This window comes from Podarcis tiliguerta, assembly GCF_965153285.1.
Source record: "Podarcis tiliguerta genome assembly, chromosome: 1".
Classification (NCBI taxonomy): Eukaryota; Metazoa; Chordata; class Lepidosauria; order Squamata; family Lacertidae; genus Podarcis; species Podarcis tiliguerta.
This window is the reverse complement of record NC_139534.1, coordinates 54,397,018-54,638,241: the sequence shown is the minus strand read 5'-3', so window position 1 is coordinate 54,638,241 and position 241,224 is coordinate 54,397,018. Positions and strand designations below refer to the sequence as shown.

At 42.4% G+C, this 241,224-nt stretch overlaps 31 protein-coding genes and 1 long non-coding RNA gene across 33 annotated transcripts; 23 read left to right on the top strand and 9 right to left on the bottom strand.

The window, feature by feature from the left end:
• Positions 1-10,530: 10,530 nt before the first annotated feature.
• LOC310684062 (olfactory receptor 5AR1-like) lies at positions 10,531-11,481 on the top strand (the record flags this gene model as incomplete). Its single annotated transcript, XM_083454512.1, has 1 exon — positions 10,531-11,481. One exon carries the CDS (start codon positions 10,531-10,533, stop codon positions 11,479-11,481), a length of 951 nt encoding a protein of 316 aa, XP_083310638.1.
• A 4,068-nt stretch (positions 11,482-15,549) lies between these two features.
• Positions 15,550-16,497, top strand: LOC310679058 (olfactory receptor 5AR1-like; the record flags this gene model as incomplete). Its single annotated transcript, XM_083443769.1, has 1 exon — positions 15,550-16,497. The coding sequence occupies one exon, from the start codon at positions 15,550-15,552 to the stop codon at positions 16,495-16,497; it is 948 nt and encodes a 315-aa protein (XP_083299895.1).
• Positions 16,498-29,403: 12,906 nt separating this feature from the next.
• Positions 29,404-30,366, top strand: LOC310678973 (olfactory receptor 5AP2-like; the record flags this gene model as incomplete). Its single annotated transcript, XM_083443581.1, has 1 exon — positions 29,404-30,366. One exon carries the CDS (start codon positions 29,404-29,406, stop codon positions 30,364-30,366), a length of 963 nt encoding a protein of 320 aa, XP_083299707.1.
• A 4,806-nt stretch (positions 30,367-35,172) lies between these two features.
• Positions 35,173-36,123, bottom strand: LOC310684057 (olfactory receptor 5M11-like; the record flags this gene model as incomplete). Its single annotated transcript, XM_083454503.1, has 1 exon — positions 35,173-36,123. The coding sequence occupies one exon, from the start codon at positions 36,121-36,123 to the stop codon at positions 35,173-35,175; it is 951 nt and encodes a 316-aa protein (XP_083310629.1).
• A 5,873-nt stretch (positions 36,124-41,996) lies between these two features.
• LOC310679137 (olfactory receptor 5M5-like) lies at positions 41,997-42,935 on the top strand (the record flags this gene model as incomplete). Its single annotated transcript, XM_083443922.1, has 1 exon — positions 41,997-42,935. The coding sequence occupies one exon, from the start codon at positions 41,997-41,999 to the stop codon at positions 42,933-42,935; it is 939 nt and encodes a 312-aa protein (XP_083300048.1).
• Positions 42,936-47,661: 4,726 nt separating this feature from the next.
• On the top strand, positions 47,662-48,600 carry LOC310679174 (olfactory receptor 5M11-like; the record flags this gene model as incomplete). Its single annotated transcript, XM_083443964.1, has 1 exon — positions 47,662-48,600. The coding sequence occupies one exon, from the start codon at positions 47,662-47,664 to the stop codon at positions 48,598-48,600; it is 939 nt and encodes a 312-aa protein (XP_083300090.1).
• Positions 48,601-58,620: 10,020 nt separating this feature from the next.
• LOC310684055 (olfactory receptor 8U3-like) lies at positions 58,621-59,565 on the bottom strand (the record flags this gene model as incomplete). Its single annotated transcript, XM_083454501.1, has 1 exon — positions 58,621-59,565. The coding sequence occupies one exon, from the start codon at positions 59,563-59,565 to the stop codon at positions 58,621-58,623; it is 945 nt and encodes a 314-aa protein (XP_083310627.1).
• Positions 59,566-64,828: 5,263 nt separating this feature from the next.
• LOC310684050 (olfactory receptor 5AP2-like) lies at positions 64,829-65,764 on the top strand (the record flags this gene model as incomplete). Its single annotated transcript, XM_083454469.1, has 1 exon — positions 64,829-65,764. One exon carries the CDS (start codon positions 64,829-64,831, stop codon positions 65,762-65,764), a length of 936 nt encoding a protein of 311 aa, XP_083310595.1.
• A 6,015-nt stretch (positions 65,765-71,779) lies between these two features.
• Positions 71,780-72,715, top strand: LOC310679180 (olfactory receptor 5AP2-like; the record flags this gene model as incomplete). The annotated part of the gene is made up of 1 exon (XM_083443990.1): positions 71,780-72,715. The coding sequence occupies one exon, from the start codon at positions 71,780-71,782 to the stop codon at positions 72,713-72,715; it is 936 nt and encodes a 311-aa protein (XP_083300116.1).
• Positions 72,716-77,265: 4,550 nt separating this feature from the next.
• LOC310684043 (olfactory receptor 5G9-like) lies at positions 77,266-78,228 on the top strand (the record flags this gene model as incomplete). Its single annotated transcript, XM_083454457.1, has 1 exon — positions 77,266-78,228. The coding sequence occupies one exon, from the start codon at positions 77,266-77,268 to the stop codon at positions 78,226-78,228; it is 963 nt and encodes a 320-aa protein (XP_083310583.1).
• A 12,639-nt stretch (positions 78,229-90,867) lies between these two features.
• Positions 90,868-102,508, top strand: LOC310684038 (uncharacterized protein; the record flags this gene model as incomplete). Its single annotated transcript, XM_083454444.1, has 2 exons — positions 90,868-91,820; positions 101,141-102,508. The coding sequence occupies 2 exons, from the start codon at positions 90,868-90,870 to the stop codon at positions 102,105-102,107; spliced, it is 1,920 nt and encodes a 639-aa protein (XP_083310570.1). The 3' UTR covers positions 102,108-102,508.
• LOC310678986 (olfactory receptor 5T17-like) lies at positions 96,004-96,963 on the top strand (the record flags this gene model as incomplete). The annotated part of the gene is made up of 1 exon (XM_083443649.1): positions 96,004-96,963. One exon carries the CDS (start codon positions 96,004-96,006, stop codon positions 96,961-96,963), a length of 960 nt encoding a protein of 319 aa, XP_083299775.1.
• Positions 102,509-106,747: 4,239 nt separating the features above from the next.
• Positions 106,748-134,673, top strand: LOC310684024 (uncharacterized protein; the record flags this gene model as incomplete). Its single annotated transcript, XM_083454439.1, has 8 exons — positions 106,748-107,683; positions 119,229-119,490; positions 119,902-120,083; positions 125,079-125,340; positions 125,752-125,894; positions 129,369-129,420; positions 130,567-131,537; positions 134,623-134,673. The coding sequence occupies 8 exons, from the start codon at positions 106,748-106,750 to the stop codon at positions 134,671-134,673; spliced, it is 2,859 nt and encodes a 952-aa protein (XP_083310565.1).
• LOC310679277 (olfactory receptor 5L1-like) lies at positions 119,175-120,101 on the bottom strand (the record flags this gene model as incomplete). Its single annotated transcript, XM_083444257.1, has 1 exon — positions 119,175-120,101. One exon carries the CDS (start codon positions 120,099-120,101, stop codon positions 119,175-119,177), a length of 927 nt encoding a protein of 308 aa, XP_083300383.1.
• Positions 125,025-125,951, bottom strand: LOC310679274 (olfactory receptor 5L1-like; the record flags this gene model as incomplete). Its single annotated transcript, XM_083444247.1, has 1 exon — positions 125,025-125,951. The coding sequence occupies one exon, from the start codon at positions 125,949-125,951 to the stop codon at positions 125,025-125,027; it is 927 nt and encodes a 308-aa protein (XP_083300373.1).
• A 296-nt stretch (positions 134,674-134,969) lies between the features above and the next one.
• Positions 134,970-135,914, top strand: LOC310679099 (olfactory receptor 5F1-like; the record flags this gene model as incomplete). The annotated part of the gene is made up of 1 exon (XM_083443863.1): positions 134,970-135,914. The coding sequence occupies one exon, from the start codon at positions 134,970-134,972 to the stop codon at positions 135,912-135,914; it is 945 nt and encodes a 314-aa protein (XP_083299989.1).
• A 3,214-nt stretch (positions 135,915-139,128) lies between these two features.
• On the top strand, positions 139,129-140,073 carry LOC310684008 (olfactory receptor 5F1-like; the record flags this gene model as incomplete). Its single annotated transcript, XM_083454438.1, has 1 exon — positions 139,129-140,073. One exon carries the CDS (start codon positions 139,129-139,131, stop codon positions 140,071-140,073), a length of 945 nt encoding a protein of 314 aa, XP_083310564.1.
• Positions 140,074-143,507: 3,434 nt separating this feature from the next.
• LOC310679094 (olfactory receptor 5F1-like) lies at positions 143,508-144,538 on the top strand (the record flags this gene model as incomplete). Its single annotated transcript, XM_083443846.1, has 1 exon — positions 143,508-144,538. Exon 1 carries the CDS (start codon positions 143,594-143,596, stop codon positions 144,536-144,538), a length of 945 nt encoding a protein of 314 aa, XP_083299972.1. The 5' UTR covers positions 143,508-143,593.
• A 5,317-nt stretch (positions 144,539-149,855) lies between these two features.
• LOC310679026 (olfactory receptor-like protein COR4) lies at positions 149,856-169,214 on the top strand (the record flags this gene model as incomplete). 2 transcript variants are annotated; one of them, XM_083443738.1, is made up of 2 exons in its annotated part: positions 149,856-149,921; positions 168,275-169,214. In XM_083443738.1, the coding sequence occupies 2 exons, from the start codon at positions 149,856-149,858 to the stop codon at positions 169,145-169,147; spliced, it is 939 nt and encodes a 312-aa protein (XP_083299864.1). In that variant the 3' UTR covers positions 169,148-169,214. The 2 variants fall into 2 exon arrangements, with proteins under 2 accessions (XP_083299864.1, XP_083299863.1); XM_083443737.1 differs by lacking the exon at positions 149,856-149,921 and having other exon boundaries at positions 168,195-169,214.
• Positions 154,258-156,956, bottom strand: LOC310678970 (olfactory receptor 5AS1-like). The gene is made up of 2 exons (XM_083443565.1): positions 156,898-156,956; positions 154,258-155,613 (listed from the first exon to the last, which is right to left on the bottom strand). The coding sequence occupies exon 2, from the start codon at positions 155,515-155,517 to the stop codon at positions 154,549-154,551; it is 969 nt and encodes a 322-aa protein (XP_083299691.1). The 5' UTR covers positions 155,518-155,613; positions 156,898-156,956; the 3' UTR covers positions 154,258-154,548.
• Positions 159,477-167,667, bottom strand: LOC310679379. Its single transcript, XR_014512208.1, has 5 exons — positions 167,532-167,667; positions 166,948-167,222; positions 166,763-166,847; positions 160,009-160,110; positions 159,477-159,611 (listed from the first exon to the last, which is right to left on the bottom strand). It is a non-coding gene; the product is annotated as an uncharacterized lncRNA (long non-coding RNA).
• On the top strand, positions 162,974-163,945 carry LOC310678315 (olfactory receptor-like protein COR5; the record flags this gene model as incomplete). The annotated part of the gene is given in 2 exon segments (XM_083442132.1): positions 162,974-163,452; positions 163,455-163,945. Coding segments are annotated over 2 exon segments (939 nt in total). The 5' UTR covers positions 162,974-163,004.
• Positions 169,215-174,042: 4,828 nt separating the features above from the next.
• Positions 174,043-174,972, top strand: LOC310679268 (olfactory receptor 5J3-like; the record flags this gene model as incomplete). The annotated part of the gene is made up of 1 exon (XM_083444222.1): positions 174,043-174,972. The coding sequence occupies one exon, from the start codon at positions 174,043-174,045 to the stop codon at positions 174,970-174,972; it is 930 nt and encodes a 309-aa protein (XP_083300348.1).
• Positions 174,973-178,121: 3,149 nt separating this feature from the next.
• Positions 178,122-179,060, bottom strand: LOC310683993 (olfactory receptor 5AR1-like; the record flags this gene model as incomplete). Its single annotated transcript, XM_083454437.1, has 1 exon — positions 178,122-179,060. The coding sequence occupies one exon, from the start codon at positions 179,058-179,060 to the stop codon at positions 178,122-178,124; it is 939 nt and encodes a 312-aa protein (XP_083310563.1).
• A 10,208-nt stretch (positions 179,061-189,268) lies between these two features.
• On the top strand, positions 189,269-193,610 carry LOC310683978 (uncharacterized protein; the record flags this gene model as incomplete). Its single annotated transcript, XM_083454436.1, has 2 exons — positions 189,269-190,200; positions 192,656-193,610. The coding sequence occupies 2 exons, from the start codon at positions 189,269-189,271 to the stop codon at positions 193,608-193,610; spliced, it is 1,887 nt and encodes a 628-aa protein (XP_083310562.1).
• A 3,691-nt stretch (positions 193,611-197,301) lies between these two features.
• LOC310679248 (olfactory receptor 5AP2-like) lies at positions 197,302-198,237 on the top strand (the record flags this gene model as incomplete). Its single annotated transcript, XM_083444122.1, has 1 exon — positions 197,302-198,237. One exon carries the CDS (start codon positions 197,302-197,304, stop codon positions 198,235-198,237), a length of 936 nt encoding a protein of 311 aa, XP_083300248.1.
• A 6,905-nt stretch (positions 198,238-205,142) lies between these two features.
• Positions 205,143-206,090, top strand: LOC310679043 (olfactory receptor 5AR1-like; the record flags this gene model as incomplete). The annotated part of the gene is made up of 1 exon (XM_083443768.1): positions 205,143-206,090. One exon carries the CDS (start codon positions 205,143-205,145, stop codon positions 206,088-206,090), a length of 948 nt encoding a protein of 315 aa, XP_083299894.1.
• A 3,184-nt stretch (positions 206,091-209,274) lies between these two features.
• On the top strand, positions 209,275-210,210 carry LOC310679262 (olfactory receptor 5AR1-like; the record flags this gene model as incomplete). The annotated part of the gene is made up of 1 exon (XM_083444192.1): positions 209,275-210,210. One exon carries the CDS (start codon positions 209,275-209,277, stop codon positions 210,208-210,210), a length of 936 nt encoding a protein of 311 aa, XP_083300318.1.
• Positions 210,211-214,058: 3,848 nt separating this feature from the next.
• On the top strand, positions 214,059-215,006 carry LOC310679066 (olfactory receptor 5AR1-like; the record flags this gene model as incomplete). Its single annotated transcript, XM_083443779.1, has 1 exon — positions 214,059-215,006. The coding sequence occupies one exon, from the start codon at positions 214,059-214,061 to the stop codon at positions 215,004-215,006; it is 948 nt and encodes a 315-aa protein (XP_083299905.1).
• Positions 215,007-218,029: 3,023 nt separating this feature from the next.
• Positions 218,030-220,050, bottom strand: LOC310678996 (olfactory receptor 5AR1-like; the record flags this gene model as incomplete). The annotated part of the gene is made up of 2 exons (XM_083443659.1): positions 219,962-220,050; positions 218,030-218,990 (listed from the first exon to the last, which is right to left on the bottom strand). Exon 2 carries the CDS (start codon positions 218,981-218,983, stop codon positions 218,030-218,032), a length of 954 nt encoding a protein of 317 aa, XP_083299785.1. The 5' UTR covers positions 218,984-218,990; positions 219,962-220,050.
• Positions 220,051-229,345: 9,295 nt separating this feature from the next.
• On the top strand, positions 229,346-230,281 carry LOC310679196 (olfactory receptor 5AR1-like; the record flags this gene model as incomplete). Its single annotated transcript, XM_083444054.1, has 1 exon — positions 229,346-230,281. The coding sequence occupies one exon, from the start codon at positions 229,346-229,348 to the stop codon at positions 230,279-230,281; it is 936 nt and encodes a 311-aa protein (XP_083300180.1).
• Positions 230,282-235,150: 4,869 nt separating this feature from the next.
• Positions 235,151-236,098, bottom strand: LOC310679038 (olfactory receptor 5AR1-like; the record flags this gene model as incomplete). Its single annotated transcript, XM_083443757.1, has 1 exon — positions 235,151-236,098. One exon carries the CDS (start codon positions 236,096-236,098, stop codon positions 235,151-235,153), a length of 948 nt encoding a protein of 315 aa, XP_083299883.1.
• Between the last annotated feature and the right edge of the window lie 5,126 nt (positions 236,099-241,224).

Here is a 241,224-nt window from a genome sequence, read left to right as displayed (position 1 = left end):
GCAACTGGTGCAGTTGATTGAAGATATGAAGCTTCTGCAATCTTTTCCACCATGGCAGATAGGATTAGGCTAAAGAATGGGACTTCTGGCTGAATAGCTCCTATAAGACACTCCCTCCCCTCTTTTCCTGACATAGGAGGAGTCTGGTGTTATGAGAGATCTTCAACAAATTTCCCCCAAATCACTAATCTGTGGGAGAAGGGGAGGAAGGATCTATACTCTCCTGATGTTACTCTTCTCCTGCTACCATCTCTTTTTCCTGGGAGCTCTTTTTCCTGGATCTTCTAGTCTTCTACCCAACCTTCCCTGAGAGAACCATGAGAGCAACACAGGGCCTGGAACCTTCCATTGTCCTACTAGTTCTCTGGGTTATATCCATGGTCTCTGTAGCACCCTGTTTGCGTGACTTATTCCAGATTCCATTTTATATTTTGGCTCTTCAACTGAAGTGAATATTCCCTGTGCAGACCCCCCTGAGTTGTTAGCTCTGCCTGCTATAAAAGAAGATAATGACCCTGAAATCGTCCTGGTTTTGAATATGTAAACATTAAGAAGCTAAGCAAACCCCTGCTGGATTAGGTTGAAGGCCTCTTAAGTTCAGCATTCTGCTCCCACAGCAGCCAACCAGATGCCTATGGAAAGTCCACAAGCAGGACATGAATGAAATAGCACTCTCCTCACTTGTGATTCACAGCAAATAGTATTGCTGCCTCTATCAGTGAAGGTAGAACATAACCACCGTGCATAGCAGCCACTGATAGCCTTTTCTTCCATAAATTTGTCTAATCCTCTCTTAAAGCCATCCAGGTCAGTGGCCATCACTGCATCTTACTCACCAGCCATTTTAATCAGACTACCCTTGGAAGAGCACAGCATTGTGGGTTGTTAAATATTGTTGTGCCTATCTGTTGCCCATTTCTAGCAGCACAACAACAACAACCACAAGAACAACAACAAATGCTTTCAGGAGATTCTTGCTTGGCTTTCAATGTCAACTTGAGTAAGAATTCTAAGCAAGGTGGACTCTCTAGCATGGACAATGTTTGCTAGGGGATTCCTCAAGCAGAAACCCTGACTTCTTAAATTTCCAAAATTCCCTGAGCTAGCTTGGTCCACATATCTACTTACACAACCTTGAGCCCCTCCTGCTTGGAAAAAATTTATCCCACCTGAAAGTCAGATGCTCAGTCCATACTTTTGTCCACTCCTCTGCTTCTTAGCTGTTGTAAACTGGCAAGTCAGAAAGGTGGTATTTATTTATTCAGCTCAGAGCCCCAGATGGCTGATGCAAGGATTACATGGCTCCGCAGGAAGCCATTAAAAATACTTCTCAAGGGTACCCCCCCCTTGTCACTTTCTCCCTTTCATCCTTACAGAGATAATTAAAGATGTTAATTGAAGTTCTTTCTCTTGAACCTTTCCTCAGCAACACAAATTTTGTGCTGTTATACAGAAAATTATACCTAAAATTGACTCAGTCCTCCCAATATGTCACAGCATCCTCCTCAGCCAAATGTGGATGGTGCTTCCTTTGAAGTTCCTCTTCTGGAAGTAGAGTACCTCATAATTAAAACTGTCATGGATTCCTACAAAGATCATTGAAATTATATTTTGAGTGGGTACTTAATGAGAAGTCACTGTTAGACATTCATGTCCCCCACCTCACAGAACTACAACTTCTTCCATGATTCTCTGGGGAAAGGGAATGACCACCTAAATACTTTAAGTATATGATGTTATATACCATAGCCCAGCAGCCTATTTCTTTTAAACCTAAAGTTGGAAGCTTAGTCCTATGCTGTAGTCCTCCTGTATTTCAGAATGTATCCATTGAGGGGTGAGAGACTCTGTGTTGGCCAGAAGGTAATGGCTTTTCCACCTTCTTTGCCCCATCCTAAAGCCCTAGGAACCTTCATAAGGGAGCTGTTTCCAGAAGCAGAAGCAGAAGCAGAAGAAGAAGAAGAAGAAGAAGAAGAAGAAGAAGAAGAAGTACTGTTAGGGGACACACACCCTGTTTGCTATCAGGAGTTGGTTGGTTTCACCTTTGACACCCCTCCTCTAGCCTGAGGAACCTTCAGAAGGGAGTTGCTGCTGCAGGCATTATGTGTATGTGCATTCTAATGAGCTGAACAGAGTGCAAGATTATGAGTCATAGGGGTGGGAGAGTATGTGAATGAACATAACAGTGCTTAGTTTATTTTCTGGTTGCTATTTTGTTAAGTGTTCCGAATATTATTTTATAGATTACTAATGCTATATTATTTGGTAATCATAAAATATGACTTTTGCTTTAATTGTGATGTTTAGTTTATTTTTACGTCATTGCTTGGTTGACAGTATTTTATAGATTGTAATTGTTTCACTAATTATTTGTTAATTATACTATACGATTTATGTTGTATTTGTGATGTTCTTTTATGTTCTATCATGTTGTTGTTCTTAAGCCGCTTTGGGATTCATTTGAATGAAAAGCAACATAGAAACACCCCACACACAAACACACACATACACCTCCCACACTGAATTGGATCAGCAGTCCATTGTGTTCAGTATTCTGCTTCAAAAGTGCCTGATTGGATGCCTCTGGAAAGTTCACAAGTGGGGCATGAAGAAAACAGCTTCCCTTATTATTTGTCCCTAGCAGCTGGTATTTAGTTGTATGCTTCCTCTGCATCCAAAGGCTCCATCAGGCAACATACATACACTCATATTGAAAGACATTATGACAACAGTTCTTTATGAGCCAGCCTATGTACCATTCCTTATACATTTCCTCCTTTAAATAGACTTATTTGGTATACAGTCATACCTTGGTTTCCGAACAGCTTAGTTCACAAACAAATCGGAACACCGCAAACCTGGAAGTAGGTGTTCCGGTTTGCAAACTTTGCCTCGGAAGCTGAATGTCCGGTGCAGCTTCTGCAGCTTCCAATTGGCTTCAGGATGCTTCTGCAGCCAATCAGAAGTCATACCTTGGTTTCTGAACATTTTGGAAGTTGAACGGACTTCCGGAACGCATTCTGTTCGAGAACCAAGGTACGGCTGTATAGATAACCAGGACTTCACAGAATAACTCTGCTCTACTAGGTACACAGTGCATCCCTTTCCTCATCAATCTCTATGAACCGCCTCATAGTTATAACCAGAGTTAGTGTGAAAACATTTTCTTGCTGATGATTCTTCTAAATGCTTCCTTCACATCCTTGTTCCTCAGGCTGTAGATTAGAGGGTTCAGTGTGGGGTTCACGAGTGTGTAGAACACAGAGGCCCATTTGTCCTGATCTAATGAGTAGCTTGATGGTGGCCTCAGATACATAAAAATAACTGTCCCATAAAAGAGGGTGACCCCAGTGAGGTGGGAAGCACAGGTAGAGAAGGCTTTATGCCTGACCTCAGCAGAGTGGATCCTCAAGATGGCAGCAAAGATGAAAAAGTAGGAGATAAGGATGACAATGATGGTGCTGAACTCGTTGACTCCACAGAAGAAGAAGAGGAGGATTTCACTGATGGAAGTGTCAGAACAAGACAACGCTATGAGTGGAGGGATCTCACAGAAGTAGTGGTTGAACGCGGGTGGCGCTGTGGCTTAAACCACAGAGCCTAGGACTTGCAGATCAGAAGGTTGACGGTTCGAATCCCCGCGACGGGGGGAGCTCCCGTTGCTCAGTCCCTGCTCCTGCCAACCTAGCAGTTGAAAGCATGTCAAAGTGCAAGTAGATAAATAGGTACCGCTCTGGCGGGAAGGTAAACGGCGTTTCCGTGCGCTGCTCTGGTTCGCCAGAAGTGTCTTAGTCATGCTGGCCACATGACCCGGAAGCTGTACGCCGGCTCCCTCGGCCAATAAAGCGAGTTGAGCACCGCAACCCCAGAGTTGGTCACGACTGGACCTAATGGTCAGGGGTCCCTTTACCTTTACCTTTATGACTCTGACACAATAGGAAATTACATTTTCCAGGGCTGCAAACAGTCTAGGTGTCAGAGAGGGAGGAGGAAGAAGAAAGGTAGGGAGGCTTCTCAGACCTCCAGTTTTCCTTCTCTTCGATTGTTGCCAGTGCCTCGCCCACTGGCAGCAGGAAGGAAGTAATTCTTCTCCATATCAGGCTGAGCCAGGGAACTTTGGGAATGAAATCAGATCACATGGTCTGATTTCAAGATAGTAACTCTACTTCAGAAAAAGTCACTAACATGCTCCCTCACCAATTCTGAAGTGAATATCTTCAAAAATAAGCATGATAAAGACTTGAAACAAACTCTGCATTAAAAATATAATAATAATAATAATAATAATAATAATAATAATAATAATAATAATAATAATTTATTTATACCCCACCCATCTGGCTGGGTTTCCCCAGCCACTCTGGGCGGCTTCCAACTGAATATTAAAAACAGTACAGCATCAGACATTAAAAACTTCCCTAAAGAGGGCTGCCTTCAGTTGTCTTTTAAAAGTAAAATAGTTGTTTATTGCTTTGACATCTGCTGGGAGGGCGTTCCACAGGGCAGGCGCCACTACTGAGAAGGCCCTCTGCCTGGTTCCCTGTAACCTTACTTCTCGCAATGAGGGAACCGCCAGAAGGCCCTCGGCGCTGGATCTCAGTGTTCGGGCTGAACGATGGGGGTGGAGACGCTCCTTCAGGTATACAGGACCTGAGGTCTGTGAAATTATTTTAATGCCATGGAGGCAAGAATACCTAACCTTCAGTTAATGTACAAAGTTGAAAGTTGAGAATCATGGGGAAAATTTTCCCTTCAGGTAAAAAATATGTATCATTTAGATGGGTTTTTATTTCATCAAAATATGCTAGGAAATTATCTGAGCAACAACTTTTCCCTTGTTATGGTCCATACCATTAACTACTTATTAATCTATTTATTATTTGAGGCCTTTATATACTGCCTTTCATAGATACTGATTCCAGTTGATTTTCAATGCATTTTCAATACTCATCCAAACTCCACATGTACACTTTTAAGATGTATTTTGCATCATATCATTCCATAGTGTGAAAAATACTCTAAGGGTTATTTTGTTATGGGACAAACAAAGCACATAGGGAATAATTATAGACTGTGTTACAGAGTTCTGCATGTTGCAATTAAAAATAATAGGACTTTATCAGCAAAGAATGCCAACACTTATATCCTCCTAATAATGTCCTTTGTACACAATTATTTATTCATTTGCTTGTCTTCTCTGGGGTGCAGAATCCAGGAAATGTTTGTTTTAATAAAGACTCACAGGGCTAGCCACAAGTCATTGAAGAAGTTACTAATTAGAATCAAGATTGTTAAGTAAATGAGGATCATTTAATCCTACAAGTGAACCAAGGCCAGAGCTGTAGCTAATAAATTTACTATATTTGTCCACCTCTGTATCCTGAATATTGTCAATACGTCATGTTCTTGTCTACATGCCATTGCCTGTACATCACACACATCTCCTAAATCTGTACGGAAACTGTACATCAAAGTGGCATAACACCAGTGGTTTATAGTTGTTGTTTCTGTTCATTAGTGTGGCAAAGAGAATGTAACACAGTGTTTCCCAGACATGGGTCTCCAGCTGTTTTTGGACTACAACTCCCCTCATCCCTGACCACTTGTCCTGCTAGCTGGAGACCCGAGTTTGAGAAACACTGATGTAACACTACTGGGAGAGTGAAAAGTTAATAATTGTAGGAGAGGCTATCTGCCTTCCAGAGGCAATATGAGAATACGAACACCTGGTTGGGTTATTGATAAAGTGGCTGCCAACAGTGGCGTAGCGTGGGGGGTGCAGGGGGGGCCGGCCGCACCGGGCGCAACATCTGGGGGTTAGGGTTAGGGTGCGCAAATCCTCGGGTTAGGGGGTGCAAATTACTTGCCTTGCCCCGGGTGCTGACAACCCACGCTACGCCACTGGCTGCCAATAATTAGAACTTTGCTTCAGGATGAGAACAGAACTTGTGCTCCGGCAACGTGGAGGCAGCCGGAGGCCCCATTAACTAAAGTGGTACCTCAGTTTCAGGGTAAGAACGGACCTCCAGAACAAATTAAGTTCTTAACCTGAGGTACCACTGTATTCCTATACCAGTTACAATTTTGCTCCCAGCCTAAAATATTAAAACCTGAGCTATCCATAGCACAACACATGGCCTCTTGCAAAAAATATAAAGAATGGGACTGAGGAATTGAGAAGTTTGCACTTATTTTATCTTTAAATGCCCAACCTCTCTCAGGGCTTAATCAAATAGTCAAATTTGATTCTGGGAAACCATACAGTATCCATTCTGGTCCTCTGCTATTATTGTGGTTGCATGGCCCTTTGGAATTGTTTCCTGTTCCTTACAACTTCCTGGAGGGTTTGATTCATTTATTTCCCACCATCCATTCCCACCATTTTAACACAGCCTGCAATAACATGCCAATAACATGCCAACCATAGGGCTGGTTGCATTTGCTGACTCCAAGCAAAACAGAAATATACTATCACCCCAATGCTTGGTGACAAATCATACTGGAGAACAGGTCTAAATCCTTCCAACCCTTGCCACATACAGTGGTACCTCAGGTTACAGATGTTTCAGGTTACAGACGCTTCAGGTTACAGACTCCGCTAACCCAGAAATAGTACCTAGGGTTAAGAACTTTGCTTCAGGATGAGAACAGAAATCACGCAGTGGCAATGGGAGGCCCCATTAGATAAAGTGGTGCTTCAGGTTAAGAGCAGTTTTAGGTTAAGAATGGACCACCGGAACAAATTAAGTTCTTAACCCGAGGTACCACTGTAATGGTTTCATTCCAAATTTTCTTTAAATTAGTTGAAGTCCTTCCCATCATCCTCTGTACAGAAGAAAGGCTGCACTGCAATACTCTGTATTTGCAATAAACCCCACCTTTCAGTTTGTTGAGATATAGTCTTTCTGCCAAAGAATTAAACATTGTAATAAATTTCATTTATTAAATCTGTATACCACCCTTCATCTGTAGATCTCAAGGCAGTTCATATAGCACAGGTATAAGATTTAAAAAACAACAACTAAAAAGACTTAAAAGCAACAACAAATTTATAGTACATGTTAAGTCCAACCAAAAGGAAATATGAAAGACAAAGGGGTAAGTACCACAAATAACCACCCACCAAAGATTATGATTCCACCAAGGGCGAGAAACTCCCTGGTGACGTTCAGATCCAGACCATTCAGATGGAAAGTTTGGAAAATCTTCTATCTTAGTATTTTCTCTATCTATAGTTGGCCTTCCAAAAGGGAAACAGTTCGTTTCAGTTTACCAGTCTTTCTGGAAAAATGCTTCAGTCTGGTCATCTGCATCAGAATAGCCTCAAGGGGAATATCTGTGATTCCTCCAACTCCATTTGTGTTTCTCATTCTTGCAATTCTATGGTATGGTTCTGGAGTGACCTTTTCCAGCTCAGTCCCTTAGCTGTGCTCCCCTGAGGCACCCAGTGTCCCCCTAACCTCCAGTGTAAGAACTGCAACAGGTCAGGAACTCATTTTAACTTGCATGCAGTGAATCCAGGTGTTGTTTCCTTCCAATTTTACAGAGGGATGAATGGCCTGATGAGGGCTATCCCACTGTGGCTCTGGGCAATTCTTTCTTATTACCTTCTTTACCAGGACCCAATCACAAGGTTGCAGATCATCCAGAGGCCAGGACTGAGTATTCCTAAAGAGCGTAAGAGTGAGAGTCAATGCATTCTGGAGTTCTTCAACATGTTCAGCCAATTTTTAATCTCCTCCCATTAGTGAAGCATATAGAATGCATAATGGCCCAGTTAACTGAAATAATCTTCCAAAGAGGACTTCATCGGGGCTCAGGCTTGTACCTACCATTGAGGTGATTCTAAGCTAAGTTTCTTCACCAGGTTTTCCCAATCCCACCTTAATTTTCCCAGTAGTTTTCTCAACAAGCCCTTGATAACTGTGGGCAATGCAGTGGATGCAGTTGCTGGGTTATTCCCAAGGATGTAAGCACTGTTTAAACAGCTTGGTTATTGAAGTGGGATCCCAAATCTGGCTCTGTTATTTGAGGACCTCCAAACTGGGGGATGATATCCTTCAGTAGAGCTTTGACTACTGAAGCAGCACCTGCCTTTCTGGTCAGGAAAGCCTTGACCCATTTCAAAAAAGTACAAATCATTAAATCCACCACTTCCTTCTCAGTTTCCTCTATCCATGCGTTACTCAAAAGATGCTGATAGCCCTGGCATGGAGGCATATCTGCAGTCTTTAATCTCTGAAGGGGGCCAAAGATGTTACTGGAATACAACTCCCATCATCCCTGACTATTCACCATGATTGCTGGAGAAGATTGAGAGTCTAGTGACATCTGGGAAGACACAAGATTTACCCACTCTGGAAGAATGGCAGATGAAGGTGATGGACTATATGGAATTGGCGGAAATGACCGGCAGAATCCGAGACCAGGGAGAAGAGTCGGTGGAAGAAGATTGGAAGAAATTTAAAAACTATTTACAGAAATACTGCAAAATTAATGAATGTTAGAATGATGTTGGATTGAAGTTAAGTGGTTTTTAGCAGCAATGTTATAAAGGAATATGTAAAAATGGATTGTTAACAGGTGATAATCTAAAGCTATAATATATTAAGATAAAAGATTAAGATAAAATCAAAGAGGGAAAGGATTTGCTGAACTAACTAATTGAACTGGAATACAAGAAAGGGAGGTGTGAGGAGGTCAGGGAAACAAGCAAATGAAAGATAAGATATGGAAAGTCTGATCTGTTTTTAACTGTTTTTCTTTTCTTTTCTTTTGTTTTTGTAATATGTTGAAATTTTAATAAATATCTTCTTTTTTTAAAAAAAAGAGAGAGTCTAGCGACATCTGAAGGGCCTCAGGAACCCATCCCTGCTTCAGAGCAAGGAAGGAATCAGGATTGTGTCACACATTACAATTACCTGATGAGACTAACAAGATGGTGATTATTACTGCGTGGTCTCTCTAGGATGAGTGTCATGGGAAGTTGCCCCCAAGGCTTTCTGTTGTTCAATAAGCACATATGCTCTCATCAGCTCTAGAATCAGTTCTTTAAAACGCATGTACACTCATAGCCTCTAGAATCAGTGCACAATATGAAGAAAATTCTGTTTGACTACAGGTAAGGCTGAGGTGATGCAACCAGATCCTATAATATACATGCTGAGTTTTTATGGGGAAGGAATAATCTTTCTTCTGCAAGAATAGTAGTTGCCATTACTGAAAGTATTTATCCACACTTAATGGTTTTTTAAATAAAAAATTAGGTAAATATCCATTTTAATGAACTTTGAATCTTTTGTTTTCAGTTAGTTTGAGTAGCTGGAAACCAATGAGTATCTAGTTGAGGATGCAGGGCTTACTAAACTGTGATTTCTGAATTTAGGGAGGGGACACACTGAATGGAGTAAACTGCTTTAATTTTGGCTTAAAACTTCCCCCTCTCTCAGTGTCACCTACCCCTGCTTACACTACTCAGACCTCTGTCATTGTTCAAGATTGCTCCTTTCCCCCTCTCAATTTTTCTACATGCCTGCTTTATTCAAGCCTCTGTTGTTTTAAATTTGGCATTTTTCCATCTTTGCTTTCCTCAAACCTCTGCTGTCATTTAAAACCACAACTTTTCTCCGTATCATTCAATCTCTGCTTTACTTAAACCCCAATTGTTGTTTTAAAATGGGCAATTCCCTCTATGTCTTTCCATTCCCGCTTTACTCAAACATCTGTTCTTGTTTAAAGCCACAATTTTCCTCTCAGTGTTTCTCCACCCCTGCTCAAAGTTCTGTCATTGTTTAAAATAGTCTCTATTTTTTATTTCATTATCTCACACATATCTCATGTGTGAGATATAAAGGATGTGGAGCCCTCATATATTCCATTGTAAGAAGGCACTTTACTTAAATCGCTGCTGTTGTTTAAATCCACCTCTTCCTTCTCCGTTTCCTCTATCCATGCTTTACTCAAATGTCTGCCTTTCTTTAAAACCACCACCTTACCCTTCTCAGTGCCTTTGCCTTCTCATTCCCAGGTCATGTCCATGGCTGGTGTGCAACCGCCATTGTCTTTTGCTCCCATACACCATGATAATTTCATGCAAACCCAGGCTTATGATGAGGCAGTGCAAATCCTCCAATGGGGGCTGCATGATGAAAGGAAGGCATGGCCAGTTGGTCCCTGAAGAGTTGAGAGTGGTAAAGAATATCTGAAATGATGGCACACACTCATTAAAGCCCCTCCTGTCTTTTTTATTTTGATGGATGTACACAAATATAAAATTAACTCTGGAGTGGCCATGCATTTGCCTGATGTAAGTGGAGTTTGGTTCATAGTGCAACATGAAAAATATTTTGAAAAATATTTTTCCAAATAATATAAATGAAAATCACATTCTTTTTTTTAAAAAAAATATTAAAATGTTTCCAATGCACACTCTTAAATTATCTCAGGTTTTCACTATGATTTTCAATGTTTTCTCTTATCTACCCTAATTTTAGCCCTCACTACTGATTGATGGTTAATCATACTGGAAGAATGCAAGAGGGGAACAGAACCCAGGTGTCCGAGTTCATTCTCTCAGGATTCACAGATCGTTCTGAAGTGGAGATACCCTTGTTTTTGCTCTTCCTATTAATTTACCTACTGACAGTGATGGGAAATCTGGGTATGATTGTGTTGATCCAGACAGACTCCCTTTTGCAGTCTCCAATGTATTTTTTCCTTAGCAACCTGTCCTTCATTGACATTTGCTACTCCTCCATCATCATTCCCAGGCTGCTATATGATCTCCTTACAGAGAGGAAGGTGATTTCGTACAATGCATGTGCGACCCAGATGTGGTGCTTCACCCTCTATGCTACAACCGAGTGCTACGTTCTGGCTGCTATGGCTTATGACCGTTTTGTTGCCATCTGCAAACCACTGGTTTATCCTATTGCCATGGCCAGAAACATCTGTCTTCAGTTTATGGCCGGGTGCTACCTGGTGGGGCTTGTGAATGCTATTGTTCACACCTGTGGAACCTTTAGTTTGTCTTTCTGTGGTCCCAATGTAATTAGCTCCTTCTATTGTGACATCCCTCCTTTGTTGCGACTCTCCTGCTCAGACAACTATGTTTCCAAGGTTGTACTCTTTGTCCTTTCCACTTTTGTCGTGGTAGGGAATGCAATTATTGTTCTTGTGTCCTATGCTTATGTCATCTCTGCCATCTTGAGGATGCGGTCATCCACAGGCAGACAGAAGACCTTCTCAACCTGTGCCTCACACCTGACTGCCGTTGTACTGTATTACGGGTCCTTGACCTTCATGTATGTGCAGCCTGGAGGCATTGAGGCAGTGGAGCAAGACAAGATTGTGTCCGTCTTCTACACCATTGTGATCCCCTTGGTGAACCCCATGATCTACAGTCTGAGGAATGAGGAGGTGAAAAGAGCCCTGAAGAAAAGACTAAGCAATAATATCTTACTCCCACAGCAAAAGCAGTGAATATTCATGTGGTTCTTGTTGTTAAAATGTTGTCCTATCTTGCACCTTTGTCTCACACAAGATTGAATCTGAGCCAAAATATATCAGAAGTCATTTTTCTAATAGAGAGAAAATATCACTGTTTCCCCATTTCAGGCTGGGTACATTCTCATCTCTGCTGCGACATGCCAGGAATTGAACTATGGCTTCCTACCCCTTTTTTTATTTGTCTCCAGAAATATATGAGAAAACTCTTTAAAAATAGCCCATTGATGGGTCTTGACCCCAACCCATCTTGCACATATATCTAAATTTGGGTCCCCTATGTGTTGGAAGGTATGTATGGAAAGAGCACATGTAGTGGTCTTGCAAACTTGTATACGAATTTTAAGAAGAGTTAATGAAAGAAATTTCTGAAATACTAGTTGAACTGTTGCCTTTAAACCCGTAACTATGACTTTTATCCATTTCTGATTTGTTTAATACAGACTTAATATGTAATTCTGTGAACTGCCCTAAGACCCCTGGGCATAGGGTGGTATATAAATTCAATAAATAAATAATAAATAAACAAACCGCTTACATTTTTCCCCCCTAACAGGAGCTGCTCATTTGACAATATCACAGGGCTGGAAGGTGTCCTCAGGTTTTTCTTTAAATATTTGGTTCTATAAAGTAATGCTTGTTCCCATTTTTGAGAAATTGACTTATACATTAAAGGTATATCCAGATCTAGGTAAACCTATGGATCTTGCTTCCATTTTGTGGCCATTTGTTACCGGTACTTACTGTATATAATACACCAATCATGGGGGTGGCAAGTCTCAATGAAATATGACTCTACAGTGGTACCTCTGGTTACATATGCTTCAGGTTACAGACTCCGCTAACCCAGAAATAGTGCTTCAGGTTAAGAACTTTGCTTCAGGATGAGAACAGAAATCGTGCTCCGGCGGCATGGCAGCAGCGGGAGGCCCCATTAGCTAAAGTGGTGCTTCAGGTTAAGAACAGTTTCAGGTTAAGTACAGACCTCTGGAACGAATTAAGTACTTAACCCGAGGTACCACTGAATTTGGTATTCATAACATTTGTTTTGTACCAGTTCTGTATCAGTTTGGTTTTTGTTGTAAGATCTAATTCAGTGTGTGGTCTGCATGATTAATCCCCTGACTTGGCAAGGAACAAATGGTAAGGTTCTGGTCATAGACCTTTGTAGAGCTCTATTGGTTTTCTGAAAGCTTTAAAGAAGTAGCAGCCCTTGTTTCCATTGGTAGAAACCTGCTGGGAAATAGCCAAATGATTAAGTTAGTTAGGGTATTTAAAAACACAAAGACCAGAAAAAATTCTTGTCTTGCCCTCAGATAAAACACCTGTTTAATTGGCCAAAAGCCTATTGAAGGAAATTTACTAGAGTTTCAATGTGTTCTTGGACCCGTTGAGGAAATTGATTGATTGTAAAGAGTTCTCTTTTGTTTTCTAGTTGGAATGTCAAAACATAGGCTGTAAACCTGTGCAATATACTTGGCGAAAGAATCAAACTTTATTTAGGACATTGGTTTCTGGTAGTCATCGTTTTGGAATCCATTAACTCCATTCTCCAGTCTAATATATACCAGCAGAGAAACCATTTGTCAACTGTCAATCCTTATGTTGCAAATATGTATCAGCAGGCTTTGGGTGGGAAAACCCAAAGGATTGTAGAAGTATCCAAAAGACAACAAACCTGGGTGGCTTGGGGAAGACACAAAAACAGACCAATGAAGAACATGGTCAGTGGCTGGAATACACTGTTTGTGATCCTCCCTGCTCTTCTCCTTTGCATCTTGGCACCACTCCACTCCCCCAGCCCTTGCACCTCCCAATTCTTTAAATCAGTGGTGACCAACCTTTTATGCCAGACTGAGCCCAATGGTAAATTTGGGATTTTGAGTGAGTGAGTGAGGTGGGCTCCTGGTGGTAGGGATGGTTCTTGACACAAAATAACTGCCATGAGCGGATGTAGCTTGAAAAAAATGGGGGAATACTACTGTTCCTATATACGTATGTGGATTTATCCATATTTAATGTTTTCTTTTTCTAGATGTTAACATCCATTTCACTGAAGAGGTAGGTGAGGCTGGTGAAGTCAAAGACTTTCAGACAGCCTTCTAATACTACCTTTCCAAGTGTTTGCCTTACACCCCCTTTTCCTTTTTTGCTGTTGCTTTAGTCTGCAAGCCTGGGGTTAAAGACTGATCAAGGGAAGTAATAGTGCCACTGTATTCTGCTCTGGTCAGACCTCACCTGGAGTACTGTGTCCAGTTCTGGGCACCACACTTCAAGAAGGACACTGACAAACTGGAACGTGTCCAGAGGAGGCCAACCAAAATGGTCAAAGGCCTGGAAACAATGCCTTATGAGGAACGGTTAAGGGAGCTGGGCATGTTTAGCCTGCAGAAGAGGAGGTTAAGGGGTGATATGATAGCCATGTTCAAATATATAAAAGGATGTCACATAGAGGAGGGAGAAAGGTTGTTTTCTGCTGCTCCAGAGAAGCGGACACGGAGCAATGGATCCAAACTACAAGAAACAAGATTCCACCTAAACATTAGGAAGAACTTCCTGACAGTAAGAGCTGTTCGACAGTGGAATTTGCTGCCAAGGAGTGTGGTGGAGTCTCCTTCTTTGGAGGTCTTTAAGCAGAGGCTTGACAACCATATGTCAGGAGTGCTCTGATGGTGTTTCCTGCTTGGCAGGGGGTTGGACTCGATGGCCCTTGTGGTCTCTTCCAACTCTATGATTCTATGACTGTCTTACCACTGATATTTGTAAGCTGCTCACAGAGACTTTTGTCAGTTGAAGAATGGGGTTAAAAAGCTCTAAATGAATAAACTTGGATGGTGATAGAGGGTTGTTCTCAGTGTCTAATTTGAATTTTCTCAAGATGTGGCAACAAGATGTTTTAATTAGGTCCACAGAGCATTTCTATTGTTATGATATCCAAAAGGACTTCCAAAACCAACTATAAAATCCTTGTTTCTCCATTGGAAGTCACACTTCCCCTTGACTCCTTTTAATATTAAGCCTTGACCTGCTAAAACTGAAAGATTAAACCAGAAACATGGACCATATCAGAGGAGAGTCACTGAATGATCTACAAAACTTTTTTATTTCATGCACATCACTGCTAAAGCCAAAAGGTAAGGTGCTAATCATAGACCTTTCCCACCCCAATCAATACCAGCCCAGAACTCATTCTTCAAGCGTCAATCCTTATGGAGCCAAAACTGTGACACTAGCCATGAGAGAGGTGTCAGCAGACTTTGGGGGAACCGAAAGATTTGTAGACATAGCAAAAAACTAGCAAACCTGGTTAACTTGGGGGAAAATACAAAAACAGACCAATGAAGACTGAGCATGATCAGTGGCCAGAGAACACTGTTTATTCAGGGAAGAGTGGGAAAGAGACAGTGGGAATGGAATGGAGTATCCTGCTCCATACAGTTTCAAAGGGACATAGTCATCCATTAAGAGAGCTATGGCTGAAAGTGGGGCGTACATTGATAAAATACTCTGGGCTGTGAACTTACTCTATTCACTGGCTAACCCTGTCTATTCTAACCCATCTTAACTTTCCACTTGCTCACCAGGTGCCTACAGGGCTGCACTGTTTTCAGAGGTGGGAAGGAGAGCAGCAGGAGAACAAAGCCCTTTGTGATCCTCCCCCCTTCTCCTTTGCGCCATGCTTTGTTGGAGCCTCAATCATGTACATGCACATACACACACCACCCTACCTCTCTCCATTTCTCTGTTGCTCACAGAACACACACATGACTTTCTCCCTTATAAAAGCCTATCCAGGCTTGCAGACCGTTGGAGAAACAATTAGGGCAACCATCTCAACTGCTTCTCCAACACTTTGGTCATTATGTAACAGGAACAAATGTTTTTGAAAAGTATATTTCCAATAATGGAAATCACAATTTTAAAATATGGTTTGCAATGAATCCCTTGTATTACCTCAGCTTTTCACTTTGCTTTCCAATCCTTCCCCTTATCTATCCTAATTTTAGCTGTCATTCCTGACTGAAAGTTAATCATATTGGAGAAATGCAAGAGGTGAACAGAACCCAGGTGTCTGAGTTCATTCTTTTAGGATTCACAGATCGTTCTGAAGTGGAGATACCCTTGTTTTTGCTCTTTCTACTAATCTACCTCCTAACAGTGATGGGAAATCTGGGTATGATTGTGTTAATCCAGACAGATCCCATTTTGCAATCTCCAATGTACTTTTTCCTCAGCAACCTGTCCTTCATTGACATTTGCTACTCCTCCACTATCATTCCCAGGCTGTTGTGGGACCTCCTTACAAATAGGAAGGTGATTTCGTACAATGCATGTGCGACCCAGATGTGGTTCTTCAGCGTATATGCTACAACAGAGTGCTACCTTCTGGCTGCTATGGCTTATGACCGTTTTGTTGCCATCTGCAAACCATTGGTTTATCCTATTGCCATGGCCAGAAATGTGTGTCTTCAGCTTTTGGCTGGGAGCTACCTGGTGGGACTTTTTATTGCCATTGTCCACACAAGTGGTGTCTTTAGGCTCTCCTTCTGTGGTCCCAATGAAATCAGTTCCTTCTACTGTGACATCCCTCCTTTGTTGCGGCTTTCCTGCTCAGACAACTATGTTTCCAAGGTTGTACTCTTCGTCCTTTCCACTTTTGTTGTGGTAGGGAATGTAATTATTGTTCTTATCTCCTATGGTTACATCATTTCCACCATTTTGAGGATGCGGTCATCCACAGGCAGACAGAAGACCTTCTCAACCTGTGCCTCACACCTGACTGCCGTTGTACTGTATTACGGGTCCTTGACCTTCATGTATGTGCAACCTGGAGGCATTGAGGCAGTGGAGCAAGACAAGATTGTGTCTGTCTTCTACACCATTGTGATCCCCATGGTGAATCCCGTCATCTACAGTCTGAGGAACGAGGAGGTGAAAAGAGCCCTGAAGAAAAGACTGAGTAAGAAAATCTTTCACCAGAGGCCACAATAGCAAACATTCATATGGTGTGGATTATTATGATTTTGCTCAGTCCTGCGCATTTATCTGCCCTCTCACAACCTATCTATGGGTGATACTGGAGCTGAGCCTAAATTTTTGAGATGTGATTTTTCTAAGGCAATTTCTGATATTCATTTTCTGTTTTGAGTGGTATAAAACCTTGGTGAAATAAATAAATAAATGACAAATCCAGGTAGGTTTGAGGAACTGGGTGGATAGGTGCTGCGGTGGTGGTGGGGATGTTGGTCAGGCTGCCAGGACAATTACTGCTTTCCACATACTGGGCATTAATGGAGTATTGCTTCTGCTGTTGAGGGTGAAGGGGTGATGCAGCCACAGTAGCAAAAGCATTGAATTGTCTCTGTGCTGAGGCATCAAAGCACTGACTTCCCCATGCCTGAGTCATCTCCTCCCTCTCCCTCTCTGGAACTGGCAGTGACACTTGGCATTGGGGAGGCATCTGAGCAGTGCCACCATGCCTGTGCTGCCTCATTGCCTGCTGCAATTGCTATTGCCATTTACAGTGGCAGCAATTTTTAATTTCATTTTTTTTAAAAAAAGAAGCTGTGCTGCTGCCACTGCTAATGGCGAGCCCCTCTTCTGAGATACTGTGATCCCTGCCCCTGACAGTCCCTGCAGAAATTTAGTAAAATAGCCCACCAATTTGTCTATCCAGAAATATGGCGGAGAAATTTGAGAGGCTATTTGTGCACAGCCCTATCCTATATATTGCATGTATTTTACTGTCTATACAACACTATCAGTTTTCAACATCTGGCAGAATTTCAGAATGCAATTTTGATTTATTTATTTTTGAATAGCGAACCTTTTCATTCATTGCTCTTTTGGAATTTTGAGTTTGAGGACTGTTTTTGAGGAATTGATGTAAAGCAGGGATGGAAAATGCCCAGATATTATTGGACTACAACTCCCATTATCACTGGTCATTGGCCATTCCAACTGTGGCTGTGGCTTGCTCCCACCACCACAATGAGAAGGATGGGTTAGCTTTGACTGGAGTCATACCAATCTGGTCAGTGGTGCTGCTATTGCCAGCACCTCCCTCTGCCCCCTTTGACCATAGCTACACACAGGAGTGCTGACCTGGGCCCCCAGGTTATGAGTGCCCAATGACGCCTGTGATGTAACGTGACGTCATGATGTCACGACGTCATGACTTCACGTTGTGTTGGTGGCACAGCGGTGCTTCCGAGGCCTTTCGGGGTCTCAGAGGTTACATCCGAGGCCTCATGAGACCTCTGATGAGATTTCCAGTTTCTACCGGAGGTCGTGTTCAGATGCTGGCAGGGCCTCGGACATTGCTTCTGAGACCTCGCAGGGTCTCCGAGGTCACATCTGAGGCCTCGCAAGACTTACATGGAACAAACACAAGAAACAAACAACTAAGACTGCGGCCAAAATGGAGGGTGGAGGGTGCACTAGCCAACTAAGATAAAACACGGGCAACAAACAATGTTTACTTATTTATTTACCGATTTACTGACTTTAAGGAAGGGAATGATTAATTGGCAAAGGACAGACAAATGAACAGGTAATAAGCTGGATACCAGTAGGCACTGGATGGGAAAACAAGACAAAATAATTAATATAAATAACTACTAATGAATTAACCACTAATGTTAACGAAAGCTAAGTAGGGTACTACTGCAAAGATTCACACATACACACATGCACAAACATCACAAGATGAAGTGGAACACAGAACTGTAAAAAAACAAACCAATCTAAAAAGCTTTAGATAAAAAAACAAACTTTAGCTCCTTGGATAGAGGACGGAAGGTGGTTCTCAGTGTCATGTTCTATTTACGAAATGTATTCTATTTACTCTTTTGAATTTTCTCAGTATTTGACAACTCAGATTTTAATTAGGTCCACCGAGCTTGTATATTGTTTTGGCATCTCAAAGGACTTCCAAAACTAACTATAAAATCCTTGTTTCTCTATTGGAAGTCAGAGTTCCCCTTGTTTCCTCTTTATATTTAGTGTTAACCATTTCAAACTGAAAGACTAAGCCAGGGACATGGATCATATCAGAGGAGAACCACTGCAGGACTTGCAGATTTATTTATTCTTTTAAACATCATGCATATAACTGCAAAAGCCAGAAGTCTGTGAGGCTGCTTTGCATGATTAACCCCTTGACTTGGCACATAACAAGAGGTAAGGTGCTGATTCGAGACCTTTCTAGATCTCTCTTGATTTTTTTCTGAGAGCTTTACATGAGTAGCACCCCCTGATTCAGTGGATAGAAACCTGTTGGGAAATAGCCAAATGATTGTTAGGGTGTGTGTGTTTTTTTAACCATTTCTGCTTGTCCCATAACTAGAAAGCACATGTCTGAGTGGTTTTCCACTTGACCAATGCTTTCTAGGCATGGATCCAAGTGATTTGTGGTTCGAGGACCCCCGACCCCCGTGAGGTGGAAATAAACACACAAGGACGCGTGGTATAAGGTTTATGGGCAAGGAAAAGGCCACAACTTTATTGGTTACTGCAATGCAAAAGGTATTGGCTTAGGCATTGGATGACCACAGCAGAGGGGTTGAATCATCAGGGGGGTAGACAGAGCCAGTTGATGCCTATCCAACTATAGGCTCACCCCTGATGTCACCGGGGTCGTGCCATGGCCTCCAGCCAAGCAGGCATCGGACAGAATACACGACCGCCGGATTCCTTTAACGGAATACCCAAATCGAAGGCGTAGGCGATGGCCACACCTAGCCTTCCCACACAGCATAACACCCAAATCCAATGCCTAACCTACCCACCAATACCACAAAAGTTGTGACGGTTGCTACGAGGCAGGCGAAAAAACCCATAGGCCTAATGCCAACAGGAAAAACTCCTACCAGGCCCCCAGACAACCGGGCGACCAACCTAAGGTCCATAGCAAGGCCAGAAGAAACCTGAGCCCTGAGCTAAAGGGAGTGGAGGGTGGGTGACTCTCGAAGCGGCTGTGAAGAAAGAGGGTGAGGAGGGGGCCGGCGCCAGCATATATTCCGGGTTCAGCCCGCCCCCTTGTGGGCGGCTCCAGGTGGGAGCCGCCTCTTGGGCGTGTGGCGCCGGCCAGGTGAGTTGGAGGAGGCAGGGGCTCCCGCCCCTGCGTGGGCGGGTCGGAGCTCCCGTCCACAACCACTCCCCTCCCTCTGGGAGGAGAGTCTTTGTGGTTCGAGGACCCCCGACCCCCGTGAGGTGGAAATAAACACACAAGGACGCGTGGTATAAGGTTTATGGGCAAGGAAAAGGCCACAACTTTATTGGTTACTGCAATGCAAAAGGTATTGGCTTAGGCATTGGATGACCACAGCAGAGGGGTTGAATCATCAGGGGGGTAGACAGAGCCAGTTGATGCCTATCCAACTATAGGCTCACCCCTGATGTCACCGGGGTCGTGCCATGGCCTCCAGCCAAGCAGGCATCGGACAGAATACACGACCGCCGGATTCCTTTAACGGAATACCCAAATCGAAGGCGTAGGCGATGGCCACACCTAGCCTTCCCACACAGCATAACACCCAAATCCAATGCCTAACCGCCACCCGAGCCGAAAAGGCTCGCCGCCAATACCCTCATAGCCGTAACCAATCCCTAACACTCCTGATTACGCTGTCCAACCATAAGTCATTCCCCTTGTCCGTTAGGTGAACCCCGTCATCCCGGTATAAGGCGCCATCGCCTATCCGGATGCAGTCATGACTGATAACTTGGCCATACAAGAAGCGCACCCAGCGGGACACGGCCCGGTTCAGAACTTTTCTGGATCTTTCAATGGCCATACAATTCTGCGCACCGCGCCAAACAGATCTTTTCAGGAGGGATGACCAAAACAACGTCGTTCCGGGGCACAAAGCCGCAATTTCATCGATATCAGTCCTTATGGCCCAAGATAAGTCCACGCTTTTTCTGTTCACAAGATCATTCTCGCCCAACTGAATGATCATAATGTCTGGGGGGCCGAATGCTGCCACCTTCGCCCTCAGCAAGGGCATAAGTTCCTGCCAGAGCATGCCTCTTCTGGCGTACCAATATACACGTACTCCTGGGTGCAAGCCCAGGTTGACGGTGAGGCCCCGGCTGACGGCTCTCTTGTGGGCCCAGTGAACAATACTGTGGCCACAAATCCACACGGTCTTCCTGAAAGCCACTACAAAAATGAAGGAGAGAGAAAAAGGGTAAGCAGGGAGGAGAAATAGGCCCAAATTAGCGTATGTAAGACTTATAAGCGTTAGACTTCCAGCGGCCCAATTCCTTAATTCTATCAGCAGGCAGCCCCAAGCACGCGGCTGTCGTGGCGGCACCGATCCTAAATGAGTGCGCCGCGTAATCCAGTGATGGTAAACCGCACGCGTCAATGGCCTTGCGAAGCACCCTAGTGAACTGGTGCCTCAACAGAGGAGACCCGTCCTCATGGACCAGCAGTGGACCCGGACCGGGAGGGCGCAGGCGGAGGAATCGTCTAGTATCCTTAACCGGGCATGGCCCAGGCTCCGCTGAAGCTGTGAGTTTTATTAGGACCCCCCTACCGGCCTGATCCGTCTTAGACTGGCGGATCCGGACGGTCATGCCCGCTTCGGACAAGTGGACATCCTCCATCAGGAGCCCGCGCATAGCTCCATTTTCCGCCGCCTCGGCCACCACCTCGCCCACCCGGAGGGCGCCGAAAAAGGCGATGGCGAAGGCAGCCGAAAAGAGTCTGGCCTCAAACTTGGACCTGCAAATCGACCTTAGCTTTTCCCGTATCTGGCTGAGCAGCCCATATGAAATTGGTTTGCGGCCTGCCGCTCTGGATGGTTGAGATCTACCCCATCCCTCTATTGCTCTACGAACTAGGAAGTCACAGCAAGGGTCGGAGGCAAATGTCGCTTTGGAGAAAAAACTGATGGCGGCCGTATGTATTTTTAAGGTTTTAGAAGCTCGCCCCAAGTCGTCCAGGTGTGATAAGTATTCTAATACGTCATCAGTGGTGGGTGGCACGCCGGCGGGTTGCCCCGATACCCTGACCCTAAAGCCCAGGAAATCGCACCAGGCCCTCTTGTAGGACCTAAGAGTGGAAGGCGCGATAGACGCTAATACTCCCTTGATCACTTTGCGTCTCCAACGCTCCACAGGTGCTCCGGAAAGGGTTCGGGCAACAGTTGTGCTCCAGGTGCTAGCGACCGGAAGCGGGACATCTGAAATCGAGACAAAGCATCAGCGATGTTATTATCCACCCCGGGTACAAATTTAGCTGAAAAGACTATATTATACTCAAGACACCGGAGGACGAAAGATCGCAGGAGGGCAGAAACCCTTGCTGATTTTGATGATTGCCTCGCCAAGATTTTTACCACTGCCTGATTGTCAGACCTGAAGCACACCCGGCGATTTCGGAACTCCTCTGTCCAGATGTGAACCGCTACTGCTATAGGGAAGAACTCGAGGAAAGTAAGGTCACGAGTGATGGCGGTCCCTAGCCAGCTCTGCGGCCAACGCTGAGCGCACCAACGACCCCGGAAGTACACTCCAAAGCCTAAAGAACCTGCTGCGTCGGATTGGACCTGGAAGTCTGAGGAAAGGTTAGTAACGTCCTGCCACAAAGAGACCCCATTGTAGTGTTCCAAGAACATAGCCCACACCTCCAAGTCCGACTTGATTGACTTAGGGAGACGGACTCTGTGATGCGGGTACTTAAGGCCTGCTGATAGTCTAGCCAGCCGGGCGCAGAAGGGGCGCCCTGGGGATACAACCCTACATGCAAAGTTGAAATGGCCTAGAAGAGACTGAATCTGCCTGAGTGTGATCTTTGTGAGGGCAAGGGTGGACTGTATCATTTCCTTGAGGTTGCCAATTTTTTCCTCAGGTAAGCGAGATGACTGGGTGACTGTGTCTAGCTCGATACCGAGGTATGTGAGGCGTGTGGCCGGGCCCTCCGTTTTTTCTGCCGCCAGGGGTACTCCCAAGTCCTGCGCTAAGGCTGAAAATGCCTGAAGGAGTGAAGCACACTCCCCAGACCCGGGCCTGCCCACAAAGAGAAAATCGTCTAAATAATGTGTGACCCCAGTGGAATTTGTCCTAAACCTCAAAGCCCAATCCAGAAAGGTACTGAAGGACTCGAAAGCCGAACAGGCGACTGAGCAGCCCATCGGCATGGCCCTATCTACGTAATACTGACCCCTGAATTTGAAACCCAGCAACCAGAAGTCCTCGGGGTGGACCGGCAGGAGGCGGAAGGCCGATTCAATATCACATTTTGCCAAAAGGGCTCCCTGGCCGAAAGTCCTGATTAACTTAACCGCCTGGTCGAACGTGGCGTATTTTACTGTGCAAAACTCCGGCGGAATGGCGTCATTCACTGATCCCCCTTTTGGATATGACAGGTTGTGGATGAGGCGGAATTCCCCCGGGGTCTTTTTTGGCACAATACCCAATGGGGATATGTGAAGATTTGGTATGGGAGGCTTTTCAAAGGGGCCCGCAACCCGGCCTGCGGACACCTCTTTGGCTATCTTCCTTTCTGCGACTTCCGGATTCATCCTAACTGATTTCTGATTAGGGGAGTCCCTGGCCAACAGGTGGCCCACAACCGGAATGCGAAACCCTAACGAAAAACCCTCCCAAAGGTATGATGCTGCCGTTTTGTTGGGGTACTGTGCTAGCAACTCGTGAAGGGGGGCCAACCTAATAGGAGAAGAAGCCATTTCCAACCTCACCTCACCTTCTGTTCCCGGATCCGGGGGCTCCCCTGGAACTGGTGTGATGGAACCCCCGGCCCCCACGAAAGGGCTGCTTCCCACCTTTAAAACAGGTTGTAACAGGGTGGGCTCCGGCGCACCTCTCACACTCGTGAGGGTATTTGCATGCTGGCCGCTGGCAGGAACCTTTATTATACTCCCAACACACCCTGCGCTTAAAATCCCTCCTGGGATCTGCCCTGAGAACACGCGAGGGGTCAACCTGCCTCTCCTTGACATAGGGGCCTACTGCGATTGACCAAATCCCGTTCTCAATCTGGTCCCAGCGTGCCGTGGGGATCCTAGAGGCCTTTCTGCGGAATTTTTTATCGTAACTTATCGCGGCGGCCTCCCCAGAGAGGGCATACGCAGTACGGATGTGAGAAAGATAAGCAATTAAGTGAACCGCCCTCTTAGGATAGGCGGCGACAATCGTTCCCATGAAGGCCTGGAAGCCATCAAGCCAATTCTCAAACGTTCTCGGCACAGAGGGGTACTTACTCTTCCTCTTGCCATGGGATGGCCTCTTTTCACCCCTCCCTAGTTCCTCCACCGGGGGGACCAGTTTAAACATGTCCACGAATTCTCCGTTTAAAATTTTTGAACGCAATTTGGGTGAGAGATGGTCCCCAGGGATAACGTCGGATGTTGAATAAGTGGAGGCTGGGGGATCTTTTAACAGGGACCCATCCTTCCATTCCTGAGTGCCACCAAACTTTTTCCTGTGGGAGTTGGCCCTCCTAGCAATGGCCCAATCAGGGAGACCTGACACTTCCTCGCCTCTGCCCCAATAGGATCCCAAGGAGGCGTCGCTATCATAGTCTGATGAGGAGCTACCTGTATCGTCGTCGGTGTCGCTCTTTTTGGACTTGGACCTCCTGCAGGTGTGCTTCTTCTTCTCCCGTCTTTTGCCAGCTGGTTTTTCCTCAGGTACACCGCCGGGCGTTCCGTCCACGTCCTGACGCTCCTCGTCGTCTGTTGAATAAGTTGGCTCTGCTTGCTGCACCCTAGACCGCCTGTTCTGAGCCCGAGTGGTGGAGCTGGACAAAGAAGCATTATTAGCGCGCGCGGACTTATTGGACGCCTTACCAACTCCATCCCCAGACTTGGTTGTTGACTTCTGGGCTCGTGACCTGGTCCGCACCGGCTCCACCCTGCTTGACGCGCCCGCCCTTGCCACTTGCGTGTCGCTAAAAAGGACGGCAGAAGTGCTGGGAAGTTCCTCATCAAATGAAGATCGAGGGCTCTCCGGGACCACTTGTGTATCAGGAATGGCGTCAGGGGAAGACGGGGGGCTGGCGTTCTCCTCCGGGAAGCGCTGTTCGTAATCATCTAAAAAAGATCTGAAAGCTTGGAGCAAATGAGAGATAGGTTTTGAAGTACTGTCCTTTCTCTGTACTCTCCCTGCTGATTTTGCCACTGCATTGCGTGCAACCTCAGGCACGCGCTTCCTTTTTGGGGCCATGGGACACACAGCACACAAAGGACGGTTTTCAGTTGTTAATGTTTACTGTCTATCAGTACTGTTATTGTTATTAGTATGTGCCAGATATTCCTCTTTCTTTTTTTTTTTTTTTTTTTTGTTTGGCCTATCTATCAGTACCTGTTACTGTTATTAGTGTGTGCCAGATATTTTTATCTATCTATCAATCTACCTATCCGTCTATCTAAATATCTATGAAGGATGTGTGAGGATGTCAGACCGTGTGTGTACAGGCAGTGAGCGTGGGCCACGTGTGGATGTGTAACTTAACTGGGTATGTGCTAGTATTCTACAGCGTGTGAGTGGGTGGCGTGCGAGTGTGTATGTGAGGGTGTGTGCTGATTGCTACACTCTGAATCAAATGTTAAGGATTTTCCTTTTTTATATTTATTTATTTATTTGTTTATTTTAAAAATAAAAAGAAGAGAAAAATAAAAAAAAAATTATTTATTTGTAAAATTATTTAGTTATTTATTTATTATTCTTGAATTAATTATTTTATATTTATTTATTATCTATTTATTAAATTTATGTTATTATTGCTTAATTATGACAAATATTTCAGCTTGTTCACCAAGGTTAATTGAAAGAGCGTGCCAAATAACAGAGCTGCTATACAAGGTTAGAAAGAGTCCCCCAAGCCTGCCCTAGAAAGCCCCTATTCAACTATATTTTAAATCCCTATGTGACCCAATGTAGCAGCCGTTGAGTAAAACTCAGCTGCTAGGCAACAAAGTGGAAGAAACAACCCAGCTATCACGTGGCCTCTAGGAAACAATGTAACACTGATTTGGCAATTCGAGATAATGAGCAGGCAATCTGCTCAGCAGTAGGCTGGCGATCAGCGTGATCCCAGGGGACAAAGAAGCAATCACACAGCAATTGATATTAGATAGCCCAGCAATCAACTAAACAATAAGCGCAGCTAGCTGCTGCGGTTGCCTAGCAACGCAACAGCGGCTAGGCTGAAACCGGCAGGAAATAAGAAAACAAGCAGAGTGAGCTACCAATCAACAACAAAATATGGTAGGGGGGAACCAGGAAACAAAGCAGCTAGAAGCTTCGTGTTGCGAGGACCCAGCGAACGCAACAATGCCTGGCTTGAAACGAACAGGAGACAGTGAAAGGGCTGGCAGGAGAGGTCCCCCGTGAAGGGGAATGGGCACGAGGTGAAGCTCCTTAAGATTGCAATCCTAACCCCTTGCTCAGCACTACAGACAAAACGTGCAGCCCCCCGCGACCCTACTTCAGCGCAGACGGCAACCGGGATGGAGGGGGGGGGATCGGTCTAGTGAGCAAAACGGAAGGAACGGCAGCACGAAGGACAGGGACCTAAATTTAAGCTAAAACGCAGCCGATCAGACAGAAATGTACGAAATAAAAATGGGGAACAGACAGGCACGGGAAACAACAAGGACACCGGGACGGAATACACGCAGTTCCCTAGGGGGAAACTTAATGCTCTATGCTCGGCTCCCACTGACCAACTGGGCCCCTCTGCGCACTCACCCCCACACGTGCTAATAGACCCGCCTGCAGATTAAGGCAGGCAGATACCACGCAAGATTTCCCCCCTAACCCCAAACACGGCACTGGCCAAGAGGTGCGGATGGCGTTAAGCAAAGAGGGCGGTGGGGCTAGAAGGGGCGCAAGGAACTGAAGCCCTCAACAGCGGATTCCCCCAGCAACTTCGGGGCAAATGCAGCGCTCCCCGGTGGGATCGGGTAGCAGATTTTGAGCTGTATAGTAAACAGTGGGAGGATCTTTACCGAAGTCACTGCTGCTTAAGCAAGCCGCTGCTAAAAGAAACCCGAGAACAAACTGCTGCTAAAACGCGCTGCTAACGTAGCCGCTGCTGAAACCAAAAAAGAAACAAAAAAAAAAGAAAGAAAGAAAAAGGGGGGGGTTGCAGAGCACGTGGTCTCGGCGGCCGCTGACCGGCTGGCGGGCAAGCCGCAGTAAGGAAAAGGTGGTCGCGCGACGAAAAGCAAGCGGAAAACAAAAGGAACACGCGAAACACAACGCTGCTGAAATTAGCCGCTAAGAGGGTAATATAAAAGCCGCAATCTAAAAGGCACCGACAAGAACAGGCAGCGCTAAAATTAGCTGCCGCCAAAACCGATGTAAAAGCACCAATAAAAGCACCGAAAGTAAAGGAAAAACACGCGAAATACTTCCCTGTCTTCCTGGGCGATCTTGACTCTCGAAGCGGCTGTGAAGAAAGAGGGTGAGGAGGGGGCCGGCGCCAGCATATATTCCGGGTTCAGCCCGCCCCCTTGTGGGCGGCTCCAGGTGGGAGCCGCCTCTTGGGCGTGTGGCGCCGGCCAGGTGAGTTGGAGGAGGCAGGGGCTCCCGCCCCTGCGTGGGCGGGTCGGAGCTCCCGTCCACAACCACTCCCCTCCCTCTGGGAGGAGAGTCTTTCCCCCTTGCCTCACTCCTTTCCCAGGGAAAACCTGCTCTTTAGCTCTAAATCAGAACAAACAGCAATCAGCAGAAAACCTGGTTGCTGTTTGCTCCAGCGGAGCACTAAAATGGTTTTCCCCAGGGGAAATGCAGTGGGAAAAGAGGAAGTGTATATGGATAAGCTCCAAGAGGCGAACCAGGGCAACAATTCCTGTCTTGTTGCCAGACAGCACCTGTTTAAATGGCCAAAAGCCCATTGAAGAAAACTTACTGCCGTTCCAATGCAGCAACCCCAAGGTTTGTAGAAATACAAATAAATTTAAAAACCTAGGTGACTTGGGGGAAACCCCAAAACAGCTCAATGAAGCATGTGGTCCATGGCCAGAGAACATTGTGTGCTCTGAGTGGAGCAGGGAAGAGATCCTGGAAATGGAATGGACTATCTTCTACAAACCCCCTACAGCATTGCACTGCTATCAGAGGGGCAAAGGAGAGTGGCAGACCCTCCAATGTCCCTATTTTCCAAATACGTCCTGGATTAGAGAAGTCGTCCCAGTTTCTGATTTGATCCTGCAGTGTCCCACTTTTCCTTAGGATGTCCCTATTTTCATTGTAGAAATGTTGGATGGTATGGAGTTATCCAACCCCTGAGCTGTCTGAAGGCAATACTGTATAGGGAAGGGGTTGTTTTTTTAAAAAAAGTTTAATGTTTTATTATGTTTTTATATATGTTGGAAGAAGCCCAGAGAGGCTAGAGCAACCCAGTAAGATGTGTGGGATATAAATAGTTAAATTATCATTATGGAATGGGACATCCCTATTTTCATTGGACAAATGTTGGAGCGTGGGGAGGAGTCTCTTCTCTCCTTTGCACCTTTGATGTCAGAACTGCAAAGAAGAAGAGGAGAATTACAACATGCTGTGTTATTTGGATCTTGCTATCTGAACCTACTGCAGTAAAAGCAGAGAGCTAATTATACAGTGATAGTACACACAGGCATTTTCCATGGGAGAGGCAGAGAATTTGCTTTTCTTCCCTAGCCCATGTGTGTGTGACTTCCTGATACATATCATGTTGCAGCCAGCAAAAAAGCCTTGAGGAAGGAACCTGATCTACCGAAAGACCTCGCAGAGGAACAAAGCTCACAGGATCATGCACTGGGCTCAGGCTAGCAGATGCATTGCATTCTGATTGCTGTTAACAAGACTGAATGTGACAGGGAAATCTCACTGAAGGAGGACAGGGAGAGAACAAAGTAGCAAACCACCTTTGGCTAAACAAATGGCAGGAAGGGATGGAGAGGGAATTCATTGTCTCACAAGCAAGGCTGACAATGCCTATCCATGACTCACCTTCAGTTGCTCACACATGCGGCTCAGCTAGATAGGTAAAGAAAAAGTGTTTTACATGCGTTGTATATGTGATATAGCACAGTGACTCCAGATGGTGCTGTGGAGTCCTGTCTTTCCCTACCAGATTGCCCTGTATGAGTTTACAACGCGTTTAACTGAATTGCTTCTTTGATGTGTCTAGATCCAGCCATGCACATACAGACACACATGCCTATGCATACCCCTTTACACCTCTCAGTTGGCCCAGGTGTATTTCTCTGTCTCTCATAGAACTGAACACACCTCTCTCCTCCTTACAAAAGCCTTCCCAGGGTAGCAGACAGGCAGAGAAGCAATCAGGGAAACCATCGCAATCGCTTCTCTAAAACTAGAAGAAGAATCTCTTTAGGGCATTGCAAGCCCACCACCGCCTTCAACAGTACACAGCAGGGCAGCAAAGTGATCCTTGTTTCTCCACTGGAAATTAGACTTCTCCTTGTTTCCTTTTAATTTTTAGTCCCAACCATCTAAAACTGAAAGATTAAGAAGGATCATATCAGAAGAGAATCACCACAGGATCTGCGGGAGTTTTTTACATCATGGACATACTGTACCTAAAAAAGCCAGAAGCCTTTTGGGCTGCTTTGCATGATTAATCCCTTGGATTGGCAAGTAAGAAAAGGTAAGGTGCTGATCATAGACCTTTGTTGAGCTCTGTTGGTTTTCAGATAGCTTTTCAAGAGCAGCAGGCACCGTTTCCATTGGTAGAAGCCTATTGGGAAGTAGCCAGAGAGTCCCAAGAACACTAGAGGATCACATGTTCCCCAGGCCTGTTCTATAGACTTGATATCATGACTGGAAAGGAAAGAAATGGAGGAATTGAAAATCTGTTTGGTATTCACTTTTATAAACAAGTTCAGCTCCACAATTTCCCCCGAATATTCTAGGATGAGAAAAATTACACATGGAGAGGAAATGGTCATGGAGAATTACACCACAACGACTGAGTTCATCCTTCGTGGACTGACAGATCAGCCAGAACTGAAGATTCCCCTCTTTGTGATCTTTCTAGGGATCTATGCTGTCAGCATCGTGGGTAATCTAGGAATGATTGTTTTAATAGGAATTGACTCTCGGCTTCACACGCCCATGTATTTTTTCCTTTGCTACCTGTCCTTTGTTGACTTCTGTTACTCCACTGTCATCACTCCCAAGATGCTAGTGAACTTTGTAGCTGATGCTAACATCATTTCATTCCATGGATGTGCAGCGCAGTTCTACTTCTTTGGCTCATTTGCGGGCATCGAAGGTTTCCTTTTGGCAGTAATGGCATATGACAGGTACAATGCCATTTGCAATCCACTCCTCTACAAGGTGATTATGTCATGGAAAGTCTGCAGCTACTTAGTAATTGCCTCGTTTCTAGCTGGATTTATAAATGCAGCAATTCACACTTATTTCACGTTCCACCTGCACTTCTGTGATTCTAACATCATCAACCACTTCTTCTGTGACACGCCCCCTCTTCTTGCACTCTCTTGCACTGACATACACATCAACCTGATCATCATTTTTGTCTTTGCCAGTTTTAATGAATTAAGCTGCCTCATCACAATTCTTATTTCCTACATCTATATCCTCTCTGCCATCTTACGGATCAGCTCCTCAGAAGGGAGGCGCAGAGCTTTCTCTACCTGCGCTTCCCACTTACTGGCAGTCACCATATTCTTTGGAACGATCCTGTTCATGTATTTGAGACCCAGCACCAGCCACTCTATGGACCAGGACAAAATAGTCTCTGTCTTCTACACTGTGGTGATTCCCATGCTGAATCCACTGATCTACAGCCTGAGGAACAGGGAGGTAAAAGATGCTCTGAGAAAAGCTGTGAGTAGGAAAGCCGTGTTTTAACATGTTGCCTACTGGAAGACTATCAATGTGTGCTTTGGGCATGTTAGTAGTCGACTGGCTTTAGCACAATTTTATAAATGTATTGTTAAATGTAAATGTTTTTACCCAGTACTGTTTAGCTCATATTTTCATTACGTTGGGAAGAACAGACTGTTTGGGGTAGAGCTGCAGCTCAGTGGAAGAACATTTGCATTGCCTACAGAAAGGTCCTCTGGTTCAATCACGAGCATCTCTAGGCTGGGAGAGACCCCAGTCTGAAACCCAGGAGAGTCCCTGCCAGTCAATGTAAACAATATTGATCTAGATTGATCAATGATCTGATTCAGTATAAGGCAGCTTCTTATACCCCTAAATTCATTATAATGGAACCTAATGACTTGTAATTCAGCCAGGTATCCAGATTGCGCAGAAATAACTTATGGAGACCTAGAGTCAACTAAGTTCTACTCAGTGTAGACTCATTGAAATTTATGAACCTAAGTTAGTAATGTGTATTAACTCAGGACTACTCTGAGTAGGACTAGCATTGAATGCCATCCATAGGCTTGGATCCTAATTTCCTTTCTTTCAACAGGAGCTTTCTCTGAGTGAAGTTCCATCAGCAGCAACAGAGAAGGTGATTTTCCCCCATGCAGTCACTTCCACCCCTGGAAACCTGCTCAGGAGGGTTCTGGATCCTTCCAGAACAGTGTGAGAGGCTTCAATGGGAGGGGGTAATTGGCCAAAAAACCCCCCCAACCCTGCACCTCTTTCTTTTGATCCTTCAACCAGTCAAAAGCCCTACATGAAAGGAGCCCTTCTGTCTGAATTTAATTCATTTGCTGAATTAAAATATGCTGTATAATTTAGTACAGGAGTAGCCAATGTAGTATCCTCTGGGTGTTGTTGAACAATATTTCCAATTTGCCACAGCCAGCAATAATCAGGAATAATAGGAGCTGCAGTCTAACAACATTTAGAGGGCACCACGTTGATTAGCCCTGAAGTATATTGGCAAAAGTCTTGTCATCCCCAAAGAAATATCAAATTGAGATACAAACTATTTAAAGGTTTCATAAATATGATCTATTTTCTCAATTCTAGAAATATAATTAAAGTATTTTTGGATAAAGCACCATTGTATTATTTTTTTTCCCACATTATCAATTTCCAGATCTAACATGACCTTCAGTGGAAACTAAATAGTAGCAGAATTCATTTTATAATTATAATTATTTCATAAAATTTATATGCTGCTTGATTGTAGAAAAAGCCTCAAAGTGGTTTACAAAAAGATAAATTTAGCAGAGCAAGATGAATTAAAGATGCAACACAGACTGTATTCACATGTGATGCCACGTTAGGGATGCTCACTGGAAGTTTTCTGGTGTAAAATGGTATTCCACACTGTAGGGCCTTGTGAGGTTTTGGTGAGTTAGTCTTGAGAATGTGGGGACAAGAGGGGAAAATGTAAATCATTTGCATAAAATACCAGGTTTATTCAATAAAATGCCTTACACTGAATGTATGACAAATATACATACTGCACAGAAAAAAGTATCATTTTGTACAATGCTACACCATTTTATCATTCTGCTGGTAGGCCTGGAATACATAATGTATTATGAAAACACACAGGGGATCCTTCCCATTTAGGTTGCTGTTGCAGACATCAGACGGAAGATGGAGCTCCGAGAAAAGGAAGGAAAAGAAGATGTTGTTTTCCATTGTGAATGTAAGCCTGTTCAGGGTGATTCAGAGCTCCTTCTGAGCAATAAACGTCCTTTAAGAAAACCATGATGCTCAACAGTTGAATACTTGGCAACTCAAATCCAATTCAGAAATATCCCTCATGTGAGGAGTGGGGCCAAGCTGACTAGCCCACCTGGAGATTGCATGAACCAACTACCTCCTCCCCAACTGAGCATTTGCAGGAGAAAGCAGGCACACATACCACTGTATGGAATCATACATATATAAAGGTTCTCCCCTTGCAGACGTTTGCACTGCACAGGCCAATGTTAGAGTGTAGACACACGGCAGGTGCAAGGCCTGTCAAAGCAGGCCCACTCTCTTCTTATGCACTGGCCCAATGTGTGAGGGATACTTTTGAACAGAACTTCAGCATGGAGAAAACTGAGCTAACAGGATCTTCTTCCCCTCTTTAAGATATAGACTTACAAAGCCACTGGGGCATGGGTGATGCTGTGGTCTAAACCACCAAGCCTCTTGGACTCGATTGGAAGGTCGGTGGTTCGAATCCCCACGACAGGGTGAGCTCCCGTTGTTCAGTCCCAGCTCCTGCCAACCTAGCAGTTTGAAAGCTCGCCAGTGCAAGTAGATAAATAGGTACTACTGCAGTGGAAAGGTAAACGGCTTCCTAGCAGTGGTTTAATCATGCTGGCCACATGACCCGGAAAGCTGTCTGTGGACAAACACCAGCTCCCTCGGTCTGAAAGCAAGATGAGCGCTGCAACCCCATAGTCACCTTTGACTGGACTTAACCGTTCAGGGTTCCTTTACCTTTACTTTACAAAGCCACTGTAACATATGTAATAAAAGGTGAACAAAAGGTGAATCACTGTAGGATTAAAAACTTTACTGGACTGTATCAATGTCATTCTTGGGTATTGGCTCAGTTCTATTTCTACTGTACAGTGGTACCTTGGGATGCAAACAGGATCTGTTCTGGAGCCCCGTTCACATCCTGAACAGAATGTAAGATGCAACAGCACGTCTGTGCATGTGTGGGTCACGTTTTGCCACTTCCGCGCATGTGTGTGACGTCATTTTGAGCGTCTGTGCATGTGTGGGCGGCAAAACCCAGAAGTAACATTCTCCGTTACTTCTGGGTTGCCGCGGAGTGCAACCCGAAAGCGCTCAACCTGAAGCACATTCAACCTGAGGTATGACTGTAATCACTTTTAGTTTAACAACCAATCAATTGCTGTTGTGAAACTCCTGCACATATTCTAGTAAATTAAGACAGATATTGGGGTCTTAGGGGGGGAGTAGTACCTCTAGTGGGGGACACATCATGCTCCTTCTGAGGTAGTTTATCCACCTTTGTCCCCACCCTGCGCTCGGCTCTCACCTGTAGCTTCCAGAAGCTGTCAGCATGCAACAGCATGCAACACACCCTGGGAACTAGCTTCAATTGGCTGGCTAAACCAGGTGAGGGTAGCCAATGGGTCTTAAACCCTCAGTGTGTTAGGGACTAGTCTGTCTCCTGTAGGTGAAGAGTGAAGCCCTGTAGGCTCCAGTGGATTGAGTGGACGAGACCAATAGTGGGTCCAACAGTCAAGAAGGTGGTTTCTGCACATGGTATAGAAGCATATGGGGCTCATCAACCTGGGAAGGTTGCCCATCTAGGGGAAGGAAAACTCTGATCCTAAACCTCTGCTGCCTTGTGGAATATTTTCCGGCTAAAGTAAACCCTACATAAATCTGGAGTGGAGTTCCTAAGGTGGTTGGAAAGTGCCTTGTATGCCTCCTTTCAGCAACTCCTGAAGCAAAGCTGGTGCCAAAAGTATTGCTCTGCCTTCCTTTGGAGCACATCAATGAGGCCAAGTGCTGCTGCTGCTGCTGGGGTCTTCTCCCTGCTTGGGAATGGCTTACAAAGGTGCATTGGCCTGCCTTGCCAAACGCCCTGCCCCTTGACAGCCCAGGTCACTCTGCATAGTCCAAGGCAAACTGGGGTGATCCAGGACTGTCTAACTCTCACCCCAACTTCGTTGAAGCCAATTTCCCCCCTATCATCCCATTTTGGCCTGGGAGTTGGCTGAATTCAGTGCACAGCCCTTGTGCCCAAGCTTTGCTGTTCTAAGATAAAAATAATCAGGCCTAACACTGCACAAATAGAGCTGTGTGGGGTGAAACCAACGGGTTTCTCTGGGTCTATTATAAAGGCAATGTTCTACTTCTTTATCTTTGGAAGATTTACAAGTTTCAGCCCCAAATTAGTGACTTATCTAAGGGCATTGAGGTTTCACTAATCTCTGTTTTCTCCCTTGTCAGCCACCCCAGTGTTTCTTAGGGTTAGAAACAACCACTAACAATGTGGTAGCTGCTTTAAAGCCTTACTGCATCACCACTCTTAACAGAGGCAATTGTGTTTATTTTTTGGTTTGATGAAAGCTCTGAGAGCCACTCAGAAATTGATGAAAGTGAGGAGGAGTGGAAGAAATGGCAATGCTGGGCCTACCATGTTATTAGAGTTTGCTATGGTCTCAAACCTACATAGATGTGTGAAAAGTCTATGAGCAGTGAAAGCTCTGGATGGCACCTTCCTTTGCCCATGGCTTCCCATCCCCAAGTCTGCCAGACATGCATACATTGGATGTCATGTTTGAATAGCTACACACAGATCCAAAATCATAATGACCAGTCTATACAACACATGTCCTTAAAATCAGAGATAATAATGGGATGGGCAGCTCTAATTTGAACAACAGTGCACTAGGCTGCTATTTTTCAGTAGCAGTCCCATTTCATTTGCAATGTCCACTTCTGTCTTTAGACTATATAAATGTACAATGTAAGAGCAAGCCAACTTCCCATTTTAGAAGTATTAGCAAGTGCAGGTGCCGTAAACTGCAATATTAATTTAATCTGAAACTAGCTCTGATCAAAAATGATCAAGAGCTAAACCCATTCTGCTGCAGTAGTTGACCAACATGGTTACTTGTTGCCTAATGCCTTTGGCATTATAAGCAGAACAGAAACACACAATACTCACAACAGTTCTTTATATAAGCACAGACTTCACACTATTTATGGAAATAAATAATAGTGGATATTAAGCTTTAAATAAGGAATTAATGGACATTATCGTTTACGGTGTATATTAGTAAAATACTTCCCTACCAGTCTCTTCATGGCACCCTTGACCTCCTTGTTCCTTAGGCTATAGATCAGTGGATTCAGCATGGGAATCACCACTGCATAAAACAAAGATACTATTTTGCCCCGTTCTGGGGACAGGCTAGAAGGACGCCTGATATACATGACGAAAACTGTCCCATAAAAGAGGGTGACCGCCATCAGGTGGAAGCCACATGTGGAGAAAGCTTTGTACCTACCCTCAACAGAGGGTATCCTCAGGATCGTAGAGAGAATGAAAATGTAGGAGATTAGAATAACAACGAGGGAGCTGATGAGGTTGAAACTGGCAGAAAGTAACATTAGGGTCTGTTTGACGTGGGTATCAGAGCAGGGCAGTTTCATGAGAGGTGGGTCAGCACAGTAAAAGTGGTTGATGACATGGGAGCCACAGAAGGTCAGGCGGAAGGTGAATATGGTCTGTATCATGGCATCTAGGAAAGCATATGCAGAGGGAACAGCCACCAGCCACATGCAAACCTTTGGTGTCATCTTTGTGGTATATGTCAGTGGATTGCAGATAGCTGCATACCGATCATATGCCATGACGGCCAGGATGAAGCATTCTGTGAGACCCAGAGCAATGAAGAGATAACACTGTATCAGGCATCTAGTAAAAGAAATGTATTTGTGGCCTGTAACTAAATTTGCCAACATCCGAGGTGTGACATTGGAGGAATAGCAAAAGTCTATAAAGGACAAGCAGCTGAGGAAGAAGTACATGGGAGTGTGGAGTTGGGAATCCATCTTGATTACTGTGATTGTCCCCAGATTTCCCACAACAGTAATAATATAGACCAGCAGGAACAAAACAGAGAGTGGGAGCTGCAGTTCAGGATACTCTGCAAATCCCAATAGAATAAATTCAGATCCTGATGTATTGTTTCCTTTCACCATTCTGCTATGCATTTTGCCTTTTGAGATACAAGAATTGAAATGCGCGCAGTCTAAGTGCTTTTCCTGAAAGACAAAACAACCCAGTTTATGTTTCTTCCTTCTTTCGGGCAGATGCTGGCACAATATACTTCCCTTGCAGGAGATAAGAACATCATCATCATCAATATGTTTATTGTTCTAGCTGAAGGCCATGACAATTGAGTAGAATATCTATGGAAGAATAAACATGAAAACATGCTGCTGAAGGCTGGCCTAGAACATACTGTGCAATTGGATTCTGCAGGAAAGATCCCAAGCAGGATCTTTCCCAGTCTTTTCGCAGTCTACCCTTCAAGCCCATCTAGGCACAAACAAGCCCCAGATAATTCCCATTGAAAGAATAGAGGAAAGTAGGAATTCCGCGTGTAAGTTTATGCCATAATCACTGGGTCAGGTGCCATGTGCCTGACTTTTCACAGGATGGTTCACTCTTTGAAGTGCTGCCAGATGACAGTCCTCAATCTGAAGACATCTTCTGTTTGAAGGGCTGTCTGGTCCAAGTCCAGTTTTAAGATAAAGAGCCATAAGAAGAGATAGCAGAAGCCTTGAACTTGCTCATCAGCATTTAGCCCCTGGACTGTAGAATGATCATAAACAAAAGTCATTCAGTCACATACTTCCTCATTAGGGTGAGATATATTGCATTTCTCCTTAAATTATCATACGGTAATTCTTTCAACATTTGCACCTATACATATAAATTAGGACGTGCTAATTACATGCCAACCCATGTTCTCTTTCTTGATGACAAATGAGTAGCTACCCTAATCACAGGATTATTTTACCAGCACGGTCTTGCCATTCTGTAGATTGGAACAACCCTACCCCCATAGGTACAGTGCTGTATAGAATTACAAATACTCACTGTTTCTGGGACAAATAATGAATACTTTTTACAGCCATGTTCAGCCTACCAGTTCAGGAAATGTTGGAGACATTTCCACCCAGAGTCCAGAGCAGGGGCAGATTTTGATAATCTTTGGTAGTATGGCACCCTGAGTGAATTTGGGGCTCCCAAATGAATCTTCTCAATGATGGATCTTCTCAATTTTGTGCCCCCTGTGCAGGGAAACTGCCCTAAATCTGGCGCTGTCCAGAGCACTGACACTGGAGCTAGGCAGAAGAATAGTTTTATACTGTCATCCTTAGCTCTACGACATGTGACCACTAACATTTCCCTGAACTTCCCGTCTAGCATGGATCCCCAAAGATATGACACAATCATTACTTTAGCGCATCCTTGGAAGTCAATTAAGGATACTCTGAGAATTTCTTTCCCCCACAGTTGCTGAGAATAGAAAAGCATATTTATGTTTGTGATTCCTGTGGGGTTTTGAGTGAGTGAAATCCATACTCTTTCTACAACTGTCATAGCCTGGTTGAAAAGAGGCATTTAATTATTTGTTTTCTTTATTTATTTACATTTATCTATAGGGTGCTCTTTGTTGAATGCTTTCAATCCCAGAGGGGTAAACAAAGTAATAAAAATAAGCAGAGAAAAGCAAAAAATACAAGGATCATATAAACAGGACCAATACACAACTATACAATTCTATTGTAAGTTAAACAAGCAAAAATACAAATTAATGCAAATTAATAGTTCCAATTTAACAAAACCCAAGCCTCCAGGTTGGCAGGGCTGCCAGATAGTGATGTGGAGATGGATTTGCTGCCCCGCCATCTCTTCTCCTTACTTGCTGACACAGACAGCATTCAGGTTCTTCCAGGGCCTTGGGAGGAGGGTCTGTGGCATCTCTCCTTAAACAAGGAGCAAATATGGTGTGGAGATAGAAGCATAATTGTTAGGAATCCAGGCATGGCCATACCTTCATTAAACAGCATTTGAGCTAATGGTTTGGCATGGCTGGGAAATAGTTCCTCATTACCTAGGGATGTTTTGAATGGAGAGAATTATCACTTGGGGGCAGGTGTTTGTGGTTGAAAGAACAATCATACTCCCACTCTAGGGTGGGGGCAAGTTTGCCATTCCCTAGCTCCCACACAAAAGAAGACTCAGGTTGGGTTTTCTTCTTCCCCAGCTGTGGTGAACTGTGGGGATGGCCCAGCTTATAAACCAGCTCCTCCCCAAACTGAATGAATGACTCATCAATCAATCAATCAATCAATCAATCAATCAATTTATTACGGTCACATACCAGAAATTCCTCCCTAAACTGCCCCAAACTGTGTGGTACACACCCTCCCTGCCTTTGTAAAGTGTGAACTTTGCTAGATGCTTGTTGAAGGGACTGAGTAGGAGTTCTTGGTAGAGCACCTAATTGACCTGGGATTTGGCCTCTTTTTCACCTACTTTACTCTCCTGGGAATTCCTTGTTTGGAGTGGAGTTCCTTATTTGGTTTAATCTGGCCTGTAGTCTAGGCAGCAAAGTGGAATTAAGATCTGTTGAGTAAATTCCTGAGGTATTATGCAAGGCATTATGGTTAAATGCACTCCTTGGTCAACCTCCATTGCAATTGCTTTGTGGGTTATTGCAGGTGTCATGTAGCATGTGTACTAGGGAGAACGTCAAACCAGTGGGCTGTGATACATTGTTTGGCTCAAAAACCCAAGGCCCTGGTAGCAAGGAGGAAGTGTTACTTCACTATTTGCTGTGGGGTCATAGCTTGTACCTGATGATATGCCCAGGAGCAAGAAGGGATATGATCTCTCCATCAATGAGGAACTTTCCTGCTTGGATTATTTGATTTGGTTGATCAGTTCAATTTTCTATTTGGTTATTGCAGATCCTCTTATTGTTATTTTCATATTTTAATAAATATAACGTTCCCCCACTTTAATATTGTACCCTGAGTCTTCTTTTGGGGTATGATGGCAATAGGAGCATTTTTGGAACAGAAGATGGGGAATGGGAAACACAGGACAGAGAAGCAGAAACTCACCTTTGAGCTCTAGAAGCTCATTTGCATTGCAAGTGTCTCTGGTGATCTGAAATGAAATGCTCCCCTGCTAGAAGGATGAAAGCTGTCTGCCTCCAGCTATGTTCTATTTGCTTATTTCCACACATAAATTTTTAAAAAGTTTTTAATTTTTTACAAAAAGCCGTAAGTTTTCAGTGGTCTCATCTCCCAAACTCAGGTAAGTGCTTCCACTTGGAATCTCTAACCATGTGAGGAAGTAGGGAACATATAACAATATAAACCATCTCTATTTTATTTGTTTTTTATTAGCAAGCTTGGGAAGAATGTAGGCTCATGTTCACCTTAGCTTTCTATCTCCTAGTTGTGCAGTACTGCGGTTATAGTTAACATTATGGTCCATAGCCACTCAGATATCATTTGTACCATCTGGTTATTTGATGTAGGTCCTAGGGATATGGCACAAGACTCCACTTCTGGCTCCTCATCCCCAATTCAAAACAAATCTATACATTATGTGGTACAGGGGTTGCCACCCTTTTTGAACCAATGGGTACATTTCAAATGTTGAGAGTGCTGGAGGCACTGGTCAATAAACAACTGTTATGGCATAAGACAAAATGACAAAAGAGATATGGCTACCCCCAACAAAGTTATGCTTATTATGGAAAATCAGCTACTGCATGTTGTGTTGGTTTTGATTCTGGAAATCACACAATATTGGTTTTACACACACACACACACACACACACACACACACACTGATCCCATTGCTGTCTAATGGCAACAGGGGACATTCTTCAGTAGGGAAATATATATATACAATGTAGCCACACCACACTCACTGTACATTTTGTCGTATAACTTTCATTTTTGGAGGGCTACAGAGTTGCTTTTTCAAGAAATAAAGTATGAAAGCTCAGAGACAGCAGTGAAACCCTTCAAAAGCATCATGGCTCCTGCACATTCCAGGATGGAATCTCTGATCTTCTGATTCATATTAGTTCAAAAGGTCATACCACTATAGTCTAATTAAACAGGCAAGGGGGCACATTTTCATTGTCAACAACAGCTCCCAGGAATCCGATAGAGAGCAGTAATTTTACTCTCAGGGCTCTAGAGGACAACAAGTGGAGCAGAAGAGCCATTTCAGAGACAATCTCCCTGGGCTCATAGATGAATATAAAGCCTTCTGCTTCATTCAGCTGCTGGTGCTCTTGGGAGTCTGTGGGATTGCCTCTTTCCTCATTGAGGTAGGTTTTACCAGCATCCATTGCCCATATTTGGGTGTGGGACATCTTATATCAATTGAGGCATTCAACCTCACCTGGGGTTTTATGAGTAGTTGGTCTGAAAATTACAAGCATGTCCAATCTTCTTTTTTTGTGAACCGTCCTGAGACCTCTGTGTATAGGGCAGTATATAAATTCAATGAAGGAACGAACAAATGAATGAATCTCCCACTGAAACTGCCTTTGAAATCCTCAAAGGCAGTCACTGTCCTGAATCTCTTGCCAATCACATTCATTGGATGACCCTGGGTACTAGCATTATTATTTAAACAACAACATTAGGAACTTGTCTCTGTTCACCATCTCCACAGTATGCATATTTTTATTAACTTTAACCACCACCACTCTTCTCTGTTTTCTATGAAGTCCGAACACCTTACTTTTTAAAGGAAAGGTTAGCCAATCCCATGATCATTTTACTGGCATTTTCTGCACCTTTTCCAGATCAACAATACTGTGTGGCCAGAGCAGTAGATAGTATTCCAAATGCAGCTACCATTCTAAATTCTTTCTACCATGATCACAAGACACTATGTCATCATCATAATCAGCAGATCCCTTTCCTGTATATGTCAGTTGTTGATATTTTGCCCCATTATGTGAATCACTTTACATTTGCTTTCATTCGATCTTGTTTTCATTTCTCCCCCTTCACCTATTTTGGAGCTATTGACAAGCTGTTTGATTTTAGCTTGAAAGTAGTTTTTCTGACTCTGGAATATTGAGTGGAGTGCTATGGTTGTGTATGTTTTCAGGTTCTTTTTTGACATTTACTTTAGCTATACCCCCCAAAAAATATGGTGAGTCAATGTAACCACCTCTTTCTTCTGTACGGTGGAACCTCGGGTTATGTACCTCTCTGGATATGTAACTTTCAGGTTATGAATGTGGCAAACCTGGAAGTATTCTTCTGGGTTTTGCTGTGCGCACATGCACAGAAGCGCTCTATCATGCTGCGCGCATGCGCAGAAGCAGCACCTCTGGTTACAGATTTTTTGGGGTGCGCACGGACCCCCAGAACAAATTAAATTCATATCCAGAGGGTCCACTGTATATAGAAAAGAGATCTATAGCTCTATCTTCTCCATACATATAAGGTCTGATAATATCTGGATCACCAGGACACCAAAAAGCACTTCAAGGTCCCTACTTTAACCACCTGCTTTACCCATGAGAATATGGATACCTCTGATGATCAGATGTTGAAGCTAAAAAAGGCAGAATAGCATTCACACACTTTTTTTTTTGTCATATTCTAAATGCATCTGTTTGGCAGGTGTGAGAAAGAAAATACTGAACTAGATGGTGCTTTTTGTGTTCTTATTCTCTGTCTCCTCCCTCATATAATACTAACCTTTTCCAAATTTATAAGTTTGTGCATGTGTGCATTTTAACTATGTTTCTATTATTCATTCCCCTTTCATTTAGGTAGCACAAAGTCTATTATGAAACAATTGTATGTTGTCTTCAAGCTAGTTGTGTGTTAAAACAATGGTGATAAAAAGGACCCCCCCTTGAATCACACACAAAAACAGTAGAGGTTTGAGACCACAGAATAAAACTAGGGAAGAATATTGCTTCACCAGCACATCAAATAATAAGTCTGATTTCACATTCTTTGCAGGTATGTTCCTTTCGTTTTCAGAAGACATTATAAATGTGTAGATGGATGAACAAAATAACACAATTGTATTTGACTTCATTCTTTTGGGTGTCACAAATCGTAGAGAGCTGCAGCTTCCTCTCTTCATGCTGTTTTCAGTCGTTTACATTATCACCCTTCTGGGGAATCTGGGGATGATCACATTAATCAGGATGGACTCCCAACTCCACAGTCCCATGTACTTCTTCCTCAGCAGCCTGTCCTTTGTAGACCTCTGCTATTCCTCCAATGTCACACCTCGGATGCTGGCCAATTTTGTAGCAGACTATAAAGTCATTTCCTTTACTGGATGTCTGATACAGTGTTATCTCTTCATTGCACTGGTGCTTACGGAGTCCTTCATCCTGGCCATCATGGCATATGATAGGTATGTAGCCATCTGCAACCCACTACTCTATACCACAAAGATGTCATGGAAGGTCTGCATGTGGCTGGTGGCAGTTCCCTCTGCATATGCTTTCCTAGATGCCATGATACAGACCATATTCACTTTCCGCTTGACCTTCTGTGGCTCCCATGTCATCAACCACTTTTACTGTGCTGACCCACCTCTCATGAAACTGTCCTGCTCCGACACCCATGTCAAATTGACCCTGATGTTACTTTCTGCCAGTTTCAACCTCATCAGCTCCCTAGCTGTTATTCTGACTTCCTACACCTTCATCCTCTTCACTATTCTGAAAATTCGCAATACCGGAGCGAGGTACAAAGCTTTCTCCACATGTGGCTCCCACCTGACGGCTGTCACCCTTTTCTATGGGACGCTCTTTGTCATGTACATCAGACGTCCTTCCAGCGTGTCCCTAGAACAGGGCAAAATAGTCTCTGTGTTTTATGCCGTGGTGATCCCTATGCTGAATCCGTTGATCTACAGCCTAAGGAACAAGGAGGTGAAGGGTGCCCTCAAGAGATTATTGCAGAGGAAAGTGTTATTGCATTAAATGTCTATTCATTCACTAGTTATGAAATGAAATGATCCATGAGGAAGATGTGTCCACCATATGGTGAAGAAGAGGGAATATGAATGTTTACAGTTTATGAATGTATGGTATTTAATATGTGGTAGATGAGTTCTTGCACCTTGGTGTCTGGTTTCTTCCTTCTCTCCCCACTTTTCCGATTCAATTTTTGTTGTTGGTTTCCATCTCCATGAAATATTGACAGTACGGCCCAAATACAACATAGTATCTCTCACTCATCATCAGCATCTAATTTTCAGATCCACCAGTTCTTCAAAATTGAAACAGGGTGTTTGGGTGGACGTATTGCTTACACACTGCAATGGTACCTAATGGGTAGGGGAAATGCTCTTTGCAGCCTCTTCTGAAACTTCGGACTTACATTTTCATCCTCAAATTGTGAATTTCCTGGGGAAAAGGAGAAACTTGGAGTCAGCACCAGGTATGGAATCCTTCTTACATCTGCAAAGAAACACTGAAGCCCAAAGCCTAGTGTCAGAGCCCTGACACCTAGCCTCGTGTCTTTTTCTCCATGAGCCCCCAAGTTCATGAGACCATCAACTACAGTGAAGAAATGACTGTATCTTTATCCTATTGGTGTTACCTCTCATTTTGGTTGTATATATACTATTCTTTATTTGGCTCTCCAAGAAATTAATCTTGTGGTGTTAATGTGAGGTGGTATTAATGTTACTATTGGTTGATTGGATTTTACAATGAAAAGAATGCTCCTTATATTCATGTGGATGTAGTGTTTCCCTCCGCCCCAGCCACAAACCATTTGAAAGCCAGAAAACCATTTGTTTGGACCACAAGTTCCTTAGTCTTTCTGAGGATGCTTGTTTAGGCATGATAGGGGCTGGAGCAGGAGGGAATAGTTGGGGTGGGGAGTTTGGGGGATGTGGAATTTGTTATAGAATACACACATTAGATTTTAGTGATTGCCCTGGGCCTATATATCATTATGGGATTCCTCTTTTGTCATGGCTGATGTCTATAGTGTTTCACTGAAGGTACAAGGCTTAGATGATGTAATCAAGCAATGGAGGAACTCTGAGTACATTAGGAAGCAGAAGTCCTTTATTGTTTCTTTCTGCAGGAGACACATGATGCAGCTACAAGCAGTAGCCTCTTATCCTACTCATACCTTAGCAAACATTATATGGCTCCAGGTAATAATCTCATGTTTCCCAGTTAGCAAAGTACTATGGACCCCGTATTTTTCAAAAGCCAAGCCACAGACCCCTACTTTTGAAAATCGTGATATCTTTATGGTAGTTTTTGTTATGTGAATGGTGCCACGGACCCCCTGGGTGGGTTACATGGACCCCCTGGGCCTGCGGACTACCAATTGGGAACCACTGTCCAAATCTTTTAATTTTCAGGACCTACGGGGAAGGGTTCTGTGTGCGGCTGGAATGCTAGGTACCCTCACTCTTCTTTGCATCGGTTTAAACACTGGTCCTGTTTTATGAAATCATTTGTTAGGCAATTGTTTGCATAACAAGTCAATGATTTTCACTGATTCCTACTGGGAAAATTCTAATGCACTCTTGAGTATGCAATCTGTAGTGCATATAGTGAGGAATGGATACTAATTCATTTTGTTCAGAAAAGTGAATTTTCGCATAGCAAGCATTTGTAAATGGGACCTGAGTGTTACCTTCAAAACTATTTTTGCAGGCAATTTGAATGCTATCTGTAGTAAGCATTTGGATAAACTTCCCAATGTGTTGCTTGGCAGCTATTCTGGAAATAAATGTATATTCCCACTCTTAAACAGCTACAATCTTAAAAAAGGATGGTGTCATATAAATCAGGGAGCAAGCTATCACACATATTTATCTCTGAAATTTCATTCTTATTCAGGAATGATTTTTCTTTTTAATCTCTGTCTCCCTAATTTTGATTTTATTGAACATAGAACCCATGACTCTATCTGATCACTTTAAGGCCTCTTTACAAATACAGGGCCCCATTATCTCTGACTCGATATGGTGGTTGCATACATTCCTGATGTACCACAAGATATTCCAGAGGCAATCCAAATGGCTATAACAAATTACTCTGCTGACAATGCCTCTCCCAATGTCGAACCTCATATTCTCTGGGGTGCAATGAAGGCTGCAGTACTTGGCATATGCATTGAAGAAATGACTGGAACAACATCAACAAAAGGAATTCCTCTAACAAAAATGCCAATCCAGTCAGATATACAAGACCATGAATTCAAACATTAAAGGACAGGTTCCAACTGAATTTATGTCAACCTAATCACTAAAAGGATTCTGCATCCTGTGTCCATTGAACATATTCTTTCTTGGGCTACATTTATGTCCCTTCTTCCCCTGATTTTTGTTTTTGTTTTCATTTTTTGTACTTCTGCAAATCATGGAGTTACCCCAAGGCTGCCAATAATTCTCTCTTGGGTATGGATGATTCCTTTTAGCTACGTAAGGGTTGATAATCTCAGAATGAGTTCACAATTAATATAAATTATTACACTAGCCCTTATTTTAAATACTGGATATCTCTTCTGCAATTATTCCTGGTATTATTACCAAACTTTCACATTTTATTTCATTTCACATTTCATTCATTTTCCATGAGTGATGAACTGAAATAATGGCATAGTCAATGGTAAAAGAGAACAGGAAGTCTAATATCTTCAGCCAACAAATTAACTACTAAATTATACTAGTTCAATAGATGCAATAGTCAATTAAACAGGAACACATGTTCATTGTCAACAGCAGCCACTAAGTATCCTATGGAGTGCAGTAATTTTTACTCTCAAGGCTCTCGAAAACAACAAGAGAAACAGAAGAGATTCTGTCCCTTGACTCCTATACAGGTGACTATAAAGTTTTCTGTTTCATGCAGCTGCCACTGCTATCAGGAATCTATGGGACTGCCTCTTCTCTCATTGAGGTAGGTTTTACCAGCATCCATTAACTATATCCAGGTGTGAAACATCTAATATCTATCTAGGAATTTAGCCAAATGTCCCTTTGGCTCTGAGAATTTTATTTCTATAGCATAGTATGTTGACTAAGACTCCAGTTGTGCATTGGTCACATTCATTTCCAAATCAGTTGCAACTAGATGTGTATCCACCAATGATAAGATTCATTCCTCCCCCATTCAACACTTTGAGGAAACAGATTGCCTCAGTGTGAAGTGCTTTGCAGGCTTGCCAATTCCTTCAGACGCATTTATGCCTTTATTATTATTATTTGGGGCTAGAAATTGATGCAATCTGCTGGCAAAGTTACTCCTTATGAGGACATGGAAACTGGCAAATTTCAAAATGGCTGCCATGGTTTTCCTGCAGCTTTATCTGCTGACCAGGTTGCACTCCTGTCAGCACTTGTGCTACAGCATTCTGCACCAACTGCAACTTCTGGATCAGGCACAAGAGAAGCCCCACACAGAGTCCAGTAACCCAATGCATGAACTACTGTGGCAAGGCTTTCCTGATCCAGGGATGGTCATAGCTGTTGAAACAGTTGCAGTTGGTAAAAGGAACTGAGCACCCCAAATGACAAACCTGCTCCTTCAGGGGGGGTGCGAACCCATCCAGGGTAGGCAACTGAACAATTTGTCAGACAGAAGAAGCAGAAGCAGAAGCAGAAGAGTTTGGATTTGATATCCCGCTTTATCACTCCCCTTCAGGAGTCTCAAAGCGGCTAACGTTCTCCTTTCCCTTCCTCCCCCACAACAAACACTCTATGAGGCTGAGAGACTTCAGAGAAGTGTGACTAGCCCAAGGTCACCCAGCAGCTGCATGTGGAGGAGCGGGGACGCAAACCCGGTTCACCAGATTACGAGTCCACCGCTCTTAACCACTACACCACACTGGCTCATTCACAGTGCCTCTGTATTGCCAGGATTCAAGATCAGTTTGTTTTTCCTTATCCATTTCACCACTGCATCCCAGGCAATGGCCCAGAGACTGCACAGCTTCTCCTGATTCCAATGTTATGGAGAAACAGAGGTGAGTGTCAGCAGCATAGTGATGGCCCTCATCCTGAAACATTGAATGACTGCTCCCAATGGCTACATGTAGATATTGATAGTACTGGGGATAACAGAGCAGAACCCCATGACATAGCTGCAAGGGGACTGAAAAGCACTCTCTTAATGCTACTCTCTGGACTCAGTCCTGAAAGTAGGATTGGAACCAGTGTACAGTAATAGAGTGTCCCCAATTCCCATACCCCAGAGTTGGTCCAGGAGGATGCCATGGTCGATAGTATCAAAAGTCAACAAGAGATCGAGAAGTAGGAGCAAGGTCACAGTCTTCCTGTCCCCCTCTCCGCACAGGTCATCCATCAAGGTGACCAACAAAGTACTTCTTATGTTCTTATTCTCTCCTTTCCAAAGTGTATCAGCTTGTTTATGTGCATGTGTGAAAATATATTCTGTCTTTCTATCTTGCATTCCCTGAGATTTTGATAGCACCAGTTCTATTAGAAAACAAAATGTGTTGTCTTCAAGCTAGTTTTATTGTGTGTTAAAAGGTGGGGGCATTAAAAAATAGGACCCCAAGTTCCTTCCCCAATTTACACGCAATCATAAAAGAGGTTTGAGACAACAGAATAAAACCAGAGAAGAGTATTGTTTCACCAGTACATCCAATAATGAGTCTGCATTCACTTTGTGTGTATGTCCTTTTTTCTTCTCAGAAGACATCATACATGTGTAGATGGCTAATAGTAATCAGACAATGATGTATGACTTCATTCTTTTGGGGTTCACCGATCGTAGAGAACTGAAGTTTCCATTCTTCATGCTGTTTTTATTTGTTTATATTATGACCCTGCTGTTGAATCTGGGAATGATCACTTTAATCAGGATGGATTCGCACCTCCACACACCCATGTACTTCTTTCTCAGCAGCTTATCCTTTGTGGACATTTGTTATTCCTCCAATGTCACACCTCGGATGTTGGCAAATTTAGTAGCAAACTACCAAGTCATTTCCCTCACTGGATGTGTGATACAGTGTGACCTGTTCATTGCACTGAGTCTCACTGAATCCTTCATCCTGGCCGTCATGGCATATGATAGGTATGTTGCCATCTGCAATCCACTGACATACACCACAAAGATGTCCCGGAAGGTTTGCATGTGGCTGGTGGCAGTTCCCTCTGCATATGCTTTCCTAGATGCCACAATACAGACCATATTCACCTTCCGTTTGACCTTCTGCGGCTCCCATGTCATCAACCACTTTTACTGTGCTGACCCACCTCTCATGAAACTGTCCTGCTCTGACACCCACGTCAAACTGACCCTGATGTTACTTTCTGCCAGTTTTAACCTCATCAGCTCCCTCGTTGTTATTCTAACCTCCTACGTTTTCATTCTCTTCACTATCCTGAAAATTAAAAATGCTGGGGCGAGATACAAAGCTTTCTCCACATGTGGCTTCCACCTGACAGCTGTCACTCTCTATTATGGAACACTCTTTGTCATGTACATCAGGCGTCCTTCTAGCGTGTCCCTAGAACAGGGGAAAATAGTTTCTGTGTTCTATGTGGTGGTGATTCCCATGCTGAATCCTTTGATCTACAGCCTAAGGAACAAGGAGGTGAAGGGTGCCCTGAAGAGATTAATGCAGAGGAAAGTGTTATTGCATTAGATGTTTATTCATTCACTTGCTATGAACAAAAAAATAAAGAAATAAGGAGGTTGTCTCCACAGTATGTCCAAGTAGAAGGAAAATTAAATTTTAAAGCTTATGAATGTGTGAAGTTTATTATATGCTAGATGTATTATTGCACATTGCTGTTTGGTTTCTTCGGTCCTTTACAAAATTTCTAATTCCCATTTAGTTATTGGTTTTTATCTCCAGAAGATACTGACAATATGACCAAAGTTTAGCTCAGTACCTCAAAATCCTAAGGAATCACCAGCATTTAATTCTCAAATTCACCAGTTCTTTGATTTATCCTTCCTGGGAATTTTCAGTTTTCTTCTCAGGTTTTCTTCTCTATCAGTTGTGGAGCCATCAGGATGCAGCGCTGTACTCAGCATTTATTACAACTTTGAGATAAATGTATTGTTATTGTTTTGGGGGTCAGTTTGGGTGATATTAGTTGGTCCTTCTCAGACCTGCCATTCTTTGTGAGGTTAGAATCTACAAGAGGAAACCTGGTGAACCAGTCAAACTAGTTACTTTTTTTAAGGTAATGGCCTTGGCTGGCCTCATTAGCATTGCAAAAATTTTGCTAAGAAAAGATATGTTGCCATAGTGACAAATGAAGATGTGTCCAGGAGCAGATAGGCTTCCCCCCAGTCCTCTCACCTGGCTGGATGCCATCCAATCCAAGGAAGGAGAACAATAGGCTAGGGGAGTTAATGTTGGTTGGTGAAGCTGGAGACACTGAGGCTTGCCTTGCTCTGTGCTGGACCCAAAGTTATGGCTTCCTGGGAACCTAATGGGGAGGCAAAATCTTTCTACCAGCTTCATCTGCTACGTAGGCTGAGCTCCTACCTGCTCGCAGATTGTCTCACCAGAGTGGTGCATGCTCTAGTTATCTCTCGCTTAGACTACTGCAATGTGCTCCATGTGGGGCTACCTTTGAAGGTGACTCGGAAACTACAACTAATCCAGAATGCGGCAGCTAGACTGGTGACTGGGAGTGGCCACCAAGACCATATAACACTGGTCCTGAAAGACTTACATTGGCTCCCAGTACGTTTCAGAGCACAATTCAAAGTGTTGGTGTTGACCTTTAAGGCCCTAAATGGCTTCGGCCCAGTATACCTGAAGGAGCATCTCCACCCCCATCGTTCAGCCCGGACACTGAGGTCCAGCATTGAGGGCCTTCTGGTGGTTCCCTCACTGCAAGAAGCCAAGTTACAGGGAACCAGGTAGAGGGCCTTCTTGGTAGTGGCACCCACCCTGTGGAATGCCCTACCATCAGATGTCAAGGAAATAAACAACTATCTGACTTTTAGAAGACATCTGAAGGCAGCCCTGTTTAGGGAAGTTTTTAATGTTTGATGTTTTATTCTGTTTTTAATATTCTGTTTGGAGCCACCCAGAGTCGTAATAATAAATAATAATAAAATTATTATTATTATTATTATTATTATTATTATTATTATTATTATTAATGTTATTAGCTTTGAACCTTTCCATCCTATGCTCAGGTTATATACATGTGTAAATAAAAACATATATCCTAAATATGCTACAGTCTCTACTAACTTTCTTTCCAGGGAAATTGAGCTCTCTACTGCAATTGTATTTAATATCTCCTCTAGTCTCTTAAAGTTATTATTTTACATTTTCATGACTCTCCTTTTTATTTTCCAAATTTTAATCCATTTGACATAACTGAAAAGCAGCTGGTTGCTTTAGATGTCAAATTCCTGATGGAGAGAAATGCCTCATTACAATTAAGATGATCTGTACATGAAAACAGAATCTTCACACAGATTGCCTTTTAGAATTGGATCCTGCGTATGCAAAGAGCACTATGTGGCTAATAAAATCCCACATCCTAAATTCAAATATAAAAGCATCACTTGAAGATGGAAATCTCCAGGAAATGGGAAATGCATTTTCATCGTGTACACTTCCTTGGATTATCTCCTACTGGCAGTGGAGTCACCAGAAAGAGATTACAGAAACCCTTAAGGTGGACTTTTGCAAAGATAACACAAGTCAGGCACAAAGCTTTCCAAAACACAATACTAAGGACAACCTCTCCAAGCTTTCTGCAGATTTCCATCTTGATATACAGTGGTACCTCGGGTTAAGAACTTAATTCATTCTGGAGGTCTGTTCTTAACCTGAAACTGTTCTTAACCTGAAGCACCACATTAGCTAATGGGGCCTCCTGCTGCCACTGCGTCGCCGCTGCACGATTTCTGTTCTCATCCTGAAGCAAAGTTCTTAACCCATTTTTCTCTCTCCTGACAGAAGTTAATTTCTGGTTTAGCGGAGTCTGTAACCTGAAGCATATGTAACCTGAAGTGTATGCAACCCGAGGTACCACTGTAGTTTATGATAGGATGGTATAGAAATAATTCTATAAACAAATAAATGGATTTTTAAATGGAAATGCTACATATGTTATGACTGGTCACATGATTTATTTTTGCAACCAGTAAACCTATTGTTGTTTCAGATTTTATTGGGGTCAGCTACTCATCATGAACTCCTATAAGTTATTAAGGAAGAGCTTCCAGAATGAAAGAAGGATATCAAAGAATGCCTAAGAAAAGGGAGGGAAATTGTGGAAACTGAATTACGTTTCTGAATGAATACTATTGTTGGAGACTTGTGGCTTTTGCCTCTATGTTATTGAGACCTTCAGCTCCAGATGATACTTTACCAGCCTAAGACTGGGCTCAAGTTGGCAATAACTGAATGATTTATATGGCTTGAGTCCTTGGTCTAAGGCATTTAATCGAGCAGGAGCAGATTCAACCAAAAATGTGGTGATTTAGAATTGATTAATCTTTTTAAAATAATATACTTTTCAAAAATAAATACATTGCCAAAAGAGACCCACCAACTAAATAACTGTAGGATTTGACAGAGTACCAGCTATGCCATTGCCATGAGAGATACACTGATGGTACACTGATGAATTCACCAGTGGAGTCAATATAGCTCCACTGTATATATTTATATGTTTTGTGGTTTTATATTCTGATTTTGTTATGTGAACTGCCCTGAGACCTTTGGGTATAGGGTGGTATATAAATTCAATAAAATAAATAAATCTGTACACTGCCCTTTATCCAAAGATCACAGAGTGGTTCAAAACATAAAAATACAAAGTGGGAACACAAAATACATCATCATCATGACTGGCTGACTGACCGGACCCAAAGGGTGCTCATCAATGGTTCCTCTTCATCCTGGAGAAGAGTGACTAGTGGGGTGCCACAGGGTTCTGTCTTGGGCCCGGTCTTATTCAACATCTTTATCAACGACTTGGATGATGGACTCAAGGGCATCCTGATCAAATTTGCAGATGACACCAAACTGGGAGGGGTGGCTAACACCCCAGAGGACAGGATCACACTTCAAAACGACCTTGACAGATTAGAGAACTGGGCCAAAACAAACAAGATGAATTTTAACAGGGAGAAATGTAAAGTATTGCACTTGGGCAAAAAAAATGAGAGGCACAAATACAAGATGGGTGACACCTGGCTTGAGAGCAGTACATGTGAAAAGGATCTAGGAGTCTTGGTTGACCACAAACTTGACATGAGCCAACAGTGTGACGCGGCAGCTAAAAAAGCCAATGCAATTCTGGGCTGCATCAATAGGAGTATAGCATCTAGATCAAGGGAAGTTATAGTGCCACTGTATTCTGCTCTGGTCAGACCTCACCTGGAGTACTGTGTCCAGTTCTGGGCACCACAGTTCAAGAAGGACACTGACAAACTGGAACGTGTCCAGAGGAGGGCAACCAAAATGGTCAAAGGCCTGGAAATGATGCCTTATGAGGAACGGCTAAGGGAGCTGGGCATGTTTAGCCTGGAGAAGAGGAGGTTAAGGGGGGATATGATAGCCATGTTCAAATATATAAAAGGATGTCACATAGAGGAGGGAGAAAGGTTGTTTTCTGCTGCTCCAGAGAAGCGGACACGGAGCAATGGATCCAAACTACAAGAAAGAAGATTCCACCTAAACATTAGGAAGAACTTCCTGACAGTAAGAGCTGTTCGACAGTGGAATTTGCTGCCAGGGAGTGTGGTGGAGTCTCCTTCTTTGGAGGTCTTTAAGCAGAGGCTTGACAACCATATGTCAGGAGTGCTCTGATGGTGTTTCCTGCTTGGCAGGGGGTTGGACTCGATGGCCCTTGTGGTCTCTTCCAACTCTATGATTCTATGATTCTATGATTCTATGATTCTATGATCTTCATCATCATCATCATCAACCCAAACCAATAACCCCACTTCTAAAAGCACATTTAAAAGGTCAGAGAATGTTAATCAGCCAATGGTTGTAGAGGAATGTTTTCATTTGTCGCCCAAAGATATATAATGAAGACGCCAGGCGGGCCTCCCTGGGGAGAGCATGCCACAAAAGGGGAGCCACTGCAGAAAAGGCCCGTTCTTGGGTTGCCATCCTCTGGACCTCTCTGGAAACGACCATCCAAGTAGTACCAGAACCACTGCAAAGTGGTGCTAACTGTTGGGATATTTCCGTTCCACCTTAAATAGGAGCAGGATGTTTGTGTCACAGCCTGCGTATTTCCTGTTCACAGGATGTTTCTGTTGTGTCTTTTGCTTTCGTTTCTCTCTCACTGCCGGAACTCTCTCATGCAGGCAGTCATGGCTTTTCTTTGTTCTGATCAACACTGAATAAACCTCTAAATAATGCTCTCCTGTGTGCATCTTCCGTTGTGCAAATCTGCTGATAGAGCGTGCAAGAGCTCTGGATCTTTGGGAAGCTATTTCTGGAGCTCCTGTCGCTAATTGCTGATACTGCGTGTCTACGGGAGATTGATGGATGTCCGGAGACGACGTGGAGTCAAGATGGACTTTATCTCCCTGGCAGTATCCTTCCAACAAAAAGGTTTCGGGCCCAGATAAACAGCACTTACAGGAGAGTACGACTGCGACATACTGCTGAGGTATGTGTGGGAAAGCGAAAGTAAGGCTTTTCGTTGCCGCGGCAAGTCCCTTTGATGTCCGGCTGGCTTAATTGGCCTGGGAGTCAAGCCAAAAGCTTCGTGATTTATGGGCAGCCAAGATAAGAAGCCCCTGAAGTTGAAAAGGGCTCGGCTAGAGTGAAAAGCTGGGATGGAGTCTTTCCAAGCTTCTCAAGCTGCTTCTGAAGCTGCTGAGTGCCCAAAGCTAAATGGGCAAAATTATGACTCCTGGGCAGAGTGGTGTGAGAGTTTACTGCAACAGTTTGGAGTGTGGCATACTGTGAGTGAGGCCCCTCCAGTTCCTCTGACAGAGAGATGGAAGACCCAAGATTCAAGGGCCATTGACATAATAGTCTTGTCCGTTTCTCTGGAGGAAATTGCCACGCTAGCTGGCAACACCACTGCTCGTGGGATGTGGAATGCTTTGAAGATAGCCCATCTGCCAGTCAACGCAGCCCAGAGTTTGACTGCATCGGAGGTCCTGGCTGTTTCCCGGAATGCAAGTGAATGCAGGCATGCTGAGGGCACCGGTTGCAAACTGCAGGGGGAGCTGACTGTGATGTCATCCCAAGCAGCATTCCAGCCTCCAGGGGGAGCCAAGGAGTCGGCAGATGAGAGCTCTGTTTCTCGTGGGAACCAAGGTCATCGTCTCTGCAGAGGCCGGAAGGCCAGAGGTAAACAGAGACAGATGCCTGCAGATGGCCAGAAGCAGAAGGGGGGTGAAGAGCCCACGCCAGTGGAAAACAAGGCTTTGTTTGCTGGCACAGCTTCACCAAAGGCTAAAGGCAAGTCTGGTGGCCAGGAGCAGGGGGGCAAGCAGTTTAAGCCCACGCCGGTGGAAAACAAGATTTTGCTTGCCAGAAAAGCTGCTCCAAAGGCCAAGTCCAGATTTGTTGTAGATTCTGCAGCGACCCGGCATTTAACGAAAGATAAGCATCTGTTTATCTCCTTCAAACCTCAAGATGGTGAGGTCCACCTCGCTGACGGAAGGACGTTGCAGATCGCAGGAGAAGGGACTGTGAAACTTGCAAGTCTGCATACTACCATCAGAAATGTACTTTATGTTCCAGGTGCTGTGAACAATTTGCTCAGTGTCCCACAGCTGATTGGGCGTGGTTTTCAAGTTTCCTTCAAGAAGAGCGGCTGTGTCATCAGGAAAGGCAAAGAGGACATTTTGCATGCAAAGTTTATGGATGGCTTGTTCTGTATAAGTTATGATGACAATGCTGTTGCTGTGTCTAATGTTGATTCTTGTTGTGTTGCACAAACTAACAAGGTTCTTCATGCAGGATGTGTTCATGAAGCACACAGAAGATTTTGTCACATGTCTTGGCAGGCGCTGGCAAAGATGCCAGAACTGGTTGAGGGTTTGAACATCAAACCCTGTAAGTTTCACATGAAATGTGTATCTTGTGCAGAGAACAAGGTGAAGGTTGCTCCAAAAGGCAAGGAGTCTAGCAGGCAGGCTTCCAAACCCTACCAGCTTGTTCACGCAGACCTGGTTGGTCCACTTGCGCCCTCTTTGGGTGGAGCAAGGTACTTCATGGTTCTAATTGATTCTTTTTCTAGGTACATTCATGTGTTTATGCTCGAGCAGAAATCGCGGGCGTTTCCTGGGTTCAGGGCATTCTGTGGTTGGTTGGAGAATGTTCACAGTGGACACATCGGCTGTCTCTTTACCGATCGAGGCGGGGAATTCACTTCTCAGCAGTTTGAAGCTTTTCTGACTGAGAAGGGAATCCAGCATGACTTGTCATCGCCTAGATCTCCATGGATGAATGGGCTTGCGGAGAGAGCAAATCAAACGTTGTTGCAAGGACTGAAAACAATGTTGCATGATGCCAATCTCCCTGATAAGTTTTGGGGGGAGGCTCTGTCAACATTTGTTTACACGTTTAATCGCAGATTGTCATCACCTATTGGTTGTACTCCCTACGAGAAGATGTTTGGTAAGAAACCAAATGTCAAGCACATGAGAATCTTTGGTTCTGACATGTGGGTACACACCCCACAAAGCAACAAGCTTGGGAAGCGTGGGGCACATGGTTTGTTCATGGGGTATGAAAAGGGAGCATACAGGGTATGGATGACTGACTCTAAGTCCATTAAGTTCACAAGGAGTGTTGAGTACAATCCTAAGTGGGGGGGAAATGTGGGAATTTTCCAGAGTTACCCAGAGGAGGATGAAGGTGATGTGCAAAAAGCAGATGATGCAAAAGAAGCTGAGGAAGCTGATGATGAGGATGATGATGATGATGATCAGAGTTCGGATTCCAGTTCAGTGGGCGGCGCTGCTGCTGGTGTCAGTGACAGTGATGACACAGCAGACTACAAGAGCGCAAAGGCCTCAGTCAGACCATCTGATGCATCTGACAATGAACTGGAAGAACCACTGTTCACCATTGGTCGTTTTTCTCCCAAGAAGGAGGAGATGAGTCCAGAAGACTTGCGTCTAGTACGCAGATCTGAAAGGGCGACCAAGGGCAGACCTCCAAAGAGATTTGCTGATGAGTTTGCTAAGACAGCAACTGCTGTTCTTAGTAGCTCAGAGAAGGTGTGGGAACCTTCAAGCTTCAAAGAGGTTCAGGAGTTAACCTCTAAAGATGCTGAGCCTTGGCTTAATGCCATGAAGGCTGAAGTTGATTCCTTGAACAGGAACCAAACTTGGGAATTGGTACCGGTAGTCCCAGGAATGAGACTGGTTGGCAGCAAATGGGTCTTCAAGGCCAAGACAGACCAGAATGGCAAGGTTGTCAGACACAAAGCCAGACTGGTTGCCAGAGGTTTTTCACAGGTACCAGGACAGGATTACCACGAGACCTACTCGCCCACCGTCAAATATGAGAGCATTCGACTGATGCTCAAGATTGCTGCAGAGGAGAAACTGCATGTTTCCCATCATGACATTAATACAGCTTTTTTGTACGGGATTTTGGGGGAGGAGCTGTATATGCTTCCACCTGATGGAATGCAGATACAGAAGGGAATGGTCTGTAAACTGCGGAAATCCTTGTATGGTCTCAAGCAGAGTGCCAGGTGTTGGAACACAAAACTCAAAGAGACATTGCTTTCTCTAGGTTTTCACCAGGGCAAGGCTGATCCATGTGTGTTTGTCAAGGAGGAGGGGCAAAACAAACTGTATTGTTTATGTTTTGTTGATGATCTTCTGATGTTCTGGAAGAATCAGGCTTTGTACCAAAGCACCCTAGCTCAGCTGAAGGAGCACTTTGACATGAAGGATCTTGGTGAAGTATCCAACTATCTTTCTCTGCAGGTGGAGAGGGACCAAGCAGGTAATTTTCTGGTTCACCAAACACAGAAAATTGCTGATGTATTAACCAGGTTGAACTTGGTTGATGCAAACCCAGCAGACACACCGATGGTGACAGGTTACCAGGTAGATAGTACTGCTGAAGCGTTTTCTGACACAACGCTGTACAGATGCATTCTAGGCAAGTTGAATTTCATTGCTAGATGCTCAAGACCTGACATAGCTGTAAGCACTAACCTGCTTAGCAGACATGCTAATAATCCTACTGTTCAGGATTGGAAAGCTCTGAAGCGCATAGCCCGCTATTTGAAAGGGACTATGCACTACAGGCTGAGGTTCACCAGTCAGAAGACTGGAGGTCTTGAAATCTTTGCTGATGCAAGTTTTGGAAGTGACACCACGGATGGTACAAGCACTTCTGGAGTATGCTACATGTACAACCATTGTCTGTTTGACTGGCTGTGCAAGAAGCAGACGACAGTGAGCCTAAGTTCCTGTGAAGCAGAACTCAATGCTCTGTCATTTTCACTCATGGATTGTGAATGGTTGATGCAACTGTTTAAGGACATCAGAGTTTCTGTGAAATGTCCTATACAAGTGTATCAAGACAATAGATCCTGTTTGGCTTTGCTGAACTCAGAGAGTTGCAAGCAAAGAACCAAGTACTTGCAGATTAAGTTACATCGTGCAAGAGAGTGTATTCAGAAAGGACTTATTCGGGTGTCCTACATGGCAGGAAATGAAATTCCTGCTGATCTGTTGTCGAAGGTTGTTAACAGAGAACAACTTAAGGTTTATGTACAGAAGTTGCAATTGGGTTGAACCACAGGTACTACAGGTTACACGGAAAGGGGGAGGATGTTGGGATATTTCCGTTCCACCTTAAATAGGAGCAGGATGTTTGTGTCACAGCCTGCGTATTTCCTGTTCACAGGATGTTTCTGTTGTGTCTTTTGCTTTCGTTTCTCTCTCACTGCCGGAACTCTCTCATGCAGGCAGTCATGGCTTTTCTTTGTTCTGATCAACACTGAATAAACCTCTAAATAATGCTCTCCTGTGTGCATCTTCCGTTGTGCAAATCTGCTGATAGAGCGTGCAAGAGCTCTGGATCTTTGGGAAGCTATTTCTGGAGCTCCTGTCGCTAATTGCTGATACTGCGTGTCTACGGGAGATTGATGGATGTCCGGAGACGACGTGGAGTCAAGATGGACTTTATCTCCCTGGCAGTATCTCCCCTAACTCGGACAGCTGCTCCAGAAGTATACCATGGTCAAAGGTATTGAAAGCCACTGAGAGATCAAGGAGAACTGACAGGGACACAATTCCCCTGTCTCTTTCTGACAGAAGTCATAATCCAGGGCAACCAAAGCAGTTTCTGTGTCAGAACTGGGCCTAAACCCTTATTGAAATGGATTTCATTTCAAAAGAAATGATCGAAATGTATTAAAACATACACTTTAAGATAAAATATATTTAGAGGCACACATTTGACTGAACATTTTCTTGCAGATTTTTCAGAAGAAATATATTAGCAGATTAATGGGGAAAGGGAATTAAATGGCATTTTGAGTGAGCACATGTGGAAGTGACATGGACTAGAAAGAGATTGATTAATCTATCCATCCCTACATTGAGGCTCTTCCGTCTTATCTCCTGTGTTGCTTTCTAGCATCACCTCCTTTTGGCCATTCCAGGCATACACACAACACATTCTATTCTTGGCTTGAATAAAATACATTAGGAAGAATGTCCTAAATATCCATCAGCGGACGACAACAATTCTTTCTGTTGTTCTCTTCAGAGCATCTTTCACCTCCTTGTTTCTCAGGCTATAGATCAGAGGATTGAGCATAGGAATCACCAGTGTGTAGAAAACGGAAGCTATTTTATCCGTTGCTAGAGAGTGGTTTGTACTAGGTTGCAAATACATAAAGATCAGAGTTCCATAGAAGATGGTGACAGCAGTCAAGTGAGAAGCACATGTGGAGAAGGCTTTGAGTCGTCCCTGAGCAGAGCTGATTCTCAGAATAGCTGAGAGGATAAACGTATAAGAGATGAGAACAATGAGAAGGGAGCATAGCATATCAAAACCAGCAAAAGCGTAAATCAGTATCTGCTTGGTGCTGGTGTCAGAGCAAGAAAGGGCTAACAACGGGAGGTCATCGCAGTAGAAATGGTTGATCACATTAGCAGAGCAGAAGGACAAACGAAATGTAACTATGGTGTGGAACAAGGCAACACAGAAGCTGTATGCATAAGGGCCAGCTGCCAGCTGGATGCAGACTCTCTGGGACATGATGATCCGATAAAGCAGTGGATTGCAGATGGCCACGTAACGGTCATATGCCATCACCGCCAGGAGAAAGCACTCTGTGATCATGAAAGTAAGGAAGCAGCCCAGCTGTGCTGCGCACGCATAGTACGAGATGGTTTTCTTAGCTGCTAAGAAGTTTGCCAGCATCTTAGGGGCAATGACAGAGGAATAGCAGAGGTCAACAAAAGCCAAGTGGCTGAGGAAGAAGTACATGGGGTTATGGAGGTGGCTATCAGTCCGGATTAGAAGGATAATCCCAAGATTCCCCATCACAGTGATAACGTAGATCAGGAGGAAGATGACAAAGAGGGGGACTTGTAGGTCCGAGCGGTCGGTGAGTCCAAACAGAATGAACTCCTTCACTGTGGTCACGGTGTGATTGGCATCTGCCATTTATTCCGCTTCAGATCATCTGGTTAAACAGGGCATGATTAAATCAGGGGAGAATTTCACTTATCTCTGACAGGCAGAAAACATACAGTAGTGTTATCTCAGCATATGTGGATGATATTTTTTTCTGGTGGGTACTTTTTAAAAATACTGTCTTGTTTCTGTAGGTGTTCCGTTTTAAGTTCTGATGTGGTAAACATTGTCATGCAATCACAATGTCACCACCAGCTGAAATCATTGTTTGAGAAATGTTATGTGTTTCTGATCTGCATAACTACCACCACCTCAACCTTAAGAGGTTGCCTGGGTTCAGAAAGCATTTCTTGACCTTCTTGCCAGATAAACCCCATGACTGAACACGGGTAGCTTAAACTCTGTCTCCTTATAGGTTTTTTTTGTCATCTGGGGTCAGGAAGGCAATAGAAATGCTGCCCATTTTGATACATTTCTGTATTTCCTCCTCAGAATAAGGTGTGTAATATATCCATTGTACACAGCAGGGAAATATTCAAATGTAAATACACCATACAGCAAAAGTGATCAGGGTGGAGGAGTGGTGGCACTTGCCTAACCTTCTGTGACTGGTGTTGCTGTGGGTTACTGGGAGAGGTGAGGTGGTGGGGAGGTTGGTGTGGTGCAAACACACAGCTATGAAGCCAATCTGATACTCCTGTTGGTGGATCTATATCTTGGCAACCTCTCCTTCCCAGTAAGCTGCACTGGTGTCAGTGATAAGAGGTCATGTAAGCGCCACCCCTCCTCCCCACCAACCATCATGGTCATAGAGGTACACTGAAAAGGTTGGCTGTAGCAACCTTTTGAGTGCACAGGTGACAAAATTGGACATGCTGCTACATAAAGTGTGACATGGTCCTTAGCAGCACCTTATTCTTGCCAGCAGGGCAGCTTTTTCAAACTGCCTTTCTAACAAAGCTGATCCCACATGAACGCCACCTCCCAATCAGGTTTTTGCTTGAATCATAACACACCTGACACTTTTATGAAGAATCTCTAGGCAAATAGATCCCGGCCATATTGTTAGGGGATGCATGGGGAATTTCGTCTTTTGTGACTTGCTCTGAATTTCTTAGACTGGATAATTTTTGCACTTCTCTGAATTTTGCAACACTGCTCTCTGCAATTTAAGGGTATCAAAGTACATTTAGAAACACACACACACACACACACACAGAGAGAGAGAGAGAGAGAGAGAGAGAGAGAGAGAGAGAGAGAGAATACGTATAGAAATATACACCAACACATATATAAATGCATTTTTGTGTGGAATTTTACAAAAAGAAATGGCTGATTAATGGAATCAGCCTATGGAACAGATTTATGGATGACACAAATGAGAAACAGATTGGTTCTTCCATCTTCAGATATATCATACTTCTATTCTTATTTCCTGGACAAATCCCATTTTTCACCATAAGGGTTGCTATTCCACTCTGCGCTGCTCAATGTCTGAAGGATGTATCTCTCTGTATCTATACATAAAAAATGTATCTATCTACATATACGAAGATGTTAAATACTAAGATCTCATATAAAGAAATGCACATTCACTCCCAAAGTGCCAGAAGAAATATAGTTATGAACTGAGCGATACTTTGCACTTGTCACTCTTCCTGCAGAGAGGTAAAATTCACCCTTCCTGGGAGAAAGTGGAGCAAAGTTGTGACTGAAGAATGTGACAGTGTCCATTTTTTGCCACCACTAACCATGCTGAGGCACTTCTGCACTGACTTCTACTCTCCTCCGGTCTTCCTCGTTCACAACAGGATACACATTTTTTTAAACATGGAAATTATCCCCTTGTAGAACAATGCTGATTTGGTTCTTGGTTAAAGTAGCCAGCTGCCCAACCTACCAGAGTGTCCATTTTCTTGTTCTTTTATGCACTCTGAATGGGTCCCCCTGACTGCTTTCAAGCTCTTTATGTGTGTATCTGTCCCTCTAGCATTCTGCCTCATATTCCGCCTGTAGGAGGTTTGATCCTTAGGGATATCTCCAAATGAGCTGCTGAGATAAACATGTGCCATGTAATCATGCTTCTTTGCATGATGGAATCCTCTTCTTACCAACTGGTAAGTGCAGGATTCAACCCTGCATGGTACTGCTCCTTCCCAAGGAGTTTCCCTTAAGGGCAGGTGCTTGTGAACGAGCAACACTGAGCTCAATGGAATGTTTTGCTTATCAGATGGTAAGTGCAGGATTCAACCCTGCATATTGCATTCACAAACATGCCGGACCTTTCATTCAGTCAGGAGAGGGGAAAAGGAGATGCAGCTTATCCCCCCCTGCCCAACCATATGTTTACTTAGGTTTTTAAAAACCCTAAGTACAGGACCATCTTTAGCATATGCGCCATTGGGGTGCAAAAATCCACCCAGCGCCTCCAAATTTAGTTTAGCCATCCCCTAATTAACTTTTAATGAGCTTTTTGGGGGACGGGGAAGCTAAAGTTGTTGACATTTTTTTTGGGGGGGTGAACTCAAAGTTATTGAACTTTTTTGGGGGAGGGGGGGAAACACTCACCTATAACAACCTTTTCACTGCCGCTGATCAAGAGAGACCAGTATACAGTAGGCATACATTTGGCGCCTCCTAAAATTAGGCATCTGGGTGCCCCACACCCCTTGCACCCCCTTAAAGACAGCCCTCTCTAAGTAGCCCTGCCCCTGAATTAGAGGCGCCAGCTTACAAGGCCAGTGTTGCGTGTGTGACATATGTGTGATGTCAAGAGGTCAGGGGCGGAGCCAAACATGGTGACCATGCAGCTTCAATGGCTGGTGGCTTCTCCTCCACTTCCTCTTGGTACCACCACTGATGGGAGGCTGCTTCAAACCTTCTCCCCCTCTGCAAAAGCAGCAGGAGGAGAATGAGTCGACTGCTGGAGATGTGCAACACTCATCTCCATGCTTCTCACCTCTGCACTTTTTGGACATTGGAGGAAGCCCCCACTCCCAAAATATAGGGAGGACAAAAGGGCTCAGCCCATAGGAGCTGGCACCGCTGCCTTTAATTGATCGGGGACCAGATTTTGGGTGGATGACCCTTTGGCAGGTCTGCCAAATGCAGGGAATCTAGATTAAGGCCCTGGTGCAGATTCAGGGTTTGTGTGAGTCTGTGCACAGCCCTAAGAAATGGCTGCAATAAATAAATAATAAAATGTGACTTGTCATTCTATTTTGAAACAAGACAAGGCCAGGTAGGAATGTTTGATCCTAAGTGCTATCTGTGGTTTAAAACTTTTTTGTACATGCAAAGAATGGAGTAACATATATTTTTCTATTTTTTATATTGCAGAGTTTTATAACATTTACATTAAAAAGAGATGCTGCTTTATAATGAAACAGAGCAGCAATCCAGCTGCCCCCTTTTAAGAGTCTGAGAAAACTTTTGAGATTCTGTGGTTTAGACAATGAGACAGAACCAGGAAAGCAAAGTGCACCAATGGGGAGTAGAAAACAGCAGCCATTTAGGACTACAAGGATTCCTATAGAGCAGTGTTTCCCAAACTTGGGTCTCCAGCTGTTTTTGGGCTACATCTCCCATCATCCGTAGCTAGCAGAACTAGTGGTCAGGGTTGATGGGAATTGTAGTCTAAAAACTTGAGATGGATTCTCAAGTTTGGGGAACACTGCTATAGAGTCTGGTGTCCAAATAACTCATTCATCAATCACTGCTCTGACTTCACACATTGATTAAAAACATTGAAAGGCAGGAGCAGCCTGGTGACTCATTTCATAGAAATTGCTTAGAAAGTTGCATGTACATTCTAGAAGGTCTTGGTATTTACAGTGGCACCTCGGTTTTTGAACATAATCCGTTCTGGAAGACCGTTCGAGTTCTGAAACGTTCAAAAACCGAGGACTCAACAGCTGACAGCTAGGTCTCTGGATCTTGCACTCAGTGGAGGCTGCGTGGCATGTTCAACTTCTGAGGTGTGTTCAAAAACCGAAGCATTTACTTCTGGGTTTATGGCATTTATAAACTGAAATGTTTGTCAACAGAGACCTTCAAAAACCGAGGTACCACTGTACTTTTTATTTTTTAAAAAATGAAAGCTTAGACTCTAGGCCCCTTGCAAGTCTGGACCCTGATGAGATGGCACCATTATAATCTCTCTCTCTCTCTCTCTCTCTCTCTCTCTCTCTGTGTGTGTGTGTGTGTGTGGTACTTGATGTTATGGGGAATTTTCCCAAGGCTCGGGTGAAATTGATGAGTTTAGTCAGCTGCAGACACCCAAGTTGAGAGGCAGATAGACTAATCCTGGGCCATCCACAGGTGCGTCACCTAGTGTGACTTTCTCTCCTCTGCAGCAACAAACATAAAAGTGTTTGAGAGCCTATAGGGAATCCTCACACGAGAATGAATAAATACTCTGTGAGCTCCTCATCCTAGCTCAACCCTCTGAATGCTGCTGAGGCTCCATTCCATAGGTGAGCTACGAAAGTATGAAAATGGTGTTCAGGGGACAAGTCCTAGGAATCCCTGGTTGTTGTTGTTGTCATTTGCAATTCATTGAGTACTTTAAAATAGATGTTAGTGGTAGACAGAATGGTGCTGAGAGTTTAGGATTTTGCTCATTCGCTACAATTAAAAATGCTGCAATCCATAGCTGATTATGCCTTTGGATGGTCAAATACATATCTTTGATAGATTGGAATTCCTATTAACTTCCATGTGGGTGGAAGGGATCCAATTTGTGTGTTCTGAGGAATATGTGAGTGGATCAGATTTTTTCCACTGAAAACAAAGAGAGAAGTAATTTGGTAGGGAAGATAGCATTATACAGGCACCAATTTCCACATTTGGAAAAGATTGCAGGAGGGCACTAAGTTAAAATCTACCTTCAAAAGGTGTTTTCATGCAAAATGTGTAGGATTTTTAAAATTAGTAGCACTTTATCTCCAAGTAAAATAAAACATGAAATATTTACAGGCCTCAGAAATAAATATCATTGAGTCTAATGTGGCTTACCCCTGAATAAATGGGTATTTCCTGAAAATAGAACATTCTGTAATTTGAAGGGAATTCTGAAATGATATCTCCTCCTGAATTTTAAAAAGGGTGTACTTCCACCAATCTCCCTCTTGTACATCATTTGCTCCTAATGACCATATGCAACTGGCAGGATTAAGGAGATGGAAATTGTCTGACCTCTCCTCCCATCTTCTTTGCTATCTCTCAAAATAGATTGTAGATACTCAGCCTTTTTCTTTCTTTCTGTCCCAGCAGCTAATCTATAATAAAAAACATGTCTGTGTGGAATCATTCAAGCACCACTGAGTTTATTCTCCTGGGAATCACAAGCCGAATGGAGCTGAAACTGCCCCTCTTTTTTCTGTTCCTTCTGATCTACATTGTCACCCTGGTGGGGAACATAGGGATGATCTTGCTCATCAGGAGAGACCCTCGCCTCCACACCCCCATGTACTTCTTTCTCAGTAACTTGGCTTTTGTGGATGTCAACTATTCCTCAGCCATCACACCCAACATGTTAGTCACTCTCTTGGCAGAGAACAAAAGCATTGGGGTAATTGGATGTGCAACTCAGATGTTTATGTTTGTTATATGTGGGAGTTCTGAATGCCTCTTGTTGGCAGTGATGGCGTACGACCGGTATGTGGCTATCTGCAACCCACTGCGTTACCCCATCATAATGTCAGGGAAAAGGTGCATGTGGCTAGTAGCTGGTTCCTATTTCCTTGGCAATTCTTATGCAGTTCTACATACAGTGTTTACCTTCACTCTATCCTTTTGTGGGCCAAATGTGATCAACCATTACTACTGCGACATTCCCCCACTGCTACAGCTTTCTTGTTCAGATACGCACATCAATGAGACAGTGATATTTGCACAGGTTAGCATAAATTGCGTCGGCACGACAGCAATCATCTTGCTCTCCTATGCCTGTATCTTGGCCACCATTTTGAAGATCCATTCTGCTGAGAGCAGGCGCAAGGCCTTTTCCACCTGCACATCCCATCTGACGGTTGTTAGCTTATTCTACGGGGCAATTTTCTTCATGTATCTGAGACCCAGCTCCACGTACGCACTAGAGCAAGACAAAGTGGCCTCGCTATTCTACACGGTGGTGATGCCCATGCTGAATCCCCTCATCTACAGCCTGAGAAACAAGGAGGTTAAGGATGCGTTTTGGAGACTGCTTGGGAAGACACTGCCATTCTAAAGGACAATTATGGAATAACAAACCAATATAATAATGAACAGGATATTCAACTTTCATTCTGTTTACTAATATTCATTATGCCTTTCAGTTTATTATTATTGTTGTATTTATATTTTAAGGGCTTGTTCTAATGGTGGTGCAAGTAGAAGGAACCTTCCCTAACCAATGTTTATCATTTATTTATTTATTAGATTTATATACCATCCTTCATTAAAAGACCTCAGGGCAATTCACAAAATGTTCACCTCCCTTTTGCAGCCCCCTCTACCAAGGATAGATGCATCAGTCATATCTACATGTTGGTTCAGAAGTCCATCCCATCCCATTTCCAGATGAATTTGCAATTTTTACTTTAAAAAATACAAAAGAATTTTTGCATATAATACATACAAATACTTTTATTACAAGATACATATATAAATATTATTTGATCCCAAAAGGAGCATTTAAAATACCTATTTCATCTCACGTTGTGCATTTTAACGCATATTTTATCCTAAAACACACATTTCTTTCCTGTTTTTGTTTTCATGAAGATCTGTATTGTGAAATTCAGAGAAGCAGAAAGAAAATTACACTCTGATCTATGTATTATTCCGGGAGACGTGGATTAGGTTTGTTCACTTACAAATTCAGAAAAAAAATCATCTCCCAGGCATCTTATTTTTTTTACATTTTTTAAAATGCCAAAGCAGTCAGTAGGATAGCCATTCTCTACTTTGCAGAGAACAGTTCTCCATTTGAAGAGTTATCCCAGGACAGCCCTCTAAACTGAAGGGCTACTATTTACATGCTTAGTATATAAAGAACAATGAAGAAGAAAAAGCAGCAGAGGCCTTGAGGTTGCCTATCAATGGTTAGCTCTTGCACTGCAGTCTAAGTAGACACAGATGGTCACAGTCTTTGCTACTATGGGGAGATGTATTGTATTTCAATTGTAGTAATTATTAACAGATTTGCATCTATACACATTAGCACCTGCAAATGTTGTGTGAACCTTTGTCCTACTTCATCCTCTTTATTTTTGTCAGTTTAACATATGGGCAAGTCACCACCCTGGCTTTAAGTCATGAAATGTGGAGTTGTACAGCCTAAGAATAGGTTTACCTGCTCAAGGAGAGACAGGCTAGCAGCAAATACAGCTGAATGTGCATTTGTTTATATAAAGAGATATAGCAGAAATGCATCTGAGTATAAGTGTTTATATGCTAATGCTAGAAGCTTCTGAACCTAGATGGGAAAACTGAATGCAGGAAAGGAAAGTTAGGGCTGCCATACATCCTGACTTTCCAGGACATGCCTTGGAATAAAAAAAAGCACAACTTTTGTTCCCCTAAAAAGAAACACCCAAAAAACTCTGTTCTGATTTTCACTTGGAGATATGGCGACTCTAGGAAAGTGCCTGCTTGTATGCTGCCACAGGCATGTAGCTAGCCACTGTGAGAACAGGATCCTGGACTAGATGGGTCATTTGGCTGATCCAGCAGATTCATCTTATGTTCTTATGCCAGACATATACAAACTCAGCTCTCCAGATGTTTTGGGACTACAACTCCCATCATCCCTAGCTAACAGGAGTAGTGGTCAGGGATGATGGGAGTTGTAGTCCCAAAACATATGGAGGGCCGAGTTTGCCTATGCCTGTCTTATGCTACATTTACTCCTATCTGAAAGAGCTGCGGTGGATACCACTATAAACACTATAAACCAGTATAAACAATATTGCTTGTTCAAGTAGCTACACACCCAACTAGAAACATGCGATTTGATGTGGTTTTCACACGTGAAACATGGATCTCCAGATTTAGAAAGGATAAAGACTGCAATGTACTTGAACATTCTGGCCCATGTAACTTTAACATATGCATTACAAACCCAACTGAAGCAAAAGCTCCATTAAGCCTTGTGTGTGGGAACTATATTTATCATGATTTTCCACTGGTGAATTCCCTGTGATCCACCTATTATTGATACAGGCTCCAGATGGATATGTAAGTTAGTGATGATGATCTATTAATACACTAGTGGTTATTATGTTTACAAAGATATAATTCCTCTTAGAGACTCATTAAGTTTATGGAAGCAATAATTACTCAAGGCAAATCTTTATTTAGTATTAGGAACAATGCTTCCAAATGGTAATAATGATTATGGTCTTAACAAATGATGAGATTGGAGGTCCACAATGGCCTGTGCTTGCCCAGGCAGGTGCATTATGTGACCCGTGAGAACAGCAAAATAACCAGACTGTACAATGGTGATGGGATAAAATCAGGCCAAATCTTTATTGAAAGCAGCAATAAAGCTGGGAGACCAGGGTGCAGATTCCAACCAGGCAGATACCGAACCCTCACTTGGGATTGCCATGGTTAATCCTCCCCTCAGGCCCCTTATGGCCACCCCCCCCCTATACTATGTTGATCCTGACTAATGCCATTTCCACCCTCATACAAACAACATTCTTCCAGCTATCAAAGGAAAACCATAATTTCACTGAGGGAAAGGTGAGAAAAGCCCCAACCAAATGCCAATCAAGTTGAGAGAAAGCAATTCCTTTCTGGTCCTTTCAACCAATGACCCAGAATTGCTATGTGAAGGCTCTAACCCGAGGGCAGGCAGGTAGGAAGCTCTCAAAGCAAAATGGCTGTGAGCTTCAGGGGAAGCAGCCTTATATAGGCCTTCCCCTCCCCTCTTCAGCAAGGACTCATGAGGAAGCTTTTTCACACAAGCCCATCACACAGAGAAGATACTGGGCAAAACCTGGCCACAGCCCCACCGGGCAAAGGGTCCCATGCTTATTGGCCATGGAATGGGGCTTATGTCTGCTTGACAAAGGAAAGGGTGTTTTGGAAACCTGGGAGATGAAGGTTGTGGCCCTACAAGTAGACAGAGTGAGACAACCACCTCAGAGGGAAGATGATGAGAGAAGGCAGCGCTCATTCTTCCTGAGACTCACCTGGAATGTTCCCAACTTCCTAAGTCAGTGCCCTAGTAATGGTGCTTGCTCAATGCTGGTCTGAGTTGACTGGCTTTTCCAGTCAGTTACCCTCTCTGATTGTGTCAAAGATAGGACCTTCAGGAAAAGGCAGCCAACGTAGTCCACATAGTTCAGCAGGAAAGCACTGCTCTTAATATGTGATGCGTGCTGATGCCATTACTGCTGCATTTGTTTGAGTGGACAGTGAGCATGCTCCAGGTATAGAAGTAAGAGAGTGGCAGCAAAGTGTTGAAAGGCAGAGGTGTGTGTTCCATGTGTCGTGTCCTGTCCTGCACTTCCTAAGCTAACCAGTAGACAATGCTGACCCAGTACTGGTTTTGAAGTAAGATTCAGTTGCTAGTCTGGTTGGCTTCTGTCTAGGCAGCAAAATATATTGGGCTGGCCCCGCAAGCGTTATGTAGATTTCTCTAAAGCCCATAGAAGAACAAGGAAGGAAGAAGAAGATGAGGAAGTGCTATAGGAATGAATAACTCATTCTAGAACAAATGACTATTCACAACAGCCCAGACTAATTGGGCAAGGTATCTTCAGCATCACACTAAAATGTATATGTGAAACTTAGGGGAGTTAAGTCCCAGAGGTAACAGCAAATAATAAATACTATGAGAGGCTCCTCAAGATAGCAGACAATCATGTCCCACAAGCTGGTGCTTCATTTCACAGGGTAAGTTGGCAATTAATCACTTCTGAGTATGGTATTTAGGGGCCAATGGTTAGCAATCACAAGCATTTTTATTACTAGTGTTAATCACCAATATAGAGACAAACAACACTGTAGCTGCTGTTGGGGAAATAGATGTAACATATGCCTGGAGGGCTGGATATTCTACATTGGATAGATAAGGGAGGGTTGATGGGAGATTTCAGGAATTGACAATGCACTGCAGGGAGCAGCAGCAGAAAGTAAATTGATGGTAGAGGAGATAAGTAAAGATGATTTATGGAAAAGGAGCATCTTGAGGGGCAAACTGGAAAGAGGAGGAGGATCCATCTCTAAATGCACCCATTTCAGTTATGGAAATAGAGCTGGCTATTAATCAAGCAAAAAATAGGTAAATCATCGGGTCCTGATGGGCTCACCGCCTCTTGCTATAGAACATTTCGAGATCTTCTAACAATGCCACTGAAGGATACAATGAATGGAGTAGGAGAAAGACACAGCACTTGAAAATTGCACCCTAGCCTGTCATTAATTACCTTCCTACTGAACAGCCCACACCATGCCCATAATCGTCTTATGGAAAACGTTTAATAGCTTGACCATGATTCCATAAGAAATTGACATTTTACCATTGAAGTTTTCCCCCCTTCCTTTATACATACATATATATATATATATATATTATTAATTTTAAAATACAAACTTATAAAACATACCACACAATTCATCACAGATACATTCTTATTGGATTTCCATCAGCTCCTCTGATAATCCTCCGTCTTAATCGCTTCTTACGCATTTCCTAACTTAATATTGCCTTATATTAATAACATATCCTATCTCCTTTTTCATTTTTACAATATTTCTAATATTAATTCTTCACAGAGCTTCTTGCAAAACTTCAAACGTTGTCTGGTCGTCGCAAATACTTTTCAAATAATCTGTAAATTTACCCTTCCTGAGGTTAACTATAATTTTATTACTATCTACTCTTAGTAGAATTTTCAGATTTTCAGGTTACATCTTTGCCTCCTTTGCCAGGAATGAAGAAATGAGGTATGAATTGGGGTGAATAAAACATGCAGTTAAAAGAAACACCCTAACACCCCTCAGTGTGGGTTCCTGAGACTTGGGAGAATATGCCTACCAAAATATAACTGGCATGGGCAATTCCATACCTGCTCTGAGCACTAGAACAGTCTCCCCTTGCCTGTTCACCTTAAAGGTAATCAGCCACAGATGTAATGAGACAGACAGAATCCTAGAGTAGCTTCATTTCTGTAGCACCTTATGCAAGACAGTTGTGAGAAGTCGATTGGATAAGCATCTCTTCACCATAAGGATGCCTCAGTTTAACTCCCTCCTGACCCATCTTACACCTGCATCTGTGTCAAACTGGTGTTTCACCAAGTTGGCCCAATTACCATATCCTTCCCTCAACATATTCCTCTACTACTACAGCATGAAATAGATGTGGGGGGACAATGCTGTCAGTTTGCCAATTCTGAGGGTACCCACCCCAATACAAATTCTACTTAACCCCTGAAATAGGGACTGGCTACTCCCATGCTCTAAATACATAAATATATATATAGACAAGGTAAAGGTAAAGGGACCCCTGACCATTAGGTCCAGTCATGGACGACTCTGGGGTTGCGGCACTCATCTTGCTTTACTGGCATAGGGAGCTGGCATACAGCTTCCGGGTCATGTGGCCAGCATGACTAAGCTGCTTTCTGGCGAACCAGAGCAGTGCACGGAAACACCATTTACCTTCCCGATGGAGTGGTACCTATTTATCTACTTGCACTTTGTGCTTTTGAACTGCTAGGTTGGCAGGAGCAGGGACTGAGCAATGGCAGCTCACCCCGTCATGGGGATTCGAACCACCGACCTTCTGATCGGCAAGTCCTAGGCTCTGTGATTTAGACCACAGTGCCACCCATGTCCTATATATATAGTATATAATTATAAATATAACAAGTGGCGCATTAGGAGAGCTGCCACTCTGGAAATGCACTGAGGAGGGTTAGGCTTTTAAGCCTGTCCACATTCCTCCTTTGACTGGCAGAGGCATCCCACCAGCTATGGGTCACCAAAACGGAGGTGGGTGAGGGAATCACCCTTCACCTGAAACAAGGGCAGAAGAGCAGCATTCCATTCACTCTTCCATGCTTTGTATTTTGAAACCCTTTGCTTTAGAACTCTGGAAGCACATGAAGCCTTTGTCCAAAGTTACCTATTGAAATGGTATTTTGTTTTGTTTGCCACACAAAGGGAACTGATCTGAGAAAATAAAAGATTACATTGCTAACCATTGTTTCTCGTCCCACACAGGTAACTTGTATATGAGGAAATGTCTCTGGAGAATCACACCACAATCACTGAATTCATATTTCTAGGAGTCACAAACCGAACAGACCTGCAATTGCCCCTCTTTATCCTGTTCCTTATTGTCTATGTTGCCACTATAGTAGAAAATCTGGGCATGATCTTTCTGATAAGGAGTGACTCACAGCTTCACACTCCCATGTATTTTTTCCTCAGCCACTTGGCTTTTGTGGATCTCTGTTATTCTTCCACCATCACCCCCAAAATGTTGGTGGATCTCTTGTCAGAGAGAAAGAGCATTGGGGTTTCGGGCTGTGCAACCCAGATGTTTCTGTTTGTTGTATTTGGGATTACTGAGTGCCTCCTGCTAGCTGGAATGGCCTATGACCGTTATGCGGCAATCTGCAACCCCTTGCTCTATTCAGTTATTATGTCTGAGGAAAGGTGTGCCTGGCTCGTTGCTTGTTCATATGGAGTAGGACTGTTCCATTCAGTTACTCACACCACATTCACTTTTACTTTGTCCTTCTGCAGAGCAAATAAAATAAATCATTTCTTCTGTGATATTCCTCCACTTCTCCAGCTTTCTTGCTCTGATACCCGCATATATGAGATGGTGATCTTTGCTTTGGTTAGTGTAAATTGTGTGACTACCACAATGACCATTGGCATTTCCTATACTTGCATACTGGTTACGGTTTTGAAGATACGCTCTGCAGAGGGCAGACACAAAACCTTTTCCACCTGCACCTCCCACTTGATGGTTGTTACACTGTTCTATGGGACAATTTTCTTCATGTATCTCCGACCCAGCTCTGCATACAGCCTGGATCAAGACAAGGTCGCCTCCGTGTTCTACACAGTGGTGATCCCTATGTTGAACCCCTTGATCTATGCCCTGAGGAACAAGGAGGTTAAATGTGCCCTTCAACGAGTGATTGAGAGGATGTTATCACTGTGAAATGAAATAGCAGAATAGCTGGAACAAAGTACAAGAAAAGAACCTTGCAATACAACTTGATCACTGTTATAATTGATCTGTTCTCCATGGTTGTTTGTTGTGAGTCCTAGCAGGGAATGAATTTGGAGCGACAATAACCATGGCTTCATGCTTTTTGTACATGTGAAGGACAATTGAAAAGCCTATTGCCTTTATATAAAAAAATTCTCATTCCTCAGGGGTTACTGGAATGAAAACTTTATGATGAAATTGATAGAAGGCTATAGCAGTGCTAGGAAATGTAGAAACATACAGTGACATTCATAGTGATAAGAGCTCTATATAGATCAAAGGTGCAACCCAATCAGTTTCTGTGCTAAGAATGCCTTTCTCAGGATGAAGCAAATAATAATAATAATAATAATAATAATAATAATAATAATAATAATTTATTTGTACCCCTCCCATCTCTGGGCGGCTTCCTCCAAAGATTAAAAATATATTAAAATGTCACACATTAAAAACTTCACTGAACAGGGAACAATAACTGCTATTCTAGCACAATGTTACAAAGTTCAGTATTGTGTAGGTGTCATGGGCCAGAATGTTGCACAACGTGAGGATATTACTGAATTGGCACCTGCCACAATTTATTTATATATTTTTATCCCTTCCTCCCTGCAATGTAGCTAATATGGCTTTCACAGCTTTATCTCAGTTTTTCCAACAAGGTGCGTTAGGCAGAGAGAGGGTGGGAAACCCAAATTCAAGCCTGAATATGAATTTGAACGTAGGACACCTGGTGACATATATGGTCCTATGTACAATAAGGGACATGGGTAGTGCTGTGGTCTAAACCGCTGAGCCTCTGGGGGTTGCAGATCAGAAGGTTGGCACTTTGAATCCCTGTGATGGGCTGAGCTCCCATTGCTCTGTCCCAGCTTCTGCCAATCTAGCAGTTCAAAAGCACACCAGTCCAGCATTTTGTTCTCACAGTGCCCAACTAGATGTCCAAGCAAAGCCCAAAAGCAGAGCACAGGCACTCTACCCACAAGTGAATCCCAGCAACCAGAATTCAAATCCATATAAAAGGTTAATGAATGTTAGAATGACATTGGATTGAGGTTAAAAGGTTATTAGCAACAATGTGGTGAAGGAGTATGGAAAATTCGAAGGTTAAAAGGTGTAAAATTAAAGGTTCAATATATTAAGATGCTAAGAAAAGATTAAGATACATTAAGATATTAAGATAAAGTCTAAGTTAAGACAGAGGGAAGGGATTTGCTGACTAAATATTTGAATTGGATTACAGTGAGGGGAGGTGTGGGGAAGTCTGGGAAATAAGTAATCGTAAGGAATATTATGAAAATGGAATTCTTTTTATTTGTCTTTTCTCTGTTGTTGTTTCTGTTTTTTTGTATTTTTGTATTTTCCTTTTTGTTTTTGTTTTTTTCTCTATGTAAAAACCCTAATAAAAAATATTATTTAAAAAAAAGAATTCAAATCCATATAAACAATGACAATTGAGATAGAATACAGACAAAATGAACTGCAGTCATTGATAGACCTGCCCTCCATTAATTTTGCCTTTTAAAGCCATCCAAGTTAGTAGCCATCACTACTTATTGTGCGAACAAATTCCAGATTATAACTATGGGCTGTGTGAAGAAGTATGATCTTTTATCTGTCATGAATTTTCCAATATTCAGCTTCATGGGATGGCCACCTGCTCTAATGTTATTTGAGTGGGAGAAAACCCTTTCTTTGTCCACTTTCTCTACTCCATGCATCATCCCATGGCTTCTGACAAAATTAACTGGAATCTTACTATTAACATATTTCTTTAAATTGTAAAGATTTTAGTAAAAACATCCGGAAACTGCACTAGCCACAGTACTTGTTATATTGACACCTCAATTTCAAAGCTCTTTGCTTTGTCTGAATCTATACAAACCTCTGCCCCACCAGAACACCCTCCTAGTGCTTTGCCCCAGTGGGAGGTATCTGCTAATGGAGGAGAAGGGGGTCATTTTGACAATTCCCCCATCCACTACTGCCCCAAATGTCCCTTGAAAATCTAAGCTGGAGGGTGGGGGAACAACCTACCCAGCCCCTGAGATCACTTTCTGAGGCCCTCCTAAATGTGCCTCCTCCACCAGAGGTCTGGAGGGTGGTAACACGAGAAGAGGCCTTCTCTGTGGTGGCTCCCTGTTTGTGAAATGCTCTCCCCAGGGAGATTCAGCTGGCTCCTTCATTAATTAATTAATGATTCATTTCTATGGACCTTTAAGCGTGTCTTGTGGTAGGGTGGGTGTTGGTGGTTATTGTTTTGTTTTTGTTATTGTTTTTATAATATACTTTGTGATTTTATTCTTTGTGTTTTGCTGTGAACGGCCCTGAGATGATGGTGGTGGTGATGATGATGGTGATATTTCACTCTTTGTCTCTCTGGAATTCTGCTCGACAGCACCATTTCACCTCATTTTCCATTAAGAGGCAAAAAAATAATAATTAGCTGCCTGTTGGTCGTTTTAGTTTCTATGAGACTTCAAGAGGGATTAAAGTCTGCAAAACGTCATGTGTGAGGAAGCTCAATATCCTGTCAGCTGTTTATCTTACAGCAGCCAAACAAAAGTGCTCCATAATAAATTGCAAGGTAGTCTCTTGCAAATTCAGATCAGAATAGACATTCTATTTATACTAAGAATTCTGAAAGAACAGGACTGCTGAGAGAATAGCATCTGGAGGAAAAGTAATGTTAGGAACCAAGTGTCACTGGAAAGATTGGTGAAGAAAGAAAATGGAACAGAGCTTCTTATGGTGCCCATATAGTACCAACAATCAGGGGGTTGGCAATCAGATTAAGGGAACATTTGTTCATTTTATTATTATTTTACATCTTACATGAACTTGCTGATCTATCTGCCTCAAGCGCTCTCCCTCTCTCTCTCTCTCTCTCTCTGACTGCAACAGAGTACCACAGCTGTTTATGCAGAAGCTGCGCAGAGCTTATTTCCAAAGGTATGTAAAAGTATGCAAAAGTGCACTTTATGCTGTGCTTTTTTGTGTTGGTGTAGATAGAAGTATGTGAAATGAAAGAAATGACTTGCATGAATTCTTTGACCGTTCATAGCACAGGAGTAAAGAGTAGATGCAGTGGTAATCCAATTTAACAGTCTTAGAGACCATCCATACTCAGAAATAAGTCCTACTGTGTTCAGTGGGGTTTACTCCTACGTGATCATAGATCTGTAGTTGGAAGGAACCCTGAGCGTCATCTAGTCCAACTCCCTGCAATGCAGGAATCTCAACTAAGCTCTTTTAATTGGTTTGCAAAGATTCTAACTGGATTTGTTTTTCCAACACTCACAATTTTAGATGGTGATGGATTTCCTGGCTTTTTAAAGTAGAAGTATGCCTACAGCAGGATCAATGTAAGAGGCACACCCTGTACTAGAAGCAATTCATGATTCTGAGCTCTCACACTGTATCTAATACAGTGGTACCTTGGGTTACATACGCTTCAGGTTGTAGACTCCGCTAACCCAGAAATATTACCTCGGGCTAAGATCTTTGCTTCAGGATGAGAACAGAAATCGTGCTCTGACGGCGCAGCGGCAGCAGGGGGCCCCATTAGCTAAAGTGGTGCTTCAGGTTAAGAACAGTTTCAGGTTAAGAACGGACCTCTGGAACGAATTAAGTACTTAACCCGAGGTACCACTGTATAGACAGTTCCCTGCACAAATTGACAATGCTTCCCCGAAACATCTATGCCTCCTAGATGTCATTGGACTACAGCTTTCATCATCCTTGTTCATTGACCCCAGCCCACATCTCTAGTTGTGCAGATAGGTAACTTTAAACATGGACTTGGTGGTCTTACAAATACCTCCTCTTTAGATGGTGATTTCCTTTCTTTAAATTATGACAAGCCCAACCTGGTGCATTTGGGATTCCTCTTGCTCATTCTACTGTGTGGTGCCTTGCACTTTTGCCCCAGACTCCTGCCTTGAGGGGACTGCTCCCTATCATACCAAAGCTGAGCACAAAACGTCCATCCAATTCAGTAACTCACCTCAAACTTTGGCCCACTAGTTTGGGCTGGGGAGCCCACAAAAAAGGCATGGGGAGGCTGGCCATTCCCTGGTCTTTTTCACAAGCATCTAATAACCAGATATATAATGCTGCTTCTGTAATTGATATTTCAGATTAGCCACAGAAAGTACAATCCTATGAATGTTTAGTAATCTGGAAGTAGGTCTCAATGCATTCAGTGAGATTTACTCCCTTGTAAGTGTACATAAGATTGCAGACTAAAAGCATAGCAAATCTGTTAGTCTCTAAGATGCTACATTAAACTGTTTGTTGGTTTGAATGCAAGCCGGCAGCAAACTATGCCTGAAGGTCTTGTCCTTCAAGCATGCATATGTTTTTCTGTTAAAGTAATGCAAGATCATAGTCATCCCTGCCACTGCTGGCAAAGAATTCCATACATTGGTTGTAAAATATTGTTTTACCTGTGCTATGCTTTGGTGTTTTTTTTTCAGATCTGGACATTTCACCTGGGTGCAATGTCTGAAGAAAACTCCACAACAGTGGTCAGTGAGTTTGCCTTTGTGGGATTAACAAACAACCCTACACTACGAACTAGTCTCTTTTTGGTGTTCCTGGTTATTTATATGATCACCTTGGTTGAAAATCTAGGAATGATTGCCTTAATAAGGGCCAGTCCCCGGCTCCACACCCCAATGTACTTCTTTCTCAGCAGCCTGTCTTTCCTGGATGTATGCTTCTCTTCTGTGTTTGCTCCAGGGGCATTAGTGAACTTCCTAGCAAAGAAAAGGTCCATTTCCTTTATTGGGTGTGCAATGCAAATGTACTTTTTTATAGGTCTGGGGAGCGCAGAGCTCTTTCTCTTGGCTGCAATGGCATATGACCGCTACGTGGCTATCTGCAAACCCTTGCTGTACCCAGTCCTCATGTCTCCTAGAGTCTGCATTCTTCTGGTGTTGGGGTCTTATGCTCTTGGCCTTTTGCACTCTCTCCTTCATACAGTCCTAACCTTCAGGCTGTCATTTTGCAGGTCTAACGTGATCAATAACTTTTTCTGTGACATCACAGCACTTTTGGCCATTTCCTGTTCAGATATCCACCTCAATGAACTCCTGATTTTCTATGTGGCTGGTCTTGTAGAAATAACCACCATCTTGAGTGTTGTAGTTTCTTATACATATATTCTCACCAGCATTGTGGTGAGGATCAGTTCAGTCGCAGGTAGGCTGAAAGCCTTCTCCACCTGCACCTCACACCTCATCGTAGTTACCATTTTCCATGGGGCAATTCTCATTCTGCATTTCCGACCAACCTCTAGCAGTGAATCTTTGGTTCAAGGCGTCTTTGACAAAACACTGACTGTGTTCTATACAGTTGTCATCCCTTTGCTCAACCCTTTGATTTATAGCCTCCGAAACAAGGAGGTAAAGGATGCTCTGGGAGGCTTTCAGCGAAAGGTGTGTGACAAAATATTTTATTAATGAACCTTATAAAATCAAATGGGCATGGCATTATTAAATCTGTAAAATCTGGAAAGAAAGAAGGATGTACCAAATTCCCTCTGGCCCCTATGTGCTGATTTGGTGAGGAATGTAATTTTTCCCTTAAACTATGTCCATATTATTCCAAGCTGAATGAAGGGAACATTCTATGCTATGAATGATGTATGGTGTATCCCCTAATATGGAGTTTGACCACTATTTTAACTATTCTCTTTTGTATGATTAACATAGTGCTTAATAGTGCATTGTATCCCCACCTCCTTAAGTCAGAGATGAAGAGTTGCTGTAGCCCTCTTGGTGTTGTTGGGTTCCAATTCCCATCAGACTCATGATCAGGCAAGATGGGAGTTATAGTCTAGCAGTGTTTGAAGAACCACAGGTTCATCACTCCTGCCTTAAGCCACAGGGAGTAAGAGAAGTGCTCCTCTTCAGTCAACTTGGAACAGGAATCTTTCAGAGCTGTTCAGAACTCTTGAAGAGTTTAGCTTCAGGACATGAAAATTAGCAAACCCTACAAGTGCTCCTATTTTCCAGGGGCAGTTCTCAATTTACAAAAGCCGATCCGGTTTCTGATTTGATCCTGGAACACCCCTCTTTTCCTTAGGATGTCCCTATTTTCATCAGAGAAATGTTAGAGGGCATCCAACCCCTGAGCCAAGGAGATCAGTGACTCTACAACCATTAGAAGACATCTGAAGACATTCCCTGTATAGGGAAGTTTTCTTAAAATGTTTAATGTTTTATTATGTTTTTATATATGTTGGAAGGCACCCAGAATGTCTGGGGCAACCCAGTCAGATGAACAGGGTATAAATAAGAAAATCATCATCATCATCATTATGGAAAAGGACCTCCTTATTTTAATTGGAGTAATGTTGGTGGAGGGTATGAATTAGCTGTCAGAAAAATTAGTGTGGGCCTGGCTTAAGCATTTTACATCTAGATAATTGGGGGAGGAGAGTTGTACAGGCGTTGGAAAGGTTAAACTACATCCTGTAAGGCATTTTATTTTTACTTCACATTCCATATTCATTTCTATAATTTGTTGAGGATTGAACAATCTACTTTCTTCTTTTCTCCCCACCTCCATTTTCTCCCCCACCTCCTTCACATTCTGGAACTCTTGACAGATTATTTGACAGTGTGTGATTTAATTTACAAAATTTCTTCTGCGTATCTAGAGAAACCCCTGTTTGTGTTGAAACCAGTACCTTAGTTTTAGGTGGCTGCATTTTGCATCCTTGCTAACCTATCCATACCCTGGGAGGTTTGCTTTTGCCCAGGGCTACAGACAGTAGTGCTCTTTAGACTTTGTTGGGAGTGGGGAGTTTCAGAAGAGAGGAACGGGTGCTTTTACCTCCCCTACCAACCTTTCCCCTGTTGTGTTACATTATATGGCAGTAGGTACCTGTCAGTCCTAAACTTGAGCATGTTATATATTTATAGTGAGGGACATGGCAGCTAGCGGGGGTGGAGGGCGGAATTGGGGTGCAGGGGAGAAATATGCAAGAAGCTTTTGGGATGCTGCTTATCATGCTTTTTTTGAAATTGCAATTTATAAAGCAGTCAAAGCCCCCTTTCTGCAAGGATGGAGGGAGGGCTTTCATTTGACAGAGTTGTCCATCCAATCATCTTGCCCACCTGCTGCCTGCCAAGTGATGCCAACATCATTCCATTGGCACAGAGCACCCTTTTCCATCCACCAGATGTATGGCCAGATGTATGGTCCCACCTCCCTGCAGAGGGGAAGGGTCGCGGAGAAGTCCAGTTGCACCAGGAAGTGATCTGACCATGGCACTTCTTTTGTTTCACTTTTACTTAGTGTCAGATCACCCACTTCACTAGAGGTGAACACCCGGTCTAAGGCATGTCCATGACTGAGTTGGGCCAAACTTATTCAGGGACAGCCCCATGGAGGCCATGCTTTCCACAAAGTCCCAAGTGGCCCCTTGTAAGGTCGTGTCGGCATGGATGTTAAAATCCCCTAGGACAACCAAACTAGGTGTCTCCAGGAAAACATCCGCCACCGCCTGAAGCAGCTCGGACAGGGAATCCTTGGTGCAGCGGGGAGGTCAGTACACAAAAAGGAATCCTGTACTGCCCCTATTGCCCAACTTCCAGAACATGCACTCAGAAAACTGGATCTTCCCAGTAGGACACCTGATGCAAGCTAATGACTTCCTAAACATCACTGCAACCCCCCCTCCCCGCCCACTTGACCTGGATTGCTGTGCGTAAGGGAAACCTGGTGGGCAAGCAGCGGCAAGGACAGGCCCATCTGCTTCCTCCAACCAGGTCTCTGTCACACATGCCAGGTCAAATCCTCCAACCACAATCAGGTCGTGGATGGCAGTGGTTTTATTCATAATTGACCTGGCATTACACAGCAACACCTTCAGGTCATGTGGGTTTCCCCTGTTGATTCCAGTATCCATCCGGTCAAGGCCAGACCCGGAGGCAGGGATAGTCTTCAAACAACGACTAAACCTGCCTCCTCGATAATGACATGGTCTGGTCTTAGCGTAACTCCGCCTCCTGCCCATGATCACTGAGATTGGATGTCCCAGTGCCCCCCCCATGGAACTTGTCCCAGCCATCGTGTTGGCTGGGGCCCCACTCCCGGGCAGCCCTGATCCCGCCCCTTAAAAACCCCCACAAACTATACAGAACCAATTTAAAAAAAAAAAACAAGAACAGAACAATTATACTAAAAATAATCCCCAACCAAATATTCATCCCACCCACCCACCCCCAACAAAGGAAAAAAGGAAAAAAAGAAATAAAAATTTAAATTGCCACCGACTGCTTGAGGACATTTTAAAACACACTATCCACTTGGAACAGGGAAGCAATGGCAGAACACTTCCCACACTTCCCCAAAAGTTTGTTCCAAATAAGGGCCTGGGCCATGCCCCCTGGGCCAGTTGGAGAAGGCCCTGGAAGGGAGCAGGCCCTGCAGTCCTCCCCACAGTCGATGGTCCGAGGCCTCACCGCAGCAGGAGTCCCTTTATAGCTGGGAGAGAGGGCCTGGGCCACACCCCCTGGAGTGAATAAAGATTAACAAAGGGGAAATAAAAATCTACACTGGTATCTGCTACCCCTGTGGATCTTGCCACCTGAGGCAGTTGCCTCACCTTGCTTCATGGGTGGGCTGCCCTTGTGAAGAGGCAAAGAGAAGGGGAAGAGTATTGTTAGCCCTGAAAAACAAATTTATATGAGGGGGGCCACTAGGGGTGCATTGGAAGATGGCCGACAATAACATCTCTCCGACCCACATGAGGTAATTAGGAGGCTGTGATGGGAGTAAATAGCCTCCCTGCCCCCCCCAAGTTTGTGGGGGGGACTGCCCTTGCCTGCTGTGCCCTATACCACCCCCCAAATTTGTGGGGATGGGGGCACTAGGCAGAAAGCCCTCCTGTGAATCTCGGCGCTCCTGGACACTGTCTCTGATCTAGCTGCAATAACTTCAAAAGAAACAATTAGGAGGAAGCGAATGCACATATTTCAAGGAAGGAGGGGGAGTAAAGACTGCTAACTGAAGAGCTCTCTGATAAACAAGATGGGTCGGAGGAACAAGAATAAATCATGAGAAGACACACCAAGGCTCGGTATGGCAAAGGGACTGGATGGGGGAGGGGGAAAAACTTTCCTTTCTTTTCTCTATGTGATTAACCAAGAATCCCCCCCCCCCCAAGTCACAAGGCAGAAATGCCGTTTAAATGACTTAAGCTGTGGATTTATGACTGTGTGGAGATAATTTTCTAACCAAAGCATGTTGCAAGAAGATCGTGGAAAGTATAAGAGTTTTGGAATGACGCAGTAAAAAAATACCGTCTCCATGTTGGCAAGTTCTGTCGGAAGACTTAAGTCTGGGAGGAGGAACAGAGCTGTTTTTATATTGTGGGTGAGACTCCTCAGAGGGGCTTAAGAGTGACAGATTTGCGAGATTAATGATGGAAAGAGTGATGTTATTTATGAAAGTGATGATATATGGAAACCATCTTGATATGAGGATTGGACGAACGGAAAAGTTCACACAGGATTATAATTGGTGTTTATCTGCTTAAGGAGATTATCAGAAGAGATCATAAAGGAAAAAAAGAAAAAATATACGAACAAGACGAGATGTGGAAACAGCAAGATAAGACTGGATAGAATTATGAACATTATTTGGACTGATTGGATATTAACGCAGTAGCAAGAAGATAATCGGAATCCCCCTTCGGAACTTGAAATATGGGTCCCCTCAACAAAAATTTAAAATTCGACTTTGTAATTCGGAATTTATGTGATGTGATTTGATTTGATTGGTCGGTTAATAAAAATTATTTTAAAAAAAGAAAAACAAACTTATATGAAGCTCGCTCCATCAATTTCCATAGGCTCCGCCGCCTGGAAAGGCTCCCTCGGCATCTCCGGAATGCGGTTGTCATGGAAATGTTCCACCCTTATCTCCCACTTTTCCTGAGCCCGCGCTTCCTGGCATACACCAATCGCAAGCACAGCCTTTGTGAGTTCATCCATCGACCGCGGGCGGGGCGCTCGGGACAACTCGTCTTTCACTCCGGGGGCCAGATCCGCTTCAAACAACATTTGTACTGGTTCAGAGTCCAGATCCCACCCGAGCTTGTGGACTAACATCGCAAAACACGACCAGTAGTTTCTGACAGTCAGGCTCCCCTGCTTGCACCCCATCAGCTCCCTCTGTGTCACGCTTTGCTCAATCTCACTGGAGAACATCGCGTCCATCGCGAGGTAGAATTTCTTAAGATCTTTCAAAGCGTCATTCCCCGATGCCATCAAGGGCCTGATCCATTCGCGCGCCCCATCCTGCAGGTGTCCAATAATGTAAGCCACCCTCTACCCGTCATCCTCAAAGTCGTTTTTTTCCAATTCCAAAGCATACTGAATTTCCGTCCGGCAGGCATTGTAGTATTGGGGCGTTCCACCAAACCTGTGTACCAGCCCTGGGACCTTCCTCCCTATCGGGGTGGCTCTAACCTGTGCATCCTGAGCCCGTCTCTCATCCAGCCACGCAGACAGGGTAGCAACATGCGCCTCCAGGTCTCGGTTCCTCTCAGCCAGACCTTGCACCATGGCTTCTTGCTCTGTCCCTCCGGCCGGCTCTGTTTGGCTCATTGTGCTGCCTCTCTGGTGCTGCGCACAAGCAACGTCAGGGACTGACAGATTGCTGTAATGGTTCTAGGGGTTGCTCGTGCGTAAGCCAGTGCAAACACCTGGCTGGATTGCCTGAGTGAACCTTTTCTGTCCGGACAGCCACTCACCCATGGCTGTCTCAATCGCAGAATCCGTCAGTGGGCGTTTCTTAAACTTCTTCCAGCAAAGAAGCTCTTTGACGCCTAGTCTCCCCCCACTCTCTCTGCGCGAAAGCCTTCTGCGCAAAGAGGGCGTAGGCAGCGGAGGACCTCTACTCTCCCCGCTGGTCCCCGGCAAGGAGTCATGGGACCGCCTCACCGCTTCCCCCATCTGCCCCCCTTCTCCACTGGTGCTACACTGATTCTCTTCCCCAGAAGATGGGCTGCCTCTCCCAATCCCTGGACACTCTCCGGAATCCCTCTGGATTTTGCTCTCTCCCTCCGGCACTGATGGCAGTTCCCTGACACATATATACAGTATATAATTATAAATATAACAAGTGGCGCATTTGTAGAGTGCGTTTCCTGGATCCCTGTGTATGCCTGAAACGGGATGCTTTCCCCCCCCCTTTAGATGGTCTGTGTCTGCCTGTTCCCTGGTATATCTCAGAGACACTGCGTAAGTGGAAAGTGCCTTACTTTGTGCCTTCTGTGCCCGTCCCTGGCACGGAAAGATCCCTAAGCTTAGCTGATGTCATGACCCCCTAATCTAACTATAAACTTCCCATGTTTATTACCACAGACTAGAAGAATGTTAAGTGCACTCTGTATAATCCCTGCGTAAGACACCCCTATCTATCTTAGGTAGTTATCTCTGGTTGTTATGTTCTGTGCTCTCTCTCTCTGATGCGTATGTTCTATGTATGTAATATGTTCAATGCATGAACGTTGTACCCACGTTGTTCACGCTGTTGGCTGCATCCAATCAGCAGCCACCATAGATGGGGCAATTGAGCCCAATAATACAATAAAAGGGAGACTCCTAGCCTCCTGCTACGAGATGCCTCCCGGATGATATCCCACCACGTCGTCTGTCGTTTATTCAACCCAACATCTGGTGACCCCGACGTGATCCATCTCCTCACTCGAAGCGCGCTAACAACTCGTGACTAGCATGGGGAAGAATTTGACAAAGTTGCAGAGAGAGCATGCCAAAGAACTGCATTACTTAGTCAAGCAGAGAGTGGTGGGTGTTCATATTAGTTTAAAAGATGTTGAGAAATTAATATGTGAAGTATCCTGCAGATGTTCCTGGTTGGCAGAGACTGGATCTCTGGAACCAGCAACGTGGCAGAAGATCGGGTCCTCCCTCTTTAAAGAACCCAGGGCTCCGATTCATTGTTTGCTCACTTGGAAGAAGTGCATGGAGGCTGTCTCCGATTTGGGACTAGACCCAGATTTGGGTCTGGACCTGTATCAGGACTGTCAGGCATCTCCGACAGCCCCTGCCATTTCGACCACAGCAGACAATCCCCCCCCATATCCAAACTGCTTACCTCCTTCCCTTCCACCCCCCCCGGCCGGCCAAATGCCCCAGCAAACTCAATTCCAACCCCCCCTTCCACCTCAGCATGAAGGTACCCCATCCGCTCTCCCTCCCCCTCCTCCTTCCATGCTTTCCCTCCCTCCTCCTCCTCCTTCCATGCTTTCCCTTCCTCCCCCTCCTCCTCCTCCCCCTCCTCCTCTCCCTTTTTCGCCTGGAAATGCCCCTGCCCCCATAGGAGCCGTGCGTGCAGCTGTCTCGCAGGCACGGCAACAAGGTGATCTCTCTTTAGAAGAACAAACAAATTGGCCAGGAGATTTGCCATCTGCATTTCCAATTACCCAAACTACTAACGGAATCCTCCATGAGCACTTGCCTTATTCTGTAATAAGAGATTTAAGGCGGGCAGTTGCTGATTCTGGGCTGAAATCTTCCTATGTGCTAGGAATGTTGGAGGCAATATCAACTTCTTATACTATGCTACCTCAGGATTGGAAGGATCTGATGCGTATGCTTTTAACTCCAGCTCAGTATGTGGTTTTTGAAAGTGAATTTAAGCATAGTGCTATGGCTATGGCTGATGTTAACCATACAGCCAACCAACTTTTCGGCGCTGGCACTTATGAGACCATAACGGTGCAGGCTGCGCTGACAAATATACATTTCAGTCGCACTGCCACCTGCGTGCTACGTGCCTTCAAAAAGATCCCTGTCTCAGGCCAGCCCATGTCCTCCTTTGTGAACATAAAACAACAACATTCAGAGCCTTACCATCAATTCATAGATCGCTTGAAAGAAGCAATCACCAGGCAGATTGATAACACCACGGCTCAAAATGAACTAACTAAAAAATTGGCTTTTGAAAATGCAAACACAGACTGCAAAACTGCCTTGCAGACTGTTATACGCCGCTTTAAATATGATCTGGCTGATATGATTAAAGCTTGTTCAGAAGTAGGTAGCCAAAGCCATGCTATGTCCCTGCTTGCTACTGCGCTTCAATCTAATAACAGGCCCACAGGCAATTGTTTTAACTGCAAACGCCCAGGCCATTTTGCTAAACAATGTAGAGCCCCTGGCGGCGGGGCCCACAAAAATGCTGATACTAACAACAAGGCTAGACCTTCCAAAAAATGCCCTAAGTGTGGAAAAGGCTACCATTGGGCAAACCAATGCAGGAGTTCGGGAAACTCCCAGGAGGCCCTGCTCTCGGGCCAGGAGAATTAGAGAGCCCACTGTCTTTAGCTTCTGCTACAGAAAGCTTTTCTAAAGCTACACCATCTGATACTACTATTGCAAAATTTTCTAAAGAAAAATCCTCTGACTTCACCATTGACTTAATCAATCAGGAAGACAAAGAGACTGTTTTACCTGGTGAAGTTGTGCTTATGCCCACCCAATTGGCGGGTCCCCTGCCCTCTAAGGTCGCAGGTATAATTTTACCCAAGCTTTCTGCGGGCAAAGAAGGCATCATGGTTATCCCAGCAGTATTAGCCCCAGATTATGTGGGCACTGTCATGGTTCAACTTTGGAGCCACATGCCCATGCAGCTGAAAAAGGGTGACACTTGGGCGCATTTGGTGATGCTCCCAGCCCACCCTTCTGTTTCAATGATGGATAGTAATTTGCACCAGCTCTCTTCTTTTTCTCCACAGCTTTTAGCGGTTGTAGAGAGAATCAATAAGCAGAAACTTCTTCGTAAGTATAAAATCAATGGTAAAATTCTGGAAGGTTTGATTGACACAGGAGCAGACGTTTCTGTCATTTCCACCAGTTGCTGGGACCCTACGTGGCCCCTCGAGTCCTCTTCCGCTGTGTGGGGTGTAGGAGGCACTCAAACCTCCGCAAAGAGTGTACACTGGCTGCCTGTCTCTCTGCCCAATAGCTCTGCTATTATTGCTCATATTCAACCGTGCATTTTGAATATTCATCTGAATCTCTGGGGCAGAGACCTTTTGCAACAATTAGACGCTACCATTCAATTAAATGAGTAAAAATTTTGCACTTCCCCTTAACTGGAAGTCTACTGCCCCCGTGTGGGTGGAACAATGGCCACTTGTTCTCATTTTCTGCCTCTCCTTTTTCCCCCTCTCGGCCACCGCCCCCATTGGCGGTACAACAACAACAACATCAAATGTATGGGAATCCTTTGCAAGAACCCTCAATGTTTCTTCCTTTTGTTTATCACAGCAGGTATCTGTGGGTGAAATTCTTGGCTCTTGCCTAATCCCTGTGTGCCATGACCCATCTGATATACAAAATGACACTTGGTTTTACTCTTCCCTACCAAAAAATGATTCCCTTCGCACTCTTGGCTACTCCGCTTACTCCACTTGGGGTACTCAGGTGCGCAAGCGCCCCACCATGGCCGTGGACCTATTAACCCCGTACGTTGCGACATATAACATGACATGCGCACGTATGGTGAACTGCACTAAGAATAACTGTGTGAGAATGAGCAAGGATAACTTTAACTGCTCTTCTTATGTAAATATTTCCTATGTATATAAATACACTGAGTTGCCTGCAGGATGGTTCTGGTCCTGCCCAGGTTACACATTCAATTACATTCCAGCAAACATTACCCATGGAACTCCCTGCTGCTTGAGTCGGTTGTCCATCATTTTACCAAAGAAACAACATCTATCCCGCCCTAGACATCGCCGCTCTGTTGAATTGACTAATGATTGTGATGATTCTGTTTCTCTTCCCAGCAGATCTGAATATATTTCTCTAGCCGTATCCCTTCTAGGTGTTCCAGGCTTGGCGGTACGGAACAGCCAGAACATTAATGCACTGGCCTGTTCTGCAGCGAAAATTATTAATTTCACCTCAAACGCTCTCCACCTGCTAAATACAGAACAGAGCGAGATACAACACGGACTGCTGCAAAATCGCGCAGCTATCGACTACCTCCTTATGCTTCATCATTATGGCTGTGAACAAGTGGATGCGATGTGCTGTTTCAATATTTCTGACAACTCTAAGGCCGTCAGAAATCAAATCTCTCACCTGCAAAACCTCACCCACCACATTAAACAGGACGTTGGATTCTCCAGCCTCTGGGATTCACTCACCCAGTGGCTCACCAACTGGCTGCCGAACTTAGACTGGCTTCGCAAACTCTTTCAATACACTATTGTTATTATATGCATTTTAATTTTGTTATGCTGCTTCATTCAATGCATTCCTAGTCTCATACGTCTCTGCACTCAACTCTTCTCCCCCCCTCTACCTCCGCAAAAACTCATTGCCGCCCACTTTACTAAGTGGCAACAACAACCGTAGCTCTTGGAGGTAAATAGAAGCAAACTTATTTTGGGCAGGCGTCGGCAAACCACGTATCCCGAAATACTTTTGTTCTTTCTATCCTACCTCCACTAGTGAAACAAATACCTTCTATATAATAAAAGAAAGGGGGAGATGTAGAGTGCGTTTCCTGGATCCCTGTGTATGCCTGAAACGGGATGCTTTCCCCCCCCCTTTAGATGGTCTGTGTCTGCCTGTTCCCTGGTATATCTCAGAGACACTGCGTAAGTGGAAAGTGCCTTACTTTGTGCCTTCTGTGCCCGTCCCTGGCACGGAAAGATCCCTAAGCTTAGCTGATGTCATGACCCCCTAATCTAACTATAAACTTCCCATGTTTATTACCACAGACTAGAAGAATGTTAAGTGCACTCTGTATAATCCCTGCGTAAGACACCCCTATCTATCTTAGGTAGTTATCTCTGGTTGTTATGTTCTGTGCTCTCTCTCTCTGATGCGTATGTTCTATGTATGTAATATGTTCAATGCATGAACGTTGTACCCACGTTGTTCACGCTGTTGGCTGCATCCAATCAGCAGCCACCATAGATGGGGCAATTGAGCCCAATAATACAATAAAAGGGAGACTCCTAGCCTCCTGCTACGAGATGCCTCCCGGATGATATCCCACCACGTCGTCTGTCGTTTATTCAACCCAACACGCATTAGGAGTGCTGCCACTCTGGAAATGCACTGAGGAGGGTTAGGCTTTTAAGCCTGTCCACATTCCTCCTTTGACTGGCAGATGCGTCCCACCAGCTATGGGTCATCAAAACGGAGTTGGGTGAGGGAATCACCCTTCACCTGAAACAAGGGCAGAAGAGCAGCATTCCATTCACTCTTCCATGCTTTGTATTTTGTATTTACAGACAAAATGAGCTGCAGTCATTGATAGACCTGCCTTGCATTAATTTTGCCTTTTAAAGCCATCCAGGTTAGTAGCCATCACTACTTATTGGCCACCTACTCTAATGTTATTCGAGTAGGAGAAAAACTTTTCTTTATCCACTTTCTCTACTCCATGCATCATCCCATGGCTTCTGACAAAATTAACTGGAATCTTACTAAAAACACATTTCTTTAAATTGTAAAGATTTTAGTAAAAACATCCTGAAACTGCATTAGCCATAATACTTGTTATATTGACACCTCAATTTCAAAGCTCCTTGCTTTGTCTGAATCTATACAAACCTCTGCCCCACCAGAACAACCTCCTAGTGCTTTGCCCCAGTGGGAGGTATCTGCTAATGGAGGAGAAGGGGGCCATTTTGACAATTCTCCCACCCACTGCTGCCCCAAATGTCCCTTGAAAATCTAAGCTGGAGGGTGGGGGAACAACCTACCCAGCCCCTGAGATCACTTTCTGAGGCCCTCCTAAATGTGCCTCCTCCACCAGAGGTCTGGAGGGTGGTAACACGAGAAGAGGCCTTCTCTGTGGTGGCTCCCTGTTTGTGAAATGCTCTCCCCAGGGAGATTCAGCTAGCTCCTTCATTATACATCTTTAAGTGCCAGGCAAAAACGTTCCTCTTCAGCCAGACTTTTGGCTGATTAATTTCTATGGACCTTTAAGCGTGTCTTGTGGTAGGGTGGGTGTTGGTGGTTATTGTTTTGTTATTGTTATTGTTTTTATTATATACTTTGTTGTTTTATTCTGTGGTTGTTATGCTGTGAACTGCCCTGAGATTATGGTGGTGGTGGTGATGATGGTGATATTTCACTCTTTCTCTCTCTGGAATTCTGCTCGACAGCACCATTTCACCTCATTTTCCATTAAGAGGTAAAAAATAATAATTAGCTCCCTGTTGGTCATTTTAGTTTCTATGAGACTTCAGGAGGGATTAAAGTCTGAAAACGTCATGTGTGAGGAAGCTCAATATCCTGTCAGCTGTTTATCTTGCAGCAGCCAAACAAAAGTGCTCCATAATAAATTGCAAGGTAGTCTCTTGCAAATTCAGATCAGAATAGACATTCTATTTATGCTAAGAATTCTGAAAGAACGGGACTGCTGAGAGAATAACATCTGGAGGAAAAGTAATGTTAGGAACCAAGTGTCACTGGAAAGATTGGTGAAGAAAGAAAATGGAACAGAGCTTCTTATGGTGCCCATATAGTACCAACAATCAGGGGGTTGGCAATCAGATTAAGGGAACATTTGTAGCTTATTTTAGAGCTGAGGAGAGAAAACGTTATTGCAAATTATCAGATTGCTGTGATTCAACATATCTAGTTCACTTTAATATTATTTTATATTTTACATGAACTTGCTGATCTATCTGCCTCAAGCTCTCTCTCTCTCTCTCTCTCTCTCTCTCTCTCTCTCTGACTGCAACAGAGTACCACAGCTGTTTATGCAGAAGTTGCGCAGAGCTTATTTCCCAAGGTATGTAAAAGTATGCAAAAGTTCACTTTATGCTATGCTTTCTTGTGTTGGTGTAGATAGAAGTATGTGAAATGAAGGAAATGATTTGCATGAATTCTTTGACCATTCATAGCACAAGAGTAAATATCTCTTGAGTAGATGCAGTGATAATCCAATTTCTGTTAAAGTAATGCAAGCTCATAGTCATCCCTGCCACTGCTGGCAAAGAATTCCATACATTGGTTGTAAAATATTGTTTTACCTGTGCTATGCTTTGGTGTTTTTTTCAGATCGGGACATTTCACCTGGGTGCAATGTCTGAAGAAAACTCCACAACAGTGGTCAGTGAGTTTGTCTTTGTAGGATTAACAAACAACCCTACACTACGAAGTAGTCTCTTTTTGGTGTTCCTGGTTATTTATATGATCACCTTGGTTGAAAATCTAGGAATGATTGCCTTAATAAGGGCCAGTCCCCGGCTCCACACTCCAATGTACTTCTTTCTCAGCAGCCTGTCTTTCCTGGATGTATGCTTCTCTTCTGTGTTTGCTCCAGAGGCATTAGTGAACTTCCTAGCAGAGAAAAGGTCCATTTCCTTTATTGGGTGTGCAATGCAAATGTACTTTTTTATAGGTCTGGGGAGTACAGAGTGCTTTCTCTTGGCTGCAATGGCATATGATCGCTATGTGGCTATCTGCAAACCCTTGCTGTACCCAGTCCTCATGTCTCCTAGAGTCTGCATTCTTCTGGTGTTGGGGTCTTATGCTCTTGGCTTTTTGCACTCTCTCCTTCATACAGTCTTCACCTTCAGGCTGTCATTTTGCAGGTCTAACGTGATCAATAACTTTTTCTGTGACATCACAGCACTTTTGGCCATTTCCTGTTCAGATATCCACCTCAATGAACTCCTGATTTTCTATGAAGCTGGTCTTGTAGAAATAACCACCATCCTGAGTGTTGTAGTTTCTTATACATATATTCTCAGCAACATTGTGGTGAGGATCAGTTCGGTCGCAGGCAGGCTGAAAGCCTTCTCCACCTGCACCTCGCACCTCATCGTGGTTACCATTTTCCATGGGGCAATTCTCATTCTGCATTTCCGACCACCCTCTAGCAGTGAATCTTTGGTTCAAGGCGTCTTTGACAAAACACTGACTGTGTTCTATACAGTTGTCATCCCTTTGCTCAACCCTTTGATTTATAGCCTCAGAAACAAGGAGGTAAAGGATGCTTTGGGAGGCTTTCAGCGAAAGGTGTGTGACAAAATGTTTTGTTCATGAACCTTATAAAATCAAATGGGCATGGCATTATTAATGTATGTAATGTATTACAGTTCTTTCCAGATCTTAAAGTCTGGATAGAAAGGAGGATGCACCAAATTCCCTCTGGCCCCTATGTGCTGATTTGGTGAGGAATGTAATGCTTCCCTTAAACTATGTCCAAATTAATCCAAGCTGAATGAAGGGAACATTCTATGCTATGAATGATATATGGTGTATCCCCTAACATGGAGTTTGACCACTGTTTTAACTATTCTCTTTTGTATGATTAACATAGTGCTTAATAGTGCATTGTATCCCCACCTCCTTAAGTCAGAGATGGGGAGTTGCTGTAGCCCTCTTGGTGTTGTTGGGTTCCAATTCCCATCAGACTCATGATCAGGCAAGATGGGAGTTATAGTCCTGCAATGTCTGAAGAATCACAGGTTCATCACTCCTGCCTTAAGCCGTAGGGAGTATGAGAAGTGCTCCTGTTCAGTCAACTTGGAACAGGAACCTCCTTGGAACAGGAAGGCTTGCATTTGACAGAGTTATCCGTCCATCCATCTTGCCCACCTGCTGTCTGCCAACATCATTCCATTGGCACAGAGCACCCTTTTCTATCCACCAGATGTATGGCCAGATAGAAGTATCACCAATGGGATTGCTGCGAGTGGTGGCCAGTGGAAAGTCTTGAAAGGGATCCCTTCCCAGTGCTACTACCATCATATGAAAACATTGCGCCTGGTTCAGTTCCAAGCGGGTGCAACAGTCTTCTTGCTCCCAACTCCTGTCCTACCTGTGATGTACAGCAGGGCTGTGGATGTGACAAAGAACTCTCACAGAGAGAGAAGCAGAGGGAGAGGGAGCTGCTGTCTGCCAGCCACCTCAAAAAGTATCTGAGATGCCATTCCACTGCCTGCAGAAAGTTTAAGAAGGCTTTCCCTGATGTGTGCCTCAGTCATTCTCTACAGTGTCTATAACTGTAGATATGATTTTATTGCTTTTAGTTCATTGAGTTTGTTTCTTTTATATTTTATCCTATTTTCTCTTACTGTACAATGCTTGCATGACTTTAGGCTATGAAGTGTTTTTTAGAACTGAAAAATTAAAAAAAGGACAGTCAACCTATCTCCTCCTCTATCTCCTCTACAGTCAACCTATCTCCTCTACTGTGAGACTCAATTAGGCCCTCTTCAAGTGTTTGGCTTGACATTAGGTCAGAAGCTAGCCAGCAATAAATCACACAGAGTAAGTGACATTAACTTTATTAGAAGAAACAAGGTCTGCTCAGGGGTGTCAGCATAGCAACACTTTTCAGAGGCCTAGCTCCTTTGAGGCAGTTGTGGAGACTGCAAGTCCTCACTTTCCCACAGCTGCTTAAACCTCCTCCTCCTCCCCCAGGTCCTTCCTTGAACAAAAGAGAGAAAATTCAAAATGGATATCAATATTTATTATTAGAAAATTCAGTCCCACGTGTTTCCCCATGCTTCGGCACTGGTACCTACCAGTACTTTGTATTTCTGCTACGGTTGCCCTATTTCAAGAAGTGACAATCCGGACTAAAAAGCTTTTGAGCTATTTTTCGGCAAAAATGCTTTTTTAAAATGCACTATTTTTGAAGGAAATCGGCAAAAACACTGCTGACACGGTTGCCATACATCCAGATTTCCCCAGACATTTAGCTGATTTCTGCCCAGACATTGATTCCGACTGCAGTATTCTGGATATGTCCGGTAAATTCTGGACAAATGGCAACCCTGATTCCTGCCATCTCACTGTTTTGTATTGTTGTCTGGTTGTGTGTGTGTGTGTGAAACCTGGGACCTTCTGCAGGCAGATGCACTACCACGGAGTTACAACCCTTTCCCAGAAAAACAAATTGTGACAAAGTGTCAATGCGAATTTGATGGAAGATCACATGCTTTCCCTGCAAAATATCCTAGGTTCAATGTGCAGGATCTCTGGGTAGTGCTGGGAAGGATCTTTCCCTGAAACCCTGGAGAGCCACTGCCAGTCAGTGCATAGTCCTGCACATGGCTGCTGCCCTCCAATGCCAATATTCATTCAGATAAACCAGTGATCTGGCTTTGGCTTCCTATGTTATTGGGATTCCTTCATGAAACAATATTATCCATTTCCAGTCTATGATGCCCCCAACATTCTTCCAGTTGTAGCCATAGCTGTCAACGTTTCACTTTTTTTAAGGGAAATTCCCTTATTCTGATTAGGATTCCACACAAGAAAAGGGAAAAGTTGACAGGTATGGTTGTAGCTTCATATAAGTTTGTTTTTCAGGGCTAACAATACTCCTCCCCTTCTCTTTGCCTCTTCACAAGGGCGGCCCACCTATGAAGCAAGGTGAAGCAACCGCCTCAGGTGGCAAGATCCACAGGGGTAGCAGATCCCAGTGTAGATCTTTATTTCCCCTTTGTTAATCTTTATTCACTCCTTCTTCCCTAGCAGGGAGGGGGCACTTTTTGTGGTTCACGTGAGGTGCCAAAATGTATTGGGTCGGCCCTGCCTCTTCATATGGAATTATTATTATTTTTTATCAGAAACAAACAATGCGGTTGAGTCTTGGGGAGAGTATAGCACATTTTCCCAATAGATGAATTCCTAAAACGATGAATTCTGTGCAGTTCTCCAAGGACATGGAGCACTGAGGGTGGTAGGGATAAAATAAAAGCTCTCCAATTATATATACACATGCCATTCCATGCAGCTGACAAAGTGGACTCTGTCTAAGAATGCTTCTGGGTACAATAACTGTGCTCATTATCACATTTCTCTATTTGCGTTTTACTGCAAGCAACCCACATAGTTATCTCTCTGGAATTAAGTTCCATTGATGCAATTTCATTCTCCATTCATTTCTTCAGATCTTCTACCACCCCAGTTTTCTTTAAGAGTAAGTAGAGACATATAAGAAAGCAGGAATCAGTGTGTTGTTTTCCCGCAACCACACACCTTGTTTTTCTGCATAACTTTCCCCAAACTTTGCTCTTAATTTGGCACATATATGCACTTCCTCTGCTAATGATGATTTTGAAGCATGTTTGATTGAACCTTGTGGCAGGCTTTTTGCCTATTTGTTTGTTATTTTGTTTGCTGTTTGCATTATTTATATGAGCTCTGTTATGCAGGCTTATATACATTTAAAGAATTATGGTTTTTTTATGCTCTCCAGAGAAAGGAGAGAGTGCTTCATGATTCCACTGCAAGCCAGCTAATCAGTATTCTGCGCTGATTATTTTTCTTCAATATTGTAGTGCAAGTACCTGCCAAGCATTGTTCTCAAGAGAAGATTATGCTCAGCAATCCAAGAGTCAGAGTTGTTACTTAGCTGCAACAGATAGCAGATCCTGCAGTGTCATTTTAGTTTAGAAGGGGAAGGAAAATGTGCAGAATTTTTTCTAAGGCACCCTCTTAACAGTCAAAATAGCTTCTGGAAAAATTGCAAGTATGCGTAATGATTATCGTAAATGTACTCTGAGTGTCTTGATTATACACTTAAAACAGAAGTGAGAGAAAGTTTTCAGTCTAACTCTTGAATTTACTTGCATAACTTTGACTACATATTCTTTCTCAACATCCCCAGTAATAGAGACTCTTAACAGAGGCATTCTTGTAGCAGCAGAACCAAAGGCACACTTTCATACCCCTCAACTCTTCCAATTTAAGTGGGACATCCCATTTTTGGGTGCTGTGTTCATGCACAAGTCCCCTGGCTCCTTTGAGATTGCAGCCCCGAAAGATGCATGTTCCTCTGGGCTGGGCTGGAGGGTATTCACTTTCAATGCCAAAAGTAATTTTTGAAAGAGTTTCTACATTGCTTCCTGGTATAGCCAGTTTCCTACATTAACAAAGGATGTGCTAGCTGTGTGGGGTACATTCTTAGTTTGTGTGGGTGTCTTCATCACATCCTTTCCCACCTATAACTAGGCCCCCATGTTGTATAAGCAGATACCTTTGTAGAGCTGAAGAAGAAGGTAAGACACTCCCTTTATCCCCAAGCGCCTGGTACCTTTGATAGAAATCCTTCCTATATTTGTCTAAATAAAACAAGGGAGTCACTGGTGGCAAATGAATTGCATAGATTTCTCATGTGCATGATGAATAAATGGTCGTTTCTTCTCAGTTGTCGTGTTTCTTTATTTTACAGCTCTGGAATAAAACAATCTGAATGCAATGAAAGAGAAAAACTTCACCGTAATAATCAATGAGTTTGTATTTGTAGGGTTAACAAACAATCTCATACTACAGATTGTCCTCTTTCTAGTCTTCCTTGCTATTTATATTGCTACTTTGGTGGGAAATCTAGGACTGTTTGTGTTAATAAGAGCCTGTCCCAAGCTCCACACTCCAATGTACTTCTTTCTCAGCAACCTCTCTCTCCTCGATGCATGCTTCTCCTCTGTGGTTGCCCCTAAGACTTTTGTGAATCTCTTAGCAGATAAAAAGACCATTTCCCTCACTGGATGTGCATTGCAAATGTACTTTGTGATAGGTCTGGGGAGCACAGAGTGCTTTCTCCTGGCTGCAATGGCATATGATCGCTATGTAGCTATCTGTAAACCACTGCTGTATCCAGTCCTCATGTCTCCTAAAATCTGTACACTTCTGGTGGTGGGGTCCTATGCTCTTGGGCTTCTGCACTCTCTTCTCCATACAGTCTTCACCTTCAGGCTGTCATTCTGTCAATCTAATGAAATCAATCATGTATATTGTGACATCACTGCACTTTTATCACTTTCCTGTTCGGATACTTACATCAATGAACGCCTGATTTTTTTTGAGGCTGGGCTTGTAGAAGGAACCACCATCCTGAGTGTCATCGTCTCTTATATGTACATTCTCATCAACATTGTGAGGATCAGCTCAAGGGCAGGTAGACTCAAGGCATTCTCCACTTGCACCTCACACCTCACTGCAGTTACCATCTTCCATGGGGCAATTCTTATCTTGCATTTCCGACCAAACTCTGGGAGTGGATCGTTTCTTCAAGATGTCACGGACAAAACCCTTGCTGTGTTCTACACAATTGTCATCCCCTTACTGAATCCCTTGATATACAGCCTGAGAAACAAGGAGGTTAAGGATGCCTTAGGAGGTATTCAGAGGAAGGTATGTAACAAAATGAGTAGCTAGCAACAATTTCTAAACATTTCCACAAGAGCTATATATTGCTAGTCCATTATCAGCATCTATGTATGGTGTTGCATGTCCAATATTAAAATTACAAAAATGTAGCCTCTCTTGTCATTTACCTATATGATCTTAAGGATCAATTTAAGTTCAGCAAATAATATAAGCTGGAAGTGCTCATTGTAGCTTAGGGTTGCCATATTTCAAAAAAGCAAAAACCAGGACATCCCAAAAGTTGTTGAGATTTTTTTTTTAGGAAACCCCCAAAATTGTTGATTTTAAAAAATACAAGAGAGTAAGTCAACTCTAGGAAAGTAATGCCCTATTCTTAAATTGCTTATCTATGATTACCTCATACAATAATTATGTAGAAGATACCACAAATCATGTGTGGTTGCAATGAGAGAGGGCTGTGGAGATGAACATGAGATCTTAAGATTGTGAGGAAACACAAAAGCCAGAGTGGTCTCATGCGGAGGTCTTGGGCCGATCACTACGACTTAGTATATAGAATATTCTACTTAGAATATAGAATATAGTAGAATATAGAATATTCTATAGTCGAATATAGAATATTCTATAGTCGAATATAGAATATTCTAAAGTCGAATATAGAATATTCTATAGTAGAATATAGAATATTCTACTACTTAGAATATAGAATATATACTACTATATACCTCATAGAATCGCTGTGAGGATAAAAGGGTAATAAGGAGACCATGTTTACTCTACACACCCAGAGAACCTTAATTATTGGGCAATACATAAACACTGCAAATAAATTAATTAGTTACCTTCTGCTTTGGAGAAAGGGTCAGGGTTTTTTTAAAAGCAACAACAGCTAAACATATAATAAAGCAGTGTGCAAAAGTTCCATGATAGATTCCTCATAATAAGCGCAAGGTGGGAAAAATAGGAAATATACTTTATTTCCTTGACATCTAATGGGAGGGCATTCCACAGGGTAGACGTGACTACTAAGAAGGCCCTATGAGCTCTCCACAGCCGCCAACAGCGCACCCACATGAAGGGAAGAATCTACTTGGACTTCTGGTCCAGTATGCACTCTGCTCTCTCAGCTTCTTCATTTCTCTTCACCTGCCTTATTTCCCTCTAGAGCATCCTTTCTCAACCTGTGGGTCCCCAGATGTTTTTGAACTACAACTCCCATCACCCCTAGCTAGCAAAGCCAGAGCTCAGGGATGATGGAAGTTGTAGTCCAACAACATCTGGGGACCCACAGGTTGAGAAAGGCTGCCCTAAGGGAAGCCTACAACTCCCATCACCCCTAGCTAGCAAGGCCAGAGCTCAGGGATGATGGGAGTTGTAGTCCAACAACATCTGGGGACCCACAGGTTGAGAACCGCTGCTCTAGAGTCTAGAGTCTGCCATCCCAGTCTGCACTTGACAATGAGTCCTTCATACACAAACCAAACTACATGCCCTTGGGGTACACTTGACTTTGTCAAATGTGAATATTCCCATAAAGCTGATTGCTCGGAGGAAATGTGTTGCTCTGTAATACTATTTCATAAAAGGTTCAGGTCCATCTCAGCAATAATTCATAGTTTCATCATGAATAAAGGGTTAAACTAGAAGTGGAGAACCTGTGTCCCTTCAGATGCTGCTGGGCTCCCAACTCCCATCGGTTCCAGCCAATATGACTAATGATCAGGGATGATGTTAATCCAGGAGCATCTGGAGGGCTGTAGGTTAGCCATTCCTGAGTTAAACTAATCAGCTTCTGGATATGTGTCAAATACCTACCCTGGAAGGTGACTTTGAGCAAGAAGACAGTTTGGTTAATGCAAACAATGCTAGCCTAAAAATCTCAACATATTTTCAATTTACGTTTTGATCCTGAGGAAGAACTTGAAGAAAAGAGAGTCCTCTTTGGAATGTAGCTGGCAAAATGAGTTTTTCGAGACCATGAATACTGTTAGTACTAGAAGTACTGCTTGTTGATTTCCTTGTGAGTTTTATTTTCAATACAAATAGGGCAATATACAATTAAGACACTTTCAAAATGAATTTTGGCATCACCATAGACCCCAACACCAGACTGTTTAAGTTATGTGAGGTCTCATTGTTGTTATAGGTAAACCTCTCTAAGGTGCAGGTCCAAAATCATTCTCCAAATCATGGGGAACTGGCAGTTGATCTTCTCATACTGGACAGCTGCCAGGAAGCAAAGTGGAGAGACTGAGAACAGGAAGCTGGACTAGATGGGCCTTTGGTCTTATGCAGTAGGGCTCTTATGTTCATTTCTTTTCTCTAGTTCTTTTTTAATATTAAAAAATGCCTTGCCAGTTTTTCAAGCAGCATCTTAGATGATTTCAGCTGCTGCCAAGCCATATCCCATGGGGCAGATTGCTTCCCACCAACTGTAGTCCTTTAGGATCCGATCATATTTTGCATATTTATTTTAATATATTCAAGATAACTTGCACCTGTTTTATTTTTGGTATTCTTGTAACTTATCCTGGGACAATTGGGTGAAGAAGAGGGTCTATGTAATAAATAAGTAAATATTAGAATTCACAAAAATCTGTTTCCTTTATGGTTACAGATGGCACTAACAGAGAATCCAGCAACTGTTTCATTAGCCAGTGCCCCATGGGAGATTGTACTAACAAATCTCTGTATGCTAGAACCGCCACAGGAGTTTTGTTGTTAAAGTACAGTATGGAGAAAATTACTTTTTTGTCTTATAAAATCCTGGCACTTCACCAACAAAGAAAGGCCAGTATAATAAAGCTACTTTTTGTAACAGTTTGTGGAAGTTTATATTCCCTTCCAATGAGGTCTGTCAGTGTGAAGCACCCAAAATCGTATCATCCATAATATCTTTCCACTGTGTATTATTTAGAGATTCCTCCATATCAAACCAAAAACATCTTGGCAAAGTCACAAGGTAAACAAAGAATTATTAACAGAGCAGCTTGACTTATTACTGCAGAGGTCCATCAGGTGGAAGGCTCCCAATGGGTTTACCCAAACCCAGATCTTCAAGATAAAATAACTACATCTTCATTTGGGAATCTGATGACTAAAAGAAGGCATGCACCTCAGACCTAGAATAATAACCTAGAATAATAATTAAGAAACCAACTTCAATATGCCCCCTTCTCTTGCTGCTATAATTGTTGCCTGAAACTGTGGTGAGTACAGATCTCTCCTTTTCTCCAATGTGGTATACAAACTGATGTTGTCCTCAGATTCTCAGAGAATTCATAATGAATTTAAAGAATTTATGGCTAAAAATGAGATAACTATTCTACCTAAATTTATCAGTGAGAGACATCCATGCTGACATAAAGAAAATGATTTGCTTCTTTCCCAGGTGATTTGTCAGCTTATATTTCTTAACCTGGTGCCCACGTCCATATATAGAGAACATTCCATCTGTGGAATTTTGCTTCCATATGTGGAACTCCTTTATTGGCTTGGCGTGTAACATCAGTATGTTACATTAATGAAAACATAAGAAGAGCTCTGACCAAAGACCTGTCTTATTCAGCATCCTGACCTAAGCAACCAGATCCTTATGGGAAGCTCATAAACAGGATATGAACAAAACAGTGCTACCATCAATTGTTATTCCCAGCACTTGAGGAAATGATATTGAGTTTAAATGAAGTCAACTGGGTGTAGCTTAAGTCCAAATAACTCATCATTGCTGGAGTTCTCAACTAGGGTCATAAATACATCAGAATATTAGACTTATTAATGGTTATCTGATTAGTATGTGAACTCTTAGGACCCCATAGGTAAATCCTCCTGAAACTCTTATTGGGAAAAGTGGCCTACAATTTACTTTCCCCCTTTCTCCCATTTTATTCTTCTTCTTGTTTTTATATATTGTTTATAGGAAATTCTATCCTGCTGTTCTAGTGCATCTGCACTGCTCAGTATTCTTAATTTTCTCACAATATAAAAATATATTTAGAGGGGGGCTTTTTTTAAAAAGGAGAAAGAACAATAACTGAAACAACACCTGTTATTTTCAGTTAAAGGATTGAACTGGAGATTGCTCAGACAAGTTTCTCCTTTTTTAAAAAAAAATGATGATATTTCCTAAGAGATTTTGAATGTTAAATAATCTTGTATTTTTCATAGCAGCTTTTCAAAATCTGATTTGCTACCTATAACATTGAAATTTATTATTTTCCTCCTTTCCAATAACAGTATGTTTGCAAGTGCACATGGATGGGGACAACTGCACTATAGTGAACGAGTTCATTCTTGTGGGACTCACAGATCGATCTGAACTGCAAATCATCCTCTTCACAGTCTTCTTGCTGATCTACATTATCACAGTATTGGGGAATGCTGGGATCATTGTAATCGTGAGGACTTGCTCTCAGCTTCACACGCCAATGTATTTCTTCCTTAGCAACTTATCCTTCCTGGACCTGTGCTATTCCTCTGTCGTAACACCCAAGATGCTAGTGAGCTTCATATCACATAGAAAAACCATCTCCTACTCTAGCTGTTTCACTCAATTGTATTTTTATATTGCTTTGGCAACAGCAGAATGTTACCTCTTGGCAGCCATGGCATATGATCGCTATGTGGCCGTCTGTAACCCACTGATGTACACAGTCATCATGTCTGAAAGACTATGTGTTTTGTTGGTGTTTGCTTCTTTTGTGGTGGGCTTCCTAAACGGAACAGTACAGATAGGTTTTTCCTTAACGGTGTCCTTTGGTGATTCTAAGGTCATTAACCATTTCTTTTGTGATGGGCCACCATTGATGAAGTTGGCCTGCTCTGATACCACTCTCAACCAAATCCTTGTTTTTACCATTGTTGGATTCAATGAAGTTACCACCACGTCCATAGTTCTCATTTCTTATACCTGCATCTTCTCTACCATCCTCAGAATACGCTCCAATGACAGCAAGCACAAAGCTTTCTCCACCTGTACTTCTCATCTAACCGCCGTCAGTTTGTTCTATGGGACCCTCCTCTTTATGTACTTGAGACCCAGTTCTAGCTACTCTTTGGAGCAGGATAAAATAATTGCAGTGGTCTACACAGTGTTGATCCCGTTCGTGAATCCCCTGATCTATAGCCTCAGGAACAAAGATGTGAAGGATGCCTTGATTAAAGGAATGGAGAGACTTGGGATTTCAAGATAAATGTAGCAGTCGCATACTGGAAAGAATATAGCAAAGGGTTAGCTCTTTGATTTACCTGAAAGTTGGGGAGTGGAGAGAATTGTAAAACAAAAGAAAAAATAGGAATAAAAACTAATGCTCATTATCTATATATATCCAGAGTTATACAGGATTATATTCAATGTTAGTTATACCCATTGTGCCAGGCTGGTACAATGAGAGCGCTGAACTTTAGTAATGTACATTCATTGATTTTAATAGGTCTGAGCTCTGAATATGACAGTTGGATATCATCCATACCTTATTATTTCAAATAGAGATTTTCACAAGCCTTCATAAAGTAACCAAAAGGAAATATATATATATATTTGTACGTACATTATCTAGAATAAATAAAAATGAGAACATAGTGATAGTCTTAGCTGTAGATTTTTAGAAGGTTCTTAATGCTTGGCAGGGATAGATATAGAGATTGTATTGATTGCTATTATTGTGCAAAACCAGAAAAATAAACAAGTAGAAGGCACAAATATAGACGTGTTGGAATTTAGATTTTCAAATCACATTGGTTGCACATTGGCTTGAAATTGATTGTTCCAGTGATTTATCGATATGGACCATCTCTCAGTGAGCTTGTCTTCTGTTTTTTGCTTAGCCCTATGTTTTGCTTGGCTTAGAAGTATGTAAAGTTTATTAACATATGCAACTACCGTTTCAAAAGTAGCTTTGTCAATATAAAAAAAGGTTTCTTGAAAATGAGAAAGGTGATTCATGGTTTGCATATTAATTATTTATGAATAAATAAAAATACAAATTCTGCTTGTTATTATCCCAAAATTATTCCGCAACTTTACAATCTGCCTCCCCCCCCCCCCCCCGCAATCCAACTTGGTGCTGGTGCTTCGGTGGTTCAGAGATGATTTGGCGTTGTGGTGAACTGTGAGGTGGCCAAGTTTGCTAAACAAACCAGATTATTTGGGATGACGAAAACAAAAAAAGGATAGCAAAGGTCTTCAAAGATATATAACTGGCAAGTGTAATTCAATGTAAGAGATTCATATAATTTCGTATATATGCTAACAGGGACTCAACTGGTGGTTTGATCAGGAAGACTGTTAAATATCTATATTTTTGCATATATTAGTCTGTTACTTAGAGTGAAGAAAAAATTGTTTAAGTGAGAGAGTGGTTTCTATAGGCACAATCCTATACTCTCAAGCAGTTCTTTCAAAAAGTTAAGGCATTACAAGCATTTCAAATATTCCCATTATAGTGAATGGGGAAACTTGAAGCTTCGTTGTTCCAAAACAAGATTCTGATTTGGGTCTGAGCAAAGCAAGTAGCCTCCGAAGTGGTCCAGGCCAAAACACACCACTTTCTGAATCATCTGGTCGAGGTCCAAACCAAATCTTGTGTTCAGTACACACCTCTAATATCGTTGTTGTTGTTGTTGTTGTTGTTTAGTCGTTTAGTCATTTCCAACTGTTTGTGACCCCATGGAACAGAGCAGGCCAGGCACTCCTGTCTTCATAACTTTTATATGCCTGTTATCTTTCTCCATGGAGTTTTCTTGGCAGGGATACTGGAGTGGCTTGCCAGTTCCTGTTCCAGGTGGATCACATTTGGTCAAAACTCTCCACTATGACCTGTCCATCTTGGCTGGCCCTGCACGGCATAGTTCACAGCTTCTCTGAGTTGTTCAGGCCCCTTTGCCACGACAAGGCAGTGATCCATGAAGGAGTAATATCTATGGTCAGTACTAAAAGCTGTGACATGTGCTACAAAAATACACTTCCATTTTCTCCTAAAGGGGAATAAGCCTTTCTGGTATTACTCTGTTTATTTATATGTATTTTTAGGAAGGCTGCAATAGCCTTTTCATTGTTAAGGTGGAATTTAATTATATCATATATGGTATAAAAATGCTGTTTTTAAGTGGTTCCTTTTTTTTCTTTTTCTTTTTTGAAGGGGCTACTTGTTAAAGGGGTTTTAAGTTTATTTTTATTAGTTTTCAAATTGCTATAGAACCATAAGAACAGATAAACAATAACAAACAAAAACTAAACAAATTAAATAATAATACCCAATCTAAGATCAAGATATCCATATTTCCCTAGAAGGTGCAGAGAGTGAAACTATATGGGATTACACACATGAGACGGGAACTTTACAGAGCTGATGGAGTCCACATGGAGTCAGACTTATGGAATGACATTATGCTCTCTGATAATAATTTCTTATTTATACCCCGCCCATCTGGCTGGGTTTCCCCAGCCACTCTGGGTAGCTCCCAACAGAATACACACAATAAAACATCAAACATTAAAAACTTCCGTAAACAGGGTTGCCTTCAGATGTCATCTAAAAGTCAGATAGTTGTTTATTTCCTTGACATCTGATGGGAGGGTGTTCCACAGGGCGGGCATCACTACTGAGAAGGCGCTCTGCCTGGTTCTCTGTAACCTCATTTCTTGCAGTGAAGGAACCACCAGAATGCCCTTGGAGCTGGACCTCAGTGTCCGGGCTGAACAATGGGGGTGGAGACATTCCTTCTGACCTTCATACGGGGTTAAGAGCAGTAATAGTTGAGCAGTGGGAGAAGAAGCACTAAGCTATCCTTTTCCTGTTGCAGGTGTGAATGGGAAAGGAATAGATTGAAATGGATGATGAGTTCCTTGAGGCATGTTTGAGGTAAACTGTGACGCCAGAGTATTTCACGCTTTGTGACGTCATGGTGAAGGGTATGGCTCACTGTTGAGCTTAACCTGTGTCACCCATTTTGCGTTATGCAGACTTAATGGGCCATGAATCAGGTGTGGTACATGTCCATCTGCCAACCCATTACACAGCTATCATGAGCAGAAGTGTATGCAGCTGGATGATGAGGGTATTATGGCTGAGTTCAGTTCGCATTCAATGGGACAGACTCTCCTCACTATACAGCTCTCCACCTGTGGGTGAAATGAAATTGACCATTTTCTGTGGTGTCCACCTTTTATTGAAATTTGCAAAAATTAAGTTTCACCCCTATAATGGCATGCCCTAGTGTGGCAAGGGGTGTTGGAAATTAAGGCCAGCTTGACTCCCTTCAGTGTAGGCTTACCCAGTTAACAGACAAGAGCCTGATAGAGTCTGAAGATGCTTCTGTACATATTGTTATTTATGTTCTTCTATATTTAATAAAGTGGTCCTCATTCTACGCCATACTTGGTGTTTTGCCTCATTATTTCTGGTTTCCTAACATAAAAACACACTTTCTTCTTTTGGGAGTAGGGAATTGTTTTGAACAGAAAATGATTCCCTAGCTCCAATATTGTTTTCCCTACCATCAAGGGAAAACAACTCAAGCCAATAACCGATTTTGTGCTCAGGGAACTAAAGCTCTTGACATCAGGCAACATAGTATAAATGTACCAAGACTTTCAGACCCTTGTATTTTTCTGAAATGAGAAAAGGGCATTATTTAGAGAAATAAATTTAGGGTAAGTATTAACTAGCAGGATGAGAAAGTTGAATTTCGCTCTGTTGGAAAGGTTGACAAAAGGCTTGTGACTGAGTAGAAGACTAGGAAACAAAGATGTTTCCCAATGCCATTACAATATTTGCTAAAGTTGCAGTTCCAATAATCAAACTTTAATTGGTCTAGCTGTCACCTAAAGCTTTCAGCCGTAATCTGGTGCCCACTGACCCCATTAAATTCAGTGAGATTTACTTTTGAGTATACATGTACAAGATTGCTTTCTCAGTGAGGCACGGAGCTAAAGAGCTCACTCAATTAATTTGCTTTAACCTGTTTGTTTTAACCTGTTTGTGGTGCATTACTGTGAAAAAATCAGTATGAATAATGACTTCTCCTAAGAATTGGCCACAGATTTCATTTGAAGAAGAAAAAACCCAGTTAGGTTACATTTGTTTCAATATAATTAAAAAAAACATGATCTCAAGATGGTTATTATTATTATTTTTATTTTAAAAAGTCAGTCAAATACTTTAAATTCAGAATGCTGATAATGCAAATTGTTTAATCAGTTGACAGCTGTAATAATTGGAAAGCTTCTGGTTGTGCTGTGGCCTGCCAAATTACATCTAGTGGTAACCTAGGCTAAGCCAGGCCTTTTTCAGTTGCAGAATCTAGTCTCTGGGATCTCACCCCATGCCCCATGGTAGCAGCTCCGTTGAGTTTTTGGTGCCTCATGAAAATGCATTTATTAACCCAGATTTTGTTGGTTACTGGCACCAAACTTTGAGAAATTATCTGGAAATTTCTCTCTCTAGTGCCTTCACTGCCCAGTATTTTTCATTTTCTTACAATAGTTAAGATTCTTGGGAGAGAAATCCTGAAAGAGAAGAGGAGAGGAGGAGGAAGAAGGAAAAGGAGAAGCATTGCATGAGTCAACCGTAACATGACCTTCATGCTCTCATTTGAACTACAATAATCATATTTTTTTCATGAACAATAACCACATACCTTTTAAAATTCAAATCCCTGGGGAAACCCAGCCAGGTGGACAGGGTATAAATAATAACATTATTTTTTAAAAAACATTGTGAATGATGTGCACCGGGCACTGAAATATTATTTCCACCCTCTCAAATAACAGAATATGTACACATAGATATACATATAGACAGACAGAAATTTCAAGTGCTTGCAACTACACATGGATGGGGATAATTGCACTATGGTGGATGAGTTCATTCTTGCGGGATTCACAAATCAATCCAAGCTGCAGATCACCCTCTTCATTGTCTTCTTGCTGATCTACATTATCACTGTGATGGGAAATATTGGGATCATTGTAATCGTGAGGACTTGCTCTCAGCTTCAGACGCCAATGTATTTCTTCCTTAGCAACTTATCCTTCCTGGACCTGTGCTATTCCTCTGTCGTAACACCCAAGATGCTAGTGAGTCTTTTATCTCATAGAAAAACCATCTCCTACTCTGGCTGTTTCACCCAGTTGTTTTTTTATATTATTGGTGCAACAACAGAATGTTACCTCTTGGCTGCCATGGCATACGATCGCTATGTGGCCATCTGTAACCCACTGCTCTATACCGTCATTATGTCTCGAAGGCTATGTATTTTGTTGGTCTTTGCTTCTTATGTAGCTGGGTTTATAAATGCATTAGTAAATACAGGATTTACCTTAACAGTGTCCTTTGGTGACTCTAATGTAATCAACCATTTCTTCTGTGATTGGCCACCATTGATTCAGTTGGCTTGCTCTGATACCAGTCTCAACCAAATCCTTGTTTTTGCTATTGCTGGATTTAATGAGGTTACCACCACATTGGTAGTTCTCATCTCTTATGCCTGCATCTTCTCTACCATCCTCAGAATACGCTCCAATGACAGCAAGCGTAAAGCTTTCTCCACCTGTACTTCTCATCTGACCACTGTCAGTCTGTTCTATGGGACCCTCCTCTTTATGTACTTGAGACCCAGATCCAGCTATTCTATGGAACAGGATAAAATAATTGCTGCGGTCTACACAGTGTTGGTCCCTTTGGTGAATCCCCTGATCTATAGTCTCAGGAACAAGGATGTGAAAGAAGCTTTCATGAAAGGAATGGGTAGCCTGAGGATTACTTTAGCAATCATCTTCTGCTAGGTAAAACCCAAAGAATAGGGAGGGGAGAATATTTTAAAAATGAAAGAAAAATTGTGAGTAAAAAATAATCTCACTCTGAACAAGCCCAATGAATTTAAGAGATTTAAATAATGTACATCCCATGACTTCAATAGCTCTATTCTCTGAGTTTGACAGCTGGAGATCATCCATATTTCATTATTTCAAAAAAAAGAGAATCATACAAGCTTTCAGAATGTGATGAAATGGGGGAAAAATGAATATTTGTAAATACAAAATATACAGTAAAGAAAAATATAAGAACATAGCAATAGTAGCAGTACATATTTAGAAGGTTCTTCATTATTAGAGTGGACATGGAGATTGCATTGTTACCAGACTAACCCAGACAAAGACACAGATATGAAGGACAAACATACACTCATGAGAATACAGTTATTCAAAACAAAGAAAAAAAATGGTTGCACATTGGCTTCAAATCTGTCATTCCAATAATTTGTTAATAAAGACCAACTCTATGAACTTCTCATCTTTTGTCTTTCACTTCGCTCAATGTTTCATTTAGCCCTGGAGAATATGTGTGTTTTGTTGACATACAAAACTCCCTTTTCAAATGTAGTTTTTTCTGTGATGCTCATTTTAAAGAATAAACTGTGAATAAATAAATAGAGTCATTAAATACAACAAATTATAGTTGCTGTTCAAAAATATTATGAAACCGTATTATTTTTTCGCAATGGAAGGATGCGAAAGGCAACACAACACACACGCACGAAACCCTTTGGAGTAAAAAAAAAAAGTGATTAAGGAGGGGACATGACCATAGTCCATAACAGTGGAACTCGTGGTCAGCTAATAAAGCTACATCTCGGGAAAGAAAAAAATGTACTTCCTCACACACTTCATGGAATTCACTAACACAAATGTACTGGTGGCCACCAACAAGGACAGTTTTCAAAGGGGGTTAGTTACATAAAAGAGGATCCGGCAAATTCATACTAGTTCAAAGGTATAGCCTATGTGCTTTCAGCAGGCTTCCCCTCTACAGACATGCCCCCAACATGTGGACAGCAGAGGGTGGGGCCAGCAGAGGATATGACTGTAGGAGTGGAGCTACCATGCAAATAATAATAATAATAATAATAATAATAATAATAATAATAATAATTTCTTATTTATACCCCGTCCATCTGGCTGGGTTTCCCCAGCCACTCTGGGGGCTTCCAACAGAATTTTAAAATACAATAGTCTATTAAACATTAAAAGCTTCCCTAAACAGGGCTGCCTTCAGTTGCGTGTCGAGGTCCCCAAGCCACCCCTCAAATAACTCACAACTCACACATAAATTTTTGTTTAAGGTTTCTGGCATAACTTTGGCCACAACTTTATTAAAATACATATCTGTGAGTGGTTGCTTAGGCATTGGTTAAGACTATTGGTCCCCCCGCCCTCCCCACCTGGGGACAGAACTGACATCCGAACTCCATCAATGCCAGTAAAGGAAAACAATATTGGGGAGCACTGGAGCTGAGTCACAGGCCCTCAGCACTCACCCGCATGCTTCCCAGGGCTTGCCGGCCCTAGCCCCTCTCCAGGGATTTGGACAAAATCGTGGCAAGCCCCTGGATTCCTTTAATGGAATTCCCTTCCGCAGCAGCATTGGAGGGGCAGGCACAGCCAATCCTTACCCCTCCTCCAACCAATTGATAACCAATGCCTAACCGCCAACCTTACAAGTTGTGACGATTTGCTACGCAGTAGGCAAAAACCAAATGGCTCAGACAATCAGCCAGATGGACAAAATTCCTACCAGGCCCCTGCCCCAATGGCAGATGACCCCATGACAGGCATAGCAAGGTCAAGCAAACCCTCCAAACTCAGGGCAGGTGGGCGGGTGATTCGGCTCACGCAGCGAAAGAGAAAGCACCAAGCTGCGTGCTCGGAATTTAAACAGTTCGGTCCCTCCCACCAAATTTGCAACAAGTAAATTTCCCCAGCAACATAGCCATCCAATTAAATGCCAGGGTGATATTTTATCACCCTACCTGGCAACAGAGGGGTGACTCAGCGGACCCCACCGCAACACGTGCTCTTTCTTTTTTTTCTTTTTTTTAAATTCTTTTTATTGAGTTTCTCTTAAGAAAAAAAAAAAGATCAAAAAGAAAAAGAAAAAAAACAAATCAACAGATTAATAAACAATATCCGTACATAACGCAGGAATGACATTCATTACCATTTTTGTCCTTTTCCTTAAAACATTATATTTTTAAATATTTAAACCTTTTCCCTACACCTCCCTTGACCTCTTACCCTCCCGTTTTCGGGTTTCTTAATAAGAAGTTCTTTCTTTTTTCTGCAGCTATTAATTGTTACTGGTTTGCGCGTCGTAAGACTTATATCAAACCTGCTATAGTTTTTAAGTCTCTGTAGTTACCTTCAATGTATACCATAAATTTTTTCCAATCATTAACAAACTTTGTATTTTTTTGGTTTCTAATTTTTTGTGTCATTTTTGCTGACTCAACATACTCATATAATTTTGCTTGCCAATCTCTGATCGTTGGGATATTTGGGCTCTTCCAATTTTGTGCAATTAATATTCTAGCAGCAGCCGTAGCATATTGGAAAAACGTCTTATCTTCTTTTTTGATTTCGTCCCCAATTATTCCTAGTAAGAAGGCTTCTGGCTTTTTAGGGAAGGTGTATCTAAGTATTTTTTTAAACTCATTATAAATAAGTTCCCAAAATTTCTTCATTGTTTCACAGGTCCACCACATATGGTAGAAATTACCTTCTTTAATTTTACACTTCCAGCAAGCCTTGTTTCCTGTTTTGTATATTTTCCCTAGTTTTGCCGGTGTGATGTACCACCTATACATCATCTTTTCCAAATTTTCTCTAAGTAAAACACATGCCGTGAATTTCATTCCACTAATCCATAAATTCGACCACTTTTCATATTCTATATTATGTCCGAGGTCCATTGCCCATTTTGTCATGACCTCCTTAATTTCTTCATCTTTAGTATCCCAATCTAATAATATGTTATACATTTTAGATAATAACTTGGATTTGCCTTCAATTATTTCTATCTGGAATTTAGATTTTTTCTCATTTATCCCTACTTTTTTATCTTCCTTCCAAACTGCATTTATTTGATGGAATTGCAGCCAGCCTGTTAACTTGTCTTTCAACTCCTCATATGTCCTCAATTTCCATCCACTCTCTGATCCTATCAGTAGGTCTTCATATGTCAGTCTTTCTCCTTCCATGCTTACTTTTTTGATTGTTAGAATATCAATTGGGGATAACCACCAGGGTGTTTTCCATTCCAAAAGTTTTTTATTTCTCTCCCAGACTTCATATAGTGGCCCTCTAATAATGTGGTTTGAAAAACCTTTATGTACCTTTTCTTTATCTAGCCACAGATAGGCATGCCAACCGAACCTGTTGTTGAAGCCTTCCAAGTCTAGCAGGTCCGTATCTTCCAATCTTATCCAATCTCTGATCCAACAGAGACAGGAGGCCTCAAAATATAACTTCAGGTTAGGAACCGAGAAGCCCCCTCTTTCTTTCCGATCTGTTAGTAATTTGAATCTAATTCTCGGTCTCTTCCCAATCCATATAAATTTCGAAAGAGTTCTTTGCCAATCTTTAAACATTGAGGAGCCTCTAATCACAGGGATGTTTTGGAACAAAAATATCATTCTTGGGAGTATGTTCATTTTTATGGCCACCATCCTTCCCATCCATGAAAGTTTTACTCTGTTCCACGTATCTAGATCTTTTTTGATCTCCTTCCATGTTGTGAGATAATTATCTTGAATTAGATTTATATTTTTTGTTGTTAGCCAAATTCCTAAATATTTTATTTTTTTAGCCACCTTAATTCCGTTCTGTGTCTCCAGTTTTTCTCTTTCGTCTTTTTCCAAATTTTTAGTCAACATTTTTGTCTTTAATTTATTTAACTTGAAACCGGACAGCTTGCCATATTCTTCTAATAACTCCAAGGCCTTACTAACCCTCTTCTGCGGTTCTTCCAGAGATAGCACCATATCATCTGCATATGCTTTTAGTTTGTATTCTTTCATTCCTATTTTGATCCCTCTAATCTCTGATGTTGCTCTAATCTTATTCGTTATTACTTCCAATCCCATAATGAATAAAAGCGGGGATAGAGGGCACCCCTGTCTTGTTCCTTTTTCAATTTTAAATGAATTTGTTAAATTATTATTTATAATCAGTTTGGCCGATTGGTTTGAATAGATCGATTTTATCCCTTCCATAAATTCGCCTTCTAGCCCTGCTTTCTCCATGCTTTTTAACAAGAACAACCATGAGACATTATCGAACGCCTTCTCTGTGTCTATGAAAATCAGCGCCGCAGGTACCTCATTCTTACACTCCAGATATTCTATGATGTTTATGATATGCCTCACATTATCTTTGAGAAACCTGTTTGGGAGGAATCCTGCTTGATTTTTATGTATTAAATTTACTAAGCACTTTTTCAGTCTGTTTGTTTTATGTATTAAATTTACTAAGCACTTTTTCAGTCTGTTTGTCATCACTTCTGCAAAAATTTTATAGTCGTTATTTAATAATGATATAGGCCTATAGTTTTTGATATTTAATTTGTCCATGTCCGGTTTAGGGATCATCGTAATATGGGCCTCTTTCCACGTTTCTGGTATCTTACCTCCTTCATAAGATCACATAACATTAGTTGGTTTTCTAATATTTTATAGTATTTGGCTGGCAGTCCGTCTGGTCCTGGGGCTTTCCCTAATTTCATCTTCCTTATCGTATCCTGGATCTCTTCTGCATTTATAGGTTTATTTAGTTGAGTTCTTTCTTCCTCTGTTATGGTCTTCCCACTGTAGTTTTCAAAATATTCTTCTATCCGGGTTGTCTCTTCGTCTTCCTTTTTTTACAAGTTCTCATAAAATTTAAGAAAATTTTCCTTTATTTCTTTTGGCTCTTCTATCAGTTGTTCCTCTATTCTTATCCTATTTATTACATTTTGTTTTTTGCCTTTTTCGCAGTTGCCAAGCTAATAATTTACCCGTTTTATTAGCCGATTCAAAATATTTTTGTTTCATCAGCTTAATTTTCCATTCAATTTCTTGACTTGTTAAAATTGAATATTGTGTTTGTAACATTTTTATTGTTTGTATATTTAGTTCGTCTTTCGGGTTTGTTACTATTTTTTTCTCACATTCTCTTAGCTGGCTAAGGATTTCCTCTTTCTTTTGTTCTCTTACTTTCTTCTTATAGCTGTTTTGCTGAATAAAAAAAACCTCTTAGCACTGCCTTGCTGGCATCCCAGACTACATCTATACTTGTTTCTTTATTGAGATTCAGACTAAAGTAGTCTTTTAGAGTGGCTTTGGTCTTTACAATAACGTCTTCACTCTCTAGTAAGTATTCATTCATTCTCCATCTAAACCCGCGTTGAGATACACCTTTTATTTCGAAGACTATTGAGTTATGATCGGATAGAGTTCTAGGTTGGATTTCACACTTAGATGTTCTTAATGTGAGTTCTCTTGAGATCCAGATTTGATCAATTCTGCCCCAGCTCTTATGTGGCTCTGAGAAGAAGGTGAATTGCTTCTCAATTGGGTGTTTATATCTCCAAATGTCTACTAGATCTAAATTTTCCTCTAAGTTGTTAAAGGATCTTGGCAGCTTCCCTTGATCCTTTTTTTTTTTTTTTTTCCTGATTGTCTATCCATTTCTGGATATGTCTTCTAAAAATCTGGTAGTTGTTGTTCTCTTTGACATCTGGTGGGAGGGCGTTCCAAGGGCTGGTGCCACTACCAAGAAGGCCCTCTGCCTGGTTCCCTGTAACTTTGCTTCTCGCAGGGAGGGAACCGCCAGACGGCCCTTGGTGCTAGACCTCAGTGTCCAGGCAGAACAATGGGGGTGGAGATGCTCCTTCAGGTATACTGGGCCGAGGCCATTTAGGGCTTTAAAGGTCAGCACCAACACTTTGAATTTTGCTCGGAAATGTACTGGGAGCCAATGTAGGTCTCTGCTTTCCCCCCACATAGTGGAGAAAATAACCCTGGAGGCAAAAACACACAGCAATGTGCATAAAGATGTATACAGTACTTTAATTTCTTTTAATTTTTATTATTTGTATATTAGGGTTGTATACTAGGGTTGACATATTCCCAAAAGTGAAAATCTAGACAGAGTTGTTGAGCACAAATCCTCCCAGACGCCATTTTTTCAGAGTGATTCCCGGACGAATGGCAGCCATATTGTCAGTGCAGGATTTACATAGAAGCTAAAGAAGCCTCTCTTGGGGGCCCCAAAAAAATTAAAGGGAAAAAACTGGATGTACATTTCCAAAACACAAGATAAAAAACAAATAAAATAAAACCTACATACAGCAACAGTGTTTGGTGTTGTATAGGCTCCTATGATGTAAGTAATAGGCCCCGCCTGCTAGCCTTCTCCCTAGAATATCACTGGTTTGATCATTTCTATATATAGGGTGCCTACATTCTGCATGGACTGGTTGCATGGCAACATGTGCAAATGGCTTTAGATACCTATTAGGTCCATAAATTACCATATAGCATATATTCAACACAAAAAAGTGACAATTTCTTGTTGACAAAGGACAGCTGGACATATAAAGGGCCCCATTACCATCAGTAGCTTAGGGCCTCATCAAACCTAAATCCAGCCCTGTGTATTGTATACCACCTTTCACTCCTTTTCCAGGAAGTCTTCTCTTCTCATGAGGTGGCCAAAGTATTGGAACCTCAGCTTCACGATCTGTCCTTCCAGTGAGCACTCAGGGCTAATTTCCTTAAGAATGGATGTGTTTTATCTTCTTGTAGTCCATGGGACTCTCAAGAGTCTCCTCCAGCACCATAATTCAAAAGCATCAATTCTTCGGCGATCAGCCTTTTTTATGGTCCAGCTCTCAGTTCGTGGCAAAGGGGCTTGAATAACTCAGAGAAGCTATGAACTATGCCGTGCAGGGCCACCCAAGATGGACAGGTCATAGTGGAGAGTTTTGACCAAACGTGTTCCACCTAGAGGAGGAACCAGCAAGCCACTCCAGTATCCCTGCCAAGAAAACTCCATGGACAAAGGCAACAGGCATAACCCCCATAAAAAACCCCAAAACACCCCACACACATTTAAAAGGCCAAATGCTGGGTTACAGAGGAACATTTTCACCTGGCACCTAAAGATATGTAGTGAAGGTGTCAGGCAAGCCTTGATGTGTGTTTGAGAGGATGAAATGTTTTCTAAGGGTGGGTAACAAATGCATAAACTTGTAGCATGAACACACACTGCAACAGCAAGCTCCCGGTAGGAAAGTGAGCAGGGTGTGTGTGGAGCCAACCCCCTGGTGTCGGCCTTGCTATTGATTTCCTACATGGAGCTAATGAGGCATCTGATCAAGATCTGTATTATGAGGCATCTGATCAAGATCTGTATTTTAAATTGAGAGATATATATATATATATATATATATATATATATATATATATTTGCAAATGCTTGTTTCATGCCAGGCAGAAACCAGCTGGCTGAGTACTTTTGCAGTTGTTTATCCTCTTGAACAGGGCCCCTCACTGATTTATAGCAGTACTTCAAAGTTGTAAAAGGAAATTACAGGCTGGGAGCAAAGGTCATACTGACCATACAAATTACAGAATACAATCAAGCTGCAAAACACTAATTAAGAGTTGGTAAATAGTTTACCATGGGCCTCCCATTAGCCACATTTTCCTAAGGTTAAAGGGCAAGAGCTAATAGGAACAGCAGCTGGCTGGGAAAACCGAAGAGGCTGCTCTCTGAAGTTGCTTTTAGAAAGTGTTTTTACTAAGTTTCTTTTTACTTTGAAAAGGCCTTTCCTTTCCTTCTAAAAAGCTATATATGTTAATGTATGAAATATAGTGGCTTAAATGTAAGTATGCAAAGGATTTAGAAAGTAAGAAATGTTAGATTCTTAGGTTAGATTCTTATTTCATTGATGGTGTGTGAGAAGGTGAACCCAAAATCTCTGTTACCATGAGCCATCTGTTTTAGCCTTCTGTTTTGGAGTGAAGGGACAATAGAGCAATAGGGCAAAAAGGGCAAGAGGTGATCTGGTAATTAAGGTGCCTTGTTGAGGCAAATGTAAGATATATGACTACTTGTCTACCATTTATGGATAGAAGGAAATATAGCTCTTTGTCTCCCATAAAAGGTAATAGGAAATGGGTGTATCTTTTATGATTGGTTCTAGCAGACAGCCAATAGGAATTTCAACCAGGCTGATTGGACAGAGGCAGCCAAAGGAGGAGTAAGGGGGCTGGGCTGAGGAAATATAAGTGCTGGCCACCAGGGCTGGAGTGTGCAGAGCTTTGGTAATCATATACCACTGTGCCTATCATGTTTTGTCTGACAAATAAATTATTATTTTAATTTCTCTATTGCTGCATTGAATATTTCATTCCAGCTAAGCGTTAACCACAACAGGGTGCTACACTAAGGCAGGGCTGGTAAGCCAAGAGGTTGAGGTGATGTGGTGACTCACTCTCTATTCTTTTCTTTTGTTGCTTTATTCTTGTAACTTACTTGATTGCCCACTTCAAAATAAAGCCGTAATTGGGCTTTTAGCTAATACCCAGTATGCCTTATTAAAAACTGCTTGTTGCATATATAGGGAAATTACGCAATCCATATGTAGAGAGAGAGAACATGATAACACTATTTATAGTTTGTGTAATGACAGCTAACAGAGCTCGGCGAGCTGGACTTCTGCCCTGTCAGAGACATGCCCGTGATTTTGAATAAAAGCATTTATTTGACCAGCATTTTAATATGGCAAAAACTAATGTGCTCTGGTGTGTTTGGGTGGTAGTGGGGACTATTCCATGGATAATCATGGCTAGATCTACATCAAAAGGGCCACATGGGTCAGGAAAATAAATGCTGCATAATCTGTCCCTGGGAGAATCAGCCTAACAAGCTCATTTGAGAGGGAAATAAAATGTGTGTGTCTAACTAAATTCCTTGCTATAGCTGCTTATTTTCCTCTATAGATGTGTGTGTGTGTATTTATTTATTTGTCTGCAGCAATTAAAACCACAGGTATGCAAGCAATGACAAGGGAATACTGAATCTTTAGGGGTATGATTCTGCCTTTCTATTATTTAGAACCTTATTCAAGGAAAATAGAACAATAAAAAACATCAATTAATATCCATGAAAAGTCCTCATGATTGGGTTGTAGTCTGTGTTTGTCTAACTCAGGGTAAACCCATTAACAATTTCTTCAGCTGCTGGAGGCAGATTTTCTTTGGCCAAGCTGCATGAGATCTAGAGCCACACTTTCATTCTACCTACACCATTCTTTTATGGTCATTGATCACAATGTAGAAGTCACTTGAAAACGGGCTTCAAATATTGCATGTAGCAAGTGTCATAATCTGTAGAGCAACTTGCACTGAGAAATGTTACCTACTGAATAGAGTTTCCATGATACCTTTTACAACAGAAATGGAAACAAATTTCATGATATTTTTTTCTGCCCACCAAAATTTTCCCCAATATTAATTGTGATTTTGAGATAAGAGATTTTGAAGAGACGCCCACCCCCAACCCCCCCTACCCTGGAAGAAACTGCCCAGAAAAGGCATCTGTGCTTGTACAGTTCTGAGCAGTCTTCAGCCCAGACACATTCAGGCAATGCAATAGACCTGCAACTTATGCATCATTTACACTGGTGGCTTTGCACGTGTGGCAGGAAAATAAATGGAGAACAGGAGGGAAAGTGTGTTCTCCTTCATGGAGAGCACGTGTTGCGGTGGGGCCCACCAGGACACTCCAAAGTTGGGGGTGGGCTAATTGATCATTGGCCACTGATGCGATTGGGGCTTCCCTTGTTGTTGGGAAGAAGTTAATGTTGCCATTTGTTGATTGACAGCCAGAAATGCTAAAACTCCTTGTACGAGGCTAGGGCTTCCTCTTTTTGACCGTGCATTGGATTGCCCGTCCCACCCTCCCTAGAATTAGGGTTGTTCGCTTTGACCTTGCTATGCCTGTCATGGGGTTGTCTGCTCTTGGGGCAGGGGCCCGGTAGGAATTTTGTCCATCTGCCTGATTGGCTGGGGCCATTTGGTTTCTGCCTACTGCGAAGCAAATCGTCACAACTTGTAGGGTTGCGGTTAGGCATTGGTTTATGGTTTGGTTGGTTGAGGGGCAGTGGTTGAGTGCCTGCCTTTGGTAGGTTGAGTGCCTGCCCCTCTAATGCTGCTGCTGCTGCAAGGGATTCCGTTAAAGGAATTGGGGGCTAACTATTGCTTGTCCACTGTGTCAAGGGGCCTCGGGCCATAGCAATGAGCTCCTGGTTGCATTTGGGGTGAGGGCAGGTTCCCTGCTCCATGGTTACCCCCAAGTGTATTCCCCTATTCTGACTTTCGCATCGTGGGGAATGTCAGTCTGTCCCCCATGGTGGGGGCAGATAGTCGCAACCAATGCCTAAGCAACCACTCACAAATTTGTATTTTAATAAAGTTGTGGCCAAAATTATGTCAAAAATCTTAAACAAAAATTCTGTGTGATGTGTGAGTTATTGGGGTGGCCCTAGGGACCTTGACACGCAAACAGTCAGAACAGGACATTTGAGATCTCACACAATCTTTCCAGGGTCCGGTAAGCAAGGTGGAGGGCTTACAAAGTCTTTTCACACTGGAAAGACTTTTAACCTGCTTACTGGGCTCTGAGGAGGACACTCAAGGCCTCTGGAAAGCTGTGGAAAGCTCCTGTGAGATCTTGGATGGCCCTGCAAGCCTCCCACAGCCCCAGAAGTTGGGATAATCATGCAGGGGTGGTTCCTGGGGTCTTCCACAAAGTACTTTGCCTTTGTGTGCCAACTCCCAGAATGTAACCTTTGCCAAACTTGCATAAAGTATTGTGCATTCCTTCATGGCCTTCTGCAGTTTTGGTGCTACTCCCCTTCCTAATCAAATAAGCCTTCTTCAGCCTCATAATACAAAGGTGGTCAGCAAAACTTACCATATTTTTAAATGTGGAACAGTGGTTCCTAAATAAATACTGTTCCCATTCTAAGTTTGATTCATATTTCTAGTTTTATTTTGCAATGTTCTAAAATGCATAAATACATACATAGATATATCCAGCTGTCCTTGGAAATATGGTATAGATCTCAATATTTGTTGCATGCATGCATCTTTTAGTCCCTCTTCCAGAAATGGATTGCCCCATTTCTTGCAAAGAACACTTTTTATGAACATATGACCATAAGGAATAACTTTGTCCACGTTGCAACTGCAGCTGGTCACCAGAACAGCAAACAAGAAGGAGTCCTAGAATTTAGCACTTTCCTAGTCTTGGGTCACTAGATGCTCTTCAACTACAACTCCCAGCATCCATGACCCTTGGCCATGCTAGCCACTGTTGTTCAACAACATTGGGGACCTAAGGTGGGAGGGCTCCTCTACCCTAGATCCACATGCTACCTGAGGCGCATCAGTCTTTTGAAGGCACCTTTCACTTCCTTGTTCCTCAGGCTGTAAATCAGGGGATTCAGCATGGGGATCACTATTGTGTAGAATACAGAAGCAATTCTGTCTCTTTCCAAAGAATGGCTAGCATTTGGCTGGCAATATATGAGGAGAATGGTACCATGGAATATAATGATGGCTGTGAAGTGAGAGGCACAAGTGGAGAAGGCTTTGTATTTCCCTTCATTGGTGCGAATCCTGGATACAGATATAATAATGAAAATGTAGGACATGAGAATGATCACTATGCTGCTAGTCTCCTCAAAGGTAGCAAAAATGAAAAGTAGCAACTTATTGATGCTGTTGTCAGAGCAGGCTATGGCTAACACTGGGGAAATGTCACAATAGAAGTGATGGATGACATTTGGCCCACAGAAAACTAGCCGAAAAGCAGAACAAGTGTGAACTAGGGCACAAACCATGCCACACATGTAACAAACAGCTACCAGTTGGGTGCAGAGCTTTCTAGACATGGCCACTGTGTACAGCAAGGGATTACAAATGGCCACGTAGCGATCATATGCCATCACAGCCAAGAGGTAAGATTCAGCCACCACTAAATTAACAAAGAGGTACATCTGTACTGCACAAGCAGAGAAAGAAATTCCTTTGGCCTCAGAGATGATGTCAACGAGCAATTTGGGTGTAATGGATGAAGAATAACAAATGTCAATAAAGGACAGGTGACTGAGGAAGAAGTACATGGGAGTGTGGAGTCGCACTTCGAGCCGGATTATGAGGATGATGCCAAAATTCCCCACCAAGGTGACAACATAGATTGTGAGAAACACCACAAAGAGGAGAATCTGCAGCTCTGGGTGGTCTGTGAAGCCCAGGAGGATGAACTCCGATACCAAAGTGTAATTTCCTCTCTCCATTCCGTTGAGATCATGCTATATCGCTAAGAATTGGGGAAGATGGTAGTGGATACAAGATTGTTGACTCAAAAATCAGCTTTGAACAAGACATATTATTTTGTCAATGAAGAGTGCCGCAGTAAAGGCTTCATGTTGACACCTCTGTGCATGGCCTGGGCAGAGTCTTGTTGGCTGGATAGAGAGATCTGGATGGCTTAAATGATCCTGTAATTGGTTTGAAAGAGAACCAGATGAATCTAAAGGTTCATCACTATGAAATATTCTGTATTTATACTGGATATGTTTTTGTTTTTTTATCATTTCTTATATGCTGTCCTGTGTTCCTGTGTGAGGAAGGATAGCATATAAATTTAATTCACAAAGAAATAAAATGCAAGAAGCATATTAAATTCAAAGTCCACTCACTACATTTTTTTTATATTTTTACTTCAAAGGATGCTTTTGTTTCTCATGTTTTTAGCATGTGATTAAAAATATCATTCTAGAAGAAATCTCAGCTGGAAAAAATACTGTGTGCAAAAATCTTTATGAAACAGGTCAATTTAATATCAGTATTAAAAACTATTAGAATGTTGTCTAGTGCAAAGGCGCATTTTTCACATATCTTACCTGACAACCAAGGGATGGGCCTGTTGAAGTCTTTACAACATCTATTTACTGATCAAATTAGAAATGGGTACATGAAACTGCTTCCAGGTTCTATAGCTAGTGATATAATGACCACAGAATCTGTCCCAGAAGGCCCTCCAGTTGTCTAAATCTGGGCTAAAGTTTATGAAAAGCTATGTGGCTATTGTGAGAGTTAATGCTGAAGGGAAGTTCTTTGCCTCTGAAGGATCCTGGAAGGAAAGAGAGGCTTCCAGTTCTGCGGAGAACTGTTTTCAGTTGCAGTGGCCAACATTTTCTGGGACCAATCCTAACTTTGTTCCTGCCCTTCTTACCTGTCTGATCCTTATCATGGGAAGCCATGAAGGAGGAGAGAAGATGCTCTTCCTTGAATTCAAAAGCAAATGCTACTGGAGTGTGCGGGAGCTGTTTTTCATTCATTTTTATGGCCTTTGGGGTTTAATCCCTGGAGCAATTTGAGAATTCCCCATCTTGGAGAAAAGAAACATTATGACAAAACTTTAGTTGCAATGCTTTCCCCCCCCCCTAGGTACTCACCATGAAGTTGTTACAGCAAGTGCCACACTTTTTAACCACAACAAAAAGAGATGATAGTACTGCATCCCTTTGAGTACCCACTGGGGAAAAACCCACTATATCAGTTGTATTATTATTATCTGTGCTTTTTTTTTCTTTAAAAAATATATGTTTAGGGGTACTCTCATTTTCATGCTCACACTGAAATGTTTAGGAGTATGCATACCCTTGCGTCACCCCAGAAAAAAGCACTGATTATTATAATGCACAGTTATCTTTAAAGGAACAAATAACACTGCTACCATTCCTTGCTCCACCAGCCCCAGGTTCCACTCTTGCTCCCTGACTTACAAGACCAGAGTGCTGTGTGATCGATTTTCTAATGAAACCTAGGGATCCTTTGAACATGGGTTCTCAGTACAGTGATACCTCGGAAGTTGAACAGAATATATTCCAGAAGTCCGTTCGACTTCCAAAATGTTTTGGAAACCAAGGCACAGCTTCCAATCAGGAAGAATTGAGAAGTGAAATGACCTCTTCACAGAGCAAGATGTCAAAATAGGCAGCACACTACTCTGCAGACTTCACTTCCTTCGCCATCTGAGGGTACACAAAGATCCATGTTCATTCACCACAACTATAGCAGGAATAAATCAGCTACAAAAATGTCTACGGAAAATACTAGTGTTAGTGTTGTGTCTGAATTTATTTTTGTGGGATTTGCAGATGTACCAGAACTGAAGATTCCCATCTTCACATTGTTGCTGCTGATCTATGTTATCACTGTGGTGGGCAACCTAGGGATGATTTTGCTGATCAGAATGGACTCTCAGCTGCACACTCCCATGTACTTTTTCCTCAGTAATCTGACTTTCTTAGATTTTTGCTATTCCTCCAACATCACCCCCAAAGCCTTAAGAACTTTACTATCAGAGAAGAGAAACATTTCTTTCCTGGGTTGCATAATCCAACTGTATTTCTTTGTTGCTCTGGTAGGTACAGAGACCATGCTTTTTGGGCTGATGGCTTATGTGGCCATCTGCAACCCTTTGTTGTACACATCGATCATGTCACACACCCAATGTGTCAAGATGGCTGGCTTCTTGAACTCAATCATTCATACCACTTTGGTAGGTACTTTGTGTTTTTGCCAGTCTAATGAAATCAACCATTTCTTCTGTGAGATCCCCCCACTACTCAAGCTCTCATGTTCTGATACATCCATAGCTGAAACAGGTCATAGTGGAGAGTTTTGACCAAACATGATCCACCTAGAGGAGGAACCAGCAACCACTCCAGTATCCCTGCTAAGAAAACTCCATAAACAAAGGCAACAGGCATAACCCCCATAAAAAAAACCCCAAACACCCCACACACATTTAAAAGGCCAAACTCTGGGTTACAGAGGAACATTTTCACCTGGCACCTAAAGATATCTAGTGAAGGTGTCAGGCAAGCCTTGATGTGTATTTGAGAGGATGAAATGTTTTCTAAGGGTGGGTAACAAATGCATAAACTTTTAGCATGAACACACACTGCAACAGCAAGCTCACGGTAGGAAAGTGAGCAGGGTGTGTGTGGAGCCAACCCCCTGGTGTCGGCCTTGGTATTGATTTCCTACATGGAGCTAAGGCAGGGCTGGTAAGCCAAGAGGTTGAGGTGACGTGGTGACTCACTCTCTTTTCTTTTGTTGCTTTATTCTTGTAACTTTCTTGATTGCCCACTTCAAAATAAAGCCGTAATTGGGCTTTTAGCTAATACCCAGTATGCCTTATTAAAAACTGCTTGTTGCATGTATAGGGAAATTACACAATCCATATGCAGAGAGAGAGAACATGATAACAATATTTATAGTTTGTGTAATGACAGCTAACAGCCCTCGGCGAGCTGGACTTCTGCCCTGTCAGAGACATGCCCGTGATTTTGAATAAAAGCATTTATTTGACCAGCATTTTAATATGGCAAAAACTAATGTGCTCTGGTGTGTTTGGGTGGTAGTGGGGACTATTCCATGGATAATCATGGCTAGATCTACATCAAAAGGGCCACATGGGTCAGGAAAATAAATGCTGCATGATCTGTCCCTGGGAGAATCACCCTAACAAGCTCATTTGAGAGGGAAATAAAATGTGTGTGTCTAACTAAATTCCTTGCTATAGCTGCTTATTTTCCTCTATAGATGTGTGAGTGTGTATTTATTTATTTGTCTGCAGCAATTAAAACCACAGGTATGCAAGCAATGTCAAGGGAATACTGAATCTTTAGGGGTATGATTCTGCCTTTCTATTATTTAGAACCTCATTCAAGGTAAATAGGACAATAAAAAACATCAATTAATATCCATGAAAAGTCCTCATGATTGGGTTGTATTCTGTGTTTGTCTAACTCAGGGTAAACCCATTAACAATTTCTTCAGCTGCTGGAGGCAGATTTTCTTTGGCCAAGCTGCATGAGATCTAGAGCCACACTTTCATTCTACCTACACCATTCTTGTATGGTCATTAATCACAATGTAGAAGTCACTTGAAAACGGGCTTCAAATATTGCATGTAGCAAGTGTCATAATCTGTAGAGCAGCTTGTTACCTACTGAATAGAGTTTCCATGATACCTTTTACAACAGAAATGGGAACAACTTTCATGATATTTTTTCCTGCCCTCCAAAATTTCCCCCAATATTAATTGTGATTTTGGGATGAGAGATTTTGGAGAGACACCCAACCCACCCCCCACCTACCCCGGAAGAAGCTGCCCAGAAAAGGCATCTGCTTTTGTACAGTTCTGAGCAGTCTTCAGCCTAGACACATTCAGGCAATACACTAGACCTGCAACTTATGCATCATTTACAGTGGTGGCTTTGCATGTGTGGCAGGAAAAAAGATGGAGAACAGGAGGGAAACAGTCAGAAGAGGACATTTGAGATCTCACACAATCTTTCCAGGGTCTGGTAAGCAAGGTGGAGGGCTTACAAAGTCTTTTCACACTGGAAATACTTTTAAGACCTTAACCTGCTTATTGGGCTCTGAGGAGGACACTTAAGGCCTCTAGAAGGCTGTGGAAAGCTCCTGCGAGATCCTGGATGGCCCTGCAAGCCTCCCACAGCCCCAAAAGTTGGGATAATCATGCAGGGGTGGTTCCTGGGGTCTTCCTGACATCACAGTACTTTGCCTTTGTGTGCAAACTCCCAGAATATAACCTTTGCCAAAGTTGCATAAAGTATTGTACATGCCTTCATGGCCTTCTGCAGTTTTGGTGCTACTTCCCTTCCTAATCAAATAAGCCTTCTTCAGCCTCATAATGTAAAGGAGGTCATCAAAATCTACCATATTTTTGAATGTGGAACAATGGTTCCCAAATAAATAGTGTTCCCATTCTAAGTTTGATTCATATTTCTAGTTTTATTTTGCAATGTTCTAAAATGAATACATACATAGATATATCCAGCTGTTCTTGGAAAATATGGTATAGATCTCAATATTGGTTGCATGCATGCATCTTTTAGACCCTCTTCTGGAAATGGATTACAAAGAACACTTGCAAAGAACACTTTTTATGAACATATGACCATAAGGAATAACTTTGTCCACGTTGCAACTGCAGCTGGTCACCAGAACAGCAAACAAGAAGGAGTCCTAGAATTTAGCACTTTCCTAGTCTTGGGTCACTAGATGCTCTTCAACTACAACTCCCAGCATCCATGACCCTTGGCCATGCTAGCCACTGTTGTTCAACAACATTGGGGACCTAAGGTGGGAGGGCTCCTCTACCCTAGATCCACATGCTACCTGAGGCGCATCAGTCTTTTGAAGGCACCTTTCACTTCCTTGTTCCTCAGGCTGTAAATCAGGGGATTCAGCATGGGGATCACTATTGTGTAGAATACAGAAGCAATTCTGTCTCTTTCCAAAGAATGGCTAGCATTTGGCTGGCAATATATGAGGAGAATGGTAGCATGGAATATAGTGATGGCTGTGAAGTGAGAGGCACAAGTGGAGAAGGCTTTGTATTTCCCTTCATTGGTGCGAATCCTGGATACAGATATAATAATGAAAATGTAGGACATGAGAATGATCACTATGGTGCTAGTCTCCACAAAGGTAGCAAAAATGAAAAGTAACATCTTATTGATGCTGTTGTCAGAGCAGGATATGGCTAACACTGGGGAAATGTCACAATAGAAGTGATGGATGACATTTGGCCCACAGAAAACTAGCCTAAAAGCAGAACAAGTGTGAACTAGGGCACAAACCATGCCACACATGTAACAAACAGCTACCAGTTGGGTGCAGAGCTTTCTAGACATGGCCACTGTGTACAGCAAGGGATTACAAATGGCCACGTAGCGATCATATGCCATCACAGCCAAGAGGTATGATTCAGCCACCACTAAATTAACAAAGAGGTACATCTGTACTGCACAAGCAGAGAAAGAAATTCCTTTGGCCTCAGAGATGATGTCAATGAGCAATTTGGGTGTAATGGATGAAGAATAACAAATGTCAATAAAGGACAGGTGACTGAGGAAGAAGTACATGGGAGTGTGGAGTCGCACTTCGAGCCGGATTATGAGGATGATGCCAAAATTCCCCACCAAGGTGACAACATAGATTGTGAGAAACACCACAAAGAGGAGGATCTGCAGCTCTGGATGGTCTGTGAATCCCAGGAGGATGAACTCTGATACCAAAGTGTAATTTCCTTTCTCCATTCCTTTGAAATCATGCTTTATCGCTAAGAATTGGGGAAAATGGTAGTGGATACAAGATTGTTGACTCAAAAATCAGCTTTGAACAAGATTATCCGTTGCCATCCGTTGTCAATGAAGAGTGCCGCAGTAAAGGCTTCATGTTGACACCTCTGTGCATGGTCTGGGTAGAGTCTTGTGAGCTGGATAGAGAAATCTGGATGGCTTAAATGATCCTGTAATTGGTTTGAAAGAGAACCAGATGAATCTAAAGGTTCATCACTATGAAATATTCTGTATTTATACTTGATATGTTTTTGTTGTTTTATCATTTCTTATTTGCTGTCCTGTGTTCCTGTGTGAGGAAGGATAGCATATGAATTTAATTCACAAAGAAATAAAATGCAAGAAGCATATTAAATTCAAAGTCCACTCACTACATTTTTTATTTACTTTTTCCTTCAAAGGATGCTTTTGTTTCTCATGTTTTTAGCATGTGATTAAAAATATCATTCTAGAAGAAATCTCAGCTGGAAAAAATACTGTGTGCAAAAATCTTTATGAAACAGGTCAATTTAATATCAGTATTAAAAACTATTAGAATGTTGTCTAGTGCAAAGGTGCATTTTTCACATATCTTACTAGACAATCAAGGGATGGACCTATTGAAGTCTTTACAACATCTATTTACTGATCAAATTAGAAATGGGTACATGAAACTGCTTCCAGGTTCTATAGCTCGTGATATAATGACCACAGAATCTGTCCCAGAAGGCCCTCCAGTTGTCTAGATCTGGGGTAAAGTTTATGGAAAGCTATGTGGCTATTGTGAGAGTTAATGCTGAAGGGAAGGTCTTTGCCTCTGAAGGATCCTGGAAGGAAAGAGAGGGTTCCAGTTCTGTGGAGAACTGTTTTCAGTTGCAGTGGCCAACATTTTCTGGGACCAATCCTAACTTTGTTCCTGCCCTTCTTACCTGTCTGATCCTTATCATGGGAAGCCATGAAGGAGGAGAGAAGATGCTCTTATTTGAATTCAAAAGCAAATGCTACTGGAGTGTGCGGGAGCTGTTTTTCATTCACTTTTATGGCCTTTGGGGTTTAATCTCTGGAGCAATTTGAGAATTCCCCATCTTGGAGAAAAGAAACATTATGACAAAACTTTAGTTGCAATGCTTTTTCCCCCCCTAGGTACTCACCATGAAGTTGTTACAGAAAGTGCCACACTTTTTAACCACAACAAAAAGAGATGATAGTACTACATCCCTTTGAGTACCCACTGGGGAAAAACCCACTGTATCAGTTGTATTATTATTATCTGTGCTTTTTTTTTCTTAAAAAAAATGTTTAGGGGTACTCTCATTTTCATACTCACACTGAAATGTTTAGGAGTATGCATACCCTTGCGTCACCCCAGAAAAAAACACTGATTATTAAAATGCACAGTTATCTTTAAAGGAACAAATAGCACTGCTACAATTCCTTGCTCCACCAGCCCCAGGTTCCACTCTTGCTCCCTGACTTACAAGACCAGAGAGCTGGGCGATCGATTTTCTAATGAAACCTAGAGATCCTTTGAACACGGGTTCTCAGTACAGTGATCCCTCGGAAGTTGAACAGAATGTGTTCCAGAAGTCCGTTCGACTTCCAAAACGTTTTGGAAACCAAGGCGCAGCTTCCAGTCAGGAGCTGCAGAAGCCCCGTTGGAGATTTGTGTTCCAAAGAACGTTTGCAAACCGGAACACTAACTTCTGGGTTTGCGGCATTCGGGAGCCAAAACATTCAACTCGCAAAGCATTTGGGATCCAAGGTACGACTGTAAAGTGAAGTACAGTCATACCTTGTTTTGCCGCCAGGGTCTGTCCTGGAGTCCCGGCCGCTAGCCAAAAAGGACGCAGGGCAAAGCCGTGCGTCTGCGCCCACGCATGGAGCGGTTTGTGCTTCTGTGCATGCACGAGCAGCAAACCCGGAAGTAACCCGTTCTGGTACTTCCGGTTTTGTTCGGTAGATTTATTGCTTTATTGTTCGGCGCCCAGCCATGCTTCCCCTGGGAGCCTCTGTAGATCGTAAAGCAATTAGCAGAGTTACACAGTGGCGTGTGTCGAAAGAGCAGTAAAGGAGCCCAAATGTTTCTTCTGTCCTAATATCCCTTTATTGGCACAAAAGTAGTGTATTTACAAACTCCAACTTCCATCTGATTCAAGCTGCATCTTCTCCCTCTGCTTGCAGCGACGCAACAACCTGCTTTTGATTTTCAATCAGTACACAGCATTCCAAGCTGCTTTCCTCACACCCTGGCTTACTTCCCTTGTAAGCCCGTCCCCTCAGTCCCAAGGCATAGAAGGTTAACCCTTCACTACCCCCAACAGATGTTGCTGCGGACGTTTGCTGGAATGGACGCTAGACAAAGTGGACGTTTGCGGAGGTATTACTGTACAGCATAGGCAATCTGCTGCTCATGTGAATAAATCTCAGAACTGAATTAAACTTTGGCTGCCTTCAGCTGGGCTTGTATAGCTCTATTTAGGCATTCCGCTGCACACAGCTGTAATTGTGTAGAAAGTCAGAGTGGTGCTATACCCGGCTATCTGGCCCCAGCCCTATGAAGAGGCGGGCAGGGAGGGCAAAATCTCCACTCCTCTATTAAACCATGCTGCAGCTGCATTTAAATTGAGGGCAAGTGCTTCACAGAGCACTTTAGCAAACAAATTAGGACAGTTTAAGGACTCCAATTGGTGTGAAGCTGGTTTGAGATACAATGCATCAAATAGTAGCACTGTAAAAGAAAGTACTAGATACATGTGTATTTTGGGTAATGTCATGTGAACATGTCCAGCACTGGAAATGCAGTTGAATACACACTAAATGGGAGTCTGAACACAGCCTAAGTTGCAGTCTTAAGGAGCTCCTTATGCCAATGGATGAAAAGTTAAGCTTATAAAACTAATTAATTAAACTTGTTTATGTGGCAGTTCATCATCAAGGATACCTTATTCTTCCATGTAGGAAATACAATAGGTAGGAATAATATGTGGCACCAGAGCAGTCTTGTGTACCACATGTTACACCAATGACCTAATACCAGGACCTGTGTGCAAAGATGCAGGGCTGTCATATGAACTAATGAGTTAAGTTCTGGATCGTTTCAAGGAGATTTTCCCCTAAGACAAAAATCCTCTTGTGCTTTCATCTTCCAACCTACAGCGGAAAAACAAAGTCCAAGTGCAGAAACAACTTGAAAAAGACACAAACAAATTGAGAATCATTATGCTCTTGGGGTGAGGCCACGGTATAGGCACTCTTGGGGAGAGAAACAAGTATTTCCAGTGACTTGTGGTTTCATACATGCAGTTAAACAATGCTGAGAGCTTCCAGGGGAGCCATTTCCATGCCTCTTAAAGGTACAGATAAAATTTAAAAATCTGATCTTGTTTCCTTTCTTAGAAATATCTTATTCCAAAAGTTTTATATGTATATGATGATATATCGGTTGATGGTGATATTTGTGCATTTGGATATGAATGGTGAGAAGCCTCAAGTGTAGCAATTAAAAACATGGAGCATTGGCTCCTTACCTCTCTCGCCCTGACCTAGCCACTGTGATCCATGCGACGGTCACCTCCAGACTGGATTATTGTAACTCGCTCTACGTGGGGCTGCCCTTGAGACTGACCCAGAAACTCCAGAGGGTGCAGAATGCCGCAGCGAGACTCCTTACAGGGTCTTCACTGCGAGATCACATTCATCCGGTGCTATACCAGCTGCACTGGCTCCCGGTGGAGTACAGGATCAGGTTTAAGGTGCTGGTTTTAACCTTTAAAGCCCTATACGGCCTAGGACCCTCGTACCTACGGGACCGCCTCTCCTGGTATGCCCCACAGAGAAACCTACGCTCGTCAAATAAAAACATCCTGAAGGTCCCAGGCCTCAGAGAGGTTAGGCTGGCCTCAACTAGAGCCAGGGCTTTCTCGGCTGCGGCTCCAATCTGGTGGAACGCTCTGTCACAAGAGACTAGGGCCCTGCGGGACCTGACATCTTTCCGCAGAGCCTGCAAGACAGAGTTGTTCCACCAGGCCTTTGGTCAGGTCCCAGCCTGACTCCCTCCTCTGGCAACCTGCACAGAAATTTGCTCAACGGTTGCCATTAATTTGACTTTAATTAATTTTTATAATGGAATGTTTTTAGAATGTTTGATTATTTGATTGTTTGATTATTTAATTGTTGTTAGCCGCCCTGAGCCCGGCTTCGGCTGGGGAGGGCGGGATATAAATAAAATTTATTATTATTATTATTATTATTATAAAATAGCAGTGAAGATATTTAAAGAGATGGGAATAGAAAGCAAATCAGAATCATTCTAAATTGAGGAAGAGGTGTTTTTTCTGGCAAAAGTTTAATGTATATATTAACCAGTAAATATATGTTTTAATACTCAAACTAGGGGGTGTCAAAGACATGGCTAAAGGTTTTGCCAGGATATGTAGAGAAAAGGTAGGATTTGAAATATTGAAGAGAGTGGCTTGGATATAGGAGAAGGAAGGAGATGAGTTGGAGATGATTCCAAGCTTGGACACCAAGGAGTTGACCTTGTAGACTATTACAGCATTAGCAGCCAACTAAAATAAAATATTTTTTCTTTCAGCTCCAATGCCATCAAGTGACAGAGACAGACAAAGACTGGCATGCGAGAGCAGCACTGAAGGAATGTCTGAGGGAAATGGCTCCTTGGGAACAGACTTCATCCTTTTAGGCTTTACAGATCAGCATGAGCTCCAGGTTTTGTGCTTTGTGCTCTTCTTTGCCATTTATATTTTCACTGTGGCTGGGAATCTCGGCATGATTGTGTTAATCAGGATGGACCACCGGCTCCACACACCCATGTACTTTTTCCTTAGCCATCTTTCCTTCTTGGATGTGTGCTATTCTACTACAATTGTCCCCAAGACCTTGGTGACTTCTTTAGCAGACATCAAATCCATTTCTTTCTCCGGATGCACCATTCAGCTCTTCTTCTTTGCAGCTTGTGCTACCACTGAGTGCTACCTGCTGGCTGCCATGGCCTATGACCGTTACATTGCCATTTGTAACCCTCTGCTGTATGCGGTTGTGATGTCTCATAAGCTTTGCGTAGGGCTAGTGGCTGGGGCGTATGCTGCTGGCGTGATTAGCTCAGCCACACACACCATTTCCATCTTTCGCCTGCCATTCTGCCGTTCTCGTAGGATCAACCATTTTTTCTGTGACGGGCCTCCACTCCTAACTCTGGCCTGCTCAAACACACATTTCAATGAGATGCTGCTTTTTGCAGTTGTTGGCTTCAACATCATAGTCACCACTGTTATCATTCTAGCATCGTACTTGTCTGTCCTCACCACCATCCTGAAGATGCGGACAACGGAAGGCAGGCGCAAAGCCTTCTCCACCTGTGCCTCCCATTTGGCCTCTGTTGCTTTGTACTGTGGGAGTTCCCTCTTCATGTATTCACGGCCCAGCTCAAGCTATTCCCTAGATAAGGACAAGGTAGTTTCTGTTCTATACTCAGTTACAATCCTCATGTCAAACCCTCTCATCTACAGCATGAGGAACAAGGAGGTGAAAGATGCCCTCAGAAAAGTGAGAGGCAGATTCCTTTCTTGGTGACTAAAACTGCACAGTAAGATGGGGGGGGGTCATACATTTTTCTGATGCAAGAGCCAGGCAGCGTGGCTAACCAAATGTCTGGTGGTCTCAGGGCAGAGGTGGGGAAGCTGTGAGCCTCCAAATGTTGCTGGACTCCAGCTCCCATTGTCTTTGACCATGAACCATGTTGGCTAGGGCTGATGGGAGCTGAAGTCCAACAACATCTATAGGGCCACAGGTGGTCCACAAGTGGGGAATGCCCACAGGATCTGCCATCATATAATATGTTGGAAATGCTGCCCTCTTTAAGAAATACGTTCCTGCCCTGTTCTTGACTTGGTACAGGAATCTCTGTGCGATTTTTGTTTGTACAGAATCATCTATTCCACTTGCATGATGTGCAACACATTGGTGTTTTATACTTTTTGATAAAGTTAGATGTCACCTCTGTGCAAAGAGGAAGTAGAAGGGGGGGGATCCACATTTGAGTGCCATAATAACCACATGCCCAACTTTGCTCTGTTTCTTTTGAGTCTGCTGCTGATGTCACAAACTGAAAGGACAAATATGAGCTGTGTAAGGCCTTTGGTATGATGGGGAGAGGAGTCTGCTGCTTTTTCTGATGGTGTGTTTCACATAAGTGAGTTTGACCTTTACTGCCTTTTCTACAATTAAGGTTCCCAGAGTAATTGCACTGGAATGCTTTTAGTCCTGTACAATTTATCTTGACAGATTAAAGTAGATTAAATCACACCAGTCAGGCTTCACAGTGCTATGTGAAGCAGACAATTAATGAGCTGTTGCTCCTTCCCATCTTTAGGCTATTGTGTAGTTAATGATAACCTCTGCCTTTCAGGATGAGCACCAAAGTTGTAAGGAGCCCAGCTTCAGTATTAAGTCTCATACTCAGGTTAACCTTAAGGACAAACGCCAGTATAAGAAAAGAAAATTGCATATATAGAGCATGTTATATAAATGAAGGACATGTTCAATGAACTTTTTATGTGTTGCTTTGCTGTAATCTATATAAAATCCCAGTAAGGTAAATTGGTATTATTAACCCACATTGTGGACCGAGCGAGAACAGCTTTCATAAGTCTACTAGTCAGCTGAAAATCAGACCTTCCATGGCTTTGCTTACAGCACTTTGTAAGTCCTGACAGTCACCTAGTTGTCCTGACACTGTGTGATTGACACATGGACACCACCTTCCTGTCAAGCTTGGCCCATGGGGACATAGGCAACTCCAGTTCCTCACCCCAGACCTAGTGAGATGATGGTAGAAAAGTATTCCTGAAGAGGAGTTCCCGATTTATAACCCAGTCACTCAGCCATTACGCTATGTCGGCATTCAGTAAGCTAATTTATCAACATGAAGCTTTGGGTAGTACTTTTAGGTAAATAGGTCCACTAGCTGAGGATGAATTCTTTCTTCTGCCTCTCAGTTAGATTTCACCATAGATTTCATTCAAGTGCTCTAGCCTTGTTATGTAAAGTACTTAAGTATGTTCTTCATTTGTATCGGTAATCTAACAGAAGTATCCATGCTTCCAATCATATTATGTATAATTTTAGAGAGCAAATGAATTGTTTTTATTTTTGGAGAAGACTCTGGACTGTTCCCCTCAAGACAAAAAAAGTTTCATTAGTTAAAGTTCTTCCTGGAATAAAGGTCCCACAAAATGGTGCTGGGGAGCTGTGGCTTTAAACTGTGTCCTTTGACAGGGAGGCACTGAAGGGTTCCATCCTGTCTCTCGTCTAATGTGGGGAAGCTGCTGAGCTCAGTTATTTGTATGGAGTCTACTAACCCTGAAAGTGATACCATCCTTGGTCCTGACACTTATCCTGATATAATGTTGAGTGATTTATCCCTGCCTTGGAAATATGGTCTGTGTTGCTTGTAAACCTGATCAATAAAGTTGTGGCTATTGATAAGAAGTTGCCTTCTAGCTGGTTCAGTAAATATGGAAATGACAACTTCTGCATCTCTGAGTCTTTCTTACTCCTCTGAGATCAAGTCCCTCAAATTAGTAAACAGTATATCTTTCCAATTAGTATAACAGTGTTTGTTCCCATATGAATACATGCAAAAGGGATCTAAAGGCAAAAGGAATTTAAGGCACAGTGGAAGAAAGATATAGCTCTTTTGCCAACCTCAGCTGACTGGCCGACTGGCCTCAGTGAGATCAGCCGCACACTCTCTAGTTGCTGTGATAATTACTTACTTGAGGACTTATTTACATTACGATAAAATCACCAAACCACAGAAACGATGTGGTACTGAAGTCTGGCAGTGAGGCACTTCCACTGTCAAGTAACTTTCTTCACATTAATTAAGGTAGGTAGGTAGTACATGATCACAACAGCTCAGAGGAGTTGCCTCCTTACTGCCCTCGGACAGTGCGTATGACTGGGGATAGAAATGGTGGCTGAGTGTATTTGTGGGGGCCTGTGTGTGAATGTATATGTATATGAAAGGATGTGTACATGAGAGAATGATGTCTCTGTGCGTGTTTAGGGGAAGATGAATACTACTTGTGAATGGGGTATCTGATAGGTCAGAAACATAAAAGAAGCGGACCCTGACCTCTCCCATGGCACCTTCCCCTCAAACTTGCTGGATCTTATCTCAGTGAGACTAGCAGAATTTCATGCCTGCTTAGGACATCCTGGACCAGTGTGAGAATAGTAGTATACAGCACTAAAATATACAGCTGTGTAATTCTTAAAACATTGACTTAAATCCGTACCACAATCTGATGCCTGTTTACCCTGAAGTAACGTCTACTGAATGATTTGGGGCTTACTTCAAAGTAATAAGGCATAGGATTGCAGCTTCAAAGCATTTTTAAAAGATAACAGTTGCATATTAAATGATCTAATCTGAAAATGATTTTTAAAAAGATGCATATTATTCACAAAGCTAGATATTAGTGCAAATGAAGAAAAAAATAGATTTCCCCTAAAATTTATATGGAATTTATTCCACTAATGAACTATGGGAGTAACATTTGTTAAATTATATAACTATTCTTTGTAATATCACTAGGTTTTATGATAAATTTTTTTATATTTGCAGATTGAGGATAAAGAAGAAATTCATGCTCTACAAGCTATGGCACACAAGTAGCCTGTACGAATTGGTAATCACAGAAATACTCATTATTAAGTACAGTGATACATTCTGACATTTTGGGTTATGACTTCTGAAGATATATCAGCACACTCTATCTCCAACTGCCTCTGTCCACACACACCCTTAATATCTGGCAAGGGGGTGGAGAAGTCAAATGACCTCTTCACAGAGCAAGATGTCAAAATAGGCAGTGCACTACTCTGCAGACTTCACTTCCTTCCCCATCTGAGGGTGCACAAAGATCCATGTTCATTCACCATAACTATAGCAGGAATAAATCAGCTGCAAAAATGTCTACAGAAAATACCAGTGTTGTATCTGAATTTATCTTTGTGGGATTTGCAGATGTACCGGAACTGAAGATTCCCATCTTCACATTGTTGCTGCTGATCTATGTTATCACTGTGGTGGGCAATCTAGGGATGATTTTGCTGATCAGAATGGACTCTCAGCTGCACACTCCCATGTACTTTTTCCTCAGTAATCTGGCTTTCTTAGATTTTTGCTATTCCTCCAACATCACCCCCAAAGCTTTAAGAACTTTACTATCAGAGAAGAGAACCATTTCTTTCCTGGGTTGCATAATCCAACTGTATTTCTTTGTTGCTCTGGTAGGTACAGAGATCATGCTTTTTGGGCTGATGGCTTATGACCGCTATGTGGCCATCTGCAACCCTTTGTTGTACACATCGATCATGTCACACACCCGATGTGTCAAGATGGCTGGCGGAGCATTCACAGCCGGCTTCTTGAACTCAATCATTCATACCACTTTGGTAGGTACTTTGTCTTTTTGCCAGTCTAATGAAATCAACCATTTCTTCTGTGAGATCCCCCCACTACTCAAGCTCTCGTGTTCTGATACATCCATAGCTGAAACACTAGTTTTCATTTGTGCTGGAATCAATATGTTAGGCTCTCTCTTGATAATACTGAGTTCTTACCTGTACATCCTTTTCACGGTGCTCCAGATGAAGTCAGCCAAGGGCCGCAAGAAAGCCTTTTCCACCTGCATCTCCCATCTGATTGCTGTAATCATATTCTACGGAACGACTATATATGTCTATTTACAACCTAGTTCTAACTATTCAGAGGATCAGAATAAAGTTGTGTCAATGTTCTATTCCTTTGTCATCCCAATGCTCAACCCCTTAATTTACAGTCTGAGGAACAAGGAAGTGAAGGAGGCAATGAAGAGAGTGATGAATAAGAATGCATTTTCACATTTACTATAAAATACTATAACAACAGACTGTCGAATCAATTCGATAGCACGTTGGATTTTATTCAAGTCCTCTAGCCTTGTTATGTAAAGTACTTAAGCATGTTCTTCATTTAAACATAACTGTAATGCAACAGAACTGTCTATGTTCTTTGCCATATGTTTAAACATTTTAGAGAACATATGGATCCACATTGTATTTGCAGGAGATCGTCAGGTATCCACCCTGATACAATGAGCATTGAGCTATTAGAAAACACACCCCAAAAAGAGGCCCTCAAAATCTGCAAAAAAAAAGAGCAATGCAGCAATGGCGGTAGAGCTGAATGCATGTGTTCCCAAATTAGCCTAAAATGGGTGGGTAACCTGGGGTCCTCCAGATTTCTTTGGACTCTGATTTCCCTCATCCACACCCAGAGTAGAATCCTTCTGGACCACAACGGTAAGAAGGGTTTTTTTTTGGGGGGGGGCAACATTTTTCTATGTGGTTATGCTACTTCTTGAAATACCAGGTGGTGCTGGCTACTGTTTCCCTAAAATGTGACCTTTGACACTGAATGGCTCCATCTTTGCTCCCATGCTTTTGACATCTACCTGAAGAAGTCACCTGTAGTTTTGGGGTGGAATGTCATCACAATGCTGATGACACCCAGCTCTTACTTATTGCTTCCACAATTCAATCCTGGCGAGGCACTGCAAATTCTAAATTTATATAGTTTTGGAAGAAAATCAATTGAAATGTAATCAAGGTAGGACAGAAGCAATCTTGGTTGGCCATTTTAATGATCTTGGAGGAAGTACACAGACTTTTCTCAGCTGGCTGTACAGAAGTGCCCTAATATTCAGAAAGATAGAATATACATTTCTGAAGGAATCTGAAGAACTAGGGTGGTTGGTTTCTTACCTCACGTGGTAGTACAAGCATTTATCTGCAGGGCTAGAGGGATATGGAAAGAGTTTATACTATGTGGAGAAGCAGCTGAACTGAGTTTATCCCTGCCCCGGAAATGTGGTCTGTGTTGCTTGCAAGCCCAATCAATAAAGTTGTATCTGTTAATGATCTACCTTTTAGAAATCTTTAAGATAATATTTTAGTTTTATATTATGTTGCTTTGACTGTATACTCTATATTTGACTTTCTTCAGATTGTTTTATTTATGTTTTATAGATTTAATATGCTGTAAACCGCTTTGAGATTTTTCTTTAAAATATAGAGTGGTATTGAAAATAAATAAATAAATTAATAAGTTAATGGCAACTTCTGAGTCTCTGGATCTTTCTTAATCCTTGGAGATCAGGTTCCCTGATTAGCAGTGTATGCTCCAATTAGTATAAAAATGTTTGTTCCCATAGGAATACTTGCAAAAGGAATTTAAGGCACAGTGGCAGAAAGATATAGTTCTTTTGTAAACCTCAGCAGACGGGTAGACCTGACCCTGAATGAAATCAGTCACACACTCTTTGCTTACTAGGATGATTACTTTATTGAGGACTTAAAGGTACATTGTAGCTCAATCACTGAGTCACAGAAAGAAAACACTTCTGAAGGGTGGTGGTGGGGCACTTCCAATATCAAGCGACTTTCTTCATAGTCATACAGGTAGGTAGTTTCTGATCCCATCAAGTTACATGTGTTCTATCATTATTGCCCTTTTGCAGTACTTCTGACTGGTGATATGAATGGTGAATGTGTGTGCATGTGTGTCTCTCTTTGTGTGCGGTGCACACACGCATATGAAAGAGTGTGTGCATGAGAGAATGGGTTGTGTATTTTTAGGGACGGGCGAGTACTGCTTGATGGGGCATTTGGGTAGTTAGAATGTGAGATGTGTGAAAAAAGGAGAGTGAACAGTGTATATATGTGAAATGGGAAGACTACTGTGAAGGTATCAGATGGAATCATCCTCCAAAGAAATGTTAATACTGTTCTAGGCAGCCCCAATCTCCACGTGGTGGGAGATTTTAGGGGTTCCAGCAATTTTTCAGGGTTCGTTTTCCTTGGAATGAAGCTACATGTGGTGCATGTAGGATATCTAGTTTCGTTTAGACACATACAGTATATAACCTGAGCACAAGATGGAGGGGCTCACAGCATTAACACCCCAACAGATCTTGTTTCTCTATAAGTCCCAGCTTTGGATATAGCACAGTTCCAGAACGTCTCTGTTTCTCCAGCTTCCAGCCTGCTTCCAGCTCAGTTCACAACCACACACCAGACTATTGTTTTCCTATCTAGCAGCAAGGTGAGCTCAAGTGGAAGGCAGCATCACCTTGTGGTAGCCTAGCGCATTCATTTTGGATGCCGAAGAGGATACTTCAGGGGTCAGCTAAAGCCATTCTATTACAAGGAACTTCTCAGACTAGTTCAGCTACCTCCTCGGTTAGATTCTAACCCTCACTGGGTACACAGAGCTCCCTGATGCTTAGCGGCTGTTTCCCACTTTACTTTTCATGGCTGCCTTACTCTGTCTAATGGCAGGGCTGTCTTTAAACCAGACACAAACATAAGAGTTCTCCCTCATGCAGAAGATGTGCATGTGGCAGCCCCCTGGTATGCCTGCACAGTCCTTCCTAGAACAAGGTGACAACTATAGGCTAAAGCACTAAAATATATAGGTCTGTATGTCGTATTTAGGCATTAAGTTATTAAGAACAAAATCCCATACAAGCGTACCCTGAAGTATTTCCCACTGAATGCCATGTGGCTTAATCCCAGGTAAGTAAGCCTAGGATAACAACTTCAAATAATTATATATAAAAAGAAGAATTGCATCTTAAATTATCTTACCTGAAAACGAAATGAAAGCAGATGCAAATTCATTTAGCAAGATATTACTGTAAATCTTAAAGATTCCAGAAAATTCCAGAAAATTGAAAAAAAACTTGTTTAAGCAATGGAAAGTTGGGAAATGATATTTGTTAAATTATAGAAATATTGTTTGTAATATCCCTAGACATTAAGATGACGCTTATTTTATTTTATATCTGCAGATTGAGAAGAAAAAGCAAAATCATGCTGTACAACCTAAGGCACACAAGGAGTCGGTACATATCGACAACCCAAGAAATGCCCTTTACTTAGTACAGCCAGACTTTTTTGGTTATGACTACTGAAGGTATATCATTCGCTCTTCCCAGCTGAATCCATCCTCTCCTCCAACTGAAATCATATGAAGATCCATGTTCATTCGAAATAAAAAAATAGCAGGAATAAATCAGCTACAAAAATGTCTACAGAAAATACAAGTCTTGTGTCTGAATTTATCTTTGTGGGACTTGTAGATGTACCAGAACTGAAGATTCCAATCTTCACATTGTTGCTGCTGATCTATGTTATCACTGTGGTGGGCAACCTAGGGATGATTTTGCTGATCAGAATGGACTCTCAGCTTCACACCCCCATGTACTTTTTCCTCAGTAATCTGGCTTTCTTAGATTTTTGCTATTCCTCCAATATCACCCCCAAAGCCTTAAGCAATTTCCTATCAGAGAGGAGAACCATTTCTTTCCTGGGATGCTTCATCCAACTGTATTTCTTTGTTGCTCTGGCAAGTACAGAGTTCATGCTTTTTGGGCTGATGGCTTATGACCGCTATGTGGCCATCTGCAACCCTTTGTTGTACACTTCAATCATGTCGCACACACGATGCGTCAAGATGACTGGCGGAGCATTCACAGCTGGCTTCTTGAACTCAATCATTCATACCACTTTGGTAGGTACTTTGTCTTTTTGCCAGTCTAATGAAATCAACCATTTCTTCTGTGAGATCCCCCCACTACTCAAGCTCTCATGTTCTGATACATCCATAGCTGAAACACTAGTTTTCATGTGTGCTGGAATCAATATGTTAGGCTCTCTCTTGATAATACTGAGTTCTTACCTGTACATCCTTTTCACGGTGCTCCAAATGAAGTCAGCAAAGGGCCGCAAGAAAGCCTTTTCCACCTGCATCTCCCACCTGATTGCTGTGATCATATTCTATGGAACTACTATATATATTTACTTACAACCTAGTTCCAACTATTCAGAGGATCAGAATAAAGTTGTGTCAATGTTCTATTCCTTTGTCATCCCAATGCTCAACCCCTTAATTTACAGTCTGAGGAACAAGGAGGTGAAGGAGGCAATGAAGAAAGTGATGAATAAGAATGCATTTTCACATTTAATATAAAATACTATATCAACAGACTGTCGAATTAATTAGATTGCATGTTAGATTTTTTTCAAGTCCTCTAGCCTTGTTATGTAAAGTACTTAAGCATGTTCTTCATTTAAACATATCTGCAATGCAACAGAACTGTCTATGTTCTTTACCATATATTTAAACATTTTAGAGAATATATCGATCCCCATTGTATTTGGAGTTGATAGTCAAGTATTCACCCTGATACAATGAGCATTGAGCTATTAGAAATCACACCCCAAAAAGAGGCTCTCAAAATTTGCAGGAAAGAAGCAATGCAAAAATGATGGTAGAGCTGAATGCATGTGTTCCCAAATTGCCTAAAATGGGTGGGGAACCTGGGGTCCTCCAGACTGTTTTGGACTCTGATGATTTTCTTCATCCACACCCAGTGTAGAATCCTTCTGGACCATAAGGGTAAGAAGGTTTCGGGGAAGAAGAAGAAAACATTGTTCTGTGTTGTTTTGCTACTTCTTGAAATACCAGGTGGTCCTGGGTACTGTTTCCCTAAAATGTGACCTTTGACAGGTAGGCACTGAATGGTTGTATCTCGTCTCCCATGCTTTTGACATCTACCTGAAGAAGTCATAGAATCATAGAGTTGGAAGAGACCACAAGGGCCCTCGAGTCCAAGCCCCTGCCAAGCAGGAAACACCATCAGAGCACTCCTGACATATGGTTGTCAAGCCTCTGCTTAAAGACCTCCAAAGAAGGAGACTCCACCACACTCCTTGGCAGCAAATTCCACTGTCGAACAGCTCTTACTGTCAGGAAGTTCTTCCTAATGTTTAGGTGGAATCTTCTTTCTTGTTGTTTGGATCCGTTGCTCCGTGTCCGCTTTTCTGGAGCAGCAGAAAACAACCTTTCTCCCTCCTCTATGACATCCTTTTATATATTTGAACATGGCTATCATATCACCCCTTAACCTCCTCTTTTCCAGGCTAAACATGCCCAGCTCCCTTAGCCGTTCCTCATAAGGCATCGTTTCCAGGCCTTTGACCATTTTGGTCACCCGTAGTTTTGGGGTGGAATGTCATCACAATGCTGATGACACCCAGCTCTTAATTATTGCTTCCACAATTCAATCCTGGCGAGGCACTGCAAATTCTAAATTTATATAGTTTTGGAAGAAAATCAATTGAAATGTAATCAAGGTAGGACAGAAGCAATCTTGGTTGGCCATTTTAATGATCTTGGAGGAAGTACACAGACTTTTCTCAGCTGGCTGTACAGAAGTGCCCTAATATTCAGAAAGATAGAATATACATTTCTGAAAGAATCTGAAGAACTAGGGTGGTTGGTTTCATGCCTCACGTGGTAGTACAAGCATTTATCTGCAGGGCTAGAGGGAGATTGAAAGAGTTTATACTTTGTGGAGAAGCAGCTGAACTGAGTTCATCCTTGCCTTGGAAATGTGGTCTGTGTTGCTTGCAAGCTCAGTGAATAAAGTTGTGTCTTAATGGTCAGCCTTTTAGCTGGTCGAATAATATGGAAATGAAAACTTCTGAGTCTCTGGATCTTTCTTATTCCTTGGAGATTAGGTTCCCTGATAAAAAAAAAAGTATGCTCCAATTAGTATAAAAATGTTTGTTCCCATAGGAATACTTGCAAAAGGAATTTAAGGCACAGTGGCAGAAAGATATAGTTCTTTTGGAAACCTCAGCAGACGGGTAGACCTGACCCTGAATGAAATCAGCCCCACACTCTTTGCTTACTAGGATGGATGGTTACTTTATTGAGGACTTAAAGGTACATTGTAGCTGAATCACTGAGTCACAGAAAGAAAACACTTCTGAAGGGGGGGGCACTTCCACTGTGAAGTGACTTTCTTCCTAGTCATACAGGTAGGTAGTTTCGGATCCCATCAAGTTACATGTGTTCTATCATTATTGCCCTTTTACAGTGCTTCTGACTGGGGATATGAATGGGGGCTTTGTGTGTATGTGTTTTTCTATACTTTCTCTGTGTGCGGTGCACACACACATATATATGAATGGGTGTGTGCATGAGAGAATGGGTTGTGTATTTTTAGGGATGGGTGAGTACTGCTTGATGCGTGAATGGGGCATTTGGGTAGTTAGAATGTGAGATGTGTGAAAAAAGAAGAGTGAACAGTGTATATATGTGAAATGGGAGGACTTCAGTGAAGGTATCAGATGGAATCATCCTCCAAAGAAATGTTAATACTGTTCCAGGCAGCCCTAATCTCCAAGTGGTGGGAGATTTTAGAGGTTCCAGCACTTTTTCAGGTTTCATTTTCCTTGGAATGAAGCTCACCGAAGACTGTGGTGCATTTAAGATATCTAGTTTCATTTAGACACATACAGTATATAACCTGAGCATAAGATGGCAGCATTAACACCCCACCAGATCTTATTTCTCTATTAGTCCCAGCTTTGGATATAGCACAGTTCCAGCATGTCTCTGTTTCTCCAGCCTCCAGCCTGATTCCAGCTCAGTTCACACCCAGCCACCAGACTATTGTTTTCCTCTCTAGCAGCTAGGTGAGCGCAAGTGGATGAAAGGCCCACCTATTAGTCTGGAAGGCACCACCACCTAGTGCTAGCCTAGCTCATTCGTTTTGGATGCCAAAGAGTGAGCTAAAGGGGTGAGCTAAAGCCATTCTATTACAAGGAAACTTCTCGGACTAGTTCAGCAATCTCCTCTGTTAGATTCCAACCCTTACTGGGTACAATAATTAGAAGGGTCTAAGGGCATTATCCAGACAGGACCCCCAAAATCCACGTTGCTGATAACTGCAGTCCCTCAGCAATCGACACATACTTGTGTCATGCACAGACTCATTATCTTATCCAGACCTGCCCCCTATCTCTCTATTTAACATTAGGGACGCATGTAAAGGCCAATCACAAAACCATCATCCCCCATAGTAACTGTTGTTCATCCATGAGTGATGGAGGTATTGCCCATCATTTATGGGTGGACCACTACTTTCTTCAGGGCCATATAATTCAGAGAGTTAGGGAAATGAATCATCTATTAGTGCAGTAGCACAGCACTTACGTAAAAAATGTGTAACTAATTACATATAATTTACTGAGGGGTTTTTTATATATATATAAAAAAAGACCCTGAGAAAATACAATTGCATTCAGTTCAACAAGAAACTCCATTTCTAATCAGTGAATGAGCAGGGAAGTTGGGAATTTCTGCATCTATGCCCATGTACAGTGGAGATCTCTGACATAGGGTTGCCATTTTTCAAACAGTGAAAATCCAGACAGAAAAGGCTTACTTTATTTTTTATTTGCAGATTGAGAAGAAAAAGAAAAATTATGCTCTACAACCTAAGGCACACAAGCTGTCTGTACACATTGACAACCCAAGAAATGCATTACTTAGTACAACCAGACTTTTTTGGTTATGACTACTGAAGGTTTATCATTCGCTCTTCCCAGCTGAATCCATCCTCTCCTCCAACTGAAATCATATGAAGATCCATGTTCATTCGAAATAAAAAAATAGCAGGAATAAATCAGCTACAAAAATGTCTACAGAAAATACCAGTGTTGTGTCTGAATTTATCTTTGTGGGATTTGCAGATGTACCAGAACTGAAGATTCCCATCTTCACATTGTTGCTGCTGATCTATGTTATCACTGTGGTGGGCAACCTAGGGATGATTTTGCTGATCAGAATGGACTCTCAGCTTCACACCCCCATGTACTTTTTCCTCAGTAATCTGGCTTTCTTAGATTTTTGCTATTCCTCCAATATCACCCCCAAAGCCTTAAGAACTTTACTATCAGAGAGGAGAACCATTTCTTTCCTGGGATGCTTCATCCAACTGTATATCTTTGTTGCTCTGGTAAGTACAGAATGCTTTCTTTTTGGGCTGATGGCTTATGACCGCTATGTGGCCATCTGCAACCCTTTGTTGTACACTTCAATCATGTCACACACCCGATGCCTCAAGATGGCTGGCGGAGCATTCACAGCCGGCTTCTTGAACTCAATCATTCATACCACTTTGGTAGGTACTTTGTCTTTTTGCCAGTCTAATGAAATCAACCATTTCTTCTGTGAGATCCCCCCACTACTCAAGCTCTCATGTTCTGATACATCCATAGCTGAAACACTAGTTTTCATGTGTGCTGGAATCAATATATTGGGCTCTGTCTTGATAATACTGAGCTCCTACCTGTACATCCTTTCCACGGTGCTCCGGATAAAGTCAGCCAAGGGCCGCAAGAAAGCCTTTTCCACCTGCTTCTCCCATCTGATTGCTGTGACCATATTCTATGGATCTGGCCTATTTACATATTTACAGCCCAGTTCCAACTATTCAGAGGATCAGAATAAAACGGCCTCTCTATTTTATGCCTTTGTCATCCCAATGCTCAACCCCTTAATCTACAGTCTGAGGAACAAGGAGGTGAAGGAGGCAATGAAGAGAATAACAGGTAAACGCGCATCTTCTCACTTACTATAGCTTGCTACTTTAAAAGGTTTTCAAGTCATATGGATGAGCTTTTATTTTTTTTGTATATAATTTTTATTAAATTTTCTAGTTTACAATTTAAATACTAATTTTTACATCCTTAAAATATCAATGACTTTCCTTCTTCCCTTTCCATGGTTCATTACATATCATAAATCCCTGCATATTTTACAAAAACTATACCATTCAGTATTCCATTATTGCATCCATCACAACTATTTATATTGTTGAATTTATCTTAATGCTGCCAATGTTTTCAGCTGTACACAATTATTTCCCATATATTCAATAAATGTTTTCCAATATTCTCTAAACACGTGTTCTTCTTGTTCTCTTAGTCTATATGTTCAGTATCTGAGGTGCTTATATTCTGTCAGTTTAAGTTTAAGTTTAAGTTGCCATTCTTTGGTTGAGACCTCGCTCGTTTTCCATTTTGGGGCTAACAAAACACAGGCCGCAGTAGTAGTATACATAAATAACCTTTTTTGACACTTGGGAATTTCAGTCTGAGTTACCCCCAACAGAAAAGACTCTGTTTATTATGGATCATTTCCCAATACACTTTTATCCTTTTATAAATCCACCACATATGAAAGAATGTTCCCTCTACATCTCTGCATCTCCAGCACTTATCTGATTCAGCCTTATACATTTTTGCAAGCCTTCTCAGAGTTAGATACTATCTGTAAATCAATTTTCAAGTAGTTCTCCTTCAAATAATAACATGCTGTAAACTTCAAATCATTTTTTCATAGTTTTCCCCAGAGGTTAAAATCTATATTTTGTCCCATATCTATTGCCCAGTGTGCTTTAACATGCCCGTCTTTTGTTTCCCAGTCTAATAACAAATTATATATTTTGTACAAAAGTTTCTCTTTGTTTTGTAGAAGTTATTTTTCAAATTGTGAGCTTTGGTCTGAAAAACAAAATTTTCTATCTAATTTAAACATTTCATGTAACTGATGGTTTTGTAACCCCCTGTAAAGTACAGCAATTCTCTGTAAGTTACCCACCGATATGGATTACCTTTTAGATATTTTCAAGTATTTCAGTCTGGTGACATGGGGTACTTAAGTACTTAACTTCCATGTAAGTGAATCTGTAATCTTCTAGATATATTTGCTATGTCTTAAAGGCTAGATCCACACACACACACACACACACACACATTGGGTATACAACAGTGCTCTAGCAGCACTCCAAAGCATAATTGCCAGGGTGCTGAAAAGCACTTCCCCAATGCTACTGGACATGACCATATACAGTAGGTAGAACAAGAACTACCAGGACACAGTGCCTTCAATTCCCATCCCACAGAGCCAGCCCAAGATGGAGGAATCCAAGGTCACAGAGAGACAGAGATGCAGGAGAAAGCTTGAACTTCCCATGTCCCACTCTTGGTAATGGTCATCCATCAGAGCAACCAAGACTGGCTCCATCTCATGGCCAGGTGTGGACCCAGATTAGAATGATCTAGATAATGCATGACATTCAAAATGCCTGCAGTTCCTCTTGACCACTTGCCAAAGGAAGGGGGTTGGTTGCCTTCCATCACTTCCTTGCTGTCTTCCAGGACCACAAAGGGCTTGAAGAAGCAGGCACAGCAGCAACTTCTGTGTAGGAGAAGTCGCAGGTTGCTTGTGTGCGCGCCATCAGATGACGGTACATAGGTTTGGGCAGAGGCATGGCCATGCTATTGCTCCAACGGTCCAGCTTGGAACACAAGTCTGAGGAGAGGATGCAAGCTACTTAGGCACCAGAAGCGGGTGTGTTTAGTGCACCTACTGTGTGTGCTTTGTCAATAAAGAATTAAACTACCATCCGTTTGTCATCTTTGGGCTGGGTGTGCTCAGGACACCTGCCACATAAAAAGGTAAAGGTAAAGGTACCCCTGCCCGTACGGGCCAGTCTTGACAGACTCTAGGGTTGTGCGCCCATCTCACTCTATAGGCCGGGGGCCAGCGCTGTCCGAAGACACTTCCGGGTCACGTGGCCAGCGTGACATCGCTGCTCTGGCAAGCCAGAGCCACACACGGAAACGCTGTTTACCTTCCCGCTAGTAAGCGGTCCCTATTTATCTACTTGCACCCGAGAGTGCTTTCGAACTGCTAGGTTGGCAGGCGCTGGGACCGAGCAACGGGAGCGCACCCCGCCGCGGGGATTCGAACCGCCGACCTTTCAATCGGCAAGCCCTAGGCACTGAGGCTTTAACCCACAGCGCCACCCACGCCACTACCATCCGTTTGTCATCTTTGGGCTGGGTGTGCTCAGGACACCTGCCACATGGGAGACATGATTCTGTGTACTAAGCAGTGTTGGGTTGACTTCAAAATAAGAATTGCACCATTTGTGCTCTAGTCTTCATCTGGCTTGTTTCATAGCCAGTAGCTCACCAGAATACCCCGGAGTCACTTGGGTTCCACAATGCTGGAGTGGACATTTAGCAGTGACTCTATCAACCACCCATCTCATCTTCCCATTCCACAGCGAGACCATGATCAACAGCTTTCTCCACTAGAAAGCCTGGCAGAGCATTCAGGAATTCAACAGGTTCCATCAGTCTCTGGGGGTGAGCTACCCAATGAGTTCCATCACCCTTGCAGTGAGAAACATCTGCCACCACTCCAATCTAGGCCAGAAGCAAACTTCACTTGGTGAATGCTGGACAGTGGGGCCAAGATACCCGTGTCACATTCACATATCTGAAGTCCACATTTATTTATTTATTTATTTATTTATTTATTTATTTATTTATTAGCTTCCAGGGTGGGTTGTCACATTAAAAAAGCACAACACCATTTAAAAAAAAAAAGACAATCGTAAAAATAAGGTGGGTCCTGAAAACATACACCTCAAGTTTCAAAGGCCAGGGTAAAGAAGTACTTCTTCAGCACTCTCCAGAAGTTGTATAATGAAGGCACCACACACACCTCTGTGAGGAGGGAGTTACACAAATTAAGAGGCTGCCACAGAGAATGCCACCACCGCCTGAGCCTCTGAGGGCAGAGGAACTACCAAGAGGGCTTCCTCTGCTGATCTCAGCACCTGAGAGGGTCTTTAGGGAAGGTCTTTCAGGTATTTGGCGCCTGAGCCATTTAGGGCTGTTTTCCTGTAGTGGAAACAAGGGAAAGCATTTCAAAAGCTTTCTGAGCACTGGTTAATATGAGCACTAGTGTTTCCATTCTAAAAACTTAGGACACCAACCTTCATTGATTCATGTTTTGCCCCTGCGGTATCGTGATATACCTGTAACTCTTTGGTTTGGATATGCAACAGTCCCTTTCCTCCTGGACCCTTCACCAGCTTCCGTCAAGTTCTCCAGGGACTTGGTCTCAACAGCATGATGATTAACGCAAACCTTCAAAAGCAACAGTTCCTGCAATGAGACAATGCATAATCCATTACGTGCTTCACAGGTAAGTTGCCACAAATGAGAACCATTTAAGGAGAATTTGACCTGAACATGGTAATTTTTGCTATCTTAGCAGCTGCAACACAGTGGTAAATTGCTGTCTTCCTTGATGCAGACATCTCAAAGATTCCGGCTTGTGACTATTCTGCATAAAGGCTTCACAAAGGCACCTTACTGTATCATCTTCTACATGGTTTTCTGAGCTCAAATTGCGTTAATTCATCAAATTATTGCTTTCCTTTAAAAATGTCAGGAAAGCACAATCTCCAAAAGTAAGAAAACTTGTTTTCTTATAATCTGCATAGGATGAAAAGAAACTATACAATATTATAAGTGATCTGTTCTTTCCAATAATGTTATGAGGGCACTTAGGTGTTCTGTTTGTACTGCTTTTGCATTTTACTGCTTTTGCATATACGACTTTGGGTATTTTTTAAAAAAATAAGCAAGTGGTTATACAGAATGAAGTTCTATAAACAGACGTCTATGGGCAGCAAATTGTTCTGAGCAGTCAATAAACACACAGAGAGACAACTTATTTCTAAGCATGTTGACTATTATGCAGTGGTATTTTTGGCTTAATTTCAGTTAGGGTTCATGAGGTTGAAGCCCTGTAAAATATTTTAATGCCAAGGCTCAACCCTGGGAAATACATGGCAATAAGGAAGATACAGTAGCTCTGAGCACATGCAAAGTGTCCTTTATCATCAAAGAGAGAAGGCAAATTCAGGTCAGCAAGTGAGGTTTCTAATCACACTTGAGCCATAGCATTTACAAAGTACCATTTAATGTACTTTTATACACTCTAGCAATAGTTTACACCACAATCAGAGTTCTGTAGATCTCCTTTGTGAAATGCCCAATTAAGCTGTGGCCCAAGTTACTAAACTAATAGTGGCTCCACCAGTGCACTTGCACAGCATTAACCCCCTCACTGCCTCAGACTCCCAGTAAGAAGCTCTGCTGACAGGAGGCCAGGAGCATGGGTGCTGCCTCCTCCTCACCAGCCACTACTGGTGAGGCAGCCTCAGGAGCCGTCATGTGATAGCCTGGCTGAGAACCAGGTAGCCCTTCAAATAGAGGAGGACATCTTTCAAAAAGAAGACTGTTCTCTGCAAAGTTCTCTGCAAAGAGCCCTCCCAAACTGCTCCTTCAAGCAACTGCAACCATGCCCAAAATGTTCTCACAAGGGTAATATTTATTTATTTGTTGTTGTTTGTTTATTTAATTTTGCCATATATCGCACACCTCCCTATAAAAAATACAAGGCAGCTTTTGAGAATATTTATTCTCCTTCTTCTAGTTTCGAGGGAGAGGCAGAGGAAACTACCTTTTTTTTCCATCTTGATATTTTATTAAGGATTTTCTTGTTTTACAGAAGTAAGTGTAATGCCTCGTATTTTTCCCCCCCATTTAACATTATTACAAATCCATTTCATTTGTTGAGGCATTAGGGGGAGAAGAAAAAAGAAAAGAAAAAAGGAAGGGGAGTGGAGAGAGGGAAGATGGATGGGGGTGGGGTCGGGTGGCGGTGTTTCTATTATGTTTAATGTATGTAGAGTTTGGTGTCAGCGTTGCTTGTGTTGTTCACTTGTGTTCCTTTGATAGTGAGAGAGGTTGGGGTTGGCCTAGGGTGTGATTGTTTGCTTGCGATTGGCTGTGGTGATCTTTGTTTTCGTGTGTGAGTGAGGTGGGTGGGTGTTTTGGATCAGGTTAGCCATATTGATTTGTATGCTGTTGGTGGATTATTGTCCTTGTCCTGTTGGGCTGTGTATGTGATAAAGGGGAGCCATACCGGGGTGAAGGCGTCAAACCATTTCATTGTCCCCACAGCTCATTCTTCTTCTTGATTCACCTACCTTAGATCCAGATGCAATGAAACAAAAACGGGAGGAAATGGCCAAGGGGAATTTCACGGCAGTGACGGAGTTCATTCTCCTTGGTTTCACAGATCGTCAGGAGATCAAGACCATTCTCTTTGTGCTCTTCCTGGCCATCTTTCTGGCCACTTTGGTGGGGAACTTTGGCATCATCACATTAATCTGGATCAGTCCCTCTCTGCACAGTCCTATGTACTTTTTCCTAAACAATCTGGCCTTCCTGGACCTCAGTTATTCCTCCACCATTACCCCCAAGATGCTGGCCAACTTCATAACAGAGAGGAAGAGCATTTCATTCACAGGATGCATTGTGCAAATGTTTCTGTTTGCTGCCTTTGCAGATGCAGAATGCCTCCTGCTGGCTGCCATGGCATACGACCGCTACATGGCCATTTGTAACCCACTACTCTATCCACTTTTCATGTCACGCAAAGTGTGCATATGTCTGGTAGTTGGCTCCTATCTCACAGGCAGCATGACCTCACTGGTGCACACTTGTCTTACCTTCCATCTCTCCTTCTGCGGTTCCAACGTCATCAACCATTTCTTCTGTGACATCCCTCCTCTGTTGGCCCTCTCCTGCTCCAGCACCCACTTCAATGAAATCCTACTCTTTGCCCTGTGTGGATTCATCCAAATGAGCACATTTGTGCTCATCATCATCTCTTATGCCTGCATCCTGTGCACCATCTTGAGGATCCCCTCAACCGATGGCCGCCACAAAGCCTTTTCCACATGCACCTCCCATTTGACAGCTGTTGCCCTTTTCTATGGCACCCTCTTATTCATGTATCTACGTCCTAGTTCCAGCTATGCCATGGACACAGACAAAATAATCTCAGTGTTTTACACAGTGGTGTTTCCCATGGTGAACCCCTTGATCTACTGCCTGAGGAACAAAGAGGTGAAGGACGCCTTGAAGAGAACATTGGAGAGAAATGTGTGCTGCTGTTAGTGATGAAATGCAGAGAAAAGGGGACACAAGCTCTTCTTAGTCTATTTGTTGTCTACTTTGTGTATAGATAGACTTGTAAAGGAGTGGTCCAGGAGAATATAGTCACGTAATCTGGGTAACCTGGTTCGCGTCTCCGCTCCTCCACATGCAGCTGCTGGGTGACCTTGGGCCGGTCACACTTCTCTGAAGTCTCTCAGCCCCACTCACCTCACAGAGTGTTTGTTGTGGGGGAGGAAGGGAAAGGAGAATGTTAGCCGCTTTGAGACTCCTTAAAGGGAGTGAAAGGCGGGATATCAAATCCAAAATCTTCTTCTTCTTCTAAAAAATATTGTGCTAGACTGACCAATTGTCTGACTCAGGATATATAGCATCTTTCCATGATTCCTAGTCTGAATGGGTGAATGTCATTTTCTCAGTGATATATTTGCTCATCTGACACTGCAGGGGGAGGGGTTCTGAACAGGGAGAAGGAAGCACCCCCAACCTTGAAACCACATTACATAAATGTGGAAACATTTTAAAACATATTCATCCTGTACCATATTCCTGCATATTTAATAGGGAAAGAATTACTTGACTCTTTCCCCCACATCCTCCATTATTCTTTTCATCCTCCTTCTTTCTTGTCTTTTTGGCATGAAATTTGATTCGTGTTTGTTAAATGGCTGGTGTAATGTGACAAAGAAGTGGAATCTGAGGATCCCCTAGTACAGAACAGTACTGATTCAAGAGAAAAGGAGTGTTTCTTCATTGCTTCTTGGTGCCATCTTTCCCTCTCTCTTCCCAATGAGTAAGTTGAAGCATGAGATAGAAATTGGCAGAAAACTGGGTGACAAAAATGAACCAATTCAACCAGTAAGCCTGAACATCAACAGCAAAAAAACAGCATTGCTTCACTGAGAGAACAATTCTATACATGTTTCCTCATGGGTCAGCCCCCCAGTTTCCAACTGAGCTTACACCCATGTGATGATGGGCAAATTTGCTGGTTTCAGTTTCTCATTTTTCCAATCTAGAGTTCATTTCTCCACACTTACAAATTGATGCAGAATGTTGTTGTTTTTTAATGTGAATTAGTTTTTAAAGTCCTCATGAAAATTCACCAGCATTTTAGTGTGAATTTATTCGAATACACACATAGTTGCAAAGCAATTTCCCTTAATATAATGCATGTTTGTATGCTTTTCACCAATATATGCAGTGTCATACCTCGCCACACACACACACACACACAGAGAGAGAGAGAGAGAGAGAGAGAGAGAGATTACTTGCCTGGGGAACTGCATTGCAAAATTTTCAGAAGTGTAAATTCTGAAGGATGTCTGTGTTTTAGTCCTTGTGTTGTTTCAGAAAGTGCAGGTTAGTTAGATTCCCCTTTAATTTAATTTCTCCCGCTTCCCTACTCCTTGTGCACAGGAATACAACATGAAAGGGCCAATTCATGCTTTTGGTTGCAGAACAGATCTGCTGGTGTTTACTATGGCAAATCATACAATGTCAAGTACAGATGTCCATTTCCATAAATACATGCTAGAATGAAAGAATAACTATGGCTTCTAGGCAGGAGTGCCAGCTTGGCCTCGCGACCATGGGTCCCCGGGGCTGTGGGTGCCATGCAGTATACATGCCCCTGGCACTGAAATTTGTGGGTGCCCGACCCCTTCATGGGGAATCTTGTGGGTGCTCAGGCACCCAGGGCTCCAGAGAGTTGGCACCTATGCTTCCAGGTACATGTTCACTGCATGTCTGGAGATGCACACGGTATCCTTTGGGGGGGGGGGGAATTACACACACACAGCAGGTGAAGATTAGTGAAGACCAGGCTCAGTCACTGAAACACAAATGAAATTGGGCTTCTTGTCCTTTTCTGTGACCACTCACAACCACCCTTCAAATAATTTATTATCTAAGGCTGGGTTAATAAATTATGTGAAGGGTGCTTGTGAGTGCTCACAGAAAAGGACAGGCTGGGTTAGGGGCATGGGTGGCGCTGTGGGTTAAACCACAGAGTCTAGGACTTGCCGATCAGAAGGTTGGCGGTTCGAATCCCCGCAACAGGGTGAGCTCCCGTTGCTTGGTCCCAGCTCCTGCCAACCTAGCATTTCGAAAGCATGTCAAAGTGCAAGTAAATAAGTAGGTACTGCTTCGGCAGGAAGGTAAACGGCGTTTCCGTGCGCTGCTCTGGTTTGCCAGAAGCGGCTTAGTCATGCTCGCCACATGATCCGGAAGCTGTACACCGGGTCCCTCGGCCAATAAAGCGAGATGAGTGCCGCAACCCTAGAGTCGGTCACGACTGGACCTTTACCTTTACCTTAAGGCTGGGTTATAATGGGGGTGTATGTGGTTTCCTCCCCTGGGAAAAATCCCACTCACCGTTTGTGATCAGGGCCCCTTCTCTCCTGAGGCCATTACAGAGAGAAGTCCCAGCAATTTAGGCAGGCCTCACTCACTGAGGAGGCAGTCCTTAGCTCACTGGCCCTATTCCAATGGCAACACTATAACTGGTGGGAACTGCTACTGAAAATGGCTGCAGCTTTACTGTGGCGCTTTTCATCAAAGGGCCCATCTCCCACCAGTAACAGCGCCAATGCCACTCTGATCTGGCGATGTGACGATGTCACCAAAAGCAAAGCAAACTAATTCAGACCTTTACTTGCTCTTCATTAGCTGTGCTTGCCCTCAAATAACCAAATCTGATTGGCTGGGCAGCAACATCACCATTACTAGGATCGCAAAGGGAAATTTTAAAGGGGAACAAAAATAATGCCCAAGTAACACCTGTTGGGGGTGCCAAATATGACTAGGGTGGTTGTGTGTCCTACTTTTACAGGGGACAGTCCACTGTTTAAAGCTGTTGAGTCCAGCTTAAAGAACCACAAGGAGGGAGAGGATGAGGAAGCCTTGAAATTCCTCATCAACAACACCTGAACCACAACAGATTGAGCAGGCACACAGGTCACATTCCTGATGCTAATTTTATGCAAATATGTGCCCTCTTTTGTCCACCTCTTTGATGATACATAAGGGCCTACCCTAAATATATTCATATGGGGATCTCTCAACCCCTGAAACACCCCCTTTTACACTGAATTGTCCACTGGGAAACATTAGGCCCATTCCTAACTGTGTGTGACATATAATCATGATGCACTCATGGCAATTCAGAAAATGATTAGAAATGTGTCTCCAGGTCTAGAAGGTGATCACTGACAGTACAAACCACAGGTCCATCTATTCCAGCACTGTGTTTTCAGTAAGATGCTTCTGAGCATGAAGAGAGCAATTTCTGAATAAAGCTTCAGTGAAAATACTATTTTATACTGTCCCAATAAATTGTTTATAGGAACTCTTATCCAGAGCACTTACAGTGTTTTCATAACTGAGAGAAACTTTATGACCGTGATCCACAAATCATATGACTCACAGTGTATCTATTTGAAAATGTCTTCATCACCTCTTTGTTGGGCAAACCCTTTTGAATTTTTTTGAGTTATTTTTAAGGGAAATAGCCAAAAACAATATTGCTGACATGGGTTGCCATACGTCTGGATTTTCCCAAATATTTTTGCGATTCCTACCCAGACACTGCTTCCAAATGCAATATTCCAGATATGCCCGGGAAATTCCAGATGTGTGGCAACCTTAAATATAATACAACCACAAGTACTGTAAAGGGTGTAGCATTCTGTTGTTGTGGATCCATAGATTCAAATCTGTATGGCAAGTGGTGGTGCTTATGCTTATGGAAATCTTGCTATCGACCTCTGAGTACCATCACTTTCCTTTGCAATATTTTGCTGAGGGTATCCTTCACCTCTTCATTTCTCAAGCTGTAGATCAATGGGTTCAACATGGGGAAAATCACAGTATAAAACACTGAGATTATTTTGTCTGTGTCCAGAGTATAGCTGGAGCTTGGGCGCAAGTATGTGAAGAGAAGAGTACCATAGTACAAAGTGACAGCTGTCAAGTGGGACGTGCAGGTGGAAAAGGCTTTGTGGCGGCCTTCTGCTGAGTGGATCCTTAGGATGGTGCAAAGGATGCAGGCGTAAGAAATAAGGATGAACACGAAAGTGCTCGTTTGGATGAATCCACAAAGGGCAAAGAGCAGGATTTCATTGAAGTGGGTGTTGGAGCAGGAGAGGGCCAACAGAGGAGGGATGTCACAGAAGAAATGATTGATGACATTGGAATTGCAGAAGGAGAGGCGGAATGTAAAGTAAGTGTGCATAAATGAGCTCATGCCGCCTGTGAGATAGGAGCCAGCTACTAGCCAGACACAAACCTTGCGTGACATGAGAACCGGATAAAGCAGCGGGTTACAAATGGCCATGTAGCGGTCGTACGCCATGGCAGCCAGCAGGAGGCATTCCGCATCTGCAAAGGAAGCAAACAGATACATTTGCGCAATGCATCCTGCAAGCGAAATGGTTTTCCTTCCTGTTAAGAAACTGGCCAGCATCTTGGGAGTAATGGCAGAGGAGTAACTGAGGTCTAGGAAGGCCAGATTGTTGAGAAAAAAGTACATCGGACTGTGCAGAGAGGGACTGATCCAGATTAACGTCATGATGCCGATGTTCCCCACCAGGGTGGCCACATAGATGGCCAGGAAGAGCACAAAGAGGACTACCTGTGTCTCTTGATGATCTGTGAAACCAAGGAGAATGAACTCAGTCACTGTTGTCTGATTCCCCTTGACCATTGCTTCTGTTTTCATATTCATATATGCAGAAGCAGCACTTGCCAATCTGAGTAGGGAGACGGCAGAGAAGTTGCTCAAAGAGCAGGTTTCCCCTCAGATTTTGTCTGTTACCTGTATCTGAAAGAGAAGGTGAATGTGCTTAACAACCCATCCATTCTGAAACGCTGCTTTGTATAATCACCATTTATACAACTGAAAACCTTCACAAGTGTTGTCATACAGGTAATAAAAATGAGTGGCTCTATTTGGCATAATATGAATATATTCAAGTTGTGCATATAGTGTTTGGAGATGTGAATAAATTGAGAATCAGTAGCTTTACAGTACAAATCCTGAAAAACCTGCTTGCTGAAGGCAAAAGGGCGATGTGCCACATGTAACAGCAATGTCTGCCATTAATGTCCTATGATACACACACACACACACACACAACCTTTCTGCATTACTTGCACTCAAGATGGTGAACAGGAATATAACTATAAAACACAACAATGCAATGCTTCATAATGCAATATATTAGTTTTAAAACTTGTATTAAAACAGAATAAAACTTTCAGAATAAAGAACACCAGTCAGTCGAATAGACTTGGGGAAGTTGTGGTCCTCCAGGTGCTGCTGTACTACAACTCCCATCATGCCTGACAACTGACTGACTGGGGTTGATGAGCGTTAGGAGGCCAGCAACCTATGGGGCCGACCAGTTATCCACCTCTGCATTAAACTATAAACCAGCAGGAAGATATTTACACAGTCACAGCTTTAAAACAATAAAACAGTAGCTTATACAAATGTTTAATTAGTGAAAAACTAATGGGGACAGAGGTGTGTGTGTACAGTGGTACCTCGGGTTAAGAACTTAATTCGTTCTGGAGGTCCGTTCTTAACCTGAAACTGTTCTTAACCTGAGGCACCACTTTAGCTAATCGGGCCTCCTGCTGCTGCTGTGCCGCCACTACACAATTTCTGTTCTCATCCTGAAGCAAAGTTCTTAACCCGAGGTACTATTTCTGGGTTAGCAGAGTCTGTAACCTGAAGCGTCTGTAACCCGAGGTACCATTGTATATATGTGTGCATTTAAAGTATTTTTAATACTATGGTACTTCCCTGCTTCCTTCTTTGCTCTATCTTTCTCTCAGTATATAAGAACAATTATGCACATATAATACTTTATTTTTTATATAAAACTCAGAACAAGAGAGCTTGTTTACAGCACAACCTTAACCATGTATATTTAAAAGGAAGTCCTACTTAATTCAGTGGGGCTCACTCCAAAGTAAGCAGGGTTAGGATTGCAGGCTGAGCTGTTTTCTGGTTTCTTAAATAATCCCTCTCTGCCCCCCAAAGCTGCTAGCAAATCATGATGATAAAACAAATCATAATGGTAGTGAGTACAGTACTTACTTCCATGAGATGATGGCTATCACTAGAAAAATGTAAGGAGGGGTGACAAATTTGGGGGGGTATCTGCAAGAAAGAGAAAGTTTTAGCGTTTTGTACATGTAACAGTCCAAGAATGTATACACAAGTTCACCTTTTTTAAAAAAATCCAGGTTAACCAATCGAGAGAGCCGTTTCTGTTTGATTCCCTGTTCACCTGCTCCACCGTAGCTACAGAGACTACTTCATAAGGGACGACCCCCATATCCAGCCACTGTGTAAAAACTTGAAGGTAAATCAGCTTCATTGTGAGGAGTTTCTGTGAGGAGTTCGTTGTGAAGAGTTTCACTAACTTAGCTGAGGGGTACATAGGGAAAATTTGGGTTGTATTTTGGTACTGTGCTGATTTTAGGTACGCTGCCTTGTGTACTTCAGTGGAAAGGGGGTATAAAATCTTATTTGTTTGTTTGTTTGAAAACATTTCTGAGCTGCCTATTATTTCAAAATACAATAAAACAGTGAATACATAAAAACAAAGCTACAGCATAGAACCAGTAAAAGAATATTATAAAAATGGGAATTCAGTCATAACGGGCTCCAGGCATATGGGTGGGTGTATATATTTAAAAGCTTGAGCAAAATGATTTAGCACTTCAGCATCTGAAGAAACTTGGGGATAATGCTTCAAGTATTATCAGAGACAATAATATGACTAAGGTGCTCCCTCTGGCCCTTTCCATGCTAGTTTCTGCCCTGTGGCGGGCTTTTGCTTCCATTGCCATCTGCACTGTGGGGAGCATGAATTCAGTAACAGGAGGCACATATCCTTCAGTGTCTACTAAGAATGCAGATTAGCATTTTTACTTCACATAGCAGCTTACAGAGAGAAAGTGCAGGGTCTAGGGATAACTAACCCATGCAATGCTCTCATAGTAATTCACACCAAACCTGTCGGATCGGGTTGGAACTATGGCCTGGAGAACTTGCATCATAGCAACATAGAACTGTCGAGTTGGAAGGGACCACGAGGGTCATCTAGTCCAACCCCTTGCAATGTAGGAATCTTTTGCCCAATGTGGCTCTCAAGCCTGCAGCCCTGAGATTAAGAGACTCATGCTCCATCTTTTGGCACTGGAAAACACACTGCCTCTGAAAAGTGGGAACAGTAATCTATTCCATAAAGTGTCTGTGCTCATTCTAAGATTATGAAACACTGTGCAAATTAAAAGTGCTACCGTATATGGTAAATGATGAGGCACTCACTACTTCAACATTAGGGCATATAATACTATCACAATATATAAATGTATAGCAATGACAGAGCGGGGGGGGGGGGAGGCATGATAATCATGATTAAAGGGTGCCTACATGCTTTTTTAAAACCTTGTCTGCCTTTTATTTAATTTTAAATATAGGTAAGCATAATTTTAATAAAGGATTATCAATGAATTTAATATAATTTTAGCTCTTTAACCAATTAGTCAGTTTCATTAAAATAATGATGTAATGTTAACCATACCTCATTATTCTTTATTCTTATTCTTACACTTATTTATTAATTGATGTATTTATATACCACCATCTCATAAAATATCAGGGCAGTACAGTGCAATATAAAAACATAAAAACCATTAAAGGTAATACAGAGCAATTATTACAATTATTATGATTGGTTACTCAATAAAATTCTAAACAACTGCAAAGGCCATAGAAAGGTCTTTAAGAGACATCTGAAAAGCCAAAAGGGAGGATGCCTGCCCAATCTCTGTTGGGGAGTGTTTTACAGCAGACATGTCCAACAGGTAGATCATGATCCACTGGTAGATCGTGGGGTGTTCCTGGTAGATGCTGGTAGATCTTGGGCCCCTCAGTGAGCTCCTCCCCCTGACCACCCAAAGGGGGGAAAACAATTTTGGCTTCCTAAAACAATTTTGCCTTTCCCAAAAAAGCTCAACAACAATGGGTAGATCACTGCCAGTTTTTGTATACTGTGAGCAGATTGCAGTCTATTGTGAGTTGGATGTCCCTGTTTTACAGCATAGGACCAATGACAGTAAATGCATGGCTTCTGAGTGAGGTCAGTCAAGCCTCTGTAACATTTTGTTTATGCATTGCTTCCCATAAAACATCCCATAGTGATTTTACAAGAAACATAGGTTCCTTTTCATATATTCTTTTAAAGTGCAATGTAACTTGAATTTAATGTAAGAATAAAAAGTTTTCCTTAACTTTTATTGATTCCCTTTTATAGAAACTCGTAGCAACTAATTTAGCCCCCCTAATAACCTCTTGGCTCCTCTGCCACATTTGGCTCTTGCTAATTCGAGTTACCAACCTTCACTCAATCAACTAACAAACTTTAGTTTATATATCTACCAATCAAGCCTTCAGTCTTATTGAAATTATATTTTGCGTTAGTACAAGAGCTTCAAAAGATACTTTAAGAAAGCAACAGTACTGTTTTGAAATATTCCAAAGGAGAATATCTTTCTCATCACTTTCTCACACTTTGGCACACGTGCTTCACTCAAAGCTTCTAATTTCTCTGAACATCTCATCACCAGCCCTTTTTCCCCTTTACATTGGAGAAATGGTCATACCTGTTAGATAAGAAGGATGACAGCCATTCTCTGTTCCAGAGGATATGTAAGACAGAGTTGATGGTTTCCTTCCATCCAACATAATGCTGCTTTGATAGAGAGATAAACTCATATCTCTGTCTTTCAAGACAAGACCTGCTGGGAAAATTAAAATGCCCTTTGCATCTCCTGGGGGGTAGATTAATGACATGCAGAAAAGTGGCCTTGAAAAGTTAAGTAAAGTTCATAGTATTTTGACTAACATTTGATAGGAAAACTTAGCAAACTGCAAAAAACAAAAACACAGTACTTTCTTTAAAAGCACAGAGGTTTGTTGCCTGACATGAAGATGAGTAAAGAACCCATTTTGATGGAACAACCTGAGCACCTCATTTTGTTAAAAGGGAAATAATACCTGCCATTTTGGTTGTCAAGTTGGTTGGCGAGAGGGAGAGAGACACCATATAAGGTCCCTTTGAATAGGTCGTTCAGTGTTGCATGCTGGGGTCCAGATCTTATATTCATCACAATGGTCTCTTGAAACTTATTGCCTTACCTGTGTATTCAGAATTCCTGCTCACGTAGAACAGGGATGGGAAATCCTTTTTCAATCTGAAGGCCACATTCCCTCACTGACAAGCTTCTGGGAGCCAAATGCCTGTGGTGGGTAGAAACAGAGGCAAAAGTGCGCAGAGCAGTGAATGTGATTCTTCACTCTGTGTAGTAAACTTCTACACACCTAGCCATACACCTCTCCATCTTTCTTTCAGGCAAGCAATCGGCATAATGAGAGTTTGAGGAGTCATTCTAGCCAGCCAAAAGCCCCAACAGTCCTACCAATGACATCCCATTTACTTTGCATTTTATTCAGTTATTTGTGACTATTTTCTTACATTTGTATTTGGCATAAATGCGGTTTGCAGAGGTCACCTGTCCAGGTACTGACCAGATCCAGACGTGCTCAGCTTTACCAAATGGCTCCATGTGCTTTCCCGATCATACCCTGGGACCATTGTAAATTGGCTCTGCACTTGACTTATTACTATTATTAATTAAATTTTTATAGCACCCTTCATCCAAAGATCACAGGGTGGTTTACATGATCAAAGTATAAAGACTTGTGGGCTGGAGGTTCCCCACCCCTTTCAGAAAACCCAAATGTTGTCTCCAACATTAGTTGTATTCAGAGTGGAATTATTGAATCAAGCCACCCCAACCTCTGTTGAGCAGTAGCAAGAGATTCCAGGGTTCTTGACACTTCACCAGGGTTTGTGTTTCTTTGGAGGAAATGAGGCACAACAGAGGCTAGGGTCTTTATGAAGTACGGTTTTTACACACATATTTACACCTGAGTTTTATGGAGAGCTCACAGCATTTGCATCTCTAGAGGGGCTTGTCCTTTCCAACAGAGCAGCATTGGATTCAGAGGCATCCTAAGCACCAAAGCTGTGTCTGTCTGTAACAGCCTGCTCCAGCCAGCCAGCATGGCGACTGCCCTTCAGTCCTAACATGAAGTTCTGCCATGTCTTCCTCCTCCTGTTTCCTAGTGGTACCTGCAGAAAACAAACCTTCCGCTTCCAGCATCCCCAGCCTCTGTTGCCCCAACCATGGCAACCTCTGTTTCTCAAGTCCACTGCAAAAGGCTTGCTTCTTCTTTTTTGCTATTGCTTACATCAGGCCAATGGTTACCCTACCAACCTTAAAAGCTACTGGGCAGAGAGTCTGATGTTTTGCCAATGCCTTGCCATTATCAAACAAAGCAGGCCTTTATCAGCCTTTTGTTTCCTCAATGACCCACACACAGTGAGCCTCATGAGGAAGCTAGCTAGTATTATTTCCAACCCTTGCTAAATTCATGAATTTATGAGTTTGCTCATGAATTTCTAACCCTTCACTGAATGTAGAGGTTATTGGGGGGAGGATCTCACCTCCCAAAACTCATAATAGCAACTAAAAACCATTTATTTCAATGAGTCTATTTTGAGTATGAAGCATTTGGATATGTCTCCAATTACTAAAAAGAAGTTATTTCAAGGGGGGGTGGAATCCTGGGGGCCTCAAAGTGAAACTAAAAATGCCAGCACACAAAGACACTAAAAAAGTCAATCAGAGAAGGTGGCTAAAATGCTAGTTTAACATTTTAATAAAATCAGAAGCCTAAGGGCATTTCCCCTCCCACCGCTTGCATGTGGCCCCCCAGAAAATTGCCCTAAGGTGAGTGTGGCCTTCAAGCTGAAAAATTTGCCCCACCCCATTAATTTGACTTAGTTCATTGATGGGTGACATTGGGAGCTAAATGGACAACCTACTGCAGCAGGAAATCTTGTATTCCAAGCATCAAGCATGTTTGTTGTATGGTGTGTTCCATCACCAGGAAGAATTCTTGAAGCAAGTTTGAGATTTTCAGTTTGTAAACTGTAACTAATTAAGAAGCAATAAATGAGAAATGTTTACACAACATTGCAAGACGTTTACATTCTAGAGGAGTGAACATGCTCATCAGCTGCAGAGGGTGGATAGGGAGATGTCTTGTGGCACCACTAAGGTGTCACATAATTCTCTGCTGTTCCCCAAGAATGCTCATCTTTATGTGATTAATGCTGCTCCCAAGTGGTGAAAGGCATTATAATGAACCCAGAACAGCTCTGCAGTGCATTCTCTCCCACAGCAATAGCATGCTACACACAAAAACCTAGATCTTCCACCCAATTCTGTGATTCCATGAATCAAGAAAAAAATCCCATCCCGTAAGCATGGTTATGCATCCAAATGGATTTCAGGTTGCCAGAAAAGAAATCAGGATATAATCATATGTGATATCTATATCTGTCTGTCAGTCATTTATCTATCATCTATCTATCATCTATCTATCTATCTATCTATCTATCTATCATCTATCTATCTATCTATCTATCATCTATCTATCTATCTATCTATCTATCTAATCTATCTATCATCTATCTATCATCTATCTATCTATATCTATCTATCATCTATCTATCTATCATCACCTATCATTTCTTTCTGAAGTCATATATTAAAATAGTTCAAGAATTCCTCAGAGTGGGGAGATAGCAATGCAAAGAATAATAAGTCATGGTCTCCAATCCATGGGTCTATGTATATGAGAAAGACTGTTCATTTGCACTCATTGTACTGACAGGACTCTTGCGGCCAAGAGCAAAAATCTTTCTTGGTCCTGGTAAACTGTCACACAGGGTAAGAGTAGAGGGCAGATGGCACACAGAAGCAGTCTAGCAACTTGCTTTGCTGCTTTCAGCAACAGACAGCATTGACCATTAAAAGGTGATTGGTTGCATTGGATTCTGCTACATATGTGCATGGATATCAGAACACAGACATATAACAATACATCTATTTTCAGAAGAACATAAAAGAGCCATGTTGGATGAGGCCAATGACCCATCTAGTCCAGCACTTTGTGCTTACAGTGGTGAACCAAGGGGAAGACTACAAGAATTGCTCTCTGTGTTATCCTGGTTTAAATTTTACCCTTTTTATTCTGGTGCAGTAACTCTTGGAACTGAATGAATGGTGAACATGAATTACACTACATCTATCCCTGAATTTGTTTTCTCGGGACTGACAGCTTCCAGGGAGGTGCAGATCACCTTATTTGAGCTGTTCCTAATGATTTACCTGGTCACCCAGGTGGGGAATCTCAGGATGGTAGCCTTGATCCATGCTGATGTCCACCTCCAGACTCCCATGTACTCCTTCCTCCAGAGCTTGTCCATAGTTGACAGCTTTTATTCAACAGTTATCACTCCAAAGCTGTTGGCGGACCTCTTAGTAAGAAAAGCCACCATTACCTATGTAGGTTGCGTTCTTCAATACTACGCTTTCATCTTTTTGGCAACCTCAGAGTGCCTCCTGCTTGCTGTGATGGCATATGACCGTTACGTCACCGTCTGCAACCCATTGCTCTATGCAGTTATCATTCCCCCAAAAAGGTGTGTACAGTTGTTGACAGTAACATTCATATGGGTTTCATGACCTCTTCAGCACACAACAGTTACTTGCTCAGATTGTCTTTATGTGACTCCAACGTCATCAACCATTTCTTCTTTGATATCACTGCTTTGCTGGAACTTTCTTCCACAAACACTTACATCAATGAACTATGTGTTTTCGTATTGGGCACCTTTGCTGAAATGAGCAGCATTGTCACAATCATTATTTCCTATGTTTTCATTGCCATTACTGTGCTAAGGATAAGGTCTGCTGAGGGAAAGAAAAAAGCCTTCTCCACTTGCACATCCCACCTCACGATAGTCACAGTCTTCCATGGCACAGTTCTCTTCATGTATTTCCGACCTAGATCTAGTTACTCCCTGGGTACAGACAAAGTGGCTTCAGTCTTCTATACTGTGGTCATTCCCATGCTCAATTCCCTTATCTATAGCCTGAGAAACAAGGAGGTTAAGGATGCCCTGAGGAGAGTGGCACAGAGAAGACTATTATTACATTAATGAAGAAAGAAACACAAGCAAATCTATTTTCTGTTATAGAAGAATGGAACTGATCAGCACCACATCTAACCTTCTCTGATGCATGATGCCCATTTTGTAAACCCATTTACAGTGGAGCTGACAGCAGACAACTTTGCACAATGTTTACCTATGAGCTTAAAGGATAAATCCAATTCAGTCCACACTGTGCATCTACATGCCACTGATGTACAGAAAGATGTCACAGGATCTCACCCATAGGGTCTCCTCCTCTTCATTCTGCACAAGTTCAGCATGTCACACAGACAGAGTGTACCTCCTTATGTACAAATCCATGCCCTGCAAATGGTTCGTAATTGGGTGGGAAGTGTACATGTCATCAACAATCCTTTTCAGTGGAGATTTTAATTCTAGTCTCTGCCTTTATTGGATTTGAACTTGTTTTAATGTATGATATTGTTTCATATATAGTTTTACTTTTGTTGTTTTTATTGTTACGTCACTTTGAGATGTTTCATAACAAATGGTTCCAAAATTAAGTTAAATAAAACAGATAAAAAGTGTGTAGATGAATAGGCTTGTGTGCAATGCATATAGAAATTGGCAGGGCAGCAGGCACAGCCCTGCTCCCCTACATACATATGGACTGTCCATCAATACCACATGTAAAGAAAGAGAAGGGTTTTTTTCTTTTTTCAGTTGTGGCCCCAGTGAAAAATCTCCCACTGATTTTAATGCCTTTTTGGCAAAAAGTTAGGACCATCTTCTTTTCCCCAGGCATTTGGTTAATTGTGACAGGCTTGTTGTGGCCCACATATGACTAAGGTACTGTTGCTGGTGTTGCTGTAATTACTGAGGTTATTTTTTTGTTAGTGAATTGATGGTTGATGGTTTTAACTCTGCATTTTTATTCTATAAGTTACCTTTCCTGCATTAGGTGACTAATATAATGATAGTAATTAATAATATGCTAATGATGATTATTAAAACATAGTTTAGTGGCATTTCAGTGTTTGATCTTTTTGCTTAAATTTCACTTTTGTGTGATAAGACTGGTAGAAGAATGAAATGATTTTAGAAAGAGTGAAAATAAGTTCACAATAATACCAAATGTATTTATTTAGCACCAATGAAACTGGGTTTATCCTCCCTCAGATATTTTTCTGAGCTATTTCTTCATATCACATTTGCAAAATGTTCATTATCTACACTTGCACCCAAATATCTTCTTTGATGTGAAACTTCCAGACATGCTTGCTTTAGGATGATAGGAATAAAACTACTGTTTCCTTGAATTTTAGACAGGAATATTTGCACACATATTGAAGGGTGATTAGAAGCCAGACATCTCAGAGCATATTGGACTGAGCAGAGTGCAAGCCAGTAGGAGTTGTATTTTCCAATATGAACATGAATGTGACTTCAACTTGAGCGTAAAACATTATGACCTCTTCACTCATTAGGAATTTAGGGCAAGACTGCAGTCCTCTTCTGTGTTAAAGTTGTAAGTTTCATATACATAAAATGTTGTGTATGAACACATTGTGTTTGGAATGCTATAAAGAGACATTTACCTTAAACGAGAGGTTCCACTCTGGGTGAAAGCGGAAGGTTGGTGTTTTTCGATTTCAAGGAGCTAAACTACCTGATGACTCATCTCCTAGAAATCAGAACTGCAACTCTTACAGCAGGAAATGAAACTTCGGAAGTCAAAGATGGGACTTGAGAGAGGAAAGTTTACTGAACAACATAAAGAACTGAACCACATTGCTTGTTTGCAGTTGTGCTACTTTACTATTCAGTTCATGTAATTTTTATACCTGACTAGCATTTAAAACTGTTCCACAGTAAAACATTAAACCACATTCTTGGGGTTGAACTCTCATTTACTTCTACACAAGGTGCAGATCAGGAATTCCACTGAACAAATATAACATTCTGTGCACACTTACCAGAAAATACTAGGACTGGGTAGTATGGCTGCAATCATATACACACTTATTTGATAATAAGGACTATTGAATCTAATGGTACTTATTTCCAATTAAACATGCATAGAATCATGGTGCATAAAACCAGGGGCAGGGACAAGAATATGCCCATTTTTGGTCCAATAAAATAAACAATCCCATCAGTTATATGGCATTATTTCACTGGGAATTGATATTGGGATGTGTTTCCACTGAAAAGGGTGGTTTAGGGAGCAATCCTAAGCATGGAAAGCTAGCATAAGTTGTACTGATGTACGTTTTTCATGGATATATTCTAGCTCTGTTTCCAGGGGTGAATATTATTAAGCCACTGCTCAGTGGCAGAGCATCTGTTTTGCTTCCAGAAGGTCCCAGGTTTAATCCTCAGCATCTTGAGGGAGGGTTTCAGAGACTCCTGCTTGAAACCCTATGGAGCTACTGCCAGTAGGTGTAGACAATACTGAGTTAGAAGAGCCAGTGGTTTGAGTACATCACCATCTTATATTCCTGTGCTTCCTACTTTAAGGCTGTACTTCCACCTCCATTATGGAGACAGGAATTACAGGAAATTCTGCTATATTAATTTTGTTTCAATGGGGCTAAATGGCATCCCTGCAGGTTTGTGAACCTTCTTGATTGATAAGAAGGGAATTGGGCTTATTTCCACCCCCTCTGTTTAGATTAAGGATTCAGCTCAATGCCTTTATCCACCAGCAAGTTTACCTCACATTTGTTGTGAGGTAAGCAAAACCTCCAAACCAGCCCAGTTTGTCTGTAGGCAAATTCTGTAGGCTTTTTCCTCCTTGTCCCCAAATATGGTGACCGAGTAACTCCACAGCAAGGCCATACACATGTATTTCCTGCTTACCTTTGGGCAGGGGCAAAACATGCAAGTTGGGTGGGTGGGACATCTGCTGCAAACAGTGCTGCTGAGCATAAACACATGGTTAGAACTGCAAAGCAGAAGCATGAAAAGTACAAAAATTACTTTGGAGTAAAAGAAGCATTTGACAAACAGGGACAATATTCACAAATACCTTTGAGATCAATTACCTTTCTTGGAGAACACACCACTGGGAGAAACTTTAATTGTGTTGTTTTGGTATTAGAGATATTTTTGAAAACGTCATGTAATTTGCCTCAAATCTCTCTATGATACACATAAGTAGTTCAGAAAAGCACAACTTCATTTCAGGAATGATTTCTTAAGCAACTGGACATCTTCCATTTCTTCTACAGGTAATTCTCATAGCGTTAGTGACTTTTCTCTTTTTGTAGCTTGCTAAATATTTATTCGTGGTTGCCTCTTCACTTTGTTTATCAAATGTCTGAAAAGCATAAAGAAAATCATTACAATATCTCAGGTCTGTTTTGGGCCTATCAAACTCACTAGGAAAATGTGGTGATGCATCAGAGGATCAATAAACCTGGTTTTGTTGGCTGCCTTTGAGTTCTAAAATGGGAGATGCAACAACAACATAGGAGAAGCTCTGTTTTCATGGTCCATGTGTCTTAAGTTGTGCAATCTGGTCCACGTCCCAGAGAATGAATCCGCCCCCCACCCCCAGTCATATAACAGCAATTGCTCTGGTCATTTGAGGGCTGCCTTGAGCCTCATGGATAGCAGTTCTGTTTACCCATCTCATATGGCAGCTCACAACGTTCCTAACTTTGGGTGATGCTGGCAGGTTCCCTGAAATAGACTCATATACCAGAAATAGTCTGATTTGTGCCCTCCAGAATAAGGTCTGTTATATTTCATCCAAGATTCATATTTTCCAAATAAAGATGAATAAATTTGTTTTGTGGTGTCATTAGTAGTTTGTGATGTCATCAGTAGTTTTGTGATGTCATTAGTAGTTTTATTGAATATAAAAGCCAAACAATTAATAAACCTATAGCCATGAATTAACTTTCCATTTCTCTTGTGGTTAGGAGGGTGGTTCCAGCCAGATGTGGGGAAAGAATGTGTGGTTCTTTTATTCTACTGTTCCAATTTTGAAAACTTAAGAGAATGTTCCTAACAGTCACTGGAGTGATCTAGGAAAAGGGCAACATTGTTCAGACTCGAAGTAAATTTGACATATCTACTTATGTAAATGTGAGGAGACATAGAAGTGAGGTTCAGTCAGGGAGAGTGATCCAGGTCCATTATGGAGACACTTGTCTAAGAGAAAGAATAATGCTCTACTAATGCTCTAACTACTGAGGCTAGAGAAAAGGAGACAAAAAGAGGTTAAAAGGCTATGCTGTCCCATATCTAATAAATAAATCTTGCTTTGTTTTTCCTAACAGGAAAGTGTGAATGAATCCAATGGCTAAAGAAAATTACACCATGGCAACCAGCTTCAATCTCTTTGGACTAACAGAAAATCTGGAGCTGTGTCCTCCACTCTTCGTGGTCTTTTTAATAATCTATATTGCCACACTGGTGGGGAATCTTGGGATGATTATATTGATTGGCATAGATCCTCAACTGCACACCCCAATGTATTTTTTTCTCAGCAGCCTGTCCTTCCTAGATGCCTGCTATTCCACCACCATCACACCTAATATGCTGGTGAATTTTTTAGTAGAAAACAAAAGCATCACTTATGCTGCCTGCATTTCACAATATTGTTTCTTTGCAATCTTTGCCACTACTGAGTTTTTTCTTCTGGCAGCCATGGCATATGACCGGTATGTGGCTATCTGCAACCCTCTGCTCTATGCTTCTGTGATGACCAAGAAACTTTGTGCAGGTCTGATAGCAGGATCCTACCTCTTGGGTATTGTGAACTCTCTGATTCACACAGCTGGCTTGTTGAGACTGTCCTTCTGTGGTTCCAATATCATCAATCACTTTTTTTGTGATCTCACGCCCCTTCTGAAACTGGCCTGTAATGATATCTACATCAATGAGATGCTGGTATTCATTTTTGGTAGCCTGTTTGAAATGAGCACCTTGCTGGTCATTATAATCTCTTATGTATTCATTATTATAGCTGTAGTCAGGATTCGCTCTGCTGAGGGGAGGCTTAAAGCTTTCTCCACATGTGCCTCCCATCTCACAGCAGTGGCCATATACCACGGGACCATTCTTTTCATGTACTTCAAACCCAGTTCCAGCTACTTTCTTGACACAGACAAAGTAGCCTCTGTGTTTTACACAGTGATAATACCTGTGTTGAATCCTTTGATCTACAGTCTGAGGAACAAGGATGTAAAATGTGCTCTAAGAAAGGTGATTCGGAGAAAAGTGGTATTTCAATAAATATCTCTTTTAAGAGTTATCAAGTATAGGTGGACTGGGCCACCTATATGCCAATAAAATCTTAAGGCATGGCCTTATATCAACTGAACATACTGGAACATTTCCAAATGTATTTTGGTATCTATACCAGTAGAATATCCTAGCAACTGCATCTTTTTCCAGAATATCCTAGCAACTGCATCTTTTTCCAGCCCACCACATATACCTTAAACCTTCCTGTCTATGGACATCAAGGGACATGGAACTTCAGGTCCAGCATTACCCTACAAAGAACGAATTAAATGCCAATTGTCTTGTCAGGAGATGAGGGAATTGAGAAGGTGTGTATTTCAGAATTCCCTGGATATGTTAAATGCATACACTGTGCTTTCCTTCTCTGTTCAGTCTGTCATAGGCCTCTCAGTTTCATCAGGATCTAGCATGGTTTGGCAGTCCCAAATGGAAGAGGAGCAGAGAGAAGAAGTGGTGGAGGCTGAACCTTGAAGGCTGCCACCCGGGGATGGAAGATAGAGGTTCTCCTCTTGCAACTCTAGATATCAGGGGGAGAGAGAAGCAAATCTGCTGGCTCTCTCCACTGCCCCTCCTGTGGAGCACAGAGTTTCACTGGTGTAGGGGGAGCACTTCGGCCAGCCTATAGGAGGGACTGAGCAGAAAGAGGTGGCAGTGAATCCAGAGTCTGAGGGCAAGACACAGTGAGCTCACACATCAGCCCAAACGGAGCTTGCGTTTGTGCTCACAGAAATCTTGTAAAGCAAGAAAGTCATGTGTGTGAGCTCGCCCTGTCTTTAAAATCGTGGTGGGAGGAGTGTGGTAACTGTTGGGACATCTTCATTGCTTCCATTCAAATGTGTACCTCTTGTCTAACCGTTGTATCTTGCAATCATGATTTCTGGGCCCTGTGATTGCTGCTGAGCCCCTTCTGTTACTAGCCTGAATAAAGATATCTTCCTTATTCTCGGTTAAGAAGCACCGTTACTGTGTTTTGGTATGGGAGCATGACACAGTCCTTCCACACCAGTCAAATGCAGATCATTTGCTATCAACAATGGGATTCTGCCCTTAGTGGTTGGGGAACTTGACATGGTCAGGTTACTTCAGAGCAGAAACTAGACCAAAACGAGTGACCATGAAAGTAGCAGCTGCATTGCTAAGAATGAAAAAGGTAAAAGGTAAAGGACCCCTGGATGGTTAATTCCAGTCAAAGGTGACTATGGGGTTGCGGCACTCATCTCACTTTCAGGCCAAGGGAGCTGGTGTATGTCCACAGACAGCTTTCCGGGTCATGTGGCCAGCATGACTAAACCACTTCTGGCACAACGAAACACCATGACAGAAACCAGAGCACATGGAAACACCGTTTACCTTCCTGCCACAGAAGTACCTATTTATCTACTTGCACTGGCATCCTTTCAAACTTCTGGGTTGACAGAAGCTGGGACAGAGCAACGGGAGCTCACTCTGCTGCGGGGATTCAAACTGCCGACCTTCCAATCGCAAACCCAAAAGGCTCAGTGGTTTAGACCACAGCACCACCCGCGTCCTTGCTAAGAACAAAAGCAGCATACTTGACTGCCTCAGCTAACACCCTATGGTTGGAATAGGAGCACAAAAGTTAAGCTCCCCATTACAGACATGTAGGAATGTGTCAAAGGTTGTAAAGATTAGAAGACAGCAAAAACTAGCGCAACTTAATTAACAAAATGAAACACCGCACACAATTGAAAATGTCATTTAAAGTGAATCCTTTAGATGTTCAACAGGTCTTGGTCAAGCGATGTAGTGGTATTGGGGGGTCTACATGCTGACACACATCAGTGTCTTTAGCAACACCTGTGGGAGGTTGCATATGTTCACAGAAAACCCATCCAAGAATGTATCTATCATACAGGATTTGAATGACTGAATGTACTGCAATACCCCTGTGTGTGTTGAGAGAATTTCCCTTGTAGTGATACATGGGAGATGCTTACATGGACATGGTAGATATGACAGGCAAGGAGAAGAGAAGCAAAAGTCCTATCCAGTCCTAAACGTCATGCTATCCTTTACAGCCCTTTAGGCCAATTAGATACAAAACAGTACAAAATGCCCAGTCAAATTGTATTGTGGAGACTGTGTCTGATTCAAGACACTGGAGTACACACACCACCACCATTTGTGTAATTCAGACAGGTGGAAAGGATCCAGCTCTGCCATTGTTGGATTCTGGTTCAAGTGCAATGGAATACAGTCATACCTCGGGTTGAATACGCTTCAAGTTGAGCGCGTTCGAATTGCACTCCTCGGCAACCCAGAAGGAACGGAGCGCGTTACTTCCGGGTTTCGCCGCTTGCACATGTGCAGACGCTAAAAATGACGTCACGCGCATGCTCAAAAGCGACGAAAAGCGACATGCGCAGATGTGCCATCGCTACTTACATTTATTTCTAGATGCAAACGGGGCTCCGGAACGGATCCCGTTCGTATCTAGAGGTACAACTGTACATTCCCCATATCAAAGGCAGTTTTATGGTAGTAAGGTAAAGGACCCCTGGATGGTAAAGTCCAGTCAAAGGTGACTATGGGGTTGCGATGCTCATCTTGCTTTCAGGCTGAGGGAGCCAGCGTTTGTCCACAGACAGTTTTCCGGGTTATGTGGCCAGTATGACTAAACCACTACTGGCACACGGAGGACCGTGATGAGTGCCAGAGTGCATGGGAAAACCGTTTACCTTCCCGCTGAAGCAGTACCTAGTTATCTACTTGCACTGGCATGCTTTCAAACTGCTAGCATGACCAGTTTGGGCACACTGGGCACCACAACAATGCTGTAGAAAGGAGCACAAGAGGCAGAGGGTGCTGAATTTTAATGTTGCACAGGACATCACTGGAATTTGAGAGCCCAAAGTCCGCCACTGCCCATATGGCATATATAAAACTGATAAAATTATTTATATGTCATGCTGAAGACTGGGCTAACTCAAATATTGATTATGGTGTTCCTTGTACTTGAGGCATGAACAAAATAAATTATGAGGAAAGGTATGTCCATTAAATAATTCAAATAGAGGGGAAAAACAGCAATTCAGTTTTTAATTAACTTAAAAAACAGAGCTTTTTTTAGAGCTCCCACAAGTGTAATTTTTAATTATATTCTCTGAGACTAGAGTGGCTTCAGGGATTTCATTAATAATAATAATAAATCCCTCTCCCATCATAAACCTTTGAATCTGGGATCAACTGTCCTGTAAAAATTGTGCAGTGATGCTGCCATGCACTCATTCCAGCCTCCTGGTAAAGGTAGACTGCCTTCCTCTATTATTTGCAGATGGTGTCGGCTGTGGCTGGGACTTCCAGATTTCCTTTGCATGTTTTAAGGTAGCAGCAAGCAAATTGCATTCAGTGTTTCGTTTTCCATTGCAAACTGATTGATAATGAAGATGTATGTGATTCATGCCTGAACCTGACAAATCCAACAAAGGTGCTGGTAAGAACAGAGTTTGTTTGCCTATTTAATTGGAGTTTACATTTCCTTGGATACATATTTTAAATATATTCAATTAGTATGTTGACTGTTAAATTCCATTTTGACCTTTTTTATGTTTATGTAAAAAATATTCTGAATTTCTGGTTTCACTATGCTGGCTGTTTAGCCGTAATAATAAACATTCATTCAGTTTGTTCATTTAAGAAATACTTTCCTTGAATGGGAATGTAATGTTAGAATTACAAGGGCCTGAAAACATAAGTAAAGATAAAGGTAAAGGGACCCCTGACCATTAGGTCCAGTCGTGACCGACTCTGGGGTTGTGGTGCTCATCTCGCTTTATTGGCCGAGGGAGCCGGCGAACAGCTTCCGGGTCATGTGGAAGCATGACTAAACCGCTTCTGGCGAACCAGAGCAGCACACGGAAACGCCGTTTACCTTCCTGCCGGAGCAGTACCTATTTATCTACTTGCACTTTGACGTGCTTTCGAACTGCTAGGTTGGCAGGAGCAGGGACCGAGCAAAGGGAGCTCACCCCATCGCGGGGATTCGAACCACCGACCTTCTGATCAGCAAGTCCTAGGCTCTGTGGTTTAACCCACAGTGCCACCCATGTCCTGAAAACATAAGTACCCATCAGCAAATGTGAGTTCCCTAATTTGATGAAATAATGCAAATGGTGGTGGTGGGGGGATTTATAGGGGTAAATCAGAAGATAGAGATTCTTAACTATTTCTGTGCCCTACCCCCAATTCTTCCCTTCAAGTGCCCTTCCAATATGTCATTCCCTTGGATTAATTTCCACTCATATAGTCCAGCTGAAAGGGAGCCAGGATAAAATGGCTGTCCCATATCCAGTTCCTGCTTATTTCCTCCTGTAAATTAGTATGAGGAAGAAGACAATAGTTGAGTACCTTCTGTTTGTCTCCTAATGTGTAACTCTGACAAACAAAAATTTGGTAAGCCCCTAAAAGGAGAAGTCTTATTTTCATTATTTCTCCTAATACAATTTCTGGGCAATTTCCTCCATACACACACACACACACACACACACACACACACACATTTTTACAAAGCCATTTCCCTTGCTATTATGCTTTTTTGCATGTTACTTTAACAAATATATGGATTTTTATACACACCACCCTAGTATAGGATTTATTTGTTGCACATCACTTGACTGGAAAACTTCATTGCAAGATTCAGAGAAGTGCAAGTGCCAAAGTATGTGTGTGCTTTGGCTTACTGATTATTTTCGAAAGTGTGAATTAGGTAAGCTCACATTTAAATGTGATATAACAACATATAACTCTTTAAATCTTTATAGTGGCTTGGTAACTGTGCTACCAACAGTGCTACCTATCAGAAGTGATGACCCTCTTCTTTTCATTGTGTTAACCAGGTGCAAGTATCATGTCATCACAACTAAATGGCTGTAAACAATTACACTATGGCGACTGAATTCATCCTTCTTGGACTAACAGATCGGCTGGAGGTTCAAGTTCCTCTCTTTGTGATATTCCTGTTGATCTATATTCTGACATTGGCTGGGAATATGGGGATGATAGTACTGATCAGGATTAGCCCCCGGCTTCATACCCCTATGTATTTCTTCCTTAGCAATCTTTCTGTAGTTGATCTCTGCTATTCTTCCATCTTTGCCCCAAGGCTGTTGATGAATTTAGCACAATCTAAGATCATTTCTTATGCGGGATGCATCACTCAGCATTTCTTCTTTGTAGTGTTTGTGAGTACCGAAGGCTTCCTCTTAGCTGCAATGGCATATGACCGTTATATTGCCATATGTAATCCCCTGCTCTATACTGCTATTATGTCCAAAAGTGTCTGCATTTACTTAGTAGCAGGGGCATACTTTGGGGGGATATTGAATTCCATCACACATACTTCTGGATTGCTGAGACTGTCATTCTGTGCCCCTAGTATAATCAACCACTTCTTTTGTGATACCCCAGCTATGTTGAAAGTTGCATGCTCTGATATCCATATTAATGAACTTTTGTTGGTAACTTTCTCTGCGACAGTTGCTATTTCCACACTCCTGATCATTGTAATCTCTTACCTCTACATCCTCTCCTCTGTCATAAAGATGCGCACTTCTGAGGGCAGAATCAAAGCCTTCTCCACCTGTGCTTCCCACATGACAGCTGTGACTTTGTTCTATGGACCAGTAAGCTTAAGTCACTTGCAGCCCAGTTTCATGTACTCTGTAGAACAGGAGAAGATCTCAGCTGTGTTCTACACCCTGGTGGTCCCAATGCTGAACCCATTAATCTACAGCTTGAGAAACAAAGAGGTAAAAGATGCTTTGAAGCAAGTGATCAATTGTCAAAAGAAATAATCTGAGTCTCCTCGCCTCAGGATAGTTTAGACTGCAGGGGTGGGCAATCTGTGGACCTCCAGATGTTGGACCATGGCTCATATCTGTGGCCACTGGGCATGCTGACTGGAGCAGATGGGAGTTGGAGTCCAACAATATCCAACGATTCAAAGTCAAAGATTCCCCATCCCATATTCAGTCATTTGCTTGGCAGGGGGTTGGACTCGATGGCCCTTGTGGTCTCTTCCAACTCTATGATTCTATGATTCTATTTCTTTTGAATGAGTTGGAGGTCAAATGGGGAGAGCAGATATTGTCTTAATTTGTCTGATATACAAATATGATGTACAAATAAAATAAAATGGAGGGAAAATAAGCTGGTGTAGAAAATGCCTTTGTTTATTCATTTCATTTGGCTATCTCTTCCCGAGAATAAAATGCTTCCCAAAGCAATACACACAAAATACAAAAGCAAAATTCACATTGATAACATTTCAAAGCAAACCAGTGAAACAACCCCATATTTTAAAATCTAGCTGCCCAACATAATATCAGAAAAGCAGCATAATAAAGCCACCAAGGCCAGGCCACACAATCAGATACCCAGACACAATTTGTTCCTGAAAGACAAGGCAGAAATATAGTTTTTACAGCCAGTAATGGAACCTACCTAACATCACATGAGTTAGTGTGTGTGTGTGTGTGTGTGTGTGTGTGTGTAATATTACTGTTTACTTGATTTAAAGAACAACAACCCTCTAATCTAAAATATCCATTAGAAAAATACAGTCTGTTCCAATCACAGTGATTTAAGGGAGAAATAAACAGTCGTTCTTCATGTGGAGCAACCTTGTCCTACATTTTGGCTGTGAGAGAACAGTGAAAGCAGAAAGCAGAGTGATAGCACTCTTGGGGTGCCTTGTTTCTTTCCCAAGTGCTATTTTGGCTAACAGATCATTAAAAATCACAGCCTTCTCATTCTTTCTCATTCAGCTTGGGTGTCAAGGCTTCAGTGAATCCTATCACTCCCACGGCAGCAGCAAAGAAGCAGATAAAAGAAGAGTTCTTAGCAATTAGTTTATTCAGTAATCACAGCGAAAGACAAAATAATGCATCTCTCTCCTAGAAATGGCATTGTTCCAAGTAATGTGTCCCCCCCCCCCACTTCATCTCTCTTATACTACGTCATCCCTGTGCCAGTTGGTCTGGGCTTTCTGTCCCTGAGCTTTCTGTTTGGCTACTCTCGCAGCATTCCTAATCCTGGGGGAGGGGGTCTCAGGAATGCTCTCCAAAGACACTGTGTCTGTTGGCTGCCTCTCTCCTGGTGCTTCTCTTTCTCCCTGCTGTTCCTCTAGTATTTCCCAGCTTCTGCAGCCTGTGAACTGGGCCCTTCTGCAAACCACTGCTCTAAATCTACACTGTCCTCCTGTTCTCAGGAAGGTTCAGAAGAAGGGGGCAGCCCCCACCATTCCTCCTCAGTCCAGCCCCTGATATTGTGTGTGGGTGCTCAGGTTCAAGTGTCTTGGATTCTCATGGTTTCCAGTTGGTGGACTGAGGCTCAAAAGAAAAATTTCCAGAAGGAAACACACCAATCTAGGTGGTGATTTTCCCCCATGAAGAAGTGGACTTCTGTGCTCATATCCCTGGCTACACAAGAACCTGTGAACTGTTGCTTTTTGTTTTTACCAGCCCTGATAACTGAGTGTCACCAACAATGGCAAATTTGGTCTTCTCACTTCTTACCTCTGATTTCATTTATGAACAGATTTAAAAGCATCAGTCCCAATACAGATCATTGTGGAACCCCACACCTTACTTCTCTTCATTGTGAAAACTTCATTTATTTCTACTTTTTGCCTCCTATTCTTTTTCCAGTTACTTATCAATAAAAGCACTGGTCACCTTATCCCATGACTTACTCAGAACTCAGTGGTGATGGACTTTATGAAAGGCCTTTTAAAAGTCCTGTGGGTAAAACTCCCACAGCATCTGATGCTTCCAACAGGAACACAGACAGGCACAGACAGGCAAGGAAGATGGTGGATCCCTCTGCGTCAATGCTGCAGATGACCCAAATGCTGACAGGCCAAGGAGGAGGCTGGCAACCTAGCTTCCTAGGGAGCCAAGGGGAAGGTTTCTAGGGGGAGAAAGGAAGCAGTAATGCTGTTTATGTTAGACTAAGGGAAGGAAGAGGGGGGAACCTGAGCATAAGAGTGTAGGAGAAGCCCATAGGAGGGTCATGTGATGAACCAGGCTCCTGAGTTCTGGGGACAAAGGGCTGTTGTAAATTGAGGGTTCGAGTCCCTTCGTGGTCGCCATCTGTTGTAAATAAAAATATGCCCTTTTCCCTTATGGGGTATCCAAGAGCCCATATAGAGTCCTTACATAGGTTCCCTATTGGTAGGAGAAAATAACAGAGGCCAACCAGAGAATATTGAGAAGCAAAGCAGCTAGTAAGCTTGATCTTTATTGATCTGTTGCAACAGGGTCCTCCCCTCACACGCAGGAGAGGAAGAGGACCCACAAAATTGCTGTGCAAGGGCTTATAAAGGCTTTTAAAATTCCCATTCTCTAGATCAGGACCACCCCCAGAAACATTATGCATACATCACAGAAGGGGTGTAACCTAAGACCACCCCTCAGATACATCCCACCTACATCAGAAATTTAAATGTTGTTTTTCTCCTTGTCACAGTTTATCTCTTGTCTGGCAAGTTACCTGATTGGATTGCCTGGGGTGCCTGGCCATTCTTTTGTAGTGTTAAAATACCTATTTCCTGGGCCAGGTCACAGGCTCACACCTTATTCAAACAGACATATCTTGTGAGGAAAGAGACAATGGGGAGGCTTTTCCAGTTTAACCTTGCAGAGAAAGGATTTGGTCAGTTTAAGAATCAAAATGGTTCCAGGTTGGTCTTCCTGTGTTGATCTATGTATGTGCAGTTATGAACATTACCATCTATCTAATACCACAAAATTCCTACCACAGGGCTCACAAAGTCTACTTTTAAACAAAGATGGTCTGGGATTCTGAGGAACCTCAAAAGGGATGAGTTTGAGGAAAGACAGTAAAGTGTAACAGGATCAAAGAGATTTTAATATATACTTTAACAATGGGTACAGAAAGTTATCTTACCAAATCGGTTTTATCTCAAATGAAGTTTGACTGCTCAACAAGCAAAGATCTTTCTACCGATTGCCCTTTTCACAGCTTCCTTCACTTCCTTGTTCCTCAGGCTATAAATCAAAGGGTTTAGCATAGGGATCACCAGTGTATAAAACACTGAGATAATTTTGTCTTGGTCCATTGTGTAGCCCGAGGTAGGCCGCAAATACATAAAGATCAGAGTTCCATAGAAGATAGTGACAGCCATGATATGGGATGCACAGGTAGAGAAAGCTTTGCGCCTACCCTCAGCAGAGTTGATCTTTAAGATGGTGGTGACAATGGAAACATAAGACACTAGGACAATCAAGATAGTACTCATGACAACTATTGTGGACAAGGTAAAATGAACAATGTCTGTACTGTGGATGTCAGAGCAGGACAACTTCAGGATTGGAGGGATATCACAGAAGAAATGGTTAATTACATTGGAGCCACAGAAAGACAAACTAAATATAAAAATTGTCTGTGCAGTGGAATTCACAAAACCAGTTATGTATGACAAAATGACAAGCGAGATACAAAGTTTCTTGGACATTGCGGTGTGATAAAGTAATGGATTGCAAATAGCTACAAAGCGGTCGTAGGCCATCACACCCAAAAGACAACATTCATTTGTTACAAAGATACAGAAAAAATAAAACTGCACAGCACACTCAATGAAGGGAATGGTTCTGTTTTCAGATACAAAGGTCATGAGCATCTTAGGGGCAATGACTGTTGAATAACCAACATCTACAAGAGACAGGTTACTGAGGAAGAAATACATTGGAGTCTGAAGTCGGGCATCAATCCGGATTAAAATAATCATGCCAAAGTTCCCCACCAGGGTGGTGATATAAATACCAAGGAACAGCACAAAAAGAGGAATTTGCAGCTTTGGGTGATCCATAAATCCCACAAAAACGAATTCTGTCACACTGGTGTGATTCTTTCTTTCCATTTATGTTCCTTTGTTCTCCACTGAAAGACAGAAGGAGCATTTGCGATTAAATGAGCACCAAATGAGTTTTTCAAGACAAGTTCATGCACACTTGCTTGCTTCCCCATTTTTGAATAATTCCAGCCCCTTCTTTGATGACTGCATTCCAAATGCCTACTGCGTGATGCACCTCAATAAGTTCCACAACACTCATTAACAGTAGCAGTTTTGTTCCTTCCACTAGAGCAGGGATGGTCCTAGTGGTACAGTCCTCCAACACTTTATTCTACCCAACCCTATCAAAAGGGGGGGGGGGAATTAAGCAGACATAGTACAGGGGTAGGCAAAGAAATTTAAATCTCTTCATCCAACCCAGCATCCAGATTGATCATTTGATTGAGCATTGATAACCACCCTCTCTGCACAGATTAGTTAAGGAGAGGTTGTGCATGTGTCCTCAATGTCCTGCATCTCTCATGCACACAACAGCAGGTGTAAGAGCATGGATGTCCATGCCCATCACTGGCATGCACCCCTCAGAGGATTGGCCAAGTTTGACTGTTACCATCAGGTCAAAACAAAAACATGGATTACAATACATGTTATGATAGTTTGCTGCACACATGCACATTACAGCAAAATTTATGGGGCCCCACAAATATAAATTTACTGGACATGACCCTGGAAGGCATTAAATGCACAAAAATCTGTGGTAAAATGTGCATGTACAGGGCACTGTGCAACATTCAGAAATACAAACAATAAAGTATAAAACAGTGGGGGAATTCTCCAGTTCTGAAATTTTAAAACCTGAGGAGAAATTTAGATGAGAAACACAGAGGCACCCCAGTATGTTGGTTGCTCTGTAACATCCCTCATTGATTTAATGTGATGCTGCTTGGCAAATGGCCTTCAAACTAGCAGCCCAGTCCTCCCTACGTCTTTAACTCTCATTGAGTTCTGCTTAGAATTACAGTGTTACTATAGTTAGTACAGTGTTACTAAAGTTAAACTCTTTTACATTCCATGTTACATTCCATTTTACCTGCCCCATTGAAATAAGCTGAAGCTATGTTTGAAATACATCCTACCTTTAAAAAAAAAAAAAAAAATCTTAATAATGACCATGTAATTGCTAATATTGTATAACTGCAAAATGCCAACATGATGTCCATACAAGGATGCAATACTAATCCAGCATTTCTATTCTTACTGCTTATTTATTCCTAAAACAAATAATATGTGGTACTCCCCTCCTTTGCCGTCTACCTCTCTTTGTCCCATTTGCTACTGAAAAGTTTTAAGTATCAATAGAAATATCCATATAATGTTTCTAATCCAGGAGTTTTACAAAAATGTTGAGCTGGGATACTTACAGAAGTAGCACTAAATCAAGTTCAACATAGCACTAAGCAAATTGTTCTACTAGCAAAAGGATTTCTCCCTGCACATTGGGACACTCTCCTCATCTGTTCCCTCTGTTAGCTTCTTATATCTGATTTGTATTTCTCCCAATGTCCCAGCACAGATTTCTGGATGACATGGAGGAATGAAAGTCCCATTGTGCTAGTGCTAATCCTTGTATTCAAATATTTAGTTGACTACCACCCCTAATATTTCCAATTTAGTGGAACATTGTACTTAGTGCAATGATAAATGACTTCAAGGTTGTTCTTAAGAAATGAGAATATGTATTATTGCAATCTATTTGATTGCAGCTTCTTCCTTCTTGCAGCTCCCCCTGCTCCTGCAGCAAAAATATTCATATAGGACATAAAGTAATGCATAAGACATCCCTGACTATTGGCCATGCTGGGTCAGGTTGAACACAGCTGGAGTCCCACACTATTTGGAAAGCCACAGGTTCCCTGTCCTTGTTTTAGAAGAAAATATATCCCTGTGTTACAATGAGTCTGGGAAGATAGCCAGCGGTAGGTGAAGGAAGCCTGAGTAAAATTTGTTTGAATGATTTCTACAAGCATCCTCTCCTGGCAATTGACCCAGCCCTCTCACTTTCAACTCCATTTCAAGAAATCTGGAATAAATAACGGTTACTTACCCAGGAAGAGTATCTGTTCTCCAAATATTCCTGCACAATACAGCATAATGTGTTATTTCCATGAGGCATTTGTATTTGATATAGTTTAATGGTTAGCTGAGGATGCGATTCGGAACAATATGAATTTTGGATGAGGCACATGATGCTCTTCAGTTATTGTTCATGCCTTCGGGACCTAATCACATGACTGCATGCCTCCTCCAAAGATTATTACACATCACCTTTAATGAGTTTCAAAGAAAACTCATGAACTGATGAAATAGTTTAACTTTTAAAGGTCTCTAACAAAGAACACTTTTTCATCAATAATGATTCCTGAGAGTTAGTAATGCTGGCAATTATCAATCTTGTTTTACTCAAGTTTAAGTTAATCATCAGTCAGCCAGTTTCTGATATTTTAATCATAGATGATTTTAACTCAGATGATTTTGGGGCCCTGATGAGGCTCATCCCAGTCTGTTGGGATCCCTAAGCTCCTTTCAGCTCCTTTCATTCTACTAGATTCTCCAGGATATCTCCTTGGGACTCATGAGAAAGATACCCTTACCCCTTAATATCCCAAATTCATCTTGTTTTTCTCTGCAGAAGAGGGCCACCTGATGATACCATCACACCAGGAAGTCTGCTCTGTATGATATAGGAATCAGATCTTTACAATGGCAGCATCTACCCTTTGGAATGCAGACAGGAACTGTCTATGCTGTTTTTTTTGGTGTTGACTGAAGACCTTCCTTTTCCAACCACCCTTTATCTCAGTCTCTATCTATATCGGCTGTGTAAATGGTTTTACATATAGAATTCTATTTTTTAACAACCAACCCTTTTTATTGTGAAATTGTTTTGAGGTATTTTATGGATAGTAACTCATGAATGGGTTCAAATACATAAAGAGTATGCAGAGATTTGCAGAGGCATTGCTAGGATTTCATTGCTCTTACTCAGCTAAGTGAAACTAGTGCAAGGCTAGAACCTAAAGTTGCAATCCTGCTCACAGATATTGCAGCTGAAATCAAAGAGAGTTTACTTTTGCAAAGGTGTATAGAAAATATCATCAATCAGGTGGCCATGGACCTTCTCTGCTGCCCACAGGATCCCTTCTGGGCTTGAAAGAAGCATCCTATTTTGACCAATAGGATAAGCTGCATTGTGTGCTTGGTTGTAGTGTGTGTGGCACTCATGACAATTTTCCTGATTTGCAAATGTGCCCAAGAAGGTTGCCAGCCCCTGTCATATAGGAATTGTGAAGAAAGCAAATCCAACCATCATCTGCTTACTATATAACTGTAGATCCTATATACCGTATTTTTCGCCCTATAGGACGCACTTTTTCCCCTCCAAAAATGAAGGGGAAATCTGGGTGCCTCCTATGGGGCGAATGCAGGCTTCGCGGACATCTCCGCAAACAGCAGGAGCGCTCCCGCTGCTGGCGGAGAGGTGCCTGCATGCCGAAGCCTGCGCGCGCTGAGCTCAGCGCGTCCAGGCTTCGCGGACCTCTCCGCTAGCAGCGGGAGCGCTCCCGCTGCTGGCGGGGAGGTGCCTGCATGCGGAAGCCTGCGCGCGCTGAGCTCAGCGCGTCCAGGCTTCGCGGACCTCTCCGCTAGCAGCGGGAGCGCTCCCGCTGCTGGCGGAGAGGTGCCTGCATGCGGAAGCCTGCGCGCGCTGAGCTCAGCGCGTCCAGGCTTCGCGGACCTCTCCGCTAGCAGCGGGAGCGCTCCCGCTGCTGGCGGAGAGGTGCCTGCATGCGGAAGCCTGCGCGCGCTGAGCTCAGCGCGTCCAGGCTTCGCGGACCTCTCCGCTAGCAGCGGGAGCGCTCCCGCTGCTGGCGGAGAGGTGCCTGCATGCGGAAGCCTGCGCGCGCTGAGCTCAGCGCGTCCAGGCTTCGCGGACCTCTCCGCCAGCAGCGGGAGCGCTCCCGCTGCTGGCGGAGAGGTGCCTGCATGCGGAAGCCTGCGCGCGCTGAGCTCAGCGCGTCCAGGCTTCGCGGACCTCTCCGCTAGCAGCGGGAGCCAGCACTGGGCTCCCACGGCTTGCAGAGAGCTGCCTGTTTGGGGGCTGGGGTCGGGGGAAGCTCGGGCTTCCCCAACCCCGCGCCTGGGGGGGAAATAATTTTTTTCCTTTATTTCCCCCCAAAAAAACTAGGTGCGCCTTATGGGACGGTGCGTCCTATAGGGCGAAAAATACGGTATATATTCACCTGCAGAAGAGACCTTATCTGGGCTAAATGGTGACAAAAAAACAGACCATTGTGACATTATTTTCTTGGGCTTTACAGAGTTCCAGATGCTCCTCTTCTTGGTGTTTCTGTTCATTTATGTTGTGACTCTTGTGGAAAATCTTCGGGTGATTATGTTGATCAGGATGGATTGGCATCTTCATACTCCCATGTACTTCCATACTTCCTCAGCAACCTGTCTCTCTTGGATGTTGCCTGTATAATGACCATTGCTCCCAAAATGTTGATAACATCATCATCATCATTAAACTTTATTTGACAAACAACATTAAATTACACAACATTCCACACCAGAATATACAACAGAATACAACAATACAGAATACAAAATGTTGATATCTTTTGTGATGGAAAGCAAATCTATTTTGTTCAATGAGTGTGCAATTCAGTTCTTATTTTTCTGCATTTCTGTGTCCAGGGAGTGTGACCTCCTGGCTGCAATGGCATATGATCACTTCACAACCATCTGCAGCCCATTGCTGTATACAGTTATCATGTTCAGAAGACTCTGCATTTCTTGATTATGGTTGCATATACCAATGGCATTGTGTATGCAGTTGTTCAGACAATTTTCATATCAGTTTGATATTCTGTAGCTCCAATGTCATCAATCATTTCTGCTGTGATGTGCCCCCCATTCTGAAACTGTCATGTTCTAACACCTAGTTTATCCATCTTGTACATTTCATCTTCTCCACCATTATTTTGTCAAGCACCATCTTAACCGTTCTTGTTTCCTACATATACATCCTGGCAGCCATTCTCTGAATCAATTCTACAGAAGGTCGATGCAAAACCTTCTCCACTATTGCTTCCCACTTGACTGCTCTGACCATTTTTGGGAACTGCCATATTTGCATATGTAAGACCTGATTCCAGGTTTGCAGTTGTCCATGACAAAATCATCTCTGTGTTCTATACTCTAGTAATTCCTATACTAAACCCCCTGATCTACAGCCTAAGGAACAAGGAAGTGAAGGTTGCTTTGAAGAGGACTATACAAAGGAAACGTTCTTCTCAATAAAAGCTTTGCTTAGGGACTGGTATGTAAAAACAAAACAAACAAACAAACAAATGGTTCTGTAACAGAAAGCTATCAGCACTGTGATTTAGAACTTGAACAGTTTAATGTGCCATTCAAGCTTGCAAAGTTTCTGGCAGCTCTGCTTTGAGACACCAGGGATTCAACCTGAGAACTTCTGAACACAAGACAGATCCCCCTAGCACTCAGCTATGATAATTTACCCTCCGTGAGTCCTGCTGAATTTAAAGTTTACTTTTCCCACAAGAAGGGGGTGGGTGTGCTGTATGTGGGTGTGCTGTATGTGTGTGAAAAGTGTGAGTCCACACACATATATTCAGAAACTTCTGAGATAATTATACAGTCAACAACTCATTATGGAAACAGATTACGACAAAGTACTTATTGTAGGTGAAGATGGCCTATGTCAGACAGAAGCTGTGTGCTTATACCTATATTTTACACACTGGTTTTTAGGAGAGTTTCTTCCCACCTCAAACCATAATATGAGAGATACAGACCCACACATGCAACCCTTCATTCTCTACCTTGGTCAGCGTGAGTTAAAATGTCATTGCAACTAGCTGCTTATTCCAAGGGGTAGGAGCTACCACAATCAATTGATAAGCAATCAATTGCAGGACCCCCCCCCCCAGGGACATAATGGGTGATATCCAACTCAGTCATACTCAAGAGTAGACCCATTGAAACCCATGGACTTGAGTTATTCCACTGATTTCAGTGGCATGGCCCTAGCCCCTACCCCTGGATCCCTTTAACGGAATACCCTTAAAGATGAGGGGCAGGTGATGGCCACAACCTCCCCTCCCATAAACCAGGTTTTACCAATGCCTAACCGCCAAACCTTACAAAGTTGTGGAGATTGCTACAAGGCAGGCGAAAACCACATGGCTGGTGCCAATTTGCCAAGTGGAAAAATTCCCACCTGGCCCCCTCAACAGGCGACCAACTGAGGCCCATAGCAAGGCCAAAATGGTGAATGCATGAAGAAAGGGCGGGAGGGCGGAAGATTTGACAAAGCGGGAAGCAAGAAGGAAGAGCCTCCAGCTGTGTGGCTGTTTAAATAGCACAAGCCATGCCCCCTGGCCGACCGGATTGGTCAGCCGAGGGCGTGACATGGCCAGGACTCCCCTTGACACAGGCGGCATTGTCAGCCCCCCCCCCCCGCTGTGCACGGGGAGAGTGCGTGGCCTGCCTGCAGCACCGCCCCGCCCCCCCCGGGAAGGGGAGCAGCCCTAGTTATCTACCAGTGTGGTGCTGAATAAGTGCATCTTACTTCCTCTGCCTCCTCCACCTAGTTTCTGGTAAAGACCAGAGTTCCCAGTAAAGGCAGGAGGGTCAGTATTTACATGGGGACAGCCCATCAATACAGTTCGTCTCCAGAGAGATGATGTGCCATCGAGTCCCCTTACTCCCAGTGGGACTTGCACTATTTTATTCAAAGTGTGTGATGGCAAGAAGCCCAAAGTATTAACTTCACACATGGTAATGAGAAATGTTATAATAATAATAATATAATAATAATATAATTAATAATATAAATAATAATAATAATATTTCTATACCAAGGATATTTGTATCCAATATTTTTATCCAAGGATGATAGGATGGTTTACAATATAAAAACACAAAACACATAGTAACAAACCAAAACAATAAACCTCCTATATGTGGCGCTGTGGGTTAAACCACAGAGCCTAGGACTTGCTGATCAGAAGGTCGGCGGTTCGAATCCCCGTGACGGGGTGAGCTCCCATTGCTCGGTCCCTGCTCCTGCCCACCTAGCAGTTCAAAAGCATGTCAAAGTGCAAGTAGATAAATAGGTACAGCTCCAGCGGGAAGGTAAACGGCGTTTCCGAGCGCTGCTCTAGTTCGCCAGAAGCGGCTTAGTCATGCTGGCCACATGACCCAGAAGCTGTACGCCGGCTCCCTTGCCAATAAAGCAAGATGAGCGCCGCAACCCCAGAGTCAGCCACGACTGGACCTAATGGTCAGGGGTCCCTTTACCTTTACCTTATATAGTTTAAAAGGCCATATAGTGATTAATTAGCCAAAGGCCAACATACCAAATGTTGGTATTGTTAGGTTGGCCTCATTGCTCATTATTTGGGGGATAAGATACACTACAGCTGCTGCTCAATCTACTGCAGGCTTCCTCGATCTCAGCACTCCAGGTGTTTTTGGCCTACAACTCCCATGATCCCTAACTAGCAGGACCATTGGTCAGGGATGATGGGAATTGTAGTCTCAAAACATCTGGAGGGCCAAGGTTGAGGAAGCCTGATCTACTGCATTGTGAGTATTGCACTAGCAGAAATAATGCAGCAATAAGCAGCAATAAGCAAAGAGTAAATGACTTCTATCTGCAAGCTTACATTAAAGTGACATGGAGTAGATTAATGGTTGAAAATATGTACTGAAATGAGTGGCATGGGGACAGTTTTGTTTCAAACCAATTATGGAAATAAACTCCCAGCTTGCCGGTCCTCAGGTGATGACTATGTGAAGAGGTCATACTGAATATTTTAATGATATGGGCTTCTCTCTTGAGAATGTCAGCAATTCTGTTCTAGCTCAATACCAAACCAGCTATAAAGCAAGACATTCTATCCACATTTCATTGCTTTTTAAGCTTTGGGAATGACATTTTGTGATTCACAGGTAAGAGTTCTTAGACTATTTCTTCTTATTATGGTTGACACATGAAATATTGGCCAAAAAAAAAAAGTTCTCTGGCAATCAGAAGTGTAAGCAGCTAAATTGTCTGGAAGCTAAACAAGTTTTCAGCAGCCACCAAAGATGGGTAGGGATTGAAAACCCTTTTGTGATGCTGCATTACAAATCTCTTGCAGGTTTCCTAGGGATCTACACAGCCAAAGCTGATCTTCAGAAACATTGAGTGAGGTATGAACATCACATAGATTCATTCATTCATTTATTAATCTAGAAGTTTATTAATCCTTTTGGCATTGCCAATGTCCAACCCATGCGGAACCACTTTAAAGTCAAGGGGATCATTATCAGTGCATTCTTTTTAATCAACCATTTATAATATCTCTATATTTATCTATATTTGTTGTGACCCAGCAAACCCTAAGGACTGCTTGTGTGCTGCAGGGCTATTTCTTTCTTTCTTGTCTACAGCAGCCTTGGCAATAAATGGGGAGAGGCTTTTCACAGTTGGGAGAGGAGAAGCCATTCTGGGACTCACAGCCACAGTCCTGGCTTTCTTCAAAAAAAGTGCTGGATGCAACCAGTGCAGAAATATTTTGAAAGGCTAGATTATCCACATTGCCCAGCTGCAATGGTGCAACAAGTTCTGACTGTCATCTTATATTTGCACTGTAAAATTTGGGAGCAAGGAACTTACTCTGATGTGAATGTGTTTAAGGATTGCAATCTTAAATTCATAAAATAACATAATTTTTAATACCCACTTTTTTGATGTGTAAAAGAATGTTGGTATATGGCTGGAAAAGATGCATCACTGGACATTTATGATGTTGTGAGAACTAGCCAATAAGTGCCCATTATTCATCCAGAAGTACGTCCCACAAAATACAGGCACAATAGATTGCACTTCTACATGTGGTGGGGGTGAGAGAATTTCAAAATGCCACCAATTCAGTTCTAGCAACTTTTGTGCAAGAGAGAGAGACAAAGAGATGCAGAAAGAGAGAGAGACTTCACCCTCCCACAAGGAAGGACGTTGCTGTGGAAATTACAGTTAGAATGCATGTTAGCAAGCCTACTTGAGTGCTTATTATATGTAATTCTAAATATATGTTCTGATGTCAAACTGATTTCAAAATAGTCTACCTGAATTCTACACAAAGAAAGGGGGGAGAGGAAAAGGTAGGAAACAAAGACATTTTAAGTTATTTCTTTCAAAACTGGTGGTAAGAATGCTAACCCCCTCATTCAATGCAGTAAGTAAAGAACTACTCAGTCAAAACCTCCATTGTACCCAGTGCTTTTCCCCCCTAAAAAAAATGTTTAGGGATACTCTCGTTTTCCTACTCATATTGAAATACTGCCCCTCAATAAGGCCAAACTTAGATTCACAAAATGTTTAGGGGTATGTGTACCCCTGCGTCCCCCCCAGAAAAAAGGCACTGTTTATACCTCTTTTTTCATTAATGGGTTTCTATTCTGGTTATTTAAAGCAAAGTTGGTAGACTTGAAACTAAAATTTCTCAACCTCTCTTTACATGAAAGGATGGAGGCTGCTTTTCCAAGCAAGCCAGTCATTATGAGACTGGTTCCCCCAAATGAAGGCTGCTTCAGTGAATTTTTTTATTCGTTTCGCATCAATGTCGAGTGAACAAGTTCATCAAAGCAGAAACCATGTTACTGTTTCTGACAACAACAACAACAACAACAACAACAACAACAACAACAATAATAATAATAATAATAATAATAATAATAATAATAATAGAAAGACTTGAGATTCTTCTCAGTGTCCCATTTAGGATGGGACAAAAGAGAAGGTATTCCCAGTGGCTGCACTCAGGTTAGGGAACCCTGAAATTGTTTTATTTTTATGATTTTATTTTAAAGGTGGCCCTGTCCCTGTTTTGCAATTGTTTGATGTTGTATTATGAAATTGTAATGTTTCATTATGTACCAGATCAATCACCTCACACTTAAGGAGAGGGCCTCCTGCAGATTCCGTCTTACGAGGAAGTCCATACCATATGGCATAGGAATCAGGCTTTTAGTGTGGTGGTACCTACCCTTTTGAACTTCCTCCTATTATACATCAACCAAGGATCATCTCTATTGCCTTTTCACAATATACTCCTGAGGGATGTAGAAAAGCAAAGATGTGGTTGACCTTGATTGTCACATTATGCTAATAATCATTTTTATCCCATTATAGAGGAATAATAATGAAGCAAAATCTCACTTCTGTAACGGAATTCATCCTGGTAGGATTCATGGACCACCCTGACCTCCAAGTCCCCCTCTTCATCTTGTTCCTGGTTATCTATGTAGCCACAATAATAGGAAACCTTGGGATAATCATAGTAACCAGTGTGGATGCTCGGCTCCACACCCCAATGTACTTTTTCCTGAGAAACCTCTCCATTATCGATATTGGTTATTCAACTGCCATTGCCCCCAAGTTGCTGACAACTTTTGTGGCAGAGAAGACAACCATTTCTTTCAAGGGATGCACAGTGCAGTTTTTCTTTTTTTGTCTGTTTGTGACCACTGAAGGCTGTCTTCTTGCTGTGATGGCGTACGATCGCTTCACAGCCATCTGCAACCCACTGCTCTATTTTGCTGTTATGTCAAAGAAGTTGTGTGCCGTATTGGTGGTAGTTGCATATAGCTGTGGCTTGGCAAGTTCAACTATCCATACCATTTTCATATTCAATTTGTCCTTCTGCAGTTCAAATATCATTAATCATTTTTTCTGTGATGTTCCTCCTATACTCCAGTTGTCCTGTTCTGACACCCATGTCACTCGCACTGTGCATTTCATTTTATCCACTGTCATCGCACTGACGACTTTTCTCATTGTCTTGGTCTCCTACATTGCCATAGTTTTTGCTATCATGCAGATCCGTTCTGCCCAGGGCAGATACAAAGCCTTCTCCACCTGTGCTTCCCACCTGACCACAGTCACTATCTTCTTTGGAACCATCATCTTCATGTATATACGGCCTGGCTCCAGTTTCCCAAAGGATCAGGACAAAATAGTTTCTGTGTTCTATACTCTCGTTACATCCTTGCTCAACCCCCTCATCTACAGCCTAAGGAACAAAGATGTGAAAGATGCTGTGTGCAGGATAGTAGGCAAGGTGGCATTTCTGAAGTAGCCACTCTGCAATTCCTTCAGACTCATCCTGCCTCCACCATCATTGCCAAAAGGGCATGAATTCCCCCTGTCCAGTTACCCCACAGCAGTGGCCAATGGTTCCTACAAGCAAGCCACTTTTCCTGTTACTGTTGATGCTACCTGTAACAAGTGTGACTCTTTAGGGACTTGTTTTGAGCCAGTGATGTTCAGTTAAATTCTTTGTGTTTGGGCATCTGTGTGAACTATGAAAAGCCACACACACATGGCTGGTGGGATGAAATACACTGACCTTTTTGAAAATGATTTCTCTGTTGGTCATGTTCTCCATTTATTCTGAAAGTTTTGATCCCTGGCCTTGGGTGGTATTGGTCCCCCCCCCCGAGCCTCACACCTGGTTATCACATATGTTTAACTTACTTTGATGCTTTGTCAGCTGAGGCTTGCACAAGGGGACTCCCCCCTTCTCCTTCCACACGCCCCCTAAATATGTTCTGGGGTTCTCTCAGCCCTCTGGAGCAGATTTGGGGAGTCCACAGGAGATGCACAGGGGGAGGGGAGGAGAGGGAGAAAGTCTCATTGTGCAAGTCAAAATCCATGCACTAATGAGACATGTTAGTTAGATACCACCCATTGTTACGTTTCCAAATATGTTGAGATTTTTTTTTCTCCCAAAGCTTCCAGAATTAGTCCATTCTAGTTCTGCAGTTTCAAATTCTTGTTGGCTTTGTGTTTTTAGCATTGCTTTATGATTTGTATTCTGTTTGATATTCTGTTTTTGTACACTACTCATGTATTCTTAGAATGTAGACTGGTTAAATAAACAAACAACAACAACCAGGAAGTGATATGAACTGGTGCTCTAGATCTGAGACAATATATTGCTTTGTAGTCATCTACTATTCCCTAGTGGACCTGAAGGGAATGTTGCAATCCCAGCTATAGCTTACTTAGAAAGTCCCGTGGGGTCTATGTCCCTAGTTTCCAAGGAATCATATATAAACACATCTTGCTAATTCACACAGTAATACGCTTGTAGTCATGAAATGACTTTTCTTTCCACTGGTAAGAGTTACCAGCTTGGCTAATAAAGCTGAAATAGATACCATCATCATTTTTTCTGCATTTTTGTTATGTTGGTAAGAGATATTACATTCAATTGTACCAACCCTTTAAAAGCCTTTCATTTTGACATTTGCAGCAAACTGACACAAAATCGGGGGGGGGGGGTGAAGTCAAAAGAAAGAACCTGTGCCCAGTTGTATTTGTTTAAACATAATAGAATATGGAGTATTATGCTCAGAAGTAAATCTCATTGCGTTCAGCCATATATACTCCCCTAATAACTGCAGCCTTAATTATTGAAGCTTGTTTTATTGTCCAAGATTTAAGAATAGCAGGTGGTATGGATGGAAGCTGCTGCAAAAGATATTGGAAGCAAGTCTTTCCAGGAAGCAGCAATATGGGTATGTAACCATATAAAACATGCACTTGATGATTGCACTAGGCTCTTCAAAGTCTTATGCCTGATCTGGTTGTTTCTGAGTACTATGCTTACATGAGAAATGAATGGGCTTCAGTTGATGATTTCTGATCCCACCCAACTGCCATGAATTCTCCAGAAGGCTGTCTACCAGGTAATGTGCGTCTCCCTTGGAAAAAATCCTTCTCATACCTGCACCATCCAGGGGTCCTTTACATCATGTGTTGATTATGACCTGATGACTCATGCCTAAGCTCAACAATGGCTGACATTTAAAACTATCTGGTGGGATTCAATGAACAACTCTCATGAACAGGAGCCCATTTGATGACTTCCAACTTCACAACGGGGGTTTCTCCCTCTCCTCCCCTATAACTCTGGTAAGGAGAAACCCCAAACTGCACACAGTGGGAGAAGGTAATGGAACATCCTGTCTAGCAAGCTGATTTACATGTCATGACAGAACATTCAGAAGAACCCAGCACTTAATTTTTCCCATTGTGCTTCAAGTCATGGAAGGTGATATTTTAAAAAATTGTCACGGTTTCTGATCCTTTCTGCAATTTTCATTCAAGTCATCACTTGATTGTGCATTAATTAGCCCCAATGCTGGTAAAGATAGTCATAACTAGGGGTAGATGAGAATTTGGTTTGGGTTTTAATGAGACACCACCCAGTTTACACTTTTCAAACCAATATGATAGTCAAAAACTTTAGACCAAATCTACACTGCTCTGAATTTTGTGATGCAGTTCTTCCACCAAATAATATGTACAAAAATGCATATGTATATACATTCCTGAAAACAACAAAGTGAACTGAATTAGGTGAAATCTCTTGCCAATATGTGGATATTAATTGAAAGTGCATGCAAAAATGTGTTTAGTGAAAGAGATTCACGCTAAAATGCTGGCACATTTTCATGAGAATTTTTAAGAATAAAAAAATAAAATTACTTGCTGTTTGTTTCATTTTTGCTTTTCCTCCTAGGGAAACTATGGGATTAATGATGGAGTACCCAAATCAAACCATGGTGACTGAATTCATCCTTCTGGGCTTTATGGAATATCCAGAGCTGTGGGCCCTTCTCTTCCTGCTGTTCCTCTTGATCTACATTGTCACAGTGTCAGGAAATCTTGGCATCATCATACTAGCCACCCTTGATGCAAACCTGCACACTCCCATGTACTTTTTCCTCAGCAACCTATCTTTGGTTGACATTGGCTATTCCACTACTATCGCACCCAGGTTGCTGATGACCTTTCTGGAGAGCAATAATGCTATTGCATTCACAGAGTGTACTGTGCAATTTTTCTTTTTGTGTTTATTTATCACAGTCGAAACTTGTCTTCTAGCTATTATGGCTTACGATCGCTTCACTGCCATTTGCAACCCATTACTCTATTTTGTTGCCATGTCTAAAAAGCTCTGTCTGGTCTTAGTAATAGGTGCATATATTTGTGGCTTTGTGAATTCAGCTGCACAGACTTCGTTGATATTTAGCCTTTCTTTCTGCAGCTCAAATGTTATCAATCATTTCTTTTGTGACATCCCTCCCATCCTGAAACTTTCCTGTTCAAGCACAGAAGTGGCTAACACTGTGCATTTCATCTTTTCTACTGCAATAGTCACGGCCACTTTGTTGATTATCCTCATCTCCTATATCTACATTATTTTTGCCATCCTGCGGATTCGCTCTGCCCAGGGCAGACACAAAGCTTTTTCCACCTGTGCCTCTCACCTCATGTCTGTCACAATCTTCTATGGGACCATTATCTTTATGTATCTGAGGCCCAATTCCAGTGTCTCAACGGATGAAGATAAAATTGTTTCAGTGTTCTATACTCTTGTGATCCCCATGCTAAATCCTTTCATCTACAGTCTGAGAAATAAAGATGTGAAGAATGCTTTCCTAAGGATGAATGGAAAGATCTCATTAAATTAAGTCAGTTATTGCTCTAGTGTGTATTTGTTCTATTTGTGTGTGTGTGTGTAATTGTCCTTGTGTGTTGCTTTTTCCCCTTCTTTTTCTTTTTTTGCCCATTCCACACTTAATAGTCAGTAGGTGGCATTAATAGTACATAGCATGGTTGGCTGTGTGTCTTGGGAGACAATGGATGAGTTTGTCCTCACGGATGAAGTCAAACTGCTGGAAAGTTACAGTGGGCGGTTGGATATTGGGGAAGCCCTGATATTGGGTAGAGGGTAGCTTGTAACCTCTTCCTTCCCCTCTTTGGTTATGGGTATTTTGTTAAAGGGATCCGGGGAGAGTGCCCTATAACCAACACCCAGACGGGGACTAGGGTCATATCAGTCCTCTAACAGGGATCGCCCAGGGGATCCGCTATTTGATGTAGGTCATAGGCCCGCTCCCCATGGTGGTCTATCATTAGATGCATTCCCAGCAGATGGGCTGGAGTGATTTAAATTGGCTTCACCCAATGTTTATGAAAAACCACTCACATCTGTAACTAATAAAAGTGGTGGCCTATTTGATCCACAAATCGTATTTACTGTTGCCTGTCTATTTATTCACCCCTAGGGAGCTGTGGGTCCATGGGTCCTGGCACGCAATTACAGCACCTGCTGTGGCTGTAGAGACTGATACAAGAGAGACATGTTTAGTTGCATCTGTGGTGGATGAAGGCATCTATTTTGCTGCTACAGATGCACCATGACATTTCTTATTTCTGTGGTCCTCCCAGTGGTCTTTCCTCCTTTGGTCACTGCTGTGGATACATGATCTGACTGTCTCTAGGCACTGTGGTTGTCTGCCAGGAATCCCCACATGATGGGGTTAATGTTGCTAGCATTCATGTCACGGTTGCAGAAATCTTTTGTAATGCAGAGCTAGTCTTCCAGTTGGCTTGCTTTATTTTCTGCTCAATGTTACCTTCTTTTATTTATTTAAAAAATTATACTTCACATTTTAAATATAAATCCAAGGCATCATGGTTTGCAGAGAACTATAACATTGTTAAAAGACAATGAAAACATTTCAAACTACTGAAATCATGGTTAGCACTCAATTTTAGTAATCAGTTCAAACCAACAGAGGGACCAAAAAAATTAGTATAAAAACTAGGCAACCCAGACTAAAACACAGTAGAATAAAATGAATTGGCTGCTAATCAGAAGTTTAAAAGGTGGGAGTCTGGTGTTTCTCTCTGCAGTAATAATGCTACAACCTGGGTGCCACATTGGAAAAGGCCCTGTCTTGCATCCCAACCAATTATGCTTCTGGATATGAGGTACATATTGAAAGCCTCTGAAGTAGAGCACATTCAATGCACAGAATTGTGTTTCTTTGCCACTGACAGCATAGAGCAATATTATAATCTCATCTTGTTACCATCCTGCTCAGATATTACTAAGAAGGTTGAAGAGGGAGCTAGCAAGCTTCATCCCAGCTGGAGCCAGCTCCAAAGCTGCATAGACTCTCTGGGGAGTCTGCTTTCCTCTCCTCTCCTCTCCTCTCCCAATTAACTCCCATTTCTGCAAAATATTGGATAGACTCTCCAGGGGGGGTTGCATCTTTCCCTCCGAGTTGACCTCAGTCTCCAGGGTGAGAGCTGGTGAAGGAAAAGAACTGGGCTGTTCACAAGAGGAGGAAGAGGGGTTCTTTGGTGTTCATGCACACCTGGCATGAGATACAGGGCTGTAAATAAGGAGAGTGCATTGGAGAACTAGAGTGGTAGGAGCCTAGGACTGCTGCCTTCACCCCCTACAGCATCTCCTGGATGCCCTGTGGAGCATGGAGTGCTGAGAGACAGGACTGGAGGCTGGAGAGTCTGCACTGTAAAATGTATTTCTTATTTATTTTCATTTCAAGTGGAGACCAAAGGGGTCATTTCAAGAAGAAGTGGATGGGAGGGGGGGAGGCTGCATCAGAGGCTGAATAAAAAATGCTGTAGTGAAAGAAAGTAGTGGTGGAAGGGGGAGTATGTTTAAGAAAAATGGATGATTTTTTCAGACTAAAACCAGTACTGAAGATAGAGCTATATTGATTCACAAAGGCGGCTTCAACTAGCCCAGTTGTATTTTTTGGGCTCCCAATACCTGTGTTTTTAAACTCAGTGCTTGGGTAATAAATTGTTTTGTTGTGTAATGTAGAAATTTAGAAATGTTTGCTTTTGGTGTGAAAAGAGGTCCTTGCCATTGTTATTTTGGTGGACTACAATTCCGATCTTAAACACTGACTTTGAGGAATAACTGGTGTGTGTGTGTGTTTGAGTTTAAAGCAGAGGCTGGGTAGGAGTGCTTTAGTTGAAGTGCAGTACTTGGAAAATCCTGTTTTGATATCCAGTGCAGTCTTCCAGTTGTTAAAAACACTGACAGAGAAAGTTCCAGTATTTTCCCTTTAAATATATTTTGCAAAAACAGATTATTCCAGCCAGGAGCATTCATTGTTCCAATTATCATTAAACATTTCATTCATGATATCAGCCAACAAGAGACTGAATCACTATGATATACTAACATGCATGCACTCTTTATGTATATAGGGAGTAAAGAATGTCAGGACTGTGACATTCAGGTCTGTGACAAATGGGGTCCTCATGTAACTCTAAGTCCATAGGTCAAACTGATTTGCTACTCAAAATAGTCTACCTGAATTCTACACAAAGAAAGGGGGGAGAGGAAAAGGTAGGAAACAAAGACATTTTAAGTTATTTCTTTCAAAACTGGTGGTAAGAATGCTAACCCCCTCATTCAATGCAGTAAGTAAAGAACTACTCAGTCAAAACCTCCATTGTACCCAGTGCTTCCCCCCCCCCAAAAAAAATGTTTAGGGATACTCTCGTTTTCCTACTCATATTGAAATACTGCCCCTCAATAAGGCCAAACTTAGATTCACAAAATGTTTAGGGGTATGCGTACCCCTGTGCCCCCCCCCCCCGAAAAAAGGCACTGTTTATACCTCTTTTTTCATTAATGGGTTTCTATTCTGGTTATTTAAAGCAAAGTTGGTAGACTTGAAACTAAAGATTTCTCAACCTCTCTTTACATGAAAGGATGGAGGCTGCTTTTCCAAGCAAGCCAGTCTTTATGAGACTGGTTCCCCCAAATAAAGGCTGCTTCAGTGAATTTTTTTATTCGTTTCGCATCAATGTCTAGTGAACAAGTTCATCAAAGCAGAAACCGTGTTACTGTTTCTGACAACAACAACAACAACAACAATAATAATAATAATAATAATAATAGAGAGACTCTTCTCAGTGTCCCATTTAGGATGGGAAAAAAGAGAAGGTATTCCCAGTGGCTGCACTCAGGTTAGGGAACCCTGAAATTGTTTTATTTTTATGATTTTATTTAAAAGGTGGCCATGTCCCTGTTTTGCAATTGTTTGATGTTGTATTATGAAATTGTAATGTTTCATTATGTACCAGATCAATCACCTCACACTTGCAGATTCCGTCTTACGAGAAAGTCCATACCATATGACATAGGAATCAGGCTTTTAGTGTGGTGGTACCTGCCCTTTTGAACTTCCTCCTATTATACATCAACCAGGGATCATCTCTATTGCCTTTTCACAATATACTCCTGAGGGATGTAGAAAAGCAAAGATGTGGTTGACCTTGATTGTCACATTATGCTAATAATTATTTTTATCCCATTATAGAGGAATAATAATGAAGCAAAATCTCACTCCTGTAACGGAATTCATCCTGGTAGGATTCATGGACCACCCTGACCTCCAAGTCCCCCTCTTCATCTTGTTCCTGGTTATCTATGTAGCCACAATAATAGGAAACCTTGGGATAATCATAGTAACCAGTGTGGATGCTCGGCTCCACACCCCAATGTACTTTTTCCTGAGAAACCTCTCCATTATCGATATTGGTTATTCAACTGCCATTGCCCCCAAGTTGCTGACAACTTTTGTGGCAGAGAAGACAACCATTTCTTTCAAGGGATGCACAGTGCAGTTTTTCTTTTTTTGTCTGTTTGTGACCACTGAAGTCTGCCTTCTTGCTGTGATGGCATACGATCGCTTCACGGCCATCTGCAACCCACTGCTCTATTTTGCTATTATGTCAAGAAAGCATTGTACTATATTGGTGGTGGCTGCATATGCTTGTGGACTTACAAGTTCAATTCTCCAGACTTCCTTTATTTTTACTTTGTCCTTCTGCAGTTCAAATATCATTAATCATTTTTTCTGTGATGTTCCCCCAATACTCAAGTTGTCCTGTTCAGACACCCATGTCACTCACACTGTGCATTTCGTTTTATCCACTATAATTGCGCTGACAACTTTTCTCATTGTATTGGTCTCTTACATTGCTATTTTTTTTGCCATCCTGAGGATCAGCTCTGCCCAGGGCAGATACAAAGCCTTCTCCACTTGTGCTTCCCACTTGGTCACAGTCATTATCTTCTATGGGACCATCTTCTTCATGTATATACGGCCTGGCTCCAGTTTCCCAAAGGATCAGGACAAAATAGTTTCTGTGTTCTATACTCTCGTTACATCCTTGCTCAACCCTCTCATCTACAGCCTAAGGAACAAAGATGTGAAAGATGCTGTGTGCAGGATAGTAGGCAAGGTGGCATTTCTGAAGTAGCCACTCTGCAATTCCTTCAGACTCATCCTGCCTCCACCATCATTGCCAAAAGGGCATGAATTCCCCCTGCCCAGTTACCCCACAGCAGTGGCCAATGGTTCCTACAAGCAAGCCACTTTTCCTGTTACTGTTGATGCTACCTGTAACAAGTGTGACTCTTTAGGGACTTGTTTTGAGCCAGTGATGTTCAGTTAAATTCTTTGTGTTTGGGCATCTGTGTGAACTATGAAAAGCCATGGTGGGTTCACCACACACACGGCTCTTTGGATGAAATACACTGACTTTTTAAAAAATGATTTCTCTGTTGATCATGTTCTCCATTTATTCTGAAAGTTTTGATCCCTGGCCTTGGGTGATATTGTATCCCCCCCCCCCCCGAGCCTCACACCTGGTTATCACATATGTTTAGCTTACTTTGATGCTTTGTCAGCTGAGGCTTGCACAAGGGGACTGCCTCCTTCTCCTTCCACACGCCCCCTAAATATGTTCTGGGGTTCTCTCAGCCCTCTGGAGCAGATTTGGGGAGTCCACAGGAGATGCACAGGGGGAGGAGAGGGGGAAAGTCTCATTGTGCAAGTCAAAATCCATGCACTAATGAGACATGTTAGTTGGATACCACCCATTGTTACGTTTCCAAATGTGCTGAGAATTTTTGTTTTCTCCCAAAGCTTCCTGAATTAGTCCATTTTAGTTCTGCAGTTTCAAATTCTTGTTGGCTCCGTGTTTTTAGCATTGTTTTATGATTTGTATTCTGTTTGATATTCTGTTTTTGTACACTACACATGTATTCTTGGAATGTAGACTGGTTAAATAAAACAACAACAACCAAGAAGCAGTGGCGTAGCGTGGGGGTGCAGGGGGGGCCGGCCACACCGGGCGCAACATCTGGGGGGGGGCGCTCGCACTCGCAGCTCTCTGCCCCTACCTGGCTCACTCTCTCTCTCTCACTGCAGTGCTGGCTGTGCGAATCCGATCCGAGCCGCCGGGTCGCCGCCCACTGTGGAGGGGAGGGTGCCAGGTGTGTGGTGCGGTGCGGAGAGAGAGCGAGGGACTATTTGGGGGAGGGACAGTGCAGCGGGGGGGGGGGCGCAAATTACTTGCCTTGCCCCGGGTGCTGACAACCCACGCTACGCCACTGCCAAGAAGTGATGTGAACTGGTGATCTAGATCTGAGACAATTTATTACTTTGTAGTCATCTACTATTCCCTAGTGGACCTGAAGGGAATGTTGCAATCCCAGCTATATCTTACTTAGAAAGTCCCATGGGGTCTATGTCCCTAGTTTCCAAGGAATCATATATAAACACATCTTGCTAATTCACACAGTAATACGCTTGTAGTCATGAAATGACTTTTCTTTCCACTGGTAAGAGTTACCAGCTTGGCTAATAAAGCTGAAATAGATATCATCATTATTCTTTCTGCATTTTTGTTATGTCGGTAAGATATATTGCATTCAATTGGACCAACTCTTTAAAAGCCTTTCATTTTGACATTTGCAGCAAACTGACACAAAATCGGGGGGGGGGGAGTCAAAAGAAAGAACCTGTGCCCAGTTGAATGAATGAATGAATAAAACTTTATTTGCATAGCCAACAGGCCATAGCATCAAACACCAACAGAAGTACATTACAAATATAGTTAAAATCTTGTGACCTATTAAAACCCTAGGTAAATTAATAATCTCAGTACTTAAAACTTGGCAGAAGTAATAAAATAATAATAATAAAACATAATGATAATAATCATAAAAACCCAGACGAGGAATCCGGGTGACCACACTGATATCATTCAGATACCAGCTCTCAGTCTCATTGCTCTCTCGATAAATTTGGCAACCTTCTCTGTTGTCGAGCTGTTCTGGTCGGCTAGAAGTGAGCACAATTTGGCTTCGCAAGAGCGGCCGGGGATGGCAGATAGGAGCGGCGTGATGGTCTCGTCCCTGAGATCTTTATATAGGGAGCAAGACAAGAGAACGTGTGACGCCGTCTCTACATAGCCAGCTCCACAGGGGCAGAGCCGGTTCTCAAATGGAATTTTTTGATATCTACCTTCAAGAACAGCTGACGGTAACATATTTAGTCTGGCCAGTGTAAAGGCCCGCCTAAGTATTGGAATGGTTAAGGTAGACAAATAAGGTGCCCGAAAATCAAAATGGGAGGGGGGCAGATAAGCGTACCAAGCACTAAATTTCTTAATATAGGCCAGGTTATTCTGCTGCTCAATATCCTTCAAGCGCTGATCGATAATGGTTTTTGCCTTGGGGAGACCCACTTTCAGGAGATGCTGTGCTTGTAGGCCACATGTAAGTAGTTTTTGGTGCACTGCTTTGGACCACCGACTTCTATGAGCGTCTCGTGCTACTAGAGGTAATAGTCCGGATGGGTTTAAATTTAAACGAAGCCAATAGTTGAATGTTCTTATCCAGGTCCGGGTCTCGACGGAGAGGAGGCCGGTCTCCAGCCGTAGGGCCGCATTTGGTACGCATGATGGAACGGCTAGAATCTGTCTTAGGAATTTAGACTGGACCGTTTCGAGTGTGCGGCAATGATTTCCCGTCCAGATTTGGGCCCCGTAGAGTAGTTGTGCCAAGGGTTTTGCTTGAAAGACCTCCAAAGCTGCTGGGATATGTCTGCCCCCCTTCGTAAAGTAAAAGCGAGACAGTATTTTGACGCTTTGAGATGCTTTTTCCCTGGCATATTTATGGTGGGCCTCCCAGGCCCCTGTTGACTGGAAAACTACTCCGAGGTATTTGAAAATTTTGACCTGTTCTATTGGCTGATTGTCCATCTCCCATCTGTGATGTCTGTGTCTCCTAGCGAAGACCATGACTTTAGTTTTTTGGTGATTAACCACCAATTGATCTCTCCTGCAGTAAGCTGAGAATTCTCTTAGTAGCCTTTTGAGGCCTACTTTAGTTCGTGATAAGAGAACCGCGTCGTCCGCATAGAGGAGCACTGAAATTGATTTTTCGGCCAGTTTGGGGGCATGGAACTCTGGGGATGTTAGGTGTTTGACCATGTCATTGATATATAAGTTAAATAAGGCTGGGGCTAGAATGCAACCCTGCTTGACTCCTTTGGTGGCTGGTACAGGGCCAATTAGTTGCCCATTTACTGAGGCTCTTACATATAACTTGGAGTCTTTATATAGGCTTTTTATCAAGAATAGTAATCTTTTGTCAATGTTGGTAGCATTGAGTTTCGCCCAGAGTTTGATTCGTGAAATCGAGTCAAAGGCCGCCTTTAGGTCAATAAATGCTGCGTATAGAATCCCACGTGTTTTGTTGACATATTTGTCAATGAGATGTGCTAATACGAAGCAATGGTCTATTGTTGTTCTGCCCTGTCTGAAGCCGGCTTGCTCCTCTGCCAGAACTGCCTCAGTTTCCATCCAGTCGATTAGTTTAATGTGGAGGTGTTTGGCGTACAATTTGCTGGGAATGGGGAGGAGGCTGATGGGTCTGTAGCTCGCTGGATCTGCCATAGGACCCTTTTTATAGATTGGGATGATTACTGCCTCTGTCCAGCAACCAGGGATTATGCCTGTTGAATCGATGTATGTAAATATTGACGCCATTATAGGAGCCCACCAACTGGTATTGTTCTTCAGGAGCTCTGCTGGAATGTAGTCTATGCCCGGGGCTTTGTTGTTTTTCAGTTGGGCAATTAGTTTCCCCACCTCCTCTATGGAGACAGGAGGCCAATATGGTAAATTCTCAGAGTAGGCACTTGGATCGTTGTGCTGAGCTTTGTCATCATAGAAGAGGGTTTGGAAATATTTCATCCACTCCTGGGGTTCTACAGTGCATGTGGGACCAATCTGCTCTTGGCCCAGGATCCCCCTAATGGTACGCCAGAAGGAGGTTGAGTCTTTGTCATTCGAGGCCTTCACTAGTCTACACCAGGCCATTCTCTCGGCTTTTTGTTTTTTTACCTTTAATAGCTGTTTGTAATTTCGTCTTAAATAGATGTAGGCCATAAATAGCGAAGGTGCTCCGGTGTTTCTGTAATTCCGATAGGTTGATCTCAGACGTTTCCTTGCTTGTCTACACTCCGAATCAAACCAACTCTCTTGATCCTTTGCCCGCTTTGTAACAGAGTTAAGTATCTCAGTTGTTAGGAAGGTCTTTAGTCTTGCTAATAACTCGTTGAACGAGTCCATGGCCTTTGCCCCGGTATTGGCTAATACAATGGCTGAGTAGATGGTCTTCACGTCTTCCGAATGGAGGAGGTGAGTTAACTCTGTATTAAGCATGGGGGACCATTTAATGCTTCTGGGGGCCAATGATCCCAGGTTAACGATGGGGGTGTAGTAAAGGTTAGCCGTGGGTTTGTTAAACGATGGGCCATTGAGCGCTAAAGTTAGTGGGAGGTGGTCGCTTTCGGTGTTATGTCCCACTTGAAACGTCGATACGGAATTATAGGCGAATCTTGATATCAGAATATAGTCTATCACACTTCCTCCCATCTTTGAAAGATGGGTATACTCCCCTGGGTGGTCCTCTTCCCTACTGCCGTTTAATATCATCAGCTCCCTTCTTTTTGCGACCTGGGCTAGGCATAGCCCCAAGAAATTACATTTATTATCTTTAGAAAGTCGTGGGACGCATTCTTCGGTTGGGCTTTCAGAGTCCTGAATCTGATTATATTGGCTGTAAAGGTTGTCATCATCAGTTCCCATACGGGCGTTGAAATCCCCCCCGATTATGATCGGTGTAGAAGGGTAGGAAGATTCTATGGACTCTAAGAATGCCTCTAACTCTGCCCAGTTAGCTTTCACTATAGCTTTTTTTTGGCAGGGGGGCAGGTAGACATTGACCACTACCAGTGCATCTCTCTTGATTTTGAGTAGGACTGCCGTGGCTAGTGAATTGCAGTTTGGGCGGGCTTTTAAGGAATGTTCAAGCTCTGTGGAGATGAGACTAGCTAGACCTCCACTAGGCCTACCTCCCCTCACAGATGGAGTAGCAAGTAGGGAGTGGCAAGAATACCCATTGAACAAAATGGGGTCGCTGTACCAGGTCTCCTGCAGGAGGATGATATCAAATCGCTTAAGAAACATCGCAAATTGTTGATTGTTTTTCTTAGCGCGCCATCCTGCAATGTTCCAGGACAGCAGCTTTAATTCTCTGTCCCTCCATGGTGTAGATTTGTTGGGTCCACAGAGTCCAGTGACCCCTTTCCATCTAAAAAAACACTCCCATTAAGTTTGTCAATAGGCATCTGCTGCATAGGGGAGTGATTATCCATAGCTCCCGGGGACTTAAGGGGGTGGTTTGGGCTTGGGGGAGTAGCTATTTCATTTGGGGAGAGTTTAAGATAGTTGAACCAGGTACTCGGAGATGTGACAGTCTGTTTTAGTTTTGCCTTACCATACACCAGCGGAGGCTGCGATTGGTCTTCCGAATCTACACATTTAAAGGTGCCTCCCGCCGTCCTCTTGTCCACTAGGCACTTGGGGGATATAGGCCGTGTGTATGAGTCTTCCGTAGTCTCAACATCCTGTGCCCAGTTGTATTTGCTTAAACATAATAGAATATGGAGTATTAAGTAAATCTCATTGCGTTCAGCCATATATACTCCCCCTAATAACTGCAGGCTTAATTATTGAAGCTTGTTTTATTGTCCAAGATTTAAGGTATGGATGGAAGCTGCTGCAAAAGATATTGGAAGCAAGTCTTTCTACGAAGCAGCAATATGGGTATGTAACCATATGAAACATGCACTTGATGTTTCATGTTTCACTAGGCTCTTCAAAGTCTTATGCCTGAGCTGGTTGTTTCTGAGTACTATGCTTACATGAGAAATGAATGGGCTTCAGTTGATGATTTCTGATCCCACCCAACTGCCATGTATTCTCCAGAAAGCTGTCTACCAGGTAATGTGCATCTCCCTTGGAAAAAATCCTTCTCATACCTGCACCATCCAGGGGTCCTTTACATCATGTGTTGATTATGACCTGGTGACTCATGCCTAAGCTCAACAATGGCTGACATTTAAAACTATTTGGTGGGATTCAATGTACAACTCTCATGAACAGGAGCCCATTTGATGACTTCCAACTTCACAATGGGGGTTTTTCCCTCTCCTCCCCTATAGCCCTGGTAAGGAGAAACCCCAAACTGTACACAGTGGGAGAAGGTAATGGAACATCCTGTCTAGCAAGCTGATGTACTTGTCATGACAGAACATTCAGAAGAACCCAGCACTTAATTCCTCCCATTGTGCTTCAAGTCATGGAAGGTGATATTTTTAAAAATTGTCACGGTTTCTGATCCTTTCTGCAATTTTCATTCAAGTCATCACTTGATTGTGCATTAATTAGCCCCAATGCTGGTAAAGATAGTCATAACTAGGGGTAGATGAGAATTTTGTTTGGATTTTAATGAGAAACCACCCAGTTTGCACTTTTCAAATCAATATGATAACCCAGATCTTTCAACCAAATCTACACTTCTCTGAATTTTGTGATGCAGTTCTCCCAGCTAATAATATGTTTTAAAAAATGCATATATTGCGGAAAGGGTGCACAAAAATGAATACATTACTGGAAATAATGCAGAGAACTGAATTAGGTAAAATCACTTGTCAATATGTATATATTAATTGAAACTTCATGCAAAAATGTGTTTAGTGAAAGAGATTCACACTAAAGAGATTCTTCCACCAAATAATATGTACAAAAATGCATATGTATATACATTCCTGAAAACAACAAAGTGAACTGAATTAAGTGAAATCTCTTGCCAATATGTGGATATTAATTGAAAGTGCATGCAAAAATGTGTTTAGTGAAAGACATTCACACTAAAATGCTGACACATTTTCATGAGAATTTTTAAGAATAAATAAATAAAATTACTTGCTTTTTATTTCATTTTTGCTTTTCCTCCTAGGGAAATTATGGGACTAATGATGGAGTACACAAATCAAACCATGGTGACTGAATTCATCCTTCTGGGCTTTATGGAATATCCGGAGCTGTGGGCCCTTCTCTTCCTGCTGTTCCTCTTGATTTACATTGTCACAGTGTCAGGGAATATTGGCATCATCATACTAGCCACCCTTGATGCAAACCTGCACACTCCCATGTACTTTTTCCTCAGCAACCTATCTTTGGTTGACATTGGCTATTCCACTACTATCGCACCCAGGTTGCTGATGACCTTTCTGGAGAGCAATAATGCTATTGCATTCACAGAGTGTACCGTGCAGTTTTTCTTTTTGTGTTTATTTATCACAGTCGAAACTTGTCTTCTAGCTATTATGGCTTATGATCGCTTCACTGCCATTTGCAACCCATTACTCTATTTTGTTGCCATGTCTAAAAAGCTCTGTCTGGTCTTAGTAATAGGTGCATATATTTGTGGCTTTGTGAATTCAGCTGCACAGACTTCGTTGATATTTAGCCTTTCTTTCTGCAGCTCAAATGTTATCAATCATTTCTTTTGTGACATCCCTCCCATCCTGAAACTTTCCTGTTCAAGCACAGAAGTGGCTAACACTGTGCATTTCATTTTTTCTACTGCAATAGTCACGGCCACTTTGTTGATTATTCTCATCTCCTATATCTACATTATTTTTGCCATCCTGCGTATTCGCTCTGCTCAGGGCAGACACAAAGCTTTTTCCACCTGTGCCTCTCACCTCACGTATGTCACAATCTTCTATGGGACCATTATCTTTATGTATCTGAGGCCCAATTCCAGTGTCTCAACGGATGAAGATAAAATTGTTTCAGTGTTCTATACTCTTGTGATCCCCATGCTAAATCCTTTCATCTACAGTCTGAGAAATAAAGATGTGAAGAATGCTTTCCTAAGGATGAATGGAAAGATCTCATTAAATTAAGTCAGTTATTGCTCTAGATGAGTTTGAGATTCCAGTAGATAATAACCAAGAAAGTGTGTATTTCTTCTATTTGTGTGTGTGTGTGTGTGTGTGTGTGTGTGTAATTGTCCTTGTGTGCTGCTTTTTTTCCCTTCTTTTTCTTTTTTTGCCCATTGCACACTTAATAGTCAATAGGTGGCATTAATAGTACATAGCATGGTTGGCTGTGTGTCTTGGGAGACAATGGATGAGTTTGTCCTCATGGATGAAGTCAAAATGCTGGAAAGTTACAGTGGGCGGTTGGACATTGGGGAAGCCCTGATATTGGGTAGAGGGTAGCTTGTAACCTCTTCCTTCCCCTCTTTGGTTATGGGTATTTTGTTAAAGGGATCCGGGGAGAGTGCCCTATAACCAACACCCAGACGGGGACTAGGGTCATATCAGTCCTCTAACAGGGATCGCCCAGGGGATCCGCTATTTGATGTAGGTCATAGGCCCGCTCCCCATGGTGGTCTATCATTAGATGCATTCCCAGCAGATGGGCTGGAGTGATTTAAATTGGCTTCACCCAATGTTTATGAAAAACCACTCACATCTGTAACTAATAAAAGTGGTGGCCTATTTGATCCACAAATCGTATTTACTGTTGCCTGTCTATTTATTCACCCCTAGGGAGCTGCGGGTCCACGGGTCCTGGCACGCAATTACAGCACCTGCTGTGGCTGTAGAGACTGATACAAGAGAGACATGTTTAGTTGCATCTGTGGTGGATGAAGGCATCTATTTTGCTGCTACAGATGCACCATGACATTTCTTATTTCTGTGGTCCTCCCAGTGGTCTTTCCTCCTTTGGTCACTGCTGTGGATACATGATCTGACTGTCTCTAGGCACTGTGGTTGTCTGCCAGGAATCCCCACATGATGGGGTTAATGTTGCTAGCATTCATGTCACGGTTGCAGAAATCTTTTGTAATGCAGAGCTAGTCTTCCAGTTGGCTTGCTTTATTTTCTGCTCAATGTTACCTTCTTTTATTTATTTAAAAAATTATACTTCACATTTTAAATATAAATCCAAGGCATCATGGTTTGCAGAGAACTATAACATTGTTAAAAGACAATGAAAACATTTCAAACTACTGAAATCATGGTTAGCACTCAATTTTAGTAATCAGTTCAAACCAACAGAGGGACCAAAAAAATTAGTATAAAAACTAGGCAACCCAGACTAAAACACAGTAGAATAAAATGGATTGGCTGCTAATCTGAAGTTTAAAAGGCCCTGTCTTGCATCCCAACCAATTAGGCTTCTGGATATGAGATACATATTGAAAGCCTCTGAAGTAGAGCACAGTCAATGCACAGAATTGTGTTTCTTTGCCACTGACAACATAGAGCGATATTACAATCTCATCTTGTTACCATCCTGCTCAGATATTACTAAGAAGGTTGAAGAGGGAGCTTGCAAGCTTCATCCCAGCTGGAGCCAGCTCCAAAGCTGCATAGACTCTCTGGGGAGTCTCCTTTCCTCTCCTCTCCTCTCCTCTCCCAATTAACTCCCATTTCTGCAAAATATTGCATAGACTCTCCAGGGGGGGTTGCATCTTTCGCTCCCAGTTGACCTCAGTCTCCAGGGTGAGAACAGGTGAAGGAAAAGAACTGGGCTGTTCACAAGAGGAGGAAGAGGGCTTTTGAGTGTTCATGCACACCTGGCATGAGATGCAGGGCTGTAAATAAGGAGAGTGCATTGGAGAAGTAGAGTGGTAGGAGCCTAGGACTGCTGCCTTCACCCCCTACAGCATCTCCTGGATGCCCTGTGGAGCATGGAGTGCTGAGAGACAGGACTGAGGGCTGGAGAGTCTGCACTGTAAAAGGTGTTTCTTATTTATTTTCATTTCAAGTGGAGACCAAAGGGGTCATTTCAAGAAGAAGTGGATGGGAAGGGGGGAGGCTGCATCAGAGGCTGAATAAAAAAATGCTGGAGTGAAAGAAAGTAGTGGTGGAAGGGGGAGTATGTTTAAGAAAAATGGATGAATTTTTCAGACTAAAACCAGTACTGAAGATAGAGCTATATTGATTCACAAAGGCGGCTTCAACTAGCCCAGTTGTATTTTTTGGGCTCCCAACACCTGTGTTTTTAAACTCAGTGCTTGGGTAATAAATTGTGTTGTTGTGTAATGTAGAAATTTAGAAATGTCTGCTTTTGGTGTGAAAAGAGGTCCTTGCCATTGTTATTTTGGTGGACTACAATTCCGATCTTAAACACTGACTTTGAGGAATAACTGGTGTGTGTGTGTGTGTGTGTGTGTTTGAGTTTAAAGCAGAGGCTGGGTAGGAGTGCTTTAGTTGAAGTGCAGTACTTGGAAAATCCTGTTTTGATATCCAGTGCAGTCTTCCAGTTGTTAAAAACACTGACAGAGAAAGTTCCAGTATTTTCCCTTTAAATATATTTTGCAAAAACAGATTATTCCAGCCAGGAGCATTCATTGTTCCAATTATCATTAAACATTTCATTCATGATATCAGCCAACAAGAGACTGAATCACTATGACATACTAACCTGCATGCACTCTTTATGTATATAGGGAGTAAAGAATGTCAGGACTGTGACATTCAGGTCTGTGACAAATGGGGTCCTCATGTAACTCTAAGTCCATAGGACATTCGAAGGGTGACACTTCCTTACTAGACAATGCCTTTCATTAGCCTACCCTCCTCAAGGACTTTAGCCTGCCAGGAAGGTGATACTGAATTCTCCCACTGGGCTTGAGGTCATGGGAGGTGATAGGAAGAATCGGCCCCTGATTTTTGAGTTAATTTTTGAGGTCCAATAGCAGTGGAAGTTAAATTGAATTTTGTTTGCATTTTAGTGGAAATGACTTAATTTGTACTTCTTGAACCAATATGCAAACCAAAATTCAGCTATGCTTAGAAATGTGGACTTCCCCTGAATTCTATGATGCCACCTTCAAAATAGAACATTAGGTACAAAAATGCAGATATTAGTGAAAATAACCTTCAAAACTGGATAACATTAGGGAAAATCAATTCAAAAAATTCATATTATTCAAAAACTGCATAGAAAAAGGTGCTTATTAGAAGAGATTTGCACTAAACGGCTAGGAAATTTTCATGAGGATTAAAAATATATACAGTCCTTGTTTCACAATTTCATTTCCTTCCTCCTAGGGAAACTTTGGGGTAAATAATGGAATACACAAATCACAGCATTGTGACTGAATTCATCCTTCTGGGCTTCAAGGACCATCCAGAGTTGTGGATCATTCTCTTCCTGGCATTTATCTTGATCTACATTGTCACAGTCTCAGGAAATCTTGGCATCATCATCCTAGCCGCTCTTGATACAAACCTTCATACCCCAATGTACTTTTTCCTCAGCAACTTATCCTTGGTTGACATTGGCTATTCCACCACTATCGCTCCGAGGTTGCTGATGACCTTCCTACAAAAGAATAGCACTATTCCGTTCTCAGAGTGTACCGTGCAATTCTTCTTTTTCTGTCTGTTTGTCACAGTTGAAACATGCCTTCTAGCTGTTATGGCTTATGATCGCTTCACTGCCATTTGCAACCCATTACTCTATTGTGCTGCCATGTCTAAAAAGCTCTGTCTGGTGTTAGTAACAAGTGCATATATTTGTGGCTTTGTAAATTCAGCTGCTCATACTTCATTGTTATTTAGCCTGTCCTTCTGCAGCTTAACTGTTATCAATCATTTCTTTTGTGATGTTCGTCCCATCCTGAAACTTTCCTGTTCAAACACAGAATTGGCTAACACTGTGCATTCCATCTTTTCTACTACAATAATCATGACCACTTTGTTGATTATTCTCATCTCCTATATCTACATTATTTTTGCCATCCTGCGGATTCGCTCTGCTCAGGGCAGACACAAAGCTTTTTCCACCTGTGCCTCCCACCTCACGTCTGTCACAATCTTCTATGGGACCGTTATGTTTATGTATATGAGGCCCAATTCCAGTGTCTCAACGGATGAAGATAAAATTGTTTCAGTGTTCTATACTCTTGTGATCCCCATGCTAAATCCTTTCATCTACAGTCTGAGAAATAAAGATGTGAAGGATGCTTTCATCAGGATGAGAGGGAAGATTTCATTAAATTAATACATATCCTTTTCAAGATGAGTATCAGTTTCCAATACATATTAACCAAGACATAAAATGTGTATTTGTTTCATCTGTGTGTGCATGTGTAATTGTCCTAGTGCAGTGGTGGCAAACCCTTTAATAAACGGGGGCCCAAACTGCAACCCAAAACCCACATATTTATCACAAAGTGCCAAAACAGCACTTATGGGATAAACACTTGAATATACTGAATTTTTTGTGTATACCATGCCCCAAGAGTTGTTGAGCTGTTTGGGGGAGGATTACTCAGAGTTGTTGAGTTCTTGAAGCTTTTTTTGGGGGGGGGTGCAGAAAAACACTCACATGCTGGAAGGAAGCAGAAGCAACTGATGGTCTCAACGTTCGCCGTCAGGGAGCAATCAACAAAAAACCTTGATGCAGCAACCAATCATGTGCACCTTTTCATTTTCCTACACAAACAGTTTCACACCCACAGCGGCATGGAGGTAGCAGCGTGGACAGAAACTACCGGTAGCTGCTTGGTGGGAACGCTACTTCCCCCAAAGCTGCTGTGGGCGGAGAGTGCTCTAGGGAGCATTTCCACCCCGCAATTGCATGGGGGGGCAGATGTACACCTAGAATGGCAATGCTGGGGCGATGGCGCACGTTCCCACAGAGAGGGCTCCATGTGCCCACTCTGGCATGTGTGCCATAGGTTTGCCACCACTGTCAAAGTGGGTTGTGCTTTTTTTTTTTTTTTCCCTATTCCTCTCTGAGTAGTCAGTAGGTGGCATTAGTATTCCACAGCATGATTGGCTGTCATCTGTCGGCCCTGGGAAACAATGGATGAGTGTGCCTTCATGGGTGAAGTCAAAGTGCTGGAGATTTACAGCACCTGCTTTGGCTATAGAGACTGATACACGCGAGGCATGTTTTGCTGCTTCTGGGGCAGATGAAGGCATCTGGGTTTACTGCTAAAGATGCACCATGGCTTTCCTTCTTTCTGCACTCCATCCAGCCGTCCTTCCTCCTCTCGTCACTGCTGTGAATACACAGCCTGACTGTCTCCAGGTACTATGGCTACCTGCAAGGGATTCCCACACAACAGGGTTAATGTTGCCAGCCTTCCCGTCCTGTTTACAGACATCTTTCACAACACAGAGTTGGTCTGCCAATTGGCCTGGTGCCAGAAGCCAGCTCCCTTTGCAGCATGTCCTTGGGGATCCTGTCGTTTTCCATTCTGTGGTCATGACCAAGCCAGCATAGATGTCACTGAGAGATTCTGGGAGGGTGAACGTGATGGGAATGTGGGTTTGGAAGACCACATCTTTGTTTGAGACTCTGTCCTGCTTTGCCATGCCCCAAATCTTCCTGAAGCATTGCATTTGGGAGGTGTTGAAGCCTTGCTCCTGAAGTCTATAGGTTGCTCTCTGCTCTCATGACATATAAATATGTTGATTCAGTCACTTTGGACGGTTAGGTGTAGGAAGGAGCTTTAACCTAGGTGATCTCCTTAGGCACCTTTTGGGGTGAGGGGATGCCCCTGAAGTTGAATCTTGGGACTCTTGGGCCCTGGAGCTGGATAGGGAACACCTATGAGACCAACGTGCCTCATCTGCTTGGAGCTCTGGGACCCAGGGCTGGATTCACGTAGGGGAAACCTGCTTATTTGCCTTCAGGGTTTGGCCAGGTAAAGTGGGTAGGTGGTACTACTGCCACATCTCCACTTCCCACAGGCAGGGGTTGGGTTCCCTTATGGGTTTCAGGCTTTGCCTGGTGTTTGTAGTTAATTTTTGCTCTTAGAGGTGTTTTCCCTCTGGAGGATTTGATTGGTTTGGCCATCAGGTCACCATCACAATACTCACACATATAAACGGTGGAATGCTTGAGCTGGGAGGGACTGCTCCATGTTACCTTCTTTTAATTATTTTTTTTAAATATACTTCTTTCATTTATTCAAAAATTTATACTTTACTTTTGAAATATAAATCAGAGCCATCATGGTTTGTAGAGAATCATAAAATTGTTAAAAGACAATGAAAACAGTTCAAACTACTAAAATGATGGTTAGCACTCAATTTTAGTAATCAGTTAAAACCAACAGAGGGACCAAATAAAATTAGTTGTTACCATCCTGCTCAGATATTACTAAGAAGGTTGAAGAGGGAGCTTGCAAGCTTCATCCCAGCTGGAGCCAGCTCCAAAGCTGCATAGACTCTCTGGGGAGTCTCCTTTCCTCTCCTCTCCTCTCCTCTCCCAATTAACTCCCATTTCTGCAAAATATTGCATAGACTCTCCAGGGGGGGTTGCATCTTTCGCTCCCAGTTGACCTCAGTCTCCAGGGTGAGAACAGGTGAAGGAAAAGAACTGGGCTGTTCACAAGAGGAGGAAGAGGGTTTTTGAGTGTTCATGCACACCTGGCATGAGATGCAGGGCTGTAAATAAGGAGAGTGCATTGGAGAACTAGAGTGGTAGGAGCCTAGGACTGCTGCCTTCACCCCCTACAGCATCTCCTGGATGCCCTGTGGAGCATGGAGTGCTGAGAGACAGGACTGAGGGCTGGAGAGTCTGCACTGTAAAATGTATTTCTTATTTATTTTCATTTCAAGTGGAGACCAAAGGGGTCATTTCAAGAAGAAGTGGATGGGAGGGGGGGAGGCTGCATCAGAGGCTGAATAAAAAATGCTGTAGTGAAAGAAAGTAGTGGTGGAAGGGGGAGTATGTTTAAGAAAAATGGATGAGTTTTTCAGACTAAAACCAGGACTGAAGATAGAGCTAGATTGATTCACAAAGGCGGCTTCAACTAGCCCAGTTGTATTTTTTGGGCTCCCAATACCTGTGTTTTTAAACTCAGTGCTTGGGTAATAAATTGTGTTGTTGTGTAATGTGGAAATTTAGAAATGTTTGCTTTTGGTGCTGAAAGAGGTCCTTGCCATTGTTATTTTGGTGGACTACAATTCCCATCTTAAACACTGACTTTGAGGAATAAATGTTGTGTGTGTGTTTCAGTTTAAAGCAAAGTCTGGGTAAGAGTGCTTTAGTTGAAGTGCAGTACTGTTTTGATATCCAGTGCAGTCTTCCAGTTGTTAAAAACACTGACAGAGAAAGTTCCAGTATTTTCCCTTGAAATATATTTAGCAAAAACAGATGTCACCGGAGACAGATTCCAGCCAGGAGCATTTGTTGTTCCAATTACTGTTAAACATTTCGTTCCTGGTTTCAGCCAACAGGAGACTGAATCACTGTGACATAGTAACATGCAGACACTCTTCGTGTATACAGGGAGTAAAGAATGTGAGGACTGTGACATTCAGGACTGTGACAAATGTGGTCCTCATGTAACTCTAAGTCCATAGAACATTCCCAGGGTAACACTTCCTTACTAGACAATGCCTTTCATTAGCCTACCCTCCTCAAGGACTTTTGCCTGCCTGGAAGGTGATACTGAATTCTCCCACTGAGCTTGAGGTCATGGGAGGTGATAGGAAGAATCGGTCCCTGATTTTTGAGTGGATTTTTTAGGTCCACTAGCGATGGAGGTTAAATTGAATTTTGTTTGCATTTTAGTGGAAATGACTTAATTTGTACTTCTTGAACCAATATGCAAACCAAAATTCAGCTATGCTTAGAAATGTGGACTTCCCTGTATTTTATTATGCCACCTTCTAAAAAGAACATTAGGTACAAAAATGCATATATTGGTGAAAATAACCTTCAAAACAGGATTACATTAGGGAAAATCACATAAAAAAAATTGTATTAGTTAAACGGCATAGAAAAATGTGCTTATTAGAAGAAATTTCACTAAACTGCTAGGAAATTTTCATGAGGATTAAATATATATACTTGTTTCACAATTTCATTTTCTTCCTCCTAGGGAAACTATGGGATTAATGATGGAGTACACAAATCAAACCATGGTGACTGAATTCATCCTTCTGGGCTTCATGGACCATCCAGAGTTGTGGACCATTCTCTTCCTGGCATTTATCTTGATCTACATTGTCACAGTCTCAGGAAATCTTGGCATCATCATCCTAGCCGCTCTTGATGCAAACCTTCATACCCCAATGTACTTTTTCCTCAGCAACTTATCCTTGGTTGACGTTGGCTATTCCACCACTATCGCTCCTAGATTGCTGATGACCTTTCTACAAAAGAATAGCACTATTCCGTTCTCAGAGTGTACTGTGCAGTTCTTCTTTTTCTGTATGTTTGCTACAGTTGAAACTTGCCTTCTAGCTATTATGGCTTATGATCGCTTCACTGCCATTTGCAACCCATTACTCTATTGTGCTGCCATGTCTAAAAAGCTCTGTATAGCCCTAGTAACAGGTGCATATATTTGTGGCTTTGTAAATTCAGCTGTTCAGGCTCCGTTGATATTTAGCCTGTCCTTCTGCAGCTCAAATGTTATCAGTCACTTCTTTTGTGACATCCCTCCCATCCTGAAACTTTCCTGTTCAAGCACAGAAGTGGCTAACACTGTACACTTTATCTTATGTACTGTGATAGTCGTGACCACTTTGTTGATTATCCTCATCTCCTATATCTACATTATTTTTGCCATCCTGCGGATTCGCTCTGCCCAGGGCAGACACAAAGCTTTTTCCACCTGTGCCTCCCACCTCACGTCTGTCACAATCTTCTATGGGACCATCATCTTTATGTATATGAGGCCCAATTCCAGTGTCTCAACAGATGAAGATAAAATTGTTTCAGTGTTCTATACTCTTGTGATCCCCATGCTAAATCCATTGATTTACAGTCTGAGAAATAAAGATGTGAAGGATGCTTTCATCAGGATGAGAGGGAAGATTTCATTAAATTAATACATTTCCTTTTCAAGATGAGTTTCAGTTTCCAATAGATATTAATCAAGAAATAAAATGTGTATTTGTTTCATTTGGGTGTGTGTGTGTGTAATTGTCCTACTGCAGTGGTGGCAAACCTTTTAGAGACTGAGTGCCCAAACTGCAACCCAAAACCCACATATTAATCACAAAGTGCCAAAACAGCACTTATGGGATAAACACTTGTATATACTGCAGTTTTTTGTGTATACCATGCCCCCAGAGTTGTTGAGCTTTTTGGGGGAGGATTACTCTGAGTTGTTAAGTTGTTGAAGCTTTTTTGGGGGGGGGGTTCAGAAAAACACTCACATGCAGGAAAGAAGCAGAAGCAACCGATAGTCTCAACGCTCGGCGGCAGGGAGCAATCAACAAAAACCTTGACGCAGCAACCAATCACGTGACCCTTTTCATTTTCCTACACAAACAGTTTAACACCCACAGTGGCATGGCGGTAGCGGCGCGGCCAGAAACCAGCTGCTTGGTGGGAAAGCTACTTCCCCCAACACTGCTGTGGGCGGAGAGTGCTCTAGGGAGCATTTCCACCCCGCAGTGGCATGGGGGGGCAGATATAAACCTAGAATGGCAATGCTGGGGCGATGGTGCACGTTCCCACAGATAGGGCTCCATGTGCCCACTCTGGCAAGCGTGCCATAGGTTTGCCACCACTGTCCTAGTGGGTTGCTCTCTGAGTAGTCAGTAGGTGGCATTAGTATTCCACAGCATGATTGGCTGTCATCTGTCGGCCCTGGGAAACAATGGATGAGTGTGCCTTCATGGGTGAAGTCAAAGTGCTGGAGATTTACAGCACCTGCTTTGGCTGTAGAGACTGATACAGGCGAGGCATGTTTTGCTGCTTCTGGGGCAGATCAAGGCATCTGGTTTTGCTGCTAAAGATGCACCATGGCATTCCTTCTTTCTGCACTTCCTCCTCTTGTCACTGCTGTGAATACGCAACCTGACTGTCTCCCGGCACTATGGCCACCTGCAAGGGATTCCCACACAACAGGGTTAATGTTGCCAGCCTTCCCATCCTGTTTACAGACATCTTTCACAACACAGAGTTGGTCTGCCAATTGGCCTGGTGCCAGAAGCCAGCTCCCTTTGGGGATCCTGTCATTTTCCGTTCTGTGGTCATGACCAAGCCAGCATAGATGTCACTGAGAGATTCTGGGAAGGTAAACGTGATGGGAATGTGGGTTTGGAAGACCACATCTTTGTTTGAGACTCTGTCCTGCCTTGCTATGCCCCAAATCTTCCTGACACATTGCATTTGGGAGGTGTTGAAGCCTTGCTCCTGAAGTCTATAGGTTGCCCTCCGCTCTCGTGGCATATAAATATGTTGATTCAGTCACTTTGGACGGTTAGGTGTAGGAAGGAGCTTTAACCTAGGTGATCTCCTTAGGCACCTTTTGGGGTGTGGGGATGCCCCTGAAGTTGAATCTTGGGACTCTGGGGCCCTGGAGCTGGATAGGGAACACCTATGAAACCAACTTGCCTCATCTGCTTAGAGCTCTGGGACCCAGGGATGGAGTCACGCAGGGGAAACCTGCTTATTTGCCTTCAGGGTGTGGCCAGGTAAAGTGAGTAGGTGGTACTACTACCACATCTCCACTTCCCACAGGCAGGGGTTAGTTCCCATATGGGTTTCAGGCTTTGCCTGGTCTTTGTAGTTAATTTTTGCTCTTAGAGGGGTTTTCCCTCTGGAGGTTTTGATTGGTTTGGCCATCAGGTCACCATCACAATACTCAAAGATATAAATGATTGGTTTGGGCTGGGAGTGCTTTATTTCCTGCTCAATGTCACCTTCTTTTAATTTTTTTTTAAATATACTTCTTTCATTTATTCAAAAATTTATACTTAACTTTTGAAATATAAATCAAAGCCATCATGGTTTGCAGAGAATCATAAAATTGTTAAAAGACAATGAAAACAGTTCAAACTACAAAAATCATGGTTAGCACTCAATTTAGTAATTAGTTAAAACCAACAGAGGGACCAAATTAAATTAGTATAAAAACTAGGCAACCCAGACTAAAACGCAGTAGAATAAAATGGATTGGCTGCTAATCTGACGTTTAAAAGGCCCTGGTGAACATGAGTTAATAGTAGGGTTGCCATACCTCTGGAAATTCCCAGACATCCCACTTTTGGGGGTTCTACATGATCCCCAGAATGTGTGCAGAAGAGAGCAACCAAGGTGATAAAAGGTCTGGAAACCAAGCCTTATGAGGAATGGTTAAGGGAGCAGGGTGTGTTTAACCAGGAAAAGAGAAGACTGGGAGGTGATACGATAGTCATCTTCAAATAACTAAAGAGCTGTCACGTGGAATATGAAGCAAGATGGATTTTTTCATTTTCTGGGGGCTAGAACCCAAACCAATGAATTTAAGTTACAAGAAAGGAGATTCCAACTTATGCCTGGAGACAGATCATGTATCCACAGTCGTGACCAAAGGGGGTAAGACCATAAACATAGGGTGAAGCCAGTTTAAATCACTCCATCCCATCTGCTGGGTATGTATCTAATGGTAGTCCACCATGGGGAGTGGGCCGAGGACCTACATCAAATAGCGGATCCCCCTGGCAGGTCCCTGTTAGAGGTGTGATATGACCCTGGTCGCTTTCTGGGCGTCAGTCATAGGCCACCCCACCGCCCTGGATCCCTTTAACAAAATACCCTTAACCAAGGAGGGGCAGGCAGAGGCTACAAGCTGCCCTCTATGCAATATCAGGGCTTCCCCAATGTCCAACCGCCCAATGTAACTCTCCAACGGTTTGACTTCACCCATGAGGACAAACTCATCCATTGTCTCCCAAGACAGACAGGTGCTAGCCAACCATGCTATGTACTATTAATGCCACCTACTGACTATTAAGTTTGGAATGGGCAAAAAAAAAGCAACACACCAGGACACACACACACACAAATAGAACAAATACACACTTTCTTGGTTATTAACTACTGGAAACGCAAACTCATCTTGAAGAATAACTGAGTTAATTTAATGAGATCTTAATGAAATCTTCCCTCTTATCCTGATGAAAGCATCCTTCACATCTTTATTTCTTAAACTGTAGATCAATGGATTTAGCATGGGGATCACAAGAGTATAGAACACTGAAACAATTTTATCTTCATCTGTTGAGACACTGGAATTGGGCCTCAGATACATAAAGATAATGGTCCCATAGAAGATTGTGACAGACGTGAGGTGGGAGGCACAGGTGGAAAAAGCTTTGTGTCTGCCCTGAGCAGAGCGAATCCGCAGGATGGCAAAAATAATGTAGATATAGGAGATGAGGATAATCAACAAAGTGGATGTGACTATTGCAGTAGAAAAAATGAAATGCACAGTGTTAGCCACTTCTGTGCTTGAACAGGAAAGTTTCAGGATGGGAGGGATGTCACAAAAGAAATGATTGATAACATTTGAGCTGCAGAAAGAAAGGCTAAATATCAACGAAGCCTGAACAGCTGAGTTCACAAAGCCACAAATATATGCACCTGTTACTAAGACTATACAGAGCTTTTTAGACATGGCAACAAAATAGAGTAATGGGTTGCAAATTGCAGTGAAGCGATCATAAGCCATAATGGCTAGAAGGCAAGCTTCAACTGTGACAAACAGACAGAAAAAGAAGAATTGCACAGTACATTCTGTGAATGCAATAGCATTATTGCTCTCCAGAAAGGTCATCAGCAACCTGGGAGCGATAGTAGTGGAATAGCCAACGTCAACCAAAGATAGGTTGCTGAGGAAAAAGTACATGGGAGTGTGCAGGTTTGCATCAAGGGTGGCTAGTATGATGATGCCAAGATTCCCTGACACTGTGACAATGTAGATCAAGAGGAACAGCAGGAAGAGAAGGGCCCACAGCTCTGGATATTCCATAAAGCCTACGAAGATGAATTCAGTCACCATGGTTTGATTTGGGTACTCCATCATTAATCCCATATTTTCCCTAGGAGGAAAAGCAGAAAGGAAATAAAAAACAAGTAATTTTATTCATTTATTCTTAAAAATTCTCATGGAAATGTGTCAGCATTTTAGTGTAAATTTCTTTCAATAAACACATTTTTGCATGAAGTTTCAATTAATATATACATATTGGCAAGTGATTTCACCTAATTCAGTTCTCTGCGTTATTCATTTTTGTGCACCCTTTCCACAATATATGCATTTTTTTACATATTATTAGCTGGGAGAACTGCATCACAAAATTCAGAGAAGTGTAGATTTTGTTGAAAGATTTGGGTTATCATATTGGTTTGAAAAGTGCAAACTTGGTGGTTTCTTATTAAAACCCAAACCAAATTCTCATCTACCCCTGGTTATGACTATCTTTACCAGCATTGGGGCTAATTAATGCACAATCAAGTGATGACTTGTATGAAAATTGCAGAAAGGATCAGAAACCATGACAATTTTTTAAAATATCACCTTCCATGACTTGAAGCACAATGGGAAAAATTAAGTGTTAGGTTCTTCTGAATGTTCTGTCATGACATGTAAATCAGCTTGCTAGAGGAGAAAGTGCATATTCCAATTATCCGTGAATCCCAGCAAAACAAACTCAGTAATTGTGAAGTTTCCCTCTTCCATTTAAGAAAGGTGTGCTCTCATTTGAGAACAATGATGAAAGAGAATTACTTCCATACCCAATATGACACAGAATTTTTTTCCAAACAGCAGTAGTTTTATGAGGACACATGCTTATTCCTAGGGTAACATAGAGCTGCTTAACCTTTTCTCTAGGTGTAACAAAAAGCAACATGTAAAGTGATATTCTCTTCTCCCTCCCTCTCTCATTTAATCAAAAGCTGTTTTTGGAGGCTACATATTTAAGCGGAGGGATAACAAGGAACTGCTTAACCCGCTCCCACCCTGGCCAGTTCACCCCAGAAATGAGCTGTAGGAACTCAAAGTTCTTACCTCACAGAAGAGGTGAGCAATCAGGAATTCTTCACTTGCTCTTGTCTCCAGGGTCCTCTGTGGATGTTCAGTTTCTTCTCCACAGCCTACTAACAGCAAATGACCGGGACAGTTCTTGTTACCAATTGAGGGTCAGGGAGCAAAAAACAGATTGGTTCAGTCTCCTTTCCCCCATTTCTTGGTGTGTGTGTGTCTAGTTTATTTCTGAGCTAGACCAATGGAAGCTATGGTCATTTCACTCATAATTCACAATGTGCCATTCATATTGGCGACCTCAGATGCGATGCACTGGTAGTCATCTTTATTTTACCATATGCTATTTTTTGTAGAAGATAATATTTTGACCTAGCACAAATGTAGGTTTGTCACTCATTCCTTATTTTCACTGTTCACATTTTAGGACCTCTCATCATAATTAATAAAATATATAGCATGGGCAGAGTTTTACCATATTTTAAAGGGAGGTGGAAAGTTGCAATCCCATGTTATCTTGTTTTACTGAGGCATTAGCTACTCTGACATTAGTAGATTTTAAGCCCAAATACATGTGCATAATATTGCAAACTCCGAGCTGAGGTTTCAATGTTATGCAACTGCAAGTCAGTACAGGACAGACTTATGACCTAAAAATGCAGGTTGTGCCAAAGATTGGCACCAAACAGCATGGTAGGGAGCAATTTCAAATGAAAGGCAAGAGGGGATGTTGAACCCTATCTCTGCTCTCCACTTTTCCACTGCAAACTCACCTGCTTTTCTCCGAGATGCAATCTGAGATTAGAAATTAATGGCAGGATTCACCTAACCAGCCATGTCAGAGGAAGACACAGACTTACACTTTTACAACAGGGCTTTCTGCCCTCTCCTTTCCCCAACACCCCAGAAATTGACTCAAGGGTAACCTGCAGAATAGTACACAGAGGAAAGAGGGGGGGTGGTCATTTCATCTGACAAGCTATAATGCTTGCACTGACAGAATGGTTAGAAAAGTGTGGCACTGAATGGCACTGTCTTAGCCTAATTCATTTTGCCCATTCACTAACTAGGAATTGCTATATTTTTTGACAGGAGTGGATGCCTTATGCAAACATAGTACCCACTTTCCCCAAGCAGCTTAGAATGATAAATGGAAGTGTTTGGCTTCTATATTTTTTCTTGATTAGGCAAAATACCATCAAAAATTGATATGTATTTCCCCACAGATATATTTTTTAAAAAATAAAACTTTGCAAACTGCTGTGAAAATGGGGAAAACAGAATTAGTGACTGGAAAAATGAGGCATTAAGAGAAACTGAAATTGACAGATTCACTAGTCTAATTCTGACTAGTGTCACAAGTTTCTCCACATCATCCATATGTTTTGTTCACAAAAAGTTGATCTTTTAGAGCATCCTTAATCAGCCCTTGTAGCACGCTACTACAGCAAAGGGACAGCTCCATCTAGCCTTCCTAAATCCATCAAATATTAGGCTTCCATGTAATTTCATGTTTCATGTTTCATGTTTCTTTTTTCTCATTCTTTTTACTTTAATGTCATCATCTCTGCCACTTGAGTAAACAGAAATTTAAAGCTGGGAAGAATTGTGCTATTCTTCCTACTGAAACGGTGTCTTCCCATTCATTTTGTTAGGCTGCTGTGGCGAATAAAAAAGGAACGTGCCTGCAGTGTTTAAGCTGCAAATACATAGAACCAGAGAATTTTGGAGTTGGATGGGACCACAATGATCATCTAGTCCAATCCCCTGCAATATGGCTTGAACCAACAACCCTCAGATTAAGAATCTCATGCTCTACCAACCGAACTATCCCTTCCCTTTCGCAGAAATAAAGCAGAGATATTGCATTAACCCACTGGCCTCAATGCCCAACTAATATGACAGGTCTCTTAAACTTGAAATTTAAATGTTTTATCTGAGCTGAGTTTGAAAATTTGGCTGCAAAGCCTCATGAAAATACTGCCTGGCTAATTTGTTTCAGTACACATTTATGGAGATCTGCTTTATCTGTTGGTCTCTTAACAGTCACAGGAAACATGCAGGAGACAACATGTACAAGGTCTGCCAGCCATACAACTTTTTTGAACAGAAAATGAAAATGAAATCTGTATAACTGAGATTTTATCAGGTTAGTCAACATAGCCCAAGTAACTTTACCTGTGAAGATGATAGATGTCATTTCTAAAGCCTTCCAAATCAAGATGCGTAGATAGAACTGCTCATTTTAAACTTGCTTTGGTATTACCTAGAAATCAAATCCCTGAAATATATGAATGAGAGCTGTATCATTAAAATGTTGTGTAGGACCTCTCAGCATAATCGCCTGAGGACATGCTGTGTGGGAATTTGTTCTTGTTCCCACTGTTCATCCTTAATTGGTTTGAAACAGGACTAGTGGCTTTCCATTCAGCCCACACAATATGGTCACAATCCTCATTAGTTATTTTTCTCTACCTTGTTTTCAAATAAGCTCATTGATAAAGAGTATGGTAGAATCAGAAGACTCTTTATATTCATCAGCCACTAGCCATAGCAATAAAATAAAATGGAATATACTGAAAACACTGATAAATACTTAACTATAAAAAATAGGTTCTGGAGGTATACATCAATAATCAAATAAAATATCTTATTCCAATTGCCCTGCTAAAAAAAATTGCAGTTTTTTGCTGTCACCTTATTATCTTGATTTGCCAGAATAAAGGACACAGTAGCAATGGTTGAGCAACCTAGTATGGATAGTAGTAGAGGGTTAATAACCGCACTCCTCAAAAAGGGGTATCATTGTCTATTCCCAAACTCATGAACATTGAAGCCAACCCAACAGTGCCAAAATACTTATCATTGGAAAGTGTCTTATGAGTTCTTTGTATTCTGAGTGTGCATTGTTCTCTTGGAAGATATTTAATAGGATCAGTTCTAGGGTTGCTTCTAATGCCTGTTTTGTTATTTTGCAGATTTCTTGTAAGACTGATGTCCAAAAGTGTTGAATTTTAGAGCATTCCCACCAAATGTGGAGGAATGTGCCTATAGTGTTGAACCTTGTGATGCAAGCAAAGCTTTCAAGATCTTGCTGGCCGATTGGGGTGAGGATTCCAACCAGGAATTCAACTCCTGAGCTTGGGGTTCCATGGCCAATCCCCCTCCTCAGACCCCTTATGAGGAGCCCCGTTTATTATGTTGATCCTGCCCAATGCCATTTCTGCATCTGTACAAACGACTCCATCCCCCCCCAAAAAAGGTCAAAGGGAAATCTTTGTGTGAAACCTCACAGGAGCATGGCATGGTCAGAACTCTGCCCCTCAGTCGAAGCTCCTCTAGTCCTTACCCCACCAGGCAACAGGGGGCCCAGCCTAGGTAAAGGTAAAGGGACCCCCGACAATTAGGTCTAGTCGTGGCTGATTCTGGGGTCATATATATATGACAGAATTATTGGAATTTGCAGATCAGAAAATGATTTTAATGAGCGATTTAAATAGGGTGTTTTCACTTGAAATGGAAAAAGACACTAAAGAAGGGAGACTCCTAACAAGTTTCTGTGACATGATAAAGAACCTAAATTTGACAGATATATGGAGAACTAAGCACCCATTCAGGACACGGGTGACGCTGTGGGTTAAACCACAGAGCCTAGGGTGCTGTGGGTTTGCTAGGGCTTGCTGATCAGAAGGTCAGCTGTTCGAATCCACATGACGAGGTGAGCTCTCGTTGCTTGGTCCCTGCTCCTGCCAACCTAGCAGTTCGAAAGCACGTCACAGTGCAAATAGGTACCGCTCCAGCAGAAAGGTAAATGGCATTTCTGTACACTGCTCTGGTTCACCAGAAGCAGCCTAGTCATGCTGGCCACATGACCAGGAAGCTGTACATCGGCTCCCTCGATCAATAAAGCGAGATGAGCGCCGCAACCCCAGAGTCGTCCACGACTGGACCTAATGGTCAGGGCTCCCTTTACCTTTAAGCACCCATTAGGCATAGAGTTCACTTTTTTTATATGTGCATAAAAGCAGTGCAAGAATCAAAGCAATGTGGGTCTCTAAAGAATTGGAATTAATAGTTTAAAAAAGAAATAAGACCAAGAACAGATCACAATCCATTAATTTAAGAATTACAAAATGAAAAACATTGTACTTTCAGATGGAAATTGAATGAAGATTTATTAGATGATCAAAATTTGGTAGAAAAGGCAGAGAAAATGTTAGGGGACTATTTCAAGACAAATTTAAATAAAGGAACAGACATTCAGATGATTTGGGATGCCATTAAAGCTGTGATAAGAGGTTTTTTTAATTCAACAAAATGCATACCAAAAACAATTGAGAGAACAAAAGACAAGGGAAATCTTAGAGGCCCTGATAAATAAAGAAAAAGAGTTAATATACAAACCAAACAAAGAGAGTACAAAGCAAGCTATCAAGCTATTACAAATACAATATTCAACGATTATCAGTACAGTGGTACCTCTGGTTACATACTTAATTCGTTCCGGGGGTCCGTTCTTAACCTGAAGCACCACTTTAGCTAATGGGGCTGCGCCGCCACTGCATGATTTCTGTTCTCATCCTGAAGCAATGTTCTTAACCCAAGGTACTATTTCTGAGTTAGCGGAGTCTGTAACCTGAAGCGTATGTAACTTGAAGCATATGTAACATGAGGTACCACTGTAAAGAAGTAGAGTGGAAATTTTTTAAAAAAGAAACAAAAATATTTTGAGCATGCAATTGTTGGCATGGCAATTAAACAAAAAAAAAATACTCTAAGTAAAATTAAAGTCAAGAAAAAATTCTAGACAACCCAAAAGAGGTTAGGAAAGAATTTGTCAAGTATTTTACAGATTTATATAGAACAGGATCAGAAAATAAAACAGAGATACAGGAATATTTGAAAGTAAGTAAACTATCAAAAATCACAGATGAGAAAGTAGCAATTTTAAATGCCTCGATGACATTCACAGAGCTATTGGAAGAAATCAATCAGGCAAAAATGGGGAAATCACCAGGACCAGCTAAAAACTATGAAAAATTAGATAAACAATTATTAACAGCATTACAAGCTACAATGAATGAAATCTTAAAGTTAGGGAAGGTCCCAGAGTCTTGGAGAGAGGCATATATAACTTTAAACCCAAAACAAGAGACAGATTTGACCTCAATAAAAAATTATAGACCTATTTCATTATTAAATAATGATTACAAACTATTTGCTAACATATTTGCTAATAGGATGAAAATAATACTGAAGGAATTTATACATCATGACCAGGCAGGCTTCCTTCCGGGGAGACAAATGGAAGGATAATATAAGAAATATTATAGATATCGTAGAATTTATGTTTATAGATGCTGAGAAAGCATTTGATAACATTTCATGGAAATTTATGAAAAAAGTCCTTGAAGAAATGAATTTTGGAGAAAATTTTAATAATGGGATTCAAGCAATATATTCTGATCAAAAAGCCAAATTAATTGTAAATGAGACACATATTGGAAGCCTCTGAATTTGAGCATAGTCAATGCACAGGATTGTGTTTCTTTGCCACTGACAGCATAGAGCAATATGACAATCTCATCTTGTTACCATCCTTCTCAGATATGACTAAGAAGGATGAAACTATCTTTTGGGGGAAGAATTTCGATGATAAAGATGAGTGTTTTGCCGAAAATGTTATTTTTATTTCAGACAATCCCGGTAATCAAAGGGGCAATGATATTTAAGGAATGGCAAAAAACAATTTCAAGGTATATATGGCAGGGTAAGAAGCCAAGAATACAATTTAAATTGTTAATGGATGCGAAAGAAAGAGGAGGCTTCGCCCTGCTGGACTTGAAATTATACTATGAAGCATCTTGCCTCTGTTGGTTGAAGGAGTGGATGAAATTAGAGAATAAGGAATTGTTGGACTTGGAAGGATTCGATAATAGATTCGGCTGGCGCGCTTATTTATGGTGTGATAAGAAAAAAGTACATAAAGGTTTCGAAAACCACATCATTCGAAGGTCTCTTTTGGAAGTCTGGGATAGGTATAAAAACCTATTAGAATAAAAAATACCGCATTGGTTATCTCCATTAGAAGTGATGAGTGTGAAAAAAATCAATATGAGAGGGGGGTGGATAACATATGGGGACATGATTATTAAAGAAGAAGGAAAATGGAAGCTAAAGCCATATGAGGAAGTTAAAGAACATGTAAATGATTGGTTGCATTACTATCAGATTAATGAATTTTTTTAAATGGAATTAAAGGAGAGGTTTTTTGGGAAAAGAATCAAAGTTTCAAAGTGAGATATTGAGTAATGATTTCAAAAATTTGTCTAAAATGTTGCTAGAATGGTATATGAAAGATGAAGAGGTAAAATCAGTTATGATTCATTGGGCCAGAGATTTTGGGTATAATATACAATTAGATGAGTGGAATAAATTGTGGAATGAAAGGATAAAATTTACAGCTTGTACTGCATTAAAAGAGAATATGATGAAGATGGTCTATAGATGGTATATTACTCCAGTAAAATTAGCAAAAATATATCAAGTATGTAATAAATGTTGGAAATGTAAAGAAAAAGAGGGAATGTAGAGTATTGCTTTCCTTGAGATCCTACGTAGGTTGTATTTCTGTACATTTCCTTCTAAGCTACCCTGGCACCGCTAGCTCAGAATGTCTAAGTGATGTCATGACCTTCCTATCTAACTATATACATCCTCTCCTTATCACCGCAGACTGAAAGAATGTTAAGTGCACTCTGTATAATCTCTGAGTACCACCCTATCAATCATAGATTACTGTGTTCCTGTGTTCCCTCTATCTAATGATGCGTAATGTCTTCACGCAACCCCTTGTATGTATATGCAACACTATAACGCTTGTACGCACACCACGTGTAACCAATCAGCACCAAGCACATATGAGGCAATTGGTGTAATATACAATAAAAGGGACTCTCCGAGACTTGATTGGGGAGATGCCTCCCAGATGACACCATCTACTCATCTGTCATTTATTCAACCCAACAAGGGAACATTTTATCATATGTGGTGGGATGTAAAAAGGTGAGAGCCTTCTGGGAAGTGATATATAATGAACTGAAAAAAATGTTGAAATATACATTTGTTAAAAAACCAGAAGCTTTTTTGTTAGGAATGGTTGGAAATGAAATAAATAGGAAGGATCATAAATTATTTTTATATGCAGTAACAGCAGCAAGGATACTACTGGCCCAAAAATGGAAGCAGGAAGAATTACCATTGATAGAAGAATAGAGAATGAAACTGATGGACTACGCAGAATTAGACAAATTAACAGGAAAGGTTCGAAACCGACGAGATCACAAGTTTACCGAGGACTGGAGTAAATTTGTAGACTATATGAAAAGCATATGTGATGTACAAATAATGTTTGTGGGTTTACAGGAAGCTTTGTGAAGAAATAAGTATTAGAAACGTTGTAAAAAAGGGAACAAGGGAATAGATTTATTTAAAATAAAAGGCAATGTTAAATTTAGAATTGCGGATAGAAGATTAGAAAATGGAAGATTCGCGGATGAGCTGAGCGAAGTCAAAAATATGTATCTGTGACAATATGTATGTTTAAAATTTTATATTGGAAATTGAATAAAAATATTTTTTTAAAAAAACAAACAGATATGACTAAGAAGGTTGAAGAGGGAGCTTGCAAGCTTCATCCCAGCTGGAGCAACTAAAAAGTTCCATAGATTCTCTGAGGAGTCTGCTTTCCTCTCCTCTCCTATCCCAATTAACTCCCATTTCTGCAAAATATTGCATAGACTCTCCGGGGGGGGGGGGTTGCATCTTTCCTTCCCAGTTGACCTCAGTCTCCAGGGTGAGAGCAGATGAAGGAAAAGATCTGGGCTGGTCACAAGAGGAGGAAGAGGGTTTTTTGAGTGTTCATGCACACCTGGCATGAGATGCAGGGCTGTAAATCAAGGAGAGTGCATTGAAGAACTGGAGGGGTAGGAGCCTAGGACTCCTGCCTTCACCCCCTACAGCATCTCCAGGATGCCTTGTGGAGCATGGAGTGCTGAGAGACAGGAGTGGAGGTTGGAGAGCCTGCACTGGAAAAGGTGTTTATTATTTATTTTTATTTCAAGTAGAGACTAGAGGGGTCATTTAAAGAAGTGCATGGGGTAGAGGGGGGACAGGGGGCTGCGTCAGAGGCTGATAAAAAAAATGCTAGAGTGAAAGAAAGGAGTGGTGGAAGGGGGAGTATGTTTAAGAAAAATGGATGAGTTTTTCAGACTAAAACCAGGACTGAAAATAGAGCTATGTTGATTCACAAAGGGGGCTTCAAGTACCCAAATGGTATTTTGGGGGGTAATAAATTGTGTTGTTGTCTAATGTAGAAAGTTGAAATGTCTGCGTTTGGTGTGAAAAGAGGTCCTTGCCATTGTTATTTTGGTGAACTACAATTCCCATCTTAAACACTGACTTTGAGAAATAAATGTTGTGTGTGTGTGTTTGAGTTTAAAGCAGAGGCTGGGTAGGAGTGCTTTAGTTGAAGTGCAGTACTTGGAAAATCCTGTTTTGATATGCAGTGCAGTCTTCCAGTTGTTTAAAACACTAACAGAGAAAGTTCCAGTATTTTCCCTTTAAGTGAATTTAGCAAAAACAGATATCACCGGAGACAGATTCCAGCCAGGAGCATTTGTTGTTCCAATTACTGTTAAACATTTTGTTCATGGTTTCAGCCAACAGGAGACTGAATCACTGTGACATAGTAACATGCAGAAACTCTTCGTGTATACAGGGAATAAAGAATGTCAGGACAGTGACATTCAGGACTGTCACAGGACTGTGACAAATGTGGTCCTCAAGTAAGTCTAAGTCCATAGGACCCTTCCAAGTTAACACTTGCTCACTAGACAATGCCTTTCATTAGCCTACCCTCCTCAAAGACTTTTGCCTGCCAGGAAGGTGATACTGAATTCTCTCACTGAGCTTGAGGTCATGGGAGGTGATAGGAAGAATCGGCCCCTGATTTTTGAGTTAATTTTTGAGGTCCACTAGCGATGGAGGTTAAATTGAATTTTGTTTGCATTTTAGTGGAAATGACTTAATTTGTACTTCTTGAACCAATATGCAAACCAAAATTCAGCTATGCTTAGAAATGTGGAGTTCCCTGAATTTTATGATGCCGCTTTCTAAAAAGAACATTAGGTATAAAACTGCATATATTAGTGAAAATAGCCTTCAAAACTGGATTACGTTAGGGAAAATCACTTCAAAAAATTCGCATTAGTCAAAACTGCATAGAAAAATGTGCTTATTAGAAGAAATTTGCACTAAACTGCTAGGAAATTTTCATGAGGATTAAAAATATATACAGTACTTGTTTCACAGTTTCATTTTCTTCCTCCTAGGGAAACTTTGGGGTAAATAATGGAATACACAAATCACAGCATTGTGACTGAATTCATCCTTCTGGGCTTCATGGACCATCCAGAGTTGTGGACCATTCTCTTCCTGGCATTTATCCTCATCTACATTGTCACAGTCTCAGGAAATCTTGGCATCATCATCCTAGCCGCTCTTGATGCAAACCTTCATACCCCAATGTACTTTTTCCTCAGCAACTTATCCCTGGTTGACGTTGGCTATTCCACTACTATTGCTCCTAGGTTGCTGATGACCTTTCTACAAAAGAATAGCACTATTCCGTTCTCAGAGTGTACCGTGCAATTCTTCTTTTTCTGTCTGTTTGTCACAGTTGAAACTTGCCTTCTTGCTGTTATGGCTTATGATCGCTTTACTGCCATTTGCAACCCGTTACTTTATTTTGTTGCCATGTCTAAAAAGCTCTGTCTGGTGTTAGTAACAAGTGCATATATTTGTGGCTTTGTGAATTCAGCTGCTCAGACTTCATTCATATTTAGCCTTTCTTTCTGCAGCTCAAATGTTATTAATCATTTCTTTTGTGACGTTCCTCCCATCCTGAAACTTTCCTGTTCAAGCACAGAAGTGGCTAACACTGTGCATTTCATCTTTGCTACTTCAATAATCATGACCACTTTGTTGATTATCCTCATCTCCTATACCTACATCATTTTTGCCATCCTGCGGATTCGCTCTGCCCAGGGCAGACACAAAGCCTTTTCAACTTGTGCCTCTCACTTCATGGCCGTTACAATCTTCTATGGGACTATCATCTTTATGTATCTTAGGCCCAATTCCAGTGTCTCAACAGATGAAGATAAAATTGTTTCAGTGTTCTATACTCTTGTGATCCCAATGCTAAATCCATTGATTTACAGTTTGAGAAATAAAGATGTGAAGGATGCTTTCATAAGGACGAGAGGGAAGATTTCATTAAATTGATTCATTTCCTTTTTAAGATGAGTTTCATTTTCCAATAGATAATAACCAAGAAAGAAAATATGTATTTGTTTTTTGTGAGCAGCCTGCTGAGTTGCCTGTTTATCTACATCTGCTGAGTGGCACTTGTGTTCCATAGTGTGTAAATGGCTTGATTCAATCACTTTTGGTGGTTAGGTGGAGGAAGCACGTTTAGCCTAAGTGATCTTCTTAGGAGTTGGCCCCAAGGTTGGCTTTTTGGACTCTTTGGCCCAGGGGCTCCCCTCAGAGTTTACAGTTGATTTCTGCACTTACAGAAATTTCCTTCTGCAGGAAGGTTTGGTTTGGTTTCAGAATCAATAAAGTGGCTTGAAAGCCAACCTAATGTGTCTGACTTTTTATTCATCCATCTGGTCACAACAGCAGTACTCAGATATCTAAATAATGGAACAACTAGACTGTGAGTGAATGGACTTTGTCCTGCTCTATGTTGCTCTCTTTTATTTATTTCAAAAATTATACCTCACATTTATTTATCAGATTAATTCACAGTGCCTCCCATCTAAAAAAGCCAATATAAATAATCCAAACTGCTAAAATCAATTTTTGTACTCACTTTTAATTAACAGTTTACACCAACAGAAGGATAAAATAAAGCCACACAAAAACTAGGCAGAGTAAAATGGTTCTAGCTGCTAAGCTGAAGTTAAAAGTGGGGACATAAGATGCATATCTCTCAGGAGAGTGCTTAGAAAGAAAATGCCCTGTCTTGCATCCCAATCAGTAATGTTTTCCAACATGGTGAGACACACAAAAGAACCTCTGAACGTGATCACAAATGGTGCACAGGACTGTGTGCATTGCAATGGGATTTATTTTAGGGAGATGGGGCCCCTTTTGCCTGGTGGGGTAAGGACTAGTGGAGAGTCAACTGAGGGGCAGAATTCTGTCCATGTCATGCTTCTGTGGGGATTCACAAGAAGAAGCTCTCCCTCTTAATTTTGGAAAAGAAGGTTGTTTGTACAGATGCAGAAATGGCATTGGGCAGGGTCAACATAGTACAGGGGGCTCCTCATAAGGGGTCTGAGGAGGGGGATTGGCCACAGTACCCCAAGCTCAGGAGTTGAAATCTTGGTTGGAATCCTCACCCCGGTCAGCCAGCAAGATCTTGCATGTGCGGAAATAGCCTTCTTGACCATTGGACCCACTATTGGTCTGGTCCAGGGCTAGATGACTTTCAGAGTCCCTTCCAACTTGCTAATTGCATGATTCTAATAATATAGGGGAATAGTAAAATGGTTTACTCATTGTGTTGGTATAGAATTTTAAAATATACAGGGGGAAGATTTGGGGCTGTGTGATCCCCAAGGGCTGACCTGAAGTCTCCAGTTTTGCCTGGCTTTTTCCAGGTGGCAGTGGGAGAGCCTGGATCTACTGGTGGGCAAGAGTGTCTTAAAAAATATATTTTTTAAAGAAGACTGCAGGTGGAGCTAGTCAGCTTCAGCCAAGCTGGAATCAACTGCAAATTATTGCATACATTCTCTGAGGAGTCTGCCTTCCTTCCCTCTCCCAATTAACTCCCATCTCTGCATAATATTGCATAGGATCTCCATGGGGCTGCGTCCCCCCCCCTCCCTATTAGCCTCAGTCTCCAGGGCTCAGTGGTGGGAGGGAGAGCAGATGAAGAAAAAGAACTGGGCTGGCCTCGAGAGGAAGATGGGGCTTTGAGTCAACTTGCACACCTGGCGTGAGATGCAGGGCTGGAAACCAAGTAGAGCAAACTAAAGAGCTGGAGTGGCAGGAGACTAGCACTGCTGCCTCCACCACCTGCAGTATTTTTGGGGATGGCCTATGGAGGCTGGAGTGCTGAGAGACAGGACTGGAAACTGTCCCAGCCACTGATGTGGGTGGAGAATTTCCTTTGCTAAAATTCTTCCCACCCTCCATTCTTCCCAGTCTCAATGGAGGATTTTGAATAATCTATTACATGCAGCTTGCATTTTTCAGCTTGGCACTCAAGCTGCAATATCATTCTGCTAGTGGTGTGCTGTGGGTGATACACTCCAAAGGATACACGTCACTGACAGCAGAGCTTGTGCAGGAGTTGTTAACCATTCAAAAACATGCACTATCTAGTCAGAGACTCCTGAGTAAGCTTAGCAGTAATGGAAATAAGACAGGATGCAAGAAGTGGGTCACACAAGGAGCTATGCTAAGACTGTTTCTTTTGAATTTCTTTATAAAATACCTGATGTTATCTGAGCAGGGTGGTAACATGATGAGACTGTAATGCCATCCTTGCTGTCAGTGGCAAAGAAACACAATTCTGTGCATTGACTGTGCTCAACTTCAGAGGCTTTCAATATGTGTCTCATATCCAGAAGAATGATTGGTTGGGATGCAAGACAGGGCCTTTTAAACTTCAGATTAGCAGCCAATCCATTTTATTCTATTGTGTTTTAGTCTGGGTTGCCTAGTTTTTATACTAATTTTATTTGGTCCCTCTGTTGGTTTTAACTAATTACTAAAATTGAGTGCTAACCATGATTTTTGTAGTTTGAACTGTTTTCATTGTCTTTTAACAATTTTATGATTCTCTGCAAACCATGACGGCTTTGATTTATATTTCAAAAGTGAAGTATATTTTTTAAAAAAAATTAAAAGAAGGTAACATTGAGCAGGAAATAAAGCACTCCCTCCCAGCTCAAGCATTCCACCATTTATATCTGTGAATATTGTGATGGTGACCTGATGGCCAAACCAATCAAAACCTCCAGAGGGAAAACCCCTCTAAGTGAAGAAATTAACTACAAACACCAGGCAAAGCCTGAAACCCATAAGGGAACCCAACCCCTGCCTGTAGGAAGTGGAGATGTGGCAGTAGTACCACCTACCCACTTTACCTGGCCACACCCTGAAGGCAAATAAGCAGGTTTCCCTTGCGTGACTCTAGCCCTGGGTCCCAGAGCTCCAAGCAGATGAGGCACGTTGGTCTCATAGGTGTTCCCTATCCAGCTCCAGGGCCCCAGAGTCCCAAGATTCAACTTCTGGGGCATCCCCTCACCCCAAAAGGCACCTAAGATTAAAGCGCCTTCCTACACCAAAGTGACTGAATCAACATATTTATATGCCACGAGAGCGGAGGGCAACCTATAGACTTCAGGAGCAAGGCTTCAACATCTCCCAAATGCAATGCGTCAGGAAGATTTGGGGCATGGCAAAGCAGGACAGAGTCTCAAACAAAGATGTGGTCTTCCAAACCCACATTCCCATCACATTTACCCTCCCAGAATCTCTCAGTGACATCTATGCTGGCTTGGTCATGACCACAGAATGGAAAACGACAGGATCCCCAAGGACATGCTGCAAAGGGAGCTGGCTTCTGGCACCAGGCCAATTGGCAGACCAACTCTGTGTTGTGAAATATGTCTGTAAACAGGACGGGAAGGCTGGCAACATTAACCCTGTTGTGTGGGAACCCCTTGCAGGTGGCCATAGTACCTGGAGACAGTCAGGCTGTGTATTCACAGCAGTGACGAGAGGAGGAAGGACGGCTGGATGGAGTGCAGAAAGAAGGAACGCCATGGTGCATCTTTAGCAGCAAAACCAGATGCCTTCATCTGCCCCAGAAGCAGCAAAACATGTCTTCCCTGTATCAGTCTCTACAGCCAAAGCAGGTGCTGTAAATCTCCAGCACTTTGACTTTACCCATGAAGGCACACTCATCCATTGTTTCCCAGGGCCGACAGATGACAGCCAATCATGCTGTCAAATACTAATGCCACCTACTGACTACTCAGAGAGGAATAGGCAAAAAAAAAGCAACCCACTAGGACAGTGGTGGCAAACCTATGGCACGTGTGTGTAAGGAGTTGTTGCTGCCAAACTAGTAGAGATAACGCTCCAGGCACACAGCGATTTCTGTCTTGTTGATTTATTGCTAAAAGTTCAAAGCAGTTACAAGAGTTCAAACAAACGCATCCATGCTTCAGTCAATCAGATGTCTCGACTGAATATTTGTGACGTCTTTTCCCCCAGCATGCCCATCAGTGCAGGGCACGCCTCCTATTTCCTTTGTTCTGTGAGTAGCTAGTTCCGGGGACTGGTTGCCCCCTCCCTATTTCCTCTTCTGAGTCGGAAGACAAACTGCTAATGAGCTCTTTCGGCTCTCGATAATTGCTTCTCTCCCCCCTCGTCTCTCTAGCTGTATCCCTTTCCCTGACAGTGTACCAGAATGGGCACATAGAGCGCTCTCTGTGGGAACATGCGCCATAGCCCCAGCAGTGCCATTCTAGGTGTATATCTGCCCCCCCATGCCGTTGTGGGGTGGAAATCCTGCCTAGAGCACTCTCCGCCCGCAGCAGCGGTCCCACCAAGCAGCTGGTTTCTGGCTGTGCCGCTGCCGCCATGCCGCTGCAGGTGTGAAACTGTGTAGGAAAATGAAAAGGTGCATGTGATTGGTTGCTGCATCAAGGTTTTTTGTTGATTGCTCCCTGCTGTCGAGCGTTGAGACTATCGGTTGCTTCTGCTTCTTTCCTGTGTGTGTGTGTTTTTCTGCAACTCCCCTCCCCCCCAAAAAAGAAAGCTTTAACAACTCAACAACTCTGAGCAATCCTCCCCCAAAAAGCTCAAAAACTCTGGGGGCATGGTATACACAAAAAAATGCAGTATATTCATTTGTTTATCCATTTTGGCACTTTGTGATAAATATGTGGGTTTTGGGTTGCAGTCTGGGCACTCAGTCTCTAAAAGGTTTGCCACCACTGCAGTAGGACAATTGCACGCACACGCACACACACACACACACACAAACAAACAAATGAAACAAATACACATTTTATTTCTTGGTTAATATCTATTGGAAACTGAAACTCATCTTGAAAAGGAAATGTATTAATTTAATGAAATCTTCCCTCTCATCCTGATGAAAGCATCCTTCACATCTTTATTTCTCAAACTGTAGATGAAAGGATTTAGCATGGGGATCATAAGAGTATAGAACACTGAAACAATTTTATCTTCATCCGTTGAGACACTGGAATTGGGCCTCATATACATAAAGATGATGGTCCCATAGAAGATTGTGACAGACGTGAGGTGGGAGGCACAGGTGGAAAAAGCTTTGTGTCTGCCCTGGGCAGAGCGAATCCGCAGGATGGCAAAAATGATGTAGATATAGGAGATGAGGATAATCAACAAAGTGGTCATGATTATTGCAGTACCAAAGATGAAATGCACAGTGTTAGCCACTGCTGTGCTTGAACAGGAAAGTTTCAGGATGGGACGAACGTCGCAAAAGAAATGATTGATAACATTTGAGCTGCAAAAGGACAGGCTAAATATCACGAAAGTCTGAGCAGCTGAATTTACAAAGCCACAAATATATGCACTTGTTACTAACACCAGACAGAGCTTTTTAGACATGGCAACAAAATAAAGTAACGGGTTGCAAATGGCAGTAAAGCGATCATAAGCCATAACAGCTAGAAGGCAAGTTTCAACTGTGACAAACAGACAGAAAAAGAAGAATTGCACGGTACACTCTGTGAACGGAATAGTGCTATTCTTTTGTAGAAAGGTCATCAGCAACCTGGGAGCGATAGTGGTGGAATAGCCAATGTCAACCAAGGATAAGTTGCTGAGGAAAAAGTACATTGGGGTATGAAGGTTTGCATCAAGAGCGGCTAGGATGATGATGCCAAGATTTCCTGAGACTGTGACAATGTAGATCAAGATAAATGCCAGGAAGAGAATGGTCCACAAATCTGGATGGTCCATGAAGCCCAGAAAGATGAATTCAGTCACCATGGTTTGATTTGGGTACTCCATCATTAATCCCATAGTTTCCCTAGGAGGAAAAGCAAAAAGGAAATAAACAGCAAGTAATTTTATTTATTTATTCTTAAAAATTCTCATGAAAATGTGTCAGCATTTTAGTGTGAATTTCTTTCAATAAACACATTTTTGCATGAAGTTTCAATTAATATATACCGTATTTTTCGCCCTATTGGACGCACCGGCCCATAGGACGCACCTAGTTTTCAGGGGGGGGGGGGAATCAAGGAAAAAAATATGATTTCCCCCCCGCAGCTCTGGGAGCAGCGGACAGGCTGCACGCAGCCTGTGCGCTACTCCAAGACCTTCTCCCTGCTTTTGCGGGAGGTGGCGGAATTCCCTCACCTCCCCCCAAAGCCCACAGGAGCCCTGCGCGACTCCTACGGGCTTTTCGACCAGGAGGGAAAAGGAACTGAAATGGCCAGTCAGTCCCTTCTCCCTCCTTGGGAAAAGCCCCCAAGAGCGGCGCGCTCTTCAAAGGGTTTGTGGCTCCTGCTGGCTTTTCTACGAGGTGGGGGAATTCCCCCACCTCCTAGAAAAGCCAGCAGAAGCCGCGGAGCCCCTTTAAAGAGCCCGCGGCTTTTGCCTCCTTTTGCGGGAGGTGGGGGAATTCCCCCATCTCCCGCAAAAGCCCACAGGAGGGTTGGAGAGTAGGGGGAAGGCGTCGCGCGCCTTCCTGCTGCCCCCCGTCCTCTGGGGCTGACGATGGGGGAGGCGCTCCTTTCCCCCCGCCAGCCTCCAAGCCGGGTTGGAGGGTAGCAGGAAGGCGTCGCGCGCCTTCCTGCTGCCCCCCATCCTCTGGGGCTGACGATGGGGGAAGCGCTCCTTTCCCCCCCGCCAGCCTCAAAGCTGGGTTGGAGGGTAGCAGGAAGGCGTCGCGCGCCTTCCCGCTGCCCCCTATCCTCTGGGGCTGGCGATGGAGGAGGCGCTGCTTTCCCCCACCGCCAGCCTCAAAGAGCAGACTCTCCTGGCTCCAGCGGAAGCAACGCAAAGCCTCCAGAGCACAGGCTTTGGAAGCTTCGCGTTGCTATCGCTGAAGCCAAGGAGCCTGCATTCGCCCCATAAGACGCACACACATTTCCCCTTCATTTTTGGAGGGGGAAAAGTGCGTCTTATAGGGCGAAAAATACGGTACATATTGGCATGTTATTTCACCTAATTCAGTTCTCTGTGTTATTTCCAGTACCTTATTCGTTTTTGTGCACCCTTTCCGCAATATATGCATTTTTAAAAACATATTATTAGTGGGAGAACTGCACCACAAAATTAAGAGAAGTGTATATTTGGTTGAAAGATTTGGGTTATCATATTTGTTTGAAAAGTGCAAACTGGGGGGTTTCTTATTTAAACCCAAACCAAATTCTCATCTACCCCTAGTTATGACTACCTTTACCAGCACTGGGGCTAATTAATGCACAATCAAGTGATGACTTGTATGAAAATTGCAGAAAGGATTAGAAACCATGACAATCTTTTAAAAATCACCTTCCATGACTTGAAGCACAATGGGAGGAATTAAGTGTTAGGTTCTTCTGAATGTAACAATGTAAATCAGCTTGCTAGAGGAGAAAGTGCATATTCCAATTATGCATGAATCCCAGCAAAACAAACTCAGTAATTGTGGAGTTTCCCTCTTCCATTTAAGAAAGGTGTGCTCTCATTCCAACAGTCCAACAATGATGAAAGAGAATTACTTCCATACTCGATATGACACAGAATAGCAAATCATCTTTAACATTTTGTTCCAAACAGCAGTAGTTTTATGAGGCCACATGCTTATGCCTAGGGTAACATAGAGCTGCTTAACCTTTTCTCTAGGTGTAACACATAGCAACATGTAAAGTGATATTCTATTCTCCCTCCCTCTCTCATTTAATCAAAGGCTGTTTTGGGAGGCTAGATATTTAAGCGGAGGGATAACAAGGAACTGCTTAACCCGCTCCCATCCTGGCCAGTTCACCCCAGAAATGAGCTGTAGGAACTCAAAGTTCTTACCTCACAGAAGAGGTGAGCAATCAGGAATTCCTCACTTGCTCTTGTCTCATGGTGCTCTGTGGATGTTCGGATTCTTCTCCACAGCAAATGACCGGGACAGTTCTTGTTACCAAATGAGGGTCAGGGAGCATAAAACAGATTGGCACATAAATGTTCAGTCTCCTTTCCCCCATTTCTTGGTGTGTGTGTAGTTTATTTCTGAGCCAAACCAATGGAAGCCATGGTCATTTCACTCATAATTCACAATGTGCCATTCATATTGGCGACCTCAGATGTGATGCACTGGTAGTCATCTTTATTTTATCACATGCTGTTTTCTGTAGAAGATAATATTTTGACCTAGCACAAATGTAGGTTTGTCACTCATTCCTTATTTTCACTGTTCACATTTTAGGACCTCTCATCATAATTAATAAAATATATAGCATGGGCAGAGTTTTACCATATTTTAAAGGGAGGTGGAAAGTTGCAATCCCATGTTATCTTGTTTTACTGAGGCATTAGCTACTCTGACATTAGTAGATTTTAAGCCCAAATACATGTGCATAATATTGCAAACTCCGAGCTGAGGTTTCAATCTTATGCAACTGCAAGTCAGTACAGGTCAGACTTATGACCTAAGAATGCAGGTTGTGCCAAAGATTGGCATAAAACAGCAGGGGTGGGAGCAATTTCAAATGAAAGGCAAGAGGGGGTGTTGAACCCTATCTCTGCTCTCCACTTTTCCACTGAAACTGCTATCACACTCTGAGATGCAATTTGAGATTAGAAATTAATGGCAGGATTCACCTAACCAGCCATGTCACAGGAAGACACAGACTTACACTTTTACAACAGGGCTTTCTGCCCTCTCCTTCCCCCAACACCCCAGAAATTGACTCAAGGGTAACCGACAGAATAGTACACAGAGGAAAGAGGGGGTGGTCATTTCATCTGACAAGCTATAATGCTTTCACAGACAGAATGGTTAGAAAAGTGTGGCACTGAATGGCACTGTCCTAGCCTAATTCATTCTGCCCATTCACCAACTAGGAATTTTTTTTAATGGCTATCCTTTTTGACAGGAGTGGATGCTTTCTGAAATCATATTGCCCACTTTCCCCAAACAGCTTAGAATGATAAATGGAAGTGTTTGGTTTCTATATTTTTTCTTGATTGGGCAAAATACCAACAAAAGTTGATATGTATTTCCCCACAGATATTTTTTTAAAAAAATAAAACTTTGCAAACTGCTGTGGAAATGGGGAAAACAGAATTAGTGACTGGAAAAACGAGGTACTAAGAGAAACTGAAATTGACAGATTGACGAATGTCTAATTCTGACTAGTGTCACAAGTTTCTCCACATCATCCATATGTTTTGTTCACAAAAAGTTGATCTTTTAGAGCATCCTTAATCAGCCCTTGTAGCACGCTACTACAGCAAAGGGACAGCTCCAGCTAGCCTTTCTAAAACCATCAAATATTAGGCTTCCATATAATTTTATGTTTCTTTTTCCTCATTCTTTTTACCTTTAATGTCATCATCTCTGCCACTTGAGTAAACAGAAATTTAAAGCTGGGAAGAATTGTGCTATTCTTCCTACGGAATGGGTGTCTTCCCATTCATTTGTTAGGCTGCTGTGCCAAATAAAAAAGGAACATGCCTGCAGTGTTTAAGCTGCAAATACATAGATCCAGAGAATTTTGGAGTTGGATGGGACCACAATGATCATCTAGTCCAATCCCCTGCAATATGGCTTAAACCAACAACCCTCAGATTAAGAATCTCATGCTCTACCAACCGAACTATCCCTTCCCTTTCGCAGAAAGAAAGCAGAGATACTGCATTAACCCACTGGCCTCAATGCCCAAATAATATGAAAAGTCTCTTAAACTTGAAACTTAAATGTTTTATCTGAGCTGAGTTTGAAAATTTGGCTGCAAAGCCTCATGAAAATACTGCCTGGCTAATTCGTTTCAGTCCACGCTTAATGAGATCTGCTTTATCTGTTGTTCTCTTAACAGTCACAGGAAACATGCAGGAGACAGCATGTAGCAAGGTCTGCCAGCCATACAACTTTTGTGAACAGAAAATGAAAATAAAATCTGTATAACTGAGATTTTATCCAGTAAGTCAACATAGCCCAAGTAACTTTACCTGTGAAGATGATAGATGTCATTTCTAAAGCCTTCCAAATCAAGATGCGTAGATAAAACTGCTCATTTTATACTTGGTTTGGTATTACCTAGAATCCAAATCCCTGAAATATATGAATAATAGCTACATCATTAAAATGTTGTGTAGGACCTCTCAGCATAATCACCTGAGGACATGCTGTGTGGGAATTTGTTCTTGTTCCCACTGTTCATCCTTAATTGGTTTGAAACAGGACTACTGGCTTTCCATTCAGCCCACAAAATTGCAGTTTTTGCTGTCACCTGGTTATCTTGATTTGCCAGAAGAAAGGACACAGTAGCAATGGTTGAGCAACCTAGTATGGATAGTAGTAGAGGGTTAATAACCTCACTCCTCAAAAAGGGGTATCATAGTCTATTCCCAAACTCATGAACATCCAAGCCAACCCTACAGTGCCAAAATACCTTTTGGTTGGACCTTTTGGTGCAAGCAAAGCTTGTAAGATCTTGCTGGCCGATTGGGGTGAGGATTCCAACCAGGAATTCAACTCCTGAACTTGGGGTTCCATGGCCAATCCCCCTCCTCAGACCCCTTATGAGGAGCACCCTTTACTATGTTGATTATGCCCAATGCCATTTCTGCATCTGTACACAACTCCCTCCCCCCCAAAAAAAGTCAAAGAGAGTTCTTCTTCCTGTGAAACGCCACAGGAGCATGACATGGGCAGAAGTCTGCCCCTCAGTTGAAGCTCCTCTAGTCCTTACCCACCAGGCAACAGGGGGCGCTGCCTATTTCTGCCTAAAATAAAACCCAATGCAATGCACACAGTCCTGTGCATCAATTGTGATCAACTTCAGAATTCCTTTGGTGTGTCTCACCATGTTGAGAATCATAACTGATTGGGATGTAAGACAGGGCCTTTTCTTTCAAAGGACCCAGATTGTAGAATAACCTCCTGACAGACATTCATCTGATCTCCCCACTTTACAATTCAGATTTGCAGATAAAACCATTTTACT

Coding starts and splice junctions, on each gene's coding strand:
- LOC310678970 (XM_083443565.1), bottom strand. CDS start 155,517: ATGAATATGAAAACAGAAGCAATGGTCAAGGGGAATCAGACAACAGTG.